The 288,358-nt window shown below is 42.9% G+C and overlaps 3 protein-coding genes across 3 annotated transcripts; 2 read left to right on the forward strand and 1 right to left on the reverse strand.

The window, feature by feature from the left end:
* Window positions 1–94,073: 94,073 nt before the first annotated feature.
* MRPL32 (mitochondrial ribosomal protein L32) lies at window positions 94,074–95,876 on the reverse strand. Its single transcript, XM_084280216.1, has 3 exons — window positions 95,732–95,876; window positions 95,294–95,475; window positions 94,074–94,720 (listed from the first exon to the last, which is right to left on the reverse strand). Exons 1-3 carry the CDS (start codon window positions 95,853–95,855, stop codon window positions 94,466–94,468), a joined length of 561 nt encoding a protein of 186 aa, XP_084136342.1. The 5' UTR covers window positions 95,856–95,876; the 3' UTR covers window positions 94,074–94,465.
* A 409-nt stretch (window positions 95,877–96,285) lies between these two features.
* Window positions 96,286–102,845, forward strand: PSMA2 (proteasome 20S subunit alpha 2). The gene is made up of 8 exons (XM_084260459.1): window positions 96,286–96,336; window positions 98,866–98,942; window positions 99,580–99,712; window positions 100,118–100,240; window positions 100,650–100,731; window positions 101,773–101,846; window positions 102,290–102,347; window positions 102,430–102,845. The coding sequence occupies exons 1-8, from the start codon at window positions 96,296–96,298 to the stop codon at window positions 102,544–102,546; spliced, it is 705 nt and encodes a 234-aa protein (XP_084116585.1). The 5' UTR covers window positions 96,286–96,295; the 3' UTR covers window positions 102,547–102,845.
* Window positions 102,846–108,747: 5,902 nt separating this feature from the next.
* Window positions 108,748–112,540, forward strand: LOC311188533 (UPF0415 protein C7orf25 homolog). Its single transcript, XM_084259985.1, has 2 exons — window positions 108,748–108,833; window positions 110,876–112,540. The coding sequence occupies exon 2, from the start codon at window positions 110,892–110,894 to the stop codon at window positions 112,158–112,160; it is 1,269 nt and encodes a 422-aa protein (XP_084116111.1). The 5' UTR covers window positions 108,748–108,833; window positions 110,876–110,891; the 3' UTR covers window positions 112,161–112,540.
* Window positions 112,541–288,358: the final 175,818 nt, after the last annotated feature.

A 288,358-nucleotide genomic window follows, 5' to 3' on the forward strand; every position in this document is an offset into this window, starting at 1 on the left:
TGGATGGGACTAATTACACCACAGCAAGAATCAGCTTAGACACTACAAAAAGCTTCCTAACAATAAAGAGAGGTATGTGCTCTGACAGGAGTCTGTAGACTCCCAGCAAGTGCTGAATGTATCGTTTCTCCTGCCTCTACAGGTCACTTCCAGCTCCCTCTTTCTATACCCTCCTGGAAAAGACATATCAATCAGTCATTTGTGCTATGTAAAACATATTCCCTGAGAACAGGGCTGGCAAGAGCTCATCTGTAGGCACTACCTTTCAAGAAGAGATGGCCAACAGAGGGGCACAATAGGATTGACCAAGAAGCAAGGGTGGGGAGGCAGGAAGATATGCTTATTTCTTGGACTGGTTTGAAATCCAGACAAGATGAATCAGGTCTCTAGAAATCACTGTTACTCTGCAGTAAAAGACAGTGGGAGAGGTACTGACTGTATCTGTAGGCAAAATTTTCCTTCCTCTTTCATGGGGAATGGCTTGAAAATGGTCACTACTCCATTTTATTAAGTACCTGCTTGAAATATCACTTCTAACGAAAAGATGAATAAATAAAAGCCAGGTAAAATGACTGCTGGTGATCAGAATCTGCTTTCCTGCAATTGAGGAATTAAAACGTGGCAACAAAGTAATTCAATGTGGGGGTGTTTCTTCAGCTGGCACTTTCTCTTGTTTGCATACTTCTAGTAAGATTTGCAGAAGACTGTGGGACACAACAAGATATGACAGTTGCTCTAATTTCTTGTCAAATTCCATTTTCACCTTCAATAAAAGACAAATGGGAGAAAAGCAATGACGGGTACCCTCCTCGCTGCATGAGGAGGGGGAGAAAAATTACATACACAAGTCATCCATTAGTTTAATACAAAAGAGATTATGGAAGCAGCAGTCACCCAAGAGCAAAGGGATAAGTGATGCTCTTGCTAGCCATTACGCTAATGGTGAGAGCAAGGGAATGCCTGCCTAATTGCTAGAGAGTAGGTTGAGACCTCTGGGGATCCAGATAGCACAGAGGCCACAAGAGAAACTGCTCAGCCCTAGCACAGGGATGACTTCTGACTTACAAAATCATATATGTTATTACAGACATCAGACCCATCCTTGCAGCCTTTATCTGTTAAATGTCATTCCCTGGTTTATTCAAGACCCTGGTGAGTCAAATGTATTTCAAAAGCGTTGCCTAGGGGATTAAAGGATCAAGTGTTAGGTTCCCTAAATTCCTTCCTCAGTTCAGATGCTCTTTCCAAAGAGTTTCCCAATTCAATCCTCAGCTGTGAATCAGGGAACAACCCCCACCTATAGAGGCAAGAGTGGAACATAGATGCACTCTCCCCCAGTGAACAGTTCTGGATTGTGCAAAACCTGTCACACCAAAGGAAGAAGTGAGCCGCTTCCTTTTCATGCCTCTTGTAGACCTAGGGCAACATAAGCCCAAGACAAACCTTTTGCTGCTTTCTTAATATCTGTCATTACATGCAGGTCTCAAGTCCTTGGCTGACCTTCTTCTGCCAACCAGTCAACTGCCCTTGCACCTCCTGTGTTCAGTCAGTGCAAACCTGCTTCTGGCCAAGATACACAAAGAATTAACCCCATCAATGCAAAGCAACATAAACCTGCTGAAATCTCAATGAACTCATGTACTCCAGTCCAGTTACAACTTCTCATGAGGCTTGCATGCCTACTGAATAGCACTCTCCAACTGGTGCCGTGCATTTGACAACAGGTCCCTATCAGCCAGTGAAGGCTGGAAATGGTTGGCATCTCTGAATTGAAGGCAACTCATTACTATGAAGTTTAAGCAAAGCATGAGCAGACCCAGGCATGGCCAAGTGCCACAATCAGCCCTGAGACCCAGAACACACAAGCCATTTCACAGACTAGATGTGCTCCCTTCAGTACTGAATTTAAGATGACCTTAATCAATCAGGTAATTAAACATTGCTTTAAGCCACTCAGTTGAGCTTCACATCTCAAACTCTTACTCATCGGCAAACACTACTAAAATTTCTCCCTCATCTGTTGTTTTTTTGGCAGTACACAATGGGTCACTCTTAATGCAATTTCATTTTCTTAATTAAATCTTCCCTGAGGTATCATCACGGGGTATTATTTCCCTTCGATTCCTTTATTTAATATTTCAAATTAGAGACCGTCTCACTCTGCTTTCATGGATTGGAAAGTTTCTCCTTTGATTAACCCTCAGAGAAGATGAGAGGATTCTTAAGTGAATAACATTCATGTTTGTTAAATAAACAACATATAAAAGGCCATATAACAAGGCTTAGGAGACTGTAAAGGACAAAGTGAAGCACAGCCAAGTTAATAAAAGACTGTTTTCTTGAATTTTATTTCCTCAAGCTTTACAGAATAGACTTTGTGCACAAAAGAGGAGAAAGACTCCCAGATCGAACTGCCTTCCAGTGGGCGCAGCATTTCTGGAAGTCTGAAAAATCAATGCTTTTCCTAATGTTCACGGTCAAGGAAAATAATTTTCATCTTTCTTCTCCAAAATATAGATCTCCAACCAGCAGGTACCGAAAGTCTTCAATGCAAAGCCCAGTCTTGTATGAGAAAGTCTCCCGAGCAGAAGCCTTGACCGTGCCTACACTGGCAGGGAGTCTAACTCCTGATTTTTCAAAGGCTATGGACAGACATACTGGCTGGCTATGTGATCACCCTTTGTACTTTCTGAACACTACACCACCCTACATAGTCACATGCTGGTGATTACGAATCAACCACTACTGCTTGTGACACCTTCCACTGCATGTAATGATATGCAACCCCTCTGTTTAAGCAAAACTAAACTGTCCAGGAAGATGGTTTTAACATATATTTCAATAGAACACTAACCTGAACCAGCACTGAAATACCAACCAGCAGCTACAGTTCTCTGTTGCCACATATGACCCTGAAACAGATATATAAGGTGAGTTTTACATTGTCCATTTCTGTTTAGATAAAGTTTGCATCCAGGCTCTCTCTCACTAAAGTGTCTTGCTGAAACCTTGAAAATAGTGTTACATGCCTCACAACTTGATTTATCAACTGTAGAAAAAAACAACTTCCCTTAAAATACAGAATGATTCGTCCCAAGCCCCTCTCCCTGCTACAGAGGTTATTCAAGCAAGGTAAATAAAGATTGCAATAGAAAAACATAAAAAAGTGACCAAAATGAGAACAGAGCTGAATTTGGTCTGGTGAAGTCAAAGACTAAAATCAAGACTATGTATGGGTGGCAAGAGCAAAAAAAAAAAAAGGTGATAAAGGAGTCACAAACAAGAAACTACACTGGATCCAGTTGAGGTAGCAGTGAAACAGAACCACATAGGATGCCTGAGCTACAACTAGAGATGCAAAATTTCACATTAGGGTTTGGGGTTCAATGTAAGAATACGTTTAGGAGTTAACACAAAAGAAGTACCTGAAAAAACAGGAGTGCATAGTATAATGGTAGCAGATTAGGAGATGAAGGGTATTGCAGATAGATAAGTGAATCACAGATATGACATTTCTATGAGGGGTTCACATCCCTGGTACAAGAGCATTTAAGGTCTGAAGATTCAGTGTCCACAAGCTGAGTATGGCTAAGCATTCCTGGCAGAGCATGACACGGGTCTCTGAAAGATTCCCATTTTTATCCATGGACAGCAGCACAAGTTCAAGGGAAAAGAAAAGAGCTTTCCAACATATAATTGGTTTTCATATATAATACATGGCTATCTACATGCAGCCTTTAAAAACATCAAGCACAGAGATAAGGTTGCTGCTGTTCTGCTTGGATGGGCAGACAAAATTTTGAGTCCTCCAAATTCTACCCTGATGACAGAGGACTTCATGATTAGTTCTGCCGCTGGCTATATGGATACCTGGAGCCAGGGAACTGGTTTGCACCAGCTTAGCCTAAAGGCTTGCTACTGAGAGAACAGGCATATTGGCCTCCAATGGCTATACAAAAACGTTTTTAGGAGGTGAAAGGAAGTAGAGGCAATGATGAGAGGGGCAAAATTTCCCCCAGCAGCATCGGAGTGTGGGAGGGAAGGAGAACTTTGCTAAAGTAACATCAGAAAATTTGAGTTGAGAGCCAGGACCCCATTCAAGGTGATATTTTAAAGCCAAAAAGGGTGGTGGGGGGTGGGTGGGCAGTTCCCTCACTGACATGCTTTTGTTTTCCAGTACGCAAGAGTTGCCAAACCACAAGTTGAAAAAGTCTGTGTGGTCTCTGTCCCACATAAATATGCAGTGAATCTTTCCACAATTACTTTAAGCCCTCACAAGCTAAATGCATCCCTAGTGCAAGATCAGTGATCTAAATGAACTCAGCGTAGCCATGAGATGGGCCCCAGGCTTCCACAAGGTAAATACAATGGTACGACGCTACGACGATGAGGCGCGCTGGAGACAGTAGGTAGGTTTTAAGAAGCGGCTGTATGAAGCAGAGTAGGTCAAGTCTGATTTTCTGCACTGTGGGAAATTGAAGCATTTTGAAGTTTTCCTTAAAGCTGGAGCATAACAACAACAACCACCACCTTGCCACACCTCCATCTCTGATCTCTCCCAACTGGATCTGATCATTAAACAAGGCTGCAGGGCTCCAGGTCCTCTGAACGGCTGCCAGCTGCAGTACAAACACATTCTTGTGAGGAACATTTTGATTCTGTTTAAAACAGCAGGGCTTTTTTGACAGAAAAGTGTTCCACTGGTAAATTATCATGCAGCTCCACTACTTAATATGCCTCCCCTCCTCCCACACATGCATGCACCAGAGCTACTTGGAGAAGATAATTATGCTGCATGTTTGCAACGCGTTGGATTTGCTCCTGCCAGGTCGCCTTGTCTTCTCCAGGAGTGAGAGACTCCAAGGAAAAGAGTCATCAAAACAAAACTGATTCACTGTCTGCACATAAATGACACGTATTCCCAAAAAGCACATGCAAAGAAAAATATATATGGATTTCTTTTGTTTTCTGTTGAAGAGGCTTGGTAGCCTCAGGGTGGCCCACATGGCAACAAATTCATCTCTTCACTCGAGCAGCCAGCCATTTGAAAACGAGCATCGTAATTATACCACCAAGTAATCTCAATGGACAACTGAAGATGTGCATGGGATTTGCAGGGGTCTCTAGTCTTCAGCAGATAATCCACCTGTGCTGCACAACTCCCAGTAATACTTGTACCTCCGTCTCTTCCCTGTGACTCAGCACTCAGCGAGGCTGCCAAGGGCTTGCTGGAGCTCCTGGACCACACCTGAAGCTGGACTGTGAAGGCAAGCCTGGCTGGACAGCACAGCACGGACGCTAAGCACGCACAGTAAGAGGAGCAACATTGCATTCACTTAGTGGTCCCTCAAGTCTGCTTAACATTAACCTTCTCTGGCCTAAAATGGGATGTTAAGGTTTTTCCTCCAGAACAATTACAGAAAAACGGTTCTTTATTAGCCAGAAGACCTGCTACCTCCAGAAGATGCAGAATTTGCCTCCTGACTTAAGCACAAAAAGGTTTTTATCCCTTTTTTTCTTTTAAAAACTGGGGAAAACCTTTAAAAGGTCTGAGAGGGAGCTAACATTTTTTGATTCATTTATCATGAACTGTGACGTTATCTTAAGTTCCTCTGATGAGAAACTCTCAATCTGCACAAAAGTCCAGCTGAGACCTCTTTTGGCTGCAAAGTCTCCCTCCTGCCCTACTACCTATCACAGGCCATGAACAGAGATTGAAGGAAGCGGTTATGGAAAGACGGTGGTTTTGGCTGAGTGAGTAGTGCACCTGGAAAGCATTTTTCAGCAATCTCTCATCTACATCTTCTCACTCTTAAACTCAGAAGTGAGCCCAACAACTTTCTGAGCTCTGAACCAAGGTCCTCTGAGGCTTGAAGAACCGGTTATCACATATAATCTGCTGCTTATCAAAGCCCTGACTAAATTATGTTGGTATCCTATCACCTAGGAATTCTCTGCAAGTTTTCCTTTTTATCATTAGCTACCAGGATTCCAGCTAGAAAACTGCTGCATAAAACAAGCTCAACAAACACGCAGATTCCCACCGGACACATCACTGGGGCATGAATAAACAAGGATGGAGACTGAACATAGTTATTTTGGGCCAGACCAAAACAATGGGCCTCACACAGAATTTGGGCATTAAAGCTGAAAATGGTGTTCATGGCTACTGAGCCCTGCTTTCAACATACAGGATTCAGGGACCCGCAGTTCTGCACCTGTGCGTCCCAGAAACACCACCCTTGACTTCACACTGGCTAATCTGTATATAAAATACATGAACCAGTTCTCAGCAAAGGAACCCAGAAAACTCCCTCTCTAGTCATTAAATCAGAGTTATGTTCCCTCTTGCTCTGTGGATCAATGAATCTTCAAGTCTTCTATGGAGAACATAACAACTTTGGCCAGTTGGGTGTAGATCAAGTCCCATATATCCTTAGAGGAGCTCCCTGCCTGTTGGGGCACATACCTGGAAAGTCACAGTTCTAGGTCTAATCTAAATCATGTGCAAGAGAAATAATAACACCCCTTCCTGGAGAGAGCAGCTCCTCCCTCAGCAGCAGGCCCTACCCAACACACAGGTTTTGGAAGACCTGCTTCTGAAGGCCTGCCTCCCTTCAGGCACTGCTAAACAGCTTTGCACCCTAACCAAGGGCACAAGCACACCAAGGGAGCAGAGATGCAGCAAGCTGCTTTTGCCTGAAAATAAAAACAAAAATAAATTTTAAAAATAAATACATAAAATTGAATAAAACCTGGAATTAAAAGCCCTGGGGAGCACAGAGCAGGAACCCTACCGCTGCCTGCATATAAGCCAGTCACATCCAGCCAACTCAAGCTAATCTGTTATGCCTCTCGTTTTTGGTGCAGTGCTGCACAAAACGTGGCTACAGTGTCCTGGATACAAGCTAGCAAGCTCACAGAGCACCAGGCAGACTTAGCAGCTTTACATCTTCATTTGCTTAAGGCCCTCATCACTTTTCATTTCAGCATGTAGGTGTCCCCTCTCGGGGTCCCACAGGGATTATCTGGACTGCAATTGACATTTATCTCTCTTTTGGTCCAGGTAGCTAAAGGAGATGAACTGGGTTTTCCAGAGAGCTATTAGAAGGCCATCAAGTAGATTGATCTCCTGTCCATCTCTCTGAGCTGTTACGAGGAGGTCACAAGTCAGCCAAACTACTATTCACAATGAACCTTTCTGAACTACAAGATGATACAGTGTTAAATTAGTAGACTCCTCCTCTAACATCCTACTCCATGTCTTCCCCTTGCTGAGCTAGCCTGACAGCCCATCCCATGCAAACTCTGAGCCTACTACCACCACTTAGGCACCAGCTTTCCTAAGGTGCACTGCCTTTCTGAAGTCAGCAGGACTCCCCAAGCAAGCAACATCACCCATGCACACACAAAACTGGCAGAATTAGGTTGGGGAAAAATAGGTCAAAGCAGGCATATATTTAACTTGGAGCCCAAACCTCAGAATTGTGTTTTAGCAACAAATAATTCATACACACGTGCACAAAACCCACATTTAATAACTGTCAGAAAGGCATTCTGTTATGAACTAGGCAACCGAGATATTTTGCGAATGCGGAAGCTCAACCAGAAACATTTCTATTCCTACTCCAAGTAGAGGTTTAAGCATACACGCACGTTGTGTGCAGGGAAGCATCCAAAATGTTTTACCACACCTTTGCTACAATTTTGCTGCATTTCAGGCAGCATGGTTGCTTGCTTTTCTGCCCTCATGTCCCAAAATTTCACATTCCCTCTCAGCAACAGTAGTATCTTTCCAACACCAGATTTGTAAGTTGACCTGAGCACTTCAAGACAGGCACATAACATACCTTCTCTGCACCTGCTCCTGCTTTATACACAACTGAGTGCCAAAGACACAGAAGTTTAAGAATTCTGACACTTACAATTAGGAGATATATGTTTTTAATTATAAATGCCTTAATATAATCGCCCAAATACAGACACTTAGGTTTTAGCCTACATCACGCTATTGGGTATGGAGAATTAGTCTGAGTTTTAAACCCTTGCTTTATTTGCATGAGACAAGATTGTGTGGCCTAGGAAATGCTATCTACCAAGCAGATAGAATTGGGAAGAACAGCAGTGCTTTGCAGTCACCCAGTTCTTGAAGGGTGGGAAGGTCGAAGAGGGAAAGGAGACTATCAATCAACGAGAATGCACGCTGATGTGGAGAGAGAAAGAACCTTTGAAAATCTGCAAAGAGGATGCTTTCAGAGTGACAGTTCTGGGGAGCATGAAGGAGTAACACAAAGTCAAATTTCAGGAATGGATAATGGGTCTATACCAGCACGCAGTTTTTTGACCAACATAAGAAATCGTGTTTTATTCTTTATTGGGAGCTTGACATGTGTAATTTCTTTCCACACACAAAGCAAAATCTTTAAGGAACATTAAGAGATAGAAACCAAAATGAAAGTAAATCATGTAGCCTAACTTTTGCAGGCCACCATAGTGATGGGTCTTGCAAAGGAAGAGTTCTACCACAGAACCAGGAGCTTCTATGTTGGAATCCTTTCCTAGCCTGAGGAGGAGAAAATATAGTTCAGCTCATTAGCCCTTAATACCTAGTCTGGGTAGTAGCTCCTGTGTCTGTTTCTGCTTTAACCTGCTGCTAGAGCAATGAGAAAGAAATGCCAGTGCTTCATGCTGGCAGAGCAAACGGCCAGCTTCCCTATGAGATGCAGCAACGTAAAAGAAAAAATTAAAAAAAAAAACCCAAAAAACCCACAAAAGGCCAGACAGCACTGCCTTTCATCAAGCAAAGTTCCTAATACCTTCAGGAGAAGCACTATTCATTTTTAGACCAAAGAGTTTGACTCAACAATACCTCATCTCAGCATCAGGTCTCTACTATGACTCAGGGTACGTCTGTAGTATTTCTGAATTGTGGTATTTGACCTCACACTGACTACACTTTGAGAGCACGGTGCAGTCAAATTAAGCAACTTAAAAGTTTGTGAAAAGGCTTCTCTCCTCATCTCCACGTAGCTTCCACAGGCCTGTAACCAAGGCAGCAGACAACTTAATGGCTAATGGGCCTTTCATGAATCTTGAACAGCATCATCTTGGAAACGTGTGTTCTGACTCCAAGACGAAACATTACATCCATTTTTCCCTCCTCTTCACATTAAGCATATAGCAACTAAACCTTGCTATTTAAATTAAGACGGTGCTTCCACGTAAATCCTTTGTCATCTTTGTCTTCTATAGGCAACCATGCACAGTTGCTCACAAAACCTGCATATTTTTCTATTAAAAATCTTAAGGTCTCTACCATAGCATTATTTTTAAACACATCATTAAAGGCACTTGACAAGTAACCCAACACTTGATGGATGTTCTGCATTAGAATGTGAATTCTAAGTTCAAATTTTCCTGAGGCTGCATTAAGACATAGGCATAAGACAGTATCTCCTACTATCAGCCTTGACAAGGGCCAGATTTCAAAGGAAACCATCTAGCTGCCCAAGAACCAGCTTGGGATATCAGATGATCCCGTCCATCTCACTAGTTTGTCAAGCACTTTTAAGTATAGCCACAGATGCCCAGGCAGGTGGCCCCCCACAAATTATTTGTGTCCAGCTGGAAGGAGGAATGTACTTCACATGGTTCAGGAAGGACCCTACAACAGGCATCCACCTCACAAGCAAAGCTGGATTATCCCCAACAACATACATTTCACCAGAGACAGGCTTTGGCAGGACAGTGCATTTTGGGGAGGGAGAGGACTCACAGCAACACTTCAGATCCAGAGAACAGTTCCTTGATCTATCTGCTCCATACCACCAGCACCCAGGTTCACCAGCATACAGTAAAGAACAAATTACTTGTCCACCTCATCAAGCAAACCCCCTCCCTTGCTCTTTTCTCCCCCTTTGGGAAAGCAGACAATTTCCTGCTCCATCTCTTCTGCTTACACACGTTTGGAAGTTTTCCCCTCTGCAAAAAAGGATGCAGTGCATAGCACAATGTGAGATCTTCCCAAGCTCGTAGGATGCCATCCTAAATTTTACATGGAGACGTGTGAAAGCAGTTTGTTGGCACCAGAAGAAGAGCACACTCCTTTCTCTAAAACAATAGGTCTGCTGAACCACACATTTAAGGACCTGAGAAACCTGATTTGGTAATTGAAGGTGCACATGGCACACATTTTCCTATGGTTTGGAAAAATTAAGTATACCACATGACAGATTTTAGTTTTGCTGCTCAGGAGCTCATTAACAGAACTACTTTAAAAGGTGCTAATAGAAACAAATGCCTTTAACATCACAGACTTCCCAGATGACTCCTGCTATGGAGATGGATGACAAATCACTGTCAGTCATCTTTAAATTCCATATTGACTACATTGAAGCAATTACCCATTTATTTTTAGAGCATGTTCCATTTTAAACAAGTGATTCAGTTCAAGAGACATTCCACACCGCATCACTATTTCATGGGTTAACTACACTCAAATTTAAAAGCATTTCAATTCTGGGACAAACATTTGCCTTTGCTTTTTTTGGGTTTTTTTTCTTTCCCTTTTGCCTCTAGACATTGGTTGGGACTTTTAATCCAAGCTTCAAAACCAAACAAATGTTGGTGTTCTACAAGCATCTGCAGAGAAACACAAAAATACCCGGAAAGTGTGAAAGAGTGAGTCTGTTTAGCTAACTGCATAAAAGGAAACCTCAGCTGAGGTCTCAGTAATAGCCTTCCCGACTGCTGTGCACACGCTCTCTCCCACAGACCTTCTGCTCCCCAGCAAGGGAACTGCTGCCCGCACCGCTGCTGCGTCCTCAAAGAACTCTGCACTACAATGGAGTGCGGCGATTCCCTGGGGAGCACGCACCGAGATTTGCTTCCTGATCTCAAAGAAGAGCATCAGGGTTCCCCGCTTTTATTAAGGTCTGAAAGCAACAGCTTCTTACATCACTCCTCCTCCCAGCGCCCAAGCCATCTCAGGGTTTATCTGCATTGTAGGCAATGTTCTGGACAGAAGGATGCAGGGCTGGGATCAAGCTCAGGCTGCCTTGAACTCATGGAAAAGGAGGGTAAGATGATAAAGTGGAGAGTTAAGGAAGGAGAATCTCTAGAAGCTGGGGATTTTCTTGCTGCTGCAGAAGAGGAGGACAGGAGCTGCAACAGACACTGCAGCAGGGGAACCCCGCTTCAGGCTCAGCTGCTGCCCTCAACCCAACTCCTCCCTCTTTCCAATGCAAATGCAGGCTGTGAGAGCCAGCCTCTCCTCTCCACCAGGCAGTCTACTGCCCATGACAACAGCATATTTCACCTTTAGCTTGAACCAGTCTTACTGGTCCATGCTCTGTTGAACCCACAAACATGTGAGATGAGGACACCATCTTGCCAAGGGACAGTTCCAGCACCTCCTGAGGAGACCTGCTTGGAGAACCTAAACCTCCTATTTCTAGAGTTGACGATGGGATACCCTAGCCATAGCATAGCTGATCAAAAGAGTCCAAGACTGACTCACAAGCCCATTATATAGCAGCCTAGCCACCATTCATTAACTGTAACAAAAATTACCCTGGGCTCCCTACATCAAAGAACCTTGCCATTTCTTCTTAATTAATTCTAAGCATCTTACTGCCCTCAAATCTCAGCTGGAAAACATCAACTGGAGTAGGTGGCATCCCTGCCTGCCCTTTGCTGCTAGCTGTACTTTTATTTTTCCTGTGCTGCATGGCCCCCACCCTCCAGAGATTATCCCCAGTGCTGATGTGTTTTAGGAAAAATGCGTAAGTACGTAAGATCTAGCCTGTTTTAGGCTTCATTAGAATTAACATTCATGATATCCAAGGCCAACAGAAATTGATTTCTAAAGAATTAAACCATATCCCTGCAGCATTCCCCACCAGGCCATTGCAGAATCACAACAGCACATGAAATGTTAGAAGAGAAACGGGTGAAAGGAAAAAAAAAAAAAAAAAAGCAAAGCGCCTTAAACAGAAGCAAAACTGACTCATCTCCTTATTGCCAAAACGGAGAGAGGCGCTGAGCGTAAACAAACAACAGACATCCTGAAGGGAAGGGGGCGTCACCACTCCTCTCCACGCTCACACCCAGATACACAGACCGGGACGCGCAGGACTCTCCTCCAGCTACTACCGCAAGCTGATCCCAGGGAGACAGCCGACTCTTACAGTGACGTTCCCGGCAGCGCGGGTACCACCAGAGACGGGTGACGTCCAGCGTGCTGGTGGTTCCGAGTTACATACGCTGAGAAGCTGTGACAGCTGCAGGTATGAGCCGCTGGTGGAAGGCATGCAGATGTTCGGATACACGGTACTTTGGCTTGGACTGGTAAGCATCCCTTCTACAGAACGGGAGGGAGAGCAGGGCAGAGCTCTCCTCCCTATCTATAGGGGCCCACAAAGAATGTAGCCTATGCATGCCGAAGCCAGACCTTGGGGGTACACCTAAACTGTGAGGAAACCAAGTAGGTAAAGCTTAGGACTAGAGAGACATTTAGAACAAGAGTCATTCTCAAGACAAGTTGCATTCTTCTGCAAAGTCCACTATCCCAAACCAAGATACCTTGGAGTAATTCCTTTTTTTTATTACTAAAAGCTCTTCTATTTGACCTTTGCAACATGCCTAACTGGGGATGGGGGGGAAAGTTGTCTTGCAGGACTTTTTTTAAAAACCATCTTTCAGAATTGAAAACACAGGGGCAACCTTATTGCCTGCATCCACAAGCCACATTTTCAACAATTTCACAAAACAGGTAACTCAAACTCTGCTAGAACAGGCCTGACACCAACACCATTGCTCTCACAACTTGAATTCTTCCCACTATGCCACAACCGCATCTTGCGAAGCATTTCAAAGGGTAGCTAAGAAGTTAAATCCCACTTGCACTATTTATTCAGGTAATTGCATTGTTTGTAAGAAGACCACTGGAAAGGAGGCAAGGAGAAGGATTCACCACTACCTCGAATGAATGCTGCTTAGCATCAGACACAGTACATGCAGAACTCCATGAGGCTTCACGGGGATTAAATCATGATCGGCAAAGAATCGCTAGATCGTGCGCCACGTGTGTGAAACACAGAGCTACAGAAAGATGCACTTTAGTAACAAGTCTTAGCCAACTATTTATTGGAATACATAAATACCATGTTGTTTATTAGAATGCATTTAAAATACCAAGCATATGGGTTCTGAATCAATTTTTTGGGATGTCCTGAGCACACGTACAGTTTGCTTTCAAATAAATCACTGCCACATTCAGATATTGGCAGTTCCTGATAAAGTCACCGAGTGCATCAGTTCGTGCTCTGGCCTACTCCGGTTTCAAACCAGCAGCCTGACAAGAGCAAGCTGATTGATACTAAAAAGGTTGAGAGCCCAAAGCTCAGGCCACATTAATCAGCAGCACATTAGCGTATGTATTACACCAGCAATAGGACATGCCATCCACCACTGACTCGCAGCCACTCGCTCCTCACAAGCGCTGGCCATCTGACCAGTCTTTGTTCTGAGCTAACTCCCCACTCACCCTCCTCAAACAAACAAGTAAACAGACCCAGCATTTCCTCCTTAAGGACAGACACTCTTCCTACTCCCCCCTGACCCACCCCCATACTAGAGTGAGGCTGCACTGACAGGATGAGTGTTGCGTGTGGACTAAGCGCGCGCTGCTTTTTACATCCACTCTGGGTTCCAGGCATGAAAATCAACATCGCACCTGTGTTGTCCAAATGCGGGTGCCTTTCAGAGACAGACAGAAGTGGGGAGAGCAGCCAGGACACATACCATCCTCCGCTCCTTCATGAAACACACGTACTACGCAGAGGAATGTTAATCCCTTCTTAGTGGAAAATCCAAATTTCCAAAATGAATCCCCAAGCTAAAATGAATTACTGTAATAGCTGCAATCCTCGCACGAGCGCTAATCGCAACGGCGCAGCTGACCACCTGCTACGGGGCACCGCTGGCTTGGCAGCACCCTGCCCCTAAACTGCTGCTGTGTTCTGACAGGGCTAGGTGCCTCCCCCCTTCCCCCAAAAATGAGACGGTAGCGCTGGTAACTAGGTGGACAGGAGCACAGCCTGCCTGGCTGTTGTGTAGTCTCTCTGTGCGCTTCTGCTGAGTGCAGCATAAAAAAAAAAAAAAAAAAAAAAAGCACTACTGCAGCTCCAAACAGCAGGATGCAAAAACCTAAACCCAGGCCAAGTAATTTCTTCTGCAACTACAGGGAAACACGCAGGGGAAACGGTGCAAGAGACAGCAAAATTAATTGTGTGAGCCTGTGTCGGTACAAACCCATTATCTATGCCGGCTGCGAAATGAGGGGAAAAAAGCAGCATTTGACAATGCTACAGGCTAGGGCAATGTTCCTAACATACTTATAGTAAGTTATTTTGCTTAATTGCTAAGGGGAAAAATGCAGTTACATAATAACACACGGTAATAACCAAAATATGAAGTCACAAGGTTGGCTTACAGCACCCAAGCAGGGGGGGAAAAAAGGCAGTTTATGCTTTAAATTTTGCTGCATTGTCAAGGAGCCAAGAACCAAATCTGGGGGCTTCTCCTTTTACAGAGAAGGGATGCAACCACGGAAAATTCAGCGCGGGACCTCTTCATCACCGCCTGCGCGCATCCACATCCCCGAATGATGTCAATCCCTTGCCAGCACGTCGCTCATCGTAATTCTACACTATTTGCTCACTAGTGAAATTCAGCCGACAGGCCGACGGCGAAACCCGTAACCCACCACTGCCCGTAGGCTCCCCGGAGAGCAACCTCCCGCCCGCGGAACTGCCCGCGAACACGGGGTAGGGGGCCGGGGGTCCCCACTGCCCCACAGACCGGCCGGCTCCGAGGCACAAAGGCGGGCACCCGCGCAGCCGGGCACGGATGACAGCGCACACCCACGACCCGCCACCGCATCTCGCCGGCCGGGCGGGGGGCTGCCAGCCCCGGGAAGGCCCTTTCCCGGCGGCGAGGCCGCTGACAGCCCCATCCTGCTTCGCACTTCGCCGCCGGGAGGCAACGCCGACCCCCGCCCAGTCCCCACCACCCTCACCCGGGGCCGGGCGGCAGCAGCCCCTCGTACCTGGACAATGCCGGCCTGGGCACAGCTCATGCTCCCCCGGCGAGGGCAGGTATCACATCCCACACGTGCGGCTCGGGGCTCGCCGCCTGTCAGCCGACAGGGAGGAAGGGAGGGAAGACGGGGTGCCGGCGTGTCAGCCCCCGCCGAACCGCACCATAGTCCAGCACCGGCTGATACGCCCGCAACGCTGCCGCGCTCCCTCCTCCTCCTCCTCCTCCTCCGCCCTGCCAGCCTCCTCCCACCCCGCCGCCTGTCGCTGGGTACCGGCCGCCTGGAGCCACCCACACGCCGCGGCGGGCGCCCGGCAGCGCCGCCCGGCCCGGCCCGCCCCTCAGCGCGCCGCCTCACGCCCGGCCCCCGCCTCCCGCCCGGCACTGCACGCCGGCGTCCCAGGCCACCTGGGGACGGGGCGGTGACCGCCGGCAGCCCGCCCGGTCCCTCAGCCCATGGGCCTCCGCGTCGCCCTCGCCGCGCTCCTGCCCGGCGGGCGCGATGCTGCCAATCCGGGGGTCGTCCGACTTCCCCTCCCCTCCACCCGCAGTCCCCGGGCTCTCCTCAGCTGGTATCCGAGGGACACCGCTGTACGCAACCCCGCTCCCCAGCCTCCCGCCGGTGCCCCAGCTCCCTCCGACACAGGGAGCTGCACAACGAGGCAGAAAAAATAGCCCGTTTTCCTTTTTGCCCCTCCACTCGGTCCTGCAGCACCCTCCCCTCCCCCGCCAAACCTCCCCTATGCCATAGTCTCTGGGGTGATCGTTAATGCCTTCCCCACACACACACACACGCTGAGAGGAGCTCGGGAAGCACTGCCGCCTAGGAGCCGTACCTCCGGCCCCGGGCAGCACGCACCATTCAACACCCTGATCTCCAGTGGTCTCTCTCCTCACCGCACGGACAGGCTTTGGGAACTGAACCCCTGGAGAAAGCAAGCCGCAGTACCACAGCAGGGGAGAGGGCGAGTTTCAATACACAGTTCAGGATCTAGGCAGAGGTGCTGTATACCCATTTCCCCCACGGGTCTTCCATGTGTCCTGTCCCTGCGCCAATCTGCTCACCAAAACCAGACCAGGAGTGCTGATGGGGATGCAGGGAGCGGCAGCTTCCACCAGCAACGTCTTGTCTTTGCACCCACTGGTGAAAAGGGCTGAAGACCAGCTCTTCATGTCAGCTGGGAGAGGGAACTACAGTTGTCTACAGAACTACCCTGTAGAGGTCTTCTTGCTCCCCCATCTCATTTTTTAGATACAAGGTGGCTTTAGATAACAGGGGGGGTTTGAACTGTTCTGTTGGAGTGGATGTTTTCCCCCTCTCTGCCGCTAAATACATCCCTTCTAGATCTTAGCAAAGACGTGTTGATAGAAAACCCACAAATATGCCCAGTGACATATCACAATTGAAGATAAGTTTGTCCTTAAAACCTTCTTTGCATCCTCCAATCATATAAATTTCTGTGGAACTAACAATTTACTGTGCTTGGTATCAGTGCAAATAACATTTTTTCTTCTAATTTTTTTAACCAATGCATTCTGAAATATTTTCAGAGACGGTGGCCTCTAATTTCCACTTGATCATCTCATTTCCTTTCTTAAAGAGGTGAAACAAGAGAAATGAAAACTTAGCACCAGCAGAAACCTCAGAAGAAAAATCAAATTGAATTTGGAAAGGAGAATGTTTTGGTGTTTTATTACATTAGTGAAAGACAGAAAACATCTACAGTCGGAATTACTGGCACATGAGACCAGTGAGTGGGCAGTTCCCTGCACAGAGTAGGAAGAAGAGAAGGTCCGTCACAAGTCCACGGCAGCTCTTCCCCAGGAGCAAGACAGACTGAAATATCTATCATGAAGGCCACACAAGCAAATTAACGTGCATCTCGGGGCACATCTGTGTGCAAGCACACTCTTCTGCAGGTGTTTCAGACGTTCAGTTGATGTTTGGACTGACTCTCCTCATATAGCGAGGCCATCCACCGATCATGGATTACAGTAGATCATGTGAACACATGCCTATCAGATGCCTCCAGGTAGATATTCACCTCCTTGCTTTAAAGCTGTATACCAATTCTTACACTAAAACAGCTCATGGTAGTCGAGTGGTTTTTGCCCTTGTGCTTTGAAAACCTAAAGATGAGGGGGTCAGAGGCATAGAAAGATCACAGAATCACAGGACATTAGGAGTTGGAAGGGACTTCAAAAGACCATCTAGTCCACCCCCCTTGCCAGAGAAGGAACTAAATCACACAGGAATGGATCCAGGTGGGTTTTGAATGTCTCTAGAGAAGAAGACTCCACAACCTCTCTGAGCAGCCTGTTCCAGTGCTCTCTCACCCTCACAATGAAAAAGTTCCTCCTTTATAATGAAGTAGTTTGTCCAAAGGTCACACTGCAAGTTGCTGGAAGAGAGCAGAGAACTGACCCAAGCATCCTCACCCCTGATTAATTGCCTCTGACCATTTCCCCTATCTCCTTCTGCTTGTGTGAGTTACTGGTATAATTCTACATTATGTATTAATCTCAGACATGCAACTCATCTTCAGAGGTGGGTGCATATGCTCACTCTATCAAAGACATCAAGTTAGCTAAAACAGGAAAAATTAGTAAATGCACGTGCTCTAAAAAGCAGTCTGAATCCAGCAACTCCAAATCCAAGCTTGACTCTGAGTCATAGAGGCAGCTTAACATTATGGGTGTACGAGGAGGAGCCAAGACCCTCACCAGCACTTCTCAGGGCCATGAGACTTAAAAACAGAAGACCTTGTCATGCTCTGTGGACCTGAGGAGAGGAAACTCTTTAAGGATGACTAGGTATATGCTTCCCTCTTCACAAGCTACCACCCCTGCTTTCCTTTTGGACCAAGAAAACCCTTCTGGAATATCCTACAGGAGAAGTTGAAAATTGTCCCCTGCTGGAATTTGAGTAGAAGCAGTGAGATAAAAGTTAATATGAAGAGGAGAACCACATACCTCCAGTGGCTGTACTTCTTCAGCAGAATATGAATGTGGCCACTGATTCAGAAAATGAAGAGGACATTTAGCCCTCCTGTTCCTCAAAAGAAGAAAATGATACACATTGGAAGTGGTTTCCATTGTAACTTTGCATTTTACTGAAGAGGAGGGGAGTTGCATAATGCATAAGGAGCTTTAAAATTAGACTAAACTTTAGCAGTTCAGATGCTTAACTATTTTATAAACAAACCTCTGAAATTTATATGCCTACCTATTATATACTCCCCAACCTCCCACTGACTAAGCAAACCAGCACAGTTTGCTGTCCCACAGGACTGTTGACAACTTCTGGTATCTTTTCAGCAGTAAACTAAGGTATACTAATGCAGGACAGGTCTGCAAACAGCATAGGGTGAAGACAATTTGAGCAGCCAATGACCAAGAGTCTTTTGCAGGGAATTTTGACAGCCAAAAAACACTCCTGCAAAAGCAGGAAACAGGAGCAAGAAAAGCATGGCTTGTGGAAAAAGCAAGTTGAAGCAACTGTGTCCTTCCTTACCAAGTATTTCTGTGGGCCCTAGACCTAAAACTCTTGATTTGGCACAGGACAGGTTCCATTGCGCTTCCCAAGTTGTTGTTCGGGTAGCTCATTCATGCCTGATGTAGATCAGAGGAACTTCTGCTTAGTATGGCATAGTATTTTGAACTGTTCATAGGTATTTTTAATGCTTTGATCAAATAAGTAAAAAAACCCCTACAAACCACCCCTGGGAAACTGTAGTCATTCTTACATGTGTCAGGTACATCTTCACCTGGAAAAAGAGACTAATATAGTGGTTGTTACGTTATAGCCAGTGAAAAAACACTGATGTCCTTCCCTGCAAGACTCTTGAACTGCTCTGGGTGATGATGGAAGGACTGAGTAAAGGGTCTCACAGGGTTTACTCATATCTTGCATTTGTAGGGGGCTAGGTGGAAACAGAACAAATTTCCCCCAAAAGAGCTTTATTGAAAGAAGAAATAGTCGGCTTCTAAATCCATTACTAAGCACGCTTCTGTCTTAAAGCTGTATAAAACCTGTGAGTAACTTCAAGCAGCTTAAGCTTTATGTTGCCCTTTTAATCTGTCAAACACAGGAGCGCAGCCATTATCCTGCCACCAGCCCTGGGTGGCCATTGTACAACTAAAGACTGGATGACTGATAAATAGAAATCCGCCACCTTGGCAGGACTGGCTGAAGACTCCGCACTGTGAGGGCTCTTTAGCAGTTTAGGTGTATGTATCTCAAGTTTTTATGCTGGATTCATCTCCAGCTGAGCTAGGTGTCATGTAAACACTCCTTTCCTGCAACACAGTGTCCACTAAATTTTACCAAGAAACACAAGCTTTTTGCCCAGTAACGAGACTGCCACTCCGATGGCATAGGACAGCATGTCTAGATGCTAGACTCGTTCATGTGCAAGTAATATTCTCATACCTGGCTCATGTGGCTTCTGATTTTGGATTATTCACTCTGTTGGGACTCAGAGCTCTATTACTGACTTTGACACACACAGACTGTTGTTAAAAAGGCGCTTGGCTGATGCTGCCTAATGTCTTTTACTATTTTTTGCCTTACACAGATGGGATTGCTCATATCTCAGCTGAAAGCTATGCTTTTACATAACAGTAGGTATGTGTCTAATGTAGGTGCTAGGACTTCAGGCTCTGCTTTCTTTAGGCAGCTCTTGGGCAAAAGCTGCCTTTTTCTTAAGCACTATATGCTTCCTTCTCAGCAGCCCAGATCTGAACATTTAGGGAGGCCACAGACATTCCTGGAATACATTGAGCAAGGATTATAATGGAGGGAATGACAGGGGACAGACCCAAGAGTGATTTCTGCCCTAGCAGAATGCAACCCCTAGAGCTACCAACCCTCTCCCGTGCAGGAGTGGGCAGCATGCAGCGCAACAGCCCAGACTCCATCCCTGTCTCATCCTGGGTGTACAGAGCAGTTCCTTCACACAGGTACTGAATTACTGGAGCACATACTCGACTTGATCAAAAGAATTCCAGCCCTTCAGCTGAAATCATTTGCATGGCCTGATTTTTGCAGTTTCCCCTAATTGTTTCACGTGTAGGTATGCATTGGTTTGACTTTTTTTTCCCCTGATAGGTTCATTTTCTTCTACCTTGATTCTCTTTCTGGAGCAAATGCTAACCAGTTTCAAAATAGGATGTTAAACATTAGCATCCCAGGCAGAAGAGATACACAGTGATTATGAAACATTATTCTACATGGGCAAACATGCCTATTTTCTCCTGCATGAAGCCTATGAGAATCCTACTAAGAGACCAACTATTTTTACAGCTAAGGCTCCACTTAAAGAAAAAAAAAGCAAAGCAAAAAGCATGTTCAATGGTGCAAATTTTGAGCCAGTTTCCCAATAAGTTGATTTATCTGCAATGAAATGATTTAGATGAGTATCCCTGTAGCTCCTTTGAGATGTCCGGTAAATGGTGAGTTCACATCAAAGCTTTTTCTCCTACACCAGTAAAGAGGGAGGGGGCATACGTGTCATCAGGGCCTCTTCCCTGTCACCAAACTCATAAGAACCTGGTATATTTGAAACTTCCCATCAAACGTGCATGAGAGGTCTCAGCCAGTTTAAAGATTACATGGATTACACACAGTCAGATACTCAAAGTTATGATGCAAGTCTTATTTTCTTAGGAATCCATGCTGAAAGAGGGGAATAATGGTCTCACTGACTGTGAAAAAAAAGCCAGGCCAGTACAGCATAACTGCAACCATGAAGTCAGGAGAGAACAGGAGACCCCTGGAGAGTCACAGCACCAGACTGATTTGGCTTAATTAGCATATATTTAGCGTTAATCTCAATTGGAGACCTCCTCTGAAGGGGGCAAAGTGAGTAAATCTCTAGTTACAGGAACCTGTTTTGAAGGTACTCCCCCAACAGGAATAAATCTGAGGAGGACTGACCACGCTGACCTTTTGCACAGGCAGCGCTGCCGCGTTACTGACCCGGCAGCTACTCATGTGCTTAGACACACAGGCTAACACTGTGCTAAAGCAGAGCCAGAGAGGGGTTTTTCTACTCTCGGTGAAGGTGGTATTCAAAAGGGATGAATTAATCTGTAATGAAAGGGAATTATTCTGGTTTTGCTCTGCACCCAATTCCTGATTCCGTGGTCCCACCCCCTCTTGCCAAAGCTTTCATCTGATCCTTTGGTACCCACTGTTTTGCTGGGTTAATTTTCTACTAACTGAACTGGAGTCAGACCAATACCTCCCACTGGTACATTGGAGAGAGAGGTGAAATCACTTGGACAGCAAGAGGGGAAAAATAAATAAAAATATTCCCTTTTATGGGGGCAATTAAGCCTGTTGGATTAGTTCAGGCTTCTCATGAGATCTCTTCCAGACTGAACTGGAAGAAGATCAAGCCCAAGACAAGCAGGGGTATTCCTCTTAACTTGTGAACGCATACCAAGCCGAAATCACTGCATACTCAGTAGGATGGTGAAGATGAGATTGTTGCTGCCTGCATCCAGGCCTTAGTAATTTATTTTTTTTAAAATGCCAAATGCTCAGTTGTTTTGGCCTTCCTCTCAAGGGTTTCCAGACAAATCATTAGTAATACACATTTTTCTCAAAACTGGCTCACCACTGATTAGTAGCAGGCCTGTTTTAACTAGTTGGAGGGAGTAGAGGTGCTCATCGTCCACACTCATTTGGCTGATAAGCAGTTCAATAGTAACAGCAGGCCGAATTAACAGATGAAGGCAGATGGGTTTATGGAATAGGGAGGGACTGAGAGAGAGGTTATGTTGAGAGAGCAGAAGGATTGGAAAAAGATCAACCAAAAAAGGGCCAGCATGTTAGGCCATATGTCTCTTCTAAACATTTTTTCTGCTCTTGTTGTTTGATTGTCACAGTGCTTCATAATTATCTGTTGTTTTGTTCTGAGATTCTCAGGGTTTGTTTTTGCAGCCGATGCTTCCCCAGAGTCTGAGCGAGCAACGCCACACACGCCATTTTGTGCGGGGCGAAGGCCTTTGCTGTTTTTACGAATATCACAATAATACAAGTCCAGCTATGCTAAGCACAGATCCACAGCCACCCTCGGTAGTTCTGCAGTGTCATATCCACCTCCCCATGCAAATACAGTTGGAGATAAGACTGGCATGGGTTCAGTTGCCACTGCCTTCCCTCATCTGTCAATCTATCCTACTAATAAAAGGAAAAAGTGGATCTGCACTTAAATAGCATATCCCTTCCAATTGCAGCCAAAAGAACCTATTATGAAATATCTTAATCACTCAGGACAGATGTCCTGAGCTTATACACAGCCCTCTGCCACATTTCTGACAGGCTTTGATTGATATCAACCATGCCAGGTTTAAACTTCAGTGGCCAGTAATGAAACGCCAGCTTGAGTCCCTAACCCTAACGTTGGCAACATTAAAGCAAGCCATCTGGTACCCAAGGCCTATTTTTCCACACCTAAAAACATCCACATTTTCATAATAAATTGTTACCCTATTGAATAGGAGAAAAGGACAACAGGAAGACAAAAGCAGTAGGATGCAATACCTCTCCCAAAGTTGCATTATAATTGTCTGTAGCCTTCCTCCCTAGCACCCTGGTGTAGTGAGGGTGAACTATCACTCCCTTTTCAGTTTGCAGTCAGCAGGTCCCAGGGCTTTGTCACATGAGCAGCAGGGTAACAAGCTTTCATCCAAGATGTGGCCAGCTCTACAGCCTTGGCTGCTCCTCTTGGCCGCAAGTGCTGCCTGCTCTCCTGGATGAGCTGTGTTCCTCCAGCTCTGTTCTTGAACATCTTGCTCTTGCTCTGCCAGCTCTTCTAGCTAATCATGAAGGCTTTGCTTGTTGTTGCTGCTCTTCTCTATCAGCATTTGATCTCCTCTTCCTGCTAAGTTCTATACAGACATAGCAATTGCTTTTAGTCCTCAGCCCCCAGGCTGACACCTGAAGTCATGTAGACGGACTTTAAACTATGCCACACATCACTGTATATTGACGGACACTGAGAAATTATTACTCCATATACATAATTTGTCTATCTCTGCTTTTAAAATACAAGTGACATGACTGACGTCTCCCAGCTAGGTAGACTGAGGGTTTACAAGAGTTAGATCTGCCAGCTTGCTCTTTGGCATCTACTAGCTCTACAGAGCACCTCTACCTGCTTTTACATGCTCATCTAACTTCTGCTCTCTAGTTAGAACCAATACATATGAGGAGTTCTTTCTGCAGAGAAGTTCCTGAAGTCTTCAAGCATAACTCCCTTTTTTTCTAAGTTGCATGAATTACACCAGGGATGTTCATTAGCCCCAGCAAACATTTCAGTCTTAAACTTAAAGGTCAGCCTGGAAAAAATAAGCAGTGCTTTCATGCTCAGCGTGAAGTAAAACTAATTCCTTTCCTTTCAGCAGTCTGTCTTAAAAGACATTACCATTAGGCACTAACTGTTAGAAGAAGCTAATGACTAGTAAACACAGCAAAGCTATATGAGTACATAAAACAAACACGTGTTATGTACCACTGAACAGTACGCAGAGAAACATCAGGTCTACTGGACATACAGAAATGCAGTATGAATCCTGTCTTCTCACGAATACATGTGAAGTAGCAGAAAAATTTAGGCCTTGGCAGTTCTGTTGAACTTGAGTTACCCCTGGGATTTCTTTCCGGATAATGCTGGGCATCTTTAATCCTATGAGAAAGTCCACATCCATGTCTCCAGTTCACATCTAAGGTAGACTTTAAGAGAAGCTGCTTCTTGCCCAGCAACTCTACATCCAGCCCAGCATCAGGCAATCAGCAAGGGTACACATCTGGCTCGCGCAGTACTCGCAGAGACTATTCTCCTTAGGGAATCTAGCAAATGAGCTGTTCATAACGCACCAGCCTTGCATTGCAGCTATATTGTCTCTGCAAAGCTAACAGGAGTAAAAAGCAATAAAACCTGTTTTGACACTGTTAGCAGATGTGACTGACTACACACCATTCTGTTGAGCAAGGAGGAGCTTCACATGTTACGGCCTGGAGCTGAGCCATGCCGTCTGAAACAGTAGAAGCACGGACAGAATTATGGACAAGTCACATAGAGCAACAGCGGCTGAATTCCCCCCTGTGTCCCACATGTACAGGAAAAGCATCTAGGCTTGACAGCCCTGGAAGTCAGTGCCGGTGGTGTACCAGCGTCCCTCCAAACTACCCACACATCCGCGAAGGGTCACTGGCCACCACAGGGCAATGTAGTAGCTTTTTCTGCCATGTAGGAATGGTCTATGCTGCAGTGCCCTCTCCCTCGCAATACTTCACTGTTGTGGAAGTAAGAAGGAAATGGCATTGCAGTGATTCTTTCTGTAAGACTAATGATAAAGAGGTTTTGCATTTTCCTGCCAAGGTAAGAGTTTTTACAGGAGGGATGCGAATAAGTGCCAGGAGCAGGGTCTGAATCCAAGATAAAAATGGCATCTGTTGGGAAAAGGAGACTTGATCCAGAAGTGTTATTAGAGGACAATTGACACATGAGCAGGAAGAATGTTATCAGAGTCACTGAACACCCAGAGCCTGAGTGCATTCATTAAAGGGTTCTCCCGCCTTTCATATCTTCCAGTCTTAAAAGCATTAACCTGCAGCTGAAACAAACATTATCCCTGCAGGGCCAAACTCAGATATATCACACTGATTTATATCCAGAATAATTCATTACTGAGACCAGAATCTGTCCTTAATTATTATGAAAAGGCATCAGTATCAAAGTTCAGCATTATCTTGTGGTACAGAGGTATATACTCTTAACTCCAATGTGAGCATCCATTTTAGTGTTCTTGTGCTTCCCAGCCAAGTAGTAAACTATTGCTGGTTTTGGTTTTAATATTTGAGATAAGAAATGTTACGGTTACATTACAGCTTAAATGTTTTAAATGCTTTTTTGAAAGTATAAAAAAATTAATTTCCTCATGATTCATATTTCCCAGACTTTGTACTTCAGAGCAGGGATAAGGAAGTAGCAGAAAAGAGGATGTCTGGCTTTGCTATAATCCAATGATTTTCAATAGACCTTATACACATCTGGCCATGCATGGATTAATGTTGTGTATATAATCAAAGCATTTAAAGAAGAGAGAGGAAATACAGCTTACACCACAGTTAGCCAGAGCTGCCTGGAGCGTATCTATGTAGATCAGAGTTCTTTGTGGACTTCAGGATTGACTCACTTTGGCCCATAACAAAAGTCCTCAGTGTGGAAGGTGGCATGTGTGTTCTCAGCTGTGCTTTACTACAGCCAGAATTTACCCTGCAACAACTTTTCGGCTATGATCCATTGGCGTAGAGCACTACTCTTCCACATTAATTGTCCTCAGTTTACAGACCCTCATATGCCTTCCGGTCAGTGCAAGTTGCCTCTCCAGCAAGCCTGGGGCAGCTAATAGGAACACAACTTTCCCAGGTAAATTGCATCCTGCTGGCAGATAGTTGGGGTTTTTTGCCAAGCTGATCAAATGCTAAGTCTGACTGACCTACAGAAAGCTGCAACATCTCTCTTGGAAAATGACTCCTACCAAAAATAACACTCCCTAAAATAAAATTCATAATGCAACATCCCTTTTACTTGTAGAGCTAGCTAAGACACCCTGCCTGATGTTCAGGCACTTCTGGGTAGCGGTGCAAGAGCCTTAGGATGAGAGTTATTTTTTCATATAGCTGCTTTAAATAGTGTGGTGATATTTTTAGTTTTACTGTACCCTTACACTGTTTAAAATTGTATTCTTTTAAAATAGCCTCTGCAGTACCAGGGTTCTGTGCTGTGGTCGGAAAATTGAGTTCAACTTCACACTCAGTATTTGCATAAATCTGATGCTTTATACAAATTATACTCTTGCATCCAACTATTCTTCTCTCAAACTTCTCATTTGATTGAAGTGTTTCTGATAATTTTCAGCTTTTACCCCAAATAATGTGAATTATGACAACTAATATAGGGTCAAAGCAAGCAAACTAAATACAATCCATAATAGATAGGGAAAGAAGGATTCTTGCAAAAGAATCCCATGCTGATTTTGGCCAGTACCAAGCATCAGTAATAGAATTACTCTTTTTCTGCAGCACTATGATCCTGCTCTGTCAGGGTGGTTGGACTAGATGATCTTTCAAGGTCCCTTCCAACTCCCAAAGTGTGTGTGTGTGTGATTTTAGTCCCATAGGAAAATAGGACTAAATTTTTTGTCGGAATACACTAGACAATATTGCAAGAGGATGACCACAAATGTCTGATGACCGTGCTGCAAGTCCAGATACTAGGAGTCAGGTCCTGGCTCTGACAGACTTCCCGTATAGTCTGGGGTAAATACTTCAACGTACTTGCTGTGTCTGTTCCTTATGTGTAAAAAGGAAAATATTGCTTTACCCAGGGAAATGTCACCAAGCAATAAACCAGAGTGGATTGTGAGAATGTCAGGTCAGATGCATGTTATGAACAGGGAAGATCATGGAACTGTTTGGACAGACAGGACAGAACACAGATTGAAGTGCAGGAAATTGACATTTTTTCAAGGGTATTAATAAGGCAAACAGTGTAATTTTGTGGGACAGACCTTGCTTTTCGGGGTCTGAAAATGAAAAGTTATTGCAGCCTAAAGCCAAACTTCAGGTCTAATTCTTAGTGATTAAATCTGTGTTGATATAACACAGAAATGGATTATTATATCCTGAAGATTTTTAGTTTCCAGTATTGTTAAGGTAAAAATTTATGAAATACCACAGGAACGATTGCTTCATGACCTCTCATAATATTTCCAACCATCTTTACGAAGCCAACAAATGACAGGCACAAGCTGCAGCATTGTAACTGGAAAATAAGCGATACTGAATTTCTTGGTTCTCCAGTGGCAGAACACTTGTCAGTTAACTGGGTAATTCTGATTTCTGATTCTAGTTTAAGCCCTCTTGATTTATCGGATTTATCCTAGGTATGCCCACCTGTATTAGAGGACAATAACAGGTAACACACAGAAATTCTTCAGGTCAGAGTGAAGGACAGATTGAGCTACCCAATCCCATTTTTTTATTGTAGTGTTTGAGCTCTTTCAATTGGTAAAGCTCTACAAATCTCAAAAAAAACCAGCCTCAAACCTGGATACAAGCAGGAGAATCAGTGATGCAGAGATCTTTACTGTGAAAGTTCCCAGAGTGGTTTTATATCAGACAGAGTAGGAAACCAGCGCAGCCACACTAAGTTGGGAAGTTAAATAATGCTGGAATTTGACTTTATTCTGTTGGATGTGTTATTGCCAGATGAAGAGGCAGGAACCTTTCAGAAGCACAACCGCCTACAGTAAAGCAACAGATGAGCGGCAGAGCATTTATTCCCTTTGTACTTTGGGGGGTTTTGTGTTGTTTCTTTTTTGTTAGTCATGATGCTGATAGTTCTGCTCAGTGGTGATTTGTGACTATCATGTCTGTGGAAAACACAGCCAGAGAGGATCAGACAAAAAGGCCAGCTAGCCAGGTTTTGCTTTCTGACTATCGTCAGCAGATAGCCAAAAAGAACAGACCAAATGGTAAAATCCCCACACATGGTGCAGTTTGTAGCACTTCATGACCCAGTGATGCAATTTCATAGATCGCTTATGCTTGGGTAAAAGTGCTGAAGTCAACATAGATGAGCTTATTCCCCTTCAATTCAGTCTCTGCAACATGTGCATCCCTCCTGCGTGGACATGGATGTTGCAGTAATTCCCTTCCTCCTTTAGACATTCTCCTAATATTTAATCAGGAATGTACAAAAGATGTACAAGGACCCACACATGGAGGTTTTCCTGATATTCTCCAAAAGTACAGAAGAAAGTGTTTCTAAAGAGGATAGCTAAAAAATGTATCAGATTCTTGCCTTCCTTTCCACCGCCGAATTCCTGTCTTTGACGCAGAATCCTATAGAATTTCTAACAAAGAAAGTTTTACAGCAATGAGTTAGGAAACCAAGCTGCCAGGGCATGACTGGGACACATCACAATTCATTAGCCAAACAGGCTAATAGCTGAGCTATTTCTAGAATATGACAAGGGGTAAAAGGAACCCTGCCAGTACCACCCTGCTCAATTTCATATGCCACATTCTCAGTAGAAGCCTAACTTCTCTGTGTAGCAAGTTTGCCTCTGTGTGTATATAGATTAAAATCTTAGTGTGGGATATTGCAGAATACATCTACATATATCTAAAATACTTGAAGTGCTGTTTACTGTACAGGAACTATTTTATGTACATGTTCTTCCTAAACAGAGTCATTCTGTGTAATCCATTGTTGTTATTACTACCCAATCTGCTGTGTCTAATAATACTTTCCTAATCAGGAAGTGTCCTATTTTATGATTAATCCACAAGAGATATTTGGAAGTGTTTCCTCTGAAGTACATTTTTTCTAATCCTTTCTTAGTTTTGGGGTGGGTTTTTTTTTGTTTGTTTTGTTTTGTGTTGTTATTGTTTTTTTTTAAGCATATCACAGAATAAAGATATGGAAGTGAACAAACTCCAGATTCAGGACTATCTTCTATGAGGCTAATTTTTTCATGTCTTGACAGTAATTTTGGGTTATGGTATACATTTTGGATTATGACATCTGATTAATTCAAAAATTGTTTCACAACTTTTAATCCATTAGGAAAAGGTGTGCCAATAAGGTAGGGAAGTTGGAAGCATTTCCTTGTAATTAAACAATTTGAAAACTTTCTTCAGTCCTAAAGAAGATATCTATGTTTGGGATAAGCGTATTCTTCAATGGCTTAATCTTTAGTCTTAAAAAGCTTTTAAGGGTAGGCAAATACCCAGGTCAGACGTACTATATCTAAACATATGCTGTTAAAGTAAAACATAAACCATTGACATTTTATTTATTATGGATATTTTCCCGATTATCGATCCTCTTTTCTTCATATTTTTCCTTGATTATCTTACGTCACGGCTACAACTGAAATTTCGGTTTCAATGGCTTTGAATTCTCTGTCTTGACATTTCATTCACTAATGAGTTGCAGATCACAGTAGAGGATGCCACTGCTGTTTCCTACTTTCATATACCTACACTTCTTGCACTTGAGCTGCTCCTCTAAAAAACACAAATTGAACCAAGCTAGCAGTTGCTCTCTTTGTCAGAAGAACTGTCCTTGAGATATGGCCATCATGCAAGTCAATGACAATAGGATAGCTGAAGAAATAGAAGGTGTGTTATAACAAGAATAGGATGCTGTTCTCCAAAGTTCAGAGCAACCCTTGGCCAAACAAGAACAACATTTTAAGCAATCCTTGATATTACTGACTCAAGGACCCCACAATTTACCTCAGCAAGGAGAGGTTATTTAGAAAGGAACACAGTATTCATAGTATTGGGAAAAGATACTGGAAGTTATAGCTGCAGAAAAGCCACCGCCACTGCTCAGACTGCATGAGAAAACATTCAAGTGACCCTGTTCACTGCCTGGAAAGCCAGTGTACTTTCATAGCAACCTTATGTAGGGTCAAGAAGCAATCCATCAAAAGATAAAAGTACACTGTGAAATACCTAGTGGATGTTACTGCCATGGACCCTTCTGACTCAGCAGTGATACATGCCGCTATGTGCACTACACAATTTTCCCTAGTATCCTAGTCTCTTAAATGAGTTTGTTGTGAAACACTGAATGAGTGTCACTGACACTCAATTTGAGCAAAATAACAGCTTTGATGTAGTCCTTCATCTAATTTGTTTCCCTCCCGAGCACTGCCTCTGCAGGTCCATTCACTGTAAACAGCATACACAATCTGACTGTCCCAGGTGGACATTTCGTAGCTGTAGTGTAGGGAAAAAACACCACATTAAAGTGAGAAATTAGAAGAGTTCTGAAATACAAAAAAGTTCAGAAATTCATGTGGAAAATAGGGGATGGACTATCAGCACTAAAAGGTATCATCCTTTCAAATACTACATAAAGTTGGGAGCCAAAAGTGGAAGCTGGGATCTTGGTCAAAACCAGTCTTGGGACCTCAATACAGAAAATGTGTGTTGGTCTGTTCTCAGATGCAAGAACACTTTAAATGGCCTCGAATTCTGTGAGGAGCAGCTTTCACACAAATCGTACTCAGCTGCACACATGCAATAGAAAGCAGAGCCCATATAACTACAGGTCACAGTGAATCCCAGGTGCTCTACTTATGATTTCTGACCCTGTGGTCAAGGCGTGTCCTGATACATCCAGGTATTTGGTCAATCTGATGTCTGGTGGGACAGGAACAGTAAAAAAAAAAAGTCATGTCCTTACACAGTTTTCTTGAATCTATACCATAATAAGGAGAGACCCCTTTTTGAGGCACTCAAGCAAAAATTAATCACCACAATTTGACAGTTTTTAATGAAGATGGATACATAGGAACCACAAAATAAGGAAATAGCCTGACACAACTGTATAATTTAATAGTCTTATCTCTTGGTCATTAGACTGATATTTCAGGATGAGAGTTTGGGGTAAGGAATAAAGATGCTTGGGAACACCTGCTATTGACATCCTGTCAACTAATGAACTGGGGGTTAGGTTGGACTTTACCACAAGTCAGTCACACAGGGAACATGCATTTTCCTGGCATAATGCGTAGGCAGATGACTTGAGCTCTGCATACCACACAAGTCTGACTACAGGAAGTGACCTCTCCCCTGCACCATGCTCTGCCATCCTTCAAACCAAGTAAAACTTTGTTACAATGCTGCCTGCCCAGTGCTAGTGCAGAGTTAAGATTTTCCAACCACTTAAACCTTCCTGTTACGCTTCTCCGAAGTCTGGCTTTTTTCCTTGCACAGAATTCATGGCCCAGATATCCTCTAGGTCCCAAACTTTCCTATTGTTGCTTTGATACATAGTATCCTAAACCAAATGCCCCCAAAATATAATGTTAGGAAGTTAGTATCTCAGTAGCTCTTTAGGGCAGAGTAAGCAGGTGTTTTTATAAAAAGGTAACAGTTTGTGCAATTTCATTCCAAGCTGGAACAGAAATTGAGAGTAGTGTGCTAGACAGCACACAGGGCCTTAAGATAATGGCTAGCTGTGAAGTGAGGGCAAACAAGAGTGATGTGAAATTTGGTTAGCATCTTGGACAGTTCAAGCATCCTTTCCTGTAAGTGACTGTGCTGAGGCTCATATTGTAGCCAAGGTCATGGACAAAGTTGGCAGAGAAGTTGGAACAAGAGCCCAGAAGTTCTAATTCTCCTGAGAGAGATTTCATTTTCCTCAGATAGCTTTAAGTCAGACAGCTGAAAAGTTTTGGAAATATTGCCTGTTATTTTCTAGACACACAAAGCAGATGTATGTTCCTTCCTTTCTTTTCTTCCTTCAGCACACTCTTTCTGTGTCTCAAAATCTGGAGATTTGTTGTTTAATTTAGCTTGCAGTGTAGTATTCCAAGAGGTCATAAACAAACCCTAGACCAGGTTAGTGGGGAAAATCCTTCATGGGCATCAGGGGTACTGCTGGTGCAATTAAGGTGAGTGGGATTTAACCCCATACAGGTGCACTGAAGAACAGTGATGTTATTTCAGCTGGGACTTGAAAATACCATAGAAATGGATAACATTGAGAAAAAACTATTCAAGGTTTGAACTTGTTTTTTCAGGTTATAACACGGAAACCTCTTCAGGAATTTTTAAAATGTACTAACTACTGTGCATGGGAATCAATTTGCAATTGCAAGTCTTTAACTCTGCTACTGAAGGATGTGGATCACAGACTCCCATTGATATTTGTTAGTTTGTTGTCTCACTAGATTATCCAAGGCATGACAAGATATTTTTGTCCCCTCTGTTGTTTCATTTGATGAAAATGCAATTTTCTTCCACCAGTCATAGTACTGACACATAACAATAATGGCTCATAATACTACTTTGTAATATATTTGTCATAGCCTATACTGTAACCACTCTGCTCGTTTGTCAGAAAATTATACAGACAGCCAATTTTAAAGCCTCAAGTAGCTTCTGTGATTATCAGCTAGAAAAAAAAATTCCCAAGCTGCATTTTTAAGCTATTTTCCACAATCTCCCTTACTGTCATCCCCAAAGACTTAATCTCAGCTTCTTCAGTCTCTATCTTAACTCTGCAGGAAACAAACCCAGAATTTGCTTTTGTCTTGTCCTTCCCCCTTTAAAAGCAGACTAGCATACTTAAAAGTACAGTCTACCACATATTTAGCTTTAGAGTTTGGGGACAATGATGGAGAGAGCACCCACATACAAGCTAAACAACTGAGGATGTCAGCAGCTGCTTTGAAAACTCACAGCATATGGAGCATTTGTGTGGAAAAGAGAGCACAGATTTGGATTCTTCTGCTCAGATTTGCCCTTCCTCAAGTCTGGCAGGGTGCTTAGAAGAGGAGTGGGGCTGCCCAGACCTGTCCTTGTTCCACCCCAGCTCCAAGACAGAAGAACACAAGCTCTGTCAAGGCACTGCAAAAAGCTTTTGGGAACAAAGAGCCTTTGCATCAGATTGGTATGTGCAGGTGGTTCAGAGCTCAGGTAGAGCAGATCCCAGTGTGTGCAGAGAGCTAAGCAGATGGAGTGTCCTATTGTATAATGTACTTCAAACGTAGATTTTGTTCAGGCCTGAGCCCAATATTTGGGGTTGTTAAGGACACTCAGGAATAGCACCAACTGATATAAATGCAGTAAATAAATTTTACTTTTACCTCAAGCTGAGTCCATTCCAGATTTGGGCTTATGGTACCTTCTTCAAACCTTCTTTCATAGCCCACAAAACACCACCTGTATCAGGATGCACCAGAAGTATTACAGCAATGCTACTGGAGTCTCTTCCCATCCTTCTGGAAATTCTGAAGTATGTTTCAAAAGGCTAAAGCCAGGTTTGATTAAAAATAATTCATGTCATCATAACTCGTAGGGTGCATGAGAAGGTAATGTGCAATTCCAGGATACAGCATGAGTGAGGACACAAGGTAGCTAGATTACATGCAGCAGCTACTATAGATACAGGGATGAAAGAAAAGTGGTATTTGTCAGCCAGACTCTCTCTTCTCTAAGTCTTAAGGGAAACATTCCCAAGAAGCCAAATATTTCTACAGTCCTAGCATTTCATTTCTGACTTATTTATTTGATCATCAGTAGTGTCTTGAGAATGTGACAATCCTAAATCTGTTTGCCCATACTATCTCAAAATGAACCAGTACAAACAAAAGCGTGGTCTGTAAAGATACTTCAGTCAGTGATACGTGGAAGCACAGAGAGCTTCTATCACATTCAGAGTGTAGAAAGCTGCTGGTCTTTGACAGTCTCAGAACCTTTCCATGAAACACCATGGGTCATCCCCAGTGGTGGCACATTAAATAACAGGCTTCTGCACAAGCCCTCCCCTGGACTGGGGAATCTGGGAACCATAATACCCTTTCCAACTTGGAAAGGCTCCCTCTGGACCATGATAAAAACGAAACATATCCTAGAGTCATAGAGTGATTTTGGTTGGCAAAGACCTTCAAGATCACTGAGTCTATATGCAGCCTTCTTGGAAATGGGGACAAATGGGAACAGGGGCTCCACACCACTGCATTATGTGAAGAATTGATAGAATCCTGAATGGATAATAGCTTTCAAAACTCTGGAGGTAGAGCTCTGCTCTAGTTTATGCCTGAATAAATCTTGATGCATTCCTAACACTATCAAGTCTATTGTTCCCTAGAGCAGTTCAAGCGCATTTTGCCCATCCACTGTCTACAGAAGGTGTACCAACCTGAAAGAGCCACAAGTAATCTATTTTGACAAGAGCTGCTGTAACAAGTCACAAGTTCTTACCACACCTTTGAGCCACACTAATAGCTTCAAGAGACACTGTTTTCAGAGCGGTAAGATGCTGTCTGCACCTCTGCAGTCTTAGACACCTTTCAAAAAGGTATCTATTCCACCTTTGGAAAGATGATTATTTTGGAAACTGTTTCTGAAGACCTTCTCATAACCAGCTACATGACTAAGTTGTGCAATCACTAAAACAAATACTACCCCTCACCCAAATATGCCAGCACTTACTCAGTGGGCAGGTAGTCTGTTGATCTGGCACTAAAAAGCATGTGTGGTGCTCTAACCTTTCAGCGTATTTCTGTAGAAACCCTACTCCAGCTTCTTGATGGATGTGACATCACATCTTGATTTTCTTTGACGGAATTGGCATTGAATTTTCAAAAATGGCACTAGCTGGCTAAATATTAGTATCTTGTCCTTGTAACATAATTTACATAGTCTGGTTGTTGATTTTTTAAACAATCCCATCACATCACTGTGCATTAAGTCAGGACCCAGATTTTCAACCATCCCTAGCAATTTTGCACACCCTGTGTGGGGCACTTTGAAGGATCCCTTTTAGCCAAACAGGAAAACATCCAACACTGAATACAAAACACAGCACTAAACCAAACACTTCTGGCAAGAGAAGTCATCTGAAAGAGCCACCCACCATTGTAATCACTCGCTGATGATACATCTGTGATTTCTTTCTTTAGATAACTTTTATTCTTATCATTCAGCTTTAGTTTTATGTATTACTGATATCTTAGCAATGGTACTTTTTTCCTGTAATAAGTCTTGCAGATCTCCCTGCAAGCATCCTGCTGCAAATAAAAAGCCCACTCCACTTATTTAGCTGCATGGAAAAGTGGGATTAAACAGTTCCTTCCTTGGCATCACATACATTTTAAACCACACTTTTCCACCCAAGCTAATTAGATTCTCACCTACATTAGCTTAACACCTTCCTACATTACCTGTGACAGGTTTGTAGCAGCTCAGGGCCAGTCCAGTGAATTTTAACAAAACATTTAATTACCCTGGGACAGATTCATACACCTGGATCTCACCACTGATTAAAAACATGTAGCAGCAGTTAAGTATCGTGTTTAACAAGCATACAAGTGCAATGTTAAGGAAGCACGTTAGTTTGACCACCATTATGTCACTCGTTACTGCAATGTTGTTGTCTCCTATAACACAAGGTTTTGGTCATGTCTAAAAATATGCAGCCCCAGAAGCATTAGTTCCTGGAAGAGCAGTATGGCTGTATGAGCCAGTGACCTTTTTGTGGCTTTCACAGCAATGAACGTAGCTGTGAGCTTCCAAGTCAGTTTTCTTTTGGTAGCTCAAGAACTGTAATTCAGCTTTTAGGTACAAGAGGTTGATTAATAAAAAAGAAGGGTTTACATGGATGCTTATGCAATTGGTTTCTGGAACTTTTATGTCAGAAGTTGTTTTGTGTGAAAAGAAAAGAGATTTAGTCTGACATTGGCTGTCATGAGAGGGAACTATGTGATGGGGTAAGCTGGTTCAGAACTCATTTGTGCAGGAAATCATGTTCTTTCTGAGGATGTAGTGGGACTTCGTCTCCAGGCCAAGCAGAACTGCCACTAGAAAGAGAAACCCCCTTAGTAGCTCAGAAACAGCTACTTTTTCCACAACACGAACAGAGTATAATCAGAATTTAGATTGCTCCTTTGATTTATTTCTCCACCCTCTCAGGTGCATTTTCCTTTCCTGGCAGCAAATTCCTTTGTTCTTAAGGTCAGAAAAATACCAATTACAGAAGAAATTCTCTTGAGAATAGCAAAGATAGGGAGTGACTAGGCTGTCCCAGCCATGTGGGCAGAAGACAAGGAGCTGCCAATACCAAAAAAGAATAAAGCAGGAAAACTTTAGTAAGGCAAGAAATCTTAACAATAAATACAGACAGTTCATTTAGAAAACTACCATGGTGTTCTATGCATGTTGGGCCAATTCTGCAACTGGTTCATTAATAGAATTAATGATCAATATTAGCCAAGGATCTGTCAGTTTACTATTTGATTTAAATAGAAGAATCTCAAGGAACCATTTCAGTTTGCATGCAGACTGTGGATACGTGATCTGCATATACAGCATAAGAGAATGCAGATCAAAATAAATTTTCAAGAACAATTAATTGCATTTAAAAGTCCCATTTGAAAAATCAGTTGCTCAGGAAATAGGCTTAACTGGAAGAAGAACTATTTAAGATAAATATATGTACCATTTAAACATGAGATTTACTGGATCTCACCCTTTTCATGAAATAATTCATATTGTATCTCTACAAAAGTGATCTGCTGCAGGTTTTTCCATTGGCAGAAGACATCCTACATGACTGGCATCACCCAGGCATGCTGGGAGCATATTTGCACTGTCAAGATTCTGAGGACAATCGCACTGGGTCAGACAAGATCCACCTGTATCCCATGTTTCCAGCAGTGACAGATGTGTCATCTTCCATTGCTCTGCCTGTGCCCTGATAGTCATGTTACCTCCCCAACCTCCCAGCTCCTTTCCCTACCTTGTGCTACCTTCCCCCACTTTTTACTTCTCCCAGCAGCAGATTTCTTTCCACTGGGACTTAGCAAGAAGAGTATGGAGAAATGCTCCTCTCCATCACTTTTCTCTTAAGACTGCTAGGGAAAAAGTAAAAAAACCACAACAAATACACATTAACCTGTTTTCCAAATGTGCCCACCAAGGCAGTAAAGGAGTCCAAAGACTTCTGGAGCTGAAAAAAAAAATCTATGTTGATGCCATTGTATTCAGCATCTGCAGCTGGTCTTACTCTCTTATCACTTTTCCTTAGCCTTTACTTCTTTCCTCTACCGCATGCCTCTACCAGTGAGTGAGGACTGCCACTGTGCTATGCCCTACCTGGAAAAGTACTTTTCCTTTTCAAAGCCACTTGCCATCAGAAAAGCCTGATGAGTAGGTAGAAGCAGACATTCACTGCTTACTCTCGCCAACCCACCCATGACTAAACCCATGCCACATCCTTTCTTCAGCTTGTGAGAGAAAACTGAAGTCTCAGTCTGTACCTCCCTTAAGTGGAAACAATTCTGCAGCAATACCAAAGTGTCCTCCCCACACACCTTTTCCAACAGCTGTGCCCTCAGAGGAGTGGTAAGATCTGCAGATCCGCAGGCAGCCTGAAGGCACACCACTGTGTATTTAATGGCATGATGATGTTCGCTGGGTTTGCTCACATCTCCTCTCCTACCAATTTTTAACACCTGATTTGATTTTTAACAACTTCTGACACTTCTGGAGAGATCTTCAGGGCAACACCTGAGCAGTAGTTCCTGGGAGCTTTTCTTGCAATATATGCACTATAGGCATTTATTCGTCCTATCCTATTGTCTTCCTTATCCCAATAAGTCAAATACTGTCAAGCCCCAGCCAGTTTATCTTCAAACTACCAACTCTACCTTGCTGTCCCTTCAGAGCATAGGAGGAGCCCTAGGAGAAAGTGGCTCAGTAGCAGATCTAGCCTCCACTGCAAGTTGAGTTGTTGCCACTGCACAGCCAGACAAGCACTAGAAGCAGGAAGACTAACAGCCTTTTTGGCTGCTTTCAGCCGCTCCAAGAAGTACCAGTTCCTTGTACATTTTCCATGCAGTAGTACTGAAAATAGCTTCAAATAACTCAATCTACCTGCTGGTGAAATAGGTGAAGGACATTCACATGGTCAAAGTCCACGTGTGTGGAGCTGTGCCTCTATGTACATTGTAGGATCAGTTTTCTTAATTATCTCATCTGACAACCTGCATAACACAGGCCATGGGACTTCACTGAATTACTTCATGTCCAAATTAGAATTTAATCTTTCAGATAAGTCTTCATTCTTCACTTAGAAGTGCCCAGGTAATTCACAACAAGTTGGCATCAAGCATTATTCATAATCAGAATGGATGCAGCTTTTACTGTTGCTGCTGACATTTCTATGGTCTTGTTTGCTAGACTTCTGAGTCCTCTAATTCTGGTTTTGGTTCCTGTTCACCTTTGCTAAGCTGAATGGACTAAGGTCCAGGACTCTTACTGTAAATCTTACTTTCTAGCCCTTCTGTCACTCTCATGGCTTAGCTCATCTCCAAATTTCTCAGCATCTTTTGGAAGGACACGCTATGTTTTGACATGCTTGAATGGCAGAACCATCCTTGCCAGCATAACAGCTACTCTATCCTCACAGAAAAATCCTTGGGTTTACTCTTGTTTTCCAAGTGGAGCTGTAGAAGCTCTTCTGATAACAACAGCTGGAGCTTGCTTTCAGGTGACCAAACTTTCCTCATATCCTGCACACCACCAGCTCTAAAGCCTTCATCACTTCCTAAACTGCTGCATCACTTTGTTCAGCCAGATCCTCCACTGAGTGCCTGCTCTCCAGGTTAGATCAGGGATATCTAACCCAGTAACCATCCTGATGACTGACAACTCCTCGCAGCGAGTAAAAGACCCCAGGAGGCACATAACCACACCTACCTAGGATACTTTTTCACTTCCACCAGCTTCTAGCTTAGGGACTGCCAAAGCCAGTGCCTGCTTCTACCAGCTTTGCTCAACTACACGGCCGAGAGGCCAAGCTTCACCTTCTAGTGTACAAAGCAAGAGAAATTAAAATCTTTGTTATCCTCATTTTAAGACTAATTTACATATCTTTATGTGAAATTTTAAGCAGTAAGTAGAAATTAATACATATACACAGGAGTGATATAGTAAAAGAACTAAACTGCAGTTCAAAATTCTCTTGAGGACAACTCTGCAGCCTCCAAAACACAGTTAGATTAATCACGGGAAAACAGTTTTAAGAGTGCTACCATAGAAAATTATAAAGCTGTCAATTTGTTTTAATCCATGTCTGAGAGTTTAGCAAGACCCTTCCAAAACGTAACAGAACCTGATCTACATATTCTTCATGTTTTACTGCATCTGCTATATGAATTGTACTGAATCAGTTGAATAAGCTTAGGATGTTTACACATGAAGTCCCCTTGGGCACACATGAGATCCCGAGGTGGTCCAATGTTAGGGGAAGAGAGTATACTGGCTGGTAGTAGCTCTAAGCTTGCTATTTGATGTAAACTTGAAAGTAGTATTACTGTAAGGATTATATTATTGGAAATCAGTACATCTATCAAACATCCAGAAATACACTCAGTTTTAAGAGAATGGATAACCAAAATAGATGACAAGAAAATGGATTTCACTTACAGTAAACTTATAAGCTCATCATGAGCACTAGGAGTCCAGTCATGATACACTAGATCAGACAAGTGCTACTGGTTCTGAGCATGACTGCAGAATGCCTCAGCTATTGCAATCTCTGCCCTCTGCAGAGATTACAAGTGAGCTCTTAACTTACACAATTTAAAGCTTTGCGATTGTGTCCACTTAAAAAGAGCATGCTGGTTCTCATCAGAAAGCATTATCAAATTTTCTAGTTTTGAATTAGTGATTAGAACATGCCAAAACTGCAACTGAAAAATAAGAAGTATTTTCCAGTTTTGAGCAAGTTTGACAATAGTACCAGAATGTCCTTGAGGATGTCCTCTTCGTCACAGATCATACGAGAACAGCCAGCACTGGGGGACAAGGATGTGCATTAATGACCTCCTTGAGCTAATGGGTGCAGCATGCCTAACTCCTGCAAGGCAACAACAAACCCCAGCATGGGGACAGGCTTTGTTTCCAAGTCCCAGAAGTTTTAGTAGAAGTTTCAGGGTAAGGTTCTTCATTGCTGGTTATATGTTGTTACTCTGATTCCCAGTGCCTACGTTTCTCACAAGACTGAACACAGATTCAACCCTTTCCTAAGTTTGTTTTCTGCAGTCGTGAGGTAGTAGGAAACATCTTTTCCACTTAACAGCAATGTAAGCTCTTGCTATTGGACAGGAACCTAGAGATGCAAAACACTACAAAGCAAGATTCAGTCTTTCCCTTAACATAGGAAATAACTTCAAGGGCCTGCAAAACTGGTATCAGCAATGTCATCTTTCATAAAGTACAAAAGAAATGATAAAACCTTTTTTTCTGAAATAATGGCAACGAATATTTGCACATTTAAAGTCGTTTTAGCTTATTGATTGTCCTCATCCATTTGCCCAAATTGTAATAACGTAGGAAGTCATGTAACTACTTCCTTATCCCAAAATACTTTTCTTTGAAATGAGAAATATAATCCAGAAGCCCCAGGGATTTTTCGTCCAGGAGATGTAAGCCCCCTGCTCTACCAATACATTTATAACCGCTGATTTTAATTTAATCCCACCAAAATAACATGAGATTTTAAACATTCACAGAATCACAGAATCACAGAATCGTAGGGGCTGGAAGGGACCTCAAGAGATCATCGGGTCCAACGCCCCCTGCCAAAGCAGGCTCCCTAGGACATATCTCACAAGTAGGCATCCAGAAGGGCCTTGAATATCTCCAGAGAAGGAGACTCCACCACCTCCCTGGGCAGCCTGTCCCAGGGCTCTGTCACCCTCACTGTGAAAAAGTTCTTCCGCATGTTGGTGCGGAACTTCCTGTGCTCCAACTTGCAGCCATTGCCCCTTGTCCTGTCTCCATTTGTGAGCAATTTCTGGCATGCAGCCTCTTTCCAAGCACTGGCAAGAAACACTACTAGTAACCACTGCAGAGAGGACATGACCAAACGCCTCTTGCCCAACTGGTTGGCAATACTAGCTTCGCTACAGGTTTATGGCTTGTCAGGTGTTGGTTCTGCCTTCACACAAGCCCTTCAGCATGGAATGCTGCAAGCATTATTATTTCTATTGTACCTATAATTTTTTCTAATTAAATATTTTAATGGTGACAGATTTTTATATGAGGGTATTTTATTTTTAATTCACACAGTAATAGAAATAATTCAGTCAAGGTAGCTGGAGCCAACAGGTCAGCAAGAGGTCTTAGCAACTCAGGCAAACCTGGAGGCTGTAAACCAAAACACAGCTCAGCAGAAAGGAGAAAGGATAGCCCAGGACTGCTACAACTTCTTTCTCTATCAGCATTTGTACCTTCTCCTCAGATTTGTACCTTCTTTTACTACTGCCTTATTTACATGTTTCAGTTAAAGCTGATCATATAAGTCCAGTGAAAGTCAAAAAAGGATTTTTTTAAATGCACACCCACAATAGATATCTATTTTCAAGCCAGATCTCAGTACAACTTGCTTGGCTATGACTCACATCAGTCATTTCAGTCTAGTGCAGCCTTACATTTGCATGCTTTGGCTTCGATGCTGCCACTTCACTTGTAGTAGTAGGAACCAACAAAGTCAACACTGGGTACACTGGAATTTAGGCAGCATGACCTGTGATGCTTCCTAGCAATAAAAACATTTAGGACGCAGTGTGACCAAGACAAACTGCTGAAGTTTAGCAACCAAACCCACCTCTGGAGTCTCAGCACAGGAAAGACATGGGCCAGTTGGAGGGAGTCAAGAGAAGGGCCATGAAGATGGTGAGAGGGTTGGAGCACCGTTCCTATGCAGACAGGCTGATGGAGTTGGGCTTGTTCAGCCTGGAGAAGAGAAGGCTCCAGAAGAACCTTATAGCAGCCTTCCAGTACCTGAATGGGGCCTACAGAAAAGATAGAGAAGGACTGTTTACAAGGATGTATAGTGATAGAACAAGGGCTAATGTCTTTAAACTAAAAGAGGGTAGATTCAGACTAGATGTAAGGAAGAAATTTTTTACAATGAGAGTGGTGAAACACTGGAACAGATTGCCTAGAGAGGCAGCATTCCTCCTGGAAACAGGAGATCCAGGTTTCTTTGTGTTGGTTTTTTGTTTGTTTGTTTGTTTTCTAGACAAGACCCTGCCCCAAGCTGCAGCTCAGTATGTCAGGCAGGAGGGTGCAGAGAGAGACCATAGAATCATTCTGGTTGGAAAAGGCTTTTAAGATCATCAAGGCCATCCACTAACCTAGTAACCTTAGTCCATCACTAAACCATGTCCCTAAGCACCACATCTTCACAACTTTTAAACACCTCCAGGGACGGTGACTAAACCACCTCCCTGGGCAGCCTGTTCCAGTGATTGATAGCCCTTTTGGTGAAGAAATTTTTATTGACATCCAATCTAAACCTCCTCTGGCACAACTTGAGGACATTTCCTCTTCTCCTGTCACTTGTTACTTAGGATAGAAAACCAACATCCACCTTCCTAACACCTCCTTTCAGGTAACTGTAGAGCGTGATAAGGTCTCTGCTCAGCCTCCTTTTCTCCAGGATAAATAACTCCAGTTCCCTCAGTCGCTCCTCACAAGACCTGTTCTCTAGACCCTTCACCAGCTTCATTGCCCTTCATTGGAAATGCTCCAGCACCTCAATGTCTTTGTTGTAGTGAGGGCCCAAAAGTGAACACAGTACCTGAGGTGAGACCTCACCAGTGCCAAGTACAGTAAGACGATTTCTTCCCTAGTCCTGCTGGTCACACTCTTTCTGATACAAGCCAGGGTACTGTTGTTGGCCACTTGGGCATACTTCCAGTTTGTATTCAGCTGGCTATTGACCAATACCCCCAGGTCCTTTTCTGCCAGGCAGCTTTCCAGACACTCTTCCCCAAGCCTGTACCGTTGCATGGTGTTGTTGTGACCCAAGCACAGGACCCAACACTCAGCCTTGTTGAACCTCATACAGTTGGTCTCAGCCCATTGATCCAGCCTGTCCACATCCTACTGTAGAGCCTGAAGCAGATCAACACTCCCACCCAGCTTGTTGTCTGCAAACTGACTGAGGGCAAACTTGATCTGTTCATCCAGATTATTGATAAAGATACTAAAGAGAACTGGCCCCAGTACTGAGCCCTGGGGAACACTACTTGTGACTGGCTATCAACTGAGTTCACTGCAACTCTTTGGGCACAGCCATCCAGCAAGTATTTTTATCCAGTGAAGAGCGCACCAGTCCAAACAATGAGCAGCCAGTTTCTCCAGGAGAATGCTGTGGTAAATGGTGCCAAAGGCTTTACTGAAGTCTAGGTGAACAAAACACACAGCTTTTCCCTCATCCATTAGGCAGCTCACCTTGTCATAGAAAGAGATCAGGTTTGTCAAGCAGGACCTACCTTCCATAAATCCATGCTGACTGGTCCTGATCGCCTGGTTGTCCTTTATGTGCCACATGATGGCATTCAAGTAAATCTACTCCATAACCTTCCCCAGAACTCAGGGCAGACTGATAGGCCTGTAGTCCCTTGGATCCTCCTTCTAGACCTGCTTGTAGATGGGCATCACATTTGCTGTATTCTGGTCAACTGGGAACATCTCAGGCAGCCAGGACTGCTGATAAATGATGTAAAATGGCATGGTGAGCACTTCCTCCAACTCCCTCAGTACTCTTGGGTAGATCCTCTTCAGACCCATAGATTTGTGTGTCTAAGCAGGTCACTATTTCCCCTTGGATTGTGGGGGCTTCATTCTGCTCCTCTTCCCTGTCTTCCAACTCAGAGGTCTGGGGACTCAGAGAACAACTGATCATACTGTTAAAGACTGAGGCAAAGAAGGCATTAAGTACCTCAGCCTTTTCCTCATCCTTTGTCACTTTGTTTCTCTCCGCATCCAATAAAGGATGGAGATTCTCCTAAGCCATCCTCTGTTTGCTAATGTGTTCAAAGAAACATTTTTATTGTCTTTTATGTAACCAGATTAAGTTCTAGTTGGGCTTTGGCCCTTCTAATTTTCTCCCTGGATAACCTCACAACTTCCTCCTAGTCCTGAGTTGCTGCTCCTTCCTCCAAAGTTCATAAACTCTGCTTTTGTCCTGAGTTCCAGCCAAAGTTCTTGGCCAAGCCAGGACAGTCTTCTTCCCTGCCAGCTCATCTTCTAGCACAAGGGGATGTCTTGCCTCTGCACCTTTAAGATTTACTTCTTGAAGAATGTCCATCCTTCTTGGACTCCTCTGCCCTTCAGGATTGACTGCCAAGGGAATCTATCAACCACACTCCTAACCAGGCCAAAGTATGCCCTCCGGAAGTCCAAGGTAGCAGTTCTGCTGATGGACCTTCCTTTCTTCTCTCAGAATTGAAAACTAATTTCATGATATGCCCAAGATGGTCTCCATCTATCACATCACCCACAAGTCCTTCTCTGTTTACAAACAGATCCACGTGCTCCTCATTCCTCCCAAGGAAACTGCATTGCTGTGCAGTGATAAGCACAAAACTATCACACCACCAAGGAAAGCAAGTGACAATGTGGAAAGGGAGCACTGAGCTCCAGGGGAAGACCTGTGTTGCAGCCACAGCTAGGATTGTGCTTTAGCCGATTAATATTTTAGTTCAAAATAAGTAGCTCTGGGAGCAGGGATGAGAACCCAAGCTTCCTGCTTGGTGGATGCCATATCAAAGAGATTAATCTTGACTTCTCATTTGTATTTCCTTCCCACAATCACCTCTCCCTACCTTTCATAAGAGGGAGGAAAAGCAGCTTTTAGAGAAAGGATACCTGTAGCCATGATTACCCAGGGGATGCCAACCAATTAGGATGAGAAGTGAAGCAGCCAAGCTGCAGGATTCAGAGCTCAGCCCTGCACTTAACACATCCTATTGAGTACGTCCAGACCGGTGCGTATTGATTTCCAGTAGGTCCCAGCTCCCCACGCTGGCAGGCATGAGCTCCTCCTTGCAGCACAACCTTCCCTGTGCCAGATAGATGCCAGGTCCCACTGCAGGGCTTTAAAATATGCGCTGGTATTTCAGGGCTCCCCTCCTACAATGCATGCCACTTGTCCAAGGTGGACAAAAAGAATATGACAAGAACTTGTTGGAATCCCTAGGGAACTTTTCCTCCTTGCTTCTTTTGCTTGTTATGAAGCCAAGCCTTACTTCCTGGAGTTTCGTGCACTGTACATATACTGCCAACACATGGAATATATACTTGTTTTTGCCAGAATGGCAAAGCTGATAAGAAACTTCATAAAAAAAATGCCTCTTTGCCCATATAACACATCTTCATTTCCAGCCAGGAGCATCCCTGACACTAGTCTGTAGTCCGTGGCCAGTGGAAAATAATGTTGTGTGTAATTATCAGGCAGTAAGTCAAAGATGGATAGCCTCCTACTGTTCATCTTTATGTCCAACATGCAAACAGGAGGTGGCAACCTGCCTGCCTCACAGAGGCAGTAAACCTCAGTCTGACACTTTAACTCACCATCTAGTCTACCAGGCTAGCAAAGGCCTTTGTGTTCAAGAGGAGGAAAGATGTTCTTTTTCCCTTTTTTAAGGCATATGAATTAAAGATCAAGGGTATATCCTCTGGGTTTTATTTCTTCTGTGAATGACCATATTTGGCTTCATCAAATAGACAGAAAAAGACCTTATAAAATAATGACCAAAGCCTTCCAGTTGTCATAATAGCAAATGTAGAACAAATGCACTGGATGCAACCGTATTTATTTAGCAGCGTGAGGCCAGGTTGATAACAGGAAGAGCTTAAATGGGAGAAAAAGAAATACATTTGGGAAGCTTGCTGCATTTTAGAAATTAGAAGTTCACATTTTGATTCAAAAGGAGCCCAGAAAGTTTAGCCAAATATCAAAGGGATCACAGAAAAATAGTGGGGATTATTGCCTATTTAAATAAAATAGAAGATCAAAGTATTTCCGAATGAAACATTTACAAATACTGTCAAGATTTGAGAATTATTAATTTAATTCTGAAAATCTGGATCATTATAAATTATCCATGCACATGAATTTTAAGAGTAGTTCTTAACTGCAAGTATAAGAGATGGAAATCATGGCCAGAAGTGTTCAAGAGTAAGAGCCAGGCCCTTGGAACACATTCAGAAGTATCTGAAAGAACAACTAAAAGAAAAGGAGAGGAGCTATTTAGGTAGATGAAGACCCAGAGGTGCTTGAGATCTCCCTTCTTAAAGCTTAACTTTCTCTCCAGACACGAGAACATTTCCCATGTCCCAGCAGAGTGGAGAGTGCAGCTGCTTCAGAAAGCCTCTCCCATGCCCCTGAAGCATATATGACTCAATAGAAAACAGCTCATAAGATGCTAAGAAAAAAGCTTGTTTTAAAAATAGCTTTTAAACCTCCTAGCAGCTTGACTTTAAGTAGATTTAAGATCTATTTTAAAAGCCTACCAAGCACAACTCCTACATATCATATATTTCAAAGGTAGCTGAAAAATATCCCCCTTTCTTTTAGCCCTATGCTTTCTGTAGCAGATCTGAGATTTTTACATTTCTGTGGTGTTTCACAGGCACAGAAGTGTAGGAAAGACTAGTCCTGCCCTGAACCGTGCAGTTTGTTCCCATGCTGACCTACCTGGACAACTTTCCAGTTCTAGACTTGAAGTGTAGAGATATGGACTTAGGTGGACAGTTGATATCTGTGTTCCCAGCTCTTCTCATTTTTCAAAGTCTTTAATATTTGCAGTTTTTAAAGCTGAAGATCTTGCTGTGAAAATATTAGCTTTCTGTTTTTATCAAACTGATTTTTTGACTCTATTCACAAGTGAAAGAAGGCAGGTCAAGCCAAATGAACATGATTTGTGGTCTGAAAACCAAAGTCAAACAAAAAGGGGAAAAGCATGTGTATTTTTAAACTCACTCGTGATTTCTGGGGCTGACTCAGTTCTCACAAATGCTTGATTTAGCAGTGAAATTGAAATATGATTATCAAAGTACTATCTGAAAGGAAGATGGAGAAACTACTGCTGTTTAGCCTTTTGGTGTTTAATTAGATTTCCTGGAAGCTTTCCCCCTTCCTTCTCTACTCCAGACATTACACTTGTGTTTCATCAGAAAAAGAGAACAACTTTCCTTCCCTCAAAAATCAGCAAGTTCCTCATAGAAACATTTAGTAAACAAAAGGACTCTTTCCTACCCAGCCCCAGGGTTACTCCTGGAACCTCCTAATTTCTGCTTCCTTGCTGGAAAGGACAGAGGGAGCATCTTGCAGCCTACAAAAAAGAACTCAATCCACTTCTAGGGGCTTCCCTGCAAGCAGCAACTGAGATCTTCTGCCCTGAGTCAGCCCTTATTACCCACAGTGGATGTCTCTGGATTTTGAGAGGGACACCCTCTATAGCAACACTTGGATGCTCTATCCCATCCCCATGCTTTTGAGGTTGTTGATGCAACACCTTCACCAGCAGAATTAGTCCTCACTGAAGCTGTAGAGGTTGCCCAGGTGAGCACGGATAACTCACACAAAAGAGCTTTGGCTGAAGCAGCTCCATTCAAACCAGTCTGCAACGCTGCTTAACACAACTGAGAAGTAAGGCCCCAACTTCAAGTTTTGTATATGAGTTACCCATTTAGTTCAGCTCTGATGAACTACTGCTCCACAAGCTCCTGTACTGGATTTAGCACATCTGATCCGAAACGGTACCTCTGGCTGCTGAGACAATTGCTTCATTGAGGAAAACAAATTAAAAGTTTGAAAAGCCCAGAATCTGAAATAAGATAGAGGAATCTGAGTCAGAGATGATTTTTACTATTGAACTCTGCTTGGGCAGAGACTTTGTCCCCTTGTGTAAGTATGTAAGGGAAAAAAGTAAAGCAGCATTTTAGCATCTGTGTGACTTTCACTTATATAAAATAGGTTTCCATACACCTCACTTCCTGGGGAGCAGCATCTTCCAAATAGTTTAATGTTCTTAAATCAGAAAGCTGAGAATGGTTTCAGGCTGAAATAATCCAATTGTTTTCACAGAAATTACCAGGCTACTGTAATACAAAGGTATGGCAATATCTGAGGGGTATGGCAATTTTTGAGGGTCCTGCAACAAGGAGCTGTCAAAACAGAAAAGAAAGTATCCAGCAAGGCTCATTGATATCCATAGAGTGACCTTTTCAGGTGATCTTTTGGGGTCACAGGGTCTCCTGACAGCACTTCCAAATAATGATGCATTCTATCCATAAATATCTACTCATTCCTGATGACACCACTCAGAGAAGCCTTTTCCCCTTCCCAAAACTTAAAACATGTTGGATTATTCTTTTATTTGTTCTTTTTGAAGTCCTTCCTCCACAAACATAGTCCTGCCAATTTTCTTTCATCTTGGCCAAGTACATCTTAACTGATTAAGTAGAGCAGAAAAGCAAATCTGCTTCTTTAGAATATTCAGTTATTAGAAATAAAGCAAGCTAGACCTAAGTGGGATGAAAACCAAGAGCTAGCAAGTTTTTCCTCACCAAGTCAAAACAGCAATTGTTGCAAATTAACAGAACAGTTTTACGTTTCCAAAAACCTGAGTATATTTAGCCTTTATCCATCCAATTCAAGTACTGAAGAGAGATTGATGACAGGAGTCTCCTCCATACTCATATTTTTTTATCCTGTTGTGCCTGTTTTCCTAATGCCTCCTTTGATTTGATTTTTGAACTGTTGCTATTATCAGCTCTCCTGGGTATAAAGTTAACCATGGTCATATGTCTCCAAAGCTGGTATCTTGGCAATCGTAGGAGTTGTGGTGAAGTGTGGATTTTGAAACATGCATATTTTTAAATAATGAAGTTCTCTTCTCCTTGCCCTTGTTCACCATTGCTTTCCTAGATTTCACAATAAGGTAGAGGTTGCCTGCTTAGTGTTACTCTGTTAAAGCCAAGAAATCTTGCAATCCCCCATCAGTAATTACATTCTTAAAGCATTTACGACCCAACAAGTTGTAATCTAAGTTAAAGGTAATTTTCCACTTCTACTATCACTCTAAAATAATGTTTGTTTTTTAATTTTTTTTTTGTTTGTGTGAGGCTAAACGACCCCTAGCTCTAAATAAAATGCATCTATTCTCTGCCTTGTGGGTAGAAACACAACACTCCTTTTTGAGAGCTTTTTTGCTTGAGAGTTACAAGTTTAGGGAGACCCAGGAGTCAGGCTCTCCCTCCTCCCCTGCTGCATGGTACATATGTGCCAATTAATGCTTTTGGTTAGAAGACCTCTCCCATGCTAACACTCTGATTCATCAGTTCTCCTCTTGATCCTTCTAACTTTGAAGACTAAGTTTTGGGTTTTGTGCCTAAGCACCGGCTGGAGCAGTGACCTTGTTATCATTATTGTCCTGTGGGAAGAAATCCCTCCAGTTTACCAGCCACCCAAAAGTCATCTTTAGCACAGAGACACTGAAGTGAAAAGGAGGATGTTTTCCTGCTGTGCAAAGCTTAAAAGAACTCTTCTCTGTGTTTAGAGACAGGTACCAAGAAAGAAACGATAAATCATGTTATATTAACTACCAGTACCATGCAGGAGTTTTGTGCCAGAAAATTCTTCCACTTAGCTGCCAGAGTGCACACATAGGTTTGCCAAGCAGCATTTGATCCAAGACGCAGCCTCAGGCTACCCTATTGGAAATCAAGCCTGAGCTGAGAAGCAGTGTCTTGTCCCCATGGTCGCCCCCCTCATGTCGCCTCACTCACAATCTCACTTTAACATGAAGTCTTCCCTCCTGCTTATCCTTCCAGGGCTTCTTCCAGGGCTTCTGACTACTCATTTAGATGTTACTTTTAATGCTGGTGTAAGAATAGTGACTTAAATGTAAACCAAAGACATCCACTGGGATGGGTATAATCCGTCCAGACTGTAAACAAGCCATTTATTGAAGGTGAATGAACATCCTAACTTGATACTTGGCTGTAAGAAGAAAGCCATGGAAAGTTATACTCCAGCTCCAGACTGGTAGGAGTACAAATCTTTGTTTGGAATGTGGATTTTAATATGATCCAGAAAGTAATAAGCTACTTTTGTTGTGTTAAGACCTAAAGCCTATTTTAGGATGGAGAACTAACATCATAGCAGACACAACAGTTCAGGGATGAAAGCATGCCTGATGTGACCATCCTTTAAACATGAGCTGCAGGACACTGACTTTTCCAGCATAACTTGGCTCAGGTATTACTGATATGGGATGTTGAAAAATGCTTCACTGGGACACATTCAGTGGTTTCATTGTTTCCCGGGCTATGAGATTTGGTGTTATGATATTACTTGGGCCTACAGCCATTCACATTTGCTAGATACAAGTCAGGGAAAATATAGAAGAGTACTCATTCTCATAGACCGAGATCTATCTAGAACACCTGCATTTTTTTCCAAGCATTAATCGTTTTACCAGATATACCCAAATAGGATCTTTGTTTCTTTAATTAACACCATGAATGAGGTAATTTTGTGGCAATACACCAATGCCTAGATTGTAGCACCATTTCCTGGGAATGCCTCAAGTGGATTGAAAGGGGAAAGGATAGAGGCTGAGTGCCCACAATAACAGAAAATTGATCCTCTACTGTCCTTGCAGTGGACATGACAAAACAGAAAGAACGGCCTGTTCAGTAGAATACCACTCCACTGTAGACTGCTATGTCCAACAGCATTATCAGATTTAGCATGCACATCAAGATACAAAATTAACTGGAGAAACAGAATTGAAATATTCATTCTGCTGCTCCTGCTCTCAGTAGAAGAGAGTGGTGGACAAGAAGGAAGAGTAGATTTGATGGCAAAACCAAACGCAGCCAAAGATATGAGAGGTTTAGAAATGGAAGTAAATCAGCAAGAACAGGGCTTGTAGCTGCACAGAAAGTTAAAACTCCTGCTGTCAATGAAGCCCACGACTCCCTCCTCCTGCTGAGCAATCCACAATCCACTTTTACTACCATTAGGAAAAAAAGAAAATAGGGACAAGAAAAAAACCTGTGCATAGTCCTGTTTCTCAGTGATTAAAGTGTCTTGTTTCCATGGAAAAATAACTATGTATTCATCTTAGGACAGAAGACAGATCTGGACTTCATTCATGGCCATCACACTTTCTGTGTGACCTCAGGCAACTTACATCTTTCCATGCCTGAATGGAATCATGAATGGAATGAGATTTTATATTTATGCTACTGCCTTTCTAAAAAAGGATGCAAACATACACCCATAGCAAGTACTGAGCAACACTTAACGGTTCTGGACAAAACCCAGGAAATATCTACTTAAACTCAATGAGCAGAGACTGCCCCCTTAGCATCTTTCAAGTTAATGAGCATCTTTCACTGCATTTTAAATCTATCTTTAATGTGAGATTTCAGGAATACTTGTAACTACTGGACAAAATTCTGCTTGTACAAGACATCCATGAAGAAGGAGCTCATTTTTTCCCCTTGCAAGAAAGGGATAGATGTTAAATGACCTGTAGAGGCTCACAAAAGAAGGCTAAGTAAAACATGAACACATTTCTTGTAGGCCTGTAGCAATGTTTCTAGCAGATTTCCTACGTGTTGTAGGGGCATCAGGTGAGACTGTTTCAGATTCCATTTCAGTATTCAGCAAATTATGGAGTTTACTACAGCCTGAGTGGTGCTTGATCTTTGAGAAAAGATGATCTGCTAAGAGTGTTTTGTATTCTTTTCAGAAACAAACACCAATGCAGGAGGCACTGTTGCCTGCTTCTGAAATATAAAATAGAAGCTGTTTTGAAATGATAAAGTGGTGATTTCTTGAAAGCAGACAAGCTTGATTCTTTTAGATTAATTTGATTTTTTAAATTTATATCTCCCTTCACTGGAAAAAGTTTTGTACTAAATTACCTTTTACAGTAGTAATTTCCCAAGTTTGTTCTTAAAGATGACAGGCTTCTTAACTGAACTGCAAGGAAAACAGGCTGGCCCTATGTCCCAATTTAATTGTAGTTCTTTTAAATTAGTACTTGTAGCAAGAGAGGCAACTATGAAATTAATAAATCGAGAAATTCATGAAATAACTATAGGCTTTCTGAAAAACAACATGAATGATTCATTGCTTTAGTTAAACTACTTATCATGAGCTCAAGTGGCAAAAAAAAAAAATGAAGACAGCAGCTGGTGCTTTAAAATTTTAAGAAAAATGCAGAAGATAAGGCAGCATTTGGTCTCTTGGGAAAGCAACTTTACTGTAGTGTTCCTTCCCTCAAGGATTCAACTTCTAAAACCCCAAGAACAAGAAAACACACTCTTCTGGGAATGTCTAACTCTGCATCCTTTTGATAAGTCAAACTTTTTACTTCATTTGGGTTAAATTGGGGAGTTAGAAAACCACACATCACATTTTCGCTCTCCTACTTTAAAATGCACTCTGTAGGTTCAAATAAGGGAAAGCAATCACTCAGAATCTTCTAAGATGTTTCAGAATAGAATATATTAGTAAGCTACTAAATAGATGCTCAATATCCAAAGCAGCTTAGAGCACAAACCCCAGAAAATATAAAGCCCAACTGAGATGCTTATGTAGATTATGATAGTGGTGAAAACAGAGCCATTTTTCTCCTAATGAGCCTGAAGCAAGCTATCATTTTTGCAGCTGTTCTTTCTATCTGTTGGTACTAGCCAACAGCTTGAGGGATCCAGTTCTCCTACTATGCAATGCCCATCCTGGTGTGCTAACTGTTCACATGAGTGGATGTTACATTTCATTATCTCACCCAACAAAGCCTTTACTTCAGAGAGGTTTGATTTGAGGTTCTACCTCACTTAATAAGTAGTACTTCATCTTGACTAGCCACTTGGCTAGATTTTGTAACTCACAAATAGCTTGTAGGAACTTGTCTCTGAAATCATTACTGCTCTGTTAAGTTTAGTTACTTTGGTCAGATGTTTCTTAAATTTTAATGGAAGACCTAAGTGAAGAGGAGATGAACACCTTAAAAAAATAAAAATCTATCTGCTTGAAAAAAAAGGAGCAAGTCAGAAGCTAAATAATACTTCAGAAGATCTCATCTTATGTAAGTAAGGAATAAGTCATATTCTCAAAGAAGCCAGTAGAAGCACTGCACCAAAACAAGCATCCTGTTTATTCCCTCAAATATTAGACTTAAGGTAAAGCTTAGAAATCTTTAAAATGCATGATGCACTGGCTAAACAGTTGCTGAGATGTCTACACCAAATATGCATCTCAGCCAGCATCCTGACTAACAACATACAGGTGTACACAGCCAGGCATGAACTCAAGAACGAGCTAAGTGTGCAGTACCATATCTCCAAACCACTCATCCAACTTCACAGGTACAGTAAGCAGTAAGAATGGGGCTGTTTGATGAAGGCCAGGAAGAAAAGTAAACCTAGAACTGAGGACAACCACAGTGAGCAAGGTCAGGCTGGCGACAGGGTCCATCAACAGTAAAGACAGGACAAAATGGTGAGTTAACATTCGGAGCAGCAGGAAACAGGGCTTTCATGTAGGTCCAATGTCTGCCTGGGGTAGAGTACCAGAGTTGGGACTGGAGACAAGCCAGGGCCAAAGATCACCAGTCAGTCCTAATCTGCTTTCTCTGTGTCTCTCTTGCTTTTGTTATAGTCTAGATATGTTGTTCTCTACCACGGTTGTCTCCTCCAACACCTAAGGACTCCTAGTCTACCTAATGTTCCTTTCTATGGAAATTGTTTCCTTCTCATTGCTGTCTGAGCCCTCTCCAACTCAATATCCTCCTGATATGGAGGAAGGAAAGCATGATATTCTGGAGGCAGAGATATTATGAATTTGTATAGGGCATAATTATTACCTGATGTTTTATTCTCCAAAACATTTTAATAATTCCAAAACATTCCGATTTTGCTACCTTCGTCACTACTGAGCACTGAGCTGCCATTTTGATAGGGCTGTCTACAGAAATTGTGCCAATATCTTGAATAATAAAAATCTAGAATCCTTTTTTATGCACAAAGTTAGGATTACTTTCCTTTCCTTTCCTTTGCACTGAATTTCCCCTGCCTTTTGTTGCTGAGCTGGACAGTATTTTGAAGTCCTTTTGCCTGTCTTCCTGGCTAGCCCTCATCTTCACTACTGTCCTGGTTGACTAAGAATACCATAAGATACACCTGCCTTTCAGATGGGAGGGAGCCCATGGTAAACATGTCTGGCAGGATGGTTACAAGAAGTTTCTACACACAGATCTGACTCGTAGCCCTGTATCGGACTCGCTGGGCAACCCAGCATGCTGTGGGCCTGGTAGTAGGGATGCAGTGGAGATAGAAGTGATGTGACACAGAGCAGGGACAGACTGGGGTACTCATGAAAGGCCACTTACAGTATTAATCCACCTCTGTATTGTCCCCATTTCAGTAGAAGCGAGGTCTCTGGCTGATACGCAGAGGTGTAGGAAGGAGACTTTTGAGGTCTGCTATGTATAGCACACATCTGAGGAATTGTTGCTATTAATCTGTATCCCAGTAGCAATTTCCCTGCAGCAGGGGGAAGAGAGAAGCTTGGGGGAGCGTTCAGTTCCCGGAATATAATCCATACATACATACATACATTATACCTCCTCACTTGAAAACTTAAAGTTCGGCTTCAGGGTTTACCCTGGAGAAAGCCTGCTCCACATCTCTCATTCTCAACCGTGAGGCTTTGTCTCCCTTTGCCTATTTCATTCAGCCCTTGGTTCTGTGGATCAGTCTCTTTGCTGTGTTATTTAAGAGGTGTTTACAACTTTTGACTTGTGTAGGCAGCTCATGCTGTCCTTCAGGTATCAGTGTGAACGCACGAGGCCATCCCTCTAAGCTTTCACATCTCCTCTTCCAGACGAGGATTCATCATCAGATACTCCCCTTCAATAGCAATGAAACACCTACAGTCCCAGCTCCCAGCCATTCCAGTTGCCCCTACAGTGCTCCAGCCTTCTTCAGTGCTATTTTAGGAGTGATTATCATCCCCCCATGGGTTTCTCATGTCTTTGAAGGTAGGCACAAGAAAAAAGAATCCTTCCATTCCCCCACAGCTCTTATTTGCTCTTGTGCTTCTTGGGGTTTTCATCCTTTTGCCTGGGTCAGCCCGTTTTCCTACTCAGCCCCAGAAAACAGTCTGCCAAATACTTCCTTTTCACCACAGGTTGCAAAACGCCTGCCCAGTTGAGGACATGTAGTCTCCAAGCAGACTGCAAACTACAGCCCAAACCCTGTAATTTACAAACACACCACCAAGCAACAGAGAAAAGATCATGCAACCCCTCACTCCACAAAATGCTTACCCTTGCAGAGAAGCAAATACTCCTTGCTCATGGGAAGTTCCATCCAAGCTTCTGACTTTGTTGGGTTTCCTGGTCACTGGGGACTTCTCTGGGAAAGCCACTACATCAAATTATGAATAGCACTGCATAAGTATACACATTGGCGTAGCTGTTGGCAGCTAAGGCGGGCATACAGAGACCTGGTAGGTATGTGGATTATTTTTACTTGTGTCTAGTGCACAAGGAGTTCAAAGGAGAGAAAAAAATAAAAGGTACTTTTTGCATCTGTCAAGAGCAGCTAAGCAAAAAAGTGCCAAAAGCAGGTCTTAGACATGGAGAGCGGAAAGCTGTTCTGCAACATTGTCCGTATCGTGCTTCTCAGCCGATCCTAATCAAGTGCTGGAAACTGATGTTCATAACATGAAGAGACAAGGAATGAAAACAGTCAAGAAGTCACAAGGCTGAAAAAAAGAGGAAGTTAATACGCTCCTGGTCTCCTTGCTCCAAGGCAGTGTACTCCTGCCATGAAGATGATCTGACAGTTCATTTTCTTAGCACATAACTGCAGAAATCTCTCTTTACTGGTCATCTCTTTCCAAATCCTGGTGATGCTGACTTTTTTAATAGTGCGTATGCTCAGGCAACATGGTTTCTTCATTGTCTTTCAAAACCTACTTCAGGATTAAGAAATCCTACAGAATCTCAATCTCCATTACCTTTTATAATTTTATTTTAATTTTTTCCAAGTTCTACATCATGTACCAATGAAATAGAGTATCTCCCATCTAAATGGATACAATCTTCACTATACCTCTCTACCTCTCCTGCCAGAGCACTATGCTACATGTATTGGATGCTTCCAGTAGTAAAGGTTTTAGAGGAATTTATTCTCAACAATTCTTAAGTATTTAAAATAATGTTTTTCTCTTTCATAAGTTACCTGAAGTTTAAGCAACATTTCCCAGTTGAAAAAAAGTAGCTGCTATCTATGCTGCAGGTTTGCTTTTGCTTTTCTATTCAGAAATTGCTGTATTAGAAGGAGTGGGAACAGAGCTCAAATACAACATCCACTGTTACCTTTACATCTGTTATCAGGAACAATGACATTGATGAATTCAGTAAGACTTTTCTTTTAAACACAAAACCACACAAAACTGTCATGCAGCTGCTTGAAAAGACTACACTGCAACTTTCCTCTCCAAGATGGCAGCTTTTGGTCAGGTGGTGTAACTTTTATTTTTGCTGTCCCGTAAGCAATGTTATCCTTTGCTGACAGCATTCCTGAATAGCTGAGAAATGGCTTTATGTGCATCTTGCAGACACAACACCAGCAGGAGCCACTACAAGAATGGAGAGGGCAATGTTCAAAGACTTGGTTGCACACAGGGCTTATGAACACAGTCTCTATCCACACACCATGATGTTTATGACAAAGGCTTAAAGAAGACAGGAAAAAGACATATCTTTCCTTCCATAAGGAACAGGTTATATCTCACATAAAGCTAATAATTCAGTTGTACTCTGAAACAGTGCCTGGGACTAGAGAAAAAAATAACCTGCAAAGTCACATGTTCCAAACCACTACTTTGTGCTCTGCTTTTTGATGCAGCCACTTGTACTTCAGTGTGGAATCACAGAATCATAGAGGTTGGAAGGGACCTCCAGAGATCATCAAGTCCAACCCCCCTGCCAAAGCAGGTTCCCTAGGACAGGTGGCACAGGTAGATGCCCAGACAGGTCTTGACTATCTCCAGTGAAGGAGACTCCACCACCTCCCTGGGCAGCCTGTGCCAGGGCTCTGTCACCCTCACTGTGAAAAAGTTCTTCCACATGTTGGTGCGGAACTTCCTGTGCTCCAACTTGCAGCCATTGCCCCTTGTCCTGTCTCCACAGACCACTGAAAAGAGGCTGGCCATTTACCCCTGTGCCCCACACTTGAGATACCTATAATCATTAATAAGACCTCTCTCAGTCTTCTCAAGGCTGAACAACCCCAGTTCATTCAGCCTATCCTTGTTGCAGGATGGGTGCCAAGGAGAAAAGAATGGGAAGTACATGATCACCCTCTTTATTTACTGCAAGACAGTGAGGTGGTACCATCCGTGTGGAGCTTAACGTCCTCTGTGACAGATGCCCAAGTGGTAGATGTTAACTCTCAACACACTACTTCTGAACAAACAACCAGGTAGTTATTTTGTTGACAGCTCATGTTCATCTGTTGTTCATTTGCCGAGTAAGATGTCAGAAATATAATCCTGGGATGCCGTCAGCCATGCCAAGGCAGAACAGTCTCCTGCTCTAATGAATTATTTTCTTTTTTGATAACTACTTCTATTTCATTGGTATTTCATAAAAATTAGTGATGGGCAGGTAAATTTCTGTGCTTAAAACCTAAGCAGCTGCATGACTATCTAATTACATGCTAACTTCCAGGTTTAACCAGTTGGAAAAATATATTTAATAGATACAGACGTAGTGATGGAGGAGGTTCTGTGGGAGGGAAAAGTAATGGAGCAAAGACTGTACAAGTTGCTGGGAGACTTTACAGCTTCTTTAAACCAAGGCTGCTGTTTGTTTACAATGAACACAATCCTGGAAGGCAAGAAGTACTTCTAAAATACACTGACCACATTCATTATCACTGCTGTCTTATCTGGTAGATTTCTTTGGGAGTGAAGGTGATGCCACCTCAGGAAACTAGAAATGAGCAAAATTTACCCCTACAGGATGGAAAAGTATCATGAAAACTGTCCATTGGGGTGTCAGGATAAAACTGTGTGGAACGATGGATGCAAAACTGAGTCTTATGCTTATAGCTCATAGCAAAACAAAATAAAAGTAGTATTTTTAATGCTTTCAAATTAAACATGGTATAATGGTCTAGTGCTTCACTATGATGCAGAGATACTCAAGTAGCTTGTGGAAGATTGTTCTAAAAATATCTAACTCCTCAAGCTGGCTAAAGATATCTGATGACCAGTAAATATTTGTCTAATGATTAAAAAATTCATGTAATTACTTTGAACTTTTCAAGGCTGTACTGACAGTGCCCTTGTAAATGTTAAAATATAAACAAGCCTCAGGATTTAAATGTTAAATATACCAATAAGACATTCCTGGATGCATTGTGCTTTAGTAGGTTCTTTTGGCCCAAACAATTAATCTGGAATTCGGTTAGATTAATGGCAGCACAAACACTCACAGGTTTATCCTTTCCTTTTCATGATCAAAGAAATATGTAGCACAAGACTTTATGAATCAGTCCAAGGTGAATTTATGCTTCTCAGGTGAACCCATTTCTCTTCAGACTTCAAGTGAAACAGTGAAGACTCAATTTCCATTTTCTATAGGGGTCTTTCAGTTAAAGACTAGTTAAATCCTACCTTGTGGATAAATTAGTAGCATACTTAATTCAGAAAAAAGATGGACTTTACGATTGTCAGCCTGAATGGCAGGCATTCGTCTTCTATTTTCATGTTCAAAATAAAATCTGCTGTGTAAGTCCAAGCAAATCACTTCACCGAGATCCTGCCTTCATCTCCTACCTCACTAAGTCATAACCACACCTACATCTTCTTATCACAAGGCTCCACTGCAATTCTCAGTGTCTTTTTTTGTGCTTATTGGACCCTACCTAAAATGCTTCCTAAAAGGCACAAAGGTTTTTAAGTTCATTGACAAAAGGTCAGGGAATGGTAAATTCTTGTTTCTAATTAAATTCTATGCATAAATGTTTTATTTGCAATGGTAGGCATGTGGAGTTACATCCCCCAACCTATTAACCTACATTAATAATATAGACATGCAACGCCATGGCAACCGGCTGTAAGAACAGCAACGTTTATCAGTAAAGCAAGAATGCATGAGCGTGTATATGGATATATATATATATATTTAATAGTGGGGGCTGTGTCATCAGTAATGGTATATGGTAATATGATATCTAGGTTCTCATTACTTATTAAGAATCATACTAAATTCTGCAGACACATATAAAATCAATGAATTGGAAAGCATAGGGTTATCAGCCATTCCCTTCGATAAAAGACCCCGTAACGGTTTCACGTTCCCTTTCACCCTCTTAAGCAGCCCAACAGTTTTCTGGGGTAGGAACAAAATGCCTCACACAGCATTTTACTTGGTGACTGATACACTTTGCAGGGGACTTCCATCAGTTCACATGTACTTGCTCTGTGTTTGTATTTGCCTTTTCCGCTGAGGTAGAGGTTATCTGGAAAAAGGGCAGAAAGGAAGGTGTGAAGGAAGGGTCTGCTCCCTGCCCTGGTCTCCTGAGGCTGTAAGGTGGTTTCTGTATAAATACTGTCTGGGGTCATATTGTCATTCACCTGTGCAAAAGCAGAGAGGAATTTCTACTGTCTTCCTTTCCTATTAAGCTGGAGTGAGCTTGTTTTCAGCCATCAGCAATACATCGAGGCAGATGTAACTGCAAAGTGTCTGTGTGCTTTTGAGCTGCCACCTACAAGTTCACGGCCTGTGCTCTTAGCCTTCACTCTTCTGAGAAAGATACAGCCCCCACAGGGCTTAAGTGATAAGAGTAAAGACAAATGCATTCAGCAGTGTCCTCACACTCCCTCCATCAGCAGGAAGCAGCTCATACATCATAGCAAGCAATGGCGGCGAACAGAGAGTGAACATCTCCTCAGCATCTCAATTGGTCCCATACACTGAGGAAGGATGTGAGGCTGCAGCTTGAGCAGGGTCACATGAATAAGGATTAGTTGTAGTTCCCTGCAACATGAAAGGCTGGCATTATCTCAATAGGTATGCCAAGGATTTTCATACTGCACATTATTTTTCAATGAAAATGCTAAGTTCTTTTCCATCTCTGTCTCCTGGGAATGGTCGGAATACCCATAAAAATCAAAATATTGACAATCCTGGAAAGCAGAGGTTTCTCTCTCCCCATATCAATTACAGCATGATCAATCACATCTTGCAAACATGAATCTTACTAGATGATCCACAGCACTTGTCTTCATTCCCCTCCAACTTCCGTCCTACAAATCTGCTACGTACAAAATTTTGCAGTGCATATTTTGGAGAAGGAGCATTTCACCACTGGAAACAGGAAGGTGATCCTCAATTCTTCCTGGCATTACATCTTTTTAACTCACACCACCATGAGCTCCACTCAAAGCAGCAGTCTCAAAGACCAAGTTTTACATTCTAGTGCTGTGTCTAAAGCTCACTAAATTAACATTTCAATTTTGTACATTCAGGTACTTTTAATAGAGAAATTCGAAGATGTTTTTCCCCTTCTGCCTCTCCTTTCATGGTTCATAATTTTGTACAGTGTTTTAACACAGTCATACATGCATGGTATTACAGATTATTAAAAGAAGATATAATTTAGCTTCTGTTTTACTTAGAAATGAGCCAATCTTCAAAAGGTTCTAAACTGTGACATGGAAGATTTGTTTTCAGTTCCTGCTACAAAAGCTTTCTGCAGTATAGTAGGCAAGACATTTGATTGCTCTGTTACTTCTCTGTTTGTCTAAATATGTCGCTTTCTTCTCTTTCAAACTGTCTTGGCTATGTGCTGTGACAACGCTTAGCGCTCTTTCTGTGTCCCCACACTCAAACTTTGACAACACTTAACACCAAGCCCAACAACCTGGAAGAAATGCAAAGCATATATCCTTAATCCTTATCTTTATCTTTTCCCTTCACCATTCCATTGACATACAAAACGTACCTTGATGTGAACCAACTAAGACCACCCGCCTTGTTATAATAAGGAGGCTGTTTTATTGTTTCTTGTAAAAATAAGCTGTCTTGAGCAGCTCTAACAAAAGGAGATGCAACTGATTACAGGAGAATTTGCCTACTGAGCTGTTGGATATGAAAGTAAGGAAGGTCCCCACCTTGCATGTGAGTCTGCATAGAGGTGCTCACACTTTCACATCCAGCCTTGTTGATTTTAAAGGGACTCCTTGCATGGGCAGAGTCTGTTCACACAGATTTCACTACTGAATCATGAGCCAAATTAATAGAGAAGTCCAAAAAGCAGATCCTTGCAAAATGCAAGAAAAATGCATGGATGAGGTTGAGATGAGGAATGTAGAAGAGTCCCCACAACCATTTCTTGCACAGGGATGAAAAGCAATGGCGCTTTCACTTGGGATTACTGTTAAATACATAAAACTGCTTTGACTAACTGTAACCTTAACCCCTAATGCTAGCCATAACAATTCATGATGAGGGGACTGGAGCATCTCTTGTATGAGGAAAAGTTGAGAGAGCTGGGTCTGTTTAGCTGGGAGAAGAGACTAAGAGGGGATCTGATCGATGTTTATAAATATCTGAAGGGTGGATGTCTAGAGGATGGGCCCAGACTCTTCTCAGTGGTGCCCAGCAACAGGACAAGGGGCAATGGGCACAAACTGGAACACAGGAAGTTTCATCTCAACCTGAGAAAAAACTTGTTTACTCTGAGCATAACAGAGCACTGGGACAGGCTGCCCAGAGAGATTGTGGAGATATTGAAGACCCATCTGGACACAGTCCTGTACAAACTGCTCTAGGTGATCCTTCTTTAGCAGGGAAATTGGACTAGATGTTCTTCAGAGGTCCCTTCCAACCCCCACCATTCAGAGGTCCCTTCCAAACGTGAACCTGTGACTATTTAATTTCTGTGTATGGAACTTTAAAAAGACAAAAAGGACTTAACAGAAAGCTGATGAAAAATTATTTTCCTTGGAGAGAAAAGCTTTGAGATAAAACTATTTTTCTGTGGGTAGCTATGGAAGCTGTTAGGACCATGAACTGTAGAGTTACCAAGCTGCATCCTTATGACCTGAATGTATCATCTGCCCTGGCACAGGTCACTGGAGCTTTAGAGGGACATTAGGGTAGTTGATTTATTCCCCTGGGGCATCTCCAGATGCCAGTCTGAGACTCTGGAGGCTTCAGTGACTGCTAGTAAGCCCTGCTGGTCTTTACCAGACAGTGACTCACAGGTTTTGTCTGGCAAAAGGAGAGGAGTCTGGCTTTGTGTTTTGGGATTGCATACACTGGCCAAGTCATTTCCGTAACTGTACCTGTATGGGGTTGACACTAAGCATACACTATGTTGTACCATATATGCTCCTGAGTTACAGACAGTTTGGTCCCACCACCTAAATCCAGCTCATTTTCTGAGTATACATTATCTCAACACCCATGTGTTTAACCACTGGCACTGCTTTGGTGTATAAACACAGATTCTCACTAGCAGGGAAACTGACAATACAGGATTCACAAACCAAAAAGGGATGTGCAGGCTATGATGGATAAGAGCATATTTTACATAAAAAGCATTGCAAATACAAAGAAAGAATCTATTCCCTGACCACTTGCAATCCATGTACAGTAAAACTGGTGAGACAGAAAGGCCACACACTTCTCAAATTAGCTGATGTCATGTGCTCTGTGTTTATAGTAGGGTATTTTGGCAACATAATCTTTCATTTTGCATGAAGGAATGGGCTGAGCAGGAATACATGTTCACAAACAGGGATGCTGTGACTCCTCCCTTATGAAAATGCCACACGAGTTGTCTTTGCTACCAGCACCTTTGCAAAACTGTGCTGTTTCACCAGTTTCACCATATAAAAAAATGAGAGATGACAGCAGTTCTGAGGAGCCCGCCTCCCAACCAGAAATGAAGCAAGAGCCTATTTCAAGTACTTTAAAAGGAAAATACTGTCTCTTCTTAGTGACTCTGCACTCAAAAATGAGTGGCACTTTGAGTCACCAGAAAAAAGAATGGAATTATGAGACATTTGCAGGTGGTGGGGTTTTTTTTCCTGAAATGAAACTTGTCAAAGTATTAAGCAGTACAGTACACCTGGTAGCAAATGACTGCTCGATAAGGTCCTAAAAAAGATGCTAATTTTAGAGCATCTTTGTAATGCTTTAAGCTGAGAATTACCAGGAAACCAGGTGTCCAGAAATATCAGCTGGAAGAAAAGGAGGAGGAGGAAAGCATGCATCAATTCCAGTTTAAGCCAATAGTGTCAGGCTTCAAAATAAGGGCACAGATTAGAGTGAAGGCAGACCTAATGTTGTAAAATGTCAGTGCTGGTGCTGCATTTATTTAAAGGGCAGTCACTGCACATTCACAGGAAGGTAGGAAGTTCCACTCTGTAAATACACTACTTGGGGCAATAGAATTCTTGGCCCATGGATTTTCCTGTGTGTACTCAGACAAACCAGGTATGTGCGCTCTCTCTCTCTCTCTCTCAGAACCACAACCATACAACAATGATGCTACATTCCTCACTGTTTGGGAAAGGGGACGAGGATTTTCACGCACACTGGAGCTAAAGTCTGAGCTTACGTGACCAGGGATGGGGAGAGGGAACTTGCCATCACACTGAATATAAATGACGTGGCTTCCAGGAAAAGGGGGAAGCTTGCCAGAGCTGTATTTAAACAGGTGGTTTAAAAACACCATCTGTGATTTCAACTGCCATCGCTGAACCAGAATGAGCTGCTTTTTGGGAGGAGCACACAAAGATAGAAAGCCTCTATGATTCTCTCTCTGGGACTGTGATAGCAAATACTGGCCGGGATGCTTTTAGATCTTGTTCTCCACATCAGATGTGTTTTGATGCTGTGTCACTAAGCTGTGGCACAGGGGAAGGCAGCAGTAGTAACACATGTTATCATAGCATCCATGAGGGTAAAGCTGACGCTGTAAAGATGGGATTTGAAGGAGGAAGTCACACTTTTATTAGCCAAAGGGGTACAGTTGTGGGGGGAGGAAAAACCAAACAAACCCCTGAACACTGAAGTCCAGGGCATAGACCATCCCATCAGAGACCCCAGGGCTGTGAAACTCATGCAGCAGGTCTGGGCTGCGACACACAGACTGGAGTGTTATGGCCACAACAGCAGAAGCTAGGACAGCTGGTCAGGATTGTCGATTTGCATGACCAAGGATAAGGTCATTTCTCTCACAGGACATAGCCCACCTTGGTGGGGGTCTTTTGCAAATGTTGCATTGGGGGACAGGGGGGAGGCTCTATTGAAGCAAATAATTGCTTTCAAATGAGTTTATTAGCTGTCCATAAAACCAATCTACAAAAAAGCATCACCTCTAATTAGATTCTCAGACTCTCGTGTGTGCGTTCTACGCAAGCCTCCATCTTTTTAATTACTGAGGGTAACGCGTCAGAGGATGATTCGGGTGAGGAGAGTGTTTCAGGCATTGGTAAGATGAATTCTGCCAGTTGGGGCTAAGAAGGTGGGCTTAAACACAGCTGTGTTTTGAAAAAAAATCCTAATAAATTGAATTGTATGAGGTGCCAATTGCCTGTTCCTCTCACAAGGCTTCGTACAAAATGAAAGGAGGAGGAAGCGAAGTAACAAAACCCACTGCACACCATTAAGGATCGTGCTGTGAACACTGGAAGTGTTATTAGCCTGCTAACCAAACACGCAGCTTTCATATAAGAGTCTAAGCAGAGGGAAAAGAAATAATTTATCTAATTAAAACCTGAAACTTGTCAACTTTTTCTTTTCTTGAAATCATGAGCACTCAGCAGCACCTCATACTTGGTTTCAGTAGCTAAATTGCCTCAGGAAATAAAAAGCTTTAAAAAAGTCACAGGCAGGATATCTTTGAAATTTCAAGCTGCCCCTATAAAATAAGAACAAAGCAGATAAAAAGCATCATGGTTTTGCAGCTTTTATTTCTTCAGTTCAACTTGAATAATTTTCCTCTCTCCTTCTTTGTACAGTCCCCTATATCCTGAACTGTGTGACATGGAAATTTATGTTTCTTCAGGCCTGTTCTTTTATAAAAAGCTTCTAGCATTGCCCAGTTAGGTTGACTGACACCTTGCATTATAGGACACAGTTGCTTCTGGCTTTGCCAAACGTTATCCATTTGGAGTAATAATGCCTCTGCTGAATGTTTGCCTCAGGCTGATTATCTTTAATAAAATAAAATAAAATAAATTTTTAAAATCAGTCAAAATGGTTCAACTGTTTCAAAATAAAATGCTAGAATAAATACTCATTTGGATGTTAGAGGATTCTTTTTCTTTCTTTGAAATACTAAGGTGACTTGCTGTTTTGAAAGAGAAAATTGAAGTTTGGCAGAGATGGCTTCTGAGTCACGCAAAGGAGAGAACCTGGCCAGGTTTCAGAAGTACAGAAAATAACACTTCAGAAATTCAGACTGCTAAAAATTGCACTCCTGACTGAACACGCAGTGCCCCTCTTACAGCCAAGCTGCCTGACTGCCATCCTTACAGAGGATTACCAGGACAAACCTGGTCTTTCCCGTAAACCCACATCAATGTGGAGGCAAGCAGGAGAACAGAGCCTGGGCAAGCCGCCTCTCTTGAGGGTGTGTGGCTGCCGTGCCAGAAACTGGGAGAAGGGAGCCAACAGGTCCAAATGAGGTTAACAAACTGGCTCAGGTGGAAGGTGAAGGAGTGCACTAAAATAAGGAGGGCTTGGAAACACCAACCATGGCTCAGAGCAGCAGGGGAAATTAGACTGCATAGGACTATACAGGCTTAGTCGAGAAAGCAGAGCAGATCCATCTGGCTGCAGTAATTTGGCGGAGAGGGAAGAGACTGCACCAGAAACTGCACTGAGACTGGGACTAATGGCAGTGTGAACGGGAGATTAGCACTCAAATAAGTCATTGCATTTCCATTGCTCCTAATTTAACTGAGTTTTTTTCAGGGACAGTGAAGGATGTGCCACCTCCTGACAGATCTCCCTTTGCTGCTCTAGAAGTCGGTTTGGTTGCAGCTGGCCAAAATGCCTGAAGCATCCTCACAGAGTATGGTTTGGGTTTGTTTTTTGCCACATTATCTGCAGCTATCTCCCTCCATTTTCAAGTTTACCGCTGATTTTCTGTTTATGCTCATATGGTAAATTATTAGAGTCAAGGATTGTCTTAGATTATATGTTAGAGCTAAATATGAACGTCCTACCTCTTGATTTCTAGGTGCTACAACAATAAAACTGCTTAGAAATGCACCCATTTTTCTTGCCATACTGTTAATTTTAAAGTAAAGAAGTGGCAACAGGGTCACAATGCCAGCCCCTTCTGAGCACCGATCACCGTACAGATTTATTGCATCTTGAACTTTAGCTCTCTTTTTCCATCTTCCAGCACCACTTTCAGGCATAACACACCCACTTAGAGATTCCATACACCACTTGTATCTTAATTTGCTTTGCCTTTTTAAGAAGTTTTTAAACCCTGCACTTTAACAGCACAACCAACCCCAACCAGCCACAAAACTTGCAGTGAATTACTTTTCCTAATGCCTATCAACTGTTCTGGAAATACACTTCTCACTCCACAAAACCTTTTTATACATTACTCCTTAAACAGACCAATGGCTCATTAATACGTGATGGCAGGAGGTCAACCGAATGCTCTTGATCTGACAGTGGAGAAATGTGATTTTTCTTGAAACTGTTTCTGTTAACTTCTTGATTTGAGCCACAGCATGAAGTTTCACTTAAGTCTGATCAAATGATTTATTGTGACAAGCCCAGCCCATGAAAACTGTTGATTAATCCCTTTAATTGAAACTATCCTTTAACCCTTTAATCTTATACTTGGATACAATTGTTTTACCCCAGCCCCTATAGCAAGTCTGTAATTTCTGCAGTGCAAAAGAATTCCCATTCAAGGTATAATGACTGCTGAAAGAAAGAGCAAGACATCTCAGTTTTACAAAAGAAAATATGTGGTCATGCCCACAGTCTGACGTCATGTGGTCAAGATATGATGATTTCTGCCAGGAGTGCAGTATGGTTTATCGTAACTTTGTTTTAAGTGGCTTTGATTTCTTCATCCCTAAAAACTCTGATGGGGAAAAAAAAAAAACAATATACCTTATGTTATATATATACTTACATTACTTTTAGAGACAACATTATCATGTTAGAAACCCTGAGACCACCTAATTAGCAGCTTATTTTGTCCCAAGCCCATTTATGCCATGAATTTTGACACTATTTTGTAATCTTTTTGAACAAGTTTACATAATATGACCTTCCTGTCACTGTTTGTTTCTTTCAGAGCAATTGAGGTTTTAATAAAGACATACTTCAACAAAATGCATCAGATAGATAGAAGCTTGAGGGTACAAATATTTTAAGGACAGAACATATTAAAACAAAAATCCTACTCTCCATGACTAGCATAGATAGAAAAAGGAGTAATATTTCAAATTTTCAGAAAATAGAGCTTAATTGCACAATTCCCAGATATCTTGGGGCAATTTCTCAGCTTGAAGAAGATGCAGCTCCCCAGCCAAGCACTTCCAAGTAGTGAAAATAAAAGAGGATACTGGTTTAAATTTTTAAAAGGCCTCATGTAGAATAAATATGATTATGCTCCAATGCACACTAAGAAGCAGGTGGGCTCAGAGGTCCATCTTGGCACTATGTGTTACAGTGCTCTGCTAAATTTAACACCTTCCACATCGCCATCAGGAAAATATTATCTTCTAGGTGACAGTCAACAGCCAGCAGGCAGCCAGGTTGTGCTGTCAGTATCCATCTCTCATTAAAAGCCTCTGAACCATTGGCCCAAAGGAATATGCATTTCCAAGGCAATAAAATTATTTCTTTTTTAAATTATGAAAAAGGATCCATATCAGGATAAAGCTCAAAAAAACCCCTAAATTAGTGACCCACTGAGGAGACAGTGCAGAGTGTGTCTGTCCTTCACTCCCAGGGAAGCAAGCGCTGGGCATGGGTACAACAAAGAGTATGCAGATGTCCCCTGGATGCTGGTGGGGCACTGGGAACAAGGTAGCATTACTGGAATGGGAGGAGAAGAAAGAAAGAACTTGAAAAGGAAGGCAAAGGACTGAAATCCCCAGTAATTTGGGCTGCATGAACTCTGTGGCTGACAGAACTGCTTGTTTTTCAATAGAGGCCAATGAAACTTATCTCTGTCTCTTCACAAGCAAGTGTAAAATACACCTGGCCTGCAATGAGGTATTCTTGGAAGGATGTCCACCATGCACAAACATGTGGCTTACAGGGGCATGGAGTGTAAGAAATCTCTCTGAGGCTCAGAATACACTTGCTCTGTTTTTGGTACTTGCCTTTTATTGCCTTAGCAACGTTGTGCTAAAATAACAAGTAGTTTTATAAATCCCTCATAAATATCTTAAACTAATCTGAAGTAAGAAAATTGCATCCTTTCAAATCCTGATCCCATTCCTAACCAAGATTTTAAGTCCTGAGGAGAGATGCTGTACAAGATAGCCAAAGTAGTTTAATAAGATTATCCTCGTGCCTCCTTTGTGAACTCCTGTCTTTCAATAGCTTCATTAATATTGTCCTGACTCTCTCCCATGTAGACAAGCTATTTTTCAGCAATAAAAGCAGCAGATTTTTTATTGATTGGTCTCCAAATTTACTCTTGTCTTTCACTTATTTTTAAAAGAAATGCTTCAGCATGTTAATGCGAAGAAAAAAAGAATTCCCTCCCTCCCCCTCGCCCCATTAAACATGACCACAACTTTGGATCTTCTTAGGTCATGACTAGAGTCAGATAATGATGAGCTCCAGTCACCAGACAGGAGAGATGACACAGGTTCAAGGCTTTGCCTCAGTTGATTTTACTCTCAGAAAAGGGCTATTACTCTCAACACCATAAAAATTTCTTAACCGAGCTTTACCTCCTCCTGGCCAAGTGCCTGTGCAATTCCTACCGTCCCAATATACGGTCTCACTGAAACACACGCTTCTCATTACAAAGATTTGGTTAGGATTTTCTTAAACTGTTTAGAGATTTTGGTTACAAATACGTATGAGCAGATCAACGTGACAGTTTGCCAGACCCATGAATGAGACCATGCATTTGCTTTTTTATTCCTGTGCTATAGTCATATGGAATAAGGTTTTCAAGATGGTTATTATTAACAGCTGCTACCCAAACTCCAAAGATTTTGTGGTACTGCAGTGTTGTACAAGATTACATTTATGTTAGGGGCACAGCATTTCCATTGTGTATAGCTAAATGGGCTATTTGAAATAACCAACCTTCTGCCTTACTGCCTTCCCCGCTGCTGAATAACATGCCAGCAAGGGTAACAACACAGGAGATATTTGCTTTTGTCTTACTCTCAATGCTCTCTGCTTTTCATTGTGGACAAAACAACCTCATTCCTTTCTCTATATAGGATTAACCAGAGCATGAGTTATTCTTGCAAAAGTATGGGATTACCTTCCTCCACCTAACTGTTCTCATTTATTTCTACACAAAAACGGTAAACCCAAATAAGTTTCACTGCATGTAACATTGCTCCATTCCATCCATGAGAAAGTATTTATAACTCCTAAGACCAGTGCACACAGTTTACCCACTTACATAGTCTGTTCAAAATAGACATACATATATATCCAGCAATGTTTGTTACATCTGCCTTACCCTTTGATCCATAGGGCTACAAAGACAGGAGATAATAATTAAAAGAAAAATTTTCTCTATTTCAGAAAAAATCAAAGAATGTTACTCTTCTAAATATAATTTTCAGATCCTTTCAGAAAATCTCCATGACTTTGCAACTGGCACTAGCCCAGTAAACTCATTGACCAATTATCTTAAATCACTAATATTTTTTTAATTTTTTTTTCCTTGACCTTGAATTTCACAGTCTCACTTAAATTTGGTTGCTGCTATGGTAAGACCAATACAAGTTAGTGATTCAGAAAAAGGAGCACCTCCTTTGCAACGGCCACACAGTTCCTGAAATATTTCACAGATATTTTAGTTTCTCTTGTATTATAATTAATACAAGGATTGTAGCACAGCAATGAAGGCAGTAAATCAGTTTTCCTTGCCTGCAGTTCTTCTAAAGAAGATCTTACCCAGGAATGACTTTTTGAAAAAATCTCTCTGCCTACTCAGAGTGCAGACCTATAAAGTTACCACCTCTAGGACCCATCAGTGTAAAACAGTCTCCAGGTTTTGTACCATCCAGTCAGTTATTAACCGTTATTATTAGCCAGAATACTGGAAACCAACTGCTTTGATTCAACGCTTCCTAAGGATCTTCCAGTGGAAAGAATGACCCTCCCCAGTGAACTTGTGCAGACTGAGACACTTCAAAATAGGTGAATTACTTTCTGACAAGTTTTTTAAGAGTATTCCATGGGACACAGAACATTGACTTATACCTACTCTAGCCATGACCAGGTAACATGATGATACAGACACCTCTGCCTATACCATGAGCATAATCACAGAATCACAGAGTCACAAGGTTGGAAAAGACCTTTAAGATCATCAAGTCCAACTATTCCCATCCTATGCTAAACCATATCCCTACAGCGATGCTTCAGCCACAGAGGGAAATTTATAGATATGACCATTGGAAACACATATGGGGAATTACACTTCTGGATTAGATTAGAGTAAGATTTTGAAACTTCCATAACTTCACTGTTTGTGGTGAGACTGTGTTTAAATGGGAGAACATTTAGATACTGGGAAAAAAACTTGGAACACATTAAGTCACACAGTATTGTGATCAAGTTCAGCTGCAGGAGGCGATTAAAAAGATAGCAGCAGAGCTGGAAGTAACACCCTAGATCACTTTGCTTAAAAAAGCAGTGGGACTAAGGTCTCCTTCTGCTAGAAGTCCTTCTTGCAAGCTGCAGGCATGCTTTATGTCAACAGACTGTGAATGCTGTGGTAGAGAAGGATGTGCCCAAGTTTGTGAGCTCAGTCATAGATGCTAGGCCTTCATGACATTAATGTCTGTAAGGGGAATGTCTCCAGGAGAAGCACAGCATCAGCAGCCCTGCAGCCACACCTCACCCAACAGATGCAAAATCTCCCTGCTGACAGCCATGAGTGGGCAAATTTTGTGCTGGCTTGTGCAGACAGCCCAAGGAAATGTCTAAATCCCTTTTCCATTCCAGAGGGGCTGGTGGGGAGGAGTGTTACTTCTGCCTCAGAAAGGGGATGGCTGCATTAGCTTTGCTGCTGCAGGAAGGAGGGGAACTGCACGCTTGCTTTGGCTGTGCTGGGGACAGGCCAAGACCGTGGCTCTTGGGTAGCATTAGTGCGATCCCGAAAACAAACATGACATCAGGATGGTTTCTTTTGGCTCCTGACATTTGAACAGGTCCTGCAGTTGAGGAGGTCTGTGTCCTGGCAGAGGGAGCTATAGGCTGGGCAGCATAGAAGCAGAGGATCGTCTCCCTACCCCAGGCAAACACACCTCCCTCCTCCAGTGCTGAGAACTACAGGGCCACAAGTGCTCGTAGCATAAGTTCAGCTAAGTCACTAAATTCCTTCCCCATCCTTCCTCTCACATTTCTTCCTCAAATGCTTTAACAGCTATAATTAGGTCAGTGCCAGTGGGAAGTGGAAGGTTTAGTTAGCATCTTAACATCATCTTAACACAGGCCAAGTGCTATTACTTTGATGCTGCAAACCCTTAAATGAATAGCAGCCTAGGGTTAAAAAAGAGTCACAAGATTAAGCAAACTCTCTAAAACACTGTTCTAAAAACTATATAGAATAGCCTAACTCTTGGGGAGTTTACACACAGAGCTGCCACATAAGCTAGCTACATCCCTATATCCATCCTATTGAGTGTGGGCCAGCTGAATTAAAGATGTTTTTTCAGGAGCACTGATTTACTAGTGTCTCCAATTCTTCCAGTGTTCACCTCATAAGCAGCAAGATTTGTGTTGCTTCTTTTTTAATTATCACTTAAATGAGAAAGTTCCTGAATGAGAAGTGAAGACACACATTCACAGACAGCAGGTTCACAGTAATACAGTTTATGGGGAAAACCCCCAAACATTCTTTAACAAAACTATTTTCTCCTTCAGCTTTTAATAAATGTAGCTACTTAAAGGGACTAATGAAGTATACAGTATAAAATGTAAGTAAAGAATATGAAGTGTATAATAGAGTATATAATTAGCATGCACCAAATGTATACCAATGTTAAGATTAATGTCTGAAATAGAATCTCTGAACTGTCTTCTTGTAACTACATCTTTACCTGATTTTTTCCCCCCTCTGTTGTTTCCTCCTGGACAACCTGTGATTCCCTCTCCTAGCAGGGATGTAACCCACCTGCACTGATCCACCCTCTCTTCACCTGCCATGCTGGTAGCACCACCCTCTCTCTCCAGCTTGAAATTTTTTAACCCTCTTTCCCTCAGCTCACACAAAAAGGATTACAATGGGTCAATATAATCTATTTGGCTTTCTTTTCCATTCTGTACCAGTAAGAGTCCTGGAAGCTGGAGCTTGGTTCAGAAAGCATGTATTCTATTGTGCATACAGCTTATGGCGATGGAGTAGGCTGGTAACATTGCTGTTGTGAGGATCTTCAAAAGCAGGGAGTTCACATGCATCTCCAGAGATGGAGGTGATTCTTGTGTTCTTATTTTACATTAAAAATTCCCAATTTGTAAAAGACCTGGTTGGAGAGCCTCTAATTTAAACCAGGCCCACTTCCTTAGGGCCAGGAGCATAACTGTAACACCCCTAGATAGTCTGAGGACTGCAGGACACACACACTGCAGACTGTTACACAACTTGTCCAAGGAACTCTGTCACTTACGGCTAAAGAAATCCCATCTCTGCTGTTTGCTGTGCCGAGCACACGATGGCTGGCCAGCACTGCATGCTACACAGCGTTTCATTAACACAGCCAAAAATGCAGTTTGGATTACAGCTTGTGGAGCAGTAGTTTTAACCTTAGTGCCTGATCCTTTTCTTTAGCCACAACAAAATAAACAGAGCCTTCTTAGAAAGAGGATAGAAAATATATTTGTAAGCATAATAATCAGCTCATCCCCCCACCCTTCTCCCCCCACTCCTGCAAACACAGCCTGACTGTGAAGCCCGTTGTGAAATCTGCATGTGCTGCATTCTGGGACGGGAGTGATGGAAGAACATCCTTTTCAATTCCTAAATTAAAAGCAGCGATTGAATTAGCTCCCCGCCTCGGCATCACCGCTGCCCCACGTAGCGTGTGACCAGGCTGGATGCATCTAAACAATAGGCCCATACAGATGATGCACAATAATTCTCTGGCTGAGTTGGGATCTGTCTTCTCGGCACCTGCTGCAGCTGAAGCCCCCATCTGTGCTCCCTGGAGAGCTACGGCATGTCAGTACTTAATGTGCTTGATGTCACTGCGCTTCCTGAGCTCTTGTTTTATACCAGTGAAAGAGAATTTGGGGAGGAGGGGGTGTGAGGGGAAGAGGCTCACAGAAGCACACACACAAAGAGCGAGAGTTTTAATTAGAAAACAGGTCAGGGGGGTGGCAGGCACTGATACTGTGGGCAAACAGTGCAACACAGAAGTAATTAGGTGCACAAATCTCTGTTGTTAACAGACTCTTCAACACCTATTATCCTCAGTGTTGCACAAAAAACAAAGAAGCGGATCCCTTGTATGAAAGCGGATGGAAAGCTTCATTTTTACATCTCTATATTTGGGCAGATCTGTGACAAGGAGGGAAAGAGAACTGGGAGAATACGGCACTGTGCAGTCAGGGTATGGGTACCCCTTTACCCTTCCTGCCCCACTCCCTCTCTTCACTTACCACACCATCTTCCATTCCAAATACATTCAATCACTTCTCCCAGACTGTGAGCTTATTTTGTTACGGGTCTGTCATATGTTTTGTTCTGGTTTTCCCTCATTGTATTATTACAAGTTTCATCACTCTCATTCATTACTGCAACTGTACCCCCAGGCTTTCCTGACAGGTAGGAGGACAAAGCCCACGCCTTTATTTAATTTCTCTATATGTTTAGCTTGCTTGCAAATCTGGCCCAAATGTGAGGTGACCACTCTGCACTGGATATGCAAAACAACAGTAAGAAACCCTGAAGCTTCTCTTTGGCACCGATTATTTCCTGTCACTGTTTAAGGAAAGCACAACATCTTTCCCAGTATTTCCATCTCAGGGACTCTCAACTGCTTTACAAAAGCAGCTGTGAGGGTCAATCGAGTTAGGCTAAAACTTGAAATTGAGGGTAGCTGTGAGGGGAAGGTATATGCTTTTTAAAACTGCTATAGCACTGAGAAATGGTGTAGTGCAAATGAAGTTATCAATTACCAGATGCCACATTGTACTCCTTTATCCACAGTAAGCCAAACCCCCAAATTAGGGCCTTTCATATACTCTGACAATTTTGCTCTTTATATTCTGCCAGAATAAATCAGAAGCAAGTCCCCTGAAGACAGGAGACAATACCAATTTCCATAAGATCAAACATACAAGCAACTGGCACTCTGGATTCACATGATTAAACTCCACATCTCAGCACTACTTTAGATAATTTTTCTCTCTATTTTACTAAAAAGCATATAAAAACTCAAAGGGTTTTTTTCTTGGATTTATCTAATGGAAGTTAAGTGCCTGCTTCCGCAGGTAGGCACAAAACCGGGCGTCCTGATTTCTGTCTTCAGCTTGCAGTTAGGAAATAATGATAAAAGTAATTGACTAGTCACCCAGGTTCTGCTCTTCCACCACCCGCCGGGTGGGACTGGGACACATGGGAACTTTTTCTTTCAAGTCAGTAAGCCCTGAGTCAGCTCCTGTTGGATGAAACTGCAGGTACGCAGGTTTGGAAGTAATTGGGGAACCCTAAAGGTCACAGAAAAAGTCAAGAAAAAAGCTGAACACTCTGGTCTTCCAGCTCCTTGTCTCACTGTCACAGAACAATAGGTTGGTGTACATAAGTGAGTGAAAGCTCCCATTTACATTATCCTGCTCTTCTGTTTTAAGTTAGTTATTTATTTTGTAAGTAAATTCTCTTTGCTAGACTAAGAGTGGGGATCCCATAAAAGAGCTAAGGTACTGTCTGTGTGAGAGCTGAATGTAAAAAAATGTTTCCCAAATGGCAGAGATAGTTGCATACGCGCTGAGGTGAGTTCATATAGAAGCACACAATACAGCACGCTTAGGTATGTAAGTGTTACACACAGTGATCTTTGCATTGTGCTGACCCCAAACACTGCTGTGATATAGCTCTGCCCTTTGCTCATATATCACAATCCTACTGCCTGTGCTCACCCTCTTCAAATGCAAGTGTGGCAGCCAGTAACTTCTGTGGAGTGATGGGCTGACCACTGCTCACCAATGCCCTTCCCAGTGCAGCAATACCACAATTAGGATTGAAAGTTTTAACAGAGACTGTTGTGATGTGCTGCAGTGGTTGCTTAATGCTGGCTGGGAAGCCCCACACTGTGGTCCATTGGCATCTTCACCTCATATGGGGGGGTGTTTTCCCAGCAGGAAATATCCCTTCTTGATTCACTTGCAGACTACATTACTGCAATACTAGAAAAGCTGAGTTCATGCTATCAATTACATTTTCAAAGCCACTTTGTGTTATTTGAGAGACGTGCTAAGCGCATAATGTGAAACCACAAAAGTGCTTTTTTGGCATTCTTTATCTTAGGAAGAAATGGGTATGCTAATTTAAGGTTGTTGCAGCTATCCTCAGACTGAATTTCATCCCAGGGAGAAGTTATTATTGTTATGTGCCTTTTGGGGGAAAAAAAAGGGTGAAGGGGAGCTTTTTTAAGAAGCTAAGATGACCTTCATCAGAAGTAATAGTCACTGTAACACTATAATTCTACTAATGGCACACACAGAAGGAAGGTGCCTAGGGACTAGAAAATAGAAATAGGAAATCTGGACAAATCAGTCAGTCCTTTGCTCTGCTATCGACATATTTTTTGGCCTCAGGCAAGTCCAGGTAAGTTAGTGAAGAAGTTTCTCTTACTCAACTGTCTTTGGCTGAGACTCTTAAACATCTCTATCCATGCTCAACTGACCTCTCTGTAGAATTGAGATACTGAATACTCACAGAAACTAATTGATTAATCTTTGCAAAACACTTTCTAATCCTTTGGCCAGACTACTTGATGATTATTGCACACATTAAGTGATATATATGGATACAGAGATACCGGTATCTATATATATAGATGGGCATTCTTCTCTTTGTGAAGTATTTCCAGATAAATTATTGATGTTGGGTTTATAATGGCATATATGCTTTTATTAATAAAAAGGAAAATGTTCAAGCATACTTTTATCTACAGGGCCAATTTTAAGCTACACTTGGACAACATAAGAGACGATTATATCATCTCTCAGTGGGTCAGTTCCATAACCACTTTAAACTGTCTTAATGCAGGTTGCCACCACCACAAAAAATGTAGTTCCATCCTCTCCTTTATCGTATTTTCCTGCACACATCCTTGCGCTGGCAGTAACGCCTGCTGACTTTGAAATCTCTTTTCATTTTTTCCCCTTTCCTGGATGTTTTTCAGCCAGATACACTCCTCTGCATGGTTCTGTGGCTGCATGGGAGAAGGAGAGCTTGAAAAGTCAGGCTCTGCATCAACACTATGCCAGACTCTATCTCCAATAATGGTTTCAGGACCAGGAGAGAGGTTGCGAACCACAGCAGAGGGCATCTGGAGTCACCAAAATAACACACCAATCATTTCCTAACCCTCTGCTGCTTGCTGCCTTCTGAGCAGCACCAGGTCTTCCTGCCAGCTCAGTAGCAGCCCGGTTCATGTTTCTCTATGGTGCGTGGGAGCTGTCAGCATCACTATGTGAAATCCATCTCTGAGTACAAATACCACATGGAGAAACAGCAACATGAGACTGGTGTAAAAGCTGTCTCTGCTGAGAGCCCAAATACACACACAAACCTTAATAATACAGATTTTTAAAGTAAAATAAAAAGTGGCTCATTTTGCCAGACAAATGAAGAAGAACAGTTATCCTGGCAGCATGTGTTTTATTTACAGTAACAGGTGATACCTCTGAGGACTGCCAAATACTGAGCAAAACGCAACCAAGTGCAATTTTAAATTTTAACTCTTAGTTGGTCACTTGGTTCAGATTCCTTTGCTTCTCCTGTCAAAGTAGCAGAGCAAAGCATGCTGACAGCTTCCATAAATAGCAGAGATTTAAATAATTCATCAGCAGGAAAATGGGATGCACATTTATACAGAATGTGAGCATCTCCTCCCTCGCTAGCTCTTAGAACCCAAGTTAGCTGAATGCATTTCCTTGTAGGCATCAGTCAGCTCCAACATGAAAGAGCAATACAAGAGCACAGAATCAAAGGGAGTAGTTTTGTCTGCAGTTTTACACAAGGGACCAAAACTTTCCCGATTCTTAAAGCTGACTTTGGCAGTCACTAAACTTCTTGCTTGTACAGTACAAATAACTATATTTCTCACTTGAAGAGCTCTCCTGTATTAGAAAGAATGAACGGTGTTTAAAAGCAAGAAAACTGGCTTTCCGAGGGGCTTTGGATGCTTAGATATACTGCTGAGATGTCACTGACATTCACAAAGCCACCCCACAAGTGACAGCTAACCCTGCAGGCATGTAATGGTACACTACAGCAATGCCATATGCTATTTATAATGGCTGTCTGTAAGTAAGGTAAGCTTGGGAATGGAAGATGGACAGCAAAACGTGGGAACTCCCATGCCAATATATGATGCTTCTCCAGAAGGCCAAATTGAAGCAGAGCAAAATGCCACGGTAACATGGCTAGGCTGCTTCCAAGACCAAGTTAATCTATTCAGCACTGGCTCAGGTGTCTTCATGTAACACCACTGCACAAGTACTAGCACCGCTGTCCAAAAGCCCACGGCACAGCCACTAAGTATTTACTACATGTTTGGACCCCATCATGAGCCACAAAATACAGCGCATCTGCCAGGCTCAAACAAGGGGTATGTTCTCCATGCGCTGATCCCCATGTGCTGCTGTGGAAACATGCAGAGGACACCACCTCTTCCTTCTTCTCAGTGACTCAGGACATTCACTTGGAGGGCTTCAAAATTAGTGTGGTGTCTTGGGCTTTGGGAGGTATAGGTCAGGTTTTCTGGAAGGAGGAGGGTTTTGAATGGAGATGCTCTGTATAGGTGAATGCACTAGCTAACAACCTGTTTGCTACAAGAAGAAGGTGCAATGACATTTCCTCCTCTGGCCAGCTACTGGGGTGAGGCTTACTCAGAGAGCAGACTTCTGACTTACGCTCAAGTGGACTTAGCTGTTTATGGTAAAAAAACCAAAACAGATGCTGGAAACCTAATCTGTACAAAGACTGAAATTTCCTATATGAAATTTCCTCTATGATACACAAACAAGGAAAACTGATTCCACATAAAAAAAACCCCAAACCAAACAATTCTAAAATAATAACAGAAAAATGTCTTAAATTAGTGAGTCTAATATGCAAAGATCCAGCATAGCCCATGAACACTTACAAATATCTGTAAGGATCAGTGTGACTTTGCTTGTGCATAGTGTTACACTAATGCTTCTTGGGATCAGGGACTAAATTTTCCTCTTGCAAGCACACACAGCCACGGTAATTAAGAGAAGCCAGAAAAAAATATAAGCTGCAAGATTGGATAGTTCAACAAAATAACCCTACTATCTGAAAGCAAACGCCTGGATATTCAAGAAAAATGAGTTGAGCAGAATGTGCAATCGCATCGGGAAAATCTATTACTTATTCAGTAGCAAATGCATTAAGGATATCATCACAAGCCGTAGCACTGCCAAGTACTATTAAGAAGCTGTGCATTGAGTCAGGCTGCTCCTCATCATTTATTAAATGAATGCCTCTTTCTTTATTCCTGCAAAGACCGGCTTCCGAGATCGTGATGTTAAGAATGATTGGGTAAATTGTTTTCTGCAGGATGGTTTTCCAAACAGAAATAATTCCTATTATTTGCTTTGTGTGCTGTGGAAACCAATGCCTGATGTCGACACAGTCCCTGTGGGCCTGGCCACTGCTCAGCAGGGTGGCCCCAAGCTCCGGCTAGGAACTGGGGGCATTTGTCCTCTGTCGGGTGCTGCTGGAGCTGTAACCTGCCCCAGAAAAGCCAGCTGATATATCAGCAGTCCTCTCACCTGCACAGCTAGAGAGCCGAAGGCTGGGGACTCCCAGGGAACATCCCATCAAAGCCAGGACTGTTACAGTGTGTGGCACAGACCTAGATACCCACACTAACCCTTGAAAATGTAACAGTGTCTCTCCCAGTCTCACTGCCCTTTTTTTCTGGCTATTTTTTCCAGGCTATTTGGAACCTGTGCCATCCAGCAATCCAGCACAGCTCTGGCACAGGAGTCACCACAGCTGCTGTAATGTATACTATATGAGGATTCCCCTCGGCTGGAGGAGTCCTTAGGCAGCTGCATCCCACCAAATTTACGTTTCCTTTAGCATCAGGGAGCCTGTGCAAAATAGGGGATCAGAGAACAGAGCCTTCCAAGGGTGAGTTCCTATTATTTCCAGTAAGCACATAGGGAAGGGAAGGGAAGGGAAGGGAAGGGAAGGGAAGGGAAGGGAAGGGAAGGGAAGGGAAGGGAAGGGAAGGGAAGGGAAGGGAAGGGAAGGGAAGGGAAGGGAAGGGAAGGGAAGGGAAGGGAAGGGAAGGGAAGGGAAGGGAAGGGAAGGGAAGGGAAGGGAAGGGAAGGGAAGGGAAGGGAAGGGAAGGGAGGGGAAAAGGGAAGGGAGGGGAAGAGGGAAGGGAGAAGAGGAAATATATCCCGAGTTCGATGGGACCCATAAGGATCATCGAGTCCAACTCCTGGCTCCACACAGGGCCAGACAAGCCAGAGCAAGTCACTGAGCGCATTGTCCAAATGCTTCTTGAACTCAGCCAAGCTGGGTGCTGTGACCACTTTCCTGGGGAGCCTGTGCCAGTGCCCAACCGCCCTCTCAGTAAAGAACCTCTTCCTAATATCCAGCCTAAACATCTCCTGTCATAGCTTCATGCTGTTCCCTCAGGTTATATCACTGGTCACTAAGGAGAGGAGATCAGCTCTTGCCCCTTCACTCCCTCGTCAGGAAGCCATAGACCACAATCTCCTCTCAGCCTCCTCTTCTCCAGGCTGTACAAACCACAGGACTTCAGCCTCTCCTCGTAAGACTTCCCCTCCAGACCCTTCACCATCCTCATTGCCCTCCTCTGGACACTCTCCAATATTTTTGTGTCCCTTTTGTCCTGTGGCACCCAAAACTGTTCTAGTCCAGTCCAATCCTTTAAAAGAAGGCAAGACCAACACAAAAATCAGGAGCACCCTGCAAAAACGTGCAAACCCAGAAGCAGGTTACAAGTGCGAATTCAGACCTCTTTATGAAAGCCACAATTAATAACGTCCAGCTGCTTACACCTCTTTATAACACTGTTTTCAGGCAAGAGTGAATGCTTCTGGGTCTCGGGAATCATCTGCACTTTCTTTCCAAATAAAGCTGTTACAGGAATGTGAAATTATATATGTTCTGGGACCCCATTCTCTTTTGCCTCAACACAAGTAAATGCATCAACTTTAAAACTTTTATATTTATATATATATTTAATTAATTTGGAGTGGTTAAAGTTTGAAGTCTCACTATAAAAATCCCTTTCAAAAAAAAAGCCAGGCCCTGTGGATTTCTCATCTAGACTGCCACACCACAGGTTTGAGCAGCTGTAGAAATTCCGTAGGAACTCAAATCTGGGATTTTACCATTGTGGCTTAACTTGGCCCCCTTCCTGTGAGGCATTGATAAGAAGGTCACTGCTTGGATAAATCTTAATGCTTTGGCAGTTCCATAAACAAACAGAAGGCAGCTCTCTTGATGGACACCCAGAGCTTCCCGAGTTCAGAATGGGATTCCCCTTCGCCGCAGTAGCACGCACGGCGCCATCAATCTGCCTCCTGCGGAAGTCAGCAGGGACGCACCCAGCCACGTCAGTAACAAGTCAGGCAGCTGAAGCCGGGTACATTACAAAGGAGCAGTGCAGAGGCTACTGCCTGTGTGGTCTTTAAGGTGTTGCTTCTCAGCCCTTGAGGCACAGCCTAAAACTTGAGTTGAAGACTAACAGTAAGACCGTGAGGGACAATCCTGCACCATCACTGTATCCTTTCCTGGAATACATGGAACACAGCATAAAGAAGACCTCATACAAATCCCATAATTAGCAGATACAAGCACATTGTTCTGGTTTTCCTCCTAGAAGAAATTTTTACTTTCCCCACACAAAACACAAAATGATAAATTATTGAACCAGAGATTCAGATGACCATATTATTTCCATGTCTTTGCACATCTGAAAATAAGACAATAAAATATCCTTTCTCTGTCCCCCAGCTTTTTTGCCCTAACCCCTTCATCCTTCTTCCAAAGAAGGTCAGTTTTTCATGAAAGCTGTACAAGTATCTGGTTCAGTTGTTTTGATTTTGCATTTCTGACTTTTCATGGTTCTGGCACCTGTGGGAAAAGTTCACTGAATCTGGGTAAGAGCTAAGAAATCTAGCTGGGTGTATTGAAAGAGGGCTGGCTGGAAGCTACGTTTTGTTTTTCCTTTTTTCTGTTTTTTAAAAATAGAATGAAATCTCAGTGGACACCTAAGACTTGAAAATATTACTGCAAGAATGAGGGGAAGCAAGGATGAAGGGGTATGTTCTATATTCTCGCTTGTTATACATCTTTTTGGTCTGCAGAATGAAAAGCAGCACTGAGGAGTCACTGAGAGAGATGGAGACAAAAGCTGGCATCAAGCAGTATAACATACAAAATCACATACAGTTACTCTTAGCTTCTTCTACCCAAAGGACAAATGGGTTAAGAGACAACAAAAGCTGAAAACCTAGCAAGTGTCTCTATGTCTGCAAGAAGAGAAAGTAGCTGGAGGCCTGCTGGCAGACTTCAGGACAGACAGTTACCCATCTTAGAGCCACAGCACCCGAGATCAGAAGAGACACCATGTGGTCTGTAACTGTGACTGAGTGATTGTTGCAACCTGGGTAAAAGGAAAAAGTTCTGAATCTTTTCTCATTACAGCTGGCAACAGTTTCATCAAGGGTTCAGCAACTTGCAAGGTGGTGTGTGAGACCATATCTTCCTTTCACAAATTAGCATGCTGACAAAACCTCAGTGGGAGATGTGCTGCTGGTCTGATGTGCCACTGTGGAGAACAGCACCTCTCCCTTACACAGTTTGTCTCTCAGTGGGAGCTCCTGCTTCTTGTAAACGTCTCCGTCAAAATGCTGCAGGTCTCCAGCCAAATCTGTCAGCGCGTAGTTTGTCAACCATGCTTGAGGTGCCTGCATCCCAGCCTCAATGACAGCATAACAGAACCTTCTCTGGCTTCACCATCACACACCGGTAAGGCTGCTGGCTCCTGTTCCAGGCTATCAGTATCTGCCTTCAGCTCCTCTGTGTGTGTTCATTTTCCATGCTTAGTTCAGCATCCTTTTTTGGCTTACCCATTCCTCGTGATTAAACACAAGTTTTCTTATTCCCAGTGGTTGCTCTCCTCACAAGCCTGGCAGCCTTTGTGACCCACAATATATTTAGCAGCTGGCTCAGTACAGACTCAGGCATGATTTTACTGAAGAAGTTTAGTCTAGTCTAGTTTTGAGGACAGGGTCAGTAGTGCAGTAACTAGCTGAAATATAATAAAGCACAGTGCCCTGTGTAAATCCAGTTTTCCTCTGTTTTCTCTCAAGCTAGAGAAGCAAAGATCACAAGCTCATCACAAAAGAAGCGAGGAATAAGATTTTTGGAAGAGAGTTGGGGAAATCATATAGTTTATTTGGAAAACCTGTATAATTGCCTGAAGCACTCAGGATATTTACTTTCAAGATGTTTGTGGGTCAGATTTCCTCTGCAAAGGCAATTTTAGCTCTTCCAGCTGGCCAGAAAGAACCTCATTCTGCTCTTCTGACCCAATGTTTTGTGAAGGGAAGCTTTTACCAGCAGTACCCCGTTAATACAATCTTTCTTCCTTTAAAGAGGAAAAAAGATGGCAAAACCAAAAACCAGATAAGCAGCAAAAAAATTATATTGGGAAAAAAACAATTCCCTGAGAAAATATTGAGTTTATGACTCAATAAGTCATAAACTCAGTATTAAGGAGGCAAAGCAGGAAAAGATGCATTTTTAGTTTTAGGTTTGTCCCACAGGAGCTCGAACAACTACAACAATAAAGACACTTTGTCACAACATAGCTCTCAGCTGTGGAATGATTAAATCCCAGAATTAAAGCAAGCATTTATTAGACTCAATACAATCCTGTCACACCTGATATCCACAGCTGGACTGTGCCTTCTTAGACTACAGCCAGACAGTCAAGATTGGCCAAAGTCTTTCAAAAAAGGAAGCCCACCTGAAATAACTGTTGCTTCATTATCAAGCCTGATCTTACTGAGCTGAATTAGATCTTCATCACGACTAAAGTTCCAACCCTGAAGAACTCTACAACACATAGGACAAAACTGTGGGCTCCTTATCTCTACCTTAGAGGAACTCCTGGCAACCAGGAAGTGTTTTCACTATCTGTATTAACCTTTGTGGTACAGAGGCTGCTGAATTTTTGCATACAATAGCTCAATATCTACCCAGACTGTATGTAGGGGCATGACCTTGCCTTTAAATAGCAGCTCATCACTGCTACTACAGAAGTGGAACATGAGAGCTTTTTTTTTGTCTTGTAGTGTCAGAAGTCAGTCACCTCCTAAACAGCTGGGTGGTTGTGTGGAAACTCACTGTCCATATTCATGACTGCTCTGGTGCACCAGGCATTTAACAGAAGGAATGGGAGCAGGTTCTAGGTAGTAACTAAATTTGGTGGTGACACTTCATTTCATAGTGAAACAGATTTATTTTTTTGCTAAGAAAATGTTCCCACACTTCCCTCAACTCTTGCCAGTTTAATTACACCTTCAATAATTCATTCAGTTAACTTCCAAGTTAAATTATTAAGTAGACGAGAGGAAAAGCCCGCAACTGAGCATGGGAGATGAAGCACTCTAGGAATTGCAGCTGGGGTTGGGCACACACATCTGGGAGAGGGAGTCCTGCAGCGATTCTCTATCTGAGCCTAATCTCACATCTCTGAACACACAGGATTTCCCTTCTTCCCTCCCTGCCTTTGTGTTTTTTTTCTTATTAGTAACACTTCCCATCACCTCACCTGAACACAGCCTTTTGGGTGTCCCTGGGGCTTCCCCAGTAGTCTGACTTGTCTTTTTATATGCTAAATGGAAATGTCAGGTCCCAAATACATTTAAAGGCAAGAGCTCAGAAGAACAAGGAAAAGTTTGTTTTTCAGAAGCTGGGGAAGGTGTCTCAAGGTATCTCGAACTTCAGTGGGCGGGTAAAGACAAGGGTGCCATACAGTAGCTAAAGATGAAAAGGATCCTTAGAATCCTTAGAAGAAAGTATGGGAAGAAGAAACATCTAACAGATGGGTCAGAGACGTGGGAATAATGAAACAAAGCTGATAGCTTCACTGAAACAAAGGAATGTGGAAAGCAAGAGCGAGAATGGATTTGGGATTACACGTGAAATGGCAGAGTGAAAGTAAAATATCATTTTAAACAACATAACTATCCTCACTGAAGCTTTCTTTCAGCTGCTAAATTTATATGCTTCCCATATTGATCCACATTTCTGCTTATTAACTTGTGACAAGGTCATCCATCTGAAAAGAATTTCTGAACAAGGCAATGAAGTAATTAATTTCTCTGTTAGAGAACTTGTTTAGCCAATAACAGTTCTTAATATTTTATGACAATTTTCCCTACTTAGAAGAATATATGGAACATGTGTGAATAAGTAGCAGAAAAAACTTACCCCACAAGGAAAGTGGTGGGCTAATTAAAGCACTTCTCATATGCTGATACAATATTAAAAAACTAATTCATTACAAAATGCAGCTTTCTGATGGCTTTGAGAAAACCAGTGCATAAATTAACTGAAAGGTATTGCAGCCAGATACAATACATGGCAAGTGAATCAAAACCAGGCTGGTCATTATGGGACATAAAATCCACAACTGGTGGTGGTCCACAACTTAGAATCCATGTTCTCTTTGCATGACCATATGAGATCAACATGCTTACAGCAAGATCTCTGCCTTCCCTAAAGAGTACCAGCACTGAGTACTCTCCAGCTGTTCATCCCCCTTCCCCCTCCATAAACATTTCCATACTGCTGCTTTTCTGATAATCCCCCATGGCCTCAGGACTTCCTCTGTAGCTAAAATAAGATATAAAGCCATAATAGTCTCAGAATAATGAGTGAAGCATCAGACCTCTGCTTCTATATGCTGTCACTGTTTTTCCAGCTGATCAGAAATAGGAAAAATTGGATACACATATCTCCAAGCAAATAAATGGAGGATCCTCCTTGGCATGAGCTCCTAATTGTTGTTGGGGTTACGTATTGCTGCCACTGGAGCTGCACAGACACAAAGCACTCTTTTCTAGGAGCTGAATTTCACAAAAGCACAATGTTCTTTTATTTAAAGGAGAACAGAAACTGGAAAGAAGTCAACAAGGTACAGAGAGTCCTCCATGTTTATTGACTATCTCACAGACTGAACGCTGGAAGCAATTTGCACTGAGTTGTTCACCAGTTCTTGAGCACTGGTTCAGTATTTTGTTTTACTGGAAAATGATGGAGGAAGAGAGCAGGAATAATGCCAGTTCAGGATTTCAAACTTAAAATGGAGGGAGCCAGAGAATGCTGCTTAACTTCTGCCCTGCGTGAATTCATGCACTGCAAAATCCATAGGGACTAATGCACAGCCCAAGCAGGAGGTTGGCTGGAAATACATGACCATGCTTATCCCCCTGTACCCTTGCTTAGATCAGTAGTTTACCAAAGGTGAAATTAGCGCCAAGGCCACACACGGAAAACAGGAGGAGGGTACTAAGAATATCAGGCTGTATAAAATGTAAGATCTTATTTTAAGAAAGGTCTCCAACAGTTAGTGTGTTCTTAAAATTTCAAACAGGGAAAATAAGTGATTAGGTTATGAAATCACAAGACATGCCAAAGCTATGCATATTTTGGCAGTGGAGTAAGCAGCACAGGGAACTCCACCATGGACAAATCATAATGCAAATGTCTAAATATTCAGGCACTGCAGCAAGGATTGCCTCGAGGATGGAGTGCAGGAGAGCAGAGCACCAAACAGCACATGGAAAATTGTGTTCCTGTAGTGGGAACAAGACTAAAAGTTGGTGCCTGGCCTGTCAAACATTCCTGTATTTCTGTCTATTTAACTGATGGAAGAATTATGGCACACTTCAAATAGCTTCAGTTTAAAAATCTCAGCTCCATATTCTCTCCAGTAAGAGAAGCAAGAGTGGGGAAGGGAGAATTGCTTCCTGCTGTACTCCATCCTGATCTCGGCACAGATCCAAGAATCTTTATGCCATCTGTAATTCAGGCCCACTGTGGGTGGTGGTGGTTGATGGGTGGGAAAAAGGCACTGCAAAGTTCCACTGGCCTCAGCTAGGGACTGCCTCCACTGCCTGTCTCCTCAGGACCTGAAAATGCTTCCATTGACCACCAAGCATGGCAGAATCTGTCCTTTACCATTTACGGGCCACAGTGTGTGGCACAACCAGGAGAACACACAGACCACACACAGGTTTGAGCCTGCTGCAGCTGGCTGCATACAACCAAACCAAGCTGTGGCTTGTGTCATCTCCACAAAGCTTTGCACTTGCCCGTTGTTGCCCAGCAATCAGAGGGAATGATTATTTTCGACAGCCACTCCTCTGAGGCTGCCAGCACAGAGCTACTGTTAGTGCTTCTGTGCAGGCCAGCGACGCCGCGCTGTGTAGGCCAGAGCAGGAAGAGACGCTTTTCTGTAACGGGCACATCGCATCCAGTGCCACTGACTACGAAAAGCCTGAGAAACAGGCTATAAACATGGTTATTGCTACATGGGGGACCACTGCAGCCGCTCTCAGAAGGTGAGGTGGCCAACATTTTGAGAAGCAAGCAATACCCAGGCCCACCAGTAAGACAGACTTCTGCATGCTCCCGGCTTTGATGTGAAATGTGTCCATGGCTGCATTCTGGTGATCCTCAGAACATGGATGGCTTAGGAAAAAGATTCCTGTCAGAGATCTGTGAGAGTGTAATGCCATTTATATTATCCCCATTCTTTAGACAGAAGAGAGAGGCATAGAGAAAAGGAGACAATTTTCTCCAATTATTGGCAACATAACTACTAAGGACCATGGCTGATGGTAACACTTAAGGGATGATGCTCAGCAGTGAAACATTAACATCTAACACTTGACTAAAGTTACTGTGGATTTTACTGTTGAAGTAGGGGCCTTGTAACTCACCTTGGGTTTTTTTCACTCTCTTCTGCTGCTTGCTCTGTTAGTGAGAACTACTACCAGTTATGATTAACACCGACTGCAAACATGCAAGAGTAATTCTGTTGGGAAAAGGATATAGTATGCACAAAATTTAGCCTGCCTGGCAATGCTCTCTACAGTCTTGAATTCAGCAAGAAACTAAGGAACTTTCATCTTTTTATTTTTCACCTCTGCAGGTTGAGAAAACTCAGTGAAACATATTTATCACTAGTCATATCTTTTTGGTTTCAACTTTGCCTTTGGAAAGAAAGGAAACTTAAAGTCTCAGATTCTCCTTAATAATTCTCAGACCTAAATGTGGCTAAAGGATCTGTCAAAGAAGGGTATGGGTGGATTCCTCTTTTTTTTTTTTGTCCCTTCTTTCAAGTGCTGTGTTTCTGACACATGTAGCATTATTGAAAATCATATTAACAAAGCCAGTGTCTATGCTCTTGGGAAGATACAAGCATTGCAATCAGGGTCATTATAGCATCATAGAATCATAGAATCATAGAATGGTCTGGGTTGGATCATCAATAAACTGAAAATAATTAATTTTGATTAACTATTCTCAATGTTGAATCTGACAGTCATGTAACTTAAGCAACAGATTCAGGGATCCCAGCATCTGCAAAATCAGCAGGATGAGGAAGATACAGTCTTGAAAGCCAAATAGATCTCTTTGATAGGAAAGAAAAGGGGGAAAATGATTGCAAATTCTCTTCCTTTGTATTTTTCAGCATGAGGTGTCTCAGAGGAAAAATGTTTTCTTTGAGAAGTGATCTAAACCACTTCTTTGTGCATTGGTACTGCTAGTTTTGCTGATGAATGATATCTTGGGGGTTATTTTGCTTGAGTTTTTTTCCAAACAATTTAATTGTTTCTATTGTTTGGGTATTTTGGGTTTTGGCATTTTGTTGGGGTTTTTTGTATTCAATAGGATGCCCAAAAGGAATCTAATCTGTGGAGGAGAAACTTTTTACTTCTAGGGCTACACCGATTTTCAGATTCATACATTAAAACTTCCTGGAGACAAAGTCTGCCATTGTTGTCCATCTGACTTTTATAAATAACTCCACTGCATAAAATGACTTTTCTTTTAGGGTAAGTCACTCTTCTGCAGATGAGAAGTGATTGAGTATGGTACTTGGGATCTTCCTGCAAAACTCACATTGTTTTTTCCTCCTGTCTGAAGTGAAAGGAGAAAAAAATAAGGTACCATTTAGTAATAAACCAGATATTCACCTTCTTCCAAGAGCTCTGGATAAAGGCACTGGATAAAGGGCCTATGTCCTAACAAATGTCTAGTTATATAGTATCTTTGCAGCATTTTACCTGATCAAAACACAAGCCTAACTAGTTTAATGGCCACTGCAAATGATAACTATTATTATTCCCTAACCTGTGACACAGCAGAGAATACAACAGGATGATAATCTGCAAACAGCTTTGGTTCCTTCCACTGCCACTGATTGAGGAAGAAATTTCAAGGAATTCACTTGCTCTTTCTGCACCTCAGTTTGCCACCTGTCAAGTAGGAATCATGCCATTTAGCTTCCAATAAAAACTGTTAAAGTGAAAGTGATGTGTGCTGGAGCAGTATTTGCTACACCATCCATGTCCACATACATGAGTAATTTGCAGTTATTCACTCAGTTGCATAATGTAGCTGTTTCTTGCAGCTAACTCCTATTTTACTGCTTGCATGCGCAGCAACAGACTGCCTCTTACTTCTACATACTTGGCAGTGACTATACTTTCTTAGTCTTCAACTCTTCTTCTGCTCCTTTTTCATAGTAACTTTGTGGTAATCGACTCTGCACTGGGCAAAAATATCTGAGCAGGATTAATTTGGGGCCAAAGAAATTCAAATGTCCTAGCATTCTCCTGAACTCCTGAAAGATTACATTCTTTGCTCCTAAATGACCTTATCTAAAGGACTAAGGCAGACCTGGACTTCAGGACTCACCTGGTGTATCATGTTGCATGTTGGCAACTGACAGGCTTTTTATTGCCCTGATTTCTATTAAAAAAACACTGTCATGTTCTCGTTAAGCACCTTCGTAACAAACAGCTTGATGCTTTTCAGCCCATCTCTTGGCCACTTGGAGTTACAGTTTCCTTTAAAAGACATCCTACGGAAATCAATGGCTTCTTGAAGATTATGGTTTTGTTTAACAGTGACAGAATTATGTAAGATAATTTTAACTGGACCAAATCCTGATGTTATTCTTCAAAACACCTTACATGCTATGCTTGATCTGATGATGACTGAGTAGGAACAATCAAAAGGGGAATGAGTGGGAACTTCCCCACTGCGTATTTTTAGAACAGACCTTTCCTATGAGACTGGACTGCCAGTTCTGAGCCTTAAGCTATTCAGTATAGCCCCTTTAAAACCACTGTTCTTTGTATTTAGTATTAATCCCAGATTACAAAATGAAACATACATCTTTCCAATAGCCCATTTGAAATCCTTAGCTCCATTGGAAGTATTTCATTTTATGAGCAACACCGTAATGGAAAACAGAGCCATCAGCCATATTGCAAGCCAAACCAACGAGCCTGCGTGCCGGGGCTGGGAATAGAAACAGCATTAGTATACCTTGGGAATGGATGTAAAAAGCCATGTCAGCTGCTAACAGGGACTGATTGCCCTTCCTACACCGTGACACAAACTGTATTTAATGTGCCTATTCCTCTTAAGCCTCATGAGCCAGTCCCAAACTCAGGACCCGTAAAGGATTCATCTTGCTTATACCCAGGACCTGTCAGACAGAACACTTCTATATGCTTGTGTAGTGAGGACAACTCCACTGGAACCACCCTGTATGGAGAAGAGTCTGTGCCCTTTCAAGATACCAAGGGAAACTGTCAGATGCTTGTATATTTGGATGATCAGAATACCCTAAGTATTTCCCAAATTTTCAAAATCACAGGGTTGTTTAAAAGGTGTAACAAAATATACATAGGATTGTTTTTCTGCCTAGTGATTTTCAAAATCTTTGCTTCATCTTTGACTCACCATCTCAGAACCAGGAAATCTGATATTTTTTTTCTTAAAGTCATTTTCTCTTTATCTAGGAGTGAGGCTTTAGAGAAATCCCTGCCACATATTGCACATTGACAATGCCACAAAAGCTTTTGTTTTGGTTCTTCTGCTCTAGAGCAGTTTTGGTTCTGCTTTTCTTATATTTCTCCAGCACATTCTGTGTTGGATGACTCCTATACCCTTTTTTCTAAATACATATATTGTCCTCAACCAGGGAAAATGGAAATATAGGATGTTCGAAAGAAACTCAAGTACCAAGTGATTAGACTCAATTTGCTACATTCATCAAATGCAATCTTACTTTTCAGCTCTAAACCCAATCTAGTTGCTATCCAGCAGTAACTTGACAGGTATATATATATGCTCTGCATTAAAAATATACATACTTGCATACATCTGTATGTCCAGGGTTTAAGTACATTGGACAAAATTCTGCCTTGAAGCCAGTGGAGTGGAATGCAACAGAACTTCCTAGGAATATACATAGAGTAGGCAAAACTTGATCCATCATTGCTGCATAACCTTCATCCTTCTCATCCTTTTAACTGATTTTCCTCCTGTTCAGCCCCATTCTTAAAATCTTTGGCAGGTTAAGAGTTAGGCATATTATTTGGAAGCAACTTGAATTTACTGATCCCCATTCACTGTACAAATTACACAGTGCACTCATGTGAGCTAAAAGAAGTATTTCTGCTAATATTTTATTTAAATACTAATAGACAACTGAGTTCTATAGATAGAGGCATCTTTATCACTTGTGTGCTTCCAAAACATTTTAAAACTTGGAGCACACAACCTTCTATTCCTTTCTGAGCAACTAACAGTCATTTAAACACCTTGTTGGTTTGGTTTTCTTTTCTTTCCATTTTGTGTCTGCTCTTTGCAAACTGATCCTTATGACTCTACAAATTCAAGGCAGCTTTGACTTGAAATTCACTGGAATGCCACCACACGTATTATAGGCAGGACTTTGTACCTGCATGAATAAAATGTCAACTAACCATGTATACTCGGCATACCGAGCAACATCGAAAGCAAGCCACCTGTAATTCAGAGGTGTATAAAGAGCTCCACTATGGTGTTAGGGAAAAATGACAGGTACAACTGCAATTTCAAATAATTCTCCCAGCACAGGGCAGAAGTGCATAAACACACACAAAATCCAGTAGATCAGCTGTCAGGATAGATCTAATAGGATTGAGTCAGAACAATGAATTACAGATCAATTGATGCTTCATAACAGCCATCGTGTTTTTCTTCAGACTTAGAAAATCTAGTCTTTTTGCAGACCTTTTCCTAACGCAGGGCCACATTTCTTGAATCTGACAGTGCTTGAATCACTTGAATCTCACCAGTGATCTTTGGCTTTTGTTTTACAGTACCGGAAAGCTACACTCCTCTGCCACCTAGTGCTTTAAAGAAGGGTATTTTAGATCGACTGCCAGCTCTTGCTGGTCTAGTGGGTTCAACAGAGTAGAGGAGGACTGTGCAGAAACCTTCTATTAATGTTTCCTTGCTAAATAGGAGATTGAAGAGAAACTTGGTTTATCAGCTTCTATGGATACTTTAACTTATCACTGCCAGAAATCACTTCTATCTCTGCAGATCTTAGTGTGATACAAAATCATTTAGCAACTTGCATACTTGCATTTCAGGACACGGCATCATCTTCACGGTTCTTTCTAAAATGTATAATAAATCCTTATACATTAAAAAGATATTAAATTATAATATGTATTTCATCATAGGAAATTTGCAGACAAGGTTCCCAATGTATCAAAAAGAAATTCCTGAGGCATATAATTTTTGTTTGTAAATAGGTTCCAAAGCACAGCATTTGTAACCTCCACTTTGCTTTCGGTTAGCTTTCACTCACATGGATTAGAAAAACGTATGTTTATATATTAGCACCGTTGCAATTTATATTTCTTTCAAAGTTACATATAAACACAGTTTATTTCAAGTATCAGACTACGCCACATGTTTTAGAGGAATTCTAGAAATTTTTTAGTTCTTATTTTTAAGTAATGGAGTTTCATATTGTCAGTATTAACAGAATGAAACTATGAAAGTGAACTTTCCTTTACTCTTCTTTTCATGGAAAAGTCGTTCAAACTAAACTGTCCTGAGCTCACTGAAGACAAATTCCCTTTTTTAAAATTATCTGGTACTGTACCAATTGTGTAAGTGATTCTTCAATATTTGTTTCTGATTTTTCTTTTACAGACCATGAATACCAGATATTTTAAGGACTTTTTCCTCCCACATTACTCAGAAACCACGATGAAGCATTATGGAGCATCTCCTCCTGTCTGAATTGTACAAATGCAGCACTAACATAAGCAGTATTGTTGAGAAATTAAATCATTACCTAATCGTGATCTGGCAAGCACCTTAAAACATCTAGTGTTGACACAGCTTACTTTCACTCATGTTTCCCCGGAACTCTATTTGTAAAGCATCTTCATTGCTTCACTGATACTATAATTCAATAAACTAATGCAATATACTGCCAATTTTTACTCCATTAGCAGAAACCTTATGCCCTCTCTCATGTTTAGAGAAAAATATTATTTTTTTTTCCTTTTTAATAATACCTCTGTGTTTCTGAGAAATTAACCCATGATTCTCAACACCCCATGCTAATTTAGCTAATTTCTCTACAGAACCTTTACCAAAAATATAAATATATAAAGACCAAACAAGATAGTAGGGAGCATTTGGTCCTATAATAAGTGGACAAAGAAACAAACAAACAAATACCCACCTCTCCTTAACATACACAAACACCTTTTCCTGGGGACAATCTGTGTCATTGCTTGGCTAATCTCACCTCCACTCTGTCAGCCTCCTCCCCTACAGCTCTGTCAAAATTAAGTCTTCCACTCTGTATGCCGCTTGCCATCTTTTATTTGCCTCAGTTCAGAGTAACTGAAAACCAGATATGACTGGAATCAATTCTGTTTGGAGAAATGAGAAAGAACTTCAGTTGTTTGCTTGGATACTGTCAACTAAATGGTATCAATTTACACCTGTCAGCTTTTGTTAGTCCTTTAGAGTATGGGGGAAATGTGACATCACTGCTATGTTGCCACTTTTGTGACCCTGAGAGAAGTCAAACTACAGGGAGGTACCTACTAAAACCCAACCTGTAGAAAGCCACAGAACAGTTCTCTATAAGCACAGCTCCCCAAACCAGGGCAGGACAGGAGCATATAGACTCAAGAAAACCAAAGGCTATCTAGCCAGGGGCAGGTGCATCTTTTGGCAGCAAATAGCTATTAGCCTGGCCAAGCTGTAATATCAAACAATACAGTTTCTATACTGGAATCCTAACATAAAATCAGGAACAGTCTTAATCTTAAACACAATGGTGCTTCTGGGTGGGTAAATCCAAAGTGAAAATCCACAGCTAGGTACTGTAATTGCACCACTGAGGACTACCAATGGACAGCAGAGCTGCCCCCTCTCTGTAGAAGACCCAAGACAGGAAGGCACTGCTGTTCTTTCTGGTTTTCCAAGCACACGCTGACCACCCAGGCTACTTAATCGCAATGGCTGCAAAGAATTGGCTTTGATCCTTGTCAAATCTATGGATTTCCATTCACCACATTTCAGTTTGTCATTTCACTCAAGAAATCAAGTGCACTTTGAAGAGGGGAAAAAAAAAAAAAAGGCCATATCCCTTTAAGACAGCAAATTACTTTGTACACTGGTAACAGCAAGGAACACTAAACCTTTGGTCCAGTACAGAAAAAGTGCAACTGCTGGGTGGCAACCACTGTTTTGTTCTAAACCAGGAATACCACTAACTATCTTAAAGGGTAGCATTGCAGAGACCTTCTGGCAAATTCTGTTAAGAGCCATGGAAAGAACCAAATAACTGTCCTCCCTTGTAAACATACTTTGTATCTAATGCACACTGGGTTTACGTTTCTTTTTCTCCCCCCCTGGAAAGCACAGCAGACAAAAGTAGAAGGCAGACTTCTCCAGGGAAACTTAACATACTTTATTTGAGATCCGTGAATGGTTTCTCTTTGTTTAAAAAAACTCCCACATTATTTACAAAACCAGCACAGAACATTGGCAAACAAATTATTCAGTGTACTGTACACGGATGCTGAAATCTAAGATAGATCTTGATTTTGCTTTGATTGTTGACTGCTGTGATGCATCACTGAGAAGCGTTTCCTGCTGTATGCTAAAGAAAGGGCACCTGACTTCAAAATCATACAGCACACCATGCACTCCAAAAGCAGGCTTCCCAAAAGTTCGTAGGTTTTCTGTACCAACATTGAGGGCGTGAAATGAGGAAGGTGTTCCTGAAAAATCACCATCCTTCTTGCTGTAGCAACTGTTTTTGTTAGCATTAGTTCTATAGCATCAATTTTGAACAAACCAAGACGGGCGCTTCCTGGCTCTTTCAATGATCCTCTTGCCTTCATCTTTTTCCGTGGGCTTTTCTCCATCGTAAAGGACAAGAGTCTCTACAGTGGGAGCATTAAATGGTCCTCCTTCCTTTTTATGCATTTCCATCCGTATCAGTCGAGTTTCTGCTTTGACCTTTGCATAGCAATAGCCACAAAGGATGTGCTTCTGTTTCAAGTTTCCACACTCAGGACACACATCTATGTTCGTCTAAAAAGACAGATGAAAACAGGAAATTTTGTAATTTGAACAACAGCAACAAAAGAAACAGGGAACAGTCACAAACTATTAAAAACATTAAGTACCAGAGACATTCAATAGCCTTTTCAAAATTTACTCTTTTATGTAATTTTTCTGTAATGTACTGCTATGTCAAATGCCTACTACTAAAACGACCTATGAAGTCGGTACCTAAATCATTACACCTGTTGATGTTTGGGAGACTAAAGGCCTACCGACTCTATTAGAGGCACAGAGAGCACAGACCTTTTCCATTTATACTAGCTGCTTTATTAAAATTTACCTTTTCTTTGACTTGCACCTTAAACTCTATTTAAACACAGACGAATGTACCTGCTACGCAGTATTTTGACAATTACACTGCCTTTTAAGCTTATTTATAAACAAATTCCAGCAAGTTTCTGCAGTCAGTATTGACGACCGCAACGATTCTTTAAAACAAGTGGGATGAAAAACAATGAATATAAATCTTACTATAATGGCACACTGGTTTGCCATTAACAACATAACTTGCAGTGAATAAGGTGGGAATCAGGTGGTTACCTTTACTTTGATAAGGTTTCGGGGGTTTCTCCGCCTGCAGCGGTTCACTTCAATGGTGCGCCTCTTCTTCGGCGCCGCCATCCACAAGATGCTATCCAGCAGGCTTGGCGCTTCACTGCTTTCGCCAGTGCCGCTTACTGGCTGCGGAAGGCAAACCGGAGCCTGGACAGCGAGTGCTGGTCCTGAAGGAAAAAGGAAAGGTTAATTCTTTACATTCACCCCCGAGTCACACCTGCGACCGGGGAAAGGCGGCACGGATGCTACTGCCACTCCCAAAGCGAGGGGATAAGAGCGGCCAGCGGCGCCTCCCGCCCCGCTCCCTCCCTGTCCCCAGAGCTGAGGGATCTCCTGCTCCTGTCACCTCCCTCGGCCGACCAACGGAACGAACGACCCCGACACCGCCCTGTCATTCAGCCGAGAGAACAGGCCGATACCCACCCCAGGGCGGGCTCTGGCCTCCGAAGAAACCTGGGAAGAGGCCGCGCTCCAGCCGCCCCCAGCAGCGCTGGAGGAGACCGCGAAGCCGCGGCAGCGGAGAGAAAACCACCACCAGAGCCGCCATAGCCCCACACAGACCCGCCAAGGCCTCGGAGGGGGAGGGGGAAGGGGAGGGGGGGGGGGGGGGGGGGGGGAGCGGTCTCTCACTCGAGTGCGCAGCGAGCATGCGCATCTGCCGCCATGCCTTCTGGGAAACCGAGTGCCCTGAGCGCTTTAAGGCGTAACAAGGACAGAGACTCGGACTCCAAGTCCCAGGAGCACTCTCGGCACCAGGAGGGTGGGGCGGCAAGGGCGCTCCGCGACTTCAGCGCCCAGCATGCCTCACCGCCTTCCTCTTCGCCAATTGAGTCCCTCGCGGGCCCGGCACTGCTTCCCGGTATGCTCTGCTACGCTTCGCCTCCCCGCCAATCAGCGTGCTAGCTGTGTCCTCGTGCAGGAAGCTGAGGGAGCGGCTGCGCCTGCGCAGAAGAAGCTGGTGAGGGGAGCGCAGGGGGTTGTTCCAAAATGGCGGAGCGCGGCTACAGCTTCTCCCTCACTACCTTCAGGTACCCGCGGGCCAGGGGCTGCGGGTCTGGGCTCTCTGTGGGTGGGCCGGCGGGAGAGGGGGAGGACGGCGCATGGCCTCCACGGAGCGGTCTTCCAGCGGCGGGGCAGGACGGAGCCGGGGGACTTTGCAGAGTCATCGCGTCCCCGGCGGGTGCGCGGAGCCCGGCCTGCGAGCGCTGCGTGGGGGGCGGCGGTGGCTGAGCGGGGGCGAAAGAGGCGTGGGGAAAGCGACCGGCATCAGGGGGCTTCTCATTTGCCTGAGGGGGGCACACGGCTGCCGCGAGTCTTGGTGAGCTGAGTGGCGGCAGGCGCTGGCGGAGATAAGAGGCGGGGGCTGAGGTGAGAGAGCCCCGGGGTCCCACCTGATCACTGCCGCTGACCTTGGGCCCAGCTGCAGTCGCTGTTCGTATCTTCTTCTTTTGCTGTAAATCACACTCACCGTGAGGTCTGTCTCTTCGCTGGTAGAGCCTCACAACGACCGCTCGGTGAGACGGTTTAGGAAACTTAGGATGTCCACACGCGCTTTAGGCTGGGTAGTTCATCTGAGTTAGCTGGAAATAAGGGATGATAGCTGAGCTATGGTGTATCGAATGCTTGCTTCAGAGCGAACTTTGAGGATACAGGAATGGAAATGAACCTTCAGATGAGTTATTTAAGTAGTTTATTTCTAGGGATTGCACTGTTGGGGTACCGTCTATTAAAGATATCGCTTAAGATTAATTCAGAGAAAATGAAATCACATTCCATTACATTTTTTAATTAAACTATCCAGGATAATATTGTACATAGAAAAAGAGAAATTGAATGCAAGAACTTCTGTGCTGCTTTTAATCTCAGAGCAGACTAACGCTGTGTAATTGTGAAGTAGATTACTAAAGGCTTGTTGCAGTTAAGGTAGTGAAGCAGTTTGCAATCTGACACCAGAAAAAGAATCTTCTTTGTGGATGGATGCAGCCAAATATGCCTGCTTTACTCAAGCGAGTTTTGTTCTTTGTTGGTTCTTGGAAATGGTCTCTTAAGGGAGTTTTACAGGCCTTCTGTACTGCGTGGAAGCACTACATGCTCTGAAACTCTAGAATCACTTAGGTTGGAAGAGACCTTGAACATCACTGAGTCCAACCACAGCCTAACCCTGCCTAGTCCACCTCTAAACCATGTCCCCAAGCACAACATCTACACGCCTTTTAAATACCTCCAGGGGTGGTGGCTCCACCACCTGCCTGGGCAGCCTGTTCCAATACTTGACTACCCTTTCAGTAAAGAAATTCTTTCTAATATCTAAGCTAAATCTCCCCTGGTGCAATTTGAAACCATTTCTTCTGGTCCTGTTGCTTGTTACCCGAGAGAAGAGACCGACCTACACCTCTCTATGCCTTCCTTGCAGGTAGTTGTAGAAAGCGATAAAGTGTCCCCTCAGCCTCCTTTTCTTAAGACTAAAAAGACTTGAAGACATTTGATTTTATAGTCATGTAAGAGAATACACTTACTTAAGCTTTACTACAGTCACCTGTTCTTTGCAGCAAGAATTACTTATTCTTAGTTTCTGGTTACTTTCAAAATACTTTACAAATGTTCTGTATATTTTAATAGTTCCTGCAGGAAACTGTTGTTCTGGTTTGCTGGCATTTTGCAGTGGAGGAGCTGGAGTTATTACTTTGTCACCTTTACACGCTAATTGATTATTGCTTTTTCTGCTGCCTCCAAGCACAGAGTGACATTGTTTCCTGTTTTACTTCAGCATGTATTGAAGCAGCAGTGTCTGAGATACAGCACTGAGAACTGATCCCACTTGCAAAGTCATTTGTCCATTGAGCGACTGTGCTGTCCCTTTCCCCCGGGCTTGAGGAGGGGGCCCTGGGTTCCCCTCATTCCGTGTGAATTACTTTGTCAGCCTGACCCCTGCTGCTCTTTTACAATGATTCCTTACTGGAATTACGTGGATCATTAAAACAAAATGCAGGAATACCTGGGGGTGGAACGGGAGCTGTTTCTACCTTGTGCCATTGACCTGATGTGTGCTTATGGGGCAGAAAGTGTTTTGCTCACACCTCTCAGCAGTGAATGTTGCTGTCTTCAGAACTTTTGCAAACTGCACGTATAATGTCATTTCAGTAGAACGTCATGACATGCTCTGAAGACTTTTCCACTGAGTTGAAAACTTTTTTTACACTGGTATAAAGTTGGAGAACAGACTTGTCCTCCTTCATCACTGCCCCGTCTGAGACACATTAACTTTCATCAGGGTTGTGGGCAGAGGTGCCCTGTGAGTACCCCAGTCGCAGCACTGTGTAGCAGTTTATTCGGCGTTGAACCAATCTTGTTCTTAATATTCGTAACAGCTGGAAGATTCGTGTTTTCTGTTGGGTTGTATTTGTTTTATGGTTTTGTTTTGGTTTTTAAATCTGATTATCTTATACTGATATGAGGTGTAAAGAGGTTTGAAAAAGCAAGTTAGCATCAGATTGTTGTAGGAAAGGTTTGAGCATATCGGAATTATGTTAGGCTCACTTCTGTGTTTCCCTTTTTAGTCCCTCTGGAAAACTTGTTCAGATTGAATATGCTTTGGCTGCAGTGGCTGCAGGAGCTCCATCGGTTGGGATTAAAGGTATGTTCAGAACACAACTACTTCAGTGAAGGATGCAGGATTCTGGGTATCATTTGAGAGAACTAAAATAATTTTGGACCACATACTGGCTCTTTTTCACCTCACATTCTGCTGCATATTTTGTTTTTATTTCAGTGGTTTTTCACATGTTTTAGTGGGTTTAATATTTTCTTTTTTTTTTCCTGCAACTTATTTTTTAAAGAAGGAAGGGAGCATAGAGCTAGCTCTGTGCTAGGAGAATTGCTTGGGTAATTTCGGAGATGCTCAGCTGGTAGAACTAAGCATCTTTACTTTTGACTGTTCCTGTCCCTTAAATAACTCCAGCTGTGTGTCCACATATATATATATATATATAAAGAAAAATGACGCACAATAATTGAACAGTTGAAGTAACTTTATGTGCTTCATAGTCTTTAGAATGGGATTATGGGAGCTGTATGACTAATTAAAATGAGAACTGATGTATTGGGTGGTTTCATCAAAGTATCTCTGTTTAACATGATTGTTAACTTGAAGGGCTTTTTAAAAAGTGAGGAACAAAGTTCTTTACAGTCTGACAGACCTGTTCTGTATTTTCACTGCTTTCCAGAAATTGAGTTTAGTATTAAAAAAATAAATAAATCCTGTTCCTTTCCAGCTGCAAATGGAGTGGTGCTGGCAACTGAGAAGAAGCAGAAATCCATTCTTTACGATGAAAGGAGTGTCCACAAAGTAGAACCAATTACCAAACATATAGGTTTAGTGTACAGCGGTATGGGTCCAGATTACAGGTACTAAAAATTTCTGTTTGGTTGCCATTTGGATGCATTTTTCATGCAAGAGATGCAAAAACCAGAAACAGATAGCAATTAGTTGTTTCTTTCTAAGTGTATAGCATAATATTATGCTATGTTACACTGGATTTGAAATGCACTTTTAAGTTTTTCTTAATATATTCAATACCTCGTGAAATAACCCTCTACCTGTAGGAGTGGGGAATGAACAGCAGTCTAATTCAACCTTAATTTCAGAGATTACTCAGTTGATAAATACGACCCAGCACGGTCCATGTTTTCTTATGTTGATGATGTTCAGATGTTTAACTCGGTAGCATAGTATTTATTATGACTTTTCAGTTCTAGTGGTAGCAACTAGTTGGAATTTCTTTAATGTACTACTTCTGCCTTTGTTTTCAGAGTACTTGTGCACAGAGCTCGGAAGCTGGCCCAGCAGTACTACTTGGTTTATCATGAGCCCATTCCAACAGCTCAGCTAGTACAGAGAATTGCATCTGTGATGCAGGAATACACGCAATCTGGGTATGTGGCTTTCAGAATTGTGAGGTTGCTTAGAAAAGTTATGTTGTTTCAGTGTCAGGAAGAACAGCTGCCCGGTCATGTGGGGGGAGCAGGGCTAGGTTTGGGGGTGTTCTGCATCAAAAAGGCAGTTAGTTTTGCAATAGAGAACGTCCACAGAGAGTGGGACAGAGAACAGTGCTAACTGGCAGCAGGGGAGATAGGGTCTTCATGTCTTGCCAACACCCCTGTCAGACAAGGCAGCATGCTTTGGTTTTGTACTCTTGGGTCGACTAGTCATTCCTGATCGCAGCTCTGGGCTGGTGGGAAGCATTTTGGAGGGAAGAATTTATTCACCATTGTTTTTCACCGAATAAATTTTAAATATCAACTGTGTGGGTTGTTGGGGTTTTTTTCTTCTCTCTGCCTGCAGTGGTGTTCGTCCCTTTGGTGTCTCACTGCTAATATGTGGCTGGAATGAAGGGCGGCCGTACTTATTTCAGTCGGATCCATCTGTAAGTTTATGGTTTAAAATTCAGATCCTTTTACGGGACATCTAAAACTTTGTATGTGCAGAGCTGGAATAAAAGATTTAACATGGCTTCAGAAATCAGAATGAGTCCATTTCAGGAGGCTCAGGGTGCAAACCTGGATCATTTGGATCCTGTGTGTTCCTGTACTGCTTGAGGGAAGGCAGTTGGTTTTGAGGGAGATCACCGCCCCTTTTCATCCCTTCCCACCTAGTTGGTAGTGACAGCAAGAGTGGCATTCTGCAGCAGGTATCAGGAAAGAAAATAATAATTAACTGCTTATGCTACCAAATAGTTGTTCCCTAAACTGGAGAGCAGTTAGGCCAGACTCTGTTGGGTTATGAAATATAATGCCTGTGCTTTAGAAGTTAATGGCAGTGGGTAATTTCAGTGAGTTTTTGCACTGCACTTCTTACATGTGCATCAAAGGGTAGTTTTTGAGATCTAATATTTACATCAAACAAAAAATGTGGTCACCATAGTGATCTTTGATAAGCTTCAGAAATTTGAATTAATACCTGATGTTCATATGTAAAAAGCAAAATGCAGGTGTCATGTGAGGCATAGTACTGCTCTTCATGCCAGAGGAGAGAACAGAAGTGATGGCTAAATATCCTCATAGTAGCTAAGATAAATCAGATGGCTGATTTGCAATAAGCTGTTTACATTACTTCATCTTAAAAAAGAAGATTATGTGGAGCGAACCTTGGGAGATCTGACTGTATTCATTCTCAAGGGCAAAAGTACTATTTGTTTTTAAGGAATCCCAAATTAAGAACTATGCTAATGGCTTCTTAAATTGATCTTTCAAAGTAGTGGGTGGATGAAAATAGGTGGGACCGTATACAATTTTTTGGTACGTTTTCACAGCATGTGTTTCTCTATCAAACTAGTCTGAACGTGTCCCCAAATAGACTCCTATAATCTCAGAATATTCCATGTTTCCCTAATTGCTAGCAAGTAATTGCATGGGTACTGTTTGACTTAGGTTTGGCAAAACAATTCAATAGATTGTTGCTTTTACAGGGAGCTTACTTTGCTTGGAAAGCAACAGCAATGGGAAAAAATTACGTCAATGGGAAAACATTCCTTGAGAAAAGGTAAAGTATTTGATGCTTGTCTGGAGGACACCATCTGATTTGCTCAGGTTCCATGCAGAACAGCCAGACAAAAAATTGCTCATTTTCAGTTTATCAGAACAAAATTTTGAAATACTTAAGGTATAATGTTTCCAGTTCACTTACCTACACGTGGTGGACATTTGCTTTATTTAAAGTCCAACTTTTTGTGTTTATGGAGAATTATTTCAATGCAATAAACATTACAGTCAAGGTATTTGCATAAATTGTTCTATATATATATTTGTCGCTAGGAAAAGTAGTGAATTTCTTTTATATATAAATAATAACTTTGACTGTCAATATCATAGTGCTTCCAATAGTCTTTGTATGAGGAATAGGAAGATTTTAGTAGAGCTGGAGTTCTTAGAGACTCTTGGATTTAGAAAGATGTTTGTCCCATGCTGAAATACTTCTGTTTACAGATACAATGAAGATTTGGAGCTTGAGGATGCTATTCATACAGCTATCTTAACACTAAAGGTTAGCAAAATATTTAAGAAATAAGAAACTTACTGTAGTGACAACACTGATATGATTGACTGAACTGTATTTTCTTTAACAGGAGAGCTTTGAAGGGCAGATGACAGAAGACAACATTGAAGTTGGCATCTGTAACGAAGCTGGTTTTAGGAGGCTCACTCCAACTGAGGTTAAGGACTACCTGGCTGCAATAGCCTAGTAGAAACCGAGCTAGACTGTGTGATTCACACAAAGGTCTTTTTAATTTTGGCTACTTAAATGTTTTTGTTTGCAGTTTTTGCATACTTATTTCTACATGGATTGTCTGACAGATTTTTAAATGTAATGGGTGCAAATGCAACAGTCCTAGTATTGTAATACATGGAATCTTATTACAGGTATACTTTCCCTTGATACATGAAATCTTTGTACACAAAATACTGTACAAAATGTAAACTTAGAATGACAGCTTGAAAAAGGCTAAAGAATAAAATTTGAAGGCCACTGTTTTGGGGGAAAGTGTCTGCGTCTCTTTAATCCTAAGCTTGTTTTATCTGCATAAAGCTGAGATTTCAGTGCCTGTGGCTGAGGAAGCAGAATTTCCCACATTCATATCACGTTAGCCTTGATTTTTAACTTTTGAGTGGACAAAATATTTTTTTTTCACTTTGGAATGTTGTTTATATTTTAAGTAACTTCCACAAATGATTTTATCTGCTGTAAAAGATCATGTACCTTCACAAAGAGGCCGAACAGTCTTCCATTTCAGGTGTGAACTGTGATCTACTTGAGCATCTTTGTTCTTGACTCTCTTGGTCTTTGTGTCTCAAGAACTTGTTTTCTATTACTCCGGCCCTAAAATTGCACTTTTTCAACCCTGAAATATTGTTAGAAACAATTAAAGTAATAACTCCTCCTGAAAACTAAACACATTTATCTCCATCAGTAAAAATCAGCAGGATTTTTTGGACTTTTCAGAAAGCTGCTTGGTAAGATTCCAGGGGAGGCAGCCCTGGAGGGCAAAGGAGCCCAGGAAGGTTGGATGCTCCTCAAGAAGGAACTCCTGTTGGCACAGGAACAGGCTCTCCCAGTCTGTCAGAAGAGGAGTTGGCGAGGCAGGGAGCCAGCTTGGCTGAGTAGGGAGATCCAGGAAGATACCAGGAAAAAGAGGGAAAAATACGAGCTTTGGAAAAAGGGGCAGGTGTCTTGGCGTGACTACAGGGATGTAGTAAGATAATGTAGAGAGAAAGTCAGAAGGGCTAAAGCCCAACTGGAACTCAGACTGGCCACCTCTACGAAAGATAATAAGTCCTTCTGTAGATATATTAACAGTAAAAGGAGGGTCAAGGAGAATCTGCAGCTCTTATTTGATGCAGGGGGAACATAAGTGACAAGGGCTGAGGACAACGCTGAGGTACTTAATTCCTTCCTTACCTCAGTCTTTAATAGTACAGTAGGATATTCCCTGAGTATTCATCCTCATGAGCTGGCTGACAGGGAGAGGAAGCAGAACAAAGCTCCTGTGATTCAGGGGGAAGTAATTAGTCACCCACAAGTCAATGGGGCTGGATGGGACCCACCTGAGGGTACTGAGATAGCTGGCAGATGTGCTAGCCAAACCCCTTTCCATGATCTATCAGCAATCCTGGCAGACTGGGGAAGTTCCACTAGACTGGAGGCTGGCAGATGTTGCACCTATGTACAAGAAAGGTTGGAAGGAGGATCCAGGGAACTACAACCCTGTCAGTCTGACCTCAGTCCCGGGGAAGATCATGCAGAGGGTCACCTTGGGAGCTATCATGCAGCACATGCATGATGGCCAGGGGATCAGGCCCAGTCAACATGGGTTTACAAAAGGTAGATCTTGTCAAACTAACCTGATCACCTTCTATAACAAGGTGACCCGCTTAATGGACAAGGGGAAGGCTGTGGATGTGGTCTACCTGGACTTCAGTAAAGCCTTTGACACGGTTTCTCACAGCATTCTGACTGAGAAACTGGCTGCCACTGGCCTGGACAGGTGGACCCTCAGCTGGGTTAAAAATTGGCTGGATGGACGGGCCCAAAGGGTGGTGGTGAATGGAACCAAATCCAGCTGGAGGCCAGTCACAAGTGGCGTCCCCCAGTCACAAGTGGCTCAGTCCCGGGTCTGGTCTTATTCAACATCTTTATCAATGACATCGATGAAGGGATTGATGCTCCCTCAGTAAGTTTGCAGATGACACTAAACTAGGAGGAAATGTTGATCTGCCTGAGGGTAGGGAGGCTCTTCAGAGGGATCTGAATAGGCTGGACCGATGGGCTGAGACCAACTGGATGAAGTTTAACAAGGCCAAGTGTAGAGTGCTGCACATGGGACATAACAACCCCATGCAGCACTACAGGCTTGGGGGAGACTGGCTGGAGAGCTGTCAGGCGGTGAAGGACCTGAGGGTGTTGGTTGACTGCCAACTGAATATGAGTCAGCAGCGTGCCCAGGTGGCCAGGAAAGCCAATGGCATCTTGGCTTGTATCATAAATAGTGTGGCCAGTAGGTCTAGGGAGGTAATTGTGCCCCTGTACTCGGCATTGGTGAGGCCACACCTTGAGTACTGTGAGCAGTTCTGGGCTCCCCACCATAAAAATGACATTGAGGTCCTTGAGCAAGTGCAGAGAAGGGCAACCAGGCTGGTGAAGGGGCTGGAGGGAAAATCCTATGAGAAGCAGCTGAGGGAGCTGGGGCTGTTTAGCCTGGAGAAGAGGAGGCTGAGGGGAGACCTTATCACCACCTACAACTACCTGAAGGGAGGTTGTCGAGAGATGGTCAATAGTCACTTCAGCCAGGTGACAGGAGATAGGACAAGGGAAAATGGCTGTGCCAGGGCAGCTTCAGATTAGATGTTAGGAAAAAAGACTTGCCAGGGCCTGGAACAGGCTGCCCAGGGAGGTGGTTGAGTCACCTTCCCTGGATGTGTTTTAAAAAAGGGTAGATGAGGTACTTAAGGATATGGTCTCGATGATCTTAAAGGTCTTTTCCAATCTTGTAATTCTGATTCTGTGATTCTTTAATTACTTTATCCCTCAAACTGTGCTGTTTTTCAACTTGCAAGATAACTGTATATGCAGTAATGAAAAGAACACAATTTATGCTTTGCAGCTTTTACAGGTGCAGAACTAGGTGCTTTATTCTTGTGTGTGGGTGTCTGTATTGATAACATTTGTTACGTGTGTAGAGTCCTTCAGGTTATATAGAAACACAAAATTTACCTTAAAAGAGCCAGGAGAGACGTGTACTTTATTTTTCAGCAGAAATAACCTGGTCTGTGGCCATTTAAGTAACTGTTTGCAGATTATTTCAAAAACAAAAATTAGTCTCCTAAAATGTTGATAATGAATGGGGAGCAACAGCTGGATCCCTCTGCTTTACTAAGCACATATGGAAGCAGCCTGATTCGGTGACATGTTAGTCAGCCCTAAATAACAAAGGCAATATATAGAGTATGAGTTAGTCCACAGAAAGTAGTGTATAAACTAATCAATCTGTTCTTGTGAATGTCTGTCTTCTGATGTTTTATGTTATCATTAGGTAAATAAGAATTTGTGAAGCATGCCATAAGTGAAGTTTTATTTCCTAATGTCAGAAATAAAAGCTGTGTCCAAATGGTATGTTAAGACTTAGTCCAGATCACTTTTTGAGTATTTTACTCTGAGAACCTGTTCATGCCCTGATTATTCTTCTGGAGACAATGAGCAGCTAGGGACAAACTGGAGGCTTTAAAGATCCAGCAACATAAGTTTTCAGAATCATTTGGAGAAGCAGAATGCTACTTGAATATTCATACACATACAGCTGGCTTTATTTAAAAGAATTTCATATTTGAAAAAAATGCAGCTAGGTATGTCAGAAAATGTTTAGCATGAGCTGTAGTAGCCTAGTTGCCTCCTCCACTAAAAACAGTTGATCACTGAAGAACACCATATGGAAGGTAGTTGAAACCAAAGCAATGTCAAATAAATTATACTCTCACTTTCCAGATGGTAACAATGGGGCAAACAAAAAACAGTTTCAGAGTTTGGAGGGTGTGGTTTGCATTTTGATTTGGGTTTGTGTGTTTGGTTTTTTTTTTAAATAATTGAACAACTTTCATCTCTGTAGAATTTTACTCATTTTTTACAGGTGGTGAAGGGAAATGAAAAAACTTATCTTCCATCTTTTCCTGTGGTTTAAAGTGTAGTAACTGTTGTGTGCATTCTAGAGGAAGTGTTGTGCTCTGAGTAAGGAAAGCGCTGCCTTTCACATATCTGATAACTGGTGTAAAGGTTGAGGGGATTTTTGCCCAGCCCCCAGTCTGTTAGGATGACAGACAACCATTACCACATGGGGTAATTGTACTGAAGTGTCTATGTCCTGGTTTCAGCTGAGATAATTTTCTTCACAATAGCTAGTATGACTTTGGTTGGCGTCTGGTGTCCAGCCAGGGCCAAAGCATGACACAGGCAGACCTTTATATTACACTGTTCTAATGGGAAAGGTGGTGAGATTTGGAGTATGAGTTGTGAGGTTTTTTTAAACTGCTTAATGCTACTTTGAAGAAAATCATTGCCGTATTCAGGTGATGGCACGCCTGGAATATTAGCGAAATTTTAGCATTTAAAGGGACTCTCTAAATTGCTGGGAACTATTCTACATCTTTTTTCATTCAAAACCCTTAGAAATAGTAATTTTGAGATATATTTCTCAAATAAAATCACTTCGGGAGTGAGAGATACTAGAGCAATCGAGTAGCAAATTACATGGCCGTTGTAATTTTCAAAAGGTGCAATTTTTATAGTTAATGTATTAGCTTTGCTCATGTTTTGTAAAACAACTTACTGAATAAAGTGTAGTTGGGGGAATAAAGTGGAGAAACACTGTTCACTTGTGAGAAATGACGAATGACAAGCTTGATGACTTAAGCTGACCAAGAACTATGACTTCATTTATCTTGCTCCCAATGGAGCCATTTGGAAGGAGAGGGAGGGATATTGGTCACTTAAAGTAGGTAATGCTCTTGTTTTACAGGTCCTGGAAGATTATCTGCTCTGAGGAGCTCTGGGTAGTGATCTGAGGGTATAGAATCACGATTACGTATGTAGTGTAGTATAGGAATTGATCTGAGGGTATAGAATCACGATTATGTATGTAGTGTAGTATAATTATGGAGAGCAGCTCTTGCTCAGCTAGGTAATTATGTGGAACAGCTTGTGAAGGAGAAGGGGAGTCTTTTTTCCTTTTCCATAGCAAAGGGATTATTTGTGAAGGCCTTGTACTATCTCAAGGAGAAGATAAAAGAGCAAGAACTCGAGGATGGAATAATATCCATCCCGTTACCTCTTTATTAAAGAAAACAGGTGGCTGATAAAGGACATGAATTGTGTTCGTAGACCTCGTTACTGGAGGAAAACGGATAGTTAACAAGGCCATAAATTAGTTCAGACTGATAAGAACACTGCAAGCTTGCAAGACCAGCACATTCCAGGCGAAAGGTGAAAAGTACATCGTGAGGAGGACTTGGGGCCTTCCTCCCAAGGACCACCAAAGACCCTTGCCCACAATTTTTGGAAGAAACTGCGCAATCGCAAAGGACTGATAAGCTGATTAGCATAAAAAGCGAGAGTAGGCGGGTTTAGGTAATGAATATGTATCGGCGTTAATTGAATATTCATCGTCTCGTCGTATAAATATGGGATGGTTTTGTTACTCCGGGTGTGCACGCTTGTGGTGGAGAGATCGCCTGTGCACCCAGCGCTGAATAAACATACCTACTTTATAACTTTAGAGTTACAGAGTCTATTTTCTGCACGTCAGTAGTGTGACACCTCTGGGAACGCAAAATTTCCTTGGGCTTTATTTAACTCATAGGGTTGGGATCTGGGAACAGTACCACCATTTCATGAGGTCATGTGCACAACGTGATGCAAGACAGAGGTGCAGTAAGCTCCTTACGAGTTGCTTTGGCTTACTGTTGCTTTGCAGAACCCTGTGAAGTAGCTTAGTCGAGTAAAGGCAAGTCTCCCTTGCTGCAGCACGGAGAGAGGCTGGAGGCGATGGAGATGCCCACGGCTTGCGAGCAGGCAGCAACCTGGGGCAGGCAAGGAGAATGCTCGCTCACGCTTGGCAGTGAAAGGTTTATTAAAGCCCGGTTTTGTTGTTTTTACCCCACAGACTCAACGTGGAGAGCCACAGCTGCTACCTGATGAAGTTCAAGCCCCAGGCTCACTTGCCTCTGCCCCGCCTGACCTACTGGCTTCGCTGCTTTCCGGGGTAACCCACCCCCCCATGCGTTTGAGGCCCTCCGTGACCGAGTGCAGCCACGCCGTGGAGCAGAGCCAGGCCAGGCGGACTGAAGCCGGCGGCGAGGCGGGTGCAGCGCCTGTCCCCGCCCGGCGGCCCCGGGGGAGGTGCCGGGCCGAGCCACGCCGCGCCACGCCACGCCGGGCCGCATCCCCCCAGCTGCCCGGGTGAAAGGCTGCGGCCGCCGCCGCGTTGTGAGTACGGGCTGCGGCGCGGGGGGGACGGCGGACGGGAGGGAGCGGAGCCCGGGCGTGCCCGGAGAGGCGAGGTGGGCGCCGGCTTGTCACGCCCGCATGGTGACGGGGCGGCGGGGATGGGGGAAGCGAGGACACAGCTCCCCCCGCCCACTGTGTCGGGCGGGGGCGAGGCCGGGGCTGCGGCCGTGGCTGCCCGCCGCCCGCCGGCTCTGCCGGGAGGGGATGGGGGCGAACGCCGTGGGCATCCTGCCCTTACCCAACATGGCGCCGCGACCTCCACTAGCGTCACTCTCACGTGATGGGGGAGCGACGTGAAGGTGGGGGCAGCCGGCGGGCGGGGCCGGGCCGGGGCAGCCGGCGGGCGGGGCCGGGCCGGGCCAGCCGAGGCGGCCCTGTAGGCGAAGGACAGGGGGTCGGGCGACGCCTGTGCGCAGCTGCCGAAGGGAGTGGGGCGAGGGGCCGCGCTCTGACCCTGGCGGGCGCCTCCGAGTATCGGGCGCATCCTGCACGCCTGGGGATGGTTGTTCCCGCCGGTCCTGTCTGTGCATGAGCCGGGTGGATCTCCGGGCGGCTGCTGCCCTCAGCCGTGTGTGTGTGTGTGTGTGTGTGTGTGAGGGGCTCTGTGCGCCACCGCCTCGCTGTGCGGGGCGGCTCTCCCCCCGCGGCCCGGCGGGTGACGGCGAGGCCGCCTCGCAGGTGTGCTGGCAAGTGGCTGGGTTTGTGGGCTTAACGCCCGCTGAACAGCTGGCACCAGCCCTTTTCTGATACAAGTGGCAGTTGCTGTGGTGAGAGGTGCCGGTGGGGAGCAGGACTGGCTTCACTGGCTGCCTCTGGCCCTGAAGGGAGTCAGCAGGCCGCGTTGGGGGACGTTGGTCTTTTCAGTTGGTAATAAGGAGGAGACTGTGGCAGTGTTGGCCCTTAACCGGTCCCGTAGCAGTTAACCGTTGACTTACTAGAACTTGGGTTTAACCTGTGGGTGACTTCGGCTCCTTGACACCAGGCTCCATGGTTACACTGGCAGAGCCGGCTATGGCATTGCTGTACATTGCTGCTTGTTTTCAGCCGAAGCTCCGTTTGTCTTGCCCTTTAATACCAGTTTGCTTCAACGTGCAGCTTAGCTAAGAAGTACAGGAACACGTGTTTAATCCTTTTTTGCCCCCAGCTACAATTTCACTCTTCGTAGCAGCTCTTTACTTCTTGTCATGAAGAAAAACAAATATTGCACTGTTAACTTTTGTATTGAATCTTACATTTTTTGAGTCCATCCCACGTTCATTTCAGTAATTCCTATTGCACTTTCTCAGGGAGACGTACGGGAGTACTACAGGTGCGGAGGAATAGACTCACTGGATGCAGCACAGTAAATCTTCAGCAGAACTAGAAAAGTGAGATTTTAAGATCCTTCTGGCTTAAGAATTGGGAAGCGTAGTCTGATGTGATGCTGTATAATGTTGGAACTTTACTAGGAGGTTGTATAGTTTAATATGAAAGCTGGAGAGGACAGAGGTGTGCTACCCATAATTACAAAAAAACAAGGGTTGTGTTAAAATACTTAAAGGGAGCCAGACTTCACAGTTTTTATATAAGTATGCATGGTAGCTAGCTTTTGTTTTTAAATAATAATTGAGGTGAAAGGGAGAGGCAGGATTTTCTCATGGCATTAACAGGATTTCTAACTTGGCTCTTTGCAAATGAGCTCTGAGGGTTGAGATCTCTCTAAGCGACTAACTCAGCGAAGAGCTCACCTGTTGGGGGGTGGGGTGGGAGGGTGGAGGGGAGGCTTGAATGCCGCTGTTCTCCCTCGCTGAGAACTGACAACTTCTGAGGCTATGGGATGGATACACAGAGGCGAAGGAAAGGAATTGAATTCTTCGGTGGGACTTGTTTTGAGGTTCCTTGTGGTTGTGCTTTACAGTACCAGTAGCTGTTGAACTAAATCTACTGCAAAACTGCAGTGTGCACTGTTGGAAAGAACACTTTTGATTGTCTTTATTCTTGACCACTCAATAACAAATTTATCTTTTGCTTTCGCTTGATAGGAATAATGTTTCCAACATGTCTGTGCAGTCACTGCTTTGTGAAAGAATTGCCGTTGCCAAAGAATTGATCCAGAGAGCAGAAGCCCTTTCCAAGTCACAGAAAAGGAGAATAGAAGGTGGGGCAAAACTATGTGGCAAACTGAAGGCTGAGCTAAACTTCTTGCACAAGGTGGAGGCAGGGAAGGTGGCCATTAAAGAATCCCATCTTCAGAGTACAAACCTTACCCACCTCCAAGCCATTATTCAGTCAGCAGAGAACCTGGAGGATGTTGTCAGTGTCCTCCATGTCTTTACTTATGAAGACAGGTTTGGAGACAAACAGACACTGGTGGTAGATGTTGTCGCAAACGGAGGTCACACATGGGTGAAGGCCATCGGTCGGAAGGCCGAGGCCCTGCACAATATCTGGCTGGGGAGAGGTCAGTATGGTGACAAGAGCGTTATTGAGCAGGCAGAGGACTTCCTACAAGCAAGCCGTCAGCAGCCAGTGGAGTACAGCAACCCCCACATAATCTTTGCATTCTACAACAGCGTGTCCAGTCCTATGGCAGAGAGACTCAAGGAGATGGGAATATCTGTGCGAGGAGACATTGTGGCTGTGAACTTGCTGGTGGAGCCATCTACGGGAAACCAGCACCTTAGTGCCAGTGAATCAGATGAAGAAGGCCCAGAGCTCCTGCAGGTGACCAGAGTGGACCGGGAGAACTTAGTGGCCAGCATCGCTTTTCCCACCCAGATCAAAGTAAACGTGTGCAATAGAGTGAACTTGGACATAACTACCTTAATAACCTATGTCTCTGCCCTCAGCTATGGTGGCTGCTACTTCGTCTTCAAGGAGAAAGTGCTAACGGAGCAAGCAGCCCAAGAGAGGAGGGAAAGAGTCCTGCCTCAGCTGGAACAGTTCATGGAGGGGAAGGAGCTCTTTGCCTGCGAATCTGCTGTCAGAGATTTTCAGTCCATCTTGGAAACGCTGGGAGGACCTGGGGAGAAGGAGCGCGCTGCGCTGCTTATCGAAAGAATTAATGTGGTGCCAGATCAGCCGTCCGACCGTGCCTTAGGACTGGTGGCTAGTTCGAAGATCAATGGTCGCTCTCTTACCATTTTTGGGACAGGAGACACTTTAAAAGCCATCACCATGACCGCAAACAGCGGTTTTGTGAGGGCAGCAGCTAACCAGGGGGTCAAGTTCAGTGTTTTTGTCCATCAGCCGCGAGCACTGACAGAAAGCAAAGAGTCTGTTGCCACACCTTTACCAAAGAGCTGCCCACCTGACAATGGGCTGTAAGTCATATGACGAGATCATCAGTGAAATTATAGCAGGTGCTGCCGTGGAGGCATTTTGAGAAACCCAAGAAACCCAAAAGTACAGTTTTAGGCATGTATCAGGGAAAAGAGTAACTGTAGAAGTGGAAAGGTTCCTTGAGGGACTTGCAAAACCTTTACTCAGTCCTTAGGCTTTTATTTTGTTCAGCTGACCATTTATTTATTTGCTAAAGTAACAAGATCTCCGTGAAAAATGTTAAGTGGCTTATAGTATATTAATTGTATCTATCCCTATTAAAAAGTTCAGTTAAAGTACAGTTGCCATTGTGCCCTTCTTGTTTATGTCCTGTTTAGAGAAATTACATTCAGCACCTTAGACTTAAGATTTCTGTGGAACTTAATTCTTTCTTTCACCTGTCCTATTGAACTGAATTCTTTGTTGTTTCAGAGGTACCTTGTGTAGAGAGGTATGCCTTTTTGGGTTTATGCTGTTTTGTGAAGACATGACTGGTAGCCATGAACCAACTTAGGCCTGCTTTCTGTTACTGCAAGGAGCCTCTGTATGCGTAAACAGCTGGAATTGGGCAACAGCTTTACATTTCACAGAAAAACTTGATTGAAACTGGAGTTTATTGGCACTAATCTGTTGTCACTCTTGGGCTAAAATGGACAGCCAGTGGTAGCAGACCTTGAATGCAAATCTGTTCCCCTTTTCTCTTAGCCCTTGCCCAAATGTCAAGCCATCACAGCGAGAGGCTTCTGGTGACAGAATCCTTCTAAACTGAACCAGCACCCAGGAAGGTTTTGATGCGAGTGAACTCTGCTGAGGAACCATGGTGAACTTGGCTCTGCTGCTTGTGGGTTACCTGACACAAAGTCTCACTGAGGTTCTTGAGTGTTGGCATGGTGGAGGTTTGTTGGGGTATGTTACTGGCTAGCTTGCCTTACAGTGGAGAACAGCTTTTTCACTGGTGTTAAAATTGCTGGTTTTATTCAAAGTGTAGAACAAACAAGAATTTATGTTTGGTTTTGTTTTTTTTTTTCAGGAGGGAGTTGCTGTTTTAGAAGTCTTTCTAATGTTTTTCTGTATGCTGTAATGGCAGTGCTTGCTGTTTGCTTATAATTTGCATCATGTTCCTAATGGAAAAATACTGAGATGTCAGAAAGAAGCTCTTTGCGCTGAGCTGTACCTTTTCTCAGGTCAGTGAGAGAGATACCCGTTGAAAATTTTATAGGCTGTTGTTTGACCAAGATAGTGTTATTATTCAGCTTATAGTTCAGGTAGAGTGTATTCCCCTTGCCTCTTGCCACTCTAAATTTCCTCCTACAGTACACAGTAGCTGCAGTGGAGTTGGCACCAGTACCTACATGCTGCATATCTTTACGTGTAACTTAACAGTGTGGGGGGGAAGTCTGTCACCTTACCCTCATTTCTCCTGGCAGCTGAGGTAGCTCATGGGTTTTAACTGAGATGGGTGGAACTGGAATTTGGGGTTTGCTGCTTCAGCAGACAGTCTGGTACCTGCCAGTTTCACAGGACTGCCTCTGTGAGTTGTTCCAACAAAGCATCTAGCTTGTTCCTGCAGTCTTAACACTGCGCAACAAAAATCTCATGGCAGGATACATCCCCACTGTGTCCATTAATTTTCCTGAAAGTTCTCCTGAAGGGAAAGGAGGACCAGTACAGTGAAACAGTATAAATCACGTGTTGGCTGTGCTGCAGAAATGCAAGTCTGCCTGAGTAGTTGACAGCGCAAACTTTGTCTTACGGCAGCTTAGGGAGATAGTGCTTTATCATGGCCTGATGGATTTACTAGAGCACAACCACAGATGTTCCTGAAATGTTGCAGGGCTATAAACAGCTGGTAGGAGAAGTGCCTTTCACTTCTGCCAGGAGAGCTCTTACTCTGGACATTCATGTGATCTTTCCTCTGCAGTAGGTGTGGGAGATGCTGTCTGTGGAGAACAAAAAACAGCTCTGTGTCTCAAAACTCTGTTGCTGCTTGGTAGCAGAAGTCCTGAAAGCAGGTGCAAGAAAGCTAGTGAGAAATTTAAGAACAAACAGGGGAGAGCAGGGTTCTCTTGGTGTGCGACTCAGAGGTTTAAAAGCTGAGGTCCCAACAGGCAGTTGAATCATAGAATGGCATGGGTTGGAAGGGACCCCAAGGATCATAGAGCTCCAACCCCCCTGCCACAGGCGGGGCCCCCAACCTCCAGCCTGGATCTACACAAGGTTGCCCAGGGCCCCATCCAACCTGGCCTTGAACACCTCCAGGGATGGGGAATCCACTACTTCTCTGGGCAGCCTGTTCCAGCACCTCACCACTCTCTCTGTAAAAAACATCCCCCTATTATCTAATCTAAACCTTCCTTCCTTTAGTTTTAATCCATTCCCCTTTGTCCTGCCATTGTCTACCCTTTATAAAAGTTGAATCCCCTCCTGTTTGTATGCTCCCTTCAGGTTCTGGAAGGCTGCAATGAGGTCCCCCTGCAGCCTTCTCTTCTCTAGGCTGAACAAGCCCAGCTCCCCCAACCTCTCTTTGTAGGGGAGGTGTTCCAGCCCTCTAATCATCCTTGTGGCCCTCCTCTGAACCCTCTCCACAGTTCCACATCTTTCTTGTATTGGGGGCCCCAGACCTGGACACAGTACTCCAGATGGGGCCTCACAAGGGCAGAGTAGAGAGGGACAATCACCTCTGCTGGCCACCCCTCTTCTGATGGAGCCCAGGATACCATTGGCCTTGCGAGCTGCAAGAGCACACTGCTGGCTTATGTTAAGTTTCTCATCCTCCAGAATCCCCAGGTCCTTCTCAGCAAGGCTACTCTCAAGGAGCTCTTCTCCCAGTCTGTATCTATGTCTGGGATTCTTCCAGCCCAAGTGCAAGACCTTACACTTGTCAGTGTTGAACCTCATTAGGTTCACCCAGGCCCACCTTTCCAGCCTGTCAAGATCCCTCTGGATGGCTTCCTTTCCTTCTGTTGTGTCAACCACACCATTCTGCTTGGTGTCATCTGCAAACTTGCTGAAGGTGCACTCAACTCCATCATCGAAGATACATTTAGAGGCACCCACATTTGTAGATGGTGGGTGACCCAGAGAAATTAGGGAGAAGTAAGGAACCCCTCTGTGTTGCCTAGACGAGAAGTGGGTGAGCTCTGTTTGCTGTATTTCTATGTTCTTGCAGAGCTAGCTGACTTCCTTTGTACCGATAGTTTCGTAACTACGTTAAATGGAACTCGGTTTAAAAGCCTCTGTATCTGGAGCCATCATGGTGATTTACTTTGTTACCAGTCACTTTTGCCCAACACAGGATTTGTCACTGAATTAATTTTCTTTCTCTTGCCAATTTCTACCAATCATATGAGCAATATTTTACGAATAAAAAGCTGTAGAAATTACCTGCATGCCATTGTCTGTCTTGAGAGGGTTTCATTGTTACTTCGTGTCTCTCTGTTGCCCAGTGCAATAAAAAGCTCAGAATATGGGTGTTCTGGGGGGTTTTGGTTTGTTTTCAAGGTTTGGGGATTTTAAGCTATTTTTACCTTCAGTGTTTGGTTGAGTTTTCTTGGCTTATTGGTCAAACAGAAGTGCAACGCTGGCAGACTGTAAGTATTGCTTTATAAGATGAAACCTGAAACTGAATGCTTGCTTGTGTGGTGGGTTGACCCAGGTTGGAGGGCAGATGGAACCAAAGTGTGTTTTGATTGTAATATTTGGTGGCTTTTGTATTGCCTTCTAAAGGTGTTGGTGATCTACATATATAAACTAGTCTTCTGGTTTAATGCATTTAGATAGCTTCTACTTAATTTTAAAAATGGGGGATTAGAGGTCAGACTTCCCTAATTTATGACTTTACAAACGAGTAATTGGAAGATACCAAATTATGTTTGAAATTAAGTTGAAAAAAAAAAAAGTAAATCCAAGACTGCTTATCCTTTTCTTCAGTATCACACAACTGCTCTGTCTGCACTATCCCAGGCACCTGAGGGTATTGGAGACATCCCTGTTGCTGCAATGGATTTTCTTTGGTTATTTTTTTCCAAGATATTTTTCAGCATTAAATTCCTAGATGAAGATGGATTCCTAGACTGTTTTTTGGAGAACCTTGTTCTTCTATCATTTTTATTTTACATTATCTCTGTCTGGTTCCATATAGTCTCTGAGAAGAGCCAGCACCTCTGTTCTGCGCAGCACTCAGCCTGCACTCTTTGTTCCAACAGTCAGAACGCCAAACAAGGACAGCCATGATTCATGCCAGGCAGTGGAAGGCACCTGGGTATTATATGAGAAGTAAGTAAGTAAGTTAAGCTGTTAATACATTCATGTTTCTAATTTGTCTTCTATAGTTTTGTCAAAAGAAAACTTTATTTTTGGACAAAGCTGCGGTATGCTCCTCACTGTTGTTCTGGCTGGCAAAGATTGCAGAGAAATTACTTGTTTTCATGGCTCATGGGTACATGACACACACTCAGAGGTAGTTTTGTGCGTTGCAGCTGTGTAAAAGTGTTTTTTTTCTTTGGTAGGTTAGTGGGCTAAAGGGTGGTTCGTGTTTCACACTGATGCCCTTCTCTGATGATGCCTTCAGCAGACTTAACACAGTCTGACAAAGTCTTTTGGAGCTTGTCTGAAAATAAATTTCGAGCCCTGTTCCTAGTCCTGAGAACTAAACGTAGCTTGGTTACAGTAGTAAGAAACCCAAGCATCAGTTGTTTGAAATAAACTTGAGAGGAGACGTAGGAAAAAAAATACTCTAAATCTTTTGTTGTTGTTATTGTTGTTAAAGTGGAGCAAGGAGAGGATTTACAATAATACTAAAGCATGTAGTTGCAATGACATTCTTTATTTTAGGTTATTATGCAAGCAGAACAGCACAGGTCACCTGTGATCTAATCAACCTGGTAAAATAAGCAAGAATTAGATGCGGTTCTTGAAGAGAAGGCTACGGTTACGGTTTTCCTGCGAGCTGTAGTTTTCCTGCTCCACCACCCAGCTTTCTGCAGACACCGTGTGTGAGTTTCACCTTTTGTGGTGAAATCAGCTCTGCAGGTACATGTGGCTGTTGCTTTTCCATCCAGATCTAAAGCTGCAGTTTATTCTAAAGTAAAAACAAAGAGTGAATGTAAAATTACTACACTTGTGTGACACAACTGCTTGTAATTGTGACTGGGGGTTTGCAAATTGTTTCTGAAGTTCCATGGTGTTCAAATGATTGTGTCTACATAAACTATTGTAAAGAACAAGAAAACAAACGAGACCCCACCTCCTCAAGCTGTCTTTGTTCAGAAGATACTTCTGTACTTTTAAAAGATGCTCACGCATAATAACTTACATAATAGAAACCCCAAACAACCCAAACCTCCAAAAACCCCGAAGTGACAAAGTCACCACCAACAAAAACCCCTCAAACCCCTAAACAAAAGAAAAGCAAAAGAATTAACAATGCCTGATAATGAAGCTGCTTCCCATTATTCATTAATGAGGCTCAGTGCATGATAAAGCAGCTCACTGTGGTAATGAGAGATGGAGAACCAGGGCACAGAAATTGACGCTGTAGTATAAGGTACCAAAATCCAGGGATTAGAGAAGTGAAGACCATGAGAGCTTGATAGTACTTTTTCCCTTTACTGAAGCATTAGAGGTCTCTACACTGCCCTGACGATAACAGTAGTGAAGGTGATAGTTTACAGTGAGCTCGGGAGATGCTACTGCAGCGCTTCTGTGTTATGTCTATGGTAGAAGTGCTGACTAATTTCAGGCATTGCTCCATTTTCTGAAATAACTCTGCAAATGATACTGTAATTGCCAGCTTTCCTAGCACAGGCATAGACCTAAATGCTCTTGAAGTAAGTGGGAGAAACGGAGCAAACAAACGTTACAAAGGTAATAGTTTCAAGATAAAACACTCCCAAAAGATGAGGCAGCTGATGTAAGCAAGAGGAAAGGAATATGGAAGGCTAAGTCTGTTCAACTGTCTTGCTAGCCATAGGTAGAAGCATGGCAGGAACTAGTGAGGATGAGGGGGGAAAGTAGCTCTTCGGTGTATGCCCTCTCTCTATGCTCTGTGTGTGCTCTGCTGTGAGCTCTGGAGAAGCTGCTGATAGCTCTGAGGGACGAAGGGCAGAGCCTTGAAATGTAACACTGTTTGAGATGAAATCTTTGGGTGTCCTTACGGGTCTTGCTCCATGGTATGACACGTACTCTGCTGGTTTGCAGTCACAGAATTTCTGACTCCTGTTCAGGGTTTGTTTTGTTTTTTTTTTTCTGTAGAGGAAAATATGGCCCATCTTTATAGAGATGAGGTAGACCTCAGTGAAATGTCACTCAGGCAGACCACAGGCCTTCAGAACAGAGAAACTCCACCATATAAATCTGGTTTTGGTTTTTGGTTGGGTGTTTTTTCCACAGTAAGAATGTGCATTATAAGCCAGCATTAACTAAGTCCACAAAAGAAACCTCTTTCATAGAGCGGGGAGGTGCAACCTCCTTACATCACATGTAGCTGTAAAATGCACTCATTTATATCTTGCCTTTCTCTCCATTACTAGCGATTTGTTTACGTTTTTGGAACGAGAAGAAGAGCAGAAGGTGGCTAGATCTCTGGCCTGACAGAAACAGACTAGAAGGAAAAGCAGTATTCCCCATTAATGAAGGAAATGTAGGAGCACTGGAGTAGCAAAACGGAGATAACAAATGACATGGACAATCAAAGACAAAGTAGGTCTTACCAGACATGTAAGTGGTTGACTGCTGGGTTGATTCTTTGCTTGGCTCCACACTTGTCTCCACACTTGGCTTAGGAGTGGATTCAGTACTCGGCTCACCACTCAGCTCCCAAGTGGCTTCTTCCCCTTCTTGCACGCCAGTGTTCCCAACTTGCTCTGTGCCTTCCTCCTTGTGTGGGTCTCTGCTGTAGTCCAGGGGGAGCTCTGTGCTTGGTTGCATGCTGGCATCTCGGCGTTGCTCCACACTTGTCTCTTCAAGTAGAGGAGTAACAGTGATACCTAAAGATAAAATGAAAGGAATTTACATGGATGAGAAGGATGGTTTATAAAGCCAAGTTCCTTCTAGGGACATTTAAACATATGCATAGTTGCTTTTACAGATCAAAGAGCCGAAGTAGGAATTTGAAGAGTGTGAAAAAAATGAATCTAGGTATAAGAACACTCTAGAATGTCTTTATTTCAAATTGACAGAGATTGATTTGCCAGTTTGTTTTTGACTCACCTTGTGCCTTTAACAGATTGACCAGAATCAGAGCCAGCAGTGCTGAAAGGACTGTCATCTTTTTCAGCATGGTTACTTCAACGCTACGTTAAGCACGAGCGTTTGGAATGAAACTTGAAGTAGGTAGTGGACAGAAAGCCCTGGGTATTTAAAGGCAAGCTCATACCTCTGTGTCCTTTGGCATCTTCCTGAAAATAACAGGTTTCAAAACCCAAGTTGCATTCTCAAAATGAATTTAGGGCCTGTCAGGGGCTGTGATCAGTCAGTCCCTGCCCCTTGCTACAGGGTGAGATAACCTTTACTGGAAGCAGTAAAGGACATAGGGAGCAGCGAGGTGGGGCAGTGGTGCCCCAGACTGCAGCAGCGCTGATAGTGGCGTCACTGCGTGCCTCTGGCAATGCTGGTTTCCCCAGGCAAACCATCCGGTTGGGTTTGAATGAGGACCTTCAAAAATCCTTTCATATGACACTTGACAAGTTGAACGTGCCTCACAGTAACAGGTGAAAGGTGAAGTGTGGCTGAAAGATGTGCAGCTGGCAGTGTGAAAGAAAGGAGATGTTTTGGTCAGAGCTGGGTGAGCGTTTCACTGGGGAGCCTGCCCTTTCCCCCTGTTGAGAACTTGTGTGCTTGTGCTCGTGTGGGTCCAGCCTGTGATATCTCAGGCAGCACCTCAGCCCCAACGCGATGCCTTTGAAAGCTTGGACAGAACCACAGAAACCTCCAGAGAGGAGCCAGCTCCTTCGTGCACAAAGCACAACGTGTTGTTCAAAAAGGGCCATTTCTGACGCAGAAAAGATGCTCTGTTTGCATGGATGCAGTTCCCCAGGACTTTTCCTGTCACTGCTAACCAGGGAAGCAGGTCGTGGCAAGACACTCAGAGGTTGTGGCAAGTGTAACTGGATTAGTTACATTTTGGGAGCTGCTGGGGAAGCAGTGGACCTCAAGTCTGTGTGTTCAACTCTCCATGGCGCAGAGAGAGAACTGTAGGCTTGGTTATGTATATTACAAGTGTATGAGTGAGTGGTGTAATTGCTATAGCCAACAATTCGGCAATAATTAACAAAATTAGGTTAACATCAAATCAATGTAAAGGAATTCAGAATCTGGCTCTACAAATGCACACCCCCCCTCTCCCATTTCCCTTATTTCACTTGTTTAATATTGCATTAACTTAGTTTCTCAGCACAGTGTTTCTTTCAAGTTGCTTCTACCTCTGGGGTTTGCCTGAGGCATTATTCTTCTAATCAAGCTTTTTATGGTGCAACAGAAGGATTTTATTTTTTTCTTGAAGTGAAAAAGAAAAGCTGATGCCTATGAACACCTACAGATACACGGCTGCTGCAGTAGATTTCTTCTGTGTTACTAGTTTCCATTGAAGGTTGATGGGTAACACCTTTTTTAAATGTGACTGGAAGAATTCATTGCTGAATCACCTATCAGAGGTATCAGCATGATGCACAGGTCAGAAATCTGCAGATAACTATCTGCAATGAGCAAGATTCCTCAGTGTAGACTAGGAAATCTTGTTTTTCGTTCGTGACAGTGTTTTTCTAACACACATTTCTTTTCATGAGTTGGTGGGCCTGCTATTTGCGAAGGAAGAACAAACAAATATGCTGAAGATTCTCTTATTCCTACTGAGTTATTACTGTGCAAGGAAAGAGGAATTTTCATGTTATTCCCTCAGTGGATCTGAAATTTGTTTCTAAACTATTTATCTTCCTTTCTCATGAGGTTCACTGAACAGAATTGCCCGTCTTGCTCTTCCCAGATCTTTTCAGCTTCTTTTGATGTTACAGTTTCTAACAATCCTTTCTTATGCCAAATCTGTTTATTTTTCAAAAAGGATACAGGAGTGACTTATGGTGCTTAGGGAGGGAAGCTAGGTCCTAGCATAACCAGAGACTGTGGCTAGATGCCAAAACAGAATTAATGATTTAGGTACTAATCACTGGACTTACTTTGAGGGAAAGGAGCAGTATTTAAAGACCTGATCAATTAAAAAAGCCCAGCAACCACCAAGGTATTTTTATACAGTGGTTTCTCTTAGCTTTGTGGTCTCTTGAATCTGAGTTGTCCAGAGTATGTATCCTTGTTGGACTTCTAGGGAGAAGCAAATATGACTTTAGTACTACAGAGGTGGATCACCACCTTCCCTTGTAGGGTGGTGGAAGATGTCTGATGTCACTGTTAAAATGCAGCTGGTTACAGCTCTGTGTGTACAAACTGTTCATACAGTACGTTCAGCTCACTTGTGTGCTCAGGATGGAAAACTGTGCCAGTATCCACATCTTTAGAATAAAACTGAACTCTGCCCTAACAGGATTAGAGTTTTGAAGGATACCCGATGGAAACCTGGTAGTGACTGAAATGGTCTGCTGGTCCTCGGAGCAGGGCAGGTTGTGACGATACTGCCTTAGACCATCTCCGTGGAGGAGGAACTTCACTTATTCTCTGTACCCATTCGGTCCAGGTGCCCTGATGGAGACTGAGACTGGCACATGGAACTCTGCTGGGAGGGAGACAAGCAATTCTTCCTTCTTACACCTCAGTGCCAGTGCAATGGGTGGAGCCGAAAACATCCCTTACATTTTAACAATCCAGTGTGAGCATTCCAGAGGTGTGCTGTGAAGGCAGGCATGGTGATAAGTTTTGACAGCAAGTAATGGTAACTGAAGCAAGTTGTGATGTGTAGGCTCCCTTCCCTCTCACCTCCAATTTGGGATGGGTAGTCCAGGGTATTTATTAAAAAGGTTTCCATGTACTAAGAATACCACGACTAAATTATACTAAATTAATTTTTTAAGAATATATTTCTTTTCTTCCCTAGCTGATGCTTTTTCTGTATTCTTTCTCCTGAAAGCAAGCTGGGAACATGAAGTGAAGCAAGGGATGTTGTTTGTCAGATGGTGGAGCAACTAGTTGTCATGAGTTTACACAGGCTGAAGAGAAGACTGCATATAAAAATAAAGCTGAGCATAACTTAATACATGGGTACAACATCCAGTCCAGAATATCTTCAGATGAAAAATAGGATCATAGGATAATTCAGCTTGGAAAGGGTCTCAGGATGTCTCTTGTCCAATATCCAGCTGAAAGCAGGGTCACCTAGTTCATACCAGCTTACTCAGAACTTTAGTCAATATGGTTTTGCTATCTCTGGTCATTCTGTTTCAACACTTGACAGTCCTCATGGTGAATGTGTGTTTCCTTGTATTCAGTCTGAACTTCCCTTGTTCCAACTTATGCCTGATGTCACTTATGCTCCCATTGGGTACCACTGTCAAGCCTCATTTTGATATCGTTCATAAAGAGCTCAAAAGTGAGAGAGTATTAGTTGGAGGCTGGCATATTACATGTGTTTATGTGCATATAATATAAAGACTTCTAAATTCTTATTCATCTCTGTGCATGAGCTTATGGCCACCTTTGCAAAGAGGGCACTAGACTAGGTGGATCCTTGGACAGATTCGGTTATGATAAACATATTGACTGCTGCCCTTTGTTACACCAAAGTGTAAGAGGGAAGGGTGTTGATCCTAATTTAGATATCTGAAACAGCAGTAGAACACTTGAAAAAAATGTGTAGCTGGTTATTTGGGTTTTTTTTAAGGTGTTGCAGAATACTTTTTTAGGCAGAATGTTTTTTAGTTTTGTGATCTTCCCAAAAGAGGTCATTTAGGAAATTACCTAATTTACAGAAGTAGCCTCAGTGCTAAAGACCTTTGAGATTAGATTACACAACATGAGACAGAAAGTACTGCTTTAAAAACAACCTATTTTTGTGTTAGCAGCAAGGACCAGATTTTCTGGAAAAGTGAATGATGCTAAAACCATCTCATTCTTTTCTTGTGAGCTGAGGGTTGATAAGTGCCCTGGGGTATCTTGTGTCAGACATAGCTATTTATGTTTTGGGAAAAGGATCTGTGGTAGTGTCCCTTCAGGTAATTAATTTGTATTTTTTTCTTCTTTTTCATGGAGAGTAGCTTGGGAGAAAAGGAAAGTCAAAGATTCTGCTGCTTCAAATTCCACAGGAAGAAGAGTTTTGTGGAGTGTATGTATTTAGTGCTTAATGTTCCAGCAAGCTTCATGGAGCTAATTTGGTTTTGTTTGTCAGTAAGGCAAATCTTGGCCTTTTCTGGAGAAATCTGGGGAAAAAAATTACAAACTCAGGATCTTTTGTGTATGGATGAGGATATCCAAGGCTCTAAATGTAACTGCTTGAAATGTTTTGTGGTTCAGGCTAGACTTTCAGCAGTACTTGGGACTCGGCCACGTTTTTCCCCAGAAGTCAAAAGTAATTTATAGAAGTAAGTTTTAATCACATCACAGCTGTGGATACTGAGGCACAGAAAAGACTGCAAGACTGAATGAGTCTTCATGCTTCTTCAATGCTGCTTCAGGGGAATGTCTCAAAATGAAGTATTTATCTCAGTTTTTCCAGAGATGTGGTAGGGTGGAAGGTGGTGGAGGTGAAGGAGGTCATGAGAGAGAGAAAGATGTCATGGAAAGTTATACCTGCAGTAAGTCAGAAGGAATTGGTGGTTGGGATGTGTGTTCTTTGTAGGCCATGTCTGCAGTTCTGTGTAGCATAATTCAGGAATGATAAAGTTGAACTGGCTGCTGCTGTCCTCACTTCAGTCCTGCGCAAAGTTGAGGTCCACTTGTATCACAGGGTGTGTAAAGAAGCCGTGTAGTAACCTGATATTGGACAATTTGCCCACAGAGAGCCCTTCTTTCTAGCTGTTGTTAATGAGGTGTTTGGGAAAGCCAGATCCCACATTTGTTTCTGCTTGTTGTAGGTGTTATTTGGGGTGTCTCATTCCCTCCAATAACATTAAGTGTTACATATTTGGCCTTATTAAAATCTGGTGACAGTGATCCCCATGAACTACTGATGGAAAAACGAATGAAATGGTTGAGAAATTATCCCAAGATGTGCAGCCAATAGCGAGGTGGAGAGTTGATCTTTGCAGAAAAGCTGTCAGAAGTCACCTGTTTTATGTGTCTTCATTTCTAAAGACATTTCAGAGCTGACTTTGATATTTGATTGGCAAAATCAACCCAGAGGTCCACTGTGTAAGCCCCTCAAGTTACACAGTAGGGCAAGAATGCCCAGCTCCTCAAGTGAGGCAGCTTAAGCCACTTCAGCATGTAGGAGAGAATGATCTGATTCTCTTTTACCTAAGTGCTTATCTCCTAGAAGTGGTGCCTGCAATTTCCAGAGAGAGTTGTGTGCTATCTGTTTAACAAGCAGGTGCTGGAACACCCAGTAATTAGGTAGCGTAATCTAATGGTTATTAATGTAATGAAAATACTGTAAATAAAAGAGGCAGCTCCTCTAAAGCTGTAAGGACAGAGAAGATAGTTTATAGCTTGTGTTTTCTGCCCAGTCTTTCAGTTTAGAAGAGGATGATAAGATGGGAGCACTGTGAAGCTGTGTAGCCCTTCATTCCTCTGTAAAAAGCTTTTGTTTTGCTTAAGAACTCGACTTTGACTTCCTGATAACTGTACCGACTGAAGGAAAGCAAAAAAACGAATATATGATTCTTCACTTTTACCGTCCTTGGATGTAAATTTGAATTCTTACATCTGAACTGATATAAAAGCTTCCATTTAAGTTTTAGAGAGGTGTCATTTGATCCAGTTTAAATCAGATTGGGTTGCAGCTTCCCTGGATTGAAGCTGGGTGGAAAAATGAAAGACCATTCAATCAGTTTAACTAAAAAAACAAGAGGCACAACCCTAAAAGACAGTTGTGATTTCCTCTCCTCTTCTAACTGCGAGCCCCGGGTGCTTTTTTTCTGCTACCAGTGGTGCTCAAGTGCCTCCTGGGGAGCCAATTCAACTCGCTGATGTGGCAGAAAACTTTCTTTTCCTGCCAGACTGAAGAATTAAAACACCTCAGTAAAGGTCAGATGAGCACTGGAGCTGAGGGAAGGAAGCAGTGGGAGCATGTGGCGGAGAACAGATACTTGGCAGTGGCAGTGAGCTGCTTGGTCACCTCAGCTGATCTCATCTGGATGCTTCATAACTCACTTTAAAAAGATAAATTGAAATGGTGGGTTGCAGGTATTCTGTTCTGTGTGTAAAGACAAACTGGCAGTCATTAGCCCACACGGAGCTGACGGTAGGGGTTTCAGCCAGACACAATAATGCTGTCTCAGGAGGGCTCCTGTGCAGGTTGTGGCACCGGTGTGCTTGGCAGTGCCAGAGCGAGCTGTGCATTGCAGGGTCACAGCTCAGAGATGCACTCGGGCCTTCGCCCCAAGCCTCGCTGTTTCAGTGGGAGCTCTCGTGGACAAGGCTGGGGTGGCACTGACGGTGCTGGGGACTGGCATTTGGGAGCAGGCAGGAAGGTACAAGCCAGCATAGCAGAAGTGCAGTTTGCAGTGCTTTTCTGCTGGGCAGAGGCAGACAAAGGGGATTAGCTGGTGCATTGGTTTGGTTGTGTGTTCAGTAGGAGATGTACGCTTGGGTAATTTTCCTGCTTTTATCAACACAGTATTTTCCACGGTCTACTTTGTATTCTTGTTCCATGTTTTTTCATGTCCCAACAGCATAATGTCCTTTCAGTTTTGCTTTTTCTCCTGTCACTGTTTTCTAAATGCATGTTTGTCACTGTTTCATAGGACAGCTTTAGTCTCCCTTCCATGGAGAGCCGTCTGAAAGAGGTCAGGAAGGAAGTAGCTCACCTAAACTTACCAGGATGGAGTGGATAGAAATGTTTTCTTATCTATAAAACCTGAGGCTCTTTGCTTTCTCCCAGGGGGCAAAAATGCTTACTCAGAGAGAATGTGAACCTACTCAACCGCTGAGATCTCTGTCTTACCAAGCAGCATATTTGACCCTATAATGTCATGGCTTCCCACTGCCCTTGGGAGTTTTTCCAAACCGGAGTGCTTGATGCAGGGAAGGATCTATGAAAATACAAGTGGCACAGATACCAGAGCCTCCCTGCTCTGTAAAGGGTGTCCACTGTAGTATCCTAATGCCAGCAGGTTATGAGAAAGGGGGAGAGTGCTTACCTCAGCTCTTCTGCAGGAGCCATAGAGAACATATCTCAGCCAAGTGTGGAAGATGCAATGCAAAATGATTTTACTATTTTATTCTGTCGCTTTTCCAAACTGTTTCAAATTTCTCAATAATTTTTAAGCTTCTGTATGTTACACCAGGTGCTGGCAGTATTATTATAGCACAGGCACATTTCAGTAGCATAATGATGTCAGGTTTCATGTACAGGAGGATCTTTCTTGTACCAAGGAAGCGTGCACTTTTATGACTTGTTTTCCCTTTTTTAGGAATCAGTATTACTAAAGCTAGTGGAAGCCATGCTAACTTCAATAAGGGCAACTGCGAGGTGTAACCAGTCAAAGGGACAGCTTGAACATATTCAATATGTGTTTTGTGAAATCTCACTAACCTATAGTGAGCCCATGGGAATAACAGGGTTACCTTAAACGTTTGCCACTATCAGCACATGAGTGAGAGACCTCCTCAGGGTGCTCTTGTAAGGTGCAGATCATCCATCTTCAAATCGCTGCCCTGACTGGTACTATATTTCAGGACTTTTTTTTGAGGGTGAGGGGCAAAGGTGAGGGATGTTTCAGTAAAGAAGCTGATCATCTCTCTGGGGATATGCTTACCAAAAAGGCCATGCTAAGGCAACAATAGGTTCTGTACAGTGTTGAGGTCTATTTGCTTCACTCTGGCTTTTGTCTGGATAGACATGAGGCTTTCAAGGGGATTGCTGTGGCTTGTTCCTGCCTTAAATGTAGGCATTAATTGTGTCAGTCTTGATCCTTCAAATGCTTCTATTACTATTTGCCTACTATCAGCAGAGAGGTGGATTATAGAGCTCATGAGTTGCCCTCCCTCTTATCTGACTTACCTTTGGAATGAAGACATTTTAAGGTTTTTGTGTAGCCAGTTGAGTTTTTGAGTGGAACTGTTTTGCTGATAAAGGACAGGTTGATTTTTTTGCTGGGTTTGTTTCCCACCTTGGCTCATTGTGCAGCTGTGTGAATGTCCATCCAGAAGGCAAGGACAGTAATGACTGTAGGAGCCAGTGGTGTGGAGGCTGGACTACATCGCTCAGCGGCAAGCTGGGTTTATCTTGTGACCTTAAAAAGCAGCCAAGTCGCAATGAAGACTGAGGCAGGCAAAGCTGAAGGGATGCCAGAAATAGAGAGAGAGCTCGCCTTTCCCTTGTCAACACAGGAGCTATCTGTCCTGCAGGCTCCCACCACTGAGAGGGAAAACTCTGACCCTATGCAGTATGCCCACTACTGAGTAGGCAAAGCTGTTGTGGCAATCCAGAAAGGCGCTGTTAGCACAGTGATTGGGATTTCTATTGGGAAAAAAGGTGAATATATTAAGGAAGAAATATTTTTTGACTTAAAAGTGAATGTCAGGTGATTGGTTAGAAGAGCTGTGATTATTTGCTTCTTTTCTTGGGACTAGAAACTAAGGCCCTGTAATGCAAAGTTTGTCTACCGCAGGTATAAGTACTTTATTCAAAAAATCCTGATGGATTCTGCTGTTTGTATGGTACTGAAAGAGTTAAGAAGAAACTTCGTCTCTGCTCAGCCTAGCAGCACCCAGTGCAAAAGATAAAAGCTCCCCTCAGCATGAACAGGCTGCAAAATGTATTTGAAAATAAATTCTTTAATGCCAATTGTCATTACAAATTTATTTTCAAATACGTTTTGCAGTTTGCTCATGCTGAGAGGTTCTTTTATCTTTGTAACTCCCAGACTGTGGGGCTGAACAAAATAGGTAGCTTTCCTTTTAAATAAAGTGGGAAATATTGGAGCAAGATTCTATCTGTCACCGATTATAATTTTTATATGTATTTCTCATCAAACCTGAATTCCCTGGGGACTCTCAGCTTCGCATAAGGTCTCGGAGTCCTGGATTTTGTGCCTGGGTATGTGATTGCTTTAATGGAAGACCGTGCTGTTTGCATTTGCTCTACCGACGCTCCGTTACACTCGGTCACATGTACATAAAAGACAATCTGAAGCTGTTTAGAAGGATGATATTTTAGGTATCACGATGAGTTAATATGTCATGGCTCGGCCCTGGCATTTAAGTTCAAACTTGGCAGTCCTGGCTACATGTGTTAGGAATTGTTAGCAACCTCTTGATTAGGAACTGAGTGCTGTAGCTAGCTGAAGCAGGAGTGTAGTTTGTTTCCTTGCTCTCTACCATTTTTTGGACTGCGTCAATTACTTCACATGCTTAAAATCCTGTGAATCCTTCCTGTGCTGGAAAATTATGAATCCCTTTTTTCTTCCTGAGAAGTACCGGGGGAATTTAAAACTCCAGACATCTTCAACAGATTTGTAGAACAAATGAATACTGAAGTAAAAACTGTGCAGAGCATTGGCTTATGGAGACTCCCAGCCTAGCAGCTTCACCTGCCTTGCTGACGTTGGTGGGAGATCTGGAGTCCCCCACGAAGTCAGATTTGTCATGCAAATATTTAATCAGTCAAATTCTAAGATGTGGTGGTGTTTGGGGTTTGTTTTTTTATTTTCATTTTTTTTCCTCTTGCTGCTCTACAGGAAGACTTCCTTGCCTGTATTCATACCTGTTCTTTTTGGGCTAAAACGTGGATACTACCTTTAGTTTTACAGAATCTTTTCCCAACTTTACAAGGGGGGAATTTGCTGCAATTATGCTCACAGAAAATACTTGGAACTTGAAAAATTAATTGGGAAATATCCTGGAATGTGAACAAAATGAAGGGGATTAAGGGCTTCAGGATTCCTCAAGAGGTCCTCATTATGTGTCATTAGCACCAGTATTTTAACACAGAGGGACACTTAATTTGGGCAAACAGGCACTATTATTTCATGTCTACTGACAAATGCTTTGAAAATGTCTCTTCCTATACAATATCATACAGTAAGAATTAGAACACCACCCATCCAATGTTTTTCATATTACATGATTATTTTTTTCCTGTTAAATTTGCTAGCATTAGGGTTGTTCCAGCGTTTCTCAGTGAAGTCCACAGTATACACAGACCAGTCAAACAAAGAAATTTTTTTCTTATTTCTTGATACTGTGCTGACCTCTAGAGAGGCTAAGCTTGGTAACCATTTGGGAAATGGACCTGAAGTTTTGGCCTAGGACATCTTGGGGGGACTTTAATCATAGTTTGCATTCTAGTAGAGCTCTAAAAGTCCCATTGTAAATCTCCATAAAATACAGTTGGAACTAGTCCTGCATCATTGGTTTCACAAAATATATCCCAAGCACTGTGATGGAACTCAGGGTTTGGTTTGATAGCATGTTTGTTAGCAGATACCACAAGAAGGTGCTCCCAAAAGGGAGATTTGTGAGCATCTGATTTATCCAAAGCAGTGAAGACTTTCTATGCTTCCCCTTTCAAATTTATTAGAAACTGGTTTTATTGTGGTGGGGTTTTTTTGGGTCTCAGTTCATTCCCTGTTTGACTCTGCAGAAGGCGCCCAAATACCAGCCCTTACCTTTGCTGTTGCTCTCCCTTTGAAAAAATATCTCGTGGTTATGTGGGTGTAATTATTCTCAAGTCAGCTGATACGTCCCTTCTATCCATCTTTTGATTTTACCTGCTAGAGATCTGGGGAAGTTAACTGAAAGCAAAGACTGAGGGCTTGGTGGAGAAATTTGAATCAGAACTGGGAACAGATGTCGAAGAAAAGGGTATGGATTGGCAAAGAAAATACATCTACACCCAGAAAAATAATCTGTGAACCTGTCTCAGAAAAGACTGAGACAGGGACAGATTAGAGGTAACCCTGTGGAACAGCTGAACTGGATGGTGGGAAGCTCCAGGCAAGAGATTTGTGAACTGTTGCACCCAGGACAGACCCCGAGCTCCTACCTTTGGCTTTTGGAAATGGACGAGAAACTCACATTCTCGTTCTCCTCAGCACCAGCACTTACCTTACTGCTGCTCTCTGCCTTGGGTAACCCAAGTGAGAGTGGCTTGTGGGGCACCTGAATTTCGTGCTCTTGTCACTGGTATGATGCCACATAAGGAAGTTTTGGCATTTTTGGCTTGCTCATTTTGTAGGAAACGTGAAAACAGCAAACTGTGTTCATAAAACATTAATATGTTTGTAAAGTTAAGAGTCAGAATTAATCCTTGCAATTTTACTTTAAGTCCTGATCCCGGTGCTATCGTTTAAACACATGATATATGTGTTCTTTTTACTGTGGGATATCAACCTCATTTATTACACGATGAAAAGAGGGGTATGAATAATAATGGTTTTGTTTGCAATCTGTAAGAAATTTGTTTGATTTGTTGCAGCAATTCCTTGCCTCTGCCAAAGGTACCTTTAAGGGCTGACCCACTGAAAGTGCATTTGAGGAAGTGCTTGAATTGAAAGGTATCTGTGCTTTGTACCCAGTGTGCACAACTCTGCGTCCTGGTGAGGACTTGCACATTTTCAACATCTCCCTATTTCTTCAGCTGTGGAACCCAGAGATGAACACACACTTGGCAAGTATGTTAAGTAAGTTCACAATGTGCTGGAGGACTCCCACAAAGGAGGGATGGGTACTGTAGAAAAGCCTGTTCAATTCATAATTCTGTGCTTAGATCAGCAGGGGGAGGGTGTGCTTTTATTGCCACAAACTGAATAACAATAGTAAAACCAAGTTGCCATTCTCTAGTCCAGATGTCCATTGCGAGCCCTGGAAGAAGCAGACTTACGTGATGCAGTTGTGTGGCTCAGATAACCTGTATAAACACCTCACAGGAAAATCATAGATCCATCACTTTCTAAAGACAGAGATGACTATGCAAAGCCCACAGTAATATCTGAATGTAATTTTATCTGTAAAATAGATGTAATTACAGGTGCCCAGATGGATGACAGATGTCCAGACACATTCCCACCAGCTGGCTTTAAAGCTGAAAGGTGCAAAACACTGAGATGATGAATTCAAATGGAAGCTGGAGAGGTTTTCTCCTCCATTGTTCACTATACTGTGTGCTGTTAAAGTGACTTTGTCGTGTCCTTTATGAAGAAAAAAAGCTTTCTGTTGAAATGAGTAGATAACTGCCTGTGGGGGGAATAAAAGAGATGGTAAAGAGTGAATATCTCTGTTCTAAACAGTAAGTCATCACTCTCACCTCAAAGCCTGACTGTGAGGTGACCCAGGGGGATTGAAACACAGCTCAGAGGAGATGGCCTGGGCTGGGTTGTCCCAAAGGGCTTTCAGCAGAGTGGATAGGAACAGTTTCAGGGTCAGAGACTCAATATTTTGTGTGGTTAGTAAAATTGTTGCAGGCTACCTACCTTAAGGGAATTAAGGGTGACTACAGGCGATTACTGTTCTGATGAACCTTCTCCATTTCACACCTTGCCTAGGAAATTTTGCTTTCTCTCCATTATAATGGGAATTGAAGGGTAGCACCACCAGCCGTGCCACCAGGCAAGGGTTGAGAACAGTTAAGTTCCATCTTGCCATCTGCTATAGAGGTCCTGACCGAGCTCATTCTTAATGTACACAAATACGGGCAAAGGGCAGTTCAGTGAGGGAGGCTTGAATGCTGGATTCATCCATTAGTCACCTGTACCAATATCTCAACTGTAAGAAAGAGAAAGAATGCTTTTATGGGGTTTTTTTTTGCTTTTTTTTTTTTGCTTTTTTTTTCTTTTTGGAAACTAGTTTGATTGCTGCAAGCAGCAGGAGGGTTTTGCAAAGCTGAGATCACAGCAGGGATGAAAGAGCTAGCCCTTATCTCCAGAATTAGAGGTACTCCTCTGAGGGAAATGAAAGCACATTTCCATGCTCTACCCAGCTACTGAGATTTCTGCCCAGTGCTTTCCAATGCTGATTTCTGAAATGGAAAGTGTGTGTGTGTCTCCAAAACATTACGTTTTGTGACTCTGGTTATTTCTCCTGTGCCTGGGTTTTGTCTGTGGACTGAATGTGCATTCTTTGTTTCAAGAGTCTAAAACAATGAGCTGAGGGATCTCTCTTAGGAATCTTAACAAACCTTGCTGCATTTTTGAGTGCCTTTTTTTCCCCCACTCCCAGAGATTATATGATAGTCCATGGCTTTTTGCCTTTCAGTTTTCTTTGCTGCATTTTAAGTGAATTGCTGAGTGAGTTCTTGTTGGCTGAGGTCCAATGAAAGAAGGTGGGGAAGGTTAGGTTGATGCTGACCTGCTACTCCCTCGATCACAAAGCAATCTGTGAACTAAAACCAATCCTGTTTTCGTGATACCTTGTAACATGTGGCTACCTGATCTAGTGGGGATGGTTGGGCAACTAATTGTCTGTGTTCAGAGATTGCAATTCAGACCTTCAAAAATTGATGCAGTAAACCACGTTTTGTCTTGGGTTAATTAGTGAATTATTTTATTAGGACTGTATGCTCTCAGGGTTACACTAAAGCATCATACACTTTCTAACATACATCTGTTGTGCTGGCTGCTTACAGTTTCCACCTGCCACTCCATTTGATTCCCATACCCCTGTTAAATTGGCCTCCTGTTCCCCAGTATCCTGTTATCCCTGCACTCTGTGATTTTACTGAGTCAGGGTTGTTCCCATCAGTTTCTGTGTCCCACACCTGTTCTAGGTTTGCTCCTAGGCTATAAAGTAGCAGCCATGTTTCTGGCCATCAGATTGCAGTGAGTGTAAGCCAATTTTATTTCCTCTTGTGAATAATTTGAAGCAACCTTTCTACTCCTGTGGCATTGGCATCCATCTTGAACAAGGGGAAATAAAGGTACAAATTGGTTAATATTTTTGTCATATTTTATCACATAGATTAGAAAAAAAAAATTCCAAGTCTATGTTTGTTACAAAGTTGAAGCAATGATGTTGCCGTGATGCTCTGGGGCATCAACAGCCCTTGTGCTGCAGATGTAGATGGTGGTGGGTGCCATTTGATGTCTTTGCCTGTGTCTGTTGATGACGCTGGGTAAATAAGACATAAAAGATGGCAAAGTCTTCCCAGATCCCTGTCTGTCCCAGTGCTCTGTCATGCTGGAGTAAATGAGGAAAGATCAAAAAGGGATCTCTCAGCAACTGAGAGTTTACAGCCACAGACCAGCATCAACTAGGATGTGGTGGTGGTGATCATGGTGGGAGGGGAGGAGAGAAGCATGGGAAACTAGGAACTGTTGTTAAGGGTTGTCATAGGAGGGTATAACTGATGAAATGAAGAGTGTGTTACAAGGACAGTAGGGGAATAAGTGACAGCCCACCCTTGAGGAGATGGGGGAATGAACAGCACAGCTAATAACCGTAGGAGGATATGTGAAGAGACTGGGAAGGAATAACAGTCTGTCCCTGGCAGCTAGTGGGAACCTTGCAAGGAACAGGACATGGAGCCTGCGGGTGGGTCCAGGAGCTCACAGGGAGTGGCCTGCAGATCTCCTTGGCCCAGGTACTGACAGGGCTGATTGCTGCTTTCTGATCTGCAGGGAATAAGGCCAAGGAATAGTTGGTCTAGGTGAATGCTGTCTTGTGGGCAATAACAACATTAGAATGCAAGTGCTTGTCCAGAGGAGAGTCCCAGATGTGATCAGGGGGCTGGAGCACCTCTCCTACGAAGACAGGCTGAGAGGGTTGGGGTTGTTCAGCCTAAAGAAGAGAAAGCTCTGGGGGGACCTTATAGCAGTGTACCAGTACTTGAAAGGTGCCTATAAGAAAGCTGTGGAAGAACTGTTCATGAGGGCATGTAGCAATAGGACGAGGGGTAATGGTTTTAAACTTGAAAATGGTGGATATAGGTTGGATATTAGGAAAAACTTCTTCAGTGTGAGGATGGTAGATCACTGGAATAGGTTACCCAGAGATGTAGCGGAGGCCCCGTCCCTAGAGGTATTCAGAGTCAGGCTTGATGAAGCTCTGTTCTAGTTAAAGGTACCCCTGCTTACTGCAGGGGGCTTGGACTAGATGACCTTTTTAAAGGCCCCTTCCAACCTTCTGTGATTATATCTGGAAGAAGTGTGTATGAATCTCTGATAAAGGGATGTACAGCTTTTGTCACAGCCTTCATTATAGTATCCATAGTTGCTAACTTTAAACAATTGACTTCAAATTGGATTGTTATTGCATTTAAATGCAGTTTAAAGGCAGACTCCTTTTCAGGCCCCATAGCAGTATGGATGATGATGAGGATGATGATTACCATGTCAGTTTCACTTGCATTCCTGTCCTGTTCTGAAACAGTGAATTCCCCTCTGGTCATGATAACAACCTGTAGCCATAGTCTTACAGATGTATCTGCACTGGGGTATTAAACTCTGGCTGCATTAATGGAAAATGTTAATTGAAGCAGGTTTCTGCCTGAAAAGGTTGTTCTCCTTAAGAAACGTAAATTATTCAAAGATGCAGTTTCAGTTTCAAGCAGTCCCACCTGCCATTCAGGAAGTGTCTGTTTTCAGAAGGAATTCCTATGGGGGAGGAAATTCCCCACAGATTAGGGAGGGTTTTTCATGTTAGACTGTTTTGATTTGTATAAGGGACTAAAAGGCTATTTTTTTCCTGTCACTGGAGAGCTTCCAGCCAAACAGATATTTTTCTTTTTGAGCTGCTTAACTCGAAGGCATTCTTGTCCAGAAGTAGAGTTCCCAGGAATTGTCATAACTAAGACTATTTCTTAATGATGCAATTCTCCAAAACTTGCATTTAGAAAGACAGAAAAAGAAATAATTTTAACCTAAAGTAAAGCCTCACCCTTGTGCCTGGGACATCTATTAACTTAAATATGCAAATTAAGAACTAAAGACTCAGTGGCAGCTCTCATTATTTCTAGGAGGTTGGTAGGACAGATGCAGTTGGTCATGCTGCCCGAAGCCTAGATCCTCGTGGTGTGTGCAGCAGAGGGGCTGGTGGGCTCTGAGAGCACATTAGAGGCTTTTCTCCCTGTTTTCTATTTGAAAACACCTTTCAAACTCATTGGAAAAAAATAAACTGGTTTGGACTTCAGGAAATATGCTTCAATCAAACTCCAGAAGAGGGAGCCCTCCATCAAAAGAAGGCTCAGAGCTGGCTCACGACCAAGATTCACAGAAGTTTCCACTTTCTCTTCCACCTGCTTATAAATCACTGGGTGGAATTTCTTGCCTGTCTGTGTATTCTTTAAAGACTAACAGCTCGCAGTTTCTAGCTTTAAACAATATCATTCAATAGCTGACATGCGTGTGTGAGATTTTTTTAAAACCTCTGGCTGGACATAGCAGATATGGAACTGGGTTCCTGTAAAAGAAGGAGCTTCCATTATCCTGCAAAGCCAAACATCGTTTCGTCCTATGCTCAGTATATCATGCAGCAAGCCCCGATTTTTCACTCTCAGCAAAACCTCCCTATGCTTCAAGGGACGCTGCAGCTATCGACCTTTCTCCTGCTTGGCTGAAGTCAGTGAGGTTCGCGGTTCTCTTTGATGGGACGAGGAGCAGGCCCTTCAGTATAACAGACTATGTTTATACAGGAATCTCCTTCAGATCCACACGATGAGTAATTAGGTTTGAGGAAGACCATTCTGTAGTGCAGTGAAGCCAAATGACCTTTTTGGATACTGTGCATGCTATTTGGTAATGTCTGCTGCGCTCACTTTTTAACCTACATGTGAACGGCCCAAAATGTGCAGAGGGCTGATTGCCCTCCTTGCATCAATTTCCAGCTGCTGAGATTTTGGTGCTTGGTTGATTGATACTCATATGCAGATCTCTAGTGTTTGCAGCTTGTCCTATCACCCTGGGTAGACTGGACAAGTTAGGGTAGGTTTGGGGTCCGTCCCTCCAGGAAACAACCAAGAGTCTTCTGTCACTTATGCTTGTAATTGTTTTTAATTTTAATTTCTTCTTCCCCCCCCCGAAATGTCAAGGCTAATCTGCCTTATCATTGCTTGTTCACTCAACAGGGTGCACAGATTTCAGGTGTGAGTTTCATATGCCTTCTGCCTCTTTACTTAGCTAGAGTAACTTCTCCTAAAGAAAAATGCCAGCAAAAACTAAGGCAAACAGGTCTTCAGTTGTATTCGGAGCAAAAAGAACCATGACTGTGGATTCTATGGCTAAACTCCCTGTTAATGAAACCCTGGGCAGCTTTGCCTTTTTTGGGGTTTTCCTTCCCTCCTCTTTGTCCTCTTTTCTTCCTTTTTGCTCTCTTTTATGTTCCCCCCCACCCCCTCTTTCTCTCTCTTCTTTATGGGTTTAAGCAAAGCAATAAGCTTTTCATACACCTTCCCAGGGCTGTTACTCTACTTGTCTGGACTCTGTCCTCATCTTAATTTGTCCCTTGATGTACAGTTGAATTAATACAGCTCAACACCGAATAGCCACTCTGATCATAATTGTAAAGTGAATTTATTGAGATAGTATACATAATATGGAAAAGACTAATTAAAAAATGAAGGAATAGGCTAGGCTCTTGAAAATGAAGCTTTCAGTGTACTTGTTATCCTGTATTATACCTATGAGGTGATGGTAGCTGTCAGTCTTTTATGCTTAGGCACAGTGGCTTATTTGTGCAGTCTTGAAGATAGTAATGTAAACTTATTTAGAGCAAGCTCCTCTTCTCTGCCCTGGTGAGACTGCATCTGGAATAGAGTGTCCATTTCTGGGCCCCTAAGTTCAAGAAGGACAGGGAACTCCTTGAAAGAGTCCAGCGCAGGGCCACCAAGATGATTAAGGGAGTGGAACATCTTCCTTATGAGGAAAGGCTGAGGGAACTGGGCCTCTTTAGCTTGGAGAAGAGGAGACTGAGGGGTGACCTTATTAATGTTTCTAAATATGTAAAGGGCGAGAGTCAGGATAATGAAGCCAGGCTCTTCCCAGTGATGGCCAGCAAGAGACAAGGGGCAACAGGTGCAAGATGGAGCATAGGAAGTTCCGTGTGAATATAAGGAGAGACTTTATCACTGTGAGAGTGACAGAGCACTGGGACAGGCTGCCCAGAGAGGTTGTGGAGTCTCCCTCTCTGGAGACATTCAAAACCCTCCTGGATCTGTTCCTGTGTGACCTGCTCTAGGTGATGCTGCTCTGGTAGTGGGGTAGGACTAGATGATCTTTGGAGGTCCCTTCCAACTCCTAACACTGTGTGATTCTGTGATATGTGTGCTTCCTTGAGGTTCAGAAAAATCCACGTGTTTTACTCCTGAGTTGTGTGCTGCGATCATCCATTTCAGAAAAGTCTTTGCAGTATATTTTGAGGATGGCAGGCACTGTGGCTAATTGGGTAAGTTATGGCCATCCCGAGGTCTGTACATTATCAGTGGGAAGGCAGTAGTGGACAGGTTACTTCCCTTCCTCTCCCCCTGCCAAAACACACGGTTAGACAGTCAAATTGCCTTCCCCTTGGGTCTGAGTGCTGGAAGGTGAGGTCGGGCTGTCAGATTTCTTTCTGTGGGAAGCTAAAAGTGTGGGTAAATTAGATACCTTCCTGCTGCTGGAAGGAGAGCTTGAATGGGAACACCAGCACCTGGAACCTCGGTTCCTGTTACGCCCGTTTGCTGCCAGCCAGGAGGCAGAGGGGTGATGGACAATATGAGGGTGTAGGAGCCAGTCCACAAGCAGTGCTCTGCCTTCCAGGCCAGGGCAGTGTAATGAGAAAGGTTACAGATTCAGTATTTTTGCACTGGCATTTATTTTATTTTAATAAACCACAGTGTAATTAAAAAAAAGAAAAAAAAACCTAAATCAAATCAGCTCTATAGCAGAGCTCATGGGCTGACTACAGTTAATGCCCTTAAAATAACCCAATAATAAATGAAAAAGTCTCCTACTGCCCAAAGACAACCAGTTAACTTCCTTTTATGAAACTGTAGGTCTTTTTATGAGGCTACAAAATGGTTTCAAACAAATGAAAACCAAATGTGTAAAAAAAAAAAAAAAGATAAAGAAAAACGTGCGTGTTTTTTCTTCTTTAAACTCATACCAAAATAGCATAAGCCACAGGGCTCCTCAAGCGAAGCTCTGCCTCAGTCTCTCCTACAGGCTGGCTCATGCTTTTGAGAGTGAATACAGGGCTCATCTATTGAGCAAAGCGCTGCATCGTGCTGCTAGATAGAGGATCTATACAGTAACTGTACGGGAGAGATTAAGCAGCCATTCAGCGTGGAACTATTCAAGGGAGCGAACCCCGAGATATGCAAAGCATTATGCAACTCAGATTGGCACGTGTTGTGTTCTCCAGCCCCAAACAGTTGCTATTGTGGAGACAGGCTATTTCAATATTCAGGTGCGAGAGCTTTCAGCACGTACTGAGCCTGTGCCCTGCCTCGTAATATTGTTCATTCTGGTTCTAAACAGACATGACTCCAAAACCAGCCCCGCGATAAATGAGTGCATCTCCTATTGAGATCAATAAGAACTGCACTTGCTTACACCCAGGCTGAATTTCTGCCTATAAATTACCAGCAGTTCCGCTGCAGGTAGGAAATATATTAACCTTCTGTGAACACAAAGCTCAGCGTGTCATCTGTAGGGTTTTGCTTTTCGGCGACTACTTCCTCGCCGGAGAACAAGTACACTTAAGAGTGGGAGATGTTTTAGCAACGGGTCTTTGTGTACTGCCCCAACGTGCTCGTGTCTTGGTCTGGGTGAAAACAGTCTGTGTGTCATGAGCACGTGGGTCTTGAATTCTGATGAACTCCTTGTAAAGACTAATGGCCAGGCTGTTTTTGGCCCAGAGAGCAGTGAGGGAGACTGCAATAAGATGTGTTATTACATGGAGCAAACTTTAATAAGCAAAATACAGGGCTGCTTGTTATTTGTGTATTGATGAGTGTTGTCTGGTGCATTGGTGAGTCTTCCCATTAAATCCTACCTCATCTGGCTCGCATTTCCATCAAAGGCTACATCCTTACTCCTATGTTTACCTGGCTATGCAGATAGTATCTGATTCCCAGACCACTTAAGATAAATAAGTTGTCATGTCTCCCTGTGAAATGAAGGAGAATCAGGCTCCTAAACATTCTTGATGCCTTTGGACCACACTGGATTTAGGAACCAGCACATGTTAAGTTGCCAACTTTTAAATTTCTGTCTGTGCCGCTGCTGCCTGCAAAATTATTGCTCTGTGCTCCAAAGGGAGAGAGCTTTTGGGAGGTGAACAGTCAAATGGGTGCAGGACACGGAAATTCCAGAGGAACCCATCTTGTTACAGATGCTGGACAAGAGCCACACAGCACGCGAAAGATCCACAGAAACTTTTGAGGGTCTTTTGGTTCCCCTGACACTGTGTCAACAAGCTTTGTGAGGTCCATGGCAATAGCAAGTTGGCACACAGAAAGATAATGCAATTGCTTTTAAAAAAGAAAGTAATTAGAGAACATGATATTGCACTTGAGAAAACCCCCTCAAACTTCCAGTTATATTGTGTAAAACAATGTGTATCTTTAAGAGGTTGCGTGCAGATCCTTAATTTGAAACGCTTTCCAAATATTAAGTGTTTAGTCGTACATACTCTCAGTCTGGTTGCTTCTTAAAGGAGTATAGATTATATATTCCACCTGGTTTTCTATGGAATGATGTATGACATTTGGTCAAATGCATTGTGCTCTCAGGATAAATTATAAAGTACTTAAATGTATTTCATTACACGTTATACTTCAGGCAAAAATGTGTTTTGTCAAAATATTGATTTGTATTATCAGGGCATGTTGTATAAAATCCAAGACTGAATTTCATTTTGGGGAACTGTGCAATTTGTCTAACCATTCCAAGGAAAAGGACATCAAATACATATGAGCAACTGTGCCGGTGAAATGAATTTTAATCATGTTTATCATCCTTCCAGATACACTGTACAATGGGATTTGATAAATTTCACTCCTTAGACCTTAGTCTGATCGCTGATGAGATAGGAATGTTACAACGTCCCAGTGGCATCGAGCTGGATTCCTGCTCTTAATAGGGTGCTGATAATATAGACACTAGTAATTTATCTGTTACTTAAGAAAAATTAAATCTGATCCCGTAAAAGGAGGAAAAACAAATAAACGAATATAAGTGAGAATTAATGTAGACATAGCCTGCGGTATGTAATTGGTGTCTAGAGGTTTGAAGGACTAAATGTAAGTATTTGAGGGATGTTTTTTCCTTCATCTTTGCAGTTTAAACTCCAGAGTCTTATTTTTTCCCACTTTTTTTTTTTTTGCATTAACTTTCCTACAGATTTTCTACATGACCTTGGAAAAGTTGGATGGGGCTGATTCTGCACAGATTCAATGGACTGTATTCTACAAAGAGATGAGGACCAAAACTACATCCCTGTATGTCCTGTCTCTTCCCGTGTAAAAAAGAGTCTAATACTGTACTCCTTCCTTCTTGGGGTGTGGCAAAACTAAATCACCTGGTATTTGCAAAGATTCTAGTATCCGAAAATGTGGGCAGCTTCCGCTTGACTCTGCAGAGACTCTCAAGAGCTTCACTCTGGTTGTGGGTTACCCACCAGAGGGCAACATCCCTCTCGCACATGGAAATTGATGCACACGCTGCTTGATCCAAAACTTGCCAAAAGCAAGAGGAATCTTTTCTTTGGCCTTTAGTGCTCTGTATAAAGGCAGAATTTTACTGTGTTTCATTATTAGCCTTGAAATGAAATGGCAGCATGTTAGCGCTCCCGGGGCACTGTTGGCAGCTAGCCTTAGAAAAAAGCTACAAAACCTTTCAGCGCTGGCCAGAAACACAGCAGCAATTTCTACTTTGTTAGTGGTTGATGCAGTGCTAATATCCATAGCAGCTGTGATGGTGTGGTGCTTTGAGTGTTGCCTGTCTTTGGTTAACTTCTATCACTCTTATCTATTTATGTGATATGTGACCCAAGAGCATTTGAGGTGCTTGGCACAGGACGTGCCCTGTAAGAAATCCCCTGATGAGAAATTCAGTCAAACCATTTCGGAGCACTTGAAGTGAGCAGGGGGTGTATAATAAATCTTTGCAGGATGACAGGTCTCTGCAATGCAAAAAATGCACAGTCCGAAGTGCAGAAAAAGTTGTATACAGCTTAACTGAGCGGTAATGCAGCTCTCGGACTCCTAAGAAGCAGGCCTTACAGATATCCAGGTGGGAGAAGTGTTGTTGTTTAGCAGCCAGTTATAGGGAGAAACTTGTCCAGCCCCACACATTGAAATGGAGGTGATGTAACATGCCCAAGGCTTGTTTGGTGTAACTAATGCTTCTTCCAGATCTGACAGATGCAAGGAGGCAACAGGTTTTGTGTGGAACAGGTACCACCCTCAAGTGAAAATGGGGGATTGAGATTTGGAGAAAATAGGTATAGCAAAGTTTAAATTCCCCACTGACACAGTTCTTCTGAGCATTCTGGGATCTGCCAGTCCTGGAGCAGAATTTGGCCTGTGAGGTTGGGGATGCCATGGGTGTGTTTGCACTGTGTAATGTACAGCAGTACCAGAAGGATGCAGGAAGACCTACCATAATTACTGACTTCAAATGGGTGTAACAGCCTGTGTCAGATCTCAGGGTAACATGGCCATGCACTTCTGGACAAAGCTGTGAGGGTGGGCCAGCTTGTGCGAGGCACTGCACTGCATCCCTGCAATGTCACTCTATGAATAACAAGCAGGACTGCTAAAAAAGAGGTATTTTTTCTCTTCCCCTTAGTAGAAACTCCAAGTCTCAGAGAGGTAACTTCAGACAGTTATTTGGTTCTATTTGATTGAGTAGCTTTGAAAAAGAATCGTTTTAGCAAGGAAGATATTATTTATTGCTCCTCTTAGGGTTGTTCTTGTAGATCCCCTTTGAGACACCATGGTGCTCTACAGTGTAAGTTTTCTCAGTCAGTGGGTGAAGAAAAGAGTCGCTGTGCCAGGATCACTCCTCATATAATTGCTGTGACACATAGAGCAAAGCCAGCAAAAGACTGGGGGGGAGGGGAAGGGAGCAGGACATCAAGGTAACAAAACAGCTGCAGTTTAGTAAGCTAACAAGCTCAACAGATCACAATTTACCCAATTAATGAAATGGGAATGCTTCTTCCTTGCAGTCCATGTGCTGTGGCACCTTCCTCCCCAGATCTGACAGCAGTTGAGATTTGGCCAGAGAGGACATTCTCTCTGGGACACTGCCTTTCACTGCTGGTTTGTCTCTGCTGCCTGTTGCCTGTTCTGCTGTTCTCACCCAGTATTAATGTGCAAAACGGTGATTATGGAATGACTCGACTGTCTGTTTTACCAATAAACTGTCACTGATGTGGCAGGGACTAATGCAATTGCGTTGACTTGTAAGTTGTGCTAAGTCTTCTGGTTATCAGATTCACAGGTTGCCTATTATAAACTTCAGTATACAGAAATTGCTGGGTAGCACACACAAAACACCTTATTTTAGTCAACTCTTGGATCTCATAGAGTACAGGTCTGTACTCAGAGTACAGACTGAAAGCCCTCGGCTTAAAACAAAAGTGCCTTCAGAGTAAGATCTCTAACCGTCGCAGAGTGGATTACATAATTGATTATATTTTTTTTAAAAGGTACTATTTTACGGGAAGGTAAGTACATTTTTCCAGTAGATTTAGTTGTCGAGGTGTTTTTTTAGAGAAAATGAACTCTTGCCACTACTAATGAATAAGGCAGCTGAAATTCCTCTATACCTATGACCTACATTAATCTTCAGCTTCTCAAAAGGTTATGGTAGTAATAGTGTGCAAACCATTTCTGCAAATTGTAGGAGGGTTAGAGAGTGAATTGTTTGGGCCTGCCAGTCTGTGGAGAGGTTGTAAATATACCATACTGAACAGAAAAATAATGTATTTGCAATAAGGGGGACTGTTTTCTGCTTCTGAAGTGCATGCTACCAGAGAAACGTACAGTATGGATGCCATATGCCCCTACGGCTCTATCAGTTTTTTGTGTGGTTGATGTCTGTTAAACATCCAAGAGAGGCTTGGTGAAGTCCTGAACACACAAGTCAGCACAGCACCCAGCTGAAAGATTGAGGGTAACTCACACTGAAGTTCTCCAGAGTGACAACTGGTCAGTGAAATTTTTTTCTGGAACTAAATGCTGTTGATTAAAGTTGGTGTTATCAAGTGCATCGTATCTGCTAGGTATTTCTGTCTTATGCATGAAATGCATTATCCAGGACTGTTGTGCTCAACTATCACAGTACTCAAGTCTATCTGGCACAACATATGGGTTTCCTTTTATCAAATCTATCTGAGAGCACTAGCTCCCTCCTCGTGTTTTTATAAACCGCATATTTTCATTGTCCTATTAGGAGGTAGTTTCCAGCAAGTGATGATAGTATCAGTAAGGCTGTAGTTACGATCATAAATTAACAACTCTTTCTTGTCTTTTTTGTCCTCTCCACTCCTTTCCCCCCCTCTCTCTCCTTTCTTACTGTAGAGACCAGCATCATGCAGATACAGGCAGTGAAATGATATCATACTTTCTCTTGATCTTTTGACTAATATGGCTCCACACCATGATTTTTTGGCCTGTTCTCTTCTGCTATCTTTGCCTTTTGTTTATCTGAATGTATCAGTTTGTCCAGAGGAAGTATGATATTCTTCCTATTTCATAATATCCTCAACCTTACAGATCTTTTCTAGTTCGTAGCTGACTCTTCAGGTACTTCTGCCGTCGTCTTCTTGCGGTACTGAAACTGTTTCCAAGAAGATCAGATGAATACTGATCGTCTTCGGCATCTGTCCAACTCTCCTAACATTGTCTATTGTCTGAAGCACATAGAAATTCCAGCGAGAGGAAAGTGCCAGAATGCTAATACATATTGTCAGAGACATTGTTCCAGTGCTCAGAAATAGACTCTGATATGCCATCCAAGACTGCTGTAGCATAAAGCTTGGGGCAGAGATAAAGAGAGATCTTCATCTAAGACACTGGGAGGAAAAGAAAGAGAGAAAGAAAAAAAACAAACTTGGAGGGGGTGAAAAGAAGTGGCAGATCCTGAGGCAGCTTGAATAATGTTTGAGATGGCGATAGATTTTTATCAGTGTGGTAAAATAAGACAGTGTTAAAATTAATTTGTGAAGAAGCAAATTATTTATTATGATACTTATTAGGCTTTTAATGAATTTTGAATAAAAATGTTTGAATTTTTTTCAGTAGTCAAGATAGATTCAAAGATGTGGATGCAAAACGTCCACAGAGCTGGGCAGTATTTCTAACAGGGTGGCAGTTATATTAATTATGAGCTTGTTAGGGATGTTTTGCAACTAACATACTCTGCAGTTCCTGTTGTCAGATATGTAAATCATTTGTAACATGTGGATGTGATTTACAGTATATTGCTATGTTTGATTGTCAGTCTTTAATTTTGCCTTATGTTAAAGCCATTTCAAGCAGTTGCCAACACCTAAGTTTTCCCTGATATGAGGAACAGTTCTTGCAGGCATTAGAAGTTTCTGATTCAAAGACTGACATTTCTCAAATATATATTGTTTTGGGCCAAATCCTTGGATCTTAAGAACCCTAGATTTTGAGTGTGTTTGCAGCTGAAATACCACTCTGCATATACTGTGTGAGGGTTTATTTGTACTTTTTCAGGATATTTCCCATTTGCTTCACAAAACTATAAACCCTGTTATAGATGACACATCAGTGAATATTCCCAATTCAGTCCATTTACTCAAAGGACTTCATATGTTCATGGACGTATAGCTCATCTAATTATATTTCTTCTTATTATTTATCATTATTTCATCAAGAAATTATTTTCTATTTAATTAGCATTGAATTTTAAGTGCATCTATTTATTTACTATTTAATTTTATTTTGTTTGCTGCTGTCTGGGATTCCTATTGTACTGCCTGCTTAAAGGTGTCCTGTCATTTCCCACCTGACAGGAAGTTAAAACCTAACCTAGAACTAAACCAGCAAAGCTCTTCTGTAAAGTTATTTCCTTGACAGTGAGCGTGCTTTGTTGTTTCCAGTCACTTCACACTTCACAGCCATTGAGAAACGCAGCTTTTTGACAGAAGAATGGGTGAAAGGCCCATAAATGTGAAACGGGAGTGTGTTTGAGTGCTGCTGGGCTCCTTACCTTTCCACACGACTCACGTGTGGTGTGTTGCACACTGACATGACAGGGCAGCAGGCCCCATGGGGCAGCGCAGGTGCTGTTCCCTGTGGGTAGGGTGCATTAAGGTGCTGCGAGGGAAATGGGGGACCCTCCTTTTAGCTCCTCTGTGGCACATTTTCCCAGCAGCAGCCTGTGTGCCCATGTAGTGAGGCTACATGGCGATGAATCCTCCTTATAGCTGAACTCTCCTGTGCCCCTTCCTCTCTGTAAGCCTGATGCAGAGGTGGGTCCTTGTATTTCCAGGTGATTTGTGCTTGGCTAAACAGGATGAAGCGAGCGAGTCCTTTACCCAGTTTCTCCACCTCCTCAGCTTTGGTGGAGAGGTTCATACAGACTGACACTTCTCAAAATCCCCAGACCTCTTGACAAGCCCCACCTTCGTGTTATCTGGCTAGCGCTGTGCCTCTGTTGCCTGTGCCCTCCGAGCTATTGCAACCCCGAAGAGCCTGCACAGCAGAGAGCTGGGTGCGGGCAGAAGAGGAGAGCATTGTGTTCTCTGCTGCCCTGCAGCTGTTGCCACTGAGCCCTCCTGTGCTTCTGTGCCTGCCTTTATGCCCACCCCATTTGCTGTGAAATCTGCATGGAGTAAAAAAATAAACGGTCATAACTTTTGTCCCCTTGTGTGTGACTGCAGCTTGTAAAGCAGAGTATGACTTCCATCAAGGGGAGATGAAGAAACAGGATGGAGATCTGGCAGGACTGGGCTTAACTCCTCAGCCTTGTGGTGATGTGCAGGCAGGGGCTGAGGAGGTACATGAATATGGATGTATCTCTCTGCCTTACCCAGTGAAAGGAGTATTTTGTTCTCCAGGACTTTTCCTGAAGGATTTCTTTATCAGCACTAGAGATCAACTCAAGAGTTATACAAAATTGAGGGGAAAATAATGTGGCGAGGTTTGAGGCATAGCTGGAGCTTCAAAACATCTGTGTGCATAACTTCAGACCTCTCTGAAGGTCTGGAGCCCTGCTCAGGAAAAAAAAATCTATCTTCTAAAAATGCCAGTAGAGAGGTAGTCATTGCTCATAGTTGTTGCTGAAGCACCCCTGCATTTTGCATTAGGAGGACATTTACAAGGACTAAGAGGCAAGATGTACTGGAGAAAATTGACACCTAAGAAAAGAATAACTATTGCGTTTTGAGGCTTGCAGAGGAACAAGTGTTAGATAAATGCATGTGACAAACAGACCCTGTTTGATCTCTCTAAGAAGATTTGACAAGTCAGACACACAGGAGCCATAAATTACCTGTAATGGCAAAAATTACATCAGTTATAACCTTTTAAGCAGTTGTGCCTCATACAGCATCAATTCAGAGATAGTAATCTAAGGAGAACCAGTCTCTCTATACACGTTTCCCTTGTAAAATACAGCTACAAGAGTAAGCTGCGTATGATTTTCATAAGATGTGATAAAAATCTAACGGTTCTAGGCTGCATACCGTAAACCTGTACAGATAACTGGCTCAGACTCTAACTGATAAACATACCGGGCCAGGAAAACCATTTTTTACTTTAAAAAAGAAATGGAGGTATGATTGAGATGTCATGGTGTGGGGGTACTGCACAGGGAAGATTCCCATAATCAGTCATCAGCGTGTTTCAAAGACAAGCTGTGGAGCTGGAGGAGGGGTGGGGGCTGCCAAACGCTGCAGAGCAGCCTGCAGAGTGCTGTGCTTTTTGCACCCGTTTTTTTGCTGTGACTTCTTTAGAGGATTTCCCTGGGGGAGTCACCTTTGCTTTGGCAACCGCCTTGCAAGTTGTTAATGAAGGTGAGGTGGGGATGTGAGGGGGCAGGGAGACACCTCCAGCGTGCTGCAGTTGGACACCGGGGTGCCATGCTGACAGTCAGCTGGTGCAGTGCAGAGCTGTGTGACATTCATGTGACATCCGTGCTAGCAAGACATGACAGCGCAAATGCTACAGCCATGACCTCTGCTAGGGGCTTGTTTCTCTTGCTCTCCCAATGGCGGAACTTGATTTCCCCTGGATGAGCACAAAGGAAAGACTGTTTCCACCCTCTGCATGGCCTCTCTTGTGCTCAAGTGGCTGCTCTGGGGGCTGGAGGAGAGACTTCCAGGCCTGGCTTTGCTTTTAAGCAGCCCCTGTGCAGATCTCCTGCTTGCGAGGCATGAACTCAGTGGGTTGCCTCAGCTGGGAAGGGAGGTGATTTGGCCGTCTGAGGGATGAAGATGAGCTCATTTTGGTGCTGGTACCAGGCAGAGAGGACTGGTGGTAGTGTTGTGGCTGGGAGCATCTCCTTTTAGCTCAATGGTCATTTTAATTCAGTTTTGATTGCTGCCTGTGACTTCAGTCACAAAGGCCGAAATTCCTGCAAGGCCACTTTCCCAGAAACTTCTCTGATGAGTTGAATCACACTGAGGAAAGCTGCCACATGGGTTGTTTTTTCCCCAAAATGAATTTGATACAGAAGGCGCCGTTTGTACTGCCATTTTGGGTAGGAAAGTAGGGAAATTTATACTGATTCTAAGAACTTGAATTTCTCTCTCTGTGCTGCTTTCTGTCAGTGCATTAACCACATCTTCCAGAAAACAGCCTGTGTGCTGGCAAGCTGGAGACTGCTAATGGTGGCAGTGGACCGCCTTTGCCCTGGGAACCCTTGGCTCCAGAGCTTTTCTTGCTGATGGCTTGATGATACCACAATCCGAGGAGGAGGTGGTGGAGATGGTGGAGGTGGTGTTGGTGGTGGGTGGTGCTGCTGCTGCTGCTGCTCTGCTGCTGCTGCTCTGCTGCTGGTGCTGCTGGTGCTGGTGCTGCTGCTCTGCTGCTGCTGGTGGTGCTGCTGCTGGTGGTGCTGCGGGTGCTGCTGCTGCTGCTCTGCTGCTGGTGCTGTTGCTGCTGCTGCTGCTCTGCTGGTGCTGCTGCTGGTGCTGCTCTGCTGGTGCTGCTGCTGGTGCTGCTCTGCTGCTGTTGCTGCTGGTGCTGGTGCTGCTGCTGCTAGTACTGCTGCTGCTCTGCTGGTGCTGCTGGTGCTGGTGCTGCTGCTGCTCTGCAGAGCAGTAGAGTTGCACCAGTAGCAGTAGAGCAGCACCAGCAGCAGCAGAGCAACAGAACAGCAGCAGCGCAGCACCATCAGCAGCACCAGCAGAGCAGCACATGCAGCTGATACCTCTGCCTAGTAATTCAGGTATCTGGGTTAGGATGTGTCGCTGCAGCTGATGTGTGAGGTTGGCCAGGTCTCTCTTCAGGAATGGGATACCACACCAGTCTCTCTTTCTAGGCCATCACTTTGTGGTAAAGATTGAGGTGCTTTTAGGGTCCTGGTGAATTAACAGACACTTGGTCTGTAATTTAGGTGAATAAATAGGAATTTTCTCTCTGTGAGTCATTTTACTCAATGCCGTTCACAGGTCCCAGTTCACTTCAAATAGCAGTGCTCTCTCCACCTTTCTTTCTGCTTGAAATGTGTAAATGGTATTCTGTGAGTAAAATACTTGGTAAATAAGCACTGAGAGGGGCGCTGGCTGCCCTCCTGTATGGACTTCTGTGTGAAGGTGCCAGAGACCCTATGCCCTGTTGCTGATGCAGGGCTCCCAAGGTGGAGCTCCACAGACAACATGTACGTTGGCTTTATAATTGTTTTTAATAAGCACATGCTTCATTCAAGGGATGCCCAGCAGCGTCCTAGCTGTCTGCTGTAGACTCACAGACTCAGCTGCAACAAAACTGGAGGGATGCAATTTTAATATTATCTCCAATCTGGCAGCTTTTTTTCCAAGGAGATTTTTGTTCAGGAATACTTAGAAGGATGCAACACCTTCAGTTTGTAACATATGGCTTATGCTAAAGAGGGAGGGGGGAGAAATAAGGGGAGAATCAAATGTGCAAGTAGTTTCATACACTGAGTTAGACCATTTGAAAATGAATTAAATTTTACCTGCATTTTAGGCTGTGGTCAGGCAGGGATTGAGAAGAAGAGGAAAAAACACTTGACTATTAAAAGTGTGGCTGTATATTTCATCTGGCCAGCACTACATATATAAACCTCAGTCACATCTACTTAGCTAGTTGTTGATTAGGAGAGCAGGATAAATGGTTCACTTCATTGCAGCTGAGAATGGAGGTGGCCTGTACAGTGGATGTTCATTTCTCTCTGTCACTCATGAAAGATATGAAGAGAGATCTTGTACTGAACATGGTGAATTTGATTCTTTCCAATATATACAGGTGCACAGAGTATGACACAGGGCCAGGAGCTTCTAAGAGAAACCTTACCCAAACTATCCCTTAACTTGAAGCACTAATGGTATCCCCAGCTGCCCTAAAATCCTATGCAGAGAGAGAGGGGTCAGCTCTAAAACTAGCTGGTTGGCGAAATTCTGTGCACCCATAGGCGTGGGGCATTGACTATATGTTAATCCTTGATACACAATTGGGTTGTGATGGGGGTTTTTCTATGGGGTTTTCTTGTGTGTGTGTGTGTATGGTTGTTTTGGGGTTTTTTGTTTTGTTTCATTTTTCTTTTTTGCTTCTTCTATAATTTGTCAGTACTGAGAGGGGTGGTAGCTGCTATGGGAGAAGTGGCCATGTTGCTGCCCTGGCCCCTCATTAGTCCAAGTTCCTCCCCTGGTACAAAGGAAATCAGTAAGAGTTTAATCTTAGGGTCTATGTATAGCTTCTTCTAGACCTGCAGAAGTCTCAAAAGCTCTGACAGATGTCTTGAGAGAAGCTTGGAGAGAGGGGGAAGCTCCCAAATGAGAGCAAATGCTGAGGGGAAGATGGGAAATCAGCTGCTATGTGTTGTGGTTGGTAACTACCTGGCTGCCCCAGGCAGGTGTCCTGTGTAGCTAACTGGAGTTCAGCAGGTGTTGGCTAGCCTGAGTGTATCCTCCCTCTTGCTAAGAGTGGCATTGTGAGGACAGGTGAATGGAGTTTGGGAGAGGGCAAAAGACTATAGGAAGCAAAGCTTTGTTGCTTCTGCTTCAGTGAAAGAACTTAAAGTTCTCCTAGTGCATCAGGAAATGGCTATTTAATTTTTCTAAATTTATTTTTAGCAGCATACGTTTCATTGTGGCTTGCAGATGCCAAAGGTTGGAGTTCTGTGATGTTCTGTGTTTCTGCCTGTAATTCTTTTCTTTTGAACTCATCGTGACTTGCGGTAGAGGCCTCTGAATTTGCTGATACAAATGGGTGCAATGCTTCATCTTTAGTGTAAATATCACTTATTTTATTACCAATAATATAGGCATCAAATATTTCACTGGGATTTTTTTTTTTTTTTGACTTATCAGAAAACTGAACTCTTGCTACCCCAGAAATTTGAGCCTAGGGAGTTCAGTGGTTAGTATATGACTACTCTAGGGGAACAAAAGGTACCTTTCCAATTAAAGTTAATAGAGGGATAACTTCAGACACACAAAAGGAAAAAAAGACACCTATAAGTCATGGTGAGTTCAAAAGGAAAGAATTAAGGTAGGCACACAAAGCATCATGGGAAGTGCTATTCAAGCTACCATGTCAAAAAGGCTGATTAACAGCAGTTCCAAGTCTACCTGATCACCAGGGAGTCTTACTGATAAAAATTATTTCCCCTCCAGAGAGAAGAATCTCCCTGAACTGAACAAATGTGTCACTTTTGAATAAGGATTCATGAAAAGGCAGAAAAGGAGAAGAAAAAAGAATAAAGGTACGCATTCACCAAAAGATCTGAAATTTGTAACTTGTGGCTGTTTATCGGTCTTTAAGTTCTGAATGAAACTGCAAGTCATACGTCAGCGAGTGGGATTCAGATCATTAGCTTTGCATTTCTTTTTTTTCTTTAAGAGTGGCTGTTTGCAGATAAAATTCATTGGTGTTGGTTGTAATTGCAATCAGGGAAACCTAATGGCTTTGTCTGATGTGTTGCTTAGACCTTCCAGGCAGTAAGGCTTTTCAGTGGAGTCCTTTAAAGATATTGATTAAACTCTGGAGCTACTGTGTGAAATTTGGTGGTCTGTACTGTGTATAGAAGTTAGACTAGGTGAGTAATGGTAAATTCTAGACATAAAATCAAATTATTTTATGGCACTAATGAATTCTGAAGGGGTTTTGTCTCCTCCCCTATGTTTTATTTCTGTGCATTGTTTTCAACAATCCATACAGGAGAAGAAAGACATGAAAGAAAATGGGATTGGAATGTCTCTTTTTGTGAGCACGATGCCAGGATGTCACTCATTTGACCTTTTACAATTCTTATGTACATTTAGATGGAACTTCTCTTTTAATGCCTTCTGACACTTGAACACCTCAGTTCTCTTCGTTCCCATAGTTTGTTCCCCCAGTTGTGGTGGTACAGAATGGGTTAGAGAACAGGATTGGCACAGGTGGGGCCAGTTCAGGATGAGAATGTAGGTGTTTGAGGTATGTTGTGCAGGGAGGTGGTTGGAAGAATTGCAGTGGACCGTGTGCTTGAGCTGCTGTCTCTGGGCTACCAAAGTAGATGTGTTTTAGATGCATCCAATGCTTTGACATTAACTGATGGAATTCAGGAAAAGTTTTGCAGTGAATGCAGTAGGCTTTGTTGGACTGCAGCAGGGATGAAAGAAGCAGGAGCAGTGGGCTCTTTTGCATAGCCGGACAGCAGATGAGCAAGTCCAGGTTGTGCTCTCTGGGCAGAAGTGGGAAGACTTTGAATTTCAGCCAAGTTGTGAGGAGCTTCACTCAGCACCAGAAAGAAATTAATGCTTTTCACCTACAAAATGGAGGTAGAAGGGGACTCTAGGTAGCAAATTAAGTGAGTAATATTCTCACTCCTAAGGGGAAATTATTTTTGTCTCAATTATTGTATATTCTAGATAAAACATTGCCCTCTCAGAAGTCATTGTGAGCTTTCCCTCTATATCTTTGGCTCAGCTTTTTCAAAATCAGTGGGTAGTGAGTTTCACATTACACTTGTGATGTTTCATGAAGCACAAGTTCTAAACCTGATTTTTCCCTACATGAGTTATTACTTATGCTCTCACATTTGCTTTTATTTGAAGTTGTTAATGTTATATGCTGCTATTACTAGAATTTAAATGTTAGAATGGGCTTTTGTTAGCTCATTTCCTGACTCAGCTGTTCTTAACACCTTGGGGAGCTATGGAGTATGAACTTTTTCACTCAGACTTTCAGCATTTCATTGTTTATTTGTAATGACATTGTAAAAATGGAACAAATTATGCAGAGCAGTCTACATGTAGTACAAATTTCTTCTAAAAGCTGTGTTTGTAGGTACAGAAACACGTGCATCTGTATAAAAGATGAAATTAAATAAGACATTTACATGTTATGTTACATTACACATAATAGTTTATGGAATATTTTATTAAGCCTAGGAAAAAAATCTATGTAGAATTAAAAGTATACAAATTAGTATCTTAAAAGAGATGTATATTGCACACAACTATCTGGAATACATATTGATCTCATCGAGGTATGCGCTTGTTCCATCCAAGTGAGTGAATTTAACATCTTGTAACGCAATGTAATTTTCATTATGTGACTCCAGAAGGCTACTAACCAGAAAGCAATTTATGCTCATTAAGTGATAGGTTTGCAATCATTAACGGGTTACCCAAAAGGAAAATAGCAGCAGCATTGTTTCCACTTGTGGTATTAGTATTTCTTTGACTGGGAATCAGTTTTTCTTTGAGGAGATAAGCAAGAGACAATCTCTTCATGGCCAATGTGACTATGTTGCTGTAGCAAGCTCTACCATGGTAAGAGCTTGGATGCATCGCTTGGCTCTCCGATCTTCAGCTGGGAGACTGTGACTCCTGGGTTATTTGTCTGCTATTTATTTGAGAAAGCATTGTAGGCCACTGGTGATGTTGGCTTCCATGCAGAAGTCTCTCTGTCTTTTTTCTAGAAAGCAGTTTTAAAACAGGAGTGTGTTTTGGGAATTCTGCTCGAAGGAAAATGACAAGCCTGTTTAGTAAATCAGAACTTTTTTGGTAGGTGAGCTGACAGCATGCCTCATGCAATTGATTGGTGGTCAATTTAGCATCAGTAATTTCAGCACACTGTAATGTTTGATAAGCATTTTATAAGGTGTTGCGTGGTGGGAATAGCTTCTGCTGAATGAAGAACTTGTTACAATTAGCTGTGTTAGCTATGAAGAAAAGAACTCCTGCTTTTGGTGAAGGTGAGAAGAAATTGTACCATTATTTGCTTTAACATATCATTGGTTTCCTATCCCCTTGAAAATTTCTATTCCCAAAATTTTCTCAAATCAAGAATTTTTCTTCTTGCAAATCCAGATTTTCTTCAATTTCTTTCTCAAGAGATTTAATTTCTGTCTTTTTTCTCTTGAACCTTAAAACTTAAGATACTGTTTACCCTTCTATATGTTGCCTTAACAGTGTGAATCAGACTGCTTCCAACCATCCTTGCTGCAGAGATCCCTCCCACCTCTGACCTTTCTGTACTCAGTGATCTCTTCCCAACATATTTCATTACGACTGTGTTTTTGCTAGAAATAATTGTTGTCTTTGTCATTTAGGTTATACAGCTTCCTGTATTTTATCAGGAAACTCTAAGAAATCCTGAATTTAGCTCAAACTGTCCCTTCTCATTAAAATCCATGTAGCTTTGCTACTCCCTACTTGATTTTACTGATTTACTTGACTTTCTTCTGTCTTTTGTTCGTATGTTTGTTTTTTTGTTGTCCTACCAGGTAATGAATTTATTGTTTTATTATCTTCTCACACAAACTTTGCCATGCCATCTTTCATGCTGCCTGTTATGGAATATCCTGGAATGTTTAAGCAACTCTGTCCTTTGTCCCACTGAACCCTGTCCTTTTACGTTCACTTCTCCTGTGCTGCCTGAGGGAAAAATTGCTGTGGGTTTCCTGTTAAAGCAGTGATGTAATTATACTGGTTGTAGTTCTGTCTTCTCCCAGCTTCAGTTTACCCATCAGGCTCTCGTAAGGATTTGAAAAGTACCTAAGGCAGGTTGTATCTGGTGCAAAGAATAAGTATTAATTATTTTTTATTATTTGTTAATTATGTTCTGTGCAGTTCACCCTGGGGAACTGCTTCTGCCTAATTCTTTAATCAAGGACACAAAGCTGATACTCATCATCAGTGTAAAGGGAGCTTGGGATAGTGCACAGAAAGAGCTGAGTGATGTGAAGGACTACAGACGGCTTACAATTTATGAGTGCAGAAGATACCGTCATGCATTTGGGGGCTCTTACCAAAACCCGCTGCTCTAAGCTGTGAGGTCATCAGCTGGAAACAACTGAGAAACACACAGGAGTTACTAAGTCAAAAGCTGACAGTAAGCTGTGAGGGTATGAGAGAGGTAAATGCAGTCCTAGGATGTCTCTGGCAAGATAATTCCAGATATGGAAGCATTATGGGCTGCGTACAAGGATCATTAATGGGACCTCGCTTAAGATACCACATATGGTTTTGACTAACAGTGTTCAAGAAAGATGACCTGAAACTGAAGCTAGTATGACAGGGTGACCTGCTTACTGGGTGAGGGGAGGGCTGTGGATGTTGTCTACTTTGACTTAGGAAGGCCTTTGACACAGTTTCCTACAGCATTCTCCTAGAGAAGCTGGCTGCTTGTGGGTTGGATGCACATGCGCTTTGCTGGGTGAGAAACTGATTGGATGGCTGGGTCCAAAGAGTTGTGTTAAATGGAGTTGAATCCACATGGTGGCCAGTCATGAGTGATGTTTCCTAGGACTTGGTGCTGGGGCTGCTCCTGTTTAACATATTTATTGATCATCTGGATGAGGGGATAGAGTGCACCCTTAGTAAGTTCGCAGACCAAACTAAGTTGGGTGGAGGTGTAGATCTGCTTAAGGGTAGGGAGGCTTTGCAGAGGCACCTAGACAGGCTTGACAGTTGTACGAGTTTGAACAAGGCCAAATGCTGGGTCCTGCACTTTGGCCACAACAGCCCCTGGCAGCACTACAGTCTTGGGAAAGAGTGACTGGAAAGCTGCCCAGCAGAGAGGGACCTGGGGGTGTTGACTGACACCCAGCTGATCATGAGCCAACAGTGTTCCCAGGCAGCCAAGACGGCCAATAATATCCTGGCCTATTTCAGGAATAGTGTAATCAGCAGGGCCAGGGAGGTGATCTTGCCCCTGTACTTAGCCCTGATGAGGCAGCACCTTGAGTACTGTGTTGAGTTTTGGGTGCCATAGCATAGAAAGGACGTCAAGGTCTTGGAGAGAGAGCAGAGAAGGGCAACTAGGATTAGAAGTCTGGAGAACAGGTCTTATGAGGAGAGGCTGAGGAAGCTGGGACTGTTCAGCCTGGAGAAGGGGAGGCCAAGGGGAGACCTTATCATGCCCTACAGCTCCCTCAAGGGAGGTTGTAGGGAGGTGAGTGTTGGCCTCTTCTCCCTAGTAACTGGTGACAGGACAAGAGGGAACGGATTCAAGTTATGCCAGGGAAGGCTCAGATTGGATATTAGGAAAAACTTCTTCAATGGAAGAGTGGTAAAGCATTGAAGCAGGTTGTCCAGGGAGGTGGTGGAATCACTGAGCCTGGAGCTGTTCAAAAAACAGGTAGATGGGCGCCTCAGGAGGTGTTTTAGAGGTTACAGTAGTGTAATGCTGCCGGTTGGACTTGATGGTCTTGAAGGTTTTTTCCAACCATGATGATTCTATAGACAAGGCTATAGGGATGATCAGAGGAATGGATTGCTTGTTTTACAGAGGCTAGAAAAGGTTGTCTTGCTTAACTTAGCAAGGCAAAACCTGAGAGAGTATAGGATTTGTTTAATCTTTAAATACATCACGGCAGAAAATAACTTTTTAAGCTGAAGAACAATGTTGGCAGAGGAACAGAGGAGTATAAACTGGGTATGAGTACATTTTGCTTGGAATTAAGAAAGAAGTTCCTAACTATTAGAGTGGCTGAGCTCTGAACAGATGCTCCATGGGAGCAGGCGGGTTGCAAAATACAATGCAAGTGAAGATGAAGCTCTGTCAGTTTGTAAGAGGGATTATCTGTAACAAGGCTATTCCCAAGAGCCAGGGCTCAGACTCCCTGAGCGAGGTCATCATCCTAGATGTATGGTCCTTAGGATCTACGGAGTTCTCTCTCTATATTTTTTTTTAATGATTTTTATTTTTGTAGAGAAGCCATTTGCACTTGAGTCATTGTTTCAAATAAATGGGCCATTTGCAGATAGCAGGATGTGTTTGTAACTGTGGTTGCCTTCCAGAAGTAAACAAGTTTCTGTCCTTATCTTGATGTGGGGTTTGGAAGAGATGCTTTTTAAATCCCATTAGCCCAGCTCAGCTAACTGAACTTGACTGAAACTCTGCTTTTCTAAAACTGAGACGTAGGTGTTGAAATGTTTCTGCTGAAACAGTCCGTGTACACTTATCCAGTCAGTTGAACTGGTTTGGTTAAATAAAGCAGTTTTATATTACTGACATACATTTTCAGCCCTTTGAATATCATCCACCATCTGATAGGAGCTAAATAAAAACTACTGAAAAAATTTATGCTGGACAACAAACTGCATTTCAAAAAAGCCCCAAACAAAACTTCTAATGATTTATAGATAGTCTAAAACAAACTGCTGGATTTATCTATATAAGGCTCTAACTCCTCTTTAAAATAAAGGATTAATAGTGTTGACTTCACTGTTGGACAAATCTCTTGCAAGTGAAAGGAGATTGGGATGCAAGACAATTTCCAGCTACTTCTATCAGAGGACCTAATGAAAGGAGAAAACCATAATAAGAGTTGTAAAAATACTCTCCTCCCATGTGCTCTGAAAGGACGAGTTTGGCATTTGATGGGATGCCAATGTGCTGCAAGTGTTGACTGCTGTTCTTTAAAGCCTTATAAAGAAACAAAACCAACAAAAGGCACTACAGACAATATTGCAGCACCGAGTGTTTCTTGGATGTCAAACACCCTCCAGCCCACAGCACTTTGATCTTGGGAGCAAACCATAAAGAATAAATAGAGTAATTTTTCTTACATGCTAACATTTAACAGTGAGGTTGATGAACTTCTGGAAAACTAGCATAATGGGCATGCCTTTTCCATTTGTTAAATTGTTTTGACAAGGACATATTTCATTTAAAGAGGCTGTTTTCTATTCCTTCCCTCTTTGGTCTCTGAAGGAAAAAAAAAATAGGAGCCAGTATAGAACTTCACAGTACAGATCATCTCACCTTCCAAGTGGAAAAAAATGTTGAAGTGTTTTGTTTTGTGTTTTTTTGGTGGGGTTTTTTTTTGGGGGGGGAGGGGGATGAGGGGTAGGGAAAATAAGAGAAAGGGGTGTGTAGACAGTATAGCTGGGTATTTGTTAGTTTTGGCTCAGCTGGCCCTTTCCTTGAAAGCCTCTGTTTCCATTAAACTTGCCAGAGAAAATGTATGAAATATATTAATACACACTGTACACATTAGGGATGGAAGCTGTGACTTAGAGACTATCAAAACCCCTCTAGCGCTCTCTCTGTAACTAGAGAAGAGCCTATCAGCAGGCTCTACCATCCTCAGTTAGTGCTTCTCATCTGCAAAAAAGGTGCTGCTTTTAATTTCTTTATATCTCTGTCCTTTCACGTTTCCTTAGGAGCTGAAATTGTCAAAGTGGAGGAGGTTCCCTCTTGAATTGCTAGTCCAACTCCTGAAACAGTTGGTTACATTCCCTCAAACCCTGCTCTTCCAGGAACCTCTTTTTGCAATTGGCAGACTTAGGGGTTTGATCTGTTTGGTAGGCATATACATTTTTGGTGTGTTAAAGTCTATGTTCTTTTCACAGGTTCTTCTGAGATTTGTTTTGCCAGTGTGTCTCCATCTTCCTAGACACTAAAATACTGGAGCAAGCGAGTCTTGGGAGTCTTGACTTCTTGGAGTCCCCAGTTCAAATCGTGACTAGATTTAGCCCAAGTCCTTCACTGTGAGGAGGTGTGCATTTATATGAATCCTGGTGGGTAACCATAGCATGTCCAGGGCTGGTCTGCTCTGTCTGAATGGAAACTACCAATCTCTGGGCATAAGAGTCTGGGTTTGTTCCACTAATCTCATTTTTTCCCCCACTGTTTGCAGTGTAATACCTGCATATCAGAAGTCTTGTGAGAGACTTTTTCTATCTAGATAGACCCTACCTATTGCCTGAAAGACTTTATCCTCCCCTTGCTGCACTAGAAAATTAGTCTACCAGTTTCTGCTCTTAATGGTTTTCCTTTGCAGAGGAGACAGGGATTTCCAGAACCGTTACTGAGACAAGACTGTATCCTTAGCCTTTTCCAGGGAAGAAACCACCCCCTCACTGGCGGAAATGTTGGTGGATCCTCACATTTGATTTCAAGTCCTTATTCAGCAACATGCTAAAGATGAAGCTCTGGATGTTTCTCACATACTGTCCTGACCATTTGCAGAAGGAGCAGTGTTTATACTATCCAGCTTCAGGCATCTGACATGGGCTGTGAACTGCTTTGTCTTCTGGATCTATTTGCGCTGCTGGACAGGATTACCTTCTGCAGCTGAGTATCATACACACGTGTGAGCTTGCATCTCGTTCAGATGGGTGAGCAGAACTGCTATCTGGAGCAAAATAAGCCATCCTGTAAAGACTTTCTGCTTAAACAGTATGAAATAGCAAGGCTTATTATCCCCAGTTTGGCATACCTTTCCACATTTATAGTAAAAATTGAAAGTGGTTGCATGTTTGCAGTTGCATGTTTTGTTGCTTCTCAAATGACTGTTTTTTTCCTGTCTTCTGAAACTGCTTTCTATCTCATGGCAGTTAATAGATGATCTCAGTGGAACATGGCATCTGCACATAAACCTTTTACCTTCAATTTCACATGCAAACAGAATACAGAAATGACTGGTTAGGAAACAAGCACTAAAAATACCCGTAGTTAATTTCCTTTTATGCTTTGACTTGATGTAGCTTCTGGGCAAGTGAAGAGAAATTATGCACAACATGATGAATTTCCTGATTTTTTTTTTTTTTAATTTTAAAATGTGATTCACTGAAATAGTTTCTGGAAATCACTTAAGGTAGGAGGCTTCTAAAGTTCCTACAGCTGTTAAAATCCAGCCACCTTAGGCTAAAAGACCTGCACTCTATCAGGAAAGTCAATTTTGCTTAAAGATTTATTCTGTGGTTTCTTTCCAGTAAGAAGTCTTTTATGTCTTGTTTAAGATTTTCCGATGTGGTTCCTTAATGAAAGCGTGGTGAACCTTGTGAAACTTTACTTCAGTCACGTCCACATGAAATGGATATAGGCTTACCTGTGCCTTTAGGTACAGAAGGAGTATTCACAGGTATGAGCAAGAGGCACAGATAGCATGTGAAAGGTTTCCAGGAAACACCCACAATTTTACGTGGTATCTGGGTGCTGTGGAGAACCACCTCTGTCTGGGAAGCTGTGTGCTTCACTTTTCAAAAAAACAAGAGAAAAATCTCCAGCAGATACAGGTCTGTACAGCTACTCTGATTTCCCCCCCCATTCATGATGTTTCAGTTAATTACTAATGGTGGAATTGTCAGCTTCCATAAACGGTTTACAAAAGCTGCTTCACACTTGAATGTGTCAAAGCACATACCCCTGAGAGTGTGCTCTTGGATGTTACAGGGAACAAACTGTGGGGACCTTGCGATTTCCTCAGCTCATTACTATTTAGCCACTACATGAGGTAGGCCACTCGATCAGCACAGGGCATCCTGCCGTGCTGCTGAGCTCTGTGAGACAGCAGGGCAGCCCCAGCCACCTCACACAGAAAGAAGCTTGCCCAACGTAAAACTGCACTCCCAGTTAAACTTACACTTTGATCAAAATGTGCCTTTTGTGAAAATCTCTGGGTGGGTGAATCTGTGGAGAAGGAATTCCCAATTTGTAGGCAAAATTGCCCCTGCAGCTGGGGCCGAGGGCTGTTGCTCAGGTTAGCTGGTATCTCTGCGTTGCTTGTTGGCTTGCTGTCTGGACTGCTGCGGCCACCATCCACACCCAGCACAAGGGCCAGTTGCTGAGCTACATGGCAGCATCTCCCAACGTACATCTTGGAATAATAGACTCACTGACCTTTGCTTGGGATCTCTGGATGGGGATCTTACTGTGAATCCATTGGCTCTTTGGTCTGCACTGAGTAGTCTTAGTGCCCATTTTGCATGCCACTCTGCAGGTGATGGTTCTCCCTACCTGCCTGCCACTGTCATCGGTCTCTTTGATATACGTTTTCTCTGAGAGGTGAGTCAGTAGTGGGCAAGGTGCTGACTCCTTCCCTGTCAGAAGGCTTCCAGTCTCATCCTTGGAGAACCTGTGGGTAAAGGCTGTGGGTTTTGCAGAGGGCTTGAATTAGGATAATGGCTGCTTGGGTGTCTGCCATCTTCAAAACACAAGAATTTCTTTTAAATGCTATTTTAACTTATGATGATATGGGGTTGTAATGCATGTTTTGGGGGCAGTGTTTCTACTGTAGTGGTGGCAGTGTTATCTTTTATTTTTTCCCAGTTCCTAAAATATTCTGAATGCTAATGGAGGTGAGTGTTTTTTGATCTGTTTGTATCTGTTTAAAGTGCACATGCATTACTGAAGACCAAACTTCCCCCAGTGAGTAAGGCTACTTATGTGTTAAAGTAACAATGGCAAATAGTTCACTACCATGTTGAATTGTGTTCCTTCTTGGTAGATTTTATCCAGAATTGTCCTTACTCACTGGGAACATAAGACTCTTTTCTACATAACATGGGTGAGCAACAGCTAAACTGATTGGAACATCACAGATTTTTTGGATCTGCTCTTTGTGTGTGATGAGAAGTCTTCATCATCCCAGAGGGAAGGTGAATCTGAATCTTCCATTGATGAGTAACATTGAGATCTAGTTGTGATAGGCATCAAGCAAGTGAGATACAAGTAAACCTCTCTGCTTTTCTTGAATGCCCTTTCCACTCTCTTCAAAGAGTATAGTACCTCTTAGACTTAAGAATCACTGGTATTCAATTTTCTCTGAAGTACAGAAATGTGTATGTGTTGTTCTCCGTATGTGTGACATTAGGCAGTATTTCCATTTTCCATGTGAGTGCATGAAAAAGTGTTTCAGCCCAATGTTCACAACTGAGATTCAGATTTCTAAAAGAGCTCATCAATTTAGTAACCTCATCCCAGACTGGAAATGTTAAACTGCATGCAAAGTTATGCAAAACCTCAGGCTCATGCAGTATTTCTAGAGGGTTTGGGATGTGCCATTTGCTAGACCAGGACGAACTATCTTTTCAGTGGGGGGGGCTGTAGCTTGTAACTTTATTAGTTGGAAGTCATTACTTTTTCCAGAGTGTTAGTATTCTTGCTTAACTGCCTATCCCCATATCTTGAGAAAAGGATGCTAATGTCTGTCTGAAGAATGAAAGTGTTAGATGCTCACTGTGCCTCATACAAGCTCTGGCTGAAAAGCTGTGAGCTAAAATAAAGAGGGGCTGAATAACTTTTGGTTGACATGATTCAAGAAGCCTGTAAAACTGAAGAGTAAATCTTACCTTGTGAATGAAGTTATGCTTTTTCTGTAGAATTCCTTTGGCTTTTTAAAAATCATGCTAACTGATGAAAGTAAAAGTGTAAGAAAATTATATGTAATTTTGATAAACCCGTAGCAAAAAAATCTAATCATCCACTTGCTGGGTGAGTTGGGACATGTGTGTTGTGGCATCTCACCTAGACAAATCCAGATCATCCACTGGTGCTGCGATCAGTGCTGCAGGCACACCACCTCCATGGGAAGGATGAGAGGCTCAGAATCAAGTTTGCAGAGACCTGGGCTCAGGTCTGCATTGGTGGGGCATGGATCAAGTCTGCAGTATGCCTTGCTATTCCTGCTGTCAAATGTGGATTATACTTGCCTTATGCCTTTTGTCTGTCTTCAACTGCAAGTACCTTGGAGCAGGGATGACTTTTTTTGCTCTATCTGGGAATGATGCCACACGGAGTTTAAAATTGGTGCTGTAATGATGTAGATCCCAAAAAAGGGACACTAATTATCCAGAAAAGCAGTGCTAAAAAGATAGCTAAATTTCTGTGAACTATTGACTTGGAGTGTGCCAAATTCAGCCACACAAGGTAGTAAAGCATTTAATCCGAAAGAGATGTACCTCCTCTTCTCTGATATACTATCTTGAGTAGGAAGAACAGCTTTCTCATTAAAAGGTTTGACATTTTCCTCTGCCCCACTTCATTTTACATCAGTCTTGCTTTGTATCCTTCCCCTTGATTTTGAAAAGGCAAGCATGCCAAATCCTGTCGTGGGTGATGGTTTCTAATCACCATTGGGAGTGTGAACATCCTCAGCCCTTGGAGGTGCTGTCACACTTGCCACTGGATCACCGTGCTGTGGCCGAGTTCTGGAGGGAACACTCTGGGAGAAGAACAATGCGGTGCCCTGACAAAGCATCACAGTCAGCTTGAACATAACTTACTGTGTCAGGAAGAGAGAGCAAGAATAAAGCGTGAGGCGTTCTAATAAAAGCACAAGTACAGCGAAGATTCAGTTTTCTTAGAAAGAATCTTAAGAAGTTCTTTGCTTTCTTTTTCTTCCCCCTGTCTGCATTATCAGTTCTCTACCTGCTGTGTCTGTCTGTCTTTCTCCGTTACTTTCAATATGTGTTGCAACTTCTGTCTCCTCCTTTGTTCGTGTTGGCAGGATGGGTCTTTCTAGACGAAGGAAAGGGACCTTTTGCTGGCCTACATATCGAATAACTTCTCACCTCATGAACAGCGGAGGCGGCAATCCAAATCTCTTAGTTCTGAATCTCTTTTCTCTTGGATTGTACCTCGAAGCAGGGATAGGGTGCTTTGGCTTCGCTGCTGCGCCTTGTTTGATAGATGCACACAAATCCAGGAAGCGATCCAATTCCTGTATGACCTCTTTTATTCCCAAAGGGACTTCCTGCAGAGGAAACGATTAAGGGGTTTTTTTTGTTGGTTTTGGGTTAAGGAGAAGGCTGCTATCAGATTTTGTGTCCACTGGCATCTAAGAATAAAGTCCTGTAAGATTTCACATCCTGAGTTGGGTTGTGAAGAAAGCTTGACTGATCAGACTTTTTCAGGGAAAGAAGCAGCCGCTCGCTCTCAGACAGTTTGCTACAGGTTAGTCTGGAGCAGTTGCATCAAGATTGCCATGGCAGTAGAGGGACCTGTACAATCTATTGTAGGTTTCTGCTTTCTGCACAGATACCTCCTGATGTAACTGCAGAAACCTGAAGTGCCATATTCTCTTACCACCCTTTTGCAGGGAAACATCCAACCTCCTTCCAAGCTGCTGTTTTCTGTGCCATTGTAATGTCTTTAAACTTGAAAATAATTTTGAGCATCACAAGTGATGATCAGAGACCTCCTGAGGACCCTTCCCATGTGAGGAACCTCTGATGATCTGTACTGATCACTGGCAACAAATGATGGTTGTCCCTAACGTACTGTGAGTACAAAACTGTGGACATGCTGTCATGGAGAGTTGAAAGTCCTGTTTCTGAAGGTATATGAACAGCCAAATCAAAAATATTTGTTGCAGCTTAAATACATATTTATTTAGCCTGAGAATTAAACTAGGTGATTGCAGTGGTATAAAAGTAAGTGGTGGCCTGCTATGACTATGATCTGGGAAAAAGCTATGTGGGGTTTTCTTGGTATTAGAGGGAAGGTGCAAGTGATCCTTCCCACCCACCTGTGCTGTGAGACAGAGGCTTGACTCAGCCTTCTGCTTGAAGCAGCCCTGGGAAATATACTTGAAGATGCAGCTTTCACTCTGGCTGAAGAATGAGAAGGACACAAGGAACTGTGGTGATATCAAGATTTTGAGCTGGCATTTAAAATCAAATAAGATAAATTTAGGAGCAGCTTAGAAAAATAATAATCAGATCTATCTATCAGTATTAGGTGTGTTAATGTCACAGGAACTTAATAGCCTGGAGTCGAATTCTACTTAATGTTAAAGTGGACCATGTCCAAAAAGCTGGTCTGTATTTGAACTATTAATGTCTGCAAAGCTCACGGAGTATAGGCTCAAACTATCCTGTTGAGTTACACCTGAAACCTCTGAATTAGAAGTCAGACTGTCATGAGATGCTTTCAGTTCCTCACTGAAATAGTATTAAGTCCTGTTATATCACCAAGGGCCACAGAACAAATGCATCCACAGAATTTAATGCTGTTTGTTGACATCATCACACAGAAAAGAGATGCAGAAGGCTTGCACAAACTGAAGGAAAGTGTTACTATGGCAAAGGAGAGTGCTGTGTGAGGCCAAAAGTGAATTCCTGCAAGGCAGAACTAAACACTGTAGCCATGTGATGGAGGAGACCAGTATAAATCACAGGATAAAATAACTGCTGTAAAGAATGCTCCTTGTCCTACAAATGTTGTGCAGTTATGCTCCCTCCTAGGATTTATAAACTATTTCAGTCATTTTTTTTTTTCTGAACCTTTCAACAGTCCTGAATTCTCTGAATCAGCTGCTCAGGAGAGGATTGAAAATAGCAGTGCACTGATGCTATAAAGGAAACCAGAAGTCATATAGGGATACATTCATCTCTGATACAACCCAGTCTAATATACTCTGAAATTAGTAAGGTTGGACTGATGTTACTGTCAGCAGAACTCGCTCTTTGCAGTTTAAGATGGGGGACTCAGGCCTGCAGTGGTGTAAGTTACATCCCAGGCAGAAGCATGTAAAGTGGTGTAGTGAGCACAGGTGAGATGTTTGGTGAGTGTGAGATGCTAGTTAGAAGATGCAGGAGTGTGTTATGGGAATAATGCCAGTTGATGCATTCTTCTGAGGAGACCTGGTTTGTGTTTGCACACATGGCTGCAACACCTAGGACAGGTAAGGGCCCTTTCTAGTGAAAGCAGCCCATGCTTGGTCACAGCAGTGGTAGGAAGGATGTGCGCACACACTCAAGTTAGGCTCTGCTTGAACTGACACACAGAAGGAACAACGGTTTGATAGCCTGCAACCAGTGTGTGCTCTTAGGAGAAGCATCACAAATGTACTGTTTTACCATGTTCACGTGCATTTTGTTTTTAAGTAATGTGTGACAGGAGTTTACTGTTTGTAAACTACCTGGGTTACCAGATTTGTCCCAGGCACTCATCCAGGTTGTGCAGACCTGTCATGCTTGTGGCATTGACCCACAGATCCCTTGCAAAGTTCCACTGAAAGAGCCTAAACTAGCATCATTGCCTGCCATTGGCATGCAATAGTGTTGGCATTTTGCGCTCTCAGTTCCCATTTGTTGGAATTTCTCCTACCTGAACTCAATGTAATTCCCATGAATTGAGTCCTGCCATAGTCTCTTTCTTTTTTTTTTTTAAAGAAAAAACCAAAAAGAGCAGGCGAATTCTGACAGTGGCCTTGTCACTGCTCTGTCATCCTGGGTTTGTGGCAGTAAAGCACAAATACTGGGATCCCGGTGATGCTGCAGGCAAGCAGGCAGAACTGGTGGTAGCCAGGCTCAGCCATGTTTACAGCTGAAGAAAGAAAGTAATCTCATGTGATAATATGAAACTTGTGAAAGGATTTGGTAAGCAAGCTGGGACTTTTATTTGTCATTTTACCTTAAGATCCAAACAGAGCAAAAAGCAAAGGTATGTTTAACTTAAAGTACATGAACACAGCCTCATTCTCCATCATCCCTGAAATCAAGATTCACTTGTGCCATTTTCTAATAAGAATGGAAAATGGCATTGATTTGTGCAGGGGAAAATGAATCCAACTGTTTCACCCATGATGAATAATAGACCTTAAGGATGGGATAAAGACAGTTCTGGCTCTATACCAATAAATTAGCAGTATATTAAAGGTGCACTATGGCACAATTGACATGAGTGTTTGGAATGTTTCTAGAACTCATAAACTGTTAAATGGTAATTTTTTTAGCAAGCAATAACATGGCACATACAGGAAAACCTCTGATTAGTCCAAACCAAACTGTTAATCCTGATAAACTTGCAAAGTGCATGTTACTTTTGTGCATTACTCACCAAACAGGGCTCCTGTTCTTGAAGTATCTACTTCACTCACACTGTTGCTGGTACCAAGAATAATCTTCTTGGGGTGGTCAGCAGTGGCCTGAGATTTTTGGCTGCATTCAAGGAAGCCTAGCTGAACTGAGTAGACTTATGAAGTTAAAACTGCATCAAAGCTGTGTGTGCGGCTCCTACTCAGGCGCGCTGCTGCCCCGGGTGTTTGAAATCTCCGTGTGCTCTAAACAGTGTCCTCGAATTAAATTATTTCTTTTCTGAAAAAATGGATCAGTTAAACTTTTCTAGCTTTCCTTCTTCCATCCTAAAAGTTTATTTGAAAATTGAACTGGTGGAAAGAGCTAAGTACTGGGAGGAACACTTAATGGGTAAATTCCTGACAAGGATGGGGTGGATTATAGCACTTCTGTGAAAGGCAAATCAACCCCCAAACTAAAGAAATTATGTGCAGAATTAAAATGCAATGCAATACTCTTCTCTTAGACTTCCTACAATGGTTTCCTCACACAAAGACTCTTGCAATAGTCACTGCTTTAATTTACATTTAAGCTCTTTCTCCCCAGTGTGGGAAAGATGAAAGAATGTTTCCAATTTGTAAATACTAGTGGAAAACTTGTAGAATTTTTATTGCTGAATTTATATTTTAATTAAAAAGGGCTTTATGGAATGAAAATAAAAAGAGGGTTTTGGCAGAAAATCTTCATTATTTTTTAAGTTTCTGCCTTTTTTATTGGATAAAAAGAATCCAAGCGTGAAAATTTGTTCTCCTGATGGTTTATTTTTGTTGTTAATATATTTTGGTTTTAAAAGTGACTTTTTCAAAACTGAAAATGGTCATTTAAAACCAGGGCATTTTTTCTTTTTTGATCTGTTAAAAACAAAAACCCCATAACCCCCCCAACAATAATAATTTAAAAAAATCCAAACCAATCCCCATCCACCCCAACCACAAAATATAACAGACTTATTAATGGTTACATAAGAAATTTTGATTTTTGGTTTTTTTTTAAAGTATACCTTGCTCACTTCAAAAAGATGGCATTTCTCTTTCCGCTTCACTTGAGGCATTTTCAGATTTACAGCACTATGGATCATAAAAAATCTTTAGCAATTAAACCAAACCTGTTATCTCAGCTGCTACCTTGCTACTGGCATCAGGTCCAAAACATCTGCTAAATTCACTAGTCCACATCTGGGATGGAGGAAACAATCTCATGGATTAAGAAGTGTGCTTAACCTATGCTTATGTCATAGAAGATAGTTCACTTAAACATGTTTTTAAAGGAAAATTGTTTTTGGCAGCCCTTTTCTTGAGTCCTCCAGAGTGTTTTTAAACACCTCAATGTTTTGTCATGGAAAAATTCAAGATAGGTTTTTCTTGGTATGTATCCTTCTGATTTACACGTGTGTCTGTTCTCTGTGAGCACTGTGGAATTTGAATTTGCTTCTGTCCACCCAGCTGGGTGCCTGACTTATAGCCACAGCTCAGAAAAGGGGTTGAGAGAAAAAGGAGAGAGTGTAAATAATACCTGTATCAGTAAACTACAGCCTAGGGGTGTGAGCCTCTGCTTTCCAGCCTCACCTGTCTCTTTTAGAGCTTGTCAATAGGTAAAATAAGAAATTCTCATCTAAAATATTTTATTTTTTGCTCTCAAATGTCTAATGTCTTTAGAGACATGTAGGAACTGATCGAAGTTTGGTGAAGAAGAATCTAGAATCTCCTTGGATTCAATTTTCACATGCCATGGCTCTCTATTTTTATTAATTTTCATATGCCACAGCTCTCCATTTTTAAAGTGAGGACAATAAATTATCTCTGCTTGTGATGTGAAAAGCAAGAACATAGACATCCATGATTGAGAAAGTTACTAACATTTCAATGGCCATGATACTAGATAAATAAGTGAGAAGGGCTTTAAGTATCTGTTTGTGACCTGAAAGAAAAAAGAAACTAGTGGAAAATACAGTTAATTTAAAATATAGAATGTGAGGATATATTTTCCAGAGTGCCTGGAGGTACCTTCTTGTGTTGCTTGTAAGTGTTGCTGGTTTCTTCCAAGAGAAACAGCAAAATCCACCCCTCTGCATTTTGTTGGAGATTGAATTTTCAATCAGGTAAAGGCAGAACAGAAGCATCTGCGTTGCAGAGTAAGCAAGGACCAGAGCTTGTGAAGGACCTGCGTGGGCCATTCTTTGGTACAGAGCATGTAGGGGAGTCCACAGATCAAGCAAGTCTTTGAAGAGCTCAGATTTGAGTTTAAATTTATCTTCTGTAACAGGAGCTAAGTTTTTGAAATATTTTTCTTCCTACGCAGAAAAAAAGTTGGTCAAAGGGAGAATGTTGTAACTCACTAATATTTCTGGCCTGTTCTAGTCTAGTAGATATCTTAATCTTTTATTTTAAAATAAGACATTAAATATTAAATTAGCATTTTTGCAATTATTCTCCTGAAAGAAAAATAATAGTTACTTTTCAAGGAAATAGTTACATTTTCTTTGATATGGCTCAATTGGCTGTAGTTATTGCAGGGAAGTCAAACCAGATGCGGCTGGAGTCTTCATCTGCTTCCACTAAGGCTGACATGGACTTAATGTTGGAGTATAGCTTTGATGACAATTTGAATGGGAACTTGGAGACTGTATTTCAGGGTTTGAAGGCTTCAGAACTGATGGAGCTTTAAACTAGGTGGTTTTGTAATTTGAGATTTGAATTGTTCTCTAGAGCTGCATGAGACCAATAAACTGTTGTAGATAAAATGAATTTAGCTGACAGATATGCAACATGTGCAATATATTTTTATTATTTCTTTACGAAGTTAAAGCCAAATGCTGAGATCTTTATTCATTTGTGTCTCGGTCCTTACCCAGGCTAAACTCCCAAAGACTCTAACCTGTCTCCAATTCATTGGAATCAGTGCAAATGTATCTCCATAAAGCCTTTAGGATATGATCCATTTTGCTTCAGCTTCACATGCCAGCATCACTCAGATTTCCATTAGAATGCTGTCACAGCAAGATGGCAGTTGCAAGAGCAACGCAGCATTCTTGGGAAGATGTTTGCCCTATTTCATTAGCTCTCACATCTGCTTTGCCAAAAATTCCAGTCTATTTTAACAGTTCCAGTCCCTGATTAGTTCTGCAGCTATAAATATATGAAGATTTAAAAAAAAATAATTCTAGATGCATTGTAAGTTTGTTTCTGCCACTGAGTTGCTGGGTGCTTTGGCTCTTGTCACACTGTCTGGTTACAATACTGTTTCCTGTCACAGAATCACAAGGTTGGAAAAGACCTTTAAGATCATCAAGTCCAACCATTCCCGTCTTATGCTAAACCATAGCCCTAAGTACCTGATCTACCCTTTTTGTAAACACATCCAGGGATGGTGACTCAACCCCCTCCCTGGGCAGCCTGTTCCAGGCCCTGACAACCCTTTCAGTAAAAGATTTTGTTCCTAACATCTAATCTGAAGCTGCCCTGGCACAGCTTCATGCCATTTCCCTTTGTCCTATCTCCTGTTACTTGGCTGAAGAGACCATCGCCCACCTTTACATGCTTATATCTAGTTTTCAGGGCCTATTCTGAATTTCACGTTATTTTTCTAGGTGATTGTTTGGATCATATGAAGGTGGAATCACTTGCATGTGTACTTTGATCAGTGTTGCTGTCAGTTATGAGCAATTTGTTTCTGTATTTCATAGCAAAAGCTGCAAGCGCCTCATATCAGTCACAAGATGTAGAAGCAGCATTTGACATGCAGGTAAATTTTAGTCTTTGACCGTCTTCTGCGTCGTGTTTTCCAGGATGCCACTTCTGTGCAAAATTTTCACAGTGAAACTCTCAGCACGGTCAAGTGCAAACCTAAATACCGTGGAACATTTGAAGCTTACAAATATTTAATATAACTTACCTTCCATATTTGGTGTAGCTTACTATTTTGCAATGATATACCCCTGATATAGAGCTCTAGCTGTCTATGTAAGCAAAACTCCTGCCTCAAATTCTTACATTTTGTTGCTGCAGTTGAACTCTTAACCCTTTCAAATTGTTTTTGAGAATCTTTATTTCGTCTCTTGTGGTCATGTAAGATCATTTGGTGTAGTGGAATGCTTACTTGTTTTCACTGGTGTAAGACGAGTAGGATTTGGATCTTGATTTGAAATAGGTTTGGCCTTATTATTTTTAATTTTTTTTAATAAGACCAAATTACAATTTGACCACTTTCATTATAGATGATCAAACAGAACTGCAAACACAATTTTCAGATTAACATCCATTACAGTGTAAAGTATTCAGTGGCAGCCTTTGCCAAGAGCTGTCCAGAGCCTAATTATTCATCATTAAACTGCAGCCTGAAGACACAAAACCAGACCAGTGGTCTGCTGTACAGCATTGCCATACATGCACATAATAAAACAGAGGGTTGGATCCATCGGGGACTTGGGTCTCTGTTGCTGCTTCCTGTTCTTCACGCTACACACCCAGCAGTTAAAATATGTTGTGTTCACAGGGAAGGGCCTTGAACTGCTGCTGGCCACCTGCATCCCCTGTGGTGACTGCTCTGACCACTGGGCTGTAGTCATGTTCTTGCCTTGCCCTCCATAGCCCTGCTATGTGGGATGCCATGCAAGTGGTGACAGCTTTGGTAGAACGGTTGGAAAATGCTCTTGCAGGCTCTCGTGAAAAGTGTGGGGATGAGCTGCCCCTTAGCAGGGAAAAGTTGACTCCAGTCCTCTCACGACCTGCTCTGGGTTGCCATTGTGGCAGCCAGGCACCAAGGAAATTCCCTAGCAGGAACTTGAGAGCCTGGAAGTTGAGTGAAGGATGTGGGATGAACCACTTAGGGAAGGCACCTCTTTTTTCCTTTCGTGGTTACCAACCTCCGCTGGTTACAAACCTCAGCAGTGAGTAGTGTGAAGGGCCAGGATAGAGAGATGGTGGAGAGAGGAGGAAAGAAGATCACAGAGGCAGCAAGCACTCTGCCTGGACTGATGCCGTTGGATGGGACAGAGGCAGGCAGACAGTGCAGGTTTCCCCACCTTGCTCTAAGGTCCTATCTCCTGGAAAATATTTTCCCTCTTAGGACCTGGTGTCATGTGGTTATCTTATTTGAGATTCTAGAGTGCAGAAGTGAGCCACAACATACCAAGGTTGAGGGTTTTTTGCTGTTTGCATGTTAGAGAATACTGAGTAGTAAAGGGAATGTGTGGGCAGTCTGCAAGCTGAATCAGTGCACTGGTTTACATTTGTACAGGTATATCGACAACAAAAAGAGTTTGTAACTTACTGTCTGCCTTTTAAGAGGGGCTGAGCACCTGCAAACTCAGCATGATAAGTGGGAGCTTGGAAAACTCGTCAGCTCTAAAAATCAGATCTTCCTCAGTTCCAGCTTTCCACATAACATTAAAAGTGAATATGTAAAAAATTACGCCTCTGCTACTTGACCTGACCAAGGACAGCTTCCCACTTCCCATTTACATCCTACACCTGCATGTTTTACTGGAAATGATTCCTCATAATGAGAAGCATGAAAATGTGTTTGGATGTTCTTCCTTTCGGGGATGGTATGTGATAAATTGGAAATAAGCATAGAAATTAAAACACTTAACTTCTCCATAAAATCACATTCAATGAGCCTTTAAACTAATCACAGTTTGAAATTGTAATGCCTGGAGCTAAAACAATTGTGTTTAAAGCAACAAGGCAGACCGACAGTGTACATTTCTATCAAGTTGTTGAGCCTGCACTTGTTTTCTGTTTGCTTTCTCTTCTCTTTTTAAGCCTTAATCTTCAATAAAAGCCGTGGAATAGGGCCAAGCAACAAGGAAAAACCTATGTGCTGCTACAAAACTGAAATTCATAGCAGAAGGAAAAATATCCTTGATAGACTGTTCAACTGCCTCTGCTAGATGGTGATGGTTCCTGCTGTTATTATGCAGGTAGTAGGTTGCAAAATTTCATGTCTTTTTTTTTCTTTTTTTTTTTTTTCCTTTTCCTTCCCCTCCTGGCACTAAAGACTCAAATTCAACAGTTTCTTTCTTCTCTCCTCTTTTCTTTTTGGGTAGAGCTGGAGAAAATACGAACTCTCTCTCACCTTTCTACATCCTCTGCTTTCTTTCTTTAGAGTATTGTATTTCCTTTTTCAGAATTATCTCCTTTTCTTTAAATCTTAAAAGTTTGATTATTGTAGCCCACAAGATTCCTCAGCCAATGGACCTGGGGCTAGAGACCTATATGCCCTTTCTATTTCAGAAGTGTCAATATCTTCACAATCCCAAACGGCTTTCAACTTTTCTTTCAACCTTTTTTTTTTTTAATTTAAAAAAATTATTTCAGTAAAAGTAAGGTCCAGAAATTTCTCCCACCATCTCTTCTGCCTAATACACATAGATAATTTATATGATTGTGTGCAGTCCTCTTGAAATATTTGGAATTTGTTTAGAAACCAAAACCGCAATAAAAATGGATCCAAAAATGCTGTTTTCAGCATTAGATGCTTCTACTAAAATTACTGATGATGACTGAAGTGCTCGTTCTCTAGAAGTCATTAGAAAAATGTATTCTCTTTCGCCCCAAAATGCATTTATGGCAGGACTGAACAACCTCTCCTTCCATCCCTACTTTTGGGTCAAGACCTCTCTTCTTTTGGGAAGCTACTTCAGGACTGGAAAACCATTGCTTTTCTCCCATTCTCCCATTAATCATCTGTTTTTCAAAACCCCTGTATCTTGTTCCTTGTCCTTAGATAGCTGGATTGTCTCTTCACCATCTTGTTCCATAATACTGGATCATGGTTGGTGCCTCTTTCAGCCTTCATTTCAGGGAACCCAACTCGAAATGATCTGAGGGGGGCAGACCCTCAACCTTGCTTGGAACACACACATGTTGAACGATTGTGGCTGTCATCATTGCTACTGGCAGAAGTGGCTTGTGAGTCTTCCCAGGACTAAAGATGAGTTTGGCCCCACTGGAACTCATTGCTACACCCTGAAAGCACTGTTAAGGGATTTATGGGGACAGATGTTGTGGTCCTTCCCCATGATAAAACTCTTTCCCTGCTTGCTAGGGTGGCATCCAAGACAGGAATGGGGGATGAAGCACACAGTTCCTATTAGCAGCAGTAAACTATGGCAGACTAGGAAGCAAGCAGGCTCCTTTATCCCTCCAGGTGAAACCCCAGGGGCTTGCTTGCTTGCTGTGTACTAGGTTTTGGTCTGTTTCATGAAGGTGGTTGTATTGGCACATATTCTTGTATCTCTCTAGTAATGCTCATGGGTACAATAAAATCTCAAAATCATGGTCACTTTCTGCTTCAAAAGGCAAGCCTTAGTTTTGTTATTATCAGTGGTAGATCCTCTTTCCTCCTTTTTCAACATAAACCTTCCATTTGGTAGGAAAAATCAAGCTAAACAAAATAGCATGTACATTTGTTGGTGATCTGATTTGAGCAGCAAATTGATGCACTAGGCAAAAAGATCTTTATTAAGGGATGGAAACATTCTTTGGAAAGTTCTTCTTCCTGCTTTCCGATACACTTTAACAGGAAGTTGAAGTTTCTAATTGTCTTTTCTGAAGGTGAGGTAGAATTTGGTCTAATTATATTGAACCAATTGCATCTTGAGATGAACTTGAGTCATTCCAGGGATGCTATGTCATTTGCATCCATCAGAAAACTTGAATTTATCATAGTTAGAAACTATTCATGCAGAGCAATGACATCAGGTCTCTTACCTATACAGTGTTCAGCAATAGCTGTCATTTGTACCTTGCATAGTAGTCAGAAAGTTTTCTTTACAATTAAATTGTATTATTTTAATCACACTAATACAGCTGATATGATAGAATAACTTCTAATTTTTCTCCAGTGCCAACATAATCATTTTGGGCCAAAGAGCAACGGAGCTTTACATATTTTATCAATAGCTGTATTTCAGTAATGGGAAAGAGAACTAGTTGAGGGGCCGTAAACACTCTTTAAACTGGCACTGCCACATCTAGAAAGACAGTTGTACTAGGTGTCCTGTCTGTAGTTATTTAATTTTTTTCTTTTCTTTTTTTTTTTTTTTTTATATAAGGCCCTAGTCAGGAATGGTCTTGGGGAACAAAGTTAGCAATGTTAGCTAAACAGTCGTCTTGTGCTCAGCTCTTCACCGCTGTCCCCCCAGCTGAGGAACGGTTAGTGGCTGTGCGAGTGTTCCTAGTTTGTTTCAGAGCCAATAAACCAGGCTAGATTAGATCGCCATCGTAAGAGCTGGGTAAATTAGCCCATGCTGGGCCCAAGGCTTTTATACCTGGCCTGTGTCCAGGTCCAGAAGTGCCTTGTTAAAAGCTGAGCTTGAATGGCTCTGCATTCCAGGCACTTCTGTGACTAGTGTGCACACGTGCCCCACGATGGTTTTACCGATTGGATAATGCTCATTTTTGTATTTAATCACCTAGAAAGATTTTCCTGCTAGAGTTCTTGCTGAGTATGCATGTTTCCATTCCTTGCTCAGATTTTATTTTTTTTTGCATTGTCTATAAAAGGCTGACCTTCCACTCTCTCAAATGGTCTTGCCATAAGATATAAAGCATATGTATTGGCATAAAACCTACCGTATATGGAAGGGAAATTACTGGCAGTTCTTGAAGCACATTGTGTGCATGAAAGCCTAATTGTATGTTGGACAGTGGCGATCGTAAAAAAAAAATCTTGAATACTTGTGGTTGAGGTCAATGACCTTTACTTCTGTGAGTGGTTGCATTGATACTGAGGTTGTCAAGTGCTAAGCCAAGCCGAAACTCTATATTGTGTGAAAGAAGAGGTGCATGCCAGCACTCTGTGCCAACAAACAGCATGCCCCGAGTGAGGGTGAATGAGGAGACTGGTGAGGAGATTAGCAGGTTAAGGTGCGAGAGTAAGATCTTGTTCATGTGAGTAATGATGGATTCCTGCATCCCTGAAGGAAATTGATGCTGAAGATGCATTTGATTCATCTGAAAGGCTTGAGGAGTTCCCTTGATAACCTGAAAACTTCTCCATCCAACTGCTGCAAGCTGGAAATGCTTTCAGGATACAAATGCTAGAAACTGGGCCAAATTCCATTACAAGGATATTGATGACATACCACTGATCTAAATGTAGTTTCCTTGGGGTTTTTATAATGCTGCAGTGAACAGATCTGATCCCTCAGATACTACTAAGCATCAAATGAAAACTCTGTGTCTGTCTTGTTTTGGGTTCAGAGGAAAGCCAGGGTGATTCACAAGTAGCATCTAAATTCCCATTAGGTGCCCTGCAATTGCTTTCGGTCTGGCTGCTCTTGGACACCTGGCATCGCAGGGGCACCTTGAAAGGGAGACCTACTCAGGACGGGGTAGGCAGCGTGTAAGTAACGTGCATCCAAGAACTGTTCATCTTACCTCTGCAGACAAGGCTGTATGCAAGTGCATAATTTAATCTAACTAGCTAATTTAGATAGGGCCATATGTTGGAAGAGGATCAGACTAGCAATGCTTTGCAGATGAATGTTGTTTTTCCTACCATGTATAGTTTGTCCAGAAAATAAGAGTAACAAAGTAACAAACCCAGCCCAATAAAGCCTGGTTCACTTCTGTAGTTTTTATGTTCCCTCCTGCTAATGTGATTTTTTTTTTTTTTCTGGTATTAGTAAGAGGTGTTAGTAGATAGCTCTGAAAACTGAAGTCTTGTGTTTTCCTCCTGCCTGGCTACAATTGTTCTCAACTCACCCTATACTGCTTCAAGCAAGACACTAGGAGGAGGAGGAATTGCTACTCCAGGAGTCTCTTTGCCCCTTAACTATTAATCTCTTCTGAGAGCAGAAGCAAGCATGGTAATTAGCAGCATCCGTGGCTGTGGGTTTTCAGTGCTGGTTTCTGTCTCTCTAGAACAAGACTGGAGATACTCACTGCTTTGCACCTGTACCCCACAATGGCAATCACAAGGCAGCATCTTACTCCTCCCACCAAGCCGCCTGGGTTGTCACCAGCAAAGCACAGGCAGAGAATGGGCTTGCTTATAGCACACAGAAAGAACTCTGCACTGTCAAATCACCTGTGTTTTGTTTTCACATGCACTAGCGTAGCTCCCAGCTACTGCAGATTCAAACCAGGCAGAGATGGCTCAAAGCCGAAGTCAATTTTGTTTTAAAGTTTCTTCTGCCAAAATTTGGCCCTGGAAGCTTGTACTTGGAGTTGTACAAAGTTTCATTTTATTATGGTATGTTTCCCCCTCCGTCCCCAAATTGGCGACCGCTCATATGAATTTTGGCAAGGGACGAATGATCCTTCTCACTCAGCCTGCAATTTACAGCGACGTTTGGTTTTACATAATGTACAATTTCAACGTTGTCTGACATTTCTTCATGTGTTGCGGAAGGCTTTCAGGTTTTATTAAACTGGCATATATAAATTGATTTTCCAGCTGGATGCAGTCACTTGGCAAACTCTGCACATTCTAACTACATATGAGCTAAATTACACACTCTAATAGTGTGTTTGAATTATTTTATGTGCAACATACAGTTGCAGGAGCATGTGGCAGTTTCCCAGCGCTTTGTGTAACTGGAGTTTTGCTCCGAGCTAAAGGAACTGTTACAGAAACGTATATAAATGTTTTAGTGGCAGAACAGGCAGGCTGTGCCTTTCGGGAGAAGAGACTTGCTAATTTACACTTGCTGTGAAGAGGTATTACTGTCTCCCCATGACATGACAAAGTGTTACTTAGGGGAAGTCAAGGTCTGCAAAATTGCCACTTGAGTTAGAGGGCTTTATGGATCTGAAGAAGAATAGACCTAGAATTGGGCACCTTCAGTGTCAAGGGGATTTCTTACACAAATAGGTGACCAATGCGAGGCAGAAGACTTCTGTAGTCTGGCCCACAACTGTTTCATGATGGAATTCTGGAAAACTTGAACGTATTGATTGGGTTTCCTCTTTGCTAAAATGAATCAAGACGTCAAGTGAAAAACACTTGACCTCTACTGTGCTCACTTCTCAATTTTGTCCTTCTTGCTCTTTGAGGGTAGGCTTTAGTCCCTGTGTAGCTTCATGTTTGCATGTTAATCTCAAACCAGTTACCCAAAAACAAGGACTGGAGAGAGGACTGTGAACGTTTTCTCATTGAAGACAGGCAGACAACTTCAGTCTGTTTGAGCCAAATTGCGTGTGGCCTGAGATAGATGGATGAGTTTTGAATTAAAAAATTCACTCGGTGCCACCGTGTGCTACCAAGAAGTCTTGGCCTGTCATGGGAGATAGCCACTAGAGTTGGGATTTTTTTGTAAATTATGTTCACATTTACCAGTAACCTTCAAATATCTCTGTCCAGAAGCTTATCCTACACACAACTCAGTTTATCCTAGTTAACTCAGTAACAGGTATCTCTACCTCATACTGGCAGTAGTCTTGCTCTTAGGCTGTTTCGGTGGAAAGTAGCTACTGATGGTCATGCCTTGTTCTGCCAGAGTCAGCTCCTAAGGTCACCCAGGCTGCAGGCACTAACTCAGAGGGGCAGTGCTGCACTTTGCATTGTGAGGTGGTTCTTTTCTCTTGGAAAGGTTTCGGTCTTCATCAGAAACAATGTCACAGCCTCAGCCTCTTTGGAAAATGGAATTTCTAGTTTTGAGCCTCTCTTGTGCTGAGATGCGGCAAGAGCTTTATGTCAGGCTGGGAATTCTCTAATGCGTGTCCTCCTCTCTTACAAAATGTGTTAGAAAGGAAAACAGTATTGTAATGGTGTCACCGACAATCTTCTAATTCACCAGATACTTGAATCATACCAAAAATAATCTGTTTCCTTACTTCCTGAGAAATGGAATTAGCAATAATTTCTGCCACTACCTCTCAGACTTTGATTTTTTGTAGCCATTGCTCCTCTTACATCCTTCAGATGTCAATTGTGCTATCTATTTACCACATGGATAAACACATAGCAAGCATTATATCACTTTATTAGGGCACTAATACATAAAAGCTTTGTCTTATGGCATGGTATAAACAATAAATCATCCGCTCATTGCAGTTATTCTTTACGTCAAGTCTGATTTCTACATCCCAGGTAGAATAAAGTGCTCGGTACAGTTTTCTTGTTATGTCTTTCCGCCTCCTCTGTTGTTATTAATAGACAGTGTGCCTGATTATTCTGCCAGAGAAGGCAATATCAGATAAATTGTGGGCTCAGATGGGGGAATCAGGAAGAAATGTCTCGGTTCCTACATGGTAGGAACCAGTTGATGACTGTGATTTTTCTTTGGGAGACCTGGGTGAAACCAGTGCACTAAGGACCAGATAGTCAAAGTTCAGCCAGAACTGCTTAGCCTTGTATGTGAAAAGGGTGCTGTTGTACCCAGAGAGTGGAGGTCACCTGTAGCATTTAGGACATGGAAATATGGTCCCAGCTATCACATTGGTAAGAGGTCCTCATCAAAGATTTATTGTGGTAAGTGGTCACCTGTTGATCAATTTCCTTGGTTAAAACATGCTGTATAGTTCCAGGCTGTGTATTTCTGGTAGAATCATTAGGGAAAAGGACATCTTCATGTTTTAATTAAAAGGTGTATTAATTTTACCACAAAAGAAAGAAGAGGTATTTTATGTCATCACAACCACAGCCATCTGCTGTCCAGGATCTGCAACTGGCTGTCCATCAGAGCTTTCACCTTTAGTTTCCTGGTGCTGGGCAAGACAACAACAGCTTGCTTAGCTGCAGCATGCTGTTTTGTTGGCATCAGTTTTATTCTTTTAGAAGTAGCGAGCAGCCCTTGTTTTCCTTCTCTCCTCTTCCACTGGAACAGAATTGGAGTAGGGAGGAAGTGAAACAGACATCTCAGCTGAGAGGGTCCAGAATGCCTTTGGCCTACAGTGGCTTTAGTCCAGGCTGGGAAAAGAACAGTTCTTCCCTGCCCAAGCTGTTCGGGGCTTTCTGCACAGTACTCTTGAAAAGTCACTTCAGCCAAGTATTATGACAAAAGTGACACTGACTTTATCAGCCAGTTCCTCAAGAGAAAACTGAGATTTCTCACCATAGCCATGGCCAAGCATATGAAAATTTCCTAAACCAGATTCACTAAAAGCCTTGAATGCCTGCCTTTTCAGTTATGGACACTGAACGATGGAGTAACCATAGCACCTTGCCTATCTCCAGGGACCTATTTCTTGATTGCTATCACATCTATTGGATGATTTTTCAATGGGTAGCTTTAACCACGGAGGGCTAGAGATACTCCTGGGGACCTGAAGGAATGTTTCATAGTAACAAGCAGATACCAAGGATCCCAGGATATTTCTTGCCAAAGACAAAATGATTTTTGCATGTCTTACAGGAAGCCATCAGCTCATCTTGCTGTCCAAAGCCACGACATCCTACAAAAAAAGCCCAACCAAAAAAATAAAAACATAGCCCAACATGGTATAATCTGAATGTCATACAGCATTAAACATCTTTGCAAAGTCTCTTTCTCTCTCTTTTTTTCTTTTGTTGCTTGAGTTCCTTAGTTGTCCCCTTTTACATGAAAGTAGTTCAGTACATGAAAAGAGTGTAGACAGAGCTCACATGATACAGATCTACAAGGCATCAACACTGTTCGTCATATCTATTCTACACTATGGGTTGTTTCTTAGTCATTACAGGGTCTTCAAGAAGATGACAATGATCCTCTACTAGATTTCCCTTGCACTAAGGAGTTTGCATGGGTAGCAGAAGTGGAGTGAATTCTTCTCTGTTGGTGAGTTAAAATTTCCCATGTGCATCTGGAATAGGACACTAAACTGCCATTTCTTCTTTGCTGGCACTCTCTCTCCCCATTTCGTGTCTGGATGGTTGTTTGGACAAGGGACAAAGTACGATTGTGTAAATGCCTGAACTGAGGTATGTTGTTGGTACTGAAGTTATTCTGACTAATCAAAAACTCATCTCTCTTTCATCACTACGTGATTTTGGTGTGAAGAAATGGAAAAGGAGGAAGACTGAGCACACTATTACAGTGTTGAGCTAACTTGAGGCTGCTCACAAGACTAGATTTACACAATTATGTATCAGGACTGTACAAGTTACTATTTGGGAGAGTTTTTCTGTTGCCTTCTATTTTGTCTGTGTGAAACACTTGTAGGGAGAAGGAAGAGAAAGGTTTCTCTTTAGAGTACCACCTCCCACCCAAGACTAAAATTGGCAATGCCTATCCAGTCTTGCATCTTGAAGAAAAGCAAGAACCACACTATCTGGTACGTAGATCTTGTTAGGGCGATAAAATATTTGTTCCCTAATTCAGGCCTCTCTTCTCTTTGCAAATCCCTCAGAAAGACATCCTGTTTTCAGCAGATTTTTGCCAGACGGTTTGGGGGAATGTGATTTCAACCTCTGCTTTGTTTGCAGACTGCCCACTCCATCTGTTAGTTGTTTGGTTTTTGTGACGAGTGGTTTGTGGCCTAAATCGCATGAAGTCTTGCTCTTAGCAACGCGCTTTTTCTCTTCAGAAAAAAAGTCTAGTGCATTGTTTTGCTTCCAGTCCTTGATTGGTTGCCTGAAATTTTTGGAGAAGAGAATAATAACCAATGAATAGCAGCAAGCAGAGATTAATATATCAATGCAATTTTTTTTTTTCCAAAGGAAATAATCTCTCCAACAATTTTTACCGTGAAGAGTAGGGAGCATGGTGGTATTGGGTAACTAGTGTCCATAAGCACATCAGGACAGGGTGGCTTTCCTGAAGCCGGTAGCATATCTGGACTTCATTTCCACAAGGCATGGCTTTATTGCACCCTTTTTGTGGTATTTAAGAGCTCTGGACCCAACAGCCCAAAGGGTAGGAGTCAAGCTGTGGTGGGAGGTGTGTGTGCAAAGTGGAAGCTCTTCAGTGGGGATCACTGTAAATAGGAACAGAGTTATGTTCAGGTGCAGTTACAAGCAGATGAGAAAGTCCAGTTATGCGGCAGAGTCAAGCTTGGGAGCAGCAGCTTAATCACTGGAAGAAAGGTATAAAGAGAGTCTGGAGGCAATGCTGGACCTTTGTCATCTTCCATAAATAGGAACCTGTTGTGGGCTCTGGGGGTGACAGGCTGAGAACGAGCATGCGAGATCATTAAAGGCCACAATCTGTCCAGGTTGGCAGCTGCTTCTGGTACAAGCACCGTTTTCCCTCTTCTCCTCCTCACCCTGCATCGAGGTGCCTCGTGCCTGCCTTGCACAGCAGGGAGATACTGACAATGTGGTATAGATCAGAAGCCACGCAGGGAAAGGAAAAATTCGACATTGACTAATGCCCGATTAAATCATATGTTTGGGATCTCCTGGGTCACGAACTGTGAGAACTTTCCATGAAAATTATGAGCCATAACTCAGGCAGGCAGCTCTGGGACAGCTGCACAGCTGCACAAGGCATGCAAGCTACCCTTTTGCACTCGAGATGGAGTCTTCTTTATTTTTCTTTTCTTTTTTTCCCCAGTACCCTATTTCTGACTTGCAGGTACAGCTGAAATTCGTCCTCCGGCCCCGCGTCTTGCACACATCCCGGCTGTGCGAGGCTGACCCGAGCAGGGGGCCGCAGGCAGGCCGGCCCAGGCGCGGGCCCGGGAGCGGAAGCGGGACCCCGCGAGGCCGCGGCCGGCTGGGTGCCCGCGGCCCCGGCTGCCGGGCCCAGCCGAGGCCGCAGCCCGCGCCGCGGTTGTGAGGTGCGAGATCCCCTAGAGGGTGCTGTCAGCACAATGGAGAGAAGCTTTGCCTGCCCGGCTCCAGCTGCAGGGCAGGGAACGGGCTTTATCGTCCCTTTCAGATCTTTCCCCTGTATCGTTCCCCAAACATCCTTAAATTGGATAGTCAACGCTGCCTGCAGATTGCTTGTCAGCATCCCGCATCAGGCAGAGAGCGGGATAAGCCAGCTCTGCTGCCTGCTGCCACCCGGAGAAATCGTTGTGCGCAGGGCTAGGGCAGAGGGGTGCTGTGTTCGGGGGGGATAAAGGGGAGAGCACCCCTTCCTGTAGCAGATAGACGTCAATGGCAAGCTTGGGGTGGGGTGACAAGTTTTCTCCGTGCACTTCTTCTACAAGCAGGTGGCTGGACAGTAAAAGTGCCTCACTGCGTGTGCCTGTGCCAAGGATTGCAAGTCGGGCTTCAGTGGGGGAGAAAGCTGGGGGAGCAGTGGGGTGCTCTGCTGGCACCCTGTGATGGGGTGCAAGATGTCCAGCACTGCAACAAATATGTTTAAATGGTTTATTAATCGAGGGGGCTTAGCTGCAGAAATACAGTTTTAAAAAAATCTCTAAGGGTTTTCACACCAAGACTTCGAGGTAAAATAAAAAAATACTATTGGGGATCAAACGAGACACTTTCTCTGTGTCTTGCTTCTCCCACACTGTGTATGAAGGGTAAAGAGAAGCATAGGAAATGGGCAAACACACTTTAATCCCTTCCTGCCAAAATTTCTGTTTGAAAACCTCTCTGTCTCCTACCTTTACCATTAGACTGTTTGGCCGCTTTGCGGGATTGATTTGATACATTGATTCTATTATGGCAGAGCTTGCAAAGAGTGAAAGAACATGAAATATAGTTCCCTAAAGAACAGATTTCTTAGTCAAGAAAGATTCTTACAGACTAGCAGCAGAAAGGGAGTGCTAGCAAGTATGCTAAATAAAAGCAGATACCAATCATAAACAATTACATATGTGCTTAAAAATTCTCCTCCTGACATCTTTACATTTGCCGGTGGAAGTCACCTTATGAATATCAGCAGATGAATTATTCTATATGGGTAAGGAGTTGAAAAAGCAAAGGACATCTCACTTTTTCCTTTAACCTTGGGGAATATAAAAGATCTGGCTCTTGCATCTCTTTTGAGAATACAGTCACCGCAAGGGGAAAAACCCATATGCATTGGAAGGCTTCTGAATACATCTAAATAACAGGCATATCAATGAAATGCCAGACTTTGGCTGAACGATAACCCATATATAAATCACACAGAGTGCTGTTTACCTCAGATTTACGCTGAACTGCAAATCTAGCTCTACTGGGAAGTTCACAGAGACAGACCAAAACAGACTGGCTGAGAAGTACATCTGCCTCATCCATTTGTATAAGCAGAGCTAAATTGGCAGTCTTAAATCTGCAATGGAAACAAGGGATCTTTTTTATATTCTGCCTAGAAGAGCATCCCTGTTTGTTTGTTTTTGTAGCTAGAATTAATATTTTGTGGTCAGACAAATTTAAATGTTAAATAATATTTGTTATGAATGTAATTGCCTTTGCAACACACACTGTCTTGCCATTGGTCTGTCTTTTTGAGAAGGTATAAAGTATTCTCACTTCTTAGCCAAATAGTTTCAGTGCATAACTTTCAGCCTGTGGTTTGATTGCAAACTTTCTCCTTTGAATATTTGTTATGGGTCTTGGATGTCTAAACATACAGCACGGTATTGTTTCTGGCCGCCGATTGTGTGACTCAGATTTTTAAACAGTAGATGGATAATTGGCAAGTAACAAACTTTCAATACAAATTAATCATTCTGGCTTTATGGAAAATGCAGGATTCTCAAGGATTTCCAGAAATACCTACTGGCTATATGAATATTCTGAAATAATGAATAGTATTGCTCACAGCCAACTGAAGTTTGGCAATCATGCCTGCAAAATATTTCTGAATAAGGTTTATGCCTGTTTGTTTTTTGCTATTCAGCTAGAACAAGTGGTATCATTTCCTTACTGGTGATTCAGCGTTGCCAAATCCTGTGATTTTTATCGCAAGTCTCGTGATAATTGACGATTTTTTTCCCCCCTATAACTTCCCATTCCCAGAGACATTTAATTAGGTGAGAATCTCAGCTTTCGTTTTTATGGAAGTAAGTTTCTACTCTCAGACTGTGAAGAAGTTTGAATATATGACCCAGGGGCATCCTAAAGACAACCACAAAACCCAGAAAATATACGAATGAATATAACTATCTTTCTCTCTCTCTTTCTCCCTTCCTCTCTGTTGTGGTAAGGTTTTTTGTGAACTTCAGAGAGTTCTTCAGACATCTGATTCTGGATTCATGACTTTTGAATATTTAGGGATAGGACTACCCTTAGTGAATTTTCCCCTTTCCCTCCCTAAATTTAAAACACTGACACATTTTCTTCAAAGGGGAAGGACTGGTTGTTGTGGAACCACAGTGAGGCCACACGGACAAAATTCAAAGCTCTTCCTGGCCACCTGTACTCTTAGCTCAACCTAACTGTGATCTGAAAGCATTTTTTGCTTCATGTTATTTTGCTCAAAGGTCAAATTCTTTGGTTCCCAGGCTCAATGAAACCCATTACACACTGTGCTATTACAAGGCGACCCTCCCTATGGCCTGAAATAGGAGACACGTTGTCTTCTCAGGATAACCTGCCATGAACAGTAAAAAGTGAAGCTTTGCATGACAAACCTCGTACGATGCCTGCAAATGTGCAAATGTTCATAGGAATTCTTTTCAGTTACAGGAACAGAGGAGATCATCAGGCTTTTCACAGATGAATATTCCTTGGATACTTCCCCCCTAGATGATTTTGCTCAGATCATTCATGAACCAGTCCTGGTTTCTGTGAATGTACTTGCTGTTTGTAAGTGTTTCCAGTAGGAAAAGCGTGTGTACTGCTAGAGTAAATAACATACAGTTGATGGGTTGTTCAAACTGTTTGATTAGGGTTTTTCAGAGCTGGCTGAAAAGTAGGATTTCCAGTTTGTAAGGGGTTTTTTATTTTTTAGAAATTTGACTTTGGTCCAATTGGCCTGAAAACTTTTTTTTCTTTAATTTCCTATGAACTGAAAAAATGTGCACTGGAGACATTGGCAAGGGATGTCTTATGCAGCAGTCAAACTGAGGAGAAGGTTTGTCTGACACTTCAGCCTCTTTCTCCTGCAAACGTTTCACTGCTCTGTTTCTCTGCTGCTAAGCTGTAATGCCACCATCCCTTTAACTGAGCCCAGGCTTGCTCTGGCCTGGGCCGTTTTGCCCTTCCTCTTCCTCCCCTTCATCCTCCTCACTACTGCACCTCTGCTGGAGGGTATTAGGGGAGTCACCTGGAAACAGAAAAATCACCATGTGGCTCTTCCAGAGCTGGTGGCCACCCAGAGAAGAGAACAGTACATGAGCAGGAAAGGGAGACAGCTCCAGCCCTGGCCTGCAAGATGGGGTTTTTAGCCTGGGATGAGGCTTTTCCTTCCTCCCCAACAGGCGCTTTCTAAGAAAAATGGTGATGAAATGGATGATTGCTACTGCTCCTTCTGTTTATGCCTAATTTTAAGGAAAGACTCCAGTCTATTGGGTTTTGGATTAAGCTTTTTGCTAGTAGGACAGAAATAGATGGATAATTAGGAGAAGGCAGTGATCTTGTCGTGGGACACAAGGCTGGAAAGGGGTCTGGCTAAACTAAACATGAAGGGCAAACGCATTTACTGCCCTGACCTGCATTTCTGCTTTGACCTGCCTGAGATTTTCTGCCTCCAGACTCTCCCTTAAACTTGCAAGAAGTTTTGATCCTGATCTGTCTATTGCAGCTGAAATGGGAAGGGGAAAAAAAAATTGCCAGCAAAGGATAGGCACCATAAAATAGACTATAGTGGAAGGAAATTAAAGATAAGGAGAGCTATGAGAGACTCACTGTTGAAATGCGCATTTCACTGACAGGGCATTCGCAACAAGGAATGATAAAAAGCAGGAGGGGACGTATCCTGCACACATGGGGAGTCAGAGAGCTTTCTTCTAAGCACAGGAAAAAGCGCCGTGTGTGACAGAAGGCCTGGAGCCCCATCTCCTGCCAAACTGCCTCAAAATGTGGATGGGTCTCACCTCAGGTGACTTCACCCAAGACCCCCTGACAGCTGGCCAACGTGCGTGGCGGGGCTGCGTGATGATGCTGGGGTGTCCGTTCCCCCTTCACCGTGGTGTCACTGCGTGACAACCACCTGCGTGCTGGCATACAGCTGCCTGCATCCACACTTGATGAGTCAGGAAATCCTCCCTCGCCCTCTGTGCATAAGTTGAAAAAGTGCTGATTTAATGTCTTTTTGGATTTGACTGTAGTATTTGGGAGGCTTATTTCCAGTCAAAACAAAACAAAAAACCCAAACCACATTGCCAGATGCTACGCTGCTGCTATATCATAAAACAAAGTAAACAGTAATTTTATCACAGATACATGTGGTACGGGGCTGATGGAGTCAGATTGAAGAATCAGAGGCTTCAAAGAGGCCAGGAAACAGGCTATGCAATAAGCCTATGTTTTAAATATGATTAGACACAGTTAAGAATGTGAATTTGTTACCTAAAAAAAAAAAAAAAAAGAGTTCCAGAGTTCTCTTCCTGATCAGGGACAAAAAGCAATTTTTAAATAGGAAATGTTGAAAGTTGCTGGCCTGATCTTCTGTGTCCCATGCATCTACCACAGTGACTCATGGAAGCTACAGTTCCCGTGATCTGCTCTCCTCCAGGGCTGGCACTCCCCAGTTGGATGGCTCTTTCCATCATGAGCTGCAGGAGTCCAAATAAAAAGAATACTGTGGTGCACTGTGGAAAATGTACTCAAGCCCAAGAGCCAAAGAGGAAGGAGAAGGGGGGCTCGCAGCACTTGAATTACTGCTCCCACGAGACAATAGGACTAAGAAGATGACTGGAAAATGAAGCTGAAAAGAGACACTACGAGTTTTGTTACAACCACTTTTCGTGATTGGTGTTAGCACATCCTGGAGCTAAGAATTTCAGTTTTTGTTACAGGAAATCAAAAAGGTCTGAGAAAATCAAAACTTTCTCATGGAAAGTGCGCTTGGCAGAATTCACATTTTCTTTTCGCAAAAGCAGTGACGCTTCAGTGGGCTTTCTGATCCGTCCTGCTTCCCATATTTAGCCCTGTTTCAAGTGGGACTGAGCATGGGGTGCAGTTACTACATCCACAACTACACTTATGTAGATGCCCAATTAACCAGTTTGCTCAGCTGTCCCCGGGCTTCTATCCGCAAATGTGCTTGCAATTCTTTGCAAAAATGCTGCTTTAAAAGCACGAGCTCCCACGAGGCAGCATGGTAAGAATAGCACGATACTTCAAGTGATGACATATGGTGTCCCTGCTCTTCCCTCTAGCTGAAGTTCTGAGCCTGCATACTTGGCAGCCTGATGCAGCAAACCAGAAGAGGTCTAGTGGAACGGATTTGCTGCAGTTTCAGGCTTTTGTTTGCAAGCTCCCACGCTGAAATATATAACGTGTTTGGTAGTCACAACAAAGCTCGTTCTGGAGTTGCAGAACTTCTAGAAAGAGACATACACACACGGTGTAAAAATCTGTCCCTTTTTGAGTTCTAGGTCTAGTGGATTCATAAAAATCATTTATAGGGCATCCACCATGCCATACCTCTCTGCTTGGTCTGAGAGACGTGCCAGATCCTGCAGTTTTGTCAGCCTGGGTGGGATCTAGGGGTTTTCTGTAAACCTCATCTCAGAAACTATGTGGGAGTCTCCAGTCCCACTTTGAGGAAAAAACGCACACCTAACCCTCATTGTGACCCCTGAAGGTGACTCAAGTGAACTAGAAGATTCAGAGTATTCAAAGTATTTTGTTCACTCTTCCCTGTGGGCACTAGCAGAAAGGGTGAGGGGACACCCTTTCTGTACTAGGTGGCACAAAGTCTACGGTATTCTATGCCCTTTTCTCTCTTTAAGTGGCACTTCCCTTCTGAATGGCTCCTTCTATCATGAACGGCACCAGTTCAACCATATCAGAGAATGCTGTCATATGGAAAATGAATTTCAGGAATACAGGACCAACTGCCAACTGGCTTTTATGTGGACACCCCCCCCCCCCCCTTCACCCCCCCCAATCTACCCTGCTTAGTCACAGAAGCAATGTACAATTTGCTAACAGCACGGAGGGAGTAACTCACCATGTCATCATGTTGGCCTTTTTCTTCTAAAATGTATTGTGTTGGGTTGTTACATAGTATCATTTCCTTGGGCAATAGCCTTTTAAATGTAAACCACATTTAAGAGCAGACCATTGGCCAGACAAGATCACTTTGTTGTTCTGAAAGCAGGAGAGATCTGCTGTATGGGTGCAAGCTGGAGCATAGGAGGCCCTGTGTGAACATAAGGAAAACTTCTTCACTGTGATGGTGAAGCACTGGGACAGGCTGCCCATAGAGGTTGTGGAGTCTCCTTCTCTGGAGACATTCAGAACCCTCCTGGATCTGTTCCTGTGTGACCTACTCTAGGTGATCCTGCCCTGGCAGGGGGCTTGGACTACATGATCTTTCAAGGTCCCTTCCAACCCCTAACATTCCGTGATTCTGTGATATGCTGTCCCATAGCATCCCTGATACATGGTGAGCATGCCACCAACATGGCTTGGCAGGCTACTGAACCTACCCTTTCTTATGGTTATTCCATTCTCCTCCAAATCTAATGTTATGTTTTCATATCTGACATGGTCCAAGAGCTTCTTCAAGAGTCTCATAAAATTCCAGGGAGAAAGTACCTGCAGCTTAAAACTAGAAACAGGAAACAACTAATTCAATCATTTGTGTTTTGACCAAAAGCCACCTTCACTGGGGTAACGCTCGACTTTCACAGTGACCAGAGAAATCAGGGCAAAGCAGATGATTTGCATTGACAATGCTCTCTGAGTGACTAGGAACACAGGCTGAAATGGCAGTTTGCTCATTTTATAGATATATGGATTACTTAATCAGTGTAAATTAATAGTAGCATCTTAATACTTTTTTTCTCTGCTGCACTGAGTAACAACGGAGAACAGAAACATATCGATGACAAGCAAAACAAAAGGAATTCGTAAGGGGGAGAGTGGCTTTTAAGGGATGGGTTTTATCCTTCTAAAGGAAAGGAGAAGCTTTTAGAATCATGAGTTTGGAGGTTTGTTTTCTGTTCTCTACACTGTCTTATTTGGACCACAAAGCTCATAAGGAAACAGTGAAATGCTTCCACAAGAATAGAGGTAAAAAAACTGAGGGCAGAGAGGGAAAGAACATATTTTCTAGACTTTGTTTCACATAAATAGGTGACTAAAACTTGGAAAAGATAACTTACCAATGCTCACAATGAGCATCCTCAAGCTTTCCATAATTCTTTTTGATAAATTAGGATGCATACAAGTGGAAAAATTTCAAGAGTTCAATGATAGTAAGAGGAATCGGGAAGCAGAACTGGGAAGATACTCGTATTTACAGCTTGGGAGTCAGAGTAGGGGAGAAGCAAATGGTTTGGAAGGAGGTGCATGAGACCACAAACACTTTCTGTGCTTGATCTGGCACTAAAAGGGAAATATTCCTGCTCCCTTTTTGTCAGGTGACTGGATTTCTCAGCTGTAGGGTGAAAAAAGCTTCCAAGTGAGTCAGAGGAGTCTTCGAGAATCACTAGTACTGGGTAGCCCAAAGACGTCTGTGTATTTTTCCTGTTCAGGAGCAATTTCATCCGTCTGTTCCTTAGTTTATTAAGTCATTAAGTGGTTTCTCTGCAGAGCTGCATTTGTTATTTTATCCAGGGGTTGGTTTGATGTTGCAGAGATATAAGGTGCCACTGAAGAGAAAGTACGAAAAAGTTACCTTAACTTTTAAAAAATAGCTCTGTTTTGTCAGGCTTTTCTTTTAGAACGGGAGGTTTAATGAGGTGTGACTATGCCGGTTCTGGAGAGGACCTGCCCCCTCCCCCCCCTATTTTGGTGGCAAATAGTGAAAGCCAGGGCCCTGGGCTTGAGTGTTACATGGGGTCTGTTGTCTTTATGCACACAATCGCACACGTCATCAGGAAGAAAACAGAGCTGTGACTCAATCAGCAAAATTAACTACGTGACTAGCAGCAAACCTCACAGAGTTCCCCTGGCCTTTCCCCTGTTATGTGAGTTTCCATGTTTTGAGGAGGAAAGGAAAAAGAATAGCTAATTACCCTGAATGGCTCATTCTGCAGCAGAGAATGGAAATTAAGTCTGTAGGAGAGTTTGGCACTGGTAGAACGGGGGATGCAGAGGTGGCTGAAAAGCAACTCTGAAACTTGGTTTATTTCAATTCAAAACCCGTGTGGAGTGGATACTGTCATTTCTGTCATTTTGGTTGTTTTCAGGGGAAAAAATGATTAGGCCTGGAGGGAGACCTTTCTGAGTTGTCCTGCATTTGGAAGGGAAGTCACACAGGAACAGTGCTTACCCTGGATACCTCCTCCCTGGCACCCACAGCTGCTCTTTCACACCACTCTGCTCCCTTTTCTGGGTGGAAAGAGAAGCTGCTGGAGACTCCTCAAGGGACATTGGATCTTCTTTCCTTGTTCTTGGAGAATAGAGGGAAAAGACATTGGACTGTTTTTTTCATTCCTTCCCTAGGCCCAAAGAGAAAGAGATGGCGTCTTCAGCCTTTCTCTCCTAAGCGTAAGGTGGAAGTTGGGAGCACAATCTGTGCCTCCAGCTTGCTGGGGAGCACAGTTCACAGTACATAGAGGAGGTTTCCCTTGTTTTCCCTGCAGAGAGTGCTGGGGGCAAGGGGAGCCCAGCTATGGTTGCCAGCTCCAGTGCCAGCTGCATACCAGTGGAGGAGTACTGCGTAAGCACTAGTCTGCATGTGGCCAGGTAGGGATGCAAGGAACCCAGCCACCAAGTTAACTGCTGTTCATGCACTTCAATTCACATATTCAACAGTCCTGAAAAGTACAGAAACAGTCTGAGTTCCAAGCTGTCCCTTTTTGTGTCAGGTAATTTAATTTCTTCCTGGAGGGACCAACGTTCAGATGATGAAAAGCCTTTGTCTTTGCATGGGGCTGTGTGAGATGGCAGCAGATGAAATCTCCCAGAATCAAAGAAAACATGACCACCAACTAGGTCCAAGTTACCATCCTTTGGATTTCCGTGCAGACTGCAGCTGTCCTGCTGGTGCCCTTTCCAAAATCAAAGCCCTCTACTCTGACAGACAGTTAGCGGGACTACAGCTGCCTCTTGGAGAGGAGTGAAACAAGCTGGCATGAGTTATCTTGTGTTCTCTCAATGGAAAGTTACGTTTTCCTCCTATGACAGCATCATTTGGGCTACTAAAATAACTTTCTAGTGCCTAATTAAGCTTCAACTTCCTTATTGGGAATAGATGATGGTACAGAAAGATAGAGATCTGCCCAACGCAAATAAGTGGGTAGTCAGGGTATATGAACCAAGAATCCTGACTCCTACGTTCCCCCAGGCTAATACCAGGCAACCCCAATTTGCCTGGATGAAGGAACAGGCACCTTTAATTGACTGACATTTATTCAGGGATTGAGGCCATAACCAAAGGAAAGCTAAATGAAATGCTTTACATCTTTTTCTTTCCCCCACCCCCAATAGTAGCCTTTCTAAAAAAAAAAAGAAAAGAAGAAAAAAAAAAAGGCTGTCAGAAATGTTTCTATAATTCTTCCAGATTTTTTTCATTATTTGTATCAAAGAAATATTTTTTAAAAATTTCTTTCCTTTTCTTTTTGATCCAGTCACTTGTCCTGGGAATAAAAGAAAACCCTGGAAAACTAGTATTCCAGAAAAAAATTCCTTTCCAGAGACTGTGGGAAAAAAATTCTGCAAAGTCGGTAGCAATTCTTTTCTCTGGTTCTAGTCAATGCACAGGAGATGACAACAAAGTGTAGCCCTATATTCTGAATTTACACATTTAGTCTGATGAGTCAGATGGTTTAAAATAGTTATTTCCTCCTGTATCTTACCCTCCACACTTCCCTTCCTGTGTTGTATTTATTTGCCACTTTCAGAAAACGTGGAATGGCTTAGTTTGACCAAAACAATCATTGTCAGCAACAGAACTTGTAAAGGAGATCTTTCCTCTCATTTTGTTTATGAACAGATTGAAAAAAGACCAAAGAAACAAACTGGGATGAGCTGCTGGTCACTGTGAGCTTCGTGTTGTTATTCATAATGTGGTTATATTCATACTTATTCCATAAGTGTATGAATATGCACAGCACTTCAAGTGTAAACTTCAAAAAGTTAATTTTTCAGGAATAATTGTCTATCTGTGGAAAAGCTTTTATGTATAACTCTTCTATCACATACTTGGCTTTTACAGAAATGTTTCTTCAGTGAGGTTGATGGATTTATTCTTGATATGTATCAGGACATGTTAGGATCCCATAGTTCAAGTGGCCCTGAAATACTGATTTTGTAGAGCTAACGAGGTGATCACACAGTTGTATCAAAGCTACAAGTAACCACTTGCATTGTGAGACTACTGAGCTGAACCTTGGAGGAAGGCTTATTTTAGAGCTGTGGAACCAGCTATATTTGTGAATAGAAAACTAAGCATGGGGATATGTGACCTTGCAAAACCAGCATTTAAGGGAAATAAAATCACTCAAACCAGGCCTTCCCCATCAAGAAATTTGATCTTACCGCTCTTAAAAAAAAAACCCAAAACAACAAAAAACCCCAACAAAAATTAAAGTTTCAAAGCTCTATTAACAGAAGCCTTGTCTAGTTCATCAATATAGTTTTGGTGTTGGTTTTGGTTTGGTTTGTTTTTGAAAAAATTTATTTTAGTATTTGAAAGCTTGTCTGTCCTTTGTAGCAAATGCACTAAATAAATTAAATATGGGGTGGCATATCTGTACTGGCTACTGACAGAATTATTTTGTGTTCAAGTGAGCCTCATTTCTTACTGACTTAAGAAATTCAGCTATCAAAAGCCAAGTAATTTGTGCACTTTTCTGAAGATAAACTGAAGGAATTTGGACCACTGTGTTGAACTAGATTTTAATTTCTCCTGAGTTGTTTCCTTCAGCTGGGTGTCACGTTAGAGACAAATTTTCATCTAAGTGTTTCCAGTGTATTGCATCAGACAAGAATTTAGGTGGCTATAAAACGAAATCTTACAAATAAACCTCATCTTTCCATTGTAATGCCATTAATTGGTAAAAATTCAGTATTGAATACTAACATTTTTTTGGAGGACCTTTTTTGCACTGGTTAGGGGTAAAAGCTAGGAAATTGGGGGTGATACTCTGGGCTTGGTGATTTTGTCAGAAAGCTGTTGTTGGTTTGTTTTTATCAGGATTTGCACCCCAGTATTTATTTGCTTGACTCCTTGTTTCTGAACTTTTTTGAGTCTGAGAGAGAGTCTGGAGCTGTGGGATCTAATTCTGATACCAGCATCCTGGGCAACACATGCCAAAGGGGAGTGAAGTGTCTTAAACCTTCTCCCTTTGTGTGCATCAAGCACAGCTTGATATGGAAGGACCTATGCCAGATAGGGATTATAGCTCTCCATCCTTTTCTGGAGTTCAACATCTGCATTGTACTTTCCCAAAGCACAGACAAAATCACTTTTTGTTGTATTGGGTTTTTTTTTTCCTCTTTTTTTCAAGTGTTTGTTTTAAATAGAGTCTGAGCCTCAGCTGGTGCCACACTCTCATCCCTTCGTACAGACCACTAGTGTGGCTGGGTCTCTTACCAAAAACCTCCCAGCATGAGCATCTCCCACTTTCCAGGAAATGGCCCAGATGCCTACCTGTCAGCTGTTCCAGGGAGGACATTCTCCAGCCCTCCTGGCAGGTATCCAGCTGGGCATGACAAGGTTCAATCCCAAGGAAGGAGAGGAGTGTGACTCTACATCTCAGTAGGTAGGACACACCTCTGTGCAGATGAGTGACTGATCTGTCATAGTGAAATTGCTGAGGAAGGCATTGGATTTGCATCTTGTGCTCTAATCCTACCTTCCTATTGTGATTGATAGGTTGGTATGTAAAAGGCAGGTTCTGCCTGTGGCTATGCTTTAGCTGTTGAGTGCTATAGGTTTGCTCGGATTGTATCTGTAGGAGGAAGCTTTACATGGTAAATCAGCAGAGCAATGCATACCTGGGAGAAGGGTGCTGGTTGGACTGGGAGACCCACCACTTTGGAGCTTGCTGCTGATGTGTGCAAAGGTGGCAGGCACCTAAAAGTCTGCTGGGAGAAGTATCACCTACAGATTTGAGAAATCTCTGGTCTAGACATGGGCTTGGACACTCAACCTACTGTGTAATCCCAGCTGTGTAAATGCAGCATGGGTGCTTAGTTTCATCCGTGGATCTGGCCTTAACCCGCGTATGCCTCTGTTTTTTTATCTGTAAAATTTGGAAACTGCTATACCTAAAATGTGAGGATAAACAAATACAGTTCAAGCCAGACCTTCATGAAGTTAATGTAATGCTACTGGTGAGTTTCAGAGGCCTTGGAGCAGCTCACTCAATTGCAGAAACACTCTAGGATCCTTCCAATGTAATGTGTCATAGTCATGGTGATTATCTAAAATATTTATTCTAATAAAAAAATCCATTCTAAATTTTTATGGGTAGCTTATTTCATTAGTAGTAAGAAAATACTTGCATGAGTTTAATCAGATTAGCATGAGTAACATGCAGGGAGATGCAACAACAGTGCCTGTCTGCTTTCAGAGTTGTGGTGGCGGCCACAGCATCTATCAAATCTGTATGTGTTTGTGTGAGCTCAAGGGGTGTTATTACAGAAGCAGTTACTTTAGTACCCGGTTGCTACTGCTGCTCAGTGAACTTGGTGCCATGCAGGAACCCAGGGCGGCTGCGCTCTGGTGCCAGCTCTGTCACAGGGCTGCTGAATGGTCTTAGTTCTGTCACTTCTCCTTGCCTGTCCAACCTTCTGTGAAATTAAACTTTATTTATTTAGGTTTTTTACCCTAAAAGTGCTTTCCCAGGGCTCGGTTTGCTTTCTTTGCAAGGGAAGCAGCTCTCCCATTCCAGGCACAGCATGAAGCCTTGGCATTGGAAATTATGGCCCAATATAGCCCTGGTCCCGCAGAGCATTGGGGTGTGGGCACAGCCCTGGCTCCTGAGAACTATCACTGAACATCATGTTTCCCTGCTGCTGGAGAGCTGTCTTCACCTAGGGCCTCAAACAGCTCAAATTAGAGCAGACATCTGCTCAAGTCAAAAAGAGGGGGAGAGTAACTTCTCATCAGTGAAGCTTGTTAGGAGGCATTTTACAAACGCATGCGAAGGTCGGGTCTGTGGTCTGCGTAGCTCAAAGGTAGGCACAGCCACTGGAATAAGGTTAGTTTAGAAGAAAAATCAGGAGAATGTAGGACTGGTAATAACCACAGTGTTTGCTTTCTCTTGGCTGCTTTCATAGAGTATACTTAGACTTCTTCAATTTTTGCGTATGTTTTCCATTCAACCTGTAGAGGCTGAATGGAAACTGTTTGGGTGCAACAGTGACTGGGGAGGGAAGGGTTACCTCAGGTTAAAAAAAAAAATAAAATTCATTCTTATTGTATCCTGCTGTATCAAAAATATCTTTGAATTCTTCTGGTTTCTTATTGTCTGTCTAGATCATAAACAGCGCCCATTGTATGTTCTAACCAATGTTAATTCTTTGCAAATGTTCTGCTTAAAACTGCCCATGTTTCCAGTCCTACTGTCGTAAAAGTAATTGACTTCATAGGTTTATTATGTATTTGCCTAATTATTGATATTTCTCTCCACTGTGTGATGCTAATTTAACTTTTACTTTTTCCATCTTGGATTTATTCCTGATTTTCTTGTATGCTTTTATTTCTTTTGTCCTGGCAGTATATTGGCTTAGGCTGCTAGTATCAAATTTAACTGTGACAGGGTTTCTATTCAGTTCCAAAGGTTTTTTTCCATTCTTTATTTTCCTCAGTATTGACGTGGGACACAGTTCCAATAAACAGTTCGTATAGCATAGTATCTCTGACGACATGTGCATTTTGCAAGCTGGTTTTTTTGTGGGCTGGGTTGTTTTTTTTACATCTCTGCATGCCTTCCCATATGCAGAAATTGTATTTGTGGGATATTTAGTAATATACCTCCCATAAACCAAATTTTACCTGAGTTTATTGCTCACTGGTTGCACAATTATTCTTTATTAATAAAAATGGTTCTAGTTTTTTTAATAACATTGTGTGCACCTTACCTTCAGTTTGCTTTACTGCCTGACCGTGCATAATGAAACCCCTCTAGTACCTCAGATAAATAACAGTGTGCAACTGCTCAACTTCCAGAAGGGTGTTGGGAGATTTAATGCACTAGCTTTGGGATATGCAAACAGCCCTGCTTAGCTCAAAGATAAGATGGCCCAAATACTTCAAAGATAAGGAAATACAAAAAGGAGGTTCTTACTAGCAACACAGCGTTGTGAATTAAGAGTTGGTTTTGTTTTTAAACCTGCTACCCAGAAAATTTTGCTTGGAAGAAATTACTAGGCTTTTTTGTCTGGTTTCAAAAATACATGTAAACTGTAAGTACTGAGGGAGCTGGTGGATGTGATTGCTGAGCCACTCTCCATCATCTATCAGTGGTCCTTGGCAACTGGAGAGGTACCAGATGACTGGAGACTTGTTAATGTGACACCCATCTATAAGAAGGGTCATAAGGAAAATCCAGGGAACTACAGGCCTGTTAGCCTGACCTCAGTTCCAGGGAAGATCATGGAGCAAGTCATCCTGTGGGGAATCACAGAGCAAATATGTGACAAGCAGGGGATCAGGTCCAGCCAACATGAGTTCATGAAAGGCAAGTCCTGCCTGACCAACCTCATCTCCTTCTATGACCAGGAGACCTGCCTGGTTTATATGGGAAAGGCTGTTGATGTAGTCTACCTCAACTTCAGCAAAGCCTTTGACACAGTCTTGCATAGTATTCTCCTGGAGAAGCTGGTGGCCCGTGGCTTGGACAGGTGCACTCTTTGCTGGGCTAAAAACTGGCTGGATGGCTGGGCCCAGAGAATGGTGGTGAATGGAGTTAAATCTAACAAGTCACAAGTAGTGTTCCCCAGGGTTCCGTATTGGGGTCTATCTATCCTCTTTAATATCTTTATTGATCATTTGGATGAAGGAATTGAGTGCACCCTCAGTATGTTTGCAGATGATACCAAGTTGGAGGGAAGTGTCGATCTGTTGGAGTGTAGGAAGGCCTTCCAGAGGGACCTGGACAAGTTGGATCAATGGGCAGAGATCAATGGGATGACGTTCAACATGGTGAAGTGCTGAGTCCTGCACTTTGTTCATAACAACCCCAGGCAATGCTTGGGTCTGGGTGGCTGGAAAGCTACACAGAAGAAAAGGATCTGGAGGTGTGGGTTGACACTCATCTGAACGTGAGCCAGCAGTGTGTCCAGGTGGCCAAGAAGGCCAACAGCACCCTGGCTTGTATCAGGAATACTGTAGGCTGCAGGACCTGGGAGGTGATCATCCCCCTGCCTCAGGTCTGGTGAGGCCACATCTCAAATACTGTGTTCAGTTTTGGGCCCCTCACTACAAGAAAGACATTGAGGCCCTGGAGCTTGTCCAGAGAAGGGTAACGAAGCTGATGAAGGGTCTGCAATGCTAGTATTATGAGGACTGGCTGAGGGAAGTGGTATTGTTTCTCCTGGAGAAGAGGAGGCTCAGGGAAACCCTATTGCTCTGGACAAGTCCCTGAAATCAAGTTGCGGTGAGCTGGGGGTCAACTTCTTCTTGCAGATAAGTAGTGATAGGACAAGAGGGAATGGCTGCAAGTTGTACCAGGGGAGGTTCTGGTTAGAAATTGGGAGAAATTTCTTCTCAGAAAGAGTGGTTAGGTGTTGGAATGGGTTGCCTAAGGGAGGTGTTGGAGTCATTGTCCTTGGGGTGTTCAAGGGAAGGTTGGATGAGGTACTTAGTGACTCACTTGGTTTAGTGAGTGATATGGATTGTAGGGGGACAGTTGAATTAGATGATCTTGGAGGTCTTGTCCAATCTTAATGATTCTGTGATTCTAAACATTATAGTTAATCTAAACTTTCATGCTTGACATGCTTGGTAGCCATTGCTAAGCTTTATGCTGGCACTGAAATTAATGTATTCAGGTACTTGTCAATTCTGTGTTCAGTCTCACAGAGGTAAAGTTGAGTATTGTGCATTTAAATTTTGTATTTGGAAGGTGTAAGTGGGAGTTAACTGATGCAAGAACCCTGTGTTGTACCTCTGCACTGGGACTGGATAGAGTAGCAAGTATCTCAAGCTGAAGTCAAGAATATCTTCTGTATGATGTCAGTGAATATAATCACTTACGTCATTTACTTGCTGCTTTTGAACAAGGGGAAAAAAGCCCTAGTAAAAATACAAGCCTGCTTATGAACGATTCATAAATACAGAAGGGAGGTAATATCTTATTTAATAAATGACACCAAATAATTTGCTCCATCCAGATTTTTCCAGGAGCATGGTTAACTCAGTTGAATTGTATTTCCTGACATTTAACAACTAATTTCTGGTACATACATTTAACCAGGAAAAACAGGAAATTCACCTCTATGGAGAAAGCCCAACAAAAGACCTGCCTGTTATGACAAAGTTAAAACTGCAGTAGGAACTTTAACATATTCATTTCCCAGTTTCTTGTTATATTAATTATGCAGCCTTTGCCTGCCATTAATTGAAGCCCAAGGCTTTCACAACAGGTGTGCGAAGTTAGACTTATGTCCTTAAACAGTCTGATCTTTCAGAAATGCTGGATATACTGCAGCTCCTTTTTTGCTGAAAAGCTGCACTTGCAAAAATCACATCATAGGATTGAATTTAATTTCCCGTATGGCAGCTGGTTTTAAACACTGGGACTGAAGGGGGAAAAAAAAAAAGTTGAGGTTATTTTGTGGGAACAGAATGTGCTGCTTTTCTTCAGTTTATTAATGCAACTGTGGTCAACCTTCTAGCAAAGCTTGTCTTTGCACGTGGCTGCCATTGCATGCTTCAGAGTTGGGGGCAACAATAAGGGTAACAAGTGAGGCAACAATAATTTCTTCACTTGCTAGTTTTTGTATGGAACAGCTCTAAGGCAGCAATGAGTGTAGCATGTAGCATATGAGCTATAGCCCCTCCAAAATGAGGTTTGGTTATTGTTTTTTATTTTAGCATACAACATTGTGAAAACATTTTTCATCCATCTGGTCCCTGGGCTTCATGGCAATGTGCCACATCTGGGACATCAGATAGGTCGTCACGAAATCCCCAGGAAACTCCTCTGTGGTGGCTTGACCCTGGCTGGAGGCCAGATGCCCACAAAGCTCTATCACTCCCCTTTTCAGCTGGACAGGGGAGAAAATCTATATTGAGAAGCTTAGGAGTTGAGATAAGGGAGAGATCATTCTGCAATTAGTGTCATGGGTAAAACAGACTCATCACAGAATAAAGGAAAGAAAACTCTCTAATTCATCACACTGCGCTGCACACTCAGTGACACCAAGAGTCGGGTAATGAGAAGTGCGACCAGATCTTAAAGCACCTCCCCACGCCCGTCCCTTCTTAGCAGACTTCAGTCATGATTTGCTCCCTTCTTACCCCTCCCATTGTGGCATAGGGAGGGGCAGGGAATGGGGTTTCAGTCAGTTCCTCCGAGTTGTTCTCCTTCTTAGCCGGGGCGGGGCATTCCTGACACCCTTCCCCTGCCCCAGCATGGAGTCGCACCCACGGGAGACAGTACGGCATTAACTTCTCCAATGTGAGTCCTTTCCCATGGGGCTTCCACTCTTCACCAGCTGCCTCAGTGTGGGTCACTGCTATGGTGGGCAGTCATAAACCACAATGTCTCTCAGTCCCAGTCCTCAACAGGGTCACCAGCCTCCCCCCAGCAAACCTGTTCTGGCAAGAATCTCTCCCTTGCTCATCTCTCTGTTTCTGTCTGTCTCCATCAGCTGCAAGTGCTGGCAGAGGCTTGCTCCAATGCAGATCACAGCATCTCCTGTATGTCTCCACCTGCTCCATCCAGAGTGGGGCCTCGCCACAGGTTGCAGGTGGGGTCTTGGCCTTTCCATGGGCTGCAGGGTGACACCCGCTCCACCATGGGTTTCTACACATGCTGAAGGGGCATCTTTCTCTCTGGCACCTGGGGTGCATCCTCCCCCACCCTTCCCTGGCCTTAGTGCCTGCACAGTTTCTTACATCTTCTCACTCCCTTCTCTGGAGGCAAAATGCAGCTATTAGCAAGATTTTTCCTCCTAAATGTGATTCACAGAGGTGCTGTGACCGTCATTGATTGGTTTAGCCTTGGGCAACAACGGCTCTGACCTTGAGCCAGCTTCTCAAGAAGCCACCCCTGCAGCCTCTCCTTCTTCACCAGAACCCAGCCACGCAAAACTACAACAACATCCCAGGTTATTTTCCTAGGGTGTTCTCTGCATGTAGTAGCTTTGTGAGCTGTAGAATCAGTGGTCCACAACAGGAAGGATCATTTGTGACTTTTGTTGTGCAACTACAAAGGACTTCCATTTATGTGAAGGGCTGGCGTTAACTGCTAGTGTTGCTGCATGCAAGGCAGACAATGAGGAATCTGTACCCATGAATGTCTCCACGAAATAGAGAGAAGAGGTCAAAAAAACACATCCCCAGCCCTCAATAGCTAAAAATGTGCTCTGATTTTCTGATAGTGTTCATGAGGCAGTCACTAAACAGCCCTTGGTACTGGCTGCAGCACAGCTTGTTTTGTAAGGTATGATGGATTTAGTGCTCTCAGGAAATGGTACAAATACCAAGAGATTTAAAAACAAGCGCTATAATAAACAAAAATATTAATCTAAGTTGTATAGGTTCAAACAGGTCTCAGAAGTTCCCGTTTCAGGGAGGAACAGCAAAGACTTTTAAGAACTGTAAGAGTGATGTAGGCACTGGGGCAAGGAATCCAAGTTGTCTTTCCAGCAGTCTTGGTAAAATTGTGATAGGAATTATTTAACAGAGATGCAGTGATCCTGGATATTGTAATTCTTTTAAAAAAAAAAAAGGTTTTTTCCCCCTCAAAGGATGTTGAAATTAAATTTGTGCATTTCTTTCTTGATATGTTGTTAAATTGTATTGATATTGTAAGAGTTGCTTTGACTGCTCTTAGCAAAAGACAAAAAAGATATGTTTCTCCCCTTAAAGCATAACTAGTGAAGCCTCTTCACATTCCTCTGAGGAACAGCCAAAGATTATGGTAGGAAAGTGCAGGTCATTCCTGGTGATGCTGGGAAACCTCTCAGGCTCTTGGTTGCACAACTCAACCCAGCTGGCAGAGATGGTCAACTTGACAGTTTTATGGCCAAGTCACACAGAGAGGAGCCGCTGAGATGTTTCTGCCTTCCTTATTATTATGGGACACAGTTGGTTTCCTGTGTTTGTTCAGGGACTTTCCCTCCATTTCTGCAGGGAGCCAGCAGACTTGTTTTTGTGCTCTGGGTGCAACTGTGTCAATTACAGTGCACATAAAAGGAGATTTCTCTATCTTTGTGGGCAGTTAAATGTTTGCTTGTGATTTCTGGAGAATGAATGTGATGATTCACCCATCCTCTGCCCATCACATACATACTTGTAAATTAGAAAAGCATTTGTACCTGTTCAACGAGTCAAAGAAAGGGGTGAAGATTTCCCAAGAATAACTACAGAAAAATCTCACCATTGTTTTTCTTTTTAAAAAAGTCAGTCTACCTCAGTTTTGTCCAATGGAATCAAAGCATCATATAATTTTTTTTTAAGTTAGAGGGCAGATAGGCTAGAATTAATAACATGAGATTCAGTAAAGGAAAGGTTTTAAGTGGTTTATGATGACAGAATGCCCCTCCCCGCCCCCCAACCCCATCCCCACAACCCAGGCATTTCATCTGTAGAAAACAAGTAGATTATGCATCTGGAATGGAAAAAAGTGAGTATCTTTAAATAAACTAATGTAGTAGATTTGAGTCATCCACTTAAGACTTGGTTAGACTAATTAGAATTCCCCACAGAACCATTGAGTGGTATAAGTGGGAATATCTCTTGTACTGCGGTCTTCCATAGTCTTTGGCTGCTAAAAAGATTTATTCATTTTGGAGTAGCATTTTTTTTAAAAGGACACATAGCAGAAAACATATAGTAGAGCATGAACAACTAGAACGACAGGTTTGGAGGTAAGAGCTAGAAAAGTGGTTAAAACCAGGCAAGGTTCCATTTTGAAAACAGAAGTCTGGGAGGAGACATGCAAATACCTCCTCAAACTGGAATGAGTGGGTTAGCGGCATTAGGACTCAGTTGTTTGTTACCCTCAGGTGATGAAGGTAGAAAGCATTAATCAACACTTTGTTAGGAATACTGTAGTGGTGACAAGCCTAATTCCTAAATTCATCAGTGTCCTTCTGTCCCAGGTGACCTGCTGTTGAGACATGCCTTCTCTTCCAATATATATAACAAGTCTCCTAAAGCATCATGATGGAGAGGCACAGATGTGCATAGACGAAGTCTGCGCTGAAAACAGTCCAAGGCAGGGTTATCATTGCATTTTTAGCATTAAGCCTTGTGGACCCAAGTTGAATCTTCCGAATGCATATGCCACAACTGGGATGAGATGCTCTCTCTTTCCTCCCCCTGCTCCTTTGTTCTCCTTCTCTTCTTTGTTTCAATAAAAGCTGCTGCAGCATACGCATATCAAAAACCTGAAAGTTGTCTGGCACTTCAGATCAAGGAATGGATTCAAATTCACTGCCTCAGGATATGTGTCAAGTCACTGCGCTTATCTTGCTCTTATATTACTGACTTTCTAGTTTTCACTGGGGGTAGCTTTCTGCTCTTACTTATTGGTGTTCAAACCACGAGCAAGTGAAGTCAGTGGAGGATAGCACCTCCATGCTGAAACTGGGCAGGGTTCCTTCTTTCCTTTGAGCTGCAAGGCAGAGAAAAAAGGAGATTGGGAGCCCTGGGAGGTACCAGTGAAATTGGCCTGATGTCTGCCTAGTAGCAGTAGTCCATTATTACTATAATTACTCTTATTGCTATTTGCAATTAGAAATGAGGCGTACTGTAGATTCCTTTAAATGTCTACTGAAACCAACAATGAAAGCACAGGCCAGTGTGTGAGGCGGCATGCTGATGCTGATATTTTCCCAACAGTTATTTTGTTCTGCCTAAATGTAAAAACATTATGTGAGTCCCAGTATTTATTCCTGCAATGTACAGAATAATATTGTTAGCTGCTTTCTCCGGAGTTACTTCGATAAGTTTTCAGAGCCCCTTTGGAAAACCTGACAAAACAGAGTAACGTAGGATACATCTAAATCCAGGAGACCTTTAGAAAGAAATTAATGCTCTGAAAAGCCTTCTACCAACTCAGCAAAGCATGTTGGCTAACAAAATATTTAATCAGACATGTTGTGTGCAAAGGGGATATGCATGTCTGTGTGTAACGCTGTGACTCGGGTCTGGTTAGAGGCAGCAGGTAGACAGTTGATATTGACATCGTCTGTTGGGGTTTTTTTAAATATATATACATATAGATGAATAGATATGTGTGCATGTGTGTAGGCTTTGGAGGATTCCACCTGTAGCTGCTTGTAAGTCTAGGAAATAGTTTTTTCAAAGCTGTTTTTCTTTTAACCTGTGCTTATATGTTTATACGTATAAATTAGTAGGAAGTATTAAAAAGAAAAAAACCAAGAAAAATTATGAAGGATAGATATTTCATGAGATGTTGCAATACTTCTCTGTCTGTAAAAGGTGAGATTCTGGATTTGGAGGGTAAATTGACACAGCTCTAGGCCACTGGCTCCAAAAGTACTTTTGAATGCTGCAGGCATCCCGCCTGTATGGATCTGCCAGAACTACGGACAGAAGTACTGGCTTTGGGGCCTGAAGCCAAGCAGCAAAACCCTGGCTTCATGCTAAGGTGCCCGTTCCTGATGCGGGGACCTGGTTACTGTCTCTGCGTGGCATTGTATTGTGCTGTGATGGTGGGACAGATCATCTGGAGGTGGCTTGAAGGTTTGAATGTAACACTTCTTTGCACAGTGCTCTGGTGTATGCAATGGTGGGACAAGCGCTGTGGCAGTACAATGCCAGCTTGGGCTTTAGGGTCATTGTGAGGTCTGCCCTTCTCATTTACACATGAAGTGTACAGTGCATGTTCCCACTAGACCAACATTTTTTGCATGCTGGCTGAAGATACAGTAGGTTCAAATATAAACCAGTTAGTAATTTGGGGTATAAAATGAAACACACGAAACACATAAAATGGAACACAGCACATTCTGGAAAATGAGCAAGGAGTTAAAAGTCTGGAGTTAGAAGTCAGGAGACTTCTGACCTGCCATGATCTCTCTGTGAGACCTTGCACAACTCCTGCTACCTTGCTGCCTCTGTTTCTCCATTTATAAATCATTTCCTGTTCTGTGTCACATGAACCAGTTCATGCTTGGGCGTTTTTGAACATTAAACATTCTTTAAAAGGCTAAGTAGTATTATATAATAATACCTTTTTCCCTGGTGTGATGAAGCCTGTGTCTGTTCTCTGACTTGACGGCAGGAAGGAAGGCTTACCCTGAACAGACCTAAGTACATGAGGGATTGATTAAGAAAAAGTGGGTGAAGGAGGGAGGAGAAAGGCAGTTGATGGGGAGAGGCAAACACTGGAAAATTGTCAATTAATTGACACATCTTAACAGTGGAAATCTGAATCTGACAAGCTAACATGAGGCTCATGTGCAGCAGGAAATCCTAAAAGGAGTTTATTTCAGGAGTTACCCTGAGAGTTGGATAACAGAGAAGCAGCATGTTGAGGCTAGGCTCATCTGCCACTGACGTAACTAGCTGCTGTTACAAAAATGGACCAGAACCACTGTGTAGAAGATGCTTTTTAAAGCAAATGTGTACCCCCACACCAAGTCATGCAGTTCTCAGTTGTACCAGATCTCACAACTGAACAACAGCTAGGTACAGAAGGAGTCACTTGTATGTGCAGACTGTCACTGGGAGCTATGTCAGACTCTAACATGCAAAGATTTTGTGCCATGCGCCTTCCCCAGGAGATTTTCTCATGTCAGAAAATGGGTAGGCTTCTCTTCAGCATATTTTATAACTAAATATGTTGTGTTAATGTAGGAATTGCAAAAAAATCATTTAAATATATTAAATAAGAAAGGATCTTGAGGTGTATTTTCACCTTTTCAAACTGTGGGAGTATCTGTGTTTGTCTAGGACTGGGGAGAGAGAGAGAGAGAGAGAGAGATGCACACACTTTCTGCAGGTGAAAACACAGAGTTTAAGATCTGTGGCTGAGGGTGGAAGGGGTTATAGTAAGATAGCAACCTAGCGTTATGTAACTGGGAGAGCTGTGGATCACTTTGAAGATCAAGACTGAATGGTTAAACCCGATGCCGTGAAAAAAGGGCAGCCAGGGAAGATATCTAAAGAGAGTGATTGTATTTAGGGTAACAGGCAAAGAAGGTAAAGTTTCCATTTTCTGTTTTACATGGATGTCACCCAGGTGAGAGAGGAAGAAGTTGTGGCTGCCAGGAGAGAAATTGCTGAAGGTCTGGATAGGTGAATGGACATGAAGAAATCATATTTTAGTATTATGGAAGAAGTAATAGGAAGATACAAGATGCAGTACAGATGCTCACACATTACAGGGCCTGTGCAAGTAAAAAAGGGAGAGCCAAAGCCTTTTGTATATTTAATTGGGGGTTGTGTAAATTTTGGGTTAATGGTGAGATGACAAAGACAGGAAAGGGTGATGGATCTGGAAGATAAGGAAACTTATTTGGAAATTTTATGTTTTTTGAAATAGATGAAACTTGAGATTGCTTGAAGTAGCCACTGGTTTACTATGTCTTAGTTCAGGAAATTACCAACTAGAGGAAATAGCCAGGTCTAAGTAAATATAGCAAATGAAAGCATGAAGAAAAAATATGGAACTTCAAGTCTAAATGTAATGTGTGAGAAGCTATTTTGGAGGAAGAAAGTTTAATCTGACCCTAACCCAAACCATCTGTGCCTGTCTTTACTTTCACTACTCTTATCTCTAATCAGAGAGTACTATCACAACACTAAATTCAGGATCTGAATCAAAAGTTCAATTAACGCTGACTTCACATTCTATGCAATTGCTTAAATTCCAGGTTTTTTATCTTCACCTGTGTATACATCCTCCCTTTTCCTTCTGCAAACCCAAGCCGTGTGTGCATACCTGGCAGACTTCCACCCATGGGATTCAAATAAATTTTCACTTGTTTTGCTTTCTTTGCTGTTATGAGACACCAGTGAGGCAGAGTTTCATCATGGTCAGCCCCTGCTGCTCTCTAGCTTGAAGAAAGGGGAGAAAATTATGCATCTGCAGCCCAGACTCAATTGTGACAGCAGTGCCCCAAGCTGGGCAGAGTGACACCACTTACACACTGTAGTAGCAAATTTGTAAAAGACTAGCAGAGTTTCCCTGAGCAGATACCACTAGCCTGTTAAAAGATGATCATATGGAAGATCTGATGCCCCTCAGGACCTCATGAGTCTGAAAAGAAGACACTGTTTCTAGCTCCAACTCTGTACAGCATTTCTGGTGAGGGCAAAAAAAGCTTCTCTGGACTTTTCCTGTGCACTTCCAACGAGAGTCTCAGAGTTTCTGAACAGCCCATCCATCACCCCTCAGGGGCTACCTTACCTAATGGTGCCATAGTAAATGAGAAACATACTTATTGCAGGTGTGCTGCCAATTGAAGCGCTACAGGCCTCTGGAACACTCATGGCTCCAGAAAGCTCCTGGTTCCATCTTTCTCCTGTGTGAGTCTGAAGTTTATGAAGCCAGATGGGGCCACCTTGCTCTTCTGTCTCCCTCTTGTCCCACTGACTTGGGAATACTGAAAGCAGCAACACATGTAGAAGCCTCTGCCAAGCACTGCTTTCACAAGTGTTGGCCTCCTCCTTAGTCATACTGGCATTTCCTTTGTGGAAAACCATTTCTCTACAGGATTCAGGTGTGTGATCATTTAACGTTGATAACTACAGACTGCTGCCTCAATAGGTTCTCAGTCGTAGTCCTTCACCAGAGTGTCAAGCAGCTTCTCTGGGCAGATTTTTTCTCTGGCACATAATTTAATGTGTTTATATTTGTAATGTTTGGACATGTGTTTAGTAGAACATGACGCAGATTTTCCAGTTTAACACAGATGTAGCTTGCCTTGTCACACCACCTTTTCAGGGTATGTCAGCAGGGGCTTGCAGATAGTGAAAGGGCCCCCACATTGCTTTTTATTCCCAGTTCTTGCTGCTCACCCTGTTGCATGACTCTAAATTCAGTTTCCGTTGCCATGCTATGCATTTGCCTGTCTCACCCATTGTGCTTATTGTGCCTTAAGGAATGTGTAAAACATCCTCCATTGCAGCTGATCCTAGTATATCAGCTGGGATCTTCAAATCCCCATGACACCACTGCAAACAATACTTCTCTATATCACTGGTCCTTATAATTGTTATCAGGCTGAGTATAAGCATGTGTGAGAAGAGTGTTGTGCAATTAGATGCATGGCCACTCCCACATGTTATACCCCAAGGCTTGCATGTGGGTGTATTTATGTGTCCTAGGATTTTTGGTAGTGCTATCATTGTCTAATAATAAATAAAGGCTATAGGATGTTTGTCAAAATACTGTTTCCTTAGAGGGATCTTAGAGGAGGAAATAAGAGAGAAACCTATAAAGCCCTAGTGATTTTTCAAGGGAAATGAAGAAAATGTGGGCACAACCTGGAAGCCCGTCCTTCTTGCCTATGCTACCTTTCTCTGTCATAATCTCCTCCCAAGGCATCAGCTCCCCTCTACATTTCATGTACCTTTCCTGCCACACGCCTTTCTGACAGTCCCATCTAAAGTCTGTCCCTTGAGCTGTGACAGGAGAAGGGTTGTAAATCTAAAATGCCTGGCTTTTGCTCACTGTCCCTGAAAGGCAGGGAACATTCTTAAATTGTGGTGTGTTTTCTCTATTTTCTTCTGAAGGAGGTAAAACACTCTCTTACTGTGATTTGCTTTGATAAAGACTCTAGTTTCATCCTACACATTTCTCTGTGCTTGCTTACTTCAGCCAGAATGCAACGCGCTTGGTTTTGGTACGACTGAAGAAGAACGTGTTTGCAAACAGTTTGCAGATAGTGAGATCTTCCTGCAGTGCCTTCCGGATTAAAATAGCATCATTTCACATTACTGACTTGTTTGTCTTCCTTTGCTTTATAAGAGAGTGGAGGATTTTAATGTTTCTGAAGATGCTGGTTTATTTAACTTCAGAGAGATGAACCAAGCATGACCCTTGAAGAAGACTGTGTGTAAGACCAAAAGCCCAGCCTTACAGAAGAGGCAATAGTTTGGGATTAAAAGCTTGCTCTAGCCATCACTGGTATTGTTCTACAGCTGGAATAAGAACAGTAACTTCAGAGTACAAATTTCTAGCACAGAGGACATACTACAATTTGCATATTTGTTCAGCCTAACCTTTTCCATGTCTCCCTGGTTCTACTTTCTGAGCATGTGAATTTGACTTAACTAAGTACTTTTTTATGCATCTTTTCTGCCCTTCAGAATGGGGTCCACCACTGGAAAGCTTTTGGTGCTGATATAGCCTAGCAGCTACAATAATTGAATGAATGGAGATCAAGTTTATTCCACCACTCTGACAACACACTGTTTATTTTCAATGTCATTTCCCCTTCTGTCAGTTCTGTCTGAAACACAGGGTCTGTCCCAAGCCCCACGTAACATCAACTGCCATAAATAAGTGAAGAAACTATTCACACTTCACACGTGAGAATGTGCCCTCATTTTACAGCCCATCTATCAAACATAAGCATACTCCAGCTTGAGTATGGATGCAGACCAGGAGGATTTATGATCCCAACTCCCTGAACACAGTTTTAATAAGTGCTACTACAAATATTGCAATAATGTAATACATTTTAATGTGTTGGAATGCAGTCCTTGGGGGTCTGTGGGTATTTTTAAAACCTGGACCAAATAACTAAAGCCAATGTTTCAATAAAACAGCTAAAGGCCATTTGAACAGGAGCATCTAACAGCACTGAACTCAGCATGCATACAGGAATGATTTCTAGATTTAGGGTTCTAGAGAAAATGTTTACAGGTGGACATGTTTGTAGAGAGGTTGAAGCAGTTCCAGCCACATGCAAAGTGAAGGGATATGAAAGTTTTTGGCAGAAATAATGTATCATTTTCTGAATTTGGGTATAAAGTTCTGTTGAGTAAAGTAGTTAATAGTAGATAGAGAGGAACTCTGTTGCTATAAAGACATGCAACTTCTTGTTTTTGTGGGTTTTTGTTGTATTTTTGCTTGTTTTTAAATTCAGAACTGCTAAAAACAAGAACACAACTGTGAGGATTACCAAAGATTATGTTTAGCTTTATGAAAGAAGAGCTCCACAGGGGAAAGCGTGATAGAGTTCATGGTACTGCTGCCTGTGGGGATATGCTGCGCTCTCCGGCTTTTCTGATCTCGGGAGTATCTCTTCTGTCAGAGCTTCAGGTGGTAGGGAGGAAGGGTGCTGTAGAAGGAAAAGCTAAAGCACAAAAGCCTGAGCACAGCAGTACTCCGTGAGAGGGAAGGACCATCTGGCCCCATACTCTTGTCTCCACAGTGGGCAACCATCAATGTCTACAGCAGACCATCTGAGCAGTGCAGGTCTCCTTGTGTCAGGCTGCTGGGGGGTTCGTGGGCCTCAGTGGCTGGGACCAGCATCCCTCCCCTGGGACTCCCGCTCCCACCATCTCCTGCCCAGGGCCCCAGGGATGTGTCTCCACTCAGCCTGGGGCCTTCCAGCCCTGCCCAAGCCCTGGTGTAGCTCAGTGCTACAGAGGCAGGCAAAAGACCCCAAGGCACAGCTTGTAGCATGCCAGGGGGGAAAAAACCCTTCCTACCCCCAGCTGCAGGGCACGAGGCGCCACCTTCGTGGGCCCAAGTCACCCAACTGTGAGACTCTCATTTCCCTGAAAAGCATGGGGTTCTTCAGATCCAAAACCACTTCCAAGGACACAGGACACAAATGGAATCACGATTTTGTTTTATTATTCTGAGTCTTTTCAGAGCCCGTGCTCACTGTCATGAAGACAGGAGCAGGCTGATGCAGTCTTCAGTTGTGAAAAAATAGCCCTTGCAGCCTGGCAAAGGCAAGTCCCAGCACTGCAGAGAGCAGCAGCCAGAACAGAGGCCCAGCTGTCCCGGTTTCTTCAAGAACGAGAATGTGAAGTATGAGGGTTACAACGTACCACACAAAAAAAGAAACAGAAGATGACAGCAAGAGGTGTGTGGTATCACAGGCTATTTTCCAAAATATGGCACCCAGTGATGACAACGGCATCCTTCTGGCATTCCCAAACTTGCTCTGCTGTGCTTCTTGGCCAGTGACACACGAAAAACGCGTGATGAGAAGATGAGGATGAAGCAAATGACAAAAATGTAGATACTGACAAAGATGATGATGATGAAGATGATGACGAAGATGACAATGATGATGAAAAGAGAAAGTGACAAAGATGAAAAGAGAAGACAGAGAAGGAGAAGAAATGATGACAAAGATGATGAAATGAGAAGACAACGAAGATGATGAAGACAAAAGGAGAAGACAAAGATGACAAAACGAACACAGACGATGACAAAGATGGAGAATACAATGACAAAGACAGTGATGAAGGTGATGAAAAGATGAGGATGATGAAGACAACAAAAGTGAAAGAAGACAACGGAGACGACAACAAAGACGACGAAGACAATGAAAGTAGATAACAAAGACGACAAAAAAGACAGTGAATGATTAAAATGATGAAGAAATAAAATGGCGATGCAGATGCAGATGACGACTGAAAGACAACAGACGACAACGGGAGATGACGACGACTACTGAAAGACAACAGACGAAGACAATGACTACTGAAAGACAGCAGATGACGACAATGATGACTGAAAGACAACAGACAAAGACAACTACTGAAAGACAACAGACGACAACGATGACGCGAGACAACAAAGACGACACGACACAACAAAGATGACACAAGACAACAAAGATGACGCGAGACAACAAAGATGCCGTGAGACAACAAAGACCACGCGAGACAACAATGACGACGCAACAAAATGAGACAAAGATGGCAACGTCAATGATGATGAAAGGAGAAGATAATGAAAGGAGACTGTGACAAAGAGAACAGAAGGAGACAAAGACAACAATGATGAAGATGATGAAGGGAAACGACGAAAGGAGATGACGATAAAGACGAAGCTGGTGAAAGGTGAAGACGATGGAGGCAGTGAATGATGATGAAGATGAAAGGAGACAACAACGAAGAAAAGGATAGTGACGAGAACGACAATGACGAAAGATGACGATGAAAGGAAATGATGACAACATTAACAATGATGAAGGGAGAAGATGACGAAAGGAGATGATGAAGACGATGAAGACGACAAAAGGACGAAGACAGTGAATGATAAGATGACAAGAAGACAACAATGACCAAAGAGGGCAAAAAATGACAAAGACAAAAGACTACTGCAGGAGAAGACAAGACGAAGGAAGCGAAGATGATGACAAAGAAAGTCAGAGATGATGACAAAAGGTCGAGACAAAGACGATGAAAGATGAGGATTATGAAAGCAGAAGATGAAGATGATGAAAATGATTGCAGAACATGAAGACAGTGACAAAAATGAAAGAAGACAATGAAGACAATGACTCAGATGATGATGATGTTGAAAGAAGACAACAAAGACAATGATATTTGAAGATGATGAAGATGATGATAACAAAGATGATGAAAGGAGATGAAGATGATGTAGCCAATGATGAAGACGATGAGGAGAACGGCGATGATGAAGACAATGAGGAAGATGACAACAAAGACATTGAAGATATCAAAGATGACGAAGACAATGATGACTATGAAAGGAGAAGTCGAAAAAGTGGAGGTGCTGTACGGTACCATGGGATACTTTCCAAAGTATGGCACCCAGCAATGACAAAAGCATCCTTCTGGCATTCCCAAACTTGTTTCACTGTGCTTCTTGGCCAGTAACACATGAAAAACGCTCCCTTGAAAGTGCCTGCCCTGGGCCTGTATTGCCCTCAGGCAGAGGGGAAACGCAGCAGCTCCTACCTTGGAGGTGCCAGAGCAGCAGGCAAGAACCTAGCCAAAAGGGCCCAGAGGAGCCCTGACTATGGGCTGTGCTCAGTGCTACGGCGGGGGGTGGGGGGGGAAGCCTTCCTCTCCCCAGCTGCAGGGCACGAGGCGCCAAGAGCAGCAGTAGGCAGTGACCCAGCCCAGATGGGCTGGATGTGCCCTGGCAGGGGGTCCTTCTCAGTGCTGCAGAGGAAGGCAAAAATACCCTAGAGACCAGTGCCAATCTGCCCCGGGGGAAAATTCCTTCCTGACCCCAGCAGCAGAGCTGGCCATCGGCTATTCCCTGAGCAGGTGAGCAAGACCGGCTCCCTCCTCCCACCAGCTGGTCACGCCTCCCAGGAGAAGCCCTAGCCCTGTTCTCTCTCAGCCTGGAGCCATCTCAGGGGCTGCCCCAAGTGGCCAGGTGCCCCCGGCTGGCCTGATGGACCCTGGGGACAAGTGTCCTTCCCTTGTGCCTGCTGGGGACATCAGAGGGTGCTGCAGAACAGTGGGACCCCTGCAACTTCTGTACATCTCATTTCTTACAGCCGCGCTGCTGCCCCGGCTCCATGGCAGGTGAGGATGGTGAGCTCTGCAGTGCTTCTCCAGAAGGCATTCCTTTGCTCTGGCCATGGCTATCCGTCCGAAAAGGCCTGAGAGCCTCAGGCACCTCCAGGGATAGGTAGTGGTTCCCATGCCTTGAAGAGCTTCTGCCTGCTCCCCAAGGCTGAAGCAGGATTTATATCCGTCAGATAAGATTCCAGTATAGCCTGGCTGCAGAATCCCTTGCAGTAAAACACCTCCAGCAGCCTTGTCCAGGCCTTCATCCCTGAGGGATTCCAGCAGTAGCTCCTGAGGACATCCTCTGAGATGTCTTCTTCAAGCTGCCCCTGCAGCAGTTCTGTCTGCAGGCCAGGGCAGGCTGCTGCCTTTTATACTGCCCAGGGCGCTGTCACTGCTTCGTTGCCGGGGGTTGCGGTTTTACCCTGGCTGAGAGCCGAGATCCACGCAGCTGCCTGCTCCTTAAAGGAAAAGAGCAGGGGAAGAGGGAAGCTGGGGGGGTGAGAGGCAAGGGAAGGGAAAAGGAAGGGGCAAATAACCCCCAAACCAAGAAACTAAAAGGCCCGTGGGTTGGGATAAGGATAGTTTACTAAGATAACAGAAAGATAGAATATAACAATGCTAACAGGACTTTAGAGCAAAAATATATGAAACTGTTGATACACAATGCAGTTTCTCACCGAACCCACAGCTCAGGCCGTGCCACCCAGAGCTGTCCCGGAACCCGACCGTCCCCCAAGAACCGCGCGTCCCGGAGCCGCCCCCCTCTTCCTCCCGTCAGCCCCCCGATATCCTGGGCAGGACGTAATTGGCGTGGAATACTCTCTTTGGCCAGTTTGGGTCACCTGTCCTGGTTTCGCCCCTCCTTTCTCATGAATAGAGAAATATGAAGAGCTGAGAAAGTCCTTGACTGTCTGACAGCAACTAAAACCATCAGGGTGTTATCAGCACGGCTTCCATTTTAACTTCCAAACACAGCATTCCATCCGCTGCTACAAAAGAAGTTAACTCCATCCTGACCAAAACCAGGACACCAGGTGATGGCTCTGTGACATAGTGGGGGAGCCCCTGCCCACATAAGCTCCGCCCACATAGGCCTCACCCACCAAGACCCCACCCACCGAGGCCCCACCTGCCCCACACACACCCCTGGCCCAGCACCCTTAGAAGGAAGGCCTTTGGGGTGCTGGCCCCCAGGCAGACCCTGTGCCCAGCAGGCCCGGGCGCTCTCCCTGGCCGTGGGGCCACGCACCGGGCACAGCTGCTTGCTGGGCACCCCTGTAAATCTCTCTGCATGTTCAGGCTATGCCAATAAGGAAGGGTTTGATACCACCAACATTTGCTTGGATGTGGTGATGCTCCAGGGGAAAGGAAGGGGCTGGCTTCCTGGCATGTCCCAGTGCCTCACCATTCCCTATCAATGTGCTGAGGGACCTTTGCTACTACACTCTTTACAGTGAGATCTTCCCTTCTTGGGAGAAGTCCTGAATTGTCTTCTCTTCTTGAGCACATTTTCCCTTGCAAAGGAGGAGAGTGCTTCTCCTCCTTTGGCCTTCATTCTTGATGCTTTTCTGGAAAGCCATGGCAGCCCTCTCAGCCTCTGTCTCGCTCCTTCCAGTCTGGATGCCTGCCATGGTCAAGTGCTTAGTCTTTCTCTGCCTTCATCCCACAATGTGGGAATCTGCCTTTATTGAACCCAAGGAATGCCAGGTGGCCACAGTGGTACAGGGGAGTGCTCACCAGGGCTTTGCACACTGCTTGTCTTTGCCATCTGATATACCAGAATGCTTCTGCCTGTATCACATCAGTGGCACAGAGTCCCCCTGTGACCTACTCATGCCTCCAGGGACATTTGTCTATTCCAGTGTTTCCAGACAGCAGTAGAAGCTCGTGGTGCTCCACCTGATGTCATGGTACCTCTTTCTCCCCTGCTGCCAGGAATATCTCTTCTGTCAGAGCTTCAGCTGGTAGGGAGGAAGGGGGCTGTAGAAGGATTCTGTGAGACAGAGCATTTTCTGCCTCGGGGATGCTATGACATCCAGAAGATGTGGACAAGGAGGCCTGCGTTTCTTGTGGGATGCTTTTTCTGCAGCCCCAATTTGAAAGACCCACCATGAACATCACTCTTTCCTACATCTGATGACAGCAATGCAGGAAGGGTGGGGCCTGAGGGATGTGTCAAGGGGGCTTTTGCCCACCAGTAGCCCTCTGGAGTCCTGCTCCACGTGGTCACAACCAGCGGATCCAGCCCCACACCCACCGGCTGAGCAGCAGGATGGGTGGTCTTTGAACAGGAAGCTGGCGCTGTCAGTCCAGTGGCTTTCAAAGCAGCTCTCTGCCTCTTAGGGCAGAAAATAGCCACAGCCAGCCCTAACCCAGCTCCCAGTTTGGAGATTCCTTTGAAGAAAGCACCAGGTGAGTCCAGGTGCTGCCAAAGCTCCAAGAGACAGGACACCGGCAGGTCAGCGCCACACAGTTTACAGCGCTGCTGCCTGTGGAGACACCCTGCGCTCTCTGGGACTGTGAGGAAAAGGTGCTGAAAGGAGTTCTGCAGGCATTTAGTCAAGGGGAAGGCTGCTGCTGCTGCTGGGAATGCTGGTACATGTCAGGAGCTGGCTGGCCAGGTGTCCGTCTGACACTAAAAGGCCTCTGCCTCTCTTTGAGAGGCACCCAGTGCCCGTACAAGAGCTGCTGAGAAGGGATTCATGAAGGCTTTGCTTTTTATGTGCCCACCAGACACCGCCTGAGAACGTGGGCGTGGTGACATTACTGAGGACGGCGTTCAAATCCAAAGGAACTTCCTTGTTTCAGTCCATGAAATTAGGAAAACCAACCTCCTGGCCCACATGTACAAAACCGGAGCAAGGAGTGCAGAAAGCTAAAGAAACCCCCGTGCTAAAGCACAAAAGCCCGAGCACAGCCGTACTCTGTGAGTACGGCCCAACACTCTTGTCTCCGCAGCCAGCAACCATCAATGTCTACAGGAGACCATCTGAGCAGTGCAGGTCTCCTTGTGTCAGGCTGCTGGGGGGCGTACAGGGGAGTGCTCACCAGGGATTTGCACACTGCTTGTCTTTCCCGTCTGACACACCAGGATGCTTCTGCCTGTATCACATTGGTGTCATTGAGTTCCCCTGATGCCAACTCTTTGAGGAATGTTTGCCTACTCCAGGGTTTCTAAATGGTAGCAAACACTTGTGGCCCTCAATCTGGTCATGGTACCCCTTTCTCTCTTGCAGTTTTTTTTTTCTCTTGCAGGTTTTTTTTTCCCCACACACCCCCCATGCACTGCAGCCTTTACTCCTCCCAGCATCTTTAACATGAAGTCTTGGGGGGTTTTTTTGAGGACATGTAGTTAAATAATTTTAAATCATAGAAATGGTGAATGCATCAGTTTGGAAGGGGCCTTTAAAGGTCATCCAGTCCAACCCCCCATCAGTAAGCAGGGGCATCTTTAAGTATATCACGTTGCTCAGAGCTTCATCAAGGCTGAACTTGAATGTCTCCGAGGCTTTTGTGCAATGGAGTTGTATACTGTAACTTCCCGACTTTCCCTGTGAGATGGCCTCACCTTAGAAAACTTGTGCTTTCAAACAGGGAGAGGTGGTAAAATTTGTTTCCTGTTTTGAAGACTGAACCACTCTAAAACAGTTCTAAGGAGACTTTGAAAATACTCAGTTAATATTCTGCTCCTTGCTTGAAAGCACAAATATGTAGAAGTTGGTCAAAGTGTGGGTAATCTCTTGTCATGTGTCAGGGAACACTGGAGGGCTATAAAGTTGCGCTGTGTGGAAAATTCAATTCTAGCAGAAATTACATGGGTATAGCCAGGAACACTAGGGAGATTGGACACTGACCAAAGTATTAGAAAAACAAGTGACCACAAACCACAGAGAATTCTGAGACCCACAGCACACCAAAAAGCACTCCAAAGTAGAATTTATTAAAGCCTTACACGGTCGGATATGGATGAAGTGCACAACTGTTTTGAAGGACTTTTAGTACATTTAGCATTTTAAGGAGTATCAGGCTAAACAAGTCCACACTGGGCTTGCCCAAACACATCTTGATGATGTAGGCTCTTCTCTTCTTGCAATATCACCAAGTGATATATAGCAAAGACGGCAAATGAATGGAGCAGAAAGGGTCCACTAAGTCAGTAAGGTCTGGAGAAGCAGGAGAAGTGATAAGTAGGAAAGGATGTTCTGGTGCTACCCGTATTTGTCCTTACTTGTTAGAAGCCTGATTCTGCAATTAGCTGTGGGGGCCATTTGTGTGAACCAACTGCTCAGCAGCGTGAATCTCCCACATTGCTGCCTTTATGGAAAAGTTTCACTTTCCTGTCTGGAGTGAATCATTCGACAAGAACAGCCCTGTGCCATGGCTTCCTCTCCTTACTGTTTCTTTTGATGAGAACTACTTTGTTTTCATTTTCTTCATGTTCACTGTGTGTCCACTTGCCTCAGAGAGCTCTCAGCACCCTGTGATGTGATACACCCATGGCTGCTGGTTGCAGCAATGCTCTGAAAAACGTAGTTGTCATGGTTCTACATAAAGGATGGCAGCCTCTTGCTTGCTTCCCCCCGGGGTGTTTTCAGTTGCGGTGGTCTAAAGTAGCAGCTGTGGCTTCCCAGTTCAGAGTGAGGATATTGGAATCATGTGTGTGCCTGTCTGGAGAGAAACTCGGCTTTGCTGCTTTGCTTTGTGCACTGATGAACTCAGCGCTCCTGGGCTCCTTGCAAACGGGCAAGGAGCAGTGCAAACTCCCTTCCTCTGGAAAGGTGCCTTACCAAAAAATGAGCAATGGTAAAGATTTCTGTACTTAGCAAACTGCCTCTAACTGTGCACATTCGAAATAGCACTGGAGCGATGCTAAATATGGTCCAGTTTATCTGAAACACAATGTGCCTGTTTCTAAGAGAGTGTTAGGGCTGCATTGTTGGAAAGCTTCGTTTGATGCTTGGGGTTGGGGAAAGAGGAGACACTGTTTTAAAGGCATTATTGGAGGCTCTTTTGAAAGATGCCTCAAACCTATTTGGGTAGTAAGGGTGAGATGATAGAGAACTTTGTGATTATGGCCTTGCCTGTATTAACAGGTTAACCACTGAAAAAGTCCATCTCAACTTGAAATGTATGTTGTGTTGAAATCAGAAATCACTGATTTTGTACAGAAATCACTGATTCTGTGGCTTGTATTTAGTGGGTTATCCCAGCTCAATGACCATAGCATGCTTTCCTGTCCTGGAAGTGTTAATTCTGAAGCTATATCTTGTGGCTACAGGGTTTTGCTAAGGATTCTCGACAGCGAGTCATGGGATAGCCCATTGACTTGCTCATAATGTTGCTACATCACAGCCTCATTGCCATTGGTACAGTTAAATTGGTGTTTCGGTCAAGAATCCCCATGTTCAGAGTTTTATGCATCTAGGGAACAATTAGCTTTGAAATTAATCACAGCTGAGAATTCAGAGAATTGATTTTTGGTTTTTTTCCTACAATTTTGGTAGCATTTAATAGAATCATCTGCAGTCCTGTAGTTATGTCTCTGCTTATCCCATTTTTTTACTCTGGGTGGTGTCTGCAGACAAAGGGTGATTAAGTGATAGAAACTGGGAAAGGAGTATCGTAGTTTGTGTGTGCTGAAAAACTTCTTCCAAGTACAGGCGCTATGCCAAGTGATATTGCATGAGTTTTGATTTCAAGCTTCTGTGTCTGCCTAGAATAAGTGAAAGTCATGTCTTAAGCAGTTCTAAATAAATAAATGTCATTTAGGTATGCAGTTGCCACCCTCAAAAACTTTCCAGTGCTTCTCTTTGCAATTAGATGTTATCTAAACTTCCCTGCACTTACTATAGAGAATACTTAAGTAACCTGTGAATAATGAAGTATCGTTGTTTAGTTACCTCAGGCAACTGAAAAGATTTTAGAGGTGGCTGTTGTAGTACAATGGCTGCTACATCTTAATGAAAAAGCTTGTCATTATTACAAGCCTTTTCTGAGGTCAAGTAGCAGATACTTTCACTCCATGTGCGTACGATGTCAGAAGTTTCAAAAATTAATCATAAAACTGATTGTACACCAGTAAGATTTTAAAAGTATATAGTTTAATTTCTTTGTGTTGGATGCTGTGTTGGGAGCCCTTAGACACCACCTCTTGAGGACTTTTCTGCACATACAAGGGCAGATTTTTTTTTTCTTTTAAATGGAAAACTGAGATCCCCATGTAACCAGGAGTCAGGGCTCTCAGGAAAACCCCACCCATCTCAGTAATCACTCAATGATTATCAGAAATCACTGAGTCAGCGAGCATTCAGGACCTCAAAGTCCTACCAGTCCATGAAAAGCATTTCAGCAGGCCCATGGGGTAGGTTAAGTCCATTGGTTTCATTTGTGGCTGCTGCAGGGGTGAAGGTTGTTTCAGAGCAGGATGGACGTGTTTACAGCAGCAGCTGTCACCCAGTGTAGGCACAGCAGATACACCGTGAGGCATACAGGGTTTTCTGTGAAGGGATGAAAAGCAGCCTGGGCATGGAGGGAGGCACCAGGTTCTTCCCACCTGTCAGCACAGATGCCAGCTTTTGGAGTTTACCAAAGGGTGGCTCAGCTCCCATCATTTAGACTGGATTGTGCCCTCCCTTGCATGCTCTGCTTTCTAAAGCTGTATCAGAAACACAGACATTTTTCCCCTCAGCATGACAATTGATAGTGGAAACCACTGATTTATCATCCCATCTTCTCATCACTACAAGACAGTTTGATTATCAGAGGCTGCAACAGTTTGTCTTCCCAAATCTCCTTAGCCTGTATGAATTTCACTGTTCCTACAGGCTACTATCTAGCTTGAAAAATGCTTGCAGCATAGGCCTGATTTCATATTTGTGAAATGAAAAAGGGCATATGTTGTGAAAATAAATTATTAGCAATGGCAACCATGTTCATGAATGCATTTGTCACTTTACCTGGTAGGTGGCTGACAATGGCTGCATGTACCTAATCATTTCCCTTTCTGATTCTGACCTTGTCTGATGGGTGGGAGTTGTTTCATCAGTATCCCTCATATACCCTCCTTCTCTGACCGGCTAGGCATGCTTCTTGTCATTGTGAGTGTCAGTAGAAGACAGCCAACTGATCTTTTTGAGTGTGGGTGCCCAACTAAAGTTGTCTTAACAGCTGTTGGTAAGAAAAGAGTGTGTGCTGCTCCTTTTAATTTATTAATGGGGGTGGTATGTCTCCTTCCTCCGCGAAGGTCCATAGAGTGTGTCTGTGGGGAAGACAGAGTGTGCATTTGGGATGATGGCCAAAAAAAATATATTAAAAAAAGGATAGGCGAGGCTTTCCCCAGAAAGCAGGAGGAGGCATTATTAGAAGCATGGACTTTTCTTCAGTGCCTATAGGTTGGCTAACCTTTTAGAGCTCCCCATCAAAAAGCCAAAGACATGTTGAGGCAAGTTTCATGAGGAATATATCAATGAAATGTTGAGTTTTCAGAACTTTGAAAAATAAATTGAGGGCTTATAAATTACACAGAATGAATTATAGTGTGCTGGAAATGCCAGGAAACCACATTGCTTTCATTAGGGTTTTGTTAAAAGATACTTAAGTTTTCTTAATCAACAGCTAACCTTCAGAACCACTTTATTACCTACATATAAGTTCTGGATTGCTTTTATGCAATTCAGAACTGGAAACTTCTTACAATATCTAGAAGGAAAACTGTTGAAAAATTTGTATTTAAAAAACCCCCGCAAATGGTTGATTCTTATTTCCAGCCTGTCCCATGTACTCCTGAATTTGGGATTTCTATCTCAACACAGTTGAGCTGGGACTGCAGTAAATTTGCACTGTGGTAGAACCATGACAGCCAAATTACAAGGGCGAGTTGAGGCATGATCAGATTTTGGAATCCACAGCCCAAATTCAGCCCATGGGGCTCCCTTGAAGATAAAAGTCAGAAAAGTTTCAGAAAAGGGTTTGGTTTGAACTCAATTTTCTGACACCTACTCAGCCTGAGATACTTGAAACCACACAGCTTAGGGGTATCTCATACTCTGCTTGTACTCAAACACTTGACAACACATGAAAGTTGCCAGGAGAGAGCTCCAGCACTGATGTTTTTGTTCCCAAGTCGAGCTGCTTGGGTAGGGCTATGGAGGTCTCCCATGGGGAAGTTGCATCAAGGTGATGGATTGAGACGCAGAGATTAGGCAAAACAGGATGCTTGAAACCAAGCCTAGTAAAGGCCAGACAGGATTTGAACTTAAAACAAATGGTTCTCATTTTCTCTTAGTAACTTAAATTTACACATAATCTGGATAGAGTCAGAAAGATCTTCCTAAAATGTTCTTCCTTTTGGCAGGGTGCTGTCTTCTGAACCTTGTTTTCTTCTTTACATCTTCAGAAACATGATCTGGGAGGGATGACTCGTAACCGAAATTCCCCACTGCTGGTATTAATAACAAAAAGCCCGACATGTAGACTCTCCAACTCCCACCCGCCCCTAACAGGATCAGGCCCTAACATGGCTTAGAGACAGATGTTCTAGGAAGTCTCAAGTTGCTTAATATTATTTGTTCACACATCCCAGCTGATGCTAAATCTTGTTAGGGAGGTGTTAAATGTCTGAAGACGACAGAGGCACTATCCATTCCCAGAATGAGTCACTGGGACGGGAGAGTTGAGTCCAACTATTACCACCCGCCAGGGCTTCCGAGACTTTCCCCCATTACTCCCCCTTTTTCATTTTAATGGAGAAATTAATTCCATTCCCATGAATTGGAATTTGGACACAATCCCTGATTTTCTTATGACATATTAATAGCAAAATTGGAAAGGCACGGGATTAAAAAAAAATAAAATTATCTGGTGCATGTTCATAAATGTATAAAAAGAACAAAAATCTCAGTTTTTCTTAAAGGGAGGGAGCTATTTTTCTTCTAATTAGAAACTCATCTAAAAATGTATGAGAGCTTCTTGCATACAAACAAGTGGTTCTGTGTGAGAAACTCAAAACACTTTCCAAACTCTATATACCTTCCCTGAGAGGAAAGGGTCCCGAATTTGTTTATTCTCCTGATTTCACAGATGGGGAAGCCGAAGCACAGAAGTGAAGAGATTTGCCCATTGTCAGCTGTGGTCAGGCATCAATCCAAGCAGCCCTGATTTCCCGGCTCTGCTTTAACCCGTCAGATAGACTCTGGTTCTTCCTCCTCCTTGGCGCTGTCCTTCGTGGTTTTGCCACCTCCCTCCGTGCAGCCTCCTTCTTAGGTTTAAAATGGAGCCAAGTGTCTATCCAGCGCTGTGGATGAGGGAGCAGCACACCATACGGCTTCCCAGCATAGAAAGTAAACACGAAAATGTTGTTGTCCCAGACCTCAGCCTGACGCACACATGGTGCGCAGCCCCACTGAAACCCGCTTAATGTGTTTAATATGCATCATCCATGACTTATAGGTTGGATGCAGGAAAAGAAAAACAAAACATCACTGTAAAACAAACTATGATTTCAGAGAGTTGCTGAAAACGAAAAGCAGGAACAGGCACCAGGGATCTTTCAACAAATGTAATTTAAAGAGCTCACTTTCAGCTCTCTGGGCACTTTGACAAGCATTTAGTGGGATTCAAGCAACTACTGAGTAGTAATGGGCAGCTGTCTGTGCAGCAATGCTGTGCTGGAGTGGGAGGGAGTGGGATGCATGGGAGGGAGAAGTGAGGGTGATGGAGGGAGCGGGGCTGAGCGATGTGCGCTGGGGTCCTGTGTGAACCCCAGCCCCAAGCGTGTAAGGCTGCCTGTTGTGACTTTCATGAGTCAGGGAGTGAAAACCCTCCTTGGTAATGAGTCTGATAGTAAAACTGCCCTCGCCAAGCCAAACAGCACTCCGTTTCCAAGGCTGGGGAGGACCCCAAGGGAAGGGCTGCAGCTCCAGGTGGCTGAAGTACAGGAGAAAGAGGGGAGGAGGAGGAGGGAGGCCAAACTGGACTGCTGGGAGGGAGAAGCTTGGCAACAGTTGAGGTTCATCCAGAGCTGTAAAATTTCTTTCGGCTGCTCATTTCTTGCAGGAAAACTGCTCCTCTCTGCCTGCCAGAAGGGATTTCTTCCTGACAGCCAGCACCGGGCTGCACCAGCCCCCCAGGCAGCCATTTGCACCTTCACTAGAATAACTTGTGTGCACCGGGGACACGTTTATGTAGGCTGACCTACCCACACCTTCATTTGTCACCTCTGCAGAGCCAGTGGTTATGCTGACCCAGGCTTCTTTCACCTTCTTATCCTTCCCAGCACCTCACAGCATCAGCAGGGGAGATCCTTCCCTTCCTTTGTTAAGATCTGCATGGCTCGTGTTTCTACCTCCACACATAGTCCTTGATGTCAGGCATTGAATACATGTCCAGTTTTCTTTGATGGTTCTTTCACAGAATCAAAGAGATCAGGAGGGGCCTCTTGGAGGTTGCCTGGTTCAACCCTTCTGCTCAAAGCAGGGTCTGCAGTAGCAGGTGGCTCAGGACTCTGCCTAGTTTTGTTTTTGAATATCTCAGGAGTGGAGACTTTAGAACTTCCCTGTCCCAATGTTAAATCATCCTTCATTTCTCAGGTGTGCCCACTCACTTTCTGTTTGCTCTACAGCATGAGATGTGCAAATGCTGTACTACGATCTGTGACTGGGTGCTTTGATGGCATAGGAGCCCTCTTTATGCCTTAATACCCCTTCACCCTCATCTCCTCTCTGCCAGATCTGGGTTGTGCATTTTAGGCTCACTTGGTGCTAGATATGAACAGCTCTGAATATTATTACAGTGATCAGTTAAGCACCTGCAGTTGTGTTATGTGTGGAAGATTTTTGATTTTTTTTTTCTATAGAGATCTTATGTGACACATTAAAACTTTGGTGGCTTTTGGCTGGTTAAACTCTATTTCACCACTTGCTTTTAATGTTTCTTTGTCATAAACAAGCCTGAAGGGTTGGGTTTTTTTTGTAAAAAATTATTCGTGTCTCATAATGGTTCAAAATTTTCTTAGGAGAAAAATACTCTCCTTCATTATCAAAGTAATAAGAGAATCAGATGATGTTTGATTAGGTGATAATCAAGTTCCTGAGCAAGTAAACTTTGACAAGAAGGAGATCAAATGGTCTGCCACTAGCTGAGCAAGACCATTTCCTAGTAAGCTGAAACTCTCCTTCCTGTTTCTGCTGCATTGAGAAATGGGGTCAGCAGTGTAAAAATTGCCGTGGAGTTACACTACCCCATGGTTGGCTCCATCTGGTACAAACACCAGTGCACCCCTCCCGGGGCTGATCTGGAGCAGCTTCCCTTTGCTATCTCTCCACGGCAGGAAATACCCCCACGCACCGGCTTCACTCCCAGAGCTATTTCCCGAGACAGGGATCCTTCCCACCCTTCAGGAGGAGATACGTCTTTTAGGAACAGGCTGGGAGTGCTGAAAACCACCCACTCAGCCAGCTGGCAGGAGAACTCGTTTACTAGCCTCCTTGCCTCCAAGCCCCATTTGGGTTTGTTTCCTCCCAGTTCGCAACAGCGGGGGGGCAGTCGGGCGGTTTTAACCTTTTGTGCCAGCACAGCAATCTGATGATGACACACCGTCTCCTGGGGTACCGGTCAGCTGGGGTCACTGCCTTGCAAAAAAACCAAGCAGCTCGTGAGCTTTGAGCGTGATTTCAATGAACCAAACCCATGCTGGCCTCGGTTAGAGTTTGACTCCATCACTGACAGGAGGGCAGCCTGGCTGGACCAAATGGTGTAGCACTGCAATATTTCTAAGAGGGAAAGTAGTCCTCTTTTTGCTGTACCGCCTTTTTACTTCTGCATTTGCATCATGGCATTGCCCACTGTTGTCAAGGGAGTCATAATTCAGAAGCTGGAATAGGTAGAGGTGAAGTAGGCAAAGGTTAAATGATGCTTGGGAGGTTTTTTTCCTGTCACTCTGCCTTGGTGTATAAAGCAGCTCAGCACTTCTACTGCTTTTGTACAGCTCTCCACCAAGCAGAAGCCTAACCACTTTGTGTTTTAAAATAAACACCCATGGGTGATTGGAATAAAGATGTGGGGCACCAAGCATGCCAGGCAGGAGAGCTCTTCCTGGCCTCATTCTTGTCTCCACTACAGATGCAGGCAGCCGGAAGTTAGTCTCATCCAAAGGCAGATCAGACGCTCTGCACTTGTGTCCAAGAGATGACTCTCGTCATCAGCCCTTGTTTTTTGACCCTTCTGATTAAAAGAAGGAGCCAGATTCTTTCTGAGAACATGCTGAGCAGATGAGTAGTATTAAATGACACAGAGGAAGGTGAAAGTGGCCCAAAGACTGTGTTCAAAACTTGGTGTGAATGTGGGCCAGGCCAGCACTATGGGGACAGTAGCATGGAGGGAGCCATGCATCCAATGTGCTGTTTGTTTTGTGATGAGGAACATTTTGAGGAGCACTACCAGGGTTAGACCCACAGGACCATTTAGAACCTAAGCTCTGCTGAAGACTCTTGGAGTGGTTAACACGAAGTGTCTCAAACTTGGAGTGATTAACCAAACTTAGGGAACTGCATGAACCGAGCTCTCTGCCTGTGAAAATAGGTACGGACATGGCCCTCCAAGGTATGTAAATTAACTCAGTGAGAGAATACATGCCACTGGGGACTGTATGCATGTTTGTACATACATCAAGATATTTAAAGAGACATGACAGATTTTCAACATGTGCAACATACTGCATGTTGAATATCGTTAAAATGTCACCTTTGGAAAATAATGCTTCTGTGGGACATTCTGAAAATGCATCAATCATGTTTATAGCCATATATTAGGTCGGACGTGTTATGTATTTTTTCAGCTTAGGACATGAGGTAATCAACACCAGATCTGTAAGTTTTCCATTGCTTGATTTGGTTAAGTAATCATCAGACTATGTTGATTTTATATATCAAAATTTTGCAGTAACATTTCTCATATTAGCTTAGAAACAAGCCAAGCTCTGCAATTATTCTTTAAAAATCCAAGGATACACCAAGATAGTTTATGCACAGAGTCAGTGAATTAAATTCAATTTAGCTTCATCCATGAAACACATAGAAGTGCTCCTGTTCAATTTTTAAGCCAATATCTCTTCACATACGGAATTTTAATGGTGGATAACTCCAGGTAATGAAGAAGTTTTTAAAAGTGTAGGGGGAAGGGGAAAAAATGTATTAGCTATGAATTATTACCTTCTTACTGCAGCTGTTTAATAATGTTGCCTTTGTTACCAAGGTCCTCACTCCAGCTTTATATCAAGTAATACTTAAATCAAGTAATCAAGTGAAGGATGCAGATTCTTTGAGGAAATATCTTTCATTTACTAGAAAAGAGTAAATCATTTCTGAAATGTTTTCTATTCACCTCTAGGTTGGCTTTTGGTTTCAGCTTCAGGAAGGAAGGCGACCAATTAGTGATAGCCCAAAGAAGAAAAATCATGAATATTCATAGGCCTTGCAAGCATGACCTCCAGAGGAAAGACTGAAAGATTTGGGTTTGTTTAGTCTAAAGAGGAGAAGACTTCGAGTATGTTAAAAGTTGCTCTGGAAGAGGATGGGAATAAACAGCTGTGTCCTCTCTGGATAGGGCAAGAAGTGACGGGCTGATGCTGAGGCCAGGACAGTTTGGTTATGACATGGGAGGAGGTGACAATGCTGGTCTCTGGGTTGGAAGTGGCAGAATTACATGTTTTAGGAGCAGGTTAGAAAATGCCAGGGATGATGCAGGTATTTCTTGTTTCTGCTTTAATCATGATCCTTCTGGTTGGCGTAAGCGATCTCATAAAATCCTGTTCTTAAAAAATATTCCTCTTTTTGAAATCCTTATTTACTAATATTCTGATTCTTCATAATGGAGTAGGAGGTGAATGCATATAAATAAATTGTTACCTGTTTGTTGTGTAGTTTTATCCTGCGAAGTCCTGTATTTCAAGGTTTTGGTCCATGGCCACACTCTGGATACAAACAGAGAAAACGGTAAATGTGAGCTATAAGGCTACATTAATCATAGACCTTCAGGTACTGCTAAGCATTGACCATGCAGGTTAAGATGGAGACAGTACACAAAACAGAGCTTGAAGTGACAGAAGCCTGTTTCGGAAGAAATATTCAAAGGAGGGAAGTGTTACTAGGGTTGCTTTTTGTGGGGGGAGGGAGCTCGCTAAGGAAGACTGTTTTTTCTGCAGAATGCAAGGTAATAGGGAGAGTAAAAGACATGCAGTCAGGAAGGCCAGAGAGGAAAGTGCTGCATTAGGGCGAGTGAGAGAGAACAGAGACACAAACTAGGCTGTCAGTAAAGGTGCAGAAAAGGGGTCCAGTTCCAATACATTAACTGGGACAGACCAGAGTAGGGCAAGAAAGAAAGGAGTAATCTAAAGTAACACACAAGCTGGAAGTATGTTGAAGGAGAGATAAACCTAAGCTGCCATGAAAGGAAAGTAAGTACAGTGGAACTAGGAGAACAAAGAAGATCTTTTGTATTTACCCTGTTTATGGAAGCACGGGGATTTCCAAGCACATACGTCAGTAGCTAGAGAGATAAATATGAGCCTTAATAGCATGAGAATCTTGACAAAATGTGATGACCATGCACACAAACATAAGATCATTTCTTCTAACTAAAATGTAAAGAAATATTTTTCATGAGCGAATTTTAAACCAAAATCTGTTTTTGCATTAACAGGGTGTATGTAGCCTACGGTCAGATGCCGGCTGTGTAAGAACAGGTAAACAGACTATATTGTTTGTTAATTAATTGGTTTTTCCTGCATTCATTGATAGATTTTCAAAGGATTTAACAATGTAACTCTTAATTGTGGACTAAAATTCAGATTACTAAGGAAACATGAGTCCACAGAGTAATGGAATCCACAGCCTAACCCCAACAAAGCGTTTGTTTATAAATAGGAAGAGAATATCCTAATAACAGGAGGCAGATGTTAAACATCTTGATTCATTTGAAATCTACTCAGTCTAACTCAATGAGCCCAAAGTCAGGCAACACTGGACAAACAGCTTTATTTTTATCCTAGTGGGTCACATTAAAATATAGGGGTTGTGTTTTCTGCAGCTTGTGAGCCGACTACGAAAAGTTTGAAGAAATTTTGGAGCGAAACTTTCAGAACCGATTGTTAAAACTATTTAATCATATCCCGATTTTCAGTATTTTTTTGTTGTTTAATATTTTAAGCATTCTGCATATTCAAATCCTCAGGAGAGCCTTGGGGTTCGTTAGTTTGTTGATTATATTACGCATAGTTTCTCCACCGCCACTGGTATTAAAGCCAGTGTTACAACATCATAAATAGTTGAATTTTTATATTGTCAGTGGTTTTGGTGACGGCAATTTTAAAATATTCTTAAGTGTTCTTTTTCTGCTTGGCCATGTGCACTCTTGCAGTGCTGTTTGTACATAAACAAACAATTGGGATAATGCTGTAAAGTTATTTTTGAACTGCTGCCTGGGCTTGAAAAAACTCAATGCGCAAAACTCACCGAGGTGAATGGAAGCATTCCAGCATAGTTCAGTGAGCTCCAGAGCAGACTCCTGAGCACAGTGCTGTTTCAAAGCCTTTTTAAAAAAAAGTATTGTAATAGTCAATGTTTACTGAACTTATCTAAGGTTTCCAGTGATTAATATACATTTAGCTCCAACATGTTTTGACTGGCTGATGATTAGGTATCATCGGGTAATTTCTTAGGGTTTTTGTTTTTTTTATTCTGGGATACACAAGGCATTACACAACACTGCTCCAGCTGTCCCAATGTCCAGATGTTTGCTGTAAAGCTCTCCGAATTTAATATCGTTTGCAATTCCCCCCTTTTTATTATTTTTTCCCCAAAACTAGTTGAAGCTGCATAGTCTGTGTTAGCTCTGTTTTCTTACAAGGGCTGTTTTGAGGCAGCTATTACTCCAATGTGGTTTGGAGGGAGCTCAGGTTTCATCAAAACCTGTGCACAATCACTTTGTTTGTTTGAAGCTATCTTTCCCATTCAAGGTGAAAGAACCTTCTGAACTGAACATGCAGGGTGTATTCTGCTTGTGCATCGGCTGGAGAGTGTTACCTTTCTGATTTTAGCCCTGCATCCTTGACACAGTCCCTAATTAACTTTAGCGTTACTAAATAAGCATCCCTGACAAAACTTCTGCTTGAGACCCTTCACAAGAAAGGCACTGTCTTTGTTTTAACAATTTATGTCATATTAGGGTGAACATTTTCTTCCACTTGGATGTAGCACAGTTTGTTGTACATCCTTTCTACGCTTTCCCCAATACTTTTTCTTTTGCATGCTGGTACTGCCTGCCAGTTGAATCTCTCTGAGACCATTATAGGTGCTGAGCAATCTTTACAACCACTCTGTAAAATGGGTAGGTCTCCTCATCCCCGTTTGGCCCTCGTTTGGAAGCTGAAGAACGGATCACTGTGCACCCATGAAAGCATGTGGCTAAAAATCCCAATTTCTTCCTTTCAGTTAGTGTCTCTTAACTGTATTTGCAAGCTGCTTGCTAAAATGTGTATCTGTTTGGGAGGAAAGCAGTTAATTGTCCCCAGATATTTGACAATGATTTTTGGTGTTGGCAAGGGGCATGTACTTTCAGTCGCTGTATACCACTTACTGCTTTGCAGGTCTCCTGAGAGCTCAAAGAGGGTTGAAAAACGTTGCTAATTCCTCTAATCTTTCAGCATAGAGTTGAGATGGGGCATGAAGTATGTCATTCAAAGGATACTTGAGCAATATGATTGGCTAATGGGGAGCCCTAGCAGCAGGTACAACATTTTAAATATGCACTACCAGAACACAGGCTTTTAAAAAGCATTTCTTGTCGCCCTCACCTCAATGTTTGCAACACTGTAGATAGCTTTTCTAATTGTAATAAGTCACAACAGGGCATGCCTTGTTGGGCCATAATCATACTTCTCCGGCTGCTGATAGCACTCCTCCTTCGGGTTCGTGGCTGGCGTACACCCGAGGAGTGCAATTACGGTACAACAATGATTGCCCTGTTGTGCCTTATTATTCAAGCAAGTCACTGAAGCAAGTGTTTGTGTGTGTGCACATGCAGAGACAAAGTACATCTGAGCAGGTCCTTACCAGATAATTAAAAAAACTTGTATTAACCCTATCACAACATCTCTTTAATTTGAATGTTCCTTTTACAGCTGCCATTTTATCTTACTCCCAGAAAGCCCACCCTGGACTCCCTGTTCCCTTACTCTTGCCCATTATTGTTTAGTTTTGTTTTTAGTGTGAATTTGAGTCTTGACAGGGTTGGCATCCTGCCAGCCTTGGAGTAACAAGATGCCTGTAGGGCACGTAAATAACAACCTGTGGTAGTAGGTAGTTCCATCACATCGGGTGGAATTCTTGAGCTGAGCTTTTGTGTCCTGTTGGCCCATTGAGGAAACGTTGGCCCAGTAACAGATGTGTCTTGATAATACCACTAACCATGGTAGGTCTTGAGAAGAGCCGCCCCTGCTCTGTTCAGGCCCCGGACAGGATCCAAAACCTCATTTCACAGAAATCCCATGGCTTTTTGATGGGTGGACCTGAAGCAACTACACAAATGCAAAAAGTGCAGCTACTCTACCAAACTCTTGAGTAATCCAGTCCCCTTCAAAACTTTTTGGTGTTATTCTTCAGCTTTAGGTATGTTTGGATACGCATAATATGAAATATATTCATGACACATAGAAGCATGCCATACAACAAGTGACGCCCTTCTCCTGCAATAACTGTGGACTGCTGCACAGGGCTGGAGGACACCCTAGGGTCAGTGCACCATCATTTGTCACTGCAATTTTGAATTGAGAAAGCTGCTTAAACAACAGACAGGAAAGAGGCACTTCTCTCATTTTTCTAGGCGTCTGTCAAATTTTTAAGTCTTAAGATTGGAATGAGTTCTATGATCCACATGTTTTCTTGGCAGATCTCTTCCAACTCTGAGCATTTTTAATTGCAGATGTTGTTAAGATGTCATTTTTAATGGCCTTATAAAAAAAAAAAAGCTCTGCCATTTCCACATTCTTGAGCTTTGAGCAGCATGCATTCTTCAGCTGCTCAACAACAACAGCCCGTCTCCCCTGGTCCCAGTGATGCTGAGAATGGGAACACTCTATCTTTGCAGACGACCTAGTGTTTGTCATTGCACCGTGTCACATACCCAGGTCAGGAGCTGTAAATTTTCCTTGAGAGGTGAGGCTTTGTGAGAGTTGGTCACAAGTGAGATTCTGTGAAAAGCAATGCAATGTTTCCTGAGATTACAGATTGCTAGGCTGGGGTCAGCGTTAGGATCACAAACATAAGGTGTTTGAGCTAAAAATATTTTATGGCATCTGCCAAACTGGTGAAATTTTCCATATTTGCTGCTGTGTTCAGTTCTTGTAATGGTTACAGAGGATCTTGGCTCCCTCTTGATCCTCCCTCGATAGCAAAAGTTAATCACTTACACATGGACTCCCTTTAAAAAAATATGTAATGTTTACTTGTTTTCCTCTCCTGTGTTAAATTTCATTTCCTCTGCTCCTACCACTTCTCCGTTCTGTGAACCTATTGCTCATTGGGGTATGACAGAGAGCACTGTTTTTCCTGAACAAAACCCAATGCTGTTCATTTCTTTTGGAAAGACCTTTCTGCCTGCCTGAAGGCAGAATCTCTGTCCTGATCCTTGCAGCTCGCCTGGTTTCTCTGTTTCAGTCAAGGGGAGAAAAATTCAAAGAGAGCAACAATAATGGTGTGAAGCTGCATGGGTGTTACACCTGTAAGACATTTCCGCAAGGAGGTACGGAAGAACTGGGGGCTGGGATGCCAAATTCACTGAACACTGGTTTTGCATTCATGGCAAACAAGCTAATGACCTAGTTTAGCTCTTCAGATTTACATCCATCTGCAGAAAACTATCCAGAGGGACCTGGGGATCAGAGACGCAAAGTACTTTGTGCTTGACTGTTGTTGATCCTGGCTTCTGGGTGACAGCACAAGGGAAAGAGATATGGCATCCCTGTGTTTCTGTCAGTCCCAAAGGAGCCCTTCTGACCATCAGAAGCCTGGTTTCAGATCACTTCATTTCCCTTTGTGTGCTGTCAGCAGCGTAGGATTCCCCCAACTTCCTTCTCATTCCCTAATGTGCTCATTTCGAAATGTTTTGGCTCTTCCTCACTCTGGTTATGAGGTACTGCTCCAGTACTCAAGGGTGAGCACCTCTGATCTACATGTTTTTCATGCCCAGTTATAGTATTTCAGGGCTCAGTCTACCATACACCATTCAGGAAGGTGACTTAAGTGAAATTTCTATCTATCACATATACATCCTCATCAAATTTGTCTCTCCTCCCCTCTGGATCTGCATGTCGACCCTGCTGCTTTGATGTTACAGCACTGAGGAATTTATAAGACATGGTATTTTTTCCCAGCAAGAAAACACGAGCAAACCATCTATTATGATAATTACTGAAACTGATTTACATCTTGTGAAAAGATTAGGCAGTGGCTGCTGCTGCTGCTGGCTTGAAATGTCCCGTAATGATATCAAACTTCAGGCCTAAGGAGAAGTACAAAAAAGGCAGCTTGAAAACCTCTGGATGTATATCTTCTGATAAGTCGCCATGGATTTGCTGATAAGGCTGCCCCTGGAAGGATTCTTGCTTCTGGTTCTCTCACCAGGCATAGGGATTTTCCCCTCCTAGCAGCTGTGCTTCCAATGAGCATCTGAATTTGGTAGGACTTTAAAGAATGACAACCAGAGAAAAATTAAATTCAGGCACAACTAACGTTTCAACTGGTTTCACAGCATTAGCCAGGATATCACACTGGGAGCTCTCCCACAAACCAATCTGGAAAATGTGGTTTCAGAAACAAGTTTGTCTAATGATTCCTTCATTACCACTTCTCTCTCCTCCAGCTTCTGGAACTTCCTTTTGCAGACACATTTATGCAAATGAATCACTTCACGTGAATAACTTTCTATCACTGTGTAAATCCTTGAAGCATCTTGAGCCTCTGCTGTGGCTGATATTAAGGAAAGTTTTGTCTCTGGCTCCGGTTGGTGTACAAGGAAAGCTCGAGTTCATAGTTTGCTTCCTCCTCTTCTGTTTAGATGTCTTACAAGCAAGGTATATGTAGAGTTGGGTGAATTGTGAAAAATATTTAGGGCCTGTGCACGAATTCTTGCCATTGTTTGCCTGATGAGGTTCCAAAAGCAAATTATTTTTACTTTCAAAACCAACTGAATTTCAAAGTTGAAGGGATGAGGTTTTGTTTTTTTTTTTAAATTAGCTTATTTCTAAAGAGCCAGAATTCACACAGTCTAAAAGAAATCTAAAAGCAAGTGAGCTATTTTGGGACTGTTATCAGATAGGGAAGACAAACATACCCTGAGATTATAAAATACTTTATGATGAAGTACAGTGTTGGGGCTTTTTTATATTCTGATAGTTTAAAGGATTACGAGCAGAGGACATTCAATGAAACCAACAGGCCTTTCAACATCTTAACATACGAAACTCGCAGTCATGTCACGCTGAGGTTCGTTCCAGTGACAGGAGTCTAACAGGGTTCAAACAACACTATGAACATTTACCTGGGGTATGGTAGGTTCACCAAAATGCAATGCTTAAACTCACAAGTTTGGTTCCCACCCCACCCCTCCAGTTAAAACTAGTAGCTTTTGTATGAAACAGCACTTTGTCATGGACAAAGTCTGGGTTGGGCAGAGGTTTGGTGTAAAGCTCCAATGTGTTCAAATGTTAGTGTAAGCACTGCTGGGGTTTGTGTGCAGTTGTGTAAGCTATGAGACTGAAGAAGATGGACAGCAGTCTTACACATCATGAAGTTTTTCAAGTTCCTATGAGAGACTGGAGGTAGATTTTAGGATACTTAGGGTGCCTATGTTGAGGGGAAAATGTAAAATATGCATTTAATAATTTTAAACACCACTAAACTGAAGGCAATGGAATACACAAAGTGATTCTTAAATTGGCAGAAAGAAGCAAATTAATTATATACTTTACTGTATGTATAATTTACTGTGTAATGATGCTTTATACAGGTATTATAACCCAAACCAGTTCATTCACTGTTCTTATAATGGATCGAGATGGGACTATGAGCATGAATACCTTTTGTAAAGTATCTCATTCAACATGCATAAAATGCTTGGGCCAGTACACAAGTATTATTCTGTGAGAAAAATAAATCCGAAAGAAAAGCTTTCCCAAAGGCAGTGTTTTGTCTGAAGGCAGAGGTTAGCATGACTGTGTTCCCAGAGGTGTCCCAGATGCTGGTATCACTAGATACTTTGTCCTGCCTCCTGAAGCTACGTTTGTTACTGTATCTCGGTCCAAAATGAAGGGTGTTCTTTCTTTCTAGCTATTACACCTATACATGCCTGTAAGGTCTGGTCAAAGGAAAGAGGAAAGGTTGCTTTATGTGGTGATGACCACATGCTACTGAGGCACCAGAATGGAAAGTCTCTTCCAAACCCTCAATTTCCCTGAGCTGTTTCTAATCTCATAGAGGCTCATGGAGCTGCAGCAGAGCTGCAGAGCTCAGTCTAATGTAGATTATCAGAATTACTTGACTTGTTTGCTTAGGAGCTCACTGGCACCAGGTTTTCCCTGATGGCTGCTAGAATCTGCGTGGAAAAGCCCAACAGGATGTAATAGAAATCTTTGCAGAAACATTAAAAGGCCCTATTTAAACTGCTCTGAAACCTATGGAGTTTAATAGAGAGTAATATCCTTTCTATTGTTGTTTTTAACTGTCCTATATATTTCTATATTAAATTCTTGAGAAAGGCTGTAATTTTCTATTAAATTCTTTCAGGCTTTCCCACAAGGGTTCAGTAACATTTTTCATCTCTCCCAGAAATCAATCATTTCAAGCCGCCAGCCATATGTACGCAGTACATACGCACACACGTATGCATGTGCATTGCTCCTCTGGAGTCCCTTACTCAGAGAGAGGTTCAATTCCACAAGAAGAGTTCCCCCCTTGCTGCCTGGAGCCATCAGGCCTGGGGAGAACATCACACACCCATAGCCTGGGTCAAAACTACCCTTGCTGGGCAGGTTCCCTTTGCTCACCAGGGACAGACCTTCTGCATTCACCTCCCTTAGCTCTGGAGTAAAGGCTGGTAGGTCACCGCCCGCGCGTGTGCCTGCTGGGGGTACGTGCCTCCTCACCAGGGAATGTCTTCCACAGGGGAAGGAAGAGCATGCTCGTAGGAGGCAGGCAGCCGAAGCCAGCAGCTGAGCAGCAGTTCCAGCTGAGCTGCCTGGCTCACATGAATTAATCTACCCCTTTTAAAACATTCACACGCTGATCTGATTTTGACTGCTCCATGCACCCAAGCGGCTTTACAGCTTGGTGTGGTTTAAAGGGAAATTCCGACGGCACTTTCTCTGCAGATTCCGTTTATCCCAGCGCTGGCACTCAGACCTCCTGATGTGCATGTTATGTTTGTTTATTTTGCTGATACCCTGAGAAGGTCGTTGGCAGTCTGTTTCCCGCTCTTTGGATACATATGCTGCTGCAATCGCTCTGCTCAATGTACAGTATGCAGGAAACGTAAAGCTCAGTAAACAAAACAAACACACACAATTTGTGAATCGGAGATGATGTTGTTCTTCCTTCTGGATTGCACTTCTACTCCCATGTGGCAGGTCAAAGGGGCCATCAAGCTTGCCTGAGAGAGGCCTAGCCTGACCTGACTGCGGTGCTCGCAGTGCCGATCTCTTCCGCCCAGGGTCCGACATGGAGCCCTGGAGCTGTGTGTTTGTCAGGGTTTGATGGCATGAAGGTCCTGACCTGAACCCCCAGATGTATAATCACTCCTCCTCCAGTTTGGCTTTGCAGTTTGGCTCTGGGGCCTCTGCCTACTTTCCTTGCAAAAAGTCTGGATGTGAGTTACCAGAAAACTTACCAGACAGACTCGCGATGCATTTTTTTGGCATTGTGCTCCTGCGCATGGGGCTGAGGAAAGAAAATTCATATGAAAATTGCTCATGAGGTGTCCACCTCTGGAAACCCTCAGCTTGGCAGCTTATTCCCTCCCCTGTACCACAGCACAGCCAGATACTTTTACCATGGGTATGGAGACCGTTCTGCCCTGGTGCCATGGGAAGCTAACCTCTGGGGCACACAGAAAACCTTGGGCCCAAGCTTGCAGCCTACCTGTGCAGCAGCCATGCAAGTTCAGGAGGTCAGAGGGGTACGCCATTCTTATATACACCTTTTCACTAGCTTTCCTGCAGCCATAGCCCAGGTGGTAGTTTTGAAGTGTGGCAGAGAAAGCATGTCTCATGGTAAGAAACTGGACTCAGGGAGCTTCAGCTGGGAAGATGGTTATTTAGCTGGAGGAATTAGCTTGCTGCAGCAGTTTTGGAGGTGATCAGGTTTGCAGTGAATACCTAGGCTGTTCAACTGCAAAAAGAAGTTTTGACTTACTATTGCTGTTCTCATCTCGGCTTCATTATGTCACTAATCTTCTAGGGTGCCTGGTTTCTGGACTGAGAACTCTTTCAATGTGTGGATGTCGGAGTCAAAGTGTATAAACATACAAACAGTGAGTAAATAAAACTATATGGGTATTGGTATATCTATAAATAAAAAGGGCATTTAATATGGGCTTGTATGTTGAGCTGTCCATGCATATCCATCTGCTGGGATTGTGTTTGCCAGAGTGGGAGAGTAAACTGTGTGAGGTTTGGAGCAGTTGGCAATATTCGCACTAAGCTACACTTATCAAGCCCTAGACAGCTATTCTGGAGAAATCCCCAGACCTGTGGAGTGTGAATGTCTTGAAATTTTGAGGAGCAAGCAGTAGAGTACCAAAGTTTTCCTGTCGTAGTGCTGCTCCACCAGTGGTGAAAGTCTGTGGTGACTCCAGTAAAATTAATGGAATTGCAGTAATGTAAAACTGTTGTGAGATCAGCATCAAGCACTTTGCTTTTCTAGGAGATATTAATCAAAGTTCTGACCTTTTCCCTGGGAAGTTTTATTTCTTTTTAACTCTGTCCATAGGGTTACCAGATGTGCTGTGTTACTGGGATTGTCTTAGCCATGCAAGGCATTCCTGGGGTCCCAGCTGATTTGCTGAGACCAGGATCTGTCCTGATTTCAATAAAACACTGGGATATCCCAAGGGCTTTCCCAGCCATTTTCCATTCTAGCAGCACATCTATGTGGCCGAGCACATCATCTCCTTCTGCAGGAGCCGAAAACCCGGGCTGCTGGACAGCTGAAAGCCTTAGACAGACAATCATATTGCTGCCTTTACAGTGGAAAGGTGTGTACTGTGACAGCAGGAGCTCAACTACAGCAACAGCTTCAAGCCCAACACATAGGGGAAAATGGCTTCAGGCTGGTTTGGAGGCACTCATAGCAGGGCTGTGAAAGGGGCAGACTGAGTACAGTGACTATGGAAGGGGTAAAGAAAAGAACCAGAAAACCCAGCAGAAGCGAAGCTAGTAGGATAGAAAATTAAGTAGGGCTGGGAAGTCAAGGGTAAAAGGAATTGCATATTGCATTTTTGGGGGCTGCTTCTCTGCAGAGAAAAGGTAAGGTTTGAAACAGATAAAGATCATTTCTATAAATGATCTGAACTGGCAACACAGATTTAAAAGCTAAGTCCAGGATCTTCTGACAAATCAAGGGAACTGATCTTCAGGCTTGATATGAGAATCAGACCAGGAATGTTTGGCATGATTTTGCATTTCCTAATAAAAGCTCACAATGCCTGACATAGCAACCTATTCCTCTTAAAACAGCAGCAGAATTTTTAATAAGGAAGTGTTGAAGAAATTGCTTTAATGTCCTCTTCAAAAAAACAGCCCCTCATGTCACAGCACTCCATAACACCATACACAGGAGTGCAACTTTACAGCCTCCCCTGAGCAGTGTATGATGCTTAGCTGTCCCAGACCTGTGCCAAGCAATGAACTGTAACTTGGTCTCAGACCCCATAACCCATCTCCTCCCCACCCGGGGTCTACCCCTTACCCAGTAAGTGAAATGAGCTATTGCACCTCGTTTTGCATTTTGGCTGAGGAGGAGAAGGCTCCAAGCTCAGAATACTAAAGAGGCTTGAAACCCTTTACAGGTGAGACGCTGCAGGTGCCAGCAATGCTCTGGCCAGGTGCAGACAAACTGGCTTCCAGGTACTCCCCATGAGCTTCTCCAGGTGACAACTTCCACCCTTCTGTTCCACCTCCATGCAGGTTCCTGCATATGATAAAAAAATTAGGTGGGTACAGAGCTTCTACGGTCACCTTTTCCAGCTTCCTGAGCCTTTTTTCTTCCAGCTGTGTTTTTTCCTTTTTCCTTCTGCCTGCCTGCCTATGTCATGTGCCCCTACAGACAATGGGTGCTCGGGTGGCTGAAGCAGCTTTGGATCAGAGCTGTTGGCAGTGGACTTGCTCCCCTTGTGTTGACAGCTTGACTCTCTTGAGTCAGAACTTGCCAGTCTGAAAAGCTGTGTCATAAACCTCTTTTTCTATGTCCAGTGTTGTAGGCTGAGGCTCATCCCATGTCCCCTGGCCTTGGTTTTATTTGTTCTCCAGTGCTAGAAGTCTTCTATTTGCAGTTGCCTTTTGTGTTGCCATCCTAGAGCTGTAGCTACCTTATATACCAAGTATCCCAGTGCAACTTTGGACATTGCCTTTTGCCCTTATTTTACACAACCATTTGACAGGAAGGTAAAAATCCATTTGCTCTGTGATATCTTACAGGTTTTTCTGTGACAAGCAGGCTGCTGACTTCCCACTCTGTTCCCTTTCCCTGTGTGCCTTGCGCTGGTCCTTCTCTGGGCTCTTCACTGGAAGCCATCCTGTTTCCCTGTCCCTTCAGTCAATGCTGGGTAACTATCTAGTCCTTTGGAAAATGCCTCATATCGGCATGTGATGGTCCACAGCATCTGATACGCAGCACAATTCTGTCTTATGTGCCTTTGGCATCAATCTCTGGGCTGTCTCTACTGCTGATGTTACTTTTGCAGGCATCCGAGGCAAACCGCATTGCACTCCGATTCCCTTTTGGCACCGAGTTACATGCATCCTGCTGCAGGGCGCCGTGGGCAGTTGGTTTAGTCTAGAGTGCTAGGTTATGACCCCCTATGGAATATAGCATCAGGTCCATGAGCTTGCCTCTTGCCCTCATGCCCCTCAGAAGACCTTCCCCATGTGAATGAGAGCAGTGATATGCTGTGACCGCACAGTCCTGGTTACTGGCAGTGAAAAGCTGCCAGCCAGGATTTCCCCATGTTTAGGTTTGAGGGGAATTTTTAAGCTGTAGAATCTGCAAATTGGAAAATATAGCTTTATACTCCAAATTCTGTTTTCATTAACAGCATGCTGCAAACTTTATTTGGATCACCTCACATAGGACTCCAGCCCCAGGTGTGAAATACGTACCAGTCTCATGAGATAATTCCCAATCTCCTGGGATGTCGGCCAGACACCTTGAGGCAATGTTACTTTTCCCAATTCAGCTGGAAGCACAGGGCTACCCTCTTGCCTGAGTTGCTTCATGTGATCTGATCAGCCCTGGGATCTACCTCCATTGTGAACCCTAGGGTCTTCTGGCAAAGAAGCAAAGATGTTGCTGCCCCCTCAGCAGCTTTTACCCAATTGAGAAATGCCTCAGTGATGTTCTCAGAAAGGTTTGGAGAGATCAGAGCCAGGAGGAGTGTTTCTAGGGGATGGCCACATGTATGTCTTGATCTGTAACCCGATGCAGCGGTTTCCCATGCACACTGACTTCAGGTCAGTGCCTGCTGACTATTTCCCTTACATTTCCCACAAGATGAGGTTCTGCACCTACTCTGACTTTGCTGCCTCGTGGCTCTCAGTCTTCTGTCCATTGTGCAGCCTCTGGAAAGATGGCTGCCTCTTTCTATATCCCAGGGTTCCTTTCATAACCCCTGCTCTGGTGATTTCCTTAATGCTTTCCGGTTTCTCAGGATGTTTTGATATCATAGTCCTGAATTGCTTCTCTGTTGTCAGCTCCTTCTGTAATAGCAATGTCATTAGTTACAGCCTTGGTGGCTGGGAGTTGCTCTAATGAATAGTTCAGTTTACCCAGCCCGCTGGGCCGATGCCAGAGGTATTTGTGACCAGCCAGAGGTACGTGTGTACTTGCCAAAAGGTACAGCAGAGGTTGTCAGGAGAGTTCCTCTAAAACGGTATGTCTGGGTTCACTTTTTGGCATCGCTGACGGGAATGCTTTGCCCCAGAGACCCTGTAGAGTACATTTATAATGACATCAGTTTTCAAACTGTGTAATGGTGCAAGTCTGGTGTACCTGAAGTCTTCCTTGTCACTGCTAGGCTGGAAGTTACAGTGGGAATAAAGATGTAGCTTTGCCAGCTCTTCCCTTAGAGACTTCATCACGGGTAATGGAGCTCCGCATTTCAGCAGGCTCAGGTTGCCAACAGGGATCTGTTTTTAACCTTAGTTTATTCAATGTGTCTGTCCTTGACATATGTCTGTATATTCAGCAGCAAAGCTGCACAAGGGACTGCTTTCCCTTCCCTTTCATGCTGAGAATATCTGGCATGAAACTATAGTCCTATCGAAGGCTTCTCCTGTTCTGCCTGTATCTCTTTCTGTAAACCTCAAGTGATAACATCTCCTGCTTGGTGGCTTTTCACAACAGCCCGAATTTACCCACTGGCCTTTAAGTGTTTTCCTTGTTCACGGCGAGGGTTTGGTTATGTGTCTTCAGTCAGCTAGTGTCTCTTATCCTTTTCCATAGGATTGCACTGCAGCTGATTCCACTTTCCAGCTGGAAGCAAATTGGTTTAGCAATGTGCTTGCAAGTATGGAAAGTTAAATGCTTAGCTACCTCCTTCTGCAATGAGTACATGCTGATTATCTGTAATGTCTGCTAAGATCTTGCTGCAAAGCTCCTAACAACGTATTTACCCAGAAAATGAGAGCACAACTACGTAAAGATTGTGCAGGAAACAGTACTAGGGAAAGGCCTAGACACACAAAATTCAGCCTAAGGGTATGCAAGATGTGCAGTAGCTCCTGCAGACCTTTGGACGTCTATGCTGTGTGTGTTTGTAATGGCTAGCAAATACAGAGCTGGCCCAAAACCATGAGTTGCCAAATGCAACCTACAGTGACATCTTTTATTTTCCATACAGATATATAGTAAGCATGTCCCTCTCTCTTTTTTTTCTCCCCCTTCCCTAATGTAACATTTTACCCTTACATCTTTGGTTGGGTTGGTTATTTCTCTCAGCTGTCCTTGCAAGCTGGAAGCACTTCTCTGGATTAGACCCTTTTTCCACAATGGCCTCTTTGGGATACTTGAATCTCATGTTTCACGCAAAACCCCGGTCTCCATGAGGGAATCCAGACTCACGTGTGGATACCATTATTCTCGATCTGTAATAGCAGTATCCACTCCTCGTTGTCTCGATGGGGCGGAAGAGGGTTGGTAGGAGGGGGATGAGAGAGGACCACTGTCTTTGCATGGTCTCATTCCTCCTGGGATGAAAGCCTGCTAATGCCTTTCCCAGCTGCCATGGGGCTCTCAGGATTGCTCATGGCAGCAGTGTCTCACTCGTGTCTTGTTTTTTCTCAGAGAGGAGACAGTCAGATGCTTTGCTTTCTCATTCTTATCTTCCATGATCCACCCTGTTTACAGATTCAGGTTAATCTTCTTCAGGGCTTGTACAGCGATATCTGGCTAGAAATTAATCTCTCTGGTGATCTGTCCCTCCATGCTACAGGCTTGCCTCCTTTTTTTTGTACTGTATCATTTACCTTGTAAACACGTATTTTTATTTGCTTTTGGACTCACTGAAATAGCTACTGCCACAATGTTTAATGTACTTTGTTTATGGTGGGAAGCTAGAGTGAATTAAAAACATGCAGAAGAAAAGCAATTGGAATTTGCAGTAGTCTGCGGCTTTGATAATGCTCTTCTCTGAAAAAAGACCCTATCTACAATACATACAATGAAATAGGCTTTTATTAAAACAATTGATCACAGAAGTGCTAGGCCTGAACAGACATGGACTGGTTCCCAAGCGCTTCCTGTGACCCCTTCCCATCCGCACTCCACATGCTATCCTCCAGCTTCCAGGAGGGTTGTAACAGTCTTGCTGAATCACCCACTGTCTATACCCTTGGTGGGAGGGAACAGGGTTGTTCCCTGTGTAATTGATGGGAAGGAGAGAAGGGAGACCTGCTGCTTCAACCTGCTGCTTTGCTTGGGAGTGGCAAGAGAAGACCCCCCATCTGGGTCTTCCCAAAGCTGGGGCAATATAGGCAAGGTGGAGCACTACAGGAGGTACATGTGGCAATGGGAGATTGAGGGCTTCTCTGTCCCACTTTCTTCTTCAGGCCTGAAGATATAAAGACACTGAAAGTTGAGCCTCATAATACAATGACATATTCTACTTTGATACATACTCCCAATACTGAGAGACGTGTAAACCTCAGAAATCGTTTCTGGTTTAGCTGTTTGTCGCAATAATTCCTGTGTAAGCTTTCCATAGAGCTGATCAGTGAAACCCTAAGTCCCCTGAAGTCAACTGGAAAGCCCTAGTTTTCCTGGCCAGTGCAGGGCAAGGCCACTAGCATGGCTGTTTTTTTCCTTGTGTATGTTACAACAACAAATACAGATTCATTTTTATTCTGTTTTCAGTCCCTTCCAATGTATTATTGTTAAATACATAGTATCTGATTATCCTGAGTGCACAATGACGACAAGCAGAATAACATTAACCGCTCTGAACAAAAGTAATTTGATAGCTAATTACACAGGAGGGAAATGAACAAACCCAGAGTTAGCTAGACATTTCTTCTAAAAAGCAGGTATTTTGGATGGATTTAGATATAGGATTTTGCTTATTTGACACAACAATGTATCATGCTGCATTTATAGCTTGCATTGTAAAAGTGCAGCTGACTGGGGGATAATGAGTCTCAAAATTAATGATTTCCACTTTAATTACACTTTAGATTAATATTTCTTCCTTGGAATTTGGGGGCTTGGGGCAATTTTAGGGGAGAATCTTAAGAAAATAGACCTTATCAGTCAAAAGACCATCCTTTATGCAGACACTTTGATAAAGACCCACCTAGAGAATAACTTTCTTCACTGATGGAGTTTCTTGCAGCTGGGATACAAACACCCTTCACAGTTTATACTAAAAATGGTAATAAGGGACTAGCCCATGAGGAATCAAGTTCAGTGAGTAGATATGAGTAAAGATTTGGGATATGACCTTCCCTTGGCCAGGGAGAATTGTTGTTAATGTCAAAGTTCTTAAGTCATCAAAATGTCTAACACATGGTCACTTTTTCAACTGTCTCAATATGACACCAAAGTTTAGGTTACTAGCTCAGAAAGGCACTTTCAGTCACCTTGAAGTTTGCATGTATTTTTACACCAAGCCTGGAAACAGAAAGATCTTCCAATAATCACAGCATTTGTCCAGATAGATCGGAGCAGCTGCAGTATGTCGAAGGTTTCCACTGATAGTGCCTCCTAAGTTTTGCAAACAGATGATAAATTTTTAGATAGACTTTTAGAGGTCTTAGAGCTACATACCCAAGTTGGAAAGGGGCCCGAATACAAGAAAACAACCTTGAACAGGAATATTTTCAAGACTTACAAAGCTGACATCTGGCTATAAACTCTGGGCAGTACTCTGGCCCCTTGCTGTGAGGCTGAAGACAGACTTCAGGCCTGTTGTGGGGTTTCTGTTCACGCTGGATGATTCAAGGCCGCATGCATTTCACCAAGGTTTCCAGCCCTGGCTCCCCAGGGAAGGGTGGTGGACGTGAAGGCAGACCGAGTTCCGCCCCCGCCTCTCCCCTCTGAGCTCCTTGTTGCCCTCCTCACCCCTGTCACTGCCAGAGGCACCAAGTCAGCTTTAGCTGTGTGCAGCCCATCAGGGCCAGGGAACTCTTTGCACTTTCTCAAGGCCTGTTTGTTTCAGTTTTTTTAATGCAGTGCCATTCAGGGCATTGCTCTTTTTTTATACCATCATCTCAGACCCATCCAGTCTGACGGAGACACCTTTGATTGACGCAGGCACATCCAGTCTGACGGAAACACCGTTGATTGACATGTCGTCAGAGCAGTCTTTGGACCAAATCTGTTCTTGTACTGATTTTCCTACTGGTGTGAAACTTGACTTCCTTGGAGTTACTCTGGAGTTGCAGAAGCATAATTGAAAGTGGAATCAAGCATCAGAGCCCCCTTTATTCCTGTGGCTGAGGAGAACTGAGTTATCAGTGTGAACATTTGAATGTGAATGAAGCTGCAGAAATGGAATTCTGTAGCCAAAGGCTTCAGTGAAACGCCTTCACCAGCGTTTAACGCAGGCTGGCGATCGTCTTTTATTCATAAATTCAATACCAAGGAGGAGTACATCCTGTCACTTAGTGTATAAAATCACAATTAACGTACTATAATGGCCTTTTAAGGGCAAACCCTGTAGAACTGATTTATATCTCATAATATATTACATTAAACCCTTCTCTTTCTCCTGACACTTCTGTTGTATTTCCCCTTAGTGCCTATGTTTTAAATACAATTCTTTTTTGTTTGTTTGTTTTATCCTTGTGCAAAGGTGCAGGACAATGGAGACAATGTAGGAAAAGGAGAATTTAGGCAAACCAGCCATTTTGCAGTGACTGTGATCTTCTTGATGTAGCACATCATTTTCTATTTGCAACCAGATTTTAAACAAAAATAACACAGTGAGGGAAGCAGGACAAAAGATAAAGCAGTCAGTTGTGACCTCTCTCCTTCTTTCTCTGGCAGATATGGTTGTAAAATCCCAATGTCACAAGCTCTTACAATACCTATCAGGGGCCTGGCCTGTGATTGCTAGACCTGTGAAATCCCACACACAGCATGTGCCAGCCAAACAATGTGCAGCAATAAGGCAGCAGGGCCAGCTGGGTTGAAAGGGATGACAAAAAGTAGCAGTTCATAATTTACCTACCTCATCATCATCTATGTAGGCTGTTTGGTGCAGTACAAATATTTGTCTTACTGGAGTGTATTTGCCCCAGTTGTACAGAGAGTTTCTTCACTGGTAATTTACAATGGCAACCTGGAATTTTTACCAGCATTTTTTGATACGGATTAAGTGGTTGAAGCTTTTGCAGTCAGAAGCGCAGGAGAATCAACCAGAATCAATCCGAATCAATCCACTTCTGTCAAGTATTAAACAAAGATATAAAACTATATAAACATAGATACAGTCTTGAGTTGTGGTTGCGTATCGTTCTGTTGTGGGATGCTTGGAAAAAATGGGCATAGCTTCTTACTTCTCACAATTTCACTGACTTAAGATGAATCTATTCCAGTCATAAGGATTTAGCCTGTGGTGGTCTTTTTTACACCACCCTCCAATACTCCATTAGATTTGCTGGTTTTGCAACAGCTACTCTGCTTGGTGACCTAAAGGAACCATATTTAAAAAGAAGACTGTCAGTGGCTGAATGTTTAAGGACTTGTGTCTTGCACCACTCCCAACATAGTGAAAAAGGAAGGTCAAGCAAGCGCTATTGAAATGTTGATGCTTTCAAAACATCGTACCAAAACATGTCTGCAGTCAATGTTTTGGGGATTCTCCAAAACCTCATTGTTACTGCCTGCTTTGTCTTTATCATATATGAGTAATGCTCATTTGCTTCTAAACCCCTTATTGGATAAGACATGTAGACACAATGAATTGATCTTTAAGCTGTTGCTCCATTGCAAGAAAGTTTATCTGCAACTGGGAGTGGGATGGTCACAAGAGTAGGGGGAGCTCTGGTGACTGTTATTAAATGAAAATCATGTCCCATTTTAAGTCTGCTGTTCAGCTTTAAAGTACTGAACAAATCAAACTGAATTTTGATCTAAATAAATGAGAATCCCAGCTGAGAGTTAAACAAATTCCTCTCAGGCCTTCCTAGACAGGATCAAGGCCATCTTCCACTATCATGGTTCTTGAGATAGGAATATTCATAGCTCTTAGAGATCTTCTTGCTGTGTATGTGTGGTATAAGCATATATGTTTTGACATTACAAACAGACAGGGGAAAGAGAACAATGTAACTTGATGTGAAATTCAGCGTTGAGAGGAGGAAGGGAGAGCACTGGTTCAGGAAGTTTTTTTTTCCGTCCATCAGTCAGTATATCATAGCTGAAATCAAAACCCTATAGCAAACTCCCTGAAGGAAGCAGCATAATAAATAGGTCTTTAAGGTGCTTTCAGAATGACATGGAATGAATGCCCCTCTCTTTCCCCCTCTCCCCTCGCAAGGTAGAATTAGAAAATGATTCTCCACATAGAGATATGTGATCCGTACTAATGGCAGCAAATGAGAATGCCAGCTGCTGTTTCACCCTTTCTCGCACCCCTGCCCTGCTCCCACCTCCCCACAGTCACTCTGGCAGTAGTTTCATGCTTTATTTCAGGCTTACTGTTTGAATAATGATAATAATGTCTTGCACTCCTGTAGTGTCTTTCATCTGAGGACTACAAAGCAGTTCTACAAACGTTAGCTCTATAGGGGTTCATTCGGCAATGTACTAAAGATGATCACAGGATGGACATACAGTCATATAATCACACAGTTGATTATTTACCCCTTGCAAATCTATGCCATCTACATCTATAGCCATCCCAGAGTAAAAACATCATGACTGTCTTTACAAGGTACAATGCATATATGCATGTATAATGCATAGAAAAAATTCAAAGGAAAACTTACTGCCGTGTTCCTGGGAGGAGGAGACCCATTATATTTATTCACTCCCTATTACCTAATGAAAAATGGAAAATATTACAGTATTTGTGCTTCATTATCTAAGACAAGTTTGTATCAGTTCCATCAGGAAGTTGCATTTTCTCTACGATCTGAATTAAAATTTCTGTGGCCTTGATGTAAAGTACTAAGTCCAAAAAACCCTGAATCTTGTGTCACAGGAGAGGCTGAACGCGCACCCTTGAAGCGAGGTCCTCTGTATTCTTTGAAAGTTTTGAATTCCTGATCTGAGCTGTGCAGCTCGCAGTTCCCATCTAATCTAAACTTTGTGTGAGGGGTTTTGTTGTGCTTTGCTGTTATTCTCATGGGGGTAAGGACAAATTCTGCCATTTTTGTTGTTGATATGCAAATTTCACTACTTATAGTTCCCATAAACAAATATGTCTGCTCATTATCTTTACCTCCCAAAGCTTCAAATTTTCTTGCTGGAAATGTCAGAACTCAGCTTTATCTAATCAATTTTACATCAGCAAAACAGGATCTCTCATGGTATATTGGAAGTTTAATTTCTCCTGTCTCCATCTTGGTAGTGAAGGAGCTGAATCGAAATGAGAAATAGGTTAGCCACAGGTTTTGAATTCAGAATCAAAAAGCAATTGGAGCCAGAAATAAAAGTATATAACCCAGCAGTGTATCTTTTTTACAACTTAGCTATTGACTCACTTGATTTTGACCAAGTCACTTAGGTCAGGTTTTTCAAAAGAAGCTCCCTCCATTTTTACTGCCCAGCTGAAAACACACCAAATCTGATTTTCATCATCACTGTCCCAGGTTATTATGTGCTCAACACCCATAACTAGGCACTGTGTTTTGACAAGATCCTGTGTCCACTTAGTCACCTAACTAAGCCCAGACAAAGCCTTAAGGTGTGTCATGTATTTTGATTCCTCAGTGAAAAAAAACCCACAGTTTCATAGAGATTTCTGCCAACTTAATGTGTTTTGAGGCAGACCATGCCTTTTGTTTCGATTATTGAGCTGTATTTGGTTAAGATCACTGGTGGAAGTTTTCTGGAAAAAGCAGACAGAAGGAGAACTGAACTACAATAAGCCACTCCTGAAAGACTTGAGAGGCCTTAGGAGAAAGAGTCACTGGCCTGGGACTGTCATTCAGGTTGGAATTGCAGTTTGACTGAAGGAATGAATCCAAGATAATGCGGGAGAACTTGGCACAGCTCAAGGGAGATGCTTTCTCAAGAAATATCTGACAGTTGCCAGGAGGAAGCAAACTGGAGCCAAACAGCCAAACAAGCTGCAGAGGTGCTTGAAGCTTCACCAGGTTGTCTCCTGGAGGTGATAATTTTCTAGGCAGATAGACATGCATGTTGATTATTTGTTATTTTAAAATCTATTTATTTAAAAGTTGGGGGGGGGGGTGTTCAATATACTTTTACTTGTAGGGTGATGGCTGTGGCACATTATGCCTGTGATCACACTTGGGCCGGAAGACACAGGGACCAGGATGTAATCTGCCCTTACAGAGGGCAGCACAGTTTGATCCCAGCCTAGGAAAGCATGCAGTCCTACCCAAGGGGAGGTACAGGCTTGGCATTTGGAAAAGGATGAGGTAAACTCTGGCAAAAAAGGGAGAAGGACAGAGCTTCAACTATCCTGTGATCAAGCAAATCCAACACCAAGTGTATATAGGACATTGTTACAATGAAATGTAAAGCTTCTTTAAATGAATGGTCAAAACAGGGCTGGTGCCTGGAATTGACACTATGAAACAAGGATATACTAGTGAGATGCTGTCTGCTTTTCTCAAAACTTTTAAAATTTGTGGTTCTGTCTGTTGAATTAATTTGGTGTGTTTTCTGTTCCTCCCCCAAAAACTCCCCGAACTAGGCCCAGTAAAGCCCTCCAGAGTCAGCATTAAACCCCTATTGATACAGCCAGGATAAACATTTCAGGCTTCTCTCCACTGAATTTGAATTAGCCTAACCTGCCGTCTCACTCCTATGTTACTTGTGACAGCCCTCAGGAAAAAGGGTCATATTCAAAACACAGGCAATTCCTACAGCCATGGCTTTAACAGAGAACAAACTGTTTTCATTCTTTGAAAAGGTCTAGTAGTCCTTTTCAACAAATTTCCATAGAAAAGACCTCCAAAATTCTCACTTGGAAACTGTATGGCACTTAAAAACACCCACTTAGGATGTCCTCCCACCACCCCTCTTCAAATGTTTCCTCCAGCCATTTCTGATCTGTGGATCTGTAGAAAGTTTCCCAGGTAGGTGTGGGCCCCTGTGTGGGGTCATTGAACCTGGTGACAGTGGCTTTCCAAAAAGCAACTTTCCATATGGGTTTTCCCCAGGGGTTGTAATTTCCAGCTTCATACACATCTGCATCTGTGTTACACCCTTAGGTTTGTTAAATGATTTCCCACCTGGGGAGACAAAGTAGGAAGGTAGTATATGCTGGGGTCTCATCCCTGCACCTGTGCAGGCACAAGGTAGGATGTATTTAGCTGAACAGGGATCTTCAGGGGACTCAGCTGTATAGGTGAAACCTGAGTTAAATTTTGGAGGCTGTCCTAGTTCGGGCCAGGACTGAGTTAACCTCCCCAGCCAGCCAGCCCAGGTGAGCTGAGTTAGCCCAGGCTGTTTTCCACACCACTCCCCTATAAAAAGGGCTGGTTGAGTAAGGGTGCCCCTAGGTGCCTCCAGAGCAGTCTGAGTACAGCTGGGCATTGGGTCAGGCCTTGAGTTCTGCAGTGCTCTGTGTTATCACTGTGTGTGAGTGTACTTGTCTGCTGTTGTTCTACATTCACAGTGATTTTTGTCAGTAAACTGTCCTTATCCCAACCCAGGGAGGCCCTGTTTCTTTCTCCTCTGGGAGTGAGTGAGCAGTGTGTGGTGCTCAGCCACTGGTTGGGGCTGAACCACCCCCACCACAGAGGCCCCTAGGACTTGCACACAAGCAACAGACTTGTTAAAAATCATTGAATGGCACCAAGCACAAGAGGTAGACACACAAAGTAAAAGCTGGGTATGGGTGTCCTGTGACAGAAGCAGAGGGCAATGAGATTCACTGAAGGACACAGTGGTGCAATGCTGGAGGAGAGTGTACTTCATACAGGAGCTGTGAAGTTTCATTTTTCCATTACCTTCAGGAAGGCCCCCAGCCCTCACTGAAAGGGCCTTGAGTATGATGCAAAACACGGAGTGGCTGAGCTGTATGGTAATCAAAGCCACCCTTGATATATCAGGTTATATATCTGAAAAATTGCTCTGCTCCAAGGTGACACTTCCATCTGCAGGACAGTCTCCAGGATGCTGGGGAAGATTACTAAAATGAATCTCCATGTTGTCACAATGTTCTTGGACCATCACTAGCTTCTCCGTTATCTTAGAAGTGCCGCTATAGGGAGGTTGGGTAATAGCTCCACGGATGCATTGAATTACCCTAAATGCCTGAGAGGGCTGAAAGGCCTCCGTGGAAATGGGAGGTTCAAGTACCTACATCGCCTCAAGGTGCCTGCAGGCATCCTCCTTGTATAAGTAAGAGCATTTAATGTGTCACAGACAGAGGTGTTGCGCTGAAGTACACGCCTCTCAGGCAAAGAAGTTAGTTCTCAGCTGTCTGCCTTTACATACTAGCCGCGTCCAGCGCAGAAGGTATATTTTCAAGGTCTTAATTTCCTTAGCTATCGCTACCCTGTAAATAACATCGCAGGGCCAGTATTTGCCAGCATGCCTGCCCTGCGGGGGAAGCGAAGCAGTTTGGGCTGGGGCAGGACGCTGCCTTCCAGCCCACGTGCACAACTGAGGCGGATTTCCATGGCACCTTGCCCTGAATGTATAATTGCATTTGGTTTTGAACAGCTTTGTTTATTTGTGTGTTTTGTTAATGTGTTTTGCACCTCAGGCGTGTACTTTACAAATGCAAATTCCTTGGCTTACTGTGGTAATTTACAGCTTTTAAAGGCTAATTCTGGACCATTTTGCAATGGTAAAAAGAGCGTGTTTCGTGAGACCTTTTTCCTCCCCCCCCGGAGGGGACCTTCTGTGCGTTTTCAAAAAGGTGCAGGGCATTCCCACCTCCCGCTGTAAGCAGCCAGGGGGAAGCCCACGAAGGCTTGGCACTTAGGTGAGAAATCAGCCATCGTCCTCCTCCTAAATCGCTATACTGCAAGGATGCCCGGGGCAGAGAGCAACCCCCACTACTTCATCCGCTGTCCAAACACAGCACTGGGAGAGAAGAAGCTAGTGGTTGATTCAGGAATAGCTGAGAAGATTTGGGGAGGGTTTTCAAGCAGGAGTTAGCCTTCATTTTCCCATCACTAGCAAAACCCTGCTGTGGGACCGATAGGAAAAAACACAGGGGCCACAGCTTTAGTGTTAACCAGGGTTACTGGTGCATCGTCCTGCAGCAGTGCCACGCAGAACACCAAGTTGAGGGTAGGTGAATAAGACAAAAAAAGGTCTCCAGATTTCTTCAGGGATGTGATACGAAGCTTAAATCAGAACTCTGACTTTATTCTCATGTTTCTTAAACGCGCAGCAGCTTTACCGTTGCTATTCGACGGCGGTTCTCACTGGGGATTGAGCAGGCAGGTTTCTGGCCTGAAAACCTGTTAGCAGTGCTTTGTAACTGCTGAATTGAAGGCATTATCTCAAGTATTATACTGCAACAAAACTCAGCCCAAACTTGCTGCATTGAGAACCGTTACTTTCTATTTATGTAACTGCTTTTGAAGACAAAACCATTCAATTTTAGATTGTAGATACTTAAGAAATAGGGATTATTTTTTTTTTAATTGTTTGCTTAAGAAATGGGCAAAGAAGGGCTGCTTAGTTTTTAAAAGAACCACTGAGTTTTTGGAGCTATTCCAAGCCTTGTAGTTAATTTTCAAAATGAAGTCTTGAGAAAATAGCTTCCTAATAAAATTTTCAAATTTAGAAGCCTCCATTCTCTGGAGTTTTTAGGGAACTTGGCTTATTAAGGAATTTTGCCACTAATATTTCTCAGCAATGATTATACTGTCATATGAAAGGGGAATTGTGATGACAACGGAGCGTACTGGTCCTCTTTACAGCTAAGGACTAGAGGCCCAGAAAAAGCATGTTAGTTGCTTCGTTTATCCATTCTGTTTTGTGGTGAGAAAGTTGCTTTAAGCCAGCTCTGCTCAGCCCAAAGCCCTGTTTAGACATGAGAGTCATATCTCACTGATCCAGCTACTCCCAGCTTGCATCAGCTTTACCTTACACTGGTGCCTTGTGCCTGTGAAATGAACTGCTGAGGCTCACACCGTTTTGACAGAGAGCTTAAAGCAGCTCAGCAAGTCAGAGTCAGACTAAGTGTGTTGGGGCACATGGGGTCTGATCTCTTAAACTTTCAGCCGCGCAGCTCAGCATAATTGTGTTCTTTCTCTTTGCAAGTAGCTGGATTCCTAGAATGGGTTGCTCGTATGTAGGGTGCTGTTTTTTTTTTTTTCTCCCTATCTGACTAATAAGATTTTTCAAGGCTCAAAAGCCACACAGCCTTGAAAGGAATCCTTTCTTAGTTGCTTAACAAAGATACGTCTGGATTTTCTGCAGTGAATGTTGGTAGCTGTCACATTAACTTCTGAAGCTGCTGTCAGGGTTCCTGCTTTATTCTGGAGGAGGGCAGAGGAAAATATTGCTTTGCCCTTATGATAACAACACTTGTTCAAAGATGGAGTGAAATGTTAAAATCACAGCTGACAATATTTGTAAGGCTTCAGGGCTTTTTCACCTCAGAGGGCCTCTCAGCTGATACCATCTTTGTTTCACCTGGAGGAAAACGAAAGGCACGAGTTACAATTCTGCAATTCACTGACGAGTGCACAGCACCGTGGTATGAATCTGATCTCTTGAAGCTGGCACTCAACCCAGTTCACTGCTTCCCAGCCGTGCTTGAGGCATGGGGCTGCCCCTCACCCCCCACCCCTTCACAGCCTGCAAGATGGTTATGTTTCATTTCCTCCTGTTTGAGGTCAAGTACACAAACAGAAATAATCTGCAAGATTGTACAGTAAGGCTTCTGTCCTCCCTGGAGACCTGCGGGGGTCCTGTAGAGACAGTGGTTCTGAGAAAAGGTAACAGCAGTCTCCACGCTTGCTATGTTTCACCGGCCCTCTACACCTCCGTGAAATAAGTGAATAAAATACGAAATGTGAAGTGCCAAACTCTTGAGGTTGCACCGTTCCTGCAGGGACACACAGCGTGTTGCAGGTGGCATCCTATATCCAGCAGAAAGTTATTTCTAATGGTCAGGGGTTTATTCCTACACATAAAAGCAAATGCTGACCTTGGTGGTGTGGGAACTGAATGCCACTGGAGGAGTAAGGAGCTGTGATATGCTAAGTACTTAAGAGGTAGATTTTTTCTTTAAAGGCCAAAGCAAAACTACTTTTTTCCCCTTTTCTTTCTTCATTGGAAACCACTAAAAGAAACTAAATAGGTATGCATCCTTAAACGTGGATGAAACGCAAAGGAAAACAGTTGCAGAAGCTAGCCTAGGGCATAGTTACTCACATGTCTTATAAAGTTCAGTGTATCCAGAATCATGTCTCCTGAAGCTTCAAGTACAACTCTTGTCATAGTACAGTTTGTGGATTCGCAGAACAATAAACCCATAGATAACAAGCCACCCTTATCCCAGCTTTGAACAGGAGCAGGAGATGCTGACAGTGTTCACCAGCGCCTGGTGCTGATCCAGAGTTCTTAAATGTCTAGCTTTACTCGCATTCAGCCTTCCAAAGGGGATCATCCTAAAGCCACACTGCTGAGATTTACCTTGCAAACTCTGCTTAAGACAGAGAATCAGACATACACACAGCCTACTGAGATAGATCTTCGTGCCTTCTCGGACCACTGGAGTTAAGAAATGTATTGTTGAGTCTCAATCTCTGTCTTTAACCCTGTCCTTCAGAGACTATGCTTTTTCCTTCTGGTAGGTGACATATTAGTGATTTTGAGGATCCCTCATAATGTGGGAACTTTTTTTGTTAACTCTTTTCACCCTGGCTGAGCTTGCTGAAGGACATGTGGTAGTCTCTACTGTGAAAAAGTTAATGGCAAAGATTCAGGGCAGTAATTTATACGCATTGGAGGTTTCTATTAATTTTTGTTCTTTGATGGGTGAGGGAGTGACTAATTTGGCTGCTCCCTAATATTTAATCTTAAAGATTGGGGTTTGGGGTTCTGTCAAAGGGAATAGCTGAAATCTCAATTGAAAAAGTATTTAATCAGAACACTGGCACCACTGTAAGGTTTTTTCCTGTATGAAGACTGTATTTTAGCAGCTTGTGAAATACAGTGTAGGCATGATGTATTAATTTGTTATGTAGAAGACTTTGGAAGCAATTTCTGTTAAGGATATGGTACTGTTTTTAACTGTGTGGTATCTGCTTTGCATATTCAAGTCAGGAAGTGTGACTTGTCCTCTCTCCTCCTCCTGAGTGTGCCGAGGGCTGGGTTTCAGCCATGGTGTAAGTGGTCATAAGAGATGCATTGATCTGAATGGTCCTGGGCCGTATCACACTGACTGAAAAGCTGTCAGTGTTTGCACTGTCACCCTTTGCATACTTTGTCATCTTCACTCAGCAGATCATGAGCCTGCAGGCACGAATCAGCTTAGTACTATGGAAACCCAAACATTTCCACCCCATCTCTCTGCCAATGTAGTGTGTTCGTGCTGTGCATTTACCACCCTGTTACAGTGCAAACTATCTCAGTTATTGGCATCTTTGCTCTGGTGGCCATACCACAGCCTAACGTCAGGAAACTCCTACGTGACTTTTATCTCATGGGGCTTTTTGCAACGTTTCTCTGTCTTCCGTGGTACTGCTGTCTCCTCTCGGCTTGGTGTTCACGTCCCGCAGATAGCTGCGCTCTCTCCCCTTCTGCAGTCTGCACCTCCACACTCATTGCTCAGTCAGGATGTGCTATTAGCAACTGGTCTCTCTTTCCACAGTAGTTCGGCTGCCCTTCTCAGAATTCATTCCAGTTAGTTAGTCTTTCAGGTAACGACATGCCCAGAAATTAAAACTACATTCCAACGTCTGAAACGAAGCTTCTGGTGACTCAACCCAAAATGGCTTTGGTCTGTTTCACTACTGTATTACTCTTTACTGCATGTCCAATTTGCTGCACACTATTACTACTAAATCTCTGTTGACATTACACTTTCCAGGTTTCTCCCTCCCATTGTGTGACTATTTCCCATCTGGGTTTTACTCATGTGGGAAATATTCACACAAATTCAAGACTTCAGCAGAGCTTCCCAGCTGCATTAGGCATTTCACCAATAAATCACTGCTTCCTGTGGCAGAAGAAAAAACTGACTGAAACAGCCTTTCAAATCCCACATGCAGTGATAGTTCACCCTTCCCTATTCCCTTGCTCCCAAATCCTGTGTAATATCACAAGGAAAATCTTAAACAGAAAATTGAATGAGGTGGGATTTCAGGGAGCATTCAAAGTTGCAGTGCTAATGAGTTGGTGAGGATCCACATGCTACCTCTGAAAGGTATTAAAAAACTAACTGCATAAACAACACCGAGTTTATTTTTGCTGTGTTAACCCAAGGTTATGACCTACTTTGCAGCCACCAGGATCTTTTCCCTGTTCCTTAAGTTTTGTGTAAGTTGGAGCTGTAATTCAGCAGTGTTTAGGTCTCCTGGAACTGATTTAGACATCTGGTCACCTTGCAGCAAGGGATATGTGGTGCTGAAGAGGGACCGCCTCTTCCTGGTGTGGTGCAAGACCTGGACCCTTCAGAAAACAGAGCAGTTCTCACAGGGACACTGGCAGTGTGATTTCAGCCCTGATAATGAAGAGAGAGTAATTCATCCAGAGTCCCTCTGTGTCACTGGTGAGGATGTAAAAAAGGCTGAGAAGGTTCAGGCCCCCTAGCCTACCTAACCCAGTGCTCAGTTCCCAGTAGTACCCCTAAGAAGGCAAGGGGTGACAACAGGGCAAGCATACATGATAATTTGTTCTTTTGGTCTCCAACTATTTTCAGCTTGGGGGATTTCCTGGCCCTGGTGAACTTTGTCAGTTTTGTAACCCAGGGGATTTTTGATTTCAAGCACTTGTCCAGTCTCCCCTCAAGCCTACGGAAAATTTTTGTTTACACAGCTCTTTGGTAAAAGCTCTGCAGGCTCTCTAATTGCTGGGTGGAAAAAAAATCCACGTCTCCATGTGACAAACCCATCTTCGTTTAACTTCATCTGGTGGCTCTGGCTCTTGCATGGGAAGAGGGAGTAAGCAGTTATTCACCATCCAGCCACTTGATACTCTGGATTATATAGACTTTAATCATACCCCCACCAAGTCCAGGCAGAAGAATCTGAGACTACTCAGCAGTTCCTCATAATGAAAGCCATTTCACACCTTTTATCATGGCTGTTTCCTTTCTCTGAGTCTCTCTTCCAGTTCAAGTTGGGTACAGTACTGAAGGTGGGGGAGAACAAGGAACTGTACAGTGCACAATGATGTTCCTTGTTTTGTTTTTTTTATTAATTTTCCAGACTTTCACTAACTTGATTTGCCTTTGGACTGGACATGCAGAGCCAGAAGGAAACATGCAAGAGCCTGTGTTGCAGGAGAAAAAAGATTTTACTGTCTGGTCACTGGTAAAATTAAGTTTATTAGCAATAGATCAGATCTAAGATGAAAGATTACTAATATGATTCAGACCAGTTCCTGGATTTCTTAGCTCAGTAATAGCTGTAAATTAAACAGTGCCAAAGCTTGAGCACTGGAGCTCAGTCATTGGCACCCCTGTCAGTGTGCTGCTGGGTATGGTTTTGGCCTGCACCAACCTGCCCTCTCCCAGACAACTCCCGAGCATGCTTCAAGAATTAGCATGGGCCAGGGATGGTTCCCAAAGCTGTCGGGCTGCAACTTGGATGCTGCTAGTTCTTTTAAGTGTGATTTAGGGGATGAAAAAGATTAATATTATAAACACGGCCAAACCATGCCAGCTGGACGGAGCCGGGAAAAAGGCCTTGGTTATGTCTGAAGGCTTCCTTGTGGAGATGGAACGGTGGTATTCACAACAGCGAGGGCAGGATCTAGAATAGGCATGGAAATGGCTAGACCTGATTGTTGGATACTAAGAAGCTAATAGCAACGTTGGTCATGCCCCTCTGTGTTTGGGGTAGCAATTAACTTCTGTCTCCACAACTTTCCACCTGCCCACTTTCCTCAAGCTTCCAAAATTAGAGATGATTGAATTATAGTAGGTGAGAAAATGTATACATTTATTTTACTGCAGGGCATGAAAGAAGGCATGCAGAGGGGGACACATTTATTTAATTTATTTGGTCACTAAGGCAGTTTGAGGAAATCCTTGTATAACCTGCATGGAAAGCAGTCCTCAGTGTTGGTTGCTTTATGAAGAAACCCTATTCAAGTGCTCTACAGGGTAACCACAGCTTGGGTGTAGAAAGGTACAAACCTTCTCCACTTGCCTCAGTGGTTTGTTATCCTGAAGCATTTCAGCAGCTTTAGCTATTGCCACTGCCATGTTCACTTTGTTGTTCTGTCCTAATGTTGTTCTTCTCATTCACTTGCAGGAACACTGGCAGCATGAAAACAAATTTCCATTTGAATTTTTTTTGCCATCTGGGGTAACAAATAATACATAAGGCAACTGTAATGGGAAGTGATGAGGGACAGGAAGCTTCTCATTTCTTGCAGTTAATTTACACTGTGCATCAAGAGCATTTACATACAGTTAATGCACTGTTGGCAGTGGTTGCCCCTGTTGTTTGTGTGGATCTTTTACACAGCAACAGGCGGAAGAGATAAAAGAGCATGGAGCAGAGATTCAGATTTAGTAAGTGAAACTTCCGATGCTGGCAGAGACTAAGGTAAGTCTTCTCATTGAGGGTTGTACTGGATGTTTTGTGAAGAGTTGATTTAATGAAAACTGGTGAAATAATGACCATATTTACTTATTGATACCGGTTCAGTAAGGGGAGGCCAACATTCCCAATGAATGATTTGCATTAGTCATCAGTCATTTATTTTATAGCTATGATGTAAAAAGAAGATAAAAGAATATTAAAGACCTAAAGTTAAGTGCTCAGCAGTTGGGAAATGCTAAAATTAAGGTTACTGATTGTCAGTGTGGATAAAATGGAACAATTTGGAAGTGGGGGAGACACTGGGGGAACAGTAAGAAGTGGATGTTTCATCTTTTTGTGAAGTGGTCATTGCCTTTCTACAGCTTCAAAGTGTTGGGAATGTAATTGACAAACTCTTTTGTCAGTCTGCCTCTAAAGAATTAGCCCTTTTATGTTAATATTTTAATGATGAAATCTGGACCCAATTGAATGAGAGGAACCTCCTCTCTCCTTATGTTTGCTTACAACCAGTGCTGCACAATTTTATTACCCTTAAGAGTCTAGACTCTTGCCAAAATCCCGGAAGCCCACAGATCATCATGTCTTTTTGGTCGTCTCTTTCCAAGGAACTGGAATTCCTGTCCTCACCTGTTTCATTCAATCCCAGCAAACTGCAGGTTGTATCTGTATTCCCAAGACATGTCCCTAGCTGCACAGAGATAAGCAGTTCCTGGAGCTGCTTTTATGGGTTAGAGAGCACCTTGGCTGACTAGATTTGGTCATGCTGTGATTTTTCTGATCCATCCTGTTCTGGGGATTTTGTTTGCTCTGCTCTGCCTGCTGTTCTGAGCAACATCTACCTCCTGCTGATGTCTACTGAGTTATTACAGGTAGATTAAATCATCCACCCCAGTTCTCCTTTTCTGAAAGCTACTAGTGCTTGTGTAGTCTCCTCAGTGCCCCTGGTAGCATATATGTATAGTAAGCACCTCCTCTGAGGCCTTCCAGGACCAGAAAGGAAATACAATCAGAAAAAGTTGTGAAATAAGTTGGTTTCTGTGGAAGAAAGCACATAGTAATTTCAGTGATGCATGAAGCATTGTAATCCCCAAGTAAGGGCTGCTGTGTGTAAAGGCTTTCACGTGCAGCAGGCTGAGTTTGGAGCCTCCAAGGGTGGGTATGTGGCAGGACTGGGAGTGACATACACACTGAGGAGGCCACAACACAAACCTGTCTTATTGCCTGTGAGGAAAGAAGAAGAAAGGAAAAAAAAGTCTTGACTGTTCAATCTGGGGGAAAAGGAGTGATTATGTGGTGCATGAAGAAACTTATTTGGAGAGATACTTGTTGAACTCATGAAGATGAAAGCAGACTCTTTTTCTGCTGAAGTTTTGTGGTTTTATGTCATTTTGGCTTTCAGGATGCCTATTGCTGTCAGTCAGTGCACTAAGGCATAGGTCTTAGCTAAAGGAGAGACAGGTCCAGCACATGGACCACCAGGGAATGGCAGTGTGAAGTGGTCAAGTTGTCACATATTCCCCAAAATCCTGCTCTGCTTCTATTCCCATAGCAGCACCTAAATCATATGGATGTGTCTGGTACTTTCCTAAGCATCTCTTGGATGGTGTTTAGTGATGGGGTATCCCAACATGTCACATTCAGCAATATGCCTAAGCAGGTGAATTGTAGTCTAGGTGCCAATTTATTTAATTGTCATAGGAGTGAAGTTTTTTGCTCTTTCCTGGTTTGTTTTTTTTTATTTAATCATCTGTAAGCTCTGTGGATGCCAATGAGCTCTGAAAAGTAAAGTAATTTTCATTTGCATAGACTTTTTTTGGCTGCAAGGTGTAACATATCTAGCCTTATGTATTTAGAAATGAGACTTGAAGGCTTAAACTAGTTGAAGCCCTGAAAATTCATACGATTAACTTTTTTAAATCATGGGGTTTAAAGTAATACCTTTTAAAGTAGGATTTTTTTCCCTGTCTTTTTTTTTTTTTTTTTCCCCAGGCCTTAAGTTCATGTTTTCAGACTTGCCTCTGCAGGCACAAAACCTACTTTTTCTTTTAATGAAAGCTGAGATTTTCACAACTCCAGGACCTGGAGCTCTGAGCAAAACAAACATTAATTACAATTATGAGAACTGGCAGTACTGAAAAGGCAACGTCTTCAAAAACCTTCTTGTCTCTACTAGCAAAACCTTTCTCCTGCTGGATTCAGGTAAAACTAGACACTCTTCACTTAGATGTTCATTTAAGTTGCACCAAGGCAGCTGGAAAGGGATGTAGAGGGTAGCTGATGGTGAGATGTGGACATCAGTGCTGTTTCTTTCTTGATGGCTGTTCTGCTTGCCCATGTCCATACACAACTCCAAGCACAAATATGGATACCTGCTGCTGGGGATGGGCAGAGGAGGAAGAGAGCTTTGAGATGTTTTAGAAAAGATCAATTCTGGGGGTGTAAGGATTCATCCTGATACTTTCTGAAATCTGGTACATATGGTCATCTACTTGAAACTCAGTGTGAATATTCATAGGGAGCCAGCAGATAATTTACAAAGCTTTAGAAAGACAAGCATACATATCCTTCTTCAGTGGTTGTTGCTTTTCCTGACTTCTGTACTGCAGATGTATTTATAAACTGCAGTCCAGATCCAAACCGCCCTCGGGCTAAATGCTGGGCAGGCATGTAACAAGTACATACTCTGCGCATATGTCTGTGGAAAACAGGTGATTACCCACTAGAATAAAGACCAGTTACCCATTTCCCTAGTCTTCTAAAAGCCCTTACTTGTAATTTTATGGAAGTCCTAGAGTTTGTTATCCAATTTTGCATTTGTGACCTTCTCCAGCTGGCTGTAATATATGAAGAATTCAGAAGAAAAAAGATCTTGTTTAAAAATCAAGGCTTCTTCAAATATAATTTTTACTCAGTCCAGAACATGTAAAGAATTTGTTTGCAAATTTAATTCTAAAATTTCAGAGGTGTAGCAGTTCAGGGGAGAATAGTCTTTTCCAGAACTTGATTACTGATAAAAACCTGTATCCTGTGCTACATCTGTTATTTATGGGTGACACAATTAAGGGGTTTTTTCTTACAAAATAAAGAGTGTAATAAATTTGTTAGATCCTCAATGTAGCTTCTGCAAATTTCTCTAGGGGGATATTCCACCCCACAGAAACCGTCCTTCATTGTATGTTTATGCAGGGCTTATGTCTGAGAAATTAATTGAGTCACAGGTGGTAACTGCAATTATCAGCCAGCATCCTATTTATCTCCTGTAGAGGTACTAATGTTTCTGCCAGTGTAAGATGGTTTTCTTTTAGTTTCAGAGGCAGCAAGTAAAGGACCATGAGCATTACAAATATGCATATGTATACACAGACATCACCGATATGTGTGTGTACACCCATATATCAAACGTGTGTGTGTATATGAGCATGTGTAAAGTTTTTCAGACATTCTCTTCAAAAGCTTCAATAAATTGGTGACTCTGGCTGGCTTTTCTGGAGTCTTCCCAAGTCTGTGTGGAAAGTACTGGGACTGGCAGTCTGAAAATCTAAGCTAACCTCATCTTCCTGCATGCGCCCATAGGCACAGATTCACTCCTCAACCTGTGTACCCCACTCCTTTTTCTAGATGAGGTCCCTCAGTTAGTGGGTGTTGTCCCTGCTCCAGTGTCAAGTCTTTGGCAAGCATTCCTCTGGAGACACTGAGTTCCACTGAGTTCCAAACCTTTTTTAGAAAGACCCGGATTGTAATTCTTCCAGCTGTAAATACACGATAGATGGATACCAGGCACCTGTTGCCTAATTCCTTGCCAAGTTTTTCAATTTTAAATTGCATCAGATACTTGTTCAGGGGAATCTTTGTAACTTACTAGCTGTAGAATGTGTGGGAAAGTACTGGCCATGTATGGGAATGGCAGAAAATTGCTTTCTAAAGTATCAGAGAAAAGCAACAGCCACACGCTTACAGTTTAAATATGAAGCACCATCTGGTCTTAATTACTGCTGAGGAACGTACGTATATCATGCATGGAAATTATATCCATCAGAGGAAATTCCTCTCAGTTATATACCAGTGTAATTCAACTGAATCCAAGGGATTTACTCCAGAGTCACCTTGCTGTAACTAAGAGTAGAACTTGGTCCACGAACTACCTGCTAGGTAAGGAAGAACATATAGTGAAAGTATGTGGTATACACTTAAACTGGCCATTGTGAAGCTTATGCCTCAGAAGAAAAAATACTTATGAGATGGGGACAAGCACATCAGGGGCCTACTTCAATAATATTTAACTGTCTGAAATGATCACTTTAACTGTTAGGAAGAGTTATTAATATTTATTATTTGCATTTTAGTTTGTCTGTAGGTCTCAGTTGAGAAAGATAACCATGAGATGTAAATCCCTGTGTTCCTGCAATATCCATTAGAGGATCCCCATAGCAATGACTGACATTTTAAAAGCTCTCTGGATGGCCAGTATGCAGAGGAAGCTACAGCTTGTCTTCCACAAGGCTTTTCAAAGGTACCCAGTAGAAATTCTTGGTATAATCCTTCAAAAAACACATATATTTTGCCTTCTTTTATTTAATTGTTCCATTTGTATACACTGTCAAAAACAATGGTCACCTGCTTGTATCCTGCAGTGAAGATAGTTAATTTGGTTGGTATACATTTTACGTATAATAGAGCAAATATATGGATATTTTTTAAAGTTACTAATTTGACAGATTCACTCTGCGGTGTAAACCTTTAATATTTCTCAGATGCACAGATTTTTTCACTGCTGCATTACTGCAATTCATAGAATCATAGAATCATTTTGATTGGAAAAGACCTTTAGGATCAAGTCCAACTGTTAACCTGGCACTACCAAGTCCACCACTGAAGCATGTTCCTGATTTGGTAACCTTTTTGGTGAAGAAACTGTTCCTAGTATCCGCTGGTGCAACTTGGGACCATTTCATCTTGTTCTATCACTTGTTACTTGGGAGAAACACCCAACCCCCACCTGGCTACAGCCTCTTTCAGGGAGTTGTAGGCAGTGATAAGGTCTCCCCTCAGCCTCCTCCAGGCCAAACAATCTCAGTTCTCTCAGCTGGTCCTCACAAGACTTCTTCTAGACCCTTCAGCATCTTTGCTGCCCTTCACTGGACACACTCCAGCACCTCAGTGCCTTTCTTGCAGTGGGGGGCCCAGAAGTGAACACAGCTGAGTACAGGTGGGATGATCCCTTCCCTAGTCCTGCTGGTCACGCTGTTCCTGACACAGGCCAGGTGCTGTAGTGATGTACTGACAGTTCTTATGCATGCTAAAAACTTGTAAGACTGATCCTTCTACTAGTGTTCCTTGCTGTAATATAAAAGAAACTACACTTTATCATTTTCCCATTGATTCTTCCTTGTGATTTTGTCTATGGCAGAACACACTTAACTGCTGTTAAAATCCCTGTTATAGTCCACAAATGTTTTCTAACTGTGTGGCTAAATCAGTTATTTTCAGCTACCTAAAACCAATCTGTCTCATCACTCACTTGTTCAGCATACTCCTCAGCTGTGCTAAGTTGGCATGTAAGTCACTTGCAGGCAATGCCATCTTGGTGTAGGCACTTTAGAATCCCTGATTCTATTTTTGCTGATCCCTGGGTAAGTTCACTTTTCACAATAGAAAAAGCACACTTTACATAATATTTATAAATCCTTTTTTTTTTTAAAGGACAATATTTCTAAAAACAAAGAGATTCTTTCTATACTACCTTAGTTGCAACCTATTTGCTAATCCAGTGATTTGACAGATGAACACAGTATGGTCTTTACCAGTCAAAAAAACCCCAGGTATTATCAAGCTGATGCTTGATGGTGAGTTCCTCCCTGTTTCTCAGAGATGTAACACAAATTTAGTAAGGATTTTCAGATTAGAGAAAGTAATGTTTTCTTTCAAATTGGTAGTATGAAGCTGTGCAGGAAAAAGTCGAGACATATTCTTGTTTTAAAGTATTTCATCTAGTCTAATAAAGCTGCTCCCTCAGTTTTAGAAGAAAATGTGTCTCCTTCTGACTCCTTACCATTAGTACATGACTAATAATGTGTCATAGGATTAGTGAGAGTGTTGCTGTAGGTAGAAGTCAGCACTCTGAGGGAATGCCAAAGCATTGACCTAGCAGTGAATATATAATTTGTTAGTCCTCTTTGAGCAGTCTCAATACATCCTCCCTATCTCTGTGCTAAGTAGGAGCCAAGCACATTTTTGGTTTTCGTCTTCCAGTAAGCAACCCTGAAAACATGTTACCTAAGTTCTTTATCTTTGACTAAGGAGATTGGAGAAACTGGCATGATCTCCATCATGCTTTCTACCAAACATGAGGGTTCTTGAGTCTCAAAAAGCCTCCATTCCCCACTCTTCATCATGTTGCTGGAAGTTGTTATTTTTGTCCTTCTAATTAAATCCATGCATCCTTAAGAAGCCAAGAGTACAAATTACATCCAGACAGACCTTCTAGTGAAGAAAGCCCTGTGTATGACTTCCTTTCAGCAAACCACTCCACAACAACTGTAGTGGAAGGGTTCCCATGCATTTTTGAAGGATTCCTATGAAATGGCTTTGAACTTTTTTTTTTCCTCTGTACTCCTGAGCAGACATTCCCATCCCCTCCAATGTCTTTGTTTAGCAGAAATGTTGCAGGATGGGATGTCCCAGTAAGCATAAGTTGCTTTTGAATTTTGCATGGATTATTTTCCTCCCATAGGGATGGCTCACTGTGTTCTGCATCTCACTGTGAATCAACCTGTTTCTGCAGTGATGTCTGAGACATACATCTTACTGCAAAGAAGGGATGGTAAAATGGAAATCGTAAGGCATAGGTTTTTCCACCTCTGTCAGACAAGCTGAGCTTCTGACTGAAAACTGCCTTGTCCCTGAGATCTCTGCCTATCACCAGATAATTTACAAAAATAAAATCCATGTTTCATTTAAAGGTTCAGCTGCAAATAGTATGAGATTAATAACCCTTCAATCTGCCAAGTAGCTAGCATTGTTTAGCTTCTGAAATTTACATATTAATTTCATCTCCTAGTTTCTCTCCTGTGGCCAGATACGGGGAAGTTTGACTATGGAGGTTGCTGTAAAGAAAATACACTTGGGCATTCCCTTTCTCAGGCACCATGGTTCAGTGATTGCTATTTTGAACATCTTAAAAATGGAAACTGTATCCACAGATTGAAGTATTTGTCAGGAAAATGTATTTTTTTGTTGGCATTACCAGTATTTGCAACCAAGTCTATTCATAATTTGTGATTTTAGGAAAAGCAGTCTATACTATGTCCCACAAATTCTATTGACTTTTCTCCATAAGCTGCACTGTATTCTAAAAATCAAACAGCTGGGAAAATGCAGCAAGTTAATAAAACTGTATGTTAATGAAAAGAAAATGTAAACTGTTGTTATATTTAGGCTACAAAACTTTGCATGGTAACTGATTTCTATTACTGCAAAAGAAATCTATAACTGTGTTAACTGTGCTTAGCATATGTTTAATTTCTTAATTCTGTTTTCACTTATGGCACATTTCAATTCCTAACATGTGATTCTCCCCTAAGTATGGTCTGCTTTATGGAAAAATTAGGACCTTTACTCTGGAAACTATGAGTGTTTTGTTCCAGTAATGAAGAGTCCCTTGTTTCCTGTCCCACACAACTCCTGGTGTATAGCTGTCTGGAGTCTTTGCCTCCTTTAGCAGGAATTAAAGGGGAACTCTATTTATTTATTTATATGAATATGTTGTTTCTAATTATGTGGCAGCTACTGGGCCTTTTAATCTTTCTGGGCAAATGCAAAATTGACTGTGCTAACAAAGAATGCAAGTTATCTTTGGTAATCTGTTGAAATATCTACTGTTCAAATTCCAGGTTTCCTTTGATTTATCAATGTCACATTTCACATTAAGGCACCCCACTGTCCATTTTATTCATTTCCTTTCTAATTGCAGCTCCTCAGCTCAGTAATTTGCAGTTGCACCTTTTTTGAAGTCTTGTTTTTAGTTTATTCAGCAAAGTGCAATAGTAACGTGGTGGCTAGTACAAAAAGCTTTCTTCTCCTTCATCTTGCAGTTGTGGATCAGTGCTGGAAAGATAGTTTAGTACTGCATATGGTTAAAGGAGTTAGCCTGTATTTGTAAGTTGTTGTCGATATCTTACATTCATATATTCCAAACTAAAGTAAAAGTGACATGTGAGCAGTCATGTGAACAGGCAAGCAATGCTTTAGTTCAGGGAGGTTTAAACAGCCCAAAAATTGGACTGGGACATGAATGGTTCGCGCTGATAATGTTGGTTGGGCTCTGCTGCAATTTTCTTACAGCCTTTATAATCATATTTCATGTTTTTCATTAATCCGAGGTACAGTAATCAAGTCCAGTGTTTCAGCTATGTAAGGAAAACATGAGCTGTCTATCTGAGCCCATTCAAAACATCCTGACGTGCACTGTGGAAACATACACCTTCATAAACAAAGTGCACATGTTTTTCTGATGCCTAATCAAGTTCCTCAGAAATAAAAGAACAGTGCTATATATGATTCTTAAATGATATATATAGAAACAAGCTGTTCCATAAGCACCGTAAGCCATAAAGCCTGGTTTCCTTAAGATTTGTGTTCTTTGTCCACAAATCCTCAAATTCAGTTCCCTCTGTGTTTACAGTAACAATGACTCACCCATTGTGGATAATATTAGAAGTAAGTTAGAGCTTAAAGAAAACCATGTTCCTACAGTATGGCATAGAAATGTTTGTTAAATCTCTGCAGGAAATTTCTATTCAATCATGGGTAGCATTGTTTAAAGCCAGAAGACTCCAAACCCCAACTGCAAACTTATACATAAGTGATGTCAAGCGTGCAAAGCAGTTACTCCAAACTCAGGCAAAGACACCCCTTGCATCATTCAGGGAGTGAATTAAAAGTGTCAAGGGACATCTCCAAAAGAGCTCCTAGAGCTTCAGCACTTACCTGGGAGATCTACTGTTTTGCACGAGAAGCGTGGCAGACAAATGAAGGAAGAAAATGGGTAAAGATGAGCCCATTTAGGAGTGCCGTGTCATTTGTCCATTTTATGCTTGAGTAATTCCATGTTATGGAATTTCCATATCATGTAGTCACTGCTGATTTACATGCAGGTGCTGAGATCACAGCTGGGCTCAGTCTTATAACTGACAATGTGCTTGCCATCCTTAGATTCAGGACCTGTCTAGTCACAGATGCAAATAGAAATTTACTGTCTTTATGATCATGTTAGAGGACCTCTGACAAGGGATAAGTCTCAGAGATCCTCTGTGAAGTTTCTAGACACAGCCATCAGGAGGAGAGGAGAGAAGAAAAAGAAAAGGGAAGGGAAAGGAAGCTAAACATAGCATCATTTGGGCTTGTAATGTTTAGTTTTCAGAAGCCCATCCTCTCCATGGGTGTTGTCCTGTCTGAAATGGAAAGAATTAGACACCAACAAGCCCCTGTTGGGAGCAGGCAATTTGCCTGGAGCTAGCCCCAAGGAACCGTAGAGGATGTGGATGTCTGCTCATCTCTAGAGTTTATTCAAAGATGCTGGATGGGAGATGAGTCAGGCTGCAGAATCTGAAATCTTTCTCCTGCGGGAGATATCAAAACTCAAGATTCATTCCCATAGTTGTCCAAGGGTCCGTTTCTGTCAGGGTCTTATCCTACAGCTTCCCAGCAGATACAGCACTGACCTACTGAATGGAATTCCTCAGTTCAAGTCTCTCCTTTTCCTTTTGGCATCACCCCCAGCTAAACATAAAGAACTTTTCCCACTAAATTAGAGACTGGTTTGGGTGACATGGGGAAGAGTGAGGCTCCCAGGCCTGTTCTCAGTCACAGAAGCCTCTGCTGCTGCCCAGGTGAACCCTGCAAGCCAGATGCACATGGAAGCATACCTCCTGGAGCTCAGCCAGGCTCAGACATGAGTTATGTACCCACTTGCTCTTCCCTGTCAAGACAGGTACCCTGGGGCTGTGCAAAACCACAATTTTACGGACTAGTCCTGGGTTTAAAATTCAAGACTTAGAGACTTACAGAATACACACACCAGGGTTAGATAGCAGCTGAGCAGACCTGTGAACTCTTCTTATCTTAAGGCTGTTCCCAATCCTTAGTAAAATAACTTCCCTCTTCACACAACTTTTTCTTATCTGGCCATGGAAAGAGAGAGAATGACCTAGTTACCCAAAACATATTCAAACCTGACTTTGGCTTGATAATGGTATGTGCATGCACCAAGCTTACCTGCTGCAAGTGAAGCAGTGTAGGACCAGGAGAGGTTGGAGATTATGTATGTTGGGAAGCAGGAGAAGCAAGCAAGATACTCTTTAGACCCAGGTCTAAACTACCCTGTAGTTTCTTCTGTTTCTTTCCTCATTTATTTTTCCTCGTCTGGAGTTGCCATTCCTCTGGGAGACAAGGAAACACTAACGGATGTCTGAGATCCCGCCTCACATCATGTCTCCTCACATTGCCCTCTCAGTAACACTTATAATGAGTCTGGCCTCAACACCCCATTTGTTTCCCGCTCACACTCCTGTCTCCATTAGTTTTCCCTTGATGACTTTCTGTGTGTTTCCAGAGCACCTAGCAAATGGTCCACAGATCCTGACCACGGATCTTTGCTCTAACTCATTAATAAAAGCAGTACTCAAAAGAAATGAGTGTATTAATCAGATATTTTAGAAGTTTCCAATGTCTATCTCTGACTTTACTGGTGTGTTTTATCCTTCCTGTGCCTGTTACCATTAGATGGGTAGCCTTCATGATAGAAAATACCTTTACTTACTGATAGGTAATAACCTATAGCTTGAATACCTGAGGTAATAAAAGTAAATATGTTTAGCAGTTTACAAATCCTGGCTGTCAAGTGGTTTCTTCTGCCATTGCAGATATCTGTGATCTTTGGTGTTATATGTATCTCATGAAGTTTGTGTGTGCATCATTACATTTTTGCTTTTTAACTGCTATTAGCATAAGAACGAACTAATTGGAAGACTCTGAATGCTAGTCTAGTAAAACTGGATGAAGATGGATCATGAGAATGACCTGGATGCATGAGGGATTTATTATATGACTATGAGAAAACATGTTGGACTATTTGTGACTAATATTTTTGTTTGATTTATGAATTCTGTCATCTTTTATAATCTGCAAATTAATAAAAATCACAAGACTTTTAGACCCTGCTAAAACAAACCAAAAAATATTTCCTTTGGCAGACTTTACCTATAAGAACTTTTCAAGCAGTTGAAAAATCCAAAGTTCCTGAAATTTTTGAGCTAGGTTATGATTTGCTAAAATAATAAGGGACCCTATGGAAAAACTTTATTTTTTTTTCTTCTATGTCACTTGCCATAATATGTTTGTGTGTTGTTTGTTTTCTTGTTTGTTTTTAAATTTTGGGCCTGAAACAATACAAATTCTCCCTGCAAAATGTAAAATATTTTGTTCTTTTTTTAAAAAATATATCAAAGAAAATACTGGGTTTGACAAGTGTTTTGATTAACTAACTGTAGCTTGATGCAAATCCACAAGATGGGTTTCACAGGAATAGCTTACTCATTTCCAGTTAGAAGTAATTTTAAAAACATAGAGGTAAGAAAAGTAGTCAGTTTGGGGAGAATTCCTAGAATAACTAGAGGAGGAGATGAAGAAAGGGGAGGGGAACTAAAATCCATAACTGAAGAAAAAACAGTTATTTAACACCTAAACATATGTGTGCATATAAAAGCATACTTTATAAAATCCTTAGTTTTTAAAACTATATACAAATTTCTGACATTTTTCACCTGAAAGAATGTGCAAAAAATGCCAGGCCATGTACCATAACTGGCTCCTCTCTGTCTGGGAGGTGAGTTGTTTGGGATGTCTGGGAATAACGGGGTGGCTGCGCAGAGCTGAGATGGGCTCTTGGTGTTGCACCATCAGTGAGCTCTTCAGTTGGTAATTATGGTCTAGTTGAAGCCCAAGGGACTGCTGGTCAGATCCATCTGTCTTTGATTCTTTCTCATGGTTTTCTCCACTAAGGATCTTTTTATTTTCCTTTCTGCTGGCTACCACATTTCCTGGAATGAGTGATCTCTTAGGATGCAATGCTCAGAAGTGAATGTGCTGATTGTGCATGGATAAACATATAGTGAACTACAAAGCTAACTGAACACTGCAAACTGCAACGTACTCTACTTGGCCAATAGCTGACTTGTGTTAAAGGGCTTGTAGGCTTCCAAGGAAGCTAAAAAAGGAACTGGATTGTTTTCAAGTGATTTTATAAGTTTGTGGATAAGATGAAAATCACTGTGTTTTCGCATGGGAATGAAAAATACAAGAAAGATACTCTTTCATCTCAGCATTTATGCAGTGTTACAAAGGCATCATCCTTTGAAGAGACAACTCTACCATTGCCGATTGTTGGGGTTCTTCCATGTTCATCTGAAGGTCTCACTACAACAATCTGTGGAGACTAGAAACTGATGTTCTTCTGGCAGTACTTTGTGATTTCCAAATTCTTATAATGTAACAAACTTAAGATGACTCTACAATAAGCTGGTCCTGAAGTGCATAGCAAAATATTAAAGTGCAAAATAATGCTCCTTGGAATAAGAATTTTGCACACCACCTACTGTTGAGTACTGAACCAGTAACAAGATAACACTCCCTCAGAGAAGGCTTTCATCACATTAAAAATGAATTTTGATTCAACCTGTCTTTCTCCCTTCATTATGTGCCATTGAGGCACATCAGTAAGGGAAGAATTTTGATTGTGCAAATGTTCATAGATATTTCAGAGTCAAGTGCAAGAATTAATTTCCTTTGAGGCAGAAACTTTTAATAAATCTCAATCAGCATGAAATGAGTTAAGTGCCCAACACTATCTAAGGCATGGCGATCAATTCATTGATTATCCTTGGGTTGTCATTAGTTCTTATATCTGCATTGAAAAATTAATTATAATTTGTTTGGGGAATTCTTCAGTAATTGCGAGCTATTTTGTTGTCTTTATTTGCAAAAATGTTATACATTTTTGTGCTTGGTGCAGTTACTTTAGAAAAAAATCAATAGCTTTAATGTCAATACAACAGTAATTACACCTACTTAATATGAAATGCTAGTTCAAAAAGAAAAGAAAACCAATAAAAGGGAACTTTTTTTTCTTTAGGAACAGAGGGAAAAATAACATGAAAAATATTAATAGTCTACTATGTAATTAACTATATGGTATTGTTGTCCCAAATCTTTGGGTGTGCAATACACCCATACACACAAAGCAGAGGCATTTTATTGCATATTTGCACAGATATGGGTGCTTGTCCCAAGACAGCACACCAAAGCTCCAAATCAGTGTTTATTTATACACTTTAATATTAACATATTCATGTTTCCACTACATATGTATTATTTATCAGGATGTGATTGGTTAGCAAGTCTTCGCCTCCTATGTAAATTAGTGCACATGCCTAATTGTTCTTTCTTTTCATAGAATCATAGAATTGTAGGGGTTGGAAGGGACCTCGAGAGATCATTGGGTCCAACCCCCCTGCCAAAGCAGCTCCCCAGCTCATATTGCACAGATAGGCGTCCAGATGGGTCTTGAATATCTCTAGAGAAGGAGACTCCACCACCTCCCTGGGCAGCCTGTCCCAGGGCTCTGCCACCCTCACTGTGAAAAAGTTCTTCCGCATGTTGGTGCGGAACTTCCTGTGCTCCAACTTGCAGCCATTGCCCCTTGTCCTGTCTCCACAGACCACTGAAAAGGGGCTGGCCATTTCCCCCTGCATCCCATACTTAAGATATTTATAAACATTAATAAGGTCCCCCCCTTAGTCTTCTTTTCTCTAGGCTGAACACTCCCAGCTCACTCAGCCTTTCCTCATGGGGGAGATGCTCCAGGCTCTTTTGGGTCAGTGGTGTAATTAGGTTGGGTGATCCATGGGTTGGTGGTTGTGGACTCTCCCTGTTCGAATTACCTTTCCCCGAATTTCCTTCTCCTTTGGCAATCCTCAGTGATTCTTCAAGGTTTGTTGGTCAAACTCACCATCTATCAGTTGTCTTCAGCAGCAATAGCCTTGCTTTAAATGACATGCTGTATTTGATTTTGCTGCAGCAGCATGTGTTCACTTAGCATGTGGGATACTGTGTCCATATTTCGTGGCTGCAGACCAATCAGAACCCAATGAAAGTGGGAAAAATTCAGGGAAGGGAAGTACTAATAGCATATGGAGGAAGCAACAACTCTTCTATGGGAAGGGAATACAGATCCTCTTTGTTGCGTGAGGTGTTTCCAATTAACCCAAAGGGAAAGGACACAGCAAAGAACCTTCATCTCTCTCCATAGCCTCGTCATATAAATAATCTTGAGACTGCATGGAAACTATTGGGTTTTCTGAAGAAGGTAGCCTCTGATTTGCTGTCTATTGAGGGCTCAGCTTCTGCACCACCACTAATCCAGAGGGTTGGTTTCACTGAAGGAAAAAAAAAAGTGTGGTCTCTGAAAGAAGTATGCAAAATTGTGGTGAAGTGCATCTGCTTGTCCCTTTTCAGCAATAAAGAGCGGAAGGCAATAAAGTCAAGAGGAAAGCTTGAGCCCTGTTGTCAGGCATTAGGCAGGTTTGAGGCTGTTTGACTCAGTCACTTACCCCAGTTAAGAATATAACCCAAGAGACAGAAAATGAGTAAGTCAGTCCTCGGTGAATTATTATCCTCTGGAAGTTTTTCTGCATTTCAAAGTTGGATGTGGTAGTAAAGCACATACAGTTCTTCTCTGTGAAGAGAAGTAAGATGGAAATAAGATGGAAAATGACAGAGCAAGGCAGTTTGTCTCAGCCACTTTTTTTTTGTTAAGAAGCAGAGGAGAGACTGACTCAGAACATGTAATACAGAGAAGACTCTACTTCTGCTATGGCCCCCGGTAATTCCTGCTACAGCCTTTTGTTGTTGTTCTGGTCTGGTAGCAGTCTACACTCACTCTGCATGGGTAAAAATGACAAGATGACGTATAGGTACTGGAAGATCAAACTTTAGAAGTTCTTTCCAATTTTTAGGGTGTTACTGGCTCCAGCAGTATTTCCTGCAGTTAATATTGGAAATAGCTCTACAAAAGGTTTTTCTATCTTAAGAATAAATTTTGCAATAAAGAACAAAACAGATCAAAATGGCATAGTATAGATAGAATATTACAAAATATTGTGAAAATAATATTTAAAATCACTTTCAGGTTTCATGCTGCATGAACTCATTTGTGGCAGCAAATTCTATGTGTTAGTGTCAGTGGTGCCCCACATTTGGGGTTCCGTGTACCAGGGGCTGAACCTGTGCGTAGTGAAATGACTGCTCCTGCTGCAGAGAGCCTTCAGCCTCAGTGCTGAACTAAAAAGGAAGTAATCTCCATTTCCTATCTCAGGGCAGGTACAGTAGTGTAAAACACTGGGGATGACAGGTAATACTACACCCTCCTGTAAAAAAAAAAAGTTCACCAAGTCTTATATCAAAGGAATTTTGTAGAGCTTTGTAAAAGCCAATCAAAGATGTGCAAAACCAGGCTACTCTTAGATACTGCAATACCAGGTGCCTTACAAACGTGCACTATTCTTTGCATACATCTAAAAGGAGGTGCATGAGGCTGGTCTTCACGTACATACTAATACATTTACTACAGACTCAGGTATCCCATCCCAAATTGCCCACCACTCATCACAGCCATGGAGGTGACCCAGGACAAGGTAAACCTTTGGGGTCACCTCACAGGCATCAGGTGAAATGTAATAGTTTTTTTGCTGCTTAGCTGTAAATTATAAATCAGCTTCTGACTCCATCTTAAATTATCTAACTTCATCTCCATTGTTTTATCATAACTTGTATTTCTTCAGCATCTTAATTAGGCATTGAAAAATTTGCCTGGTGACTAATTTGAAGAAGATGTAGGAAAGCACTGGTTGGAGGGAGAGCAGCATGTGCCACTCTTCAGGTTCCAGCCTGACCGGGACTTGACCCTTTTGTGCTTTGCTGTATTTTTGGTTTTGATTTCAGCAAGTTTTGATGATGATGATGCTGTACAGGAAACAGAGCAAAAGCCCATTGTTTTCCCAGATTATTTCCTCAGATGTACTACTGAAGTATATTGCTTGGTCTGACTGCAGATCAACCACAAATGCTAAAGCAAATAATACTGTGGGAGCTTGAAAGTGCAAATGCCATTCAGAATAGTCACACATACTTTGATGTGGGCACTCGCTTCTTATTTCCTGCATTTTTTTACTCTAAACATAGTTTTGGCTATAACTGTTTTCACCCAGTGTCTCAGGTCAGATTTCTGTACCACTGAATGACAGTGTATAAATGCTGTGCACCTGGTGATTTGGGGTGTATTGTATCATACACCAGTATCTAGAATGAAAGCATGGATTTGGGAGGATTCAAATGTCAAATGCATATGCATATGTCACTAGGGAATTTGAAGCTCAGGGATGATTTTTTTTTTTGAGGGTATAGAGACAGGTATTACCCAGTAATCCAAACCTCCAAACAAACAAAAAAAAATGAAGTACTTGACTTTGAATTTTGAGTCTGACACATCTGTAATTTAAGCCAATGCGAGAGGTTTGTTATGGCAGAGAAGCTGGGGATAAAGGAGTGGGAAATGCCTTGTTTAGAGGATCATTTATGCCTTTGTAGTGGAGGAATTGGGAATATTTGCCTTCCCTCATGCTGTACCACTTTCTTCATCTCTTTACTGAGCTGGTTGAAAGCACACTGTAAACGTATTTGTGCAGCAAAAAGCATGATATCTAAAAAGTTATTAATAGCATATGTGCACCAATTCTTGGTATGTTCTTGCCAGCATTGGAGTATTCATTAATATTTCCCATACCTTAGTTATTATTCTCTCTTCTTCATTCTCTGAAGGAACAATTTCTTTTCTTATTTGAAGCTCCATGAATATTTACCATCCACATACTTATTTCTTCTTTTTGGCAAACTTACTTCCAAGTTGCAGGAGTCACATGGATTGGGATGGTCTTTAAAAATACCATGCAGGACATAAGAGAATTGAGAAATCAATGCCACAAAGACCACACAAAAACTGGCAGATCCTTCCTTTCTTATTTCATTAATTTTGTTTTTCTTACCACCAATGTGAAAGCAAGAACAAAGCTGGTATGGAAAGTGGATGAGTACTGTGCAGGTCTGTGTGCGATTCTGCCACAGCCAGGTGTTTCTTTCTGAGTGGCCAGCAGTGCAAATCTTGATATATAGCACTTAAAATGTCTCCTTCTATTCCACCTTCCCCCCCAAAAAAATCTCCCTCCTGCCTGGTATCCTAACCAGTCTTATTCTTGCCTGACACAGTGCCAGCAGGTGGACCTGCATGCCCAGCAGCTCTGTGTATGGAATCTCTTCTGTAAAGTAACAAAATCAAGACTGTTTTGGGTAAATTGTAGGATTAATGAAACCTGAAATTGAGAGGGAGTGGAAGGACTACCAGAAGACTGTAAGAAAAAGCCAGCAGAGTCATACTGGCTCAAGCTCAACCATGTGGCAAACCTCCTTGATTACTCTGAAACCCCATAGTAAACACCAGTTTTGAATAATACATGGCTGATGGATGGTTTGGTGGGAATGGAGTATGAAATAGGATGCAAAGTGAAGCAAGAGCCTGGAAAGAGACAGTCCAATTATACAGCAGACATACATACAGGTAGGAGGAGAGGGCCATAGTCCATGGCGGGTGCAGGGAAAAAATCTCACAAATAGAATCAACACGTGGAAAACAACGTAGAATATGAAGAAAAAGGGAGAGAAGGAAATAGAGGCGCAGTGGATACCTCACCATAAGAAGCTTGGTGTAGGTCAGAGTGAAATAGAAAGCACTTCCTCTGCTTTGCTTTAAACCTTTCTTTTCACTGGGTGCCTTCATTGGTCCATTTCAGTGGGTGGCTTTTACTTTTTTCTGCAAGAACCAGAGAACAGCAGCTAATAAACACACCATCCATTACTTTATTGATTTCCATCATACCCACAGTCATCTTCCCTCAGAGATGAAGACTCCTAGTCTATTGAATCCCTCTTCGTCTGGAAGCCACTCCACATTTCTCACTACCCTCATCTTCTTTTATTTGTTTTCTGGCTCCTTTTTGAATGGAGTGCCAAGGAGATAAAAGGATAAACAGGCCAGAACTGCATTCTGTATTATGAATATTCATCGCCATATAGATTCCCTCCATTCCTCTCTGACAGAGAGATTGTATATAATGGAAACTTGAAGGTGACTTTAAATTCGTAGTAAATATCTTTATATACTCCAAAATTTTCCTGAGCTACTAAAATAAAAATAGTTTCCTTTCCCTTTGAGGAAGGAGATGCAAAAAAGCAATCCCAGTAAAAATGTAGTACTTCATAAAACTTTACCAAAGTCAGAGGGTTTTGTTGTTGTTGTTGCTGTTTTATATAACCGTGTGCAACTTTTACAAAATCCGTCCTAACGTAGAGAAAGTACTCTGGTTAACATTATTTATACTAAAATAGTATTTACTGTGTATCCTGGCACCCAGTTTATCCATGTTCCTCTTCTAGTAATAAGCAATTACTCTGGTCAGCCATGTGCTAGGCAAGTATATTCTCCTGTGATATCTTTGAAGAACAATAGTTTTCTTGCTACTTACTCCAAAACTCTGCTAGTCTGTCTCCCGGGAGACACAATACAGCCCAGATTTATTGGTTATCTACTGGGATGCAGTGCCCAGAACATAGCCTCTGATTGGATGTGAAGTGTGTCAAGATGACCACTGTCAATGAAGACATTCTTGGTCTCCCAAACTCTATCACTAAAATAAAAATCTTAATAGTGTGTTCCCAGTAGTAAAAAATGAGATGGGGAGTAACATATCCCATACCATCCCCACAGACAAGCTTAGGAAGTTTGGAGCAGATACTGTGTCTTACAGTATCTTGCTGATTGAAACATCCAGCATACAACTAGACAAAGCCATAATGCATCAGGTGGGCAATCGGTTGATGGGTTGGGCCCAGAGGGTGATAGTGAATGGGGTTACATCTGGCTGGTGGTAACCCCCAGTCACTTAGTGGGGTTCCCCAGGGTTCCATTTTAGGCCCAGTTCTTTTTAACATTTTCATATAAGACCTGGACTCAGGACAAGAGGGTGTCTTAAGTAAGTCTGCAGATGGAACCAAATTGGGAGGAGCTGTTAACTTCACTGAGGGTTGGGAAGCCTTGCAGAGAGACCTGGGCAAATTAGAGAGCAGGGCAATCACCAACAGCATGAAGTTTAAGCAAGTACCAAATTCTGCACCTGAGAAGGGGCAACCCTGGTGTCCTGGTTTTGGTCAGGATGGAGTTAACTTCATTTGTAGCAGCAGATGGAATGCTGTGTTTGAGAGTTAAAATGAAAGCAGTGCTGATAACACCCTGATGGTTTTAGTTGTCAGACAGTCAAGGACTTTCTCAGCTCTTCATATTTCTCTATTCATGAGAAAGGAGGGGCGAAGCCAGGACAGGTGACCCAAACTGGCCAAAGAGAGTATTCTATGCCAATTATATCCTGCCCAGTGTAACGAGGGGCTGATGGGAGGAGGAGCAGGGGCGGCTCCGGGACGCGCGGTTTTCGGGGGATGGTCTGGGTGGCACGGCCTGAGCTGTGGGTTTGGTGAGAAACTGCATTGTGTATCAACAGTTTCATATATTTTTGCTCTAAAGTCCTGTTAGCATTGTTATATTTTATCTTTCTGTTATCTTAGTAAACTATCCTTATCCCAACCCACGGGCCTTTTAGTTTCTTGGTTTTGGGGTTATTTTCCCCTTCCTTTTCCCTTCCCTTGCCTCTCACCCCCCTCCTCCCCCCCTTCCCCCTTCCACTGCTCTTTTCCTTTAAGGAGCAGACAGCTGCCTGGATCTCGGCTCTCAGCCAGGGTAAAACCACGACACCTGGCTACACATACAGGCTGGGGGTTCAGACACTGGAGGCCAGCCATGCTGAGAGGGATTTGGGGGTCTTGCTCGACAGTAAGTTCAACATTAGCCAGCAGTATGCCCAGGCAGCCAGGAGGGAAAACCATACCCTGGGGTGCATCAAGCACGACATGGCCAGCCGGTCCAGGGAGTGGACTGTCCCACTCTACACTGCGCTGGTGCAGCCTCACCTCGAGCACTGTGTGTGCAGTTTTGGGCACCACAGCACAAGAGGGACACAAATATATTAGAGGTTGTCCAGAGGAGGGCAATGAGGATGGTGAAGGATCTGAAGGGGAAGTCTTATGAAGAGAGGCTGAAGTCCCTTGGTTGGTACAGCCTGGAGAAGAGGAGGCTGAAGAGAGATCTCATTGCTGTCTATGGCTTCCTGACGAGGGGGAGTGAAGGGGCAGGTGCTGATCTCCTTCCTTCGGTGACCAACAATAGAATCCAAGGGAACAGCATGAAGCTATGACAGGGGAGGTTTAGGCTGGATATTAGGAAGAGGTTCTCTACTGAGAGGGTGGACGGGCACTGGCACACGCTCCCCAGGGAAGTGGTCACAGCACCCAGCTTGGCTGAGTTCAAGAAGCGTCTGGATAATGCACTCAGTCACATGCTCGGACTTGGCTGGCCCTGTGTGGAGCCAGGAGTTGGACACAATGATCCTCAGGAGTCTTTTCCAGCTCCTATGATTGGTTCTGTGATTCTATGGTTCTGTGATTCTAGATGAGTAGACCATGGGGTGGTTTGAGAAGTGGCTGAATGGCAGAGCTCAGAGGGTTGTGGTAAGTGGTGCAGAGTCTAGTTGGAGGCCTGTAGCAAGCAGTGTGACCCATAGGTCAGAACTGTGTTCAGTCTTACTCAACATATTTGTCAATGACCTGGATGAAGGGACAGTGTACCATCAGCAGGTTTGCTGGTGATACAGAACTGGGAGGAGTGGCTGATACAGCAGAAAGCTGCACTGCCATTCAGCAAGACCTGGAAAGACTAGAGAGTTGGACAGAGGGAAAGCAAATGAAGTTCAACAGGGGCATGGGTACGGTCCTGCGCCTAGGGAGGAATAACCCCAGGTACCAGTACAGGTTAGGGGTTGACCTGCTGGGAAGCAATTGCAGAGAAAGACCTGGGAGTCCCGGTGAACAACAAGTTCTCCGTGAGCCAACAGTATGTTCTAGTGGCCAAGGCATCCAATGGTAACCTGGTGCGTATTAAGAAGAGTGTAGCCAGCAGGCCAAGGAATGTTACCCTTCCCCTTCTACTCTGCCCTGGTGAGACCACATCTGGAGTACTGTGTCCAGTTCTGGGCTCCCCAGTTCAAGAAAGACAAAGAACTGCTGGAGAGAGCCCAGCGGAGAGCTCCAAGGTCTCCAGGAACTGGAACACCTCTTTTGTGAGGAAAGACTGAGAGAGCTGGGTGTGTTTATCCTGAAGAAGACTGAGAGGGGATCTGATTAGTGCTGTTAAATATTTAAAGTGCAGGTGTCAAGAGCATGGGGAGAGACTTTTCAGGACAAGGTGCAACAGGCACAGACTGTAACACAGAATGTTCCATCTGAACATGAGGAAAAAAAATTTCACTTAGAGGGTGACAGAGCACTGGTATAGGCTGCCCAGAGGGGTTGTGGAGTCTCCTTCTCTGGAGATATTCAATACCCACCTGGACATGTTCTTGTACAACCTGCTCCAGGTAATTCCTCTTTGAGCTGGGACTAGATGATCTCCAGAGGTCCCTTCCAACCCCTACTATTCTGTGATTCTGTCAATAGGTACTAGGCAATCAGAGTCATGTGCATTTGTTTCCATGTGTTTGTGTGTGAGAAAGAGAAGATGGGAAGAAGGAAAGTTATTTCTTTTACCTTCAGAAAGATGGCCATGATTAGAAATGCCCATGTGGACAGATCATTCCTTTATTATCCTCCCACCCAATAACCAAATATTGTCCTTTCTTTTCAACAACTCTAACTTTTCCAAACCCCGTCCTCAAACCTCCAAATTCTCCACCATCCAAGCATCCACCTTAAAATCCCCTCCTCGATCTCCCATTCCTCCTCACATAGAAACCTTCTTTGGATCTGCAGCCTTGCACCTAGACACCTCCTTGGCAGAAGCTGTAGTTCTCTTGTCTGTTCCTGTGCCTGTTTTTTCTCTCGTTCTTGGGGTGATTTCTATAAGCTGAACAGCAGTTGTGCATATCAAAAAAAAAAAAAAAAAAGAAAAAAACCAAAAGAGATGACAACAGGGACATCTGCAGAATAAAATATATGTTCTGTAGCTCAGTGTTATGAAAAATGGCTTCCTCCTCATGGGACTCAACATTGCATTCAACATCTGCTAGGCCACTTAGCTCTTTAGTGGACACCACATCATTACTTCACCAAAAGAGCTATCTTTTTGCATAAAAACAGGGGTATCTTATGGTGATACCTGCCCAATATTTCTACCCACTTTCTGGAAGCCAGCAAACTAGGCACTTTGGAACTAGAGGTTATGACTGTATCTTCCCTTGTGGACTTCCATTAATTTCTTTAATTGTACTTTGAATCCCTTTGGTATTTTAACCCCTACAGCACGCTGCAGGAGGCGGTTCCACAGTTTTTCCTTAGCAAAAAAGTCACTTCAGTAAGTAGCACAAGCTTGGCCTCCATCACAGCACTAGACCCAGGACTGCAATAAATGTATGAGGGGAAGCTGAGTTTGGGTTTGGGAATTTGTGGGACAAGCTGTAGACTATGAAATAAAACTCACAGGATACAAAACTAATAAGTTCCAGGATATCTGTCAAATGAAAGATACAGGTCATACTCTTTTATTAAAAAATTACTTTGTGGCTTAACAACATTTATCGTGCTGTTTCCCAGCTACACTTGGCTGATGCCAAAAGCTAGTTTTTGAAGGAAGGCAAATATTTTTCTTCCTAAAAAAGTGAGATTGGGAAAAGGAAATGTCATCTCAAGGCGTGGTTCAAAAAGCCCCTCTCTGGTGGGGTAACACATTCATGGATCCATATAAGTTCCTTCTTAAAAGGTGGTATAAAAGTGGCTTATGTCAATCACTTGGAGAATGCAGCCACCTCATCAAGCACTGGTGAAGCTAATAAAAAGGGAGGAGTGGGGAGACTGGAATTCCTCAAAAATCCCTGCAAATATTTGTTTTATTGCATTTTGGATGAATTCCTTTTAAAGTTCCCTGCCCAGAGCATTTCTGTCCTCAAGCCCCTCATGTAACGGTTCAGATAGGAAACTCAGACCTTGAAAGTCCTTTTATTTCTTTTCTGAGTCAAAATGTGAAGACAAACAACTGCCTAGGATAAGCTGCTTCTTATCTTCATCTTGTAAAACTCCTCCAGGAAAGCTAATTAGAATATGTAAGACAGGACGCAGAAACAGGAGAAAAGGAAAGTAAAAAGAGGCCTTGAAACCCACAGGCAGTCAGAGGGAAGTCCTGGCCTTTATAGTTCCCGTCAACAGCAGGAGAAGCCTGGAAAAGGTTGCACAGTGAAATACGTGGCTCTGTGATTCATTACTTTGAGGGGAGGTTTAACAAAGTGCAGGAGCCTGAGCGGCCCCAGTATCTCTGTGCCCGGACAGTCGCTTGGTCTCATGACAGTTGAATGGTGCTCCAGGATCACGTTCTTTCCCAGGGGACAGTTTTGGGCTTTAGGCACCCAAGCTGGAAAACAAGCGCCCACTGGCAGGGCTGCAGGTCCCTCCCGTACCTACACCCCAGCATGGCTCCCAGAGCCAGGGTCCATGTGGCAGCATTCACTGGCAACGGAAGGTTACTAAAAAACTAAACCCTTCCCCTCTTTTTATTTTTCCCCCTAGTGCTGACAGCAATATGGTGAAAACAGCAATACGTGTTTGTGGACCTTCCTCCAGGCCGTTTTTGCACTGCGAGTAACTTACTGTTGAGTTTCCTGACTGGCAATTAGGTGAGGTGCGATTGCCCTGTAGCATTATTCCCATCTGCATCTCTGAAACCCCAGGTGGATATGAGGTATTTCTGTCAGGAGATAAGGGGTGGTGGTTTTTGAAAACTATGTTGCTCCTAGGTGGCCCTTGAACAAGTGATCCTAAATCTTCCTTGGGTTCCCAAGTGCTACCAGCACTGAGGGCCTTGCTCAGACCTCACCAGCTGGGACAGAAGGCATGCGTCAATGGACAGATCCCCAGGGAAGATCAATTGGGTTCTTTCCCTTGCCTCATAAGATCTGCTCCACATATTGGAAGCATGTTTATTTTAAAATAAGGTATTGAAAAAACATTTTCCCTTTTGTTTACCTGCCAGGGTCCCACTCCCAGGTTTTGCCTTTCTCCTGCAAGTGCTGCTAATGTGCCAGATAACTGAAGTAGGAGGTGTGAGCTTGGGCAAGCCATTAATATTGTGGTGCTTCTGTTTTCCCTCTTGTGTAAAAAGGCCACAGCAATCCTTACCTAACTTATAGCGCGTTGAGGGGCTTGTTATTTGCCAAGCACTTTGAAATCCTCGGCAACGTGGTGCTATCCCATATCACAGCAGAGTGTTGTAAAGAAAGTGATGTAGTGATCTTGGTCACCGTCTGCTGAATCAATAACAAGCCTTCCTCTCTCATTTTTTGTGTTTTTTTTTTCTTTTGTTCTTCTTTACTGAAGCCAGCTCAAGTTCCTGCAGTGCTTTGTAGCCTTCTTTCACTTTATCACCTTTAAAATTTTCCATTTTAGTCATCTTTCGTAGCGTCTGCTTTAGCCCATGCTAAATCTGAGTGTGCCGAGTCTCCTCCAGTTCCATAAACTCTGTGCCTTGCCCATTAATTACCACTGTGGAGCCTGTCAGACTGCTTTGAGAAACGCCCAGCCCCGGCGATGGTGCACCTCAGCTCCTTGCCTAGCCCAGCAGCAACATCCGCAAAGAATTCCCCTCTGCTAGCGAGCCATGGTGACCTCCTCTTCCTGAAACCATGCTGGCTGGCTATTTTCAGTTGATCTGTGCTTTTCCAAATGTTCTCCCTTTTGACTCTTAAAATAATTTCAAAGGCTTTTGCTCACAACTCATGTCAAACTGACTAGTGTGTAGTTTCCTACTATATCTCTATAGGTTCACTTCTAATGTTATGACATTATGTATTAGTCATCCTTTTCCCTCAGAGACCACTCCTGAACTCAGTAAACTTATGAAAACATCTACCAAAGTCTTTCCAATTCCTACTGCTATTCTGTTCAGTATCCTCTGACCAGAGACACAAAACCCGGTCCTGTGGAAGATCCACAGGCACACGTGTCACTTCGTTACACCTCTAGAGTTCAAAGAATATGTGTAGAGGTGTCAGAAGAGTTTTGTGGCTTTCTGAAGTTGTTAGGGATATCAAAAGCCGTCCAGATAACATTTGAAGCAGTTTCTGATATTATGAACAACAGCAGCCTCTGGCTGGAGAGGTACTGGAGTTTACCCTAGGCTTCTTGTATCTTTAACAATACCTGAAGGCAATAGCTAAATACCATCTCCTTATCAGGAATCCAGTGTTACTTTTTCTGTCCAAGAAATGAATCTACCATCTTCTCTTGTAATTATTTACCCTGACAATTTGAATTCTGTCCCTTGGTACATCTAAAATAGAGAAAAAAGAGGCAAAAACATTATTCCCCAAGAACAGTAAGAGAGGGACTGTTCACCAGGGATGTAGTGATAGGACAATGGCTTGAAACTGAAAGAGGGCAGGTTTAAGGTTAGACATTAGGAAGAAATTCTTTACTATGAAGCTAGTGATACACTGGAACAGGTTGTCCAGAGAGGTTGTGGAAGCCACATCCCTGAAGGTGTTTAAAGCCAGGTTAGATGGGGCTTTGGGCAATCTAGTCTAGTGAGGGTGTCCGGGCCCAAGGCAGAGGGGTTGGAACCATATGTTCTTTGAGATGCCTTCCAACCCCAAATCATTCTATGATTCTGTGATTATTGTCAGGTGGTTTGATTTCTCAACCTCTGCACTTTTTATATCCTTTTCTCATATTCACTATGAATTTCCCAAGTTTCTTAAATGTAGTTTTGAAAAAATCACTATTCTTATATTTTGTCTTATTCTACTGAGATGACTTGCATTCAAAAGTACTTGCTATGTGGTATTTCCATATAAACATCACTGCCTGTCTCAACACCTACATTTCTGCCTATACAAATAAATATTTATAGTCTACGAAAGAATACTTCCCCCCAATATTTTAAAATGTAAATTTATTTAATAGGTGCACCTGTGAAACAATGAAGTAGGTGTAAAAACAGTTATAAAATTTAGAGTTATTCATGATGTTGGAAGAAGGCATTTTACATTTGGGATGAATGGGAGAAATGTAGCATAGCAGAATTTACTACTGTAGAGGCCGATAATGAAAAATGATTTTGAAGGTGTGTTTTTTTTACTGAAGAATTACATGGAGGCATGTCTAAGGAATCTGATTTTCCATCATTAACCTCTTTTCATTGCTTAACATGGTTAAAAATATCTTGACATAACCCCTTATAGTTCTTCAAACTTGAGAAAAGGCTGGTATTCTCCATCTGACTTCATGGGATCATGTGAGAATCAGTGGCTGTTGATGAGTCTTACATGTAGCCTGTCCCAGCATAATATATTTTGAAATTACTCCTGCTCTGGCACTCTGTTCATCTCTTTTATTAAACCAGGGATAATCATGTGGTCTTTGAGGACTTTGTCTAACTACATTTTTGTACTGCTTGGTGGTTGGGGAAGGCAGGATGTTTGTCTTTTTTTGCTTCTGTTTTTTAGTAAAAGTCAGGTTGAGTTCAAGGGCAGACTGAACATGTTCTTGGAAGAGAAACCCGGTGAGGTTTATTAAATACGCAGGCACCATGTTTGAATCAAGAACTCCCAAACTGAAAGGAGAGTGGGAGATCACTAGTGGGAAGTTTTACATATGCCTGTCTTGTTCTTTCTCTTCCTTCAGCATTCATTTAATACCACAGCCAGAGAAAGCATTCTGCATTCAGTGGACCTTTGCTCTGATATATTACGTCTTACTGCCTTTCTTTAATACAGATATTTTGATAACATAAAATGGATTTGGTTTTACCTGGTAATTGCTTTTCCACTAAGGGATAAGTTCAGGTGCCTGGCACCACTGTAGGTGTGGCCAGAGGACATTCAGGACATTTGGAGAGGACTGGCAAATGTAGTGCAAGTCTCCTTTGAAAAGACAGAGCCTGGGCAGATGATCTACAAGAGACTCGTGCCCTTCTGGGGAGGCCATCAGAGGCCAGGTGGACATCCTATGGTGCCTACGGTGATGTGATGTGTCTATTTAGGCACTCAAATCTTACATAAAGGCTAGAAGTTAAGGCACTCAGTGTAGACAAGAAAAACATGTACCCTAAAAGGTGGGATTTACCCAGTGTGTCTTAGAGACACATCTTCAGATGGAGTGATTCACCCAATTCACATGCTTGTCTTTTGGTGTTAGGGAGAATAGAGAGCTTCTGGATAACTAGTCCATAGCTGTGAGACATGAATACCAAACGCCATTGCTTTTGACTTCTATCAACATCTACTCTGATAAGAAAAGAGAAAGAAACAAGGATCTGACTCTCAGGCCAGGCTCATAAGTTTCCTCCCTGACATAGCTGTCCCGGCTGTCCACCCTAACCCGGCACCGACTGGCTGGATGTGTGACCACTCCTTCCCCTTAAAACATGTAGGTGTGAAATCCCACCAGGTAGCATAAGTCAGAGGAAAATATTTGTTTTGGCAGCACACCTAACAGAGACAGTCCCTGTGTCTTCCCAAAAACACTGAACTGGAGCTCTGCCCCAGGTTCCTGTTTGCAGTGATACGTGTTCCTATTTATTAAGCTGACTTCTGTCTTGTCAGTGTCTTCTTCAAAACCCCCCATACATATGCATTCAGGAGAGATTTTTTTTTCCTCCTTCTTTTCAGAAGCTGAATGGAGAAAAATAATAGAACAGAGACCTTAAAGCACTTCTAATGCGCTGCATGCTACCCGCAGCCACCTCTTCAATAAAAGTGAAATCTGCTTCTGGATTGTATCCTTATGTGGAGTTCCAGTTTCTAAATCCTCCTTTCAGAGACTCCCTGAACCTGGGACGGTTGCATTTTCTGCTGCTAACTGTTCCAAATTCACCATCTGGCACTTCTCAGTGCTGGAGAGTGAAGATAGTTGTCAGCAGCAATGCAAATCATTGTTGTTTTTTTAAACTAGCCTATAGTACATCCCCTCTTTTTTTTTCCCTCTTGCTTCCAGAGGGTATAAATAATAATGTTTAAAAATGAATAAACACACATGCAAAGACATATAATATCTCAACCACATTCCAAAGTCCTTGCTCAGGTTTTTCATTCACTTCCAATGCCAATAAAACTCCGACTGAGGTGAATATTATTTTGGTAGGACTAAAAATTGAGTAAAATTTGCAGAAGAAATTTGGCAGAAATTTGCAACAGTGGCACTGGCAACTCAACTCAGAATGGTTATTAAAAGGGAAGCTGAGCTGCCATTTGCGGCTTGGAAAAAAATGTCTGTTTTGAGGACTTGGCTTACACACACACACAAACACGTTATTTCTCAGTGGCGGTATAATTATTAACGCTTATGGATGAAATTCTGCAGATCTTCCCATACCTGCTGCCTTTCACAGTGACAATAAGAAACCCACTTCCTGCAGAGCAGTAAGTTCTCTGGCGTAGAACATCCAGGGCACCTTTGCTTGCGGTCATTTTGATCAGCGAGTGGGCTGTTTTATGAGTTGCTTGGTTTAGCTGAGCAGCAGTTGCTCCAAGTACCGTGTTTGTACACCTCCCTCATTGGCGAGGTTGTTTGGGAGAATCTCTGGAGGACACAGGCTCCATCACAAAGTCCCTGGGGGAGGTTGTATTTAGCACCTGTGGGCTCCTGCTGCCCCTGACACTGTGAATTAGCTTGACGAGACAATGTGGAGCGGTGGAGCTGCAACCCTTCGTCCCCTGGGACCCGTGCTGTGCAAAGTTTTGATCTCCTCCTACCTAACAGGCAGACGAGATAATTTTCTCAGATACAAAACTCTGTTAATTATTAGCGGAGATATTTTTTAAAAAATTAAATAACAAAACATAATCTTGAAGAAGGGAGCACCGTAACAGTCACAGAGGCAGTTAAGGATCTTTCTGGAGATCTTTGAAATTCCCGTTAGTGGGATTTCCACGGTGATACAATCAAACACATTTTGGGAACTGCACACTTCTGTTCTGCTAAGATATCAAAATTATCAATCTCTTGATTATAATATTCATGATAGTCAAGCAGACCAGAAAGAGCACTAAAATGTAATTTAATTTAACCATTTCCACTTGTGTATTTCCAAAGTTGCTGATACATTATACTGGTGCCGTATATACTCTCGTTATCTCTCTTTGTTCAGAAACACTCCATTCCGCCATCATGCACTGATCTGTGTGTCCTTTTTCCCTCTCTGCCCTTCTCAGACCTGTGGGTCTCATCCTGATCTAGGGTCCACCACTATGCATTCAAAGTACTGCCATTTGTTTGCCATTACACGGGTATAGTTTGTACCAATGCAAATCACAGCAGCACCTGACCTTTGACAGGGCATACGTTCTTCTCGGTGGATAGCTTATTGGCTGGTCTAATTCAAAATAGCTCCCAAAGAGTAACAGCCCTTCCCTTTATATGCCCCAGTGCTGGTACTGAAGAGGACCTGGGTGACTTTTCTGTTACAATCTCCGTGTACCCTGTGCATGACTGACCTTGCAACTCAGTCCTGGCAGATCTTCAGACTTCTGCACCCAAATCATCCTCTGATGACATGCTAATGAAGGGTGGATGTGGCAGACTGCCTTCCTCCTGTGCCTCTGCTTTATCCTCCCCCATTCCCCAAAAGGGAAGCCTTGAGAAGGAATACAGTAAAAAGCATGGGAGACAGAGAAGCAGAGAGTGCCTGAGGTTCAACAGCACCAAACTAATCTGTCAACAAAATTTCATTACAGTAATATATGGTAAGTCTTTCATTGTACTACCAAGGCAAGCCCATCCTTGCCTCACATTGTTTTGCTACCAGAACTTTTTATCCTGATCCCACCACCTCTTTCCTAGTGCTGTATGGTCACAGCCTCTCCCTGTCCACTTAGGGAGGGATAGGAAGCAAGAGGCCCAGTAACCCCTTGCCCACGTGATGTGTTTGTGGTTCTAGCCAGCAGAAAGGAGTGAAGCAAGGGTTAATTACTGTGGCAGGATTTAGGGCTGGGTATGGTGCTGCTCTCAACTTCTGTTAGAGTAGCTCCTAGTGCTGAGTAATACCCAACATTTCATGTCACTGCAGCTACAGTGCTGCCTTTGCAGCTTCAGAATGTGAGGTGTGGACTGAATTACAACTAGTAAAGGATTCAGCTGCTTTTCAGTGGCACGATATCTTCGACACCAAATGTATTTTCTATTCCACTTTGCCACACATCTTAGCCAAAATGAATACTAATCTCTGTGACAGAAAATGTCTGCACCAGAAGACCTTGAAGCTTCTTGCCTGTAAGGAGCCCTGGTCATTGCTCTGTGGGGCACTAACAAGGAAAGGACTCCAAGGGAAACCTCCCAGCAGCTAGCAAGCTCTTCTGAGTGGGAGATACCTGCTTCATTGAGACCAAAAGTGCAAGTGTAAACCTGATGAGCTACAGGGTTTCTTCCTTTGCCTGCAAGTCATGCTGACTCTTTGATATCTAGTAGTAGATTCTTTCACTTAGCAAAACCTGTGCGTATCAGAGGGCAAGCCATAATAGATCCAACATATTTTTCTCATAAAAAAAAGAGTTATTAAACACTACTCCAAAAGAGAGTGAGCTGAAAAAAATATTTAAGTTGTTAATTTGGCTCATCATGTGTGTGATCCAAATTACCTTTGAGAAGAAGGCAAGAAATAGATAAAAATATAAAAATCTGTTGAGTTTTGTGTTC

Source organism: Gallinula chloropus, assembly GCF_964237585.1.
Source record: "Gallinula chloropus genome assembly, chromosome: 2".
Classification (NCBI taxonomy): domain Eukaryota; kingdom Metazoa; phylum Chordata; class Aves; order Gruiformes; family Rallidae; genus Gallinula; species Gallinula chloropus.

Bases quoted from the DNA above. Each gene is read 5' to 3' on its own strand.
- LOC311188533 (XM_084259985.1), top strand. From the start codon at position 110,892: ATGTCTGTGCAGTCACTGCTTTGTGAAAGAATTGCCGTTGCCAAAGAA.
- PSMA2 (XM_084260459.1), top strand. From the start codon at position 96,296: ATGGCGGAGCGCGGCTACAGCTTCTCCCTCACTACCTTCAG. The intron at 100,241-100,649 runs GTATGTGGCTTT...CTCTGCCTGCAG, and splicing joins CAGGAATACACGCAATCTGG to TGGTGTTCGTCCCTTTGGTG. The intron at 101,847-102,289 runs GTAAAGTATTTG...TTCTGTTTACAG, and splicing joins AAAACATTCCTTGAGAAAAG to ATACAATGAAGATTTGGAGC.
- MRPL32 (XM_084280216.1), bottom strand. From the start codon at position 95,855: ATGGCGGCTCTGGTGGTGGTTTTCTCTCCGCTGCCGCGGCTTCGCGGT. The intron at 95,476-95,731 runs GTGGGTATCGGC...TTTTTCCTTCAG, and splicing joins AGGCCAGAGCCCGCCCTGGG to GACCAGCACTCGCTGTCCAG. The intron at 94,721-95,293 runs GTAACCACCTGA...CTGTCTTTTTAG, and splicing joins GAAACCTTATCAAAGTAAAG to ACGAACATAGATGTGTGTCC.